The 288,358-nt window shown below is 38.7% G+C and overlaps 2 pseudogenes across 2 annotated transcripts in view; one reads left to right on the forward strand and one right to left on the reverse strand.

Moving 5' to 3' along the window:
• Nucleotides 1-268,828: 268,828 nt before the first annotated feature.
• Nucleotides 268,829-286,861, reverse strand: LOC306863262 (actin-related protein 3B-like; annotated as a pseudogene). The gene is made up of 12 exons: nucleotides 286,818-286,861; nucleotides 283,976-284,031; nucleotides 283,502-283,626; nucleotides 281,423-281,533; nucleotides 280,932-281,027; nucleotides 278,255-278,362; nucleotides 277,954-278,097; nucleotides 277,421-277,594; nucleotides 277,240-277,389; nucleotides 270,008-270,133; nucleotides 269,005-269,088; nucleotides 268,829-268,924 (listed from the first exon to the last, which is right to left on the reverse strand). The product of its transcript is annotated as an actin-related protein 3B-like (transcript).
• Nucleotides 286,862-288,223: 1,362 nt separating this feature from the next.
• Nucleotides 288,224-288,358, forward strand: part of LOC306863263 (DNA repair protein XRCC2-like) — a 717-nt pseudogene continuing 582 nt past the window's right edge. The window contains exon 1 of the transcript in view: nucleotides 288,224-288,358. This exon is cut by the window's right edge and continues 582 nt beyond it. The product of the transcript in view is annotated as a DNA repair protein XRCC2-like (transcript).

Below are 288,358 nucleotides of genomic sequence, written 5' to 3' on the forward strand. Positions count from 1 at the left end.
TTTCATGTCACTACCAAAACAGTATGTTTTAGTCCATTGGCCGAGACTGACTAAATTTTTTTAAAAATTAAAAAAAAAAACCCTTCATTTAAAAACTGCATGTTGTGTTTACTTGTGTTATCTTTGATTAATATTTAAATTTGTTTGATAATCTGAAACATTAAAGTGTGACAAACATGCAATAAAATAAAAAAATCAGGAAGGGGGCCAACACTTTTTTCACACCACTGTACATTGTTTCTGAAATTAAGCACACTTTATTGAGAGTTATTCCATAACATTTAGTTTTTTTATATTTATACCACTGTTCAGAACTGTGCTAGCTGACCATGTGCTGATTAGCATCTTTGTGCTAGGTTCAAAAGTGCTTAAAATTGTCACTGCCGAAACATTTGGTGGAGTTTCGGTTGTGACATCTTTGTTTCTGTTTTGTTTTTTTGGGGAAAAAATATCCCATAGAATTGTCACTACCAAAACAGTCACTAAAACTTGCCATCATTGTTTCGGTAGTGACAAGAGGGAACACATAATCCTCGTATTTGGAGGAAATAAACAACATTTTAGTACAGTTATGCAATTTTTTTTTTGTATATTAGTATTTTTTGTGGTGATTTAGTATGTGAGTTAAAATTCAGTAATGCTTTGGTAGCAACCACATCACAGTCACTACCAAAAATGTGATGTCACTAGCGAAAAATGTTTTGTCAAAAATAAAGTATACTGACTTATCAACTAAGATATTATGATTATGGATGGTTGTGGTTCAATGTATATTTAAACTAATGAATTCTGAACTTTGAAATCAGTATGATCAACTTGTTGCCTTTTACAAAGAAAAATTGGATTCAAAATACAACAAATCTCATAAATGACATTTGAAATATTGTTAAAAATGTAATGGCTATGAAAATGTTTTATAAAATAGCAAAAAAAAAAATACAATCTAGATGCAAGCAAAATCTTAATAGGTCAATATAACTCTTTTAATTAAATTATTATTACTGTGTTTCAGTAGTGACAAATTTGGGGGAAGGGCAAATATTCCAACATTTTCTGAAAATATAATATGAGAATTAACTGCACATTTACTAGAAACGGGTACGTTGCATATTATATAATTTGCATACATACAATTTTTAATTTTTTGGGGGAAAAAGATGTTTCCATCTCTGGCTTTGGACCAATTTTGTAGAATGTCCCATATATACATTACCAATAAATACCAATAGGTTTCACTCATATTACTCTGAGTGGGAAAAACTGAAATAAGTTTTGCCTTCTAAATATAAGAGCCAATCACCCATTTGGTAAAGTCATTACTTCACCGCACCTGTCATTAGCAGGATCCCATAGAAGCTCTGCTTCTGAGATTCAAATTTAGGACTGTACATGTGCATTGGCTAGACCGACCCGCAATATACACTTTAACGCTATTTGAACTTAAGAAACAACATTTATGAGATATCATTGAAATACAAGTTTGGAAAGCAGTGTTCAGAGACTTCAGTATTTCTATGTTCAAGTATATACTGTAGGAGTTGGTCTTCCATGTCTGAAATTACACTTAAAGGTGTCAAAAATGGTTGCCGAGTATTCCTTGAAAGGTACTTTAGCTATATTGTAATTTAAAGTGTTTAGAAAGCTGTGGGACCGTAAGCATGAACAAAAACACACCAGGCAGTCTTGGAAATGTTTAGTGCTCAAAGTACTGAAGTGCTTGCTTTGAACCCCTCCCAACACTGCTTGAGGGTGCAAATTTGTTGGTTAATTTCCATCCACTGCACGTCACAGAATCAATCCGTTCAGTCGTTGTGAGGCTGGTAATCACTTTGCGGCACATCAAGTGTACCATACCTGCTCCACTGAACGATACTGGTGCAATCCACTGCAACACTGGTTTATTTGTGTACAGCTGAAGTGTCAAAGACAAATCAAACGATTTGTTACCTCAAAGCCATTTGGCTGACAAGTGTAGTGATCCAGAGTTTCAGCGCTATGGCAGAATAAAACCTGGTCGAAGGGAACATGTTTTGGGAAACTGAAGTCTGACACAATGAGATCTGTCTGTCGCTGTCAGAACCACTTCAAAACTACACGCAGCGTTTCCTCAGAAGACATGGAGAGGCACTGCTCAAGACATGAGCTTCAGGATACAGCCCGCAGGAGAGAAAAATCACAAGCCAGATGTCTTCAAGACAGCAATGAGAATACATGGAGAGCGAATGGAGACTTCTACTGAAGTCTTCTGCTTCTTCTGAGAAAACGACTCCAGTAATGTCACGGTTTCAGAAGAGATCGGATAAGATTAGACTCAAAGAACAAATAGTGTCCATGATAAAAAAAGTACTTTAAAATAAATTTTGCATTGCATAATGCTACGGTGTTAAAGGTATTTTTTCTTAAAATATTGTTAATTATTAATTCATATATTTTTGGGGAGTTGCACCAGATAAGATAATCTTTCAATAAAAATGTCAAATTATTGAATTGTAAGAATCTTTAGACATTAGCACTCTTTTTTCCCCCTTTTTTCTTGCATTTTGGGCACACCACAAGACTTTGTCTTAGCAGACAAAAGTTAAGATAAAGTTAATATATCCTGTGTGTGTGTGTTATATATATATTAGTAATAAAATACATTATTATTAAAAAAATAGTCTGAATATGAACTCATTATAAAACAATATGGAGCATCCTTCCAAAATCAAATGATCTGAGCTGCTATTTGCATTTAATTTACAGCTCTATATTCGTACTGAATGTCAACAAATGTATGTTTAATTTGAATCAATCTTTATTTGATCAAAGGAATTTAAGCAGAGACATCTTTGATACATTAATGAAAACACTGAAAACTCAATTAAGTCTCCACTAACTCCGGTAATAAGATTTTACTCTGGAAACCTCAGCAGTAGTAAGGAACATTCACTTCCCTCATATCTAGATTTGTCTTAGATGAACATATGATTGGCTAGTCATAAATCCATTACGCTGAGGGGAATGAGCTGAGGTTATGGATCCATCAGAAGGGCTTGTGCGCACGTTCACACTGCGAACTTCCAGCAGGTCCACCTGACATAGGTGCAGAGCAAGCATTTTAGACTGCCAAACACACAATCCAGAGTCACGTAGACACCCACACCTGACATGAAGATGTAAATGATAAATCATTGCAGCATACATTGGCATGCAGTAAAGCATACAACCTATTACACACTACACAGTATGCTATATATTGTCTTTTGTCAATTTTAAAGTAGTATGCAGTGTGCAACAATAAATGTATCAAAAAGTTCCATTCTACATAATCTAATTTTTACCCATTTTTATGGTGTCCTAATATTATTTTAGAAATATTACCATTTGTATTTTCAATCTATATTACTGTATTATATGCAGTGTGTAATTCATAGTATTCTATGAACTGTGTTTTGGTTGGACAGGTGAATGAATGAGAAAAGAATGATTCTTCAAATCATGCCGCTTGTTATGAAGCCCCTAAAGGGGACATGGTGATCGAGAAAATCGACATAGGAGGAAAAATTATTTCGCAATTCTTTTGTTTGCGCTCAAAAAACAAATTGTGAAAAAACTCAAAAACCATTTGCATTCTTTTGCAAAGAATTTTGCAAAGTGGGAGAAAATAAACTGTTTCAATGCTTTGTGTTCACTTGCAAAAGTTTGCATTTGCTCACATAATTCAAAACTGGTTATGGAAATATTATGGGGTTGGAGGAAAAATTATTTCAATGCCTTTGCATTCAAAATGGAAATAATATAATGTTGCGCTCACTTGCAAAGATTTTGCATTCACTCGCACAAAACTGGTGATAGAAATAACATGTGCGAGGTGGGAGGAAAAATTATGTTTCAATGCTTTGTGAATGAATGCAAAATTTTCCAGGAGAACGCAAGTCTTGCAAGGAAATAGAAAAGTTTTGTGAGAAGATGCAAAACCTGAAATAGGCTTTCCTCCCATCATCAATGTCTTCTTAGGGCAGTGCTCTTCAGCTCCAGTCCTGGAGGGCCAGTGTCCTGCAGACATTAGTACCAATCCCAATTGTACCCACCTGTCTGTAATTTCCAAATAGTTCGGAAAAAATAAATAAATAAACTTTGATTATCTTGTTTGGTTATGGCAAGGGCTAAACTCAGCAGGACACTGGCCCTCCAAGACTGGAGTTAAAGGAGAGATGTGATGTTCCTTTACACAGTCTGATCTACAATTTTGTGCCATAAACTTGAAAAAGTCCATAAACACTGAAAATGGGGCCTGAGCAATATTTGGAGACCAAAACATTCTAGAGACTGGCAACGGTTATTTTGACAACCTCCAACAAACCAATCTGAACATCCAAGAGACCACCTGAAAATGCTTTAGCAATCGCACAGAACACCTTAGCAGCTACATTTCGACTCTAGTTGTGGTAAATGCAGGTACTCCAAGCACAGCATGCACACTGCATTGTACTATTCCAAAAATGGATTCTAATATGCCATTCTGAATATTCCCTGTGATTCCGCTCTAAATAATAAAAGTCATTTTTTATGACACATTGTTTGCTCTTCATAAACTTAATAAAACACAACCGAATCAAAAGCATTGGATGCAGCAATGAGGGGTTCTTGTAGCCTCAGTATTCCGTCTCCAAAACGAGACAATTCAAGAGTCCCAAGATGATGAGTTTATTTCATTATTGAACAATGCCTCCCCAATTCCCCACTTCATGAAGGAGGGATGAATTAAAAAATGAGCAGTCTCCCAAAGGCCTGCAATTGTGTTGTCATCTCGCTGAGATTTGCCTCAAGCAAGATAAAATGAGTCCGTATCCATCGCTCCACATCGGTTCAGAGTACTCGTCACAGAGCAGAATCTCAGTGACTGAAACAGAGTGGGCTGAAATTCATGTAAATTGTGTTTGTTTGTTTGTTTGTTTGTTTGTTTATTTCAAAGAGTGTCTGTAGATGTGCTGTTTGTCATTTTTTTTATAGATGCCAACTTGTACACTTAAAAGCATATTTTAATGGCTGTTTCTACACTTTACAGAATGTAACAAATATGGCAGAATACAGCAGATGGTATTTATAATTAGGGAGAATGACACTGTCATTTTTTGAGAGCATTTCACCGGACAAAAAAAAAATAAAAATAAGCCACTGAGTGCAAGATGAATCATCAACATTTTTGGTTAATTTTTCATGAAGGGAAAAAGATGTGAATTTAAATGAAAATTAAATCACTTTTGCACTGATGTACTGTATGTGCTGTTAAGCAATCTGTAGCATAAATTATGCTCATTAATATTAATTAGATTATGCACAAATCTTTTACAGTTTTAATAAATTATTAGTCGGTGACATATTGACATCAGTAGAAGAGTATTTGCTTATTTCAATACAAATGTAACCAACATAAAAATTTTGCAAAAATCATTCAAAGAAAAATTTTAATACCACACTGACTGGTCATTAATGAGTCATTAACTCATTACAGAGTGATTGAAGGGAACAATAATTATTGCTGACCTATCCAAGTAATCAAATGAACATGCAACACATTTTGTTTATAAAGGTTAAATAAAGGTACTCTGTTCTAATTTGTCTGATGTAACTTTAAAAATTTTAATAAACCAAAACTGTAGTTGTCTATCAGATTTATTTGCAGTTTGGGTGGTGATTATACTGTACAAGAATGAATAGTGAGCCGGAGCAGTGGTGAAAAAGCAATTGATCAGTGTGAGAGTCTGTGTGCACTGCTGTTGTCTTCAAAGTGCTCACCATAACATAAACTAACAAATTGCGTGACTGGAACGCAACTCATTATAACACAAAAACTAAATTAAAACTCCTGTTCACCAATTTGAGATGCATTTACTTTTCCCTTTTCCTTACCACAGCCAGTTTCATAAATTGCTGAAGAAAATTAGGACAAAAAATAGTGGGACATAAATGACATCTAATTTTAAATGTGCATATCAGTTAAAAGCCTTTGCCAATTTATTTAGAAGCAGGGATGTCACAAGACTTGTTTCCCATACTTTTTGTAATAAGTAGTTTTCATAAGAGATTATTTTGTGATCACATTGTATTATAAAATTTCCCCTAAATACTAGATCCATATTTGTGGCCATGTTTTGAGTTGTTTTTAACCATCTGACACTTTGGAGAAAAAAAGGAAATAAAAAAAAAGTCTCATCGGCTCAAAATCTATGAAAGCCAGGCTGACCATTTCATTTGTTTTTGTAATTTATTGTTTTACAAGTTGCTATCAACTGTTGCAACAAGAAACAGTCCCACCAGGATTTCACAATTGTTATTTTTGTGACCAAAATGTCTGTTTCTCCGGTGGTAATTGTGTGATAAATTATAAACAGCCACTGTATGTAACCCCAATTCACACAGGCTCAGATGATTAACCACATCAAGAAAAAAGACTGGTGACATTATAATCAATTGCTCTGCAATTATATATCACAATATAGAACAAAGGTATAAAGACAAACAAAGGACAAATACAATAAAACAAAGATACAGATGAAGAAGATTTTCAGTCAGCTCTATCTAGCAATATTCAGGCCTCATAGTACTTGAAACTAGACTTGGCTAGATCAAATACTCTATTTTCTTTTTCTTGGTCTTTTCATGGACTCAAAAGCATTTGGACATGGTCTTTACTCGGACTCTGAGACCGACTGGAGTACTAGGACACTGTGGATACATTTTGTGGCCTGTGCTGACTTTCACACATGCTCTGCTCTGTGCTATCATGTCTCTGGACTGGAGCATACTTTGTGTTTGCTGCAAAGATTTGCATGACACTGACATGAATCCAGGCTTTATTCACGCCAAAGAAAGCATATTTACACTGTCTGAATCATTCAGACGCCTTCAGTTCTCTTTCTTGGCTTGGACTTGACTGTCTTCCCTGATGAAAAAAAAAAAAGAATATGCTGGTTAGGTGTGTTTTGAAGCATAGTAGCTGGTTTAAATTGGTCTTTAGTCGATCATAAGCTGGTTTAAGCTGGTCTTGATCGGGGGTTTCCCAAAAGCACTGTTAGCTAAATATGATCGCAAGTTCCATTAAACGTTATTGGTAACGATGGAACTTCCGACAATATTTGCTTTTGGGAAACGTACCCCTGGTCCTGAGCAGGAGCTAGTTGCTCAGGACCAGCTCAGGACCAGCTAAGGACCAGCTTAAACCAGCTCAAACCAGCTATCATGCTTCAAAACATACCTAATCAGCATATGCTGTCGGACCGAGTCCCAAAACGTACTTGTAGCCAATCAGCAGTAAGGGAGCATGTCTTGCAATGATAGAGAGAAGAGAGCACTCAATTTGAGTACACAGGACGGATATTAGTAGATCGACTATACAGATCTGGCCATTCAAAATGCGTCTATTTTCATGTGGCAGCCTGCATCACGGAGCTCCCTGCAGGCACTTTTTTTTAAACGTTGTTGTGCTTCACACAATATCCACCAGGTGGCGCAATGAACAACATTCTGTAGTTAAACACCACGGATAGAAAATTATCTACTAGCATGGTTCAAATCGTATTTATCTGACCGCCATCAATTTGAGGCAGTAAATGAAGAGGTATCATGCCAATCACAAGTGCTGTATGGAGTACCTCAAGGCTCAGTACTTGGCCCCTTACAGTTCATGCTTTACATGTTACCCATGGGAGACATCATTATGAAACATGGTGTTAGCTTTCACTGTTATGCTGATGATACTCAGCTCTATTTTTCTTTGCGACCTCATGAAACTTACCAATTTGCAAAACTAACGGAATGTATAGTTGATATCAAAAACTGGATGACTAGCAATTTCTTCCTGCTAAATTCTGAAAAAACAGGTGTTAATTATTGGACCAAAAACTTTTGCATGTAATAACCTAGATCACTGTCTAATACTTGACGGCTGCTCTGCAAAGTCTTTGTCATCAGCTAGGAACCTAGGCATACTTTGATAGCAATCTTTCCTTCGAAAAATATGTTTCTAACATTTGTAAAACTGCATTTTTCCATCTTAAAAATATATCTAAATTACGACCTATGTTCTCAATGTCAAATGCAGAAACATTAATTTATGCGTTCATGATCTCGAGGCTAGATTATTGTAATGCTTTATTGGGTGGTTGCTCTGCACGTTTAATAAGCAAACTCCAGCTGGTTCAAAATGCAGCAGCTAGAGTTCTTACTAGAACCAGGAAGTAGACCACATTAACCCGGTTCTGTCAACACTGCACTGGCTCCCTATTAAACATCGTATACATTTTAAGATCTTGCTAATTACCTATAAGGCCCTGAATGGTTTGGCACCTCAGTATTTGAGTAAGCTCCTATCGAATTATAGTCCTTCAAGTCCGCTGCGATCTCAAAACTCTGGCCATTTGATAATACCTAGAATATCAAAATCAACTGCCAGCGGGGGATCGTTTTCCTATTTAGTGCCCAAACTCTGGAACAATCTACCTAACGCTGTTTTCGGGAAGCAGACGCACTGTCAGTTTAAATCTTGATTAAAGACGCATCTCTTTAACCTGGCTTACACATAATACACGATTGCATTTCTATAATTCAAATCCATTAAAGGATTGTTAGACTGCATTAATTAGGTCAGCCGGAACCGGGAACACTTCCCAAAACATACATACTTTTTACATCGTTAGAAGAATGGCATCTACGCTAATATTAGTCTGTTTGACACAATTTGCATTGTTAAAAGCACTATACAAATAATATTGAATTGACTTGAACATAATGTGCCTTTGGTCACTGTAATATTACTTAAAAATAGCAGATGCCAAATGCACAGGACACCAGTATTGTTACGGAGCCGACGAGACACGTGCGGATCCATTTGCAAGCTTTATTCAAAGGCAAGGTCATCAAACAGACATGGGTCAAACAGGTATATAAATGGCAAGACAAAGATTAGTCCTAGGGCAAGCGTGGGTCTTCGGTCGGCGAACAATATCCAACAGGGGCAAGGCAAGAGAGATAATCCAGGTACACAGCAATAATCCAAACGAGGTGCAAAGCAAAGGGTTAATCAAAGGAAAGGGTTAATCCAGGGTTAAGCAAAGGGTTAATCCAGGAAAATCCAGGGTTAAGCAAAGGGTTAATCCAGGAAACACGGGCAGGTATCAAACACGAGAAAACTAACAAGGCAAAACTATAACAACTGAGAGGGCTCTGTAGAGTAGCTATCGCTAGGATATATGCTAAACAATACTCAGCAGAGAGGAAGAGGAAGTCCATGGTTTATGTAGGGTGTGTGATCAGTGCAATCAGCTATGTGATCAGTGCAATCAGCTGTGTGTGTCGTCAGTGCAATGGATGATGGGAATTGTAGTCTGAGGTGGCAGTTAGTGTGGTGCAAGAGTCCATGTGGTGAGCGAGTGACCTCTGGTGGTGAGTTAACGGAAGTTCATAGACCAGATTCATGACAAGTATGTTCAGATCCATACACACAGAAAATTGTAATTTAGGGGATTCACTTCTGTATTTAAATGTGGGTGTTACTCCTCAAATTTATGGCATTACGGAATTGCAAAAAACTAGAGGGACTGAAGAAGACCAAAAACAATGAATATAGCCCTATTCGGATGGTAATTGTGTCTCATGTAGATGTCTGTTAAAATAAATTTACACGGCACCTCAGTGTTAAAACTCATGGATTCTGATGGCGATTTACACAGTGGAGAAGTGAGTTCTGCAATCCTACGAACCCGGGAAGGCACTGCTCACGTGGCCAGTCACATGATTGTCTGCCATGAATAAAATGTCATATGTTTGGAATAATAAAAGTAAATTCATATTTAACAATATGCTATTTATTATTTGTTTATTTAAATCTCCTATTTAAAAATCTGAAAATAGATACGCTATAGTTAAAATGGTTTTCTGTCAAAATCTCTCAAAATGATGGATGTCATTAAAAATGTGGAGATTAGTAGAAATAAGTTAATGCAACCTCTTATTTACATATGGTAAACACAAAACTGCTTTGTTTATGTTGTTATGTATATAATTGTATCCAATAGGCCTACATATTTTAAAATTGTATTGCATACCTGCCATTGTAATGACCCATTTCAAACGTTTACATGTTTTTGTTCTCTTTCTTCTTTTTGTTCTTAACAGCTCGCTGTGGTGGAGCAGTTATGAAATATTGTTCTTGTAAATGCTTTCCAGAATTTCAGTAATAAATATGAATGCAAATTACAGCAAAGTGCAGTTAACGTACAGTGTTTTTTGAATAAATTTCTTGTAAACTCAGAGATGTGGATTCACATGGTAGTTATACTACCATATAACCTTGGTTTTGTCAAAAAACTGAAGGAAATTCGACCAGGCATTTTTACATGAAAAATGTATTGCATCCCCATGACAAACAATTATATCCGAATTGGGTTTATGTCACCTTTTCTCATTTATATTGAGATTTATATTCTCATTATATATTGTTGTATGCAACAAACTTGTGGACAACTGCCCTCATGGAAATCATAATCAGTGGTGAAACATCCTTTGCTAAAGTCTCACATAAAGCTAGCAAAAACAATTGCAGTTTGTAAAGAAAAAACAAAACAACTAATCTGGTCCCATAAAACTTTTCAAAAAATTGTATTTGATAATCAGATTTTCTCTGAAGTGTGAACAAAGCCTTTGATACCTGAAAAATATCAAACACTTTTACTTCTTTGGTATCTTTGTTCTGTTGTTTCTTTGTTCTTTCATTTAGTACAGACTGTTTACTTGAATAATTATTAGAGAACATGAAACAATATTTACTTTGAGAAATACTTGAAAGCGACATGCTATCGTTTTAATATTTAATATTAGTTTTTTTTATTAAGCATATCTTTCTAATATTCACTTTTTAAATAAAGGAGTGTATTTAAATTTTTGCTGTGGCATTGTATTGGTATTAAGAATGAATATGTGAAATTTCACTGGTTTCAGTGTTGATTATTATAACGTTGGTACTGCAACAACCTATTTAGGAGTGCACTTGCATACAGATGCCATTTAAACACCAATATCAGACATTTGTTATACCTGTCTGAAAAAAAGTGACTTTAACTGCTGGTTTCCATTAAGCAAAAAAATGAATGCTCAACTTTTTCTAATTTCATACAGCAGCAGCAACGAGTCTGTGTACAGATTTGTGGTGCTTAATAACTTGCCATTCAGCGAGCGACTGAACTATTTAGATAAGTGATGTGCATGTTTTGAACACCCACAAGCTTTTTGTGCCAAATTGGCCCATTCCTCATAATAAAAGTACGTCTGATGGCGCTTGACTGTGATATTTTATTGTGTGTGTTATTAATAGGACTGCACCAGAGTATAAGGAGCAACCAGAATGAAAATAGATATGAAAAAAAAAATGTTTTGAACAGAGAGACTCACATGACCAAACAGACTGGAGTCATATGTGCTGGTTGTACATTTGTGTGACTGATGTCTACAGCATATGATTGGCATGGCTTAAGTATCAATTTACTGAACGTCCATGTGTGTGTGTGTGTGTGTGTGTGTGAAACAACACACTCATACTAGAGCATAATAATGTTTATCTCTCTTTGGCTTGATATCAAATAGGGTCCTTATTTGCATATAGATGAATGATTGTCCTCTGCCGTTCAATTATCAGAGTATTCCATGAAAAAAACTAAATGTAGGAACATGTTCCTGCATTCTTTCATAAACCTGTCAAAAGAGGTGGTAGGTTTATAAATAATAAATAAATGATTGAGATAAACAAATTTTAATACAAGCCTCAGTTTATGTGGAAGGAGCTAAATGGCTCATGCTGAGGAGTTTACAGGCTAATAAATGATGATGCATGATTTTCACTGATTACTGCACACACCTCACACTGATATAGATTTAATATAATATTAAAAAAATATTTATCGCTTTCATTCGCATATCAAATCCCCATGTACACAGTTCTGCAAGGTTCTTTTACAAGAAACAGTCATACTTTCGTTATTTTCATGAAAGTAAATAACAAAAGTGCATCAAGGAAAAATCACAGCTGTGTAATTTTGATATGAAACCATTTGCCTACCATTGAAACGCACAGTGAAATAAAAGAGGGTTTATTATTTATTACTTCATTTTGATGGTCCCCTTTGGAATAAGTAATTTTGCAACTACAAGTCAACTAATTCTCATTAAGGTATTAGCAGATTGTTAGGTTAGGGTTAGGTTAAGGGTTAGTAGAATAAGTTAATGTACTTGCAAAGTTACTTGGAGTCAGTATAACTGTCTGTTGGGGAGCCATCAAAATAAAGTATTAGCAGGTGTGTATTAAGGACCAATTCTCTAATGACTGGTATTTGCAAACTTGCTTATAGTAAACAAAATGTGAATGTGTAATGTGAACCATCAAAATCAAAAGTGTGAAAAGAGCAGCTTGGTAGCATTCTGCTAAATATCTCCTTTTGTCTTCCATGGCAGAAAAAACCCATGCTATATTGCATGTCTAATACTGTACTTATTTTACAGCATGTCATCTTGCCCTTCAAAGCATTGACGGGTTTAATGGCATACGGTATGTGTTGTGTGCTTATAAAGACTGATGTAACGCCACCCTGCAGACCCTGCTGTCACCAACAGAGGAGTTGTGTATTAACATCTGAAGGCGCTTGCCTCAGGGAAACAATGAACAAGTAAAACAAATGAGAAAATGAGAGGCAACTGAATATCTGAATAATAATCAAGAATAAATGGTTACTTGGTTAATATGAGAATTTATGAGATGACATCATGTAGAGGTGTTGTAAAGGCTAGCTCATACTTAACGATAGTGATTCGGGAAAACAAAAAAATCCATTTGTGTTACAGGCATGAAGAATACCTCAAAGCATGCTGCTTGTTGAGGATAAATATGCTGATACTTTTCTACGTGAAAAGACATTACATTTCCACCCATTAAATTATAAAAGCAGGCAGAAAATGTATAGATTTACACTGAAGTAGAGACTTTTACAAATTGGGAGTGGGCTCTGTTCAGTTGGACTGGTAACCACCTAGTAAACACTAAACAATCTAGCAAACAACATGCTAAAATCCACGCAAAGCACCTTAGCAATGCATTACAATTCCCTGGCATCCACCTACTACATACTGGTATTGCAGCAAAATGTTTTGTACAGGCAAACACTACTCACATTTTCTATGTATGAATGTATATATTTAAAACATATTTCATTGTACAGTACAGCCCATCACAGTTGCACTTTTCTTTGGTAATTTATACTTCTTGTGCTTAATGCAACTATTAATTCTAATAGTTATATCAAGATCAACAAATAAATAGAATCTGTTTCAAGTGTTTTGGATTGTCGAACATTTCTAGCGGCTCACTTTTTTTCCATGGTTGAACTAGTTTTACTTGAAGTCTCAGATTTTAAAAAGGATATGAACTGTACTAAAAATGTTTATTAGAGAAAAGCAAACACAAAGTTCTTGAAATCAGTTGTACTGAATCATGATTATGAAATGGAAAGGTATTAATATTATCATGAATTCTATTTTCGCAATGAGGTTTGTAAAACTTTGATTTATGTTGATTTAAATGGATTTCGTGATTTTTGTTTCACAAACTTCAAGTGCACAAAACTTCATCAATGACATCACTGAAAGCAAGATGTTTTGTACTGTATGTTGGTAGTGCAAGTTTTCAGACTGCAAGCTGTTTAAATTACAGGCTAATGTCTAATGTTGTGGCACTGTAGACTTAGCAGCAGCTAAAACCATGAACTACAATATATGAAGTGTTTATTTGCAAAAACCGATAAACGCCACTTAAAAAAGAATTATGTGAATTATTCTCCACATATAGCGATGAACTTGATAAACCCATGATATCTTCTTTAGGGCGTAAAGGAAAATTAAAGCTGATAAGACATATACTTAAATATATATATATATATATATATATATATATATATATATATATATATATATACAGTTGTGTGAAAAAGTGTTGGCCCCCTTCCTGATTTTTTATTTTATTGCATGTTTGTCACACTTTAATGTTTCAGATCATCAAACACATTTAAATATTAATCAAAGATAACACAAGTAAACACAACATGCAGTTTTTAAATGAAGGTTTTTTTTTATGAAGGGAAAACAAATCCAAACCCACATGGCCCTGTGTGAAAAAGTGTTTGAGATCTATCAGTCTGGAAAAGGTTATAAAGCCATTTCTAAAGCTTTGGGACTCCAGCGAACCACAGTGAGAGTCATTATTTTATTAAGACTTTTGGGAAAATACTCTGTGGACTGACGAGACAAAAGTTGAACTTTTTGGAAGGTGTATGTCCCATTACATCTGGCATAAAAGTAACAGTATTTCAGAAAAAGAACATCATACCAACAGTAAAATATGGTGGTGGTAGTGTGATGGTCTGGGGCTGTTTTGCTGCTTCAGGACCTGGAAGACTTGCTGTGATAAATGGAACCATGAATTCAGCTCTCTACCAAAAAATCCTGAAGGACAATGTCCGGCCATCTGTTCGTGACCTCAAGCTGAAGCGAACTTGGGTTCTGCAGCAGGACAATGATCCAAAACACACCAGCAAATCCACCTCTGAATGGCTGAAGAAAAATAAAATGAAGACTTTGGAGTGGCCTAGTCAAAGTCCTGACCTGAATCCTATTGAGATGCTGTGGCATGACCTTAAAAAGGTGTTTCATGCTCGAAAACCCTCCAATGTGGCTGAATTACAACAATTCTGCCAAGATGAGTGGGCCAAAATTCCTCCACAGCGCTGTAACAGACTCATTGCAAGTTATCGCAAACGCTTGATTGCAGTTGTTGCTGCAAAGGGTGGCCCGACCAGTTATTAGGTTTAGGGGGCAAGCACTTTTTCACACAGGGCCATGTGGGTTTGGATTTTGTTTTCCCTTCATATTAAAAAAACTTAATTCAAAAACTGCATGTTGTGTTTACTTGTGTTATCTTTGATTAATATTTAAATTTGTTTGATGATCTGAAACATTAAAGTGTGACAAACATGCAATAAAATAAAAAATCAGGAAGGGGGCCAACACTTTTTCACACCACTGTATATATATATATATATATATATATATATATATATATATATATATATATATATATATTCTTTCAATTAACTTTAATTTTACAAGTTACCTGTGTTTGTTTGAGTTATAATTACTTAAAACAACCACACTGCAGTTTGATTGATATTACTTGGAAAAATCTTCATATACTGATGATTTTTTGTGATGTGTTCAAAGCCTGTTGCTTTATTTTGGAAACAAATTGTTTTTAATAGTTGAAGTGTTTGGTTTCTAAATGCATCTTGAATTTTGATGTTTTCCTTTTCTCTCAAATACCGTATTCAACACACAAAACACATTTTGGCTGGCACATGATTATTCTCACTGCAGACCTGTATTAATATTCTGGTTGTATTGTATTGCCTATTTTCATCAAAGTTTATAAGGATGAGGGCATGTCACACAACCTAATCATGACCGTACCTGTCTAATTAAACTAATTTACCAACTGACAGATCAATTTCCACCAAAATGCTGTTGAGCTTGATTGGATTTGAAAAGTGTTTTCTCCCCCCTTTTAGAGGCGCATAAGCTTATTTATGTTGCTATCCTAACTATCCTACTGTAAGCACGATTATCTAGTTAGTGGGCATTTATTATTTGCATCTGGCATCAGAACAGATCTGCAACGCATTTTTGGGTCACGACCCACCAAGTCAGAACCACTAATGTGAAGGCTCAGCAACCACATTCCAAACCAAAACTGTAAAACAGGAAAACTCAAAGCTTATCTCCCCTGTAATAAATAGAGATGGACATGAGAGGAACAGCGAGGAGCGGCACTCATGCGGAGCAGCTTTCCCTATGGACCGAGACGCCAAATGTTTTTCTGCACTGATTGGATCCTCCAGGCCTGTCTCTCTCCCCTGAGCTCACAGAACGACAGAGTGAAATGACTGTCTCTCATGGCACACATGGCTGGGGCTGAGATGGGGGTATTTGGAGACATCCTCCTGGATAAAAGCCCACTTCAGTTACAGCCTCATCCATCCGCACGTGGGTAGAGTTCATAAACAGCTGCCATTACGCCCTCCACCCATTAGACACACACTCACAGGGGCCACAGTGGCCCTGACCCCACAGACAGCTCAGTGATGTTTACTTGACTCTGTGCAGGTGCCCATGTAAAATATAACCTGATGTTATTGTATTTCAACACTCCCGTCCACTGGCAGTGATCTGCAGTAGAAAGGTGTTTCATTTTCACATGTGTAACCCTGCTGATCCAACTGATATCTGTTTTTCTGAGTGAGATAATGTAAAAGATCTACAGTTAAGATCTTCTTGCAGCTTACTTGACACAGCATGATTGGAGATAAGATTTCTAACCTCTTTTTTTTTTAATAGTGTATCTCATGGTGAGTAAATTACCTCTTTTTTTTTTAATAGTGTATCTCATGGTGAGTAAATGACCAGCTTAATAATTTAATTAATTTAAGAAAGGTTCTGATACAACTGTTCTGATATCACAATGAAGGGTGAAAAAATCTAATTTAAAAAATCCAATACTTATAAAGAAAACCTTACTAAATAGTTTGGCATGATATTTGATTATTAGTTATTTAATAATACAATATAATATATATATATATATATATATATATATATAATAAAGTAATAAATCAAGAAATGACCCCCCCCCCCCACGTAACTGTTATCAATGTCTATAAATCTCTTAAATCATCAGAGCTATTTGATATTTTTTGTGATATAGGAAGTTTAGTAATACACTGCCAGGAAGGAAATAAATAAATAATTTGTTGCAGTGATTAATATGTTGTATGTTTGGCAACAATTGGTTTAACCCTAACTGATGCAGATGTGTATCTTATTTCTTCTTAGGACAGTAAGTCCCTTCAAAGTGTTTTTGATCTTATTATGACATGGCAATTTTAGTAAAATACTGCATGGTACAAACTTATATAACTTACTGTTTTTTTAAGTATGACACTTATCAGAATCAGAATCAGAATGAGCTTTCTTGGCCAAGTATATTTACACATACGAGGAATTTGTTTTAGTGACAGAAGCTCCACGGTGCAACAGAAAGACAGCAACAGGACAGGACACAGATGAAGAATAATATACAAATATCCAAATAGACAATGTACAAAACCGCAAAAACACAATATATAATATAGACAATTATGTATGTACAGGTCTGATATGCAAATTTGAAATGAGAAACAAAAAAATCAAATAAGTAAGTGTGGTGGATAATTAATGTATAATAGTTGTGTGTTCTGCGTTTATTGTCAAGTGTTCATGAGATGGATTGCCTGAGGGAAGAAACTGTTTCTGTGCCTGGTCGTTCTGGTGCTCAGAGCTCTGTAGCGTCGACCAGATGGTAACAGTTCAAAGAGGGAGTGTGCTGGATGTGAGGGATCCAGAGTGATTTTACCAGCCCTTTTGCTCACTCTGGATAAGTACAGCTCTTGGAGACTGGAGAGGGTTGTACCAATGATTCGCTCAGCAGTCCGGACTACCCTGCGTAGTCTACTGAGGTCAGATTTGGTAGCTGAGCTGAACCAAACAGTTATTGAAGTGCAGAGGATGGATTCAGTGATGGCAGAGTAGAACTGTTACAGCAGCTCCGGTGCCAGGTTGAACTTCCTCAGCTGGCGAAGGAAGTACAACCTCTCTTTTTCACAATAGCGTCAATGTGATTGTCCCACTTCAGGTCCTGAGAAATTGTGGTGCCCAGGAATCTGAATGACTGCACTGCAGTCACAGTGCTGTTCATGATGGTGAGTGGGTGGAGAGCAGGGGGCTTTTCTCCTGATGTCCACGATCATCTCCACAGTTTTGAGCGTGTTAAGCTCCAGGTTTTTAAGTCTGTACCATACAGCCAGCTCCTTAACCTCCTGTCTGTAAACAGACTCGTCACCATCCTGGATGAGGCCGATCAGTGTGGTGTCATCTGCAAACTTTAGGAGCTTGACAGAGGGGTGTTTAGATGTGCAGTCGTTGGTGTAGAGGGTAAAGAGCAGTGGGGAGAGAACGCAGCCCTGAGGAGCTCCAGTGCTGATGGTGTGGGTGTTGGATGTGAATTTACCAAGCTTTACTAACTGCTGCCTGTCTGTCAGGAAGCTGGTGATCCACTGGCAGACGGAGGTGGGGACGGAGAGCTGTGTCAGTTTCTTCTGAAGGGTGTTCAGGATGATGGTGTTAAAAGCGGAGCTGAAGTCCACAAACAGGATCCTCACATAAGTCCCTGGTCTGTCCAGATGCTGCAGGGTGAAGTGCAGTCCCATGTTGACTGCATCATCCACAGACTTGTTTGTTCTGTAGGAAAACTGCAGGGGGTCCAGTAAGGGTCCAGTGATGTCCTTCAGATAATCCAAAACCAGTCTATAAAATTATTTTTAAAGACTGGTCTTATTCAAGGTAGTTTAGGTAAATTTAGGTATTGGGTAGGATTAGGGATGTAGAATAAGGTCATGTAGAATAAGGCATTAATATGTGCTTAATTACTACTAATTTTCTAATTACTACTGATATTCTAGTAATATGCATGCTAATAAGCAACTAGTTAAGAGACCCTAAAATAAAGTGTTACCATTCTTTGCAACATGTGTACTAGTAGAGTTCAAATGTGATACCTTAACATAGACATGATTTTTATAAATATGCAATATCATCATGGTAACAGCCAGCTTTTCATAGCACCATTAGCTGGCAGCAGGAAATGTGGCACATACAGCAGACTCTGAAATAGTTTTCTTTTATTAACACACTATACAATTGTGGTAATTGGTGATGGCTCTGTAGTGCTTGGGCCCATCACTACTGCTGGCAGTTATATTCTGATTTATTTCTAACTCTGGCTGAGTGCATTTTTTCCCTTCTTTTTAACATTTTTATCTTTATGTTCAGTTTTGTTGAGTACAATCCCACGGTAGCAACAGTTTCCTGTTCTTTTAGCTGACAAGAGCAAAGCCTATTGTGTCTTCTTCTGCAGTAGCCCACCCACTTCAAACTTTGTCTTTGCCTTTCTGTCAGCATGAAGCAGTCTGCAAATTCTCCTCTGACCTCCTCACAGTACTGTTTTTCACCATTCAGTCGTCTCTGACTAACTCCAACCTCAAAGTCACTATGGTTTTATTCAGACAGTCAGAAAAAAAAAAATACTTGTTTGTGGTATGGACAGGGGAAAAATACAGATTTTCATCTGTCTTTTTATCCAAAGTTTTTTTTATTTAGTTTTTTTTTTTTATCTTGTATCAAAGTCTTTTATCAAAGTATTTTTTCCATCAATAGGAACAAGACATGTACATAACATATATATATATATATATATACACTCACTGGCCACTTTGTTAGGTACACCTTGCTAGTACCAGGTTGGACCCCCTTTTGCCTTCAGAACTACCTTAATTCTTCGTGGCCTAGATGCAACAAGATGTTGGAAACATTCCTCAGAGGTTTTGGTCCATGTTGACATGATAGCATCAAGCAGTTGCTGCAGATTTGACGGCTGCACATCCATGATCCACATCTCCCGTTCCACCACATCCCAAAAGTGCTCTATTGGATTGATATCTGGTGACTGTGGAGGCCATTTGAGTAAAGTGAACTCATTATCATGTTCACGAAACCAGTCTGAGATGATTTGAGCTTTGTGACATAGTGCATTATCCTGCTGGAAGTAGCCATCAGAAGATGGGTACACTGTAGTCATAAAGGGATGGACATGGTCAGCAACAATACTCAGGTAGGCTGTGGCATTTAAATGATGCTCAATTGGTACTAAGGGGCCCAAAGTGTGCCAAGAAAATATCCCCCACACCATTACACCACCACCAGCCTGAACCGTTGAGACAAGGCAGGATGGATCCATGCTTTCATGTTCTTTACGGCAAATTCTAACCCTACCATCTGAATGTCGCAGCAGAAATCGAGACTCATCAGACCAGGCAACGTTTTTTCCAATCTTCTATTGTCCAATTTTGGTGAGCCTGTGCGAATTGTAGCCTACGTTTCCTGTTCTTAGCTGACAGGAGCGGCACCCGGTGTGGTCTTCTGCTGCTGTAGCCCATCTGCTTCAGGGTTCAACGTGTTATGCGTTCAGAGATGGTATTCTGCATACCTTGGTTGTAACGAGTGGTTATTTGAGTTACTGTTGCCTTTCTAAATCCCAGCAGATCAGCAGTTTTTGAAATACTCAGACCAGCCCGTCTGGCACCAACAACCATTCCACGTTCAAAGTCACTTAAATCCCCTTTCTTCCCCATTCTGATGCTCAGTTTGAACTTCAGCAAGTCATCTTCACCACATCTAGATGCCTAAATGCATTGAGTTGCTGCCATGTGATTGGCAGATTAACAATTTGTGTTACCAAGCAATTGAACAGGTGTACCTAATAAAGTGGCCGGTGAGAGTGTATATATATATATATATATATATATATATATATATATATATATATATATATATATATATATATATATATATATATATATAAACTGAACAAAATTATAAACGCACCACTTTTCTTTTTGCCCCCATTTTTCATGAGCTGAACTCAAAGATCTAAGACTTTTTCTATGTACACAAAATGCCTATTTCTCTCAAATATTGTTCACAAATCTGTCTAAATCTGTGTTAGTGAGCACTTCTCCTTTGCCAAGAAAATCCATCCACCTCACAGGTTTGGCATATCAACATGCTGATTAGACAGCATTATTACTGCACAGGTGTCCCTTAGGCTGGCCACAATAAAAGGCCACTCTAAAATGTGCAGTTTTATCACACAGCACAATGCCACAGATGTCGCAAATTTTGAGGGAGCGTGCAATTGGAATGTTGACTGCAGGAATGTCCACCAGAGCTGTTGCCCGTGAATTGAATGTTAATTTCTCTATCATAAGCCATCTCCAAAGGCGTTTCAGAGAATTTGCCAGTACATCCAACCGGCCTCACAACCGCAGACCACATGTAACCACACCAGCCCAGGACCACCACATCCAGCATCTTCACCTCCAAGATCGTCTGAGACCAGCCACCCGGACAGCTGCTGCAACAATCGGTTTGCATAACCAAATAATTTCTGCACAAACTGTCAGAAACCGTCTCAGGGAAGCTCATCTGCATACTCGTCCTCCTCATTGGGGTCTCGACCTGACTGCAGTTCGTCGTCGTAACCGAATTGAGTGGGCAAATGACGATGGCGCCTGGCACTTTGGAAAGGTGTTCTCTTCACGGATGATTCCCGGTTTTCACTGTACAGGGCATATGGCAGACAGCATGTATGGCGTTGTGTGGGCCTCTTGTTGCAGCATGATAATGCACGGCCCCACGTTGCATGGATCTGTACACAATTCCTGGAAGCTGAAAACATCCCAGTTCTTGCATGGCCAACATATTCACAGGACATGTCACCCATTGAGCATGTTTGGGATGCTCTGGAACGGCGTATATACGACAGCGTGTTTCAGTTCCTGCCAATATCCAGCAACTTCGCACAGCCATTGAAGAGGAGTGGACAACCTGATCAACTCTATGCGAAGGAGATGTGTTGCACTTTGTGAGGAAAATGGTGGTCACACCAGATACTGGCTGGTTTTCGGAGGCCCCCGGACCCCTCCAATACAGTAAAACTGCACATTTTAGAGTGGCCTTTTATTGTGGCCAGCCTAAGGCACAACTGTGCAATAATCATGCTGTCTAATAAGCATCTTGATATGCCACACCTGTGAGGTGGATGGATTATCTCGGTAAAGGAGAAGTGCTCACTAACACAGATTTAGACAGATTTGTGAACAATATTTGAGAGAAATAGGCCTTTTGTGTACGTAGAAAAAGTCTTAGATCTTTGAGTTCAGCTCACGAAAAATGGGGGCAAAAAAAAGTGTTGCGTTTATAATTTTATTTGTGTGTGTATATATATATATATATATATATATATATATATATATATATACACAGTATATATACATACACGGAGTGTATATTTACACTAAGTGCAAATAGCCCGCCTTGTTTGCAAAGGCTATTTACACTAACTCTGCCCTTGTTCAGCACTGGTTTCAGTGGCGTAGATGGTATGGTTTCTGCTTTTTGACGCAATCGACCCGAGTTCGATCCAGCCTTTTGCCAAAAGTTTTTTCTCCCTTTTCAAATCTCATATCGCATCAGAAAGGCATTTATTTTCAGAAATAATTGAGGAAATAATCAAAAAGTTGAAAATAAAGTTTTTCATATTCTCCATACCTCTAGTTTAAGTATGTTCACATCTTTTGCATTATAAAAATATAATGTTTTTGCAATCAACACGTTGAGTGACCATGTATCAAATAAAAAAAGGTGATTAGCTGGTTACGATAACAGGCAGAACGTTTGGAACATTGCTAGAACACAAAGTCTAAACAAATGGATTTGATTTCACATACAAAATTATTCGCAAAATGAATCAAATGTATATGGATCAAACTTAGCCTCAGATTACTTCCTCCCCATTCTGTTTGATTTGAACAACTGAATCTCTTAACCATGCAGGGCTCGCAAAATTTCAAAATCCCTGGTAGCCCTTCGGGCAGGTATTCTTCAGATTGTGGTAGCCCGAAAATTAATTTAACTAGCCCAAATAAAATATAGACCATAAATGTCAATCAAAAACATTTTCAATACACAAATATCAACAAATATCAAGGAAAGAGTTTTATTTTACTATTTACAAGGTATCTGCAGAATTCTTAAAAATCTATTTAAGGCAATTTGAAAAATTATTTCTTATACCATTTAACGTATTTAAAAACCTTAAAAAATCTTCAATGTAGTTGTATCAAATTTAAGGACCTGTGGGAGCAATGTTCCCTCTATTTTTTTTTTTCTTGTTCTATTGGGCGGACATTTTGGGCACCTGAGCAAAAGCATTCTTTATACCACACCTGTACAGCACGCACACAAAAAAGTGTGTAACTTTTAACTGTAATGTGCTATTTATGTTTGATTTGATCCTTGATGTAACTAAATGATGTACATTTTAGGTTACCTGAGAAAACATTTTTACTGTACAATACACTGCAGTTCAAAAGTTTGGATAAATAAAGTTTTTTAAAGAAGTTTCTTATGCTCATCAAGACTGTATCTATTTGATAAAGAAAAATACTGAATATTATTTCACAAAATAATATTGTGAAATATTATTGCAATTTAAAATAAATGTTTTCTATTTTAATATACTTTAAAATTGTATTAATTTCTGTGAAGCAAAGCAGTATTTTCAGAGTCACATGATCCTTTAGAAATCATTCTAATATGCTGATTTTTAATCAATGTCTTAAACAGTTGTACTGCTTTATGTATGTGTATATATATATATATTGTATTTTTTGGAACCTGTGATATTTTTTTAAAAATAAAAAGTTAAAAGTGTTTAGTCAAAATAGAGATTTTGTGTTACAATATAAACTATTCAAAATTTTGGGGTCAGAATTTTTTTTCTTCCTTTTTTAAAGATACTTTAAAAACGTTTAAAGAAAGTTAAATAAACTTTATTCAGCAAGGATGTGTTAAATGGATAAAATTGATGGTAAAGACTTCTATTGCTAGAAAATATTTATATTTTGAATAAATGCTATTCTTTTAAACTTTTTATTAATCAAAGAATCAAAGAAAAAAGTAACACAAGTTCCAAAAAAATATTAAGCAGCACAACAGTTTCAACACTGATAATAAATCAGCATATTAGAATGATTTCTGAAGGATCATGTGACACTGAAGACTGGAGTAATGATGCTGAAAATACAGCTTTGATCGGCGGAAGAAGAGCGCGCTCAGCTTAGAGGGAACACTGCGTGGGAGCCCGTCGGGCAGGGCAGTGATACATTTTGGTAGCCCGACTGGAAAACACAATAGCCCCGGGACGACGGGCTAGCGATTTTGCAAGCCTTGCCATGTCATGCTTTTGTGCTTTGAGTTGCTGCCACATAATTGGTTCAGATATTTTCTTTATGAAGCAGTTGTAGCTAACAAAGTATTTCCTTCTCAAAGAAGAGTCAAGGTGCTTTTTTCTGTGTTTGGTTAAGGCTATAGGGCACTACATGAGAACACTATTTCAGCTCTAGTTAAATGTCTCGTCAGTCAGTAGTACAGAGGAAAGAGCAAGCAGGTCATTGATAAGGCGATCAGGCCATTACAATAGCCAGTGTCTTTGAAAACTAAATGTTACGTGTGCACATTTGTATTCATTTAGACCTCTGAAAAACTAGCAAAATGTCAATGAGAATTTTGCCAACTCAGCCTTATCTGACACGTTCCACACACACACACACACACACACACACAAAATAAAGAAAACTCCTAACAGGTCACTCCAAAACTCCAGCAACCTCAAATATTGTCAGCAAACATGTTTTCTCAAATTTCAAAAGAAGTTCAACTGCTACTGGGGAAAAAAAAAGAAAAAAGAAGATTTAAAATGTCAAGTTCAAACTATACATCTTGAACAAAAAAATGCATTTTAATGACTCTAAAAAAGAAATATCGGGACTATTATTCCTTTTTTCTTGTGTACATGTATCTTAAATACACTTTTAGAATATTTTTAAAACATCATATACAGCAACATGAACTAACCTTGTTTTGTCATTGAGTAAAATTATCTGAAATTTTAAGATATTTATTGAAAATTCACACACTTAGTAAGGCTTTCTTTCAAAGAAATTCATTCTTTTAATTATTTTTTTTTTCTTTCAAGACAGTTGTACCTGATGTGTTGGACCATACTGAAAAGCCTCAAAATGCTTTTTTCAAGCCATTCCATTTATGATTGCATTGTTAAATTAATTATGCCATTGATCCTAGTAATAAACCATGCTTGGTGCTCTTCTCAAAAAAATCTAGGGTTTACAAAACTACTTATTTTTAGTTAAGTTGTCCAGGATGCTACTCAACTAGTAGACAAGTCAATGTTTTCTGCACTGCATTGATGGAGAGTGCAGAGAATGAGATGATGTGAATGAGTCATGAATGATGCAAAAACAGTCATGACATATCTCTTATATTTTCTGTGCTCCTTTGGGGAAGCTTGATCAGTTTCAGGGCACATAAATGTTGGCTTATATGTGGACTCAGAACATCTAAGATTTCTACAGCTCATGCAGCATTGTTCACTTACAACATGCTTTGTGAACAAAAAGTGCCTAGGGTTAATATTATTCTCACAGTGGAGAACTTCCAAATATATATTTGTCCGATACAGGTTACAATGCAAAACAAATATTATGCAGCTTCACACCATGTATAGAACAAGTGCAATCATGTGATCCAGTTAGTTGCCGGTTTAGTCAGCTGTGCAGCCCCTTTTATTGAGAAAATATCAGTTGTTCTGTCATTAGGATGAATAAGACTTGTTTCATAAAAACATGCTGTTAATGCATTATGCAGTATTTGTTGCTGATTACCAAACACTCGATAGGGACAGCATGAAAGATTGCAGAAAATGCAATCGTTTTATTGCCATCTCTGCACTTTTACACACTTGTTCAATCATAACTTCAGAGACCAGAGCTGAAAAAGCAAGATGAGGCAGAAATGCATTTAGAACACATGAGCTCATTAAGACGGAAAAAAGGAGGAGTGAAACAGTGCTGAGAAATATGATTTGATGGCAGCAAATATCAGAGAAATTGCATGAATGTAATCCTATTACTTTATACCAGCGGCTTTCAACCTGGGGGTCGGGACCCAGTAGGGGGCCTCAACACACTTCCAAGCGGCAAAATGGCTTAATTGATTTAAAATACGCAAACACAGCTAAAATCTAGATTCAATCTAGATCAACATTATTCACTCAACAATTGCAATTTACATTTAGAAACTAGGGTTCCAGTGCTCCTGGAAAACTAGGATATACTGTATGCAGGAATTTATATATAATGGCAACAAAAAACAAATTGATAACTTATGGCCACTATATATTTTTTTCCCGAGCATTTATATTTGTGAATACAAAAAGATATTTAAACAACATTATTTGGTAAATGAACACTGGAACAACTGGAAAACACATGTAAATTCATTGGCCATAAAGATTTTATAATAAATTAATATTATTATTACTATTATTATTATTAACAACACAGGACCTGTTATATATAAACGAGGGCAGTAGTAGCAGTAGTAATATCTTTATCTTACTTTTTGGCAGTCGTGGCCTAATGGATAGAGAGTCAGACTTGTAAGGTTGTGGGTTCGAGTCTCAGGTCTGGCAGGAATTGTCGGTGGGGGGAGTGAATAACCAGCGCTTTCTTCACCTTCAATACCACGACTGAGGTGAGACCCTTGAGCAAAGTGTGTGTGTGTGTGTGTGTGTGTGTGCGCGCGTGTGTGTGTGTGTGTGTGTGTGCACATGGACAGGTTCAATGCAGAGCACAAATTCTGAGCATGGGTCACCATGCTTGGCCTCACTTAATTTTCATTATTATTTCATGTAATTATTTAATATATTGCCTAGTTTCTGTACATCCTGGACAATGGGCTGCCTTGGATTAAAAGAGTTGAGAAAACTGCTTTACACAACAACCTGCCAAACCAATCAGTGTTGTGAAGCTTTGTAAACTTTCACTGCTAATAAGCACTAGGAGACATCATCAGCAACAGTTGTGTAAAAGCTAAAAGCTTTTAAATTGCAATCCAAAGCCAGCATTTGATACTTAAGACACTCTACTATACAGTGTCCTCCTCTCTAACAACCCTGTTTCATTTGGATTCATGGGAGGGGCTTGGGCATCCACATTAGCTCTGGATTAGAAATAACCATTAGCAAGAGATCATCCTCGCATCCAATTTGCCTTCGAAAAATAGTGCCACTATATGCAGTAGCCTATGCAGAGCTAATGAGCCGCATCAAACTCTATTAGCCCTAATGGCAATGTGTCATTTTGGTTTGGGACTAAAAGATGACTGGATTTCCTGTTACTGAGCACAGAATAATTGAAAGCTGAACAGAAGTTTGCTAAAAAAAATGTCCATGTAAGATCAACGGTATGCTATAATAGCATCTGTCAGCAAACACCAGCAACAAAGGCGAGATCTAGACAAAGATCACAAGCACACTTGAAGGAAATGCAGACAGCGGGCAAAGACCTAGAGCAAAGAGGCAGCGAGGTGAGTGATCTCGCTCGGGGAACAGCAGGACGGGCCGGGTGATGTGGTAGCATTTGTGCGGGTTAGAGCTGATCTTTAAAAGTGGGGAGAGCAGAAGGTCACGTAGCTCTGACAGCTCAGCCTCAGCAGTCTGATGTTTGATTAAATGGCGAGTTGACCTTTCAGAAGACTCTGGGGTTGGATATGTCTTTACCCACAAGGGCTACAGTCAAGGTCTTTTAACAGTGAACATATCTATCATTCAGAAAGGCTTCATTGCCCCTCAAGTGCTAAATTCAATGCCCCATAGTGATCTAAGAAATACTGAGATGAGAAGTATTTTATACAAAGGCAGATGTTACACATTTTAGAAAAATCAAGTGATCTGAAAATGCAACAGTGTCTTTGATGTTCAGATGCCTATGTGAAGCCCAAAGCCTGCAAGATTTGCAATCCAGGCTCATGGGAAATATATGCCTCTAAATACATTTCTGCAACACCATTATTATGTACCTTACTGCACATTTCGAAGCAGTTTCAAAGTGAAATGTCCAGTCAGTGGCTCTAAAATGCTGGTTCAATATGTGACTCTGGCACGTTTTTATTACGTTCATGTAGGCACGTATTGCTGTGTTTTTATTATGTTGCTTCAGGAACTTATTGCAGTGGTTCATTATTCAAATATCCAAGGAGTGTTTCTAAAACTTAATGCTCTATCGTGTTGGAAATATCCCCTAAACCTACAAATGCAAAACTGGTATAAAAAGGGATTTTTGATACAACCGTGTCATTTGAACTTCCCTATATGCAGGTTTGAACTGTTTTGTGGAACTGTAGTTTCACAGGATTCGTACCCGAGCTCTTCACATCTATAACATGATATTCCTCAAGTAATTGAGTGAAAATTAGGCTATATTAATCAAAACTGTGGACCTGCAAATTATACTTTGTGTGAAAAAAATAAAAGTTGTCAGAGTTTTACTGCCTCTAGTGTTTATTTCAACTGGAAACTACTGCAATTCGTATTTATAGGCTGTATGTTTTTTTTTTTTTATTTTGTTTTTGCAGAAATGTATTTAGAGGCATGTATTTCCATTGAGCCAATGTTTAAGATTTGGCTGACATGGCCAGCTCAAATCTGGCTCAATGTCTACTACAGCTTTCTTCAAAAATAGTTAAATTTGAAGTTAAAATTAATAATCCCTGACTTAGACGGTCCTTTTCTGTCTAAGGTCTCAGATCTTGGCTGGAAGAAGCTGCAATGTGCACAAAACCATATGCTGATAATAAAAGGTCTGGCAACACGAGACTATACAGTACCTAAAAACGGATCAAAACTTATCTAAGGCAAATCTCCAGCAGACATTATTCTATTCAGTGTTGAAATCAGTTTGCTGGGACTACTAGACAACAATAAAGTCACTAGAGGCAACTGCAAAATCACACAAAGTTTTTAAAAGGTCATCTGCCATGTAATCCAAGCAATTGTAGGCAATTTGAGTCTGTATATGTGGGGAAAGTGCACATAGTGTCAGGCTGCTTCTAGACTTGGTTCAAGTGCTTGACTCAATCTCACCTTCACAGGTCTTTTCACATTTTATTTTTTAGTCTGGAACGTTTGCGACGCACCTGCAACTATGCAATTCGTTCAACTCCTAGGTGTTCACCTCAGAAAACAGCATTTACACCAACCAACAAAACTAAACTTGGATGACAATCAAACTCAAGTCTGCAGTGCCCTGAAATATGTAAGCAGGTAGGTAACATATGACTCGAAATAACCTGTAAACAATGAGTTCCATTTCAGCTCAGTAGCTGTACAACAGAAAAATGAATCTCCATCACAAACAAAAAAGCCACAACAGAGGAACATCTGGTGCCTTTCTAAATCCACTCCCAATAGTCAAGTGCCAGCTTTGTGCACTCTCCAAAATTGCCATTTCCCATGAAACTTTGAGTGCCAAAAGTTCTTCTGAGAGATTGTCACTTCAGAGCATCTCAGACAAGACGAGTTGGAACGGAGACGGCATCCATCTCCACTCCCAAAACCTGCTTCCTGTTTGTGGGAAGCTAATTAATAGGTATGTGCCAGAGGCTCTTTGACTGCCAGGGAGCATCTGCCCAAACGGTTGGATTTGGAAAGGCAGAGCGAAACGCCACAGTCTGCCATTAAGCAAGCATCAGTGGCTCCATGTGCACCCAGCACTTTAGGTGAGCGCGGCCGTTGCAGACGCCACGCTACGGCCCAATATGGCCCGTGCTCCACCGTACACACTTCCTGTGCTCAGATCCGCCGCCAAAGCAGACTTCAAACAGAGATGCATTCAACATCAATCAGTCAAAGCATGCATAAACAGTCACTGTCGCTCCTCTATGGCTTTTACAAAGATTTCTTTCAAATAAAACTCTTTGAAAGTGTTTTAAGGTCAATACCTGAGCTCGCTTGGGTGGCAGTTGAGATATTGCTTGCCTGACGAGTCTGACAAACAGAACAGAAGACATTTGGAAGTCATGACTCTCACCTTCAGCCTCCTCTCCTTATTATGTGCATATGATTGGCAAGGCATTAGATATCTCCAGCACTCTGGAGGGGGCTCCGTGCCAATTGAAATGTAGCACACATTCAAGCTTCAATCAGACAGATGAATATGAAACGACTGAATGCTTCGGCAGGGAGGACCCGTCTCACCTCCCGCTACTGATCCATAATGCACCCTCTGCGATCATTTAGTCTCCCCACTGACCATACTTGGTTTCAGTGAGATGTATTAAAAAAAGTTCTCCCAATATTGACAATTCTGTCACTATTTTCTCACCCTCATGACATTCCAAACTCGTTTGCTTTTTTCTCTCTTTTGAACACTCAAGGAAAAATTTTGAAGAATCTTCTTGCAGCTCTTTTACATACAGTATAGCAGTACATAGTTACATTATGCTCACAAAATAAGACAAAAAACATGCCTACATAAAACATAAAAGTGGTCCATACAACACAATCTCATGAGAAAACATAACTATTTTGCTGAATTGCTGGTGAATTTTGATTATGGTGAATATGATTTGCATTGTATGAAAATGTTTTTAGAAAAATAAAAATAAAAATAGGTCATACGAATCATACAAATTCACCACCAATTCACAAATATAGCAGATATTTATGAATTGCAATAAGAGTGTGTTGGTCCATACAAGTCATTCTCTATATTTCAGCTCTTCTGAAGCAATACACTCTGTGTGCGGAACAGGCAACAATTTGAATCTCTTGATTGACTATATTTAATAGTTGTTAAATAATGATTTGAATACACCTCTTCTATGCATGTAAATAAATTCTGAATTCAAATTTTCCCATTTATTTATTTATTTATTTTATTTTTTTGAGGGGCATAAAGTAAAAAAATAACTGGTTACTAAAACTGTCCTGTGATCATAATCATTAAAAGTGCATTTCATGTAGTGCAGAACAAGAGCATACAGGTTTGGAACGACATGAGGGTGAGTAAATAATGACAAAATTTTCACTTTGGTGCAAACTAACCCTTTAAATTAGGATTTTTAAAACCTAGTAATTAGCATGCAAACCATGTTTCTCCTATGTTTATTTGCATCTAGCCTGGGAGAATGACAGAAAAGCAATTGAGCCTGTTTTCCATTTAAGGCTAATTGTCCCAATGTTTCAGCAATATTTTTGGAGCATTTTAAGCCCAGTCCTCAAAGACCATTTTTGGTAGCCGGTCATTTTGTTTCATGGCCAAGTTCTAAGTTCAGTCCCTGACCATGCTCTGAACATGGATGAAAGACACCCCAGGGAACCTTTATGGGACTGGTCTTCAAAGCCAGGACATCAATCTTGTGTATACGACCCTCAGCAAGGGCCTAATTTTCATTCCCATTATCTTTTAAGCCTCTTGAGCGAATTCCTTAAGCAACAACAGACACTAAATGGCAGCGTGGCTGAAATGCAAGGTGCTGCCATGCATTTATAAGTTAATTTAGCTGTAGTGACTGCTCCCATGATAAAGCGTTCTCATAATGGCCAGGGAATATTCTGTTCAGGGTCTAACAGGTGTTATTTAATTTTCTGTCTGACCGGCATTCAAGATCTCATTAAAATTGTATCCTGAAAGTGTGAGGCCTTATAGAGACAAACATTATATGCAAACAATATAGTCTTGTTGTATGGTCTGTTAAAGTTTAATGTTATTACTGAAATCCAGTAATTTTAGTGCTTGCAAGGCAGCATTCTATTGAAATTCCCCCTCATTTAATATTTTTTCTCCACAGTTGTCCTGAATTAATTTGGGTTAAACTGCTTAACATAAACCAAAGAATCCATTCAAATTTTATTTTGTAGATAAGCAGTTGGTATGCTTTTTAAGAATTTAAATTTGATCTCCATAGAGGTACATGGTTCAAATATTCTTCATTCATAATCTAACTGACTGGTCTTCTCTATTTCATTAATTTGCATACTGAATAGTATGTAGGGACAAATAAGCGTGTCTAAGGCTACACTTACACGACAACGATGTAGTCAAAAACGGAAAGGTTTATCACTTGTGTTTTTAAAAAGTTTCACGTATACACAACAATGTTTTCAAAATGATTCGCTTTTACACATATCCGCGAAAACGGCCAAAAATGCTGTATTACGTATGCCAGGCCAGTAGTTAGCGCTGTCACCTCGTTAGTAAACAGTACCTGTAGGTAAGTGACGATTATATGATATATATGATGCGTCTCCGCTGTTGGTTGTAATATTGGTTAAGTAAATCCACACTTTGCTGAAGAAGCGTTAGCAAACTCTTGAGTAGCAACAACAGTACCATGCACTCCACCATTGTTGTGTATATTTGTTCACGCTTGCCTTTAAAGGGGTCATATGATGTTGCTAAAAAGAACATTATTTTGTTTATTTGGTGTAATGCATTGTGTTTATGTGGTTTAATATTAAAAAACACATTATTTTCCACATACAGTACATTATTGTTGCTCCTCTATGCTCCGCCTTTCTGAAACGCGTCAGTTTTTAAAAAGTTAATCGTTCTGAGAAGCAAGGTGTGCTCTGATTGGCCAGCTATCCAGTGCGTTGTGATTGGCCGAATACCTCAAGCGTGTGACAAAAAATGTTACACCCCTCACCGTATGGTGATGGCGTGTCCCAGCGCGACGAGACAAAAACAATAAAACCCATTATAAATGAGGCATTTGTTGCATACAGTGGGGACATATTTACTGATTATAATGGCTTATACTGTCTTTTAATGTGTCATGCTGCATCACGCCGCGTAAACATTACCATGTCTGCATTTGTGATCGGAGAAACAACAAGCGCTACTCTACACAGCTCAAAACTCACGTTTGAATAGTCAGTGGCAATTTTTTTTAAATATGAAAACATACTTACAGGCTGTGAGTCAGAAGCGCCAGACTGTCCTTGCAAAGTTGGAATTGCCCCACTTTATAGAAACAGCCTTTGTGCACAGCTGGAAATGGCATTGTAGGCTACTCTCCCAGGTTCAAGAAATAGTCTTCCATAAAATGCGCTGCACGCACTCTAATATTTGGGTTGAACTGTTCTAGAACAGTGTTGTAAATACAACTTAACCACTGGTTTCTAGTTGTGTCCTTTTTTGGAAGCCCAAACAAAGTACTTTCGCTTTCACAACGAAACACAGCATCTCCAGGACATGGCGCCGGCGTCGTATGACTGAGCGGTTCAACAGATGCAGATCTAGAATTGGACGAAACCCCCCCCCCCCCATCATTCTTTGGAACGATAAAGTACCGGTTGTAAAACCCGGACTCTCTGTAGTGAGGAGGGACCCCCTCAATGGCTTCCTTCCTCAAAAGAGTGTCCACTACTTTCTATTCCATGACCAGAGCCTGCTCAGAGCCCACCAGAGTGGGAAATACCCCTGTTGAATAGAGGTCTTTCACCTCTTTCTACAGTGCGCAGGACTCATTGTGACACAGTTGGTAGAAGCTTCCACACTACCAGATAGTCTATTAAGTGAATCATTCTCTCGAGACTGACCTCTGGTTTGCTTAGAGCGGCCTAACCCCTGCTCTGGAAACCTCCTAGGAGGTAGCGAGCCTCCCAGAACCGCTACGTTTCCGGGCGGATGCTGAGAGATGTGCTTGCTGGAGACCGCTGTGCCCTGAAGCACCAGGGGCGGCAGGGTTAACGAGACGATCTCCTGAGGGCACTGAGGAGAGACAGACACCATATGCTGAGGTGTACATCGCTCTACCCAGAGGGGCTCACCCTCAGAAGTCCTGGGCCATAGGCGTCAGGACCTTTAAGTCGAAGACTATCTAGCGAGAATGATGGTCCGCAGAGTGCAGTTGGGAGTGCTGCTCTGACTCCAGATATTCTGGGGGAGAAAAAGAAGCAATGCTCCCCCAATGAGGAGCTGGAACACGGTTGGGGCTGCTCCCGCCCAGCAGCCCCTAGGCCTGTGTCCAGCACTGAAAAATGTTAGGGCCTTAGGGATGATTCTGCAAAAGAACAGATAGCCCGTAAGCGTCTGTCCCACCTTAGACATCGCCCTATAACCTATTTATTCAGCCCCCAAAATAAGGGCAAAGAGCTGGAATGAAAAATGGTTAAACCCATGCTCTCAACACCCGTCTCCGACCCCCATGCTGATTATATATTATATATATATATAATTATATATAAAAATATATCCACAGTATATATATAACTTCTCAAAGCCAGAGGAATATACATTATTTAATTCCTCAGAATTAAATGCAGCCAAACAACCAGACAAGGGAACATGGTCTGATTAAAATAATTGATGCAATATAAAAGAATGGTGAATAACAGCCTGCAAACGCATTATCCATTTGCACGTGTTTGGGTGAACCTCCTTACTCAATCTCATCCACAAAAATGCTAACAACATCAACCTTCTCAGAGGAAGATAGCTGCAGCACAGAGCTCTCACTCAAAAGGGGAAGAGACCGCAATACGGGCTTCCGAACCCAGAGAGAGAACGTTAGATTTAAATGCGATCCCCGCAAACCCAGTCGCCGTCGTGTCTCAGCAACAGCGGGGCAGGAACCGCAAAGGCTGCAAACATGGACACACTCCTCAAAGTGTGCCCTTGAGAGCTAACTGTGCATGCTCCGCTCCCAAACAAACAACACAACGACCGCGTGTATTCACACCCATAAAGTTTAGCGTGGGCAGAGAAGAACACACAGTCTAAAGTGCTGTCTGTAGCTCGCCATAAGAGGTGATTGTGACTGATAAAAAACAACAGTAAATAAGACTGACGCATTTCACACAGAGCGCTTGCTGAAAACACAGAAGCTAACGTTGCTTGTTTTGGATGTGCTATTAAGCTCTTTGGTCTCTACGTCACCCCACCCGTGATGTTTCACCATTCCATTGGACTGATTACACATGTTTCAGAGCGTGGAAACACAGGCGCGTTCCCAAAGCATTTTGCGACACAGCTCGAGTTTCTGAAGGGGAACTTGAAATCGCATCATATGACCCCTTTAAAATTGACACGTACTGTGCTTGTCTACATACCTAACACGTACTACGCATGCACATGGCGTCACCGTTTTCAAAGATTCTCCTATTGGGTGTTCACACGGAAAAGATAACAGTGACGTTTTCAAAAACTTGCACTTTGAAACCCGTTTTCAAATATATGCGTTTTCAGCCCCCAAAACGCCGTTGTCATGTAAACGATGAGGCAAAACGCATAAAAAGTTTCCAGTTTTTGGCTGAAAACATTGTGTAAACGGCCCCTAAGATGAAGATATTAAAATATTTTAAAACTCTAGTTTAAATCACAGATGATGCTGTTTATTCTTTGATATGTTTCATATGGTTTTGAAAAATATTTATACCATGTTTAAGAAAAAAAAAATAGATGTAATGACCCCAAAAGGAAAAATTTTATAACATGTTTACTTACAAAGATTTACTTATACATTTCAGTACACATTTAAAGCTGCACCAAACCAAAACAATTTGGTTAAAAACAGGGCTCTGAACCGGTTCAAGGAACAAAAACGAAAACCGGAAACAAACTAAATTTTGACTGGAACAGAACCAGAAACAGAAACTAAATCAAATTGTATAGTTCCAAACAGAATTGAAAATTTGAAATGGCCATTAACCGGTTAATAACGTTATTTTATCATTCCATTTAATATTGGAAATTTGCTGTCAACCAATCAGGAATTTAAGTAGTACAGACTATGCAAATGTGATGCTGACGCATACAGCGAGTGAAATGCCCGCCCGCGCTCAGCTGTGAACTCTAGTCGCAATGGCAATAAATTCTGATACCATCTGTTTTAAAGGGGTCCTATTATGCTTTTTCACTTTTTGAATTTTAGTCAGTGTGTATGTTTGGGCATAAAACAATCTACAAAGTTACAAATCTCAAAGTCCACTCCAAAGGTTAATATTTCGTTTTTTTTTTTAAATCCCTTTTCAAGAACTACAATGAACGGCTCGTTTGGACTACAAAGTTTTTTCCTGTATTTGTGATATCACAAATTGTAGACCACCCGCCTACAGAAATTCGAATGGTTGGCGGGTGGGGAGAACGCTTGGTTGAGCACTGCACGTTTCAAAATCGAAACCCAGTGCTGGTGTTTTTAAATCACTCTATTTCTGATGGAAACCAACTGTTTTCAGAAAATTATGGATGTAATTTTAATTTCATCTTGCATATAATAGTCTGATAAAGCAGCGTTTCTGAGCAGAGCTCTGTTTTGTGTACAGCGTTACCGGGGAAACCTCGCCCTCTTCCGCTCCAACAGCGCCTCCCGCTGACAGAAAATTAATTTGCATATATGTGCGGCCACAAATAGTGTAAGTCTGTGGGACTAAATAAATTCATTAATGGTATAAATAAATTCAACTGTATAACAGTTTCAGTGCAATTCATGTTATAATGTTAGAATTAAAGAACAATAAACATAATACATATTACCGTTGCACTTATCTGTACATAGTCAATGCAGTTATTTTTAAGCTTTGTTGACATCCCATCTGAACCGTGATTTAGCAAAAAAACAACAACAACAATAACATTACCACTTTAATATGTCTTGCAATTTCCGTGCGTACAAAGGCTCTGCACGATCCTCTTTTTCAATATTCTCGAGTTCTGAATTCATATGGCAATAACTTGCTGTTCTGGCAAGGGGCAACCTAAACTACCTAAATATTGTTCTTGGGCTGCCTTATGAGTACTGTTATTTCCATTAGGAAATACTAGACACAACTCTGGTGAAACACACTGTAGTTCTTAAAATCAACAATATTCATTCCATTGTATTTCAGAAAGCATTTAAAAGTCCAACAATATGTATAATGAGAAAAGAGCTTTAATTCACTCTGCACAATGGGAATTTATTGGATAATGAAAAAAAAAAAATCAAGGCATACCAGAATGAAGTCAGGTGGTTGGAAAGGGGGGTTGAAAATAGGAAGGGGAACTAGAAGTATATTAGAATCTGATCAAAGATTGCAAAGATTTTTCTTTGAAATAATTTGTACCGGTGAATCACAATACAACCAAGAACATGCATTGAGAAAGTAAATAGGGTCAATTTTGATTTCCTGTTACCTTAACTCTTATACAGTAGCTATCTGAAAACCTGTTAAAAGCTTGAAAATGGTTTTCCTCAATATGACTAACCACAATGCCTTGCTCTGGGGGAGACACAAATGAAGAGTTCCATTAAAAAGAGTTATCCATCACAGATAATCTTTCCTAGAACTTCCCTCACTCATAGAGACAAAATGGTGCGTATGAATAATGGTGTGAATCAGCTGGCTGAAAGGCGTGTGCATGTGTGTGTGTGTGTGTGTGTGTGTGCGAAAGAGAGAGAGGGGGAGTTAGGGAAGAGGGATGGCACAGCAGCTTGCTTTTAACGCCACACTTTCTACTAAAACGGCTGTGCGGAGACCAAAAGATGGAGAGAGAGAGATGACAGGCTGACATGTTGATTTAGGAGAAAGTGTCATCACATTAGTGAGCATCACAATGCGCTTTTCAGAAATTCTGCAATTGTGCAAACCGTCTGCAGTGTGAAAGCATGTTTCAAGAAGTTCTTTGCAGTCGGTTTGACTCAGCAATAGCTGCAAAAAGTTTAAACCAGGTAAATGAACCTGCAGCTTTCCAAAGGACGTTGTTTTCATCAACACAAAGTAAAACAAACTGAAATCAGAATCAGGTCGTAAGAATGAGGATAAATACCATAGATCCCAAGGTGCTATAGCATCTCAACTGCTGCTTAGGAAGACAAACAGCCATATCTCTAATCAAGGTTGTTAGCTTGCAAAGGAATTATTTGAATGCCAGCTGAAGCTTAATGAGGAAAATACCAGTGAAAGATGCCAGTGAATGTGTCTAGCAGAGGTGTACAGAGAATGGTTAGCATGTTATTGTCAATGCGGTAGAGTGTGTTGGAATGCTATTATTTTCTTATTATGCAGTTGCATGCACTACTTGTTTGTGTAGGGTCAATCACAGCATTATATGGACAGATAATGACTGCTAAACTGTATATTTGGCTGTTGTCGTTGGCAAAAACGATTTCCTACACTGCGTTCTTCTATGTGTCTCATATCAGTTTGTGCTCTCTTGATTTGTATATAAAGTAATTTCAATTCAGATCAATATTTAATGTCCATGTATTTATATATTTAAATGAGTAATAAGTAGAATTATATATAGTCTGTCGATAATTACTATTTATTAATAATAAAAAATATTTAATATTACTAATAAATACTAATGAATTACTAATTACTCATATTTCATCATACAGTATTTTTTTTTATATTTTAAATAGTTATAAAAATATACTGTATAAGCTAGAGGCCTGAAGAAAAAAAAATCATACTGTTAAAGAAATAGTTCACCCATAAATGAAAATTTGCTGAACATGTACACAATGAGTTTGTTTCCTTATCTGAACAGATTTGGCATTGCATTACTTGACACCAATGGATCATCTGCGAATGGGTGCCATCAGAATGAGAGTTCAAACAGCTAATAAAAACATCACAATAATCCACAAGTAATTGTAATGACTCTAGACCACCAATTCATGCCTTATGAAGTGAAAACCTGCAGGTTTGCAAAAAAACAAATCCATCATTAAGATGTTAATTTCAAACTTGCTTCTGGCTAAAATCAAAGTCATCTATGCTTTCTCCAAAAATTAGAAGAGTAACATGCACAGATTTACAAGTAAAATCAGTCCAAAACAGGTCTAAACAAATATGGATTTTGATGTGTTAGGGAACAACAGGGGATGGACATTTTCACTGGAGGAAGAGTTATAATGGTTTACGGACTTGCATTTTGGTTGAAAGTGTTGGTTTAATGATGTTACTATTCCTAAAAGATGAATTTGTTTATTACAAAAACACAGCTTTTGCAGCTTCACATGATGTTACAACCCGAATTCCGGAAATGCTGGGACGTTTTTTTAAATTTGAATAAAATGAACACTAAAAGACTTTCAAATCACATGAGCCAATATGTTATTCGCAATAGAACATAGATAACATAAATGTTTAAACTGAGAAATTTTACACTTAATGATACACTTAATAATTTTACACTGATAAATTATCCACTAAATGAGCTCCTTTCAAATTTGTTGCCTGCTACAGGTCTCAAAAAAGTTGGCACGGGGGCAACAAAGGGCTGAAAAAGCAAGATATTTTGAAAAGATTCAGCTGGGAGAACATCTAGCTACTAATTTAGTTAATTGACATCAGGTCTATAACATAAAAGGGATTTCTTAGAGAGGAAGAGTCTCTCAGAAGTAAAGATGGGCAGAGGCTATCCAATCTGTGAACGAGTGTGTAAAAAGATTGTGGAATACTTTAAAAACAACATTCATCAATGTCAAATTGCAAAGGCTTTGCAAATTTCATCCTCTACAGTGCATAACATCATCAAAAGATTCAGAGAAACTGGAGAAAACTCTGTGCGTAAGGGACAAGGCCGAAGACCTTTGTTGGATGCCCGTGGTCTATGGGCAGCTTGCATGTTTTGGAAGGCACTATGAATGCTGAAAGGTATATAAACGTTTTAGAGCAACATATGCTGCTCCCCTCCAGACAACATGTATTTCAGCAGGACAATGCAGAACCACATACTGCAGCTATTACAACAGCATGGCTTCATAGTAGAAGAGTCTGGGTGCTGAATTGGCCTGCCTGCAGTCTAGATCTTTCACCTATAGAGAACATTTGGCGCATCATTAAATGAATACAAAGACGACCACTAACTCTTCAGCAGCTGAAAATCTATATCAGGCAAGAATGGGACCAAATTCCAACACCAAAACTCCATAAACACATAACCTCAAAGCCCAGACATCTTCAAACTGTTTTGAAAAGAAGAGGAGATGCTACACCATGGTAAACATGCCCCCGTCCCAACTATTTTGAGACCTGTAGCAGGCATCAAATTTGAAATGAGCTCATTTTGTGCGTAAAACTGTAAAATTTCTCAGTTTAAACATTCATGTTATCTATGTTCTATTGTGATTTGAAAGTCTTTTAGTGTTCATTTTATTCAAATTTAAAAAACGTCCCAACATTTCTGGAATTCGGGTTGTAATTGATAGACTGCTCGTATGGTTTGTTTTTGATTATTGTGATGTTTTTATCAGTTGTTTAGACTCTCATTCTGATGGCACCCATTCACTGCAGAGGATCTATTGGTGAGCAAGCGATGTAATGCTAAATTTCTCCATTTGTAATGCTAATTTTCTCCAGAAAAAATCTGATGAAGAAACAATCTCATTTACATTTTGGATGGCCTGAGGGTGAGTATATTTTTTGCAAATTTAAATTTTTCAATATTTTTTCCAAGTTCCATAATTAGCTAATTTCTAGGAGAAACACAATAATGTGACACATTACTTTTAAAAATGCCATTAGCAAACAACAACAATGCTTCAGTTTCATTGTGTGAGAGGTTTCTCTCCTGTGTATCATTCAATACCCACTTCTCATTGGCACATTTAGCACTTTACTCTGCTGTCACTCACCATTCCTCCCTCCTGACTAAGATACAGCCTGATCTGGTGGCTCCTGCGGTGGGCCGTGGGCATGGGGCAGACTACGAAGCACAATTACACTCAAAGTGGAGTGGTAGAGGGCAGCTTATGACAGCAAATTCCTAATGAGCATAGCACAGGGAAATCATCATTAATGCTGCTCACAAAGGCAATTTCTTCATCATGCAGCTGGACGCCGCCCCCTCCACTTTCTCTATGTTAAACACAACACTCAAAAACGTGGAACGAAAATTACTTGGTAGGGTTTGGACACTGTAAAGATATATCTCAGACTAGACACACCCTTGTGCGCTTAATTGTATTGAATGTGAACTTGTAATGTACTTCAAATCTTAAAAGTGTATATATATATATTATTATTGTCATTATTATTATTTAGTCATTTAGCAGATGCTTTTATCCAAAGCGACTTACAAGTGAGGACAACAGAAGCAATCAATTGTAGTATTAAAACAACTAAAAACAGATCCAAAACTAAAAGCTAAAACTTTATAAATACTACCTATACACATTTTAAAAATAAAGAATTAAATAAAATACTTAAAACTTAACATATAAATCAAAAACAAAAATAAAGCTAAAAACAATTCAAAATATTAAAGAACAAAGGGTATTAGAGTATAATAATGATTCTAACATAACACTAAGCCAAACACCAAAAAACAACTATATATGTGTATATACAACCACACACACACATTAGGATGATATACATTATAGGATCAGAAATAAAAGGCATTTCAAGTGCACATAAAAGGAGAGTACACTTTAATGCATATGTTTCTTAACCAGTGTTGTGCAAGTTACTTACAAACTGTAATACATTACAGATTACTTGTTCCCTATCGATACTCCACTCGTACTGCGTCTTGTTAAAGACGCTATGGGAAAAAGCCTTTTTTCTCCTGAACTGAAGTCTTATTCAATCACGCAGTGAAACTGCACGCCTATTGGTTCGTGCAGTGTGTATAAAACGAACCAATGGTCGGCAGCGGAGCTGCACGAGCCTATGGCGACGAAGCCCGCCAGATCCCGCCAGAATGGGCGGGGCTATCTAGCTATATAAGCGGCCGATTCGCCATAGTATCCTCAGATTTCTTCTCCTTCAGCGACGACGACTTCGCCTCACTGATCCCGGAAGCCTGCTCACCGTCGAACATGCCTCGCAGCTGAACAAGCGACCTCACCTGCAAGCTGACGCTGCCTTTTCCTCACGCTCCAGCACCGCAGAAGCCCGGTCTCGTTCGCTGCCGCCATCCGGCAATATCTCACGCTAATTGGGGCGTTGTTTCAAATGCCTCGCAGTTATTGCGGCTCGTGCAGGGCTCCCGATGACGGCCACAGCGAGTGAGTTTCCTGCCACAGCGAGTGAGTTTCCTGCTTGGGGAATTCCCACGCGGATGCCGCGCTCGTTGACTCTGACTGTTCTCACTGCGAGAACATCAGTCTCGCCTCTCTGCGCTCGCGGATCGCTTTCTTTTCAGAGAGCGACTCCGCCCCTCGCGCCCTCCCGTTTTCTTCCTCCCAGGGACCTGTGAGGAAAAAACAGCGGGGCAGAGGATCTCAGCGCCCGGTTGAGAGCGAGCTCAAGCCGGCTCAGGTCCCGCGTGCCTTGCCCTCACCACAGAGAGAGGTTTCTCCTGTCCTTTTTTCCCGTCCTGACCAGCGTCCCTCTGCAAGCGCGAGTGATCTGGTGTCGTTCGGGGAAGTGACGAAGAGCTGGCCGATGACTGCATGTCACTGGCAGCTTCGGATGCCGAGGAGCTGTCGGGCTCAGCTATTGACTCCGCCCTCCTGCATTCGTCAGCGCCCAGCGCCGCCAAACCCGGGATGGACGCCGAATTTTTCCGTGTCCTCTCAACAGCGGTCAAGGAGCTGGGTCTGGATTGGTCTCCACCAGAGAGAGGACCCTTCTCGCAGCCGTCTTGAGCCCTCGCCAGCGACTCTCGCCGTTCTTCCCTGAAGTTTACGACGAGCTGACGAAATCATGGCGCGCCCCCTACTCCGCCCGCCTCTGTACTTCCGCTTCATCCGCCCTCACTACAATTGACGGCGCTGAAGAAAAAGGATACGACAAGATGCCTCCATTGGATGAGTCAGTGGCTGCGCACCTCTGCCCACCCACTGCCATCGGCTGGAAGGCAAAAGCCACCACCCGTCCAAGCCATGCAGGACCACTTCAGTGCTCGCTGGACGCTCCTACGCTTCAGCTGGACAGGCGGCTTCGGCGCTTCACTCTATGGCGGTTTTACAGGTCTATCAGGCCAAACTCCTCGCTGCTATGGACGAGTCTGAACCTGATCCTGCGACTCTCAGGGAACTGAGAAGTGCAACAGACCTGGCTCTGCGTGCCACCAAGACCACCGCCCAGGCGATAGGACGGTCCATGGCCAGCCTAGTGGTGCTCAAGCGCCACCTGTGGCTCACGTTAACGGAGATCAAGGACGCAGACAAGGTCTCCTTCCTTGATCCCCCGATTTCCCCCATCGGCCTCTTTGGACCTGCGGTAGAAGGATTCGCTGAGTGCTTCACGGAGGCACAGAAGGCGTCACAAGCCATGCGACATTTCTTGCCCAAGCGTTCGAGCTCTACTGCTGCTGTTAGTTGCCCTAAACCTGCGTCGACTCAGCAGCCTGCGAAGCCTCCACCTCCTGTTTCCGCCCCTCAACCTGCCAAGACTCAGCAGACACGAGGGTGTTCCCGCTCCGCCACACGCCACCCATTTCCGAAGCGCCAGGGCCCCCGACCCAGGATAGTGTTGGACCCTGCACCTCCGGCATCTTCCTGATCTGCAGGGCAGGAAGAGGAGAGGACCGAGTCCCGCCATGGCCGGACCGCCCGCCAAATAGCCTCTATTGAGCCTCTTCCCACCCCGTTCATTGCCGGGTGCAGAGGACATTGTGTCTGTTGCAAACACAGGGCCCGTACAAGCGCCCTTACAATCATCCGCTGTTATAGCTGACAAAATAAAACACAAACATTCTCGAAAAGAGAGCAAATTTCCTCTTCCTACCATCACGAGCGTCCTGCCTCAGTGCGGTCGATCGCTCGAGTTTATCCAGCCCCTTGCCACGCGGGCCGAGGCCTGGCGGGCCATCCCCGGAGTGTCAAAGTGGGTTATAAGGATAATAGAACGAGGTTACTCACTCCAATTCGCTCGAAGACCTCCACGCTTCAGCGGCGTGGTCTCCAATTCTGTAGAGGGCAATAACGTTCACGTTCTGCGCTCCGAAGTGATGACGCTGTTGGGAAAAGGAGCCATAGAAAAGGTTCCTCCAGCTCAGAGCGAATCAGGCTTTTACAGCTGTTACTTCCTTGTTCCCAAAAAGGATGGCAGCCTGCCTGAATCTGAATTCTTGAGATTCGCCTTCGAGGGAGTGGCTTATCAGTACACGGTCCTTCCCTTTGGACTGTCTCTGGCCCCACGCACTTTTACGAAGTGGACGCATTCCCCTCTAAGACAGATGGGAATCCGCATTCTCAACTACCTCGACGACTGGCTCATTCTGGCCCAGTCAGAGGTGCAACTACTTTCGCACAGAACCCTCCTCCTCAGCCACATAGAGCGCCTGGGGCTCAGGGTCAATTTTGCCAAGAGCGCACTGTTTCCCAGCCAACGGGTGTCGTTCCTGGGGACAGTTCTGGACTCAAATGAGAGCTGTGGTAGGCCTCCTTCGAGAGCGGCATCGCTCGCCCCATCAAAGCGTTTCAGAGAATGCTGGGCCTCATGGCCGCAGCATCACCAGTGCTACAGCTGGGCCTGCTCCGCATGCGGCCCCTTCAGCGCTGGTTGAAACCACGGGTTCCACCCCATGCATGGCGACACGTTCGCCTGCATATCAGGGTGAACCAGGCCTGTGTGACAGCCCTGGCCCCCTGGAAGAACCCACGATGGTTGGAAAAGGGCGTGACCATGGGGATGGTCTGCAACAGGAAAGTTGTCATGACAGACGCCTCCAACACGGGTTGGGGAGCGCTGTGCGATGGCAAACCGACCTTTGGCCTTTGGTCGAAGGTGGAGAAAGGTCTCCCCATCAACTGCTTAGAGATGCTAGCAGTATGTCGAGCCTGTCAGTTTTTCCTGCCAGAGCTAATGGGACACCATGTGCTTATCCGCTCAGACAGCATGTCCGTGGTGTCCTATATAAATCACCAGGGAGGTCTCTCCTAGAAGCGCCTCTTCATTCTAGTGGAACGCCTTCTGGAGTGGGCTCAGCTCAACCTGCGCTCGCTGAGACTGAACCAAGGAGCGGATATGTTATCTCGGAGCAACGTCCCCTCGGAAGAGTGGATGCTCCATCCGCAGACGGTTCAGACGATCTGGAAGATCTTTGGCAAGGCCGAAGTAGACCTTTTCGCCTCCAAAGACAACTTTCACTGCCCAGCTTATTATTCGAAGGTCAAGGACCTTCGATCAAGAGCTGCCTCTATGCCCTTAAATGGTCGGTTTTCTCCGAATGGTGCCTAAACCGCGGTGAAGACCCCTCTACCTCTGAGTTAGCGGTGATTCTGTCCTTCCTGCAAGAGCTGCTGGATAAAGGACGTTCTCCCTCTACACTCAAGGTGTTCGTATCGGCTATAGCAGCCTTTCACGCCCCTATAGCGGGCCAATCAGTGGGCAGAGACAATGCAATTGTCCGCTTTCTAAGGGGAGCCAGGAGGCTGAATCCGCCTCGGCCCCCTACCGTCCCTACATGGGACCTACCCACTGTACTGAGGGCCCTGAAGGGCCCTCCTTTTGAGCCGCTACAGTCCACGAACCTTCGATCACTGTCGCTGAAGACTGCTCTGCTATTAGCACTGGCGTCGGTCAAGCAACTAGGAGACCTACAAGCGCTCTCTGTCAGCCCATCCTGCCTGGAATTTGGGCCTAACGACTCCAAGGTCATCCTAAAACCAAGGCACGGGTACGTACCTAAGGTACTTTCAACTCCGTTCAGAGCTCAGGTCATTACACTCTCTGCGCTCCCTCCCTCTAAGGAGGACTGGGAGTTATTTTTGTTATGCCCTGTTAGAGCTTTGAGGATCTACTTTGAGCGTTCCGCCTCCTTCAGGCATACGGAACAGCTCTTTGTTAGCTTCGGTAACCGCGCCAAAGGGCACCCTGTCACGAAGCAGAGTCTCTCTAAGTGGATAGTGGATGCTGTTATGACGGCGTACTCTTCTTTGGGCCTTCAATGCCCCATCGGAGTACGAGCCCATTCGACTAGAGGCATCGCCTCATCATGGGCCTGGTCTAGCGGTGTGTCCATTACAGACATTTGTGCGGCGGCCAGCTGGGCCTCGCCGTCCACATTTGCAAGGTTTTATAAACTGGACGTCCCGGCCTTACAGGCCAGGGTCCTCTCTGCTTAGATGAGCATGACTTATACGTGTGGGAACAACCCTGACAAAGAACTCTTTACTGCAAAGCACTCAAGCTCTTTTGGTGGGTTCCTTACATACTTCGGTCCTATACGTACTGAGTATGCAAGGGTTACATGGAACGATCACCCAGGCCGAGCATGACCTCTATGAGTTTAGCTCGCTTTAGCCCAGAATACACTATTGCTTCCCTATGAGCATTAAATGCTTATAGAGGTATATTTACAGTCGTTCCTCTACCTTAGCACGGCTTGATTGAATTGTGTTCCCATAGCGTCTTTAACAAGACGCAGTACGAGTGGAGTATCGATAGGGAACGTACTCGGTTACTGTCGTAACCTCAGTTCCCTGAGATACGGAACGAGTGCTGCGTACTTTGCCGTGCCAGGTAGCTGCACGACTCAGTCGTCACTTCAGTCGAAGTAACCTGAGGATCCTATGGCGAAACGGCCGCTTATATAGCCAGATAGCCCCGCCCATTTTGGCGGGATCTGGCGGGCTTCGTCGCCATAGGCTCGTGTAGCTCCGCTGCCGACCATTGGTTCGTTTTATACACACTGCACGAACCAATAGGCGAGCAGTTTCACTGCGTGATTGAATAAGACTTCAGTTAAGGAGAAAAAAGGCTTTTTCCCATAGCGTCTTTAACAAGACGCAGTACTCGTTCCGTATCTCAGGGAACAGAGGTTACGACAGTAACCGAGTACGTTACTGTTATTTAAAAGTAATTCCTTACCTTACAATATTACTGTCTCAGAATTGTAATGCGTTACATGACTCCTGTATTACTTTTGAGTTACTTTCACCAAAATATCTACAGAAGTAGAACTTAACATTCTAAAATGACAAAATGTACTAGAGCCCTGCCCTAATGGCAAAGTGTTTATATTTCGTTCCGGCTTTTTATTAAGTTCATTTAGAAAAAAAATTTTGTTCATTAAATAAGTTTTTTTCTTTCTTAAAGTAACGACCAAGCGGCCAGCGATAGACCAGTAGGCTGATCATAGTTTATGTTTGATCAATTTAGCCTTCTCAAATCATCATGACTTGCCGAAAATAAAATCTATAGATATAATAAAACATTTTAAGCATATTACAATGTTTAAACGTTAAACCTAGATAAATGTGCGTTGCATCCAGTATTTTGTGCGGAGAGTGGAAGCTATAGCGCAGGACATGGAGGCACCAGCGCAATCAATTACAATTTTTTTTTCAATGGAAACAACTTACGCCATAATTTTTGCTCATAAAGGTAAGAGTAATAAATACATCATTCGTAACTGTAAAGGGTCTACTTTTATTTGTGTGCACTCACAATATCAACAAAATGTCATGCTTTTATCTTGAACAGGAGCGCTTCACAGAAATGAACCTAAAGTCAGGAATACATGCCTCACAGATATGATAAATATATCTATAGAAAGCTTTAAATTACTACTTAACTAAATAAATAAAAACTAAAACAAAAACTATTTAATACAATCGTTATCCGTGAAGATTCACTTCTCTCTAAAGGCGCATCTAACGAGGAGATGGCAAATCCTTACTATTTTCCCCGGTCACATTCATGGTAATTACTTTTGCTGGGGCTTTTGCTTTATTGTGTGTATTTGAAGCAGAACTCTTCAGCTGTGCTGACGGCTTGCTGCTGCTGCGGGACACTAAACACCGTCGAGACGCTCTTGACAGTCTCGGTAGCACGGACTCATGTGGTTTCCACCAGCGCGGCAATTTTTATTCATCAATAATTGATGGATGTCTAAAATATAAAGATAAGGAGAAGCCTAAAACAGGCCCGAGGACCTATTAAAGTAAAATGTTACTGAGTAAAATATTACTGAAAATTGATTAGTAATGCCTTACACTACTGCGTTACAGCAAAAAGTAATACGTTACTGTAATACATTACTTTTGTAACGCGTTACTCCCAACACTGTTCTTACCACACTTAAGTGCACTTTAAAAGGTACATAAATGTCAAATTAAAAGTTTTACTTTAAAACATACTGATTTAAAATGTACTTTAATGATACCCTTTTGATGTGTTGACTAACACTCCAGCACATGTAAAGCACTGGATTAAAATGTTTAACTATAGTGTATTGCTCGATATTACATTTATAGCTAAGGATAATACATTTTAAAAGTACAAAATTGCATCTTTATCAGTAAAATTGTGTTATTACAAATATATTTCATACAAGTTTCATAAGAAACAACATTAAAGTATATTTTAGTACACTATAGTACACCTTAACCATATTTAAAAGAAAATTATGAAATTACATATAAATATGTCCTTAAGTCCTTAAGTGGGTCAAAAAAGCACTTTAATTCTAAAACACTCTAATAAATTCAACTAATTGGATTTAATATAAATATGCAATTAAGTATCCAAAATCAATTGTCACTGCAGTCAATTCATACTTAGATATTTTCTTTAAAAGTATTATTTCTGTAATAAGTAGGGTACAAAGGCACACCTTAAGAAAAAATGTGCTATTCACACTGCACCTAAAATGTATAATTACAGAAAAAAAAAGTAAAAAAATATATATTTGTATTGAACATTACAACATATTTTGCAACATATTTTGTGTGAAAATAAATCATTCAAGTTGTTTATTTTATTTAAAAATCTTATAAATGTATGAGGTGGCAAGGGGGGTCTTTTACCCCACACAAGGGGTAAAAGGCCCACCAGCATGGGGCAAAAGGCACACGGTATTGATACAAATACTTCAGCTAAAATAATGTTTTTTTAAATAATGTCTAAGTTAATACTTGTTCAAAACAATCACTTTAGCAAAGTTTGAACTATGTTCTGCTTATTTTGAAAAATAAAATAATTATTTTTTTGTTCAATAAATAAATACACTGTTATTAAAATATGTCGATATATTTTAAAATACAGAAACAAAATCATTTTAATAAGTAAAGATTCTGAAAGCATTGAAGGAGATCCAATAATAATTGAATATTTACAGTAGTAACAACAAATGATATTTTAATATGATTAATATCATGTTTTTTAAATATGATGGTTTCATTCTAAACATGGTGATTATCTTTAATATGGACACCCAACATAACATTTGATATTTACCATCTGAATCTAACCATGTCATGTCAACAATTGGAAATGTCAGCCATCTATTAATTGTCATGTTAATTACTGTGCCTTTAGCCCCAACAGCAGGGGCGCTTTTTACACCAAATACCATACATTTACATATTCTTTCATTATTTAAAAACTGTTACTTTAAATATCTTAAAACTGAAAATTGTTAAGAAGACCATTATCTCAAAATATATGCATTCATTTTAGCAATTCTAATTTGCTACTTAAATCTACAACGTTTTAAAAAACATAAAATATTAGATAAAGTAAGCACAGAATCAACTTTGCGCTGCTGCACGAGATCGCGTCAAGCATAAGACAAATATACATTTGCATCTTGAAAAGCGGATGTTTTGGAAAGTGCTACACCATGTTTTTGTGCCATCTACGATGATACGCTTTATAAGCAATGGACTTCCTCTTCTTCTCTGCCGAGTATTGTATAGCGTATATCACTCTCCTAGCGATAGCTACTCTACGGAGCCCATGCAGTTATCAGTCTTGCCTTGCCTTGTGTGTTTTCTAGTGTTTTGATTCTGGACTATTGCTCGTGTACCTGGATTATCTCTCTGCCTTTCCCTGTTGGATATTGTTTTCCGATCGTCGACCCACGCTTGCCCTAGGATTACTCTTTGTCTTGCCTGTGTTGTTCCTGTTTGCCACTGTATGAACCTTGCTTGTTTTGTAACCACACCTTTGAATAAAGCTTGCAAATGGATCTGCACGTCTCACGTCTCACGTCTCGTTCGCCCCGTAACAGAACCTTTTACCCCATTGTACTCTTTTTTTTTTTTTGAAGTATGCTAAAGTGTACTTCTTTCTCACAAAGGCAAGCCTTAACTAATTCCTTTCTCCATCATGATTTTTATTTCTGCATTACTCCATGTTTTATTGTTGTAAAATAAATCAATAAATAAATAGTATAGCTAAATACCTATCACTTGGCAAATTTCAACCATTGCACTAATGAGATTTTCCGTGACAACATTTCTATTTCCCAGTGTACTCTTTGTCTTCTCAAACCTTAATAGTCTGCCAAATTAGCTTCACTGTACAAGCTTATTTTTGGGGGCTGGTAAGCACATCTAATAAAGCAAATAATAGAAAATAATGAAAATTACATAAAATAGCATACTTATGTAATGCTTATTTTTGACTCGTAATCAGCTGGGCAGAATAATAGCTATAATTTTATTTTTGCACTATAATCTCCAACAACAACAACACATTAGGCATCTTTTTTCTTTCTTTTTTTTTTTTTATAAATAAAGCGGTTAATAATGAGAGCCAGAGGAAAAATTACTCTTGCAATTTGGTGCTTCAATATGCATTATATATAATCTAATATATGTGCAGACACGTGTTTATAGTGATTTTAAACATGACTCAATGATCAGAAATAAAGTCAGAGATCACCTTTTCTAATTGGGAGTTTTTATTTCATAATTCTGACTTTTCTTCTTAGAATTGGGAGTTTATATCCTGAGAAAAAAAGTCAGAAAAAATTACCTTTTTTACTTTTTTTATACCATGGCAGAAACAAGCTTGCTTACTATTAAGACCTGTTGCTGTCTATGATTCAGTTACTAATAATAAAGAAAAAGAGACACATTGTTAACTTTTAGTAGCTCAAGGCCTCTTTGTTTTATTGCTCATAATGTTTATTTGTTCTTCGCTATTTGTATTTGTATTTTTGAATTTAAAAAAAAAACATTCTTAAAAACCTTTTTGGTAACACTATAGAATAGGGGACACTTATTCACTATTAACTATGACTTTTCCCTCAATAAATGTAAAACTGTTATAAGAAAATCAATAAACTATCGCACAGATTTAATACACTACGCATCAATATCTCTTCAATATCTCTTTGAACCTTTCTATGTGGACTCTGAGACTCCGTGCTGCTTCAAGCGCATCATTCTGCGCACGGGATGCACATAAGCGCTTTGTGCCGCTCTGTATTTGGAGCCTTTCATATCATAATACTTTTGCACAATGGACGATTATTAATAGCCTTTGTTCGTATTATCTATCATATGTTTCTGCCTCAGTACTGTGCTATACATTTAAAAGAAATGTCTTTTAATTTTACAGTATATTACATATAAATATATTACTTGATTTTCATGAATGTATTTTAAAACAATACAAAGAGCAATGTATATCATTTTACATTATCATTTTAGATTTAGTCCTACACTTATTCACTTTTATTTGTTTTATTTAGATTTTTTTTTTTCCCCAAATAAAATTGTGCACTCATGTTTTTCTAACTTTTGCTATACTGAATTATCCACTAACCTAGTTTATAATAGTATTTTTGTCATATATTATAATTATATATGCATTCATTTGTTGTTTTCCTTTACAATAAAGTTTTCTATTGTATATTTAGTAGATTGTGTGTAACACAAAAAAAACATGATCTGGTGAACACGCGTTGAGGTATAAAAATTCAACACCGATTTTAAAAAAAATGCCCAGATATCGGATCAATATCGGTATCGGCAGATACTCAGAATTTTTGGTATCGGATCGGTATCAGTTCTAAAAAAGTGCTATCGAGCCACCCCTAATTCAAATTAAGTAAAGCCTGCAAAGTATGCAAATAGAAATGCACCTCAATGACGTGTAATAGCAGGCAGCACAATATCTATGAATGCAACCTTCAGCATTCGAAATCTTCATACTTATTTGAACTGAATTTTTTATAAAGCTGTTGGATTTGATCTTATATTTTAGTGATATTTACCTTCATAACATACATCACACTGGTGTAAATTAGCATTGGTACAATAATTATTTTTGTGAAATAAGTTAAATTAGTTCAACAATGTGTTCACGACACAAATTTACTTCTTTAATCTAAGCACATTTTCAAATAATAATAAAAAAATAAGAAAGGTAATTAATTTTTTGTGGGCTATTTTCTCCAGAAAAATTGCCACTAAGATGTCAGCTGAAATCTGAAGTTGTTTCTGAGGTAGAGGAATATATTTGGATGAAAAACATCATGTTTTTTTTTTTTTTAATTCTATTAATGTTTACAATAAGACAAAAATATTAATGAGAGTAAATTAAAAGGAAAATTTAGCACCCAAAAATCTCATTCAATAAGTTTATACTTACAATTACTTACAACGTACAAGTTCTTAACACAAACAGAAATTATACAATTGTTGAGTTTTGGTTCTCAAATTTGACTGGCTAAGAAGTATTCCAGGAGTGCTAATATTTACTATAACAACAACAGTGGGATGCTACACAATTAAATTACATTTAAAAAAAAAAAAAAAAAAAAAAACATGAGTTTTGTTACAGATCATAGTGTGTTAATGGTGTGGAGTGAAAGTGGAGTGGGCAGTGGAACTGTGCGATTTTGCCCGGAGCAAGAAACAGGATTTTTGAAAGTCAAACTGTTAGTGTTTTTACTTGTTCCAGGAACGCTCACAGCAGGGGGTTTTAATCACTATTGAGTATGGAACAGGAAACAGAAAACTTTGGATTTCGCCAAGCCGACCAGGAACACAGTATGAACTCCAAAGTTTGACTCTTTGGCTTCTATTTCAACTATTTTCATTACTTTTAATTCACACTTGATTCATTACTACACTAAAATGAGACAACTCCAACAAATCTCTGTGACATTTAATGTTTATTTATGTTTTTGTTTTTTCATTCTCTCATCAGTAACCAAATGTGCTAAACTTTGGGAAGTAGGTACATAAAGCAATGAAGTGTTCTGAATCAAATAAGAATAATGAAAAATCTAGTTTGGAAAATGTAGCAAGCACTGAAAATGTGACTTTTATGACTGGCTAAAAATGTTAGAAAGGATAAAAATCTCTGACAGTAAATGACTGTGTTCATGCATGAAAGTCTGATAGTCGTGGAAAATAACTTGATATTTACATGCACATGTACCTCTTTAAATTGCATGCAGCATTGCATTGAGAAAAACATTACAGATGATGGATTCCAGCAGGCCTAATGAAACGCTGCAGATGCCAGATCCAGCTTTGAGAAACGACGGCCCACTTAAAGGTCACTATAAATCATGGACCTCTTTCCCCGCTTGTGCACAGAATTCGTCCAGTGGGCCAACCCCAATCAAATAAACCGCTGCACAGAGCCCAGTCGCTCGCAAGCCCGCATTTACCAGCATGATCAAGCCGCTTTATCTGGGATTGTAGACAGACAATCCTGTATGTTCTGCTCATTAGATTTATGTGTGACTTTAACTGACGCAGACATGTCACATATCCAGCTCTGGTCACGCTGGTTAACTTTCAATCAACCCGGAGCAGGTGCCATGAAGGAACTGCAAGATACATATTTTGAGAATACTACATTAAGGTTTACTGGTGAAAAGTTTGGAATAATTAAGATGTCCCTTATGCCCATTGCTGCATTTATTTTATCAACAACACAGTAAAACAGTAGGACAATATTGTGAAATATTATTACAATTTAAAACAACTGTTTTAAATTTGCATGCATTTTTGTTTTATTTATTATTATTTTAAAAGGTAAATTATTCATGTGATGGCAAAACTGAATTTCCATCAGCCATTATTCCAGTCTTTTGTGTCACATGATACTTCAGACTTCATTCTAATTTTCATTCTCAGATTTTAGCTGTAAAAAAATTGTTCTGCTATATGTGATCATAGGATTTTTCATAAAATGGCATTCTATATAATTACATCAATATGCCTCCATTTGCTCCTCTTTGCCACTAAGTAACCGAAGTACCCATAAGTGGCCACTGCAATGCTCAAATTACAGTAATCAAAGCAAAGAGCTACACTAGTACCAAGTTTGTTCTACATGGGAAAAAATTACATAAACACTCTCCACTAGACTCCAAAGACAAACGACCAACGGATATATGGCCACAAAAAAACTTAGAGCACATTTGCCTCTAAAGGAAATATATACTGAACACTCAAACCCTGCTTGAAATCATATTTTTCTGTACTTTACAACAAGAAGGTCTCTAATACTTATCCTTTACTATTCATATTAATCTAAATGACAGATGCTTCGCTGGCACATGCAGTGAGCAATTTACATATCATTTTTGCTAATGTGCAGGAAAATTACATCATGACAAAACTGCTACTATCCTGAGCTGTGATATCAAAGCAGAAAAAAAAACTCATGCCATTAACTTCATAGTCCAGACTAGGCAGTCCTTCTGCCGGGAATAGAATCTAAACCACAGATGTTATTAAAATAGAGCAACTTTACATATATTTTCATTTCTTGCCCAGTTATTCCACAGTTTCTTAGTGGCCTGATGAAGATAACTTTCTATTTCAATATCCAATTCATTGAGCACATTTACATTAACATGAATACGCTTATAACAACCAAAAAAACTGTTTATTGAACTAACCTGTTTTACCAGTTTACATACAAATCAATAACCCGGCAACACGTAAACACATTTACAAGACTTGATTAAAAAATCTGGTTATTTCCCAATGGTGACATCAAAAAATAAGCATCCATGTATAAGAGCATTTCATTTGAGTGCGAGTTGTGATGATAAATAAACCATTAAATCCCAGATTATTCCAAAATGTTAGCGGTAAAACAGTAAACTGGCTCATTTTCCTCTTCTATTTGAAGTTTATGGCTGCATGAGATGAGAACATATTTTTTTATAATTTCTTGGGTTAAGAACAATTGCAATATATTTCCTCCTCCCCTATCGTGAAACTCTTGCTCAAGTTGGCTATATGTATTTTACAGATAGCCTACACATTTAAATAAGCAAACAGAACAGAGGTTAAAGTATTTACATGCTGGGCAAAATTGGGGTAATGGGGAAAATTCTAGCTGTGTCAATCAGTTTTTACTTAAGCTGTTTATGACCTTATGACGTGATAAATGAAAAGTGATTTAACTTGTTTACATGATCACATGCATCTTTTCAAGCATCAGTTTAAGAACATGCTTTTAAACACACTCAATGATCCAAGTTGTGATCAAGCAATCACCTCTTCATCAATCACTGAGAAACAGTTGAGGCATATTGTTTAGTCAGGAAGGATTGTATCTTTAACCATCGCTACTGATCAGACGTCTCTTTAAATCAAGCTGAGGGTTTTTGTCTGAGAACACAGTGCAAGCTTGAGAAATTCAACCATCTCGAACTCACGAGGATAACAAAAGCAGACAGGTTGTCAGATAGGTACATGGCTCAAACTGACATTACTCATGGCTTGCTGGACAACGATCATGTTCCTACATGAAGGGTAGAATTGTGCATCTAATGGTAAAAGCGCATTAGTTTGTGTCTCAGTGGAGGACACTCTTTGGAGTTTTGTGTTTTATAATAATACAAACAGCATTTGCTCCCTCTTAACAGTAAGCTTGCAAATGTGACACCAAAAAAGTACAGAACATCATGGGCTAAAACAAATAGTCTTCAAATCTTGTTTGTTTGTTTAAATGCAATGAAAGTCTCAATTTCAGGCACTTTCAGAGTAGTTTCTGTATATATTCTTTTTTTAAAGAGGGCAAATACTTATATTTCCCTGTCATGAATGCAGTGTAAAGTTATTTTCAGTATTTGGTATCAGATCAGACTGAGTTTCAACTGAATGAAGCCTGATGGACCGTGAGGTTTGTGTCTGGACCTCAGTCTCTGCAGGTCACTGACACAGTGAGCCTGGAGCTGTAATATCCCAATATTCCACAGTGCTTTAAGTGCGATCAAATTTTAATGAATTCTCTCTCATCTGAACCCCGGACACTAAAGGTCACCTTTGCGTTTACTGCAGGCTAAAGTGTGCTTCACTTTGCTTTAAACATGTTTAAATGTATATCCCACAACAACTATGTTCCATCATTTCCGATCTATATAGAGGCTGCAGAATCACTTGCACTTATGAAAACAAACAAACAAACAAAAAAAAAACATAGAAACATACAAAACTCATATAAAATTGAAGACCCTGTAGCTCAGTAGGCAGAGCATCAAGTCAGCAACCCAAATGTGATTGGGTTTGACTCTCAAGATACACACAAACCAAAGACAGTTTGTATATCATTATCATAGGGCCTATATGAAATAGAAACAGCTCTAACAAATATAACCACTATATTCTTGTGTTTTAAATGTGGTGTCATGGAAATACCATACTTTCCTAGACATACATGGTAATAATATACTTGTTATTTATGTATTTACTGTCACTGTATTATAATATATATATATATATATATATTTTTTTTTTTTTCTTAATGATTTGTCTTTTGACAAAGTGTTTTTTTATTGATTTTTTTACATGGTACTATGATAACAGGCCTACCTTGGACATTCAACATGTGCCATTTTTTTATTATTTCATTTTTATATGTATTTATTTATTTATTTTTTACAACGTAATAGCATATTTCATGTACCACGTCCATATCAAGTTTCTTTTCTGTACTATGGTATTTTCTTCCACAATACAATGTTATTTTTGGACATCAGTGACAGTATACGATGCACCTTTGAAGCACCTTTTTACCACATTAATACTATGGTATTCATATTGGCTATATCACACGGTATCATAATCATGGTATACATAATGGTACGTGATGCTTGTAGGATCACAGTACTTTTTTATTGCTATGGAGTGCAAATTAAACGCTGTTCTTGCTTTTGCGAGTGAGAGAGAGAGAAAAAAACGCCAAACAAACAAATCTGTTATTCACAGAAAGTCACTTTCAGTATCATCTCTGAAACGCGCTGATAATAAATATGTTCCGCTTACCATCATATTTCCCTGCATTTTGGCCGTTTCGATTAAATTCTTCTCCTTCATTTTGGTTTCTGCGGTGTGATGGATGTGTATGTCAGCGTCGGTGCCTCGGCTGGTTCCACCCGGTCCGGTTCTTCTTTCTCAGCACCCTGTTGAGCGCTCCGAGACTAAACTGCCTCTACAGTCATTCACCCTCGGCTGTTCTAGACCCCAGCAGCAGACGATAGTTCTCACTCAGTGGCTCAGGACGGTTATTTGGTCGTTTTGGAGCGGGATGAGCGGGTGGCTCCGTGAACTCGACGGGAGTGAGTGAAGCTGCGCACGACAATCCCGATGCTGTGAGAGAAACACGCCTCGCGCCTGTTAGAGATCCATAGCTTAACTTTACTGCTGAGGTCGTTGAAATGTCTTTGTGTGTTACTTCATAGCATTTTATGAATTATGAATCGATGTCTTACAAGAAAATCATATACCAAAGTAATAAATCGTTTTTAAATTAATGCCCACAGGAGACATCTATTTGAGCAAAAACTGGGGAGCTTATTTAATTGCAGTATCCTTGTTGAAAAGACATGCATGCTATTGTTGGTTACCATACTACACTGGCTGAGCATCATTTTTGCTGATAAATAATGGCTGTGCTGGTCCACAGAGGTCTAAGCTTGTCTTTTCAGAAGCTGCAGGGAAGTTTTTTTCTCCCCTGAAAAAAAATGCAGTCTTTCACTATTCAAAAGGTGTCAGTCACATAATTTACATTTTCTTACAATAGCCTAACACAAGGCTGCAATTCAAGTTGCAATTCAATGAAACTTCTGTTATCACTGCAGATATGTTTTTCTACAGCATACAGTTCCCAGGAGCGGTCAAGCTCTAAAAAGAACAAAATAAGCACCATGAATGTAGCTCAAATATCATTTCATGTTTATTCAGGTCAAAACCATTTTTTGAGAAAACAGCTATTATAATTTCGTATAAATTAGTTTCTTATGGAAATGTTTGGTTTTTAGAAAAAATGTAAGCATGAAGGCCCACCCATAAACCTAATCGCCTGTGTGGTGTAAGCAGATCACAATATGTCAATATGTTCTCTAAATCTAAATGTCTAGGGAGCACACAAGTTGTAGTATTAGCAACACTTCAAAGTGAAAACACAACTCCCTACCAATCTTCATTACTTTTTAATACATTTAACAGAAAAATAGCTTAAGGCTTAAATTATTCTGCTACGTATATGGAAATAACTGGTCACACTACAAAAAAAGTGATGTTCTTCCTCAGCATTTTTGTCTTGTTTTCCAGTGCAAATGTCTAAAGATTCTTAAATATATAAGATATATTAAAGATATATTTACTTAAGATAATAGGTCTTGTATTCTGTGAAACTGGTCAAAAATTAAATGAGTTAATGATTAATAAAATAACAAATATCTGCCAATGGCTCAGAATAATCAACTTAATTGAAAACGGAAACCAAGATTTCTTCATTTTCCATCTTGATTCAAGGATGTTTAGATATTTGTATTGGGAATCAAATATACCAAGAAAGATTTATTTACTTATCTCCAATGGACTCCAATTTTTGACTCTCTGCTCTGATAAAAAAAAAAAAAACGTGAATTAAGACGGGCCTACAGAAACCCTGAATGAGGCAATTAGATTTGAAAATTAATTGTGAGGTTATCGTTTATGCCAATGCCCAGTGCCTTTTGCAGCAATACTGAGAATTCAATGTGCATTTGAATTATTATAAATTGAGACAAAATTTATAAAATCAGGCTTGTGCAGGTGTATGTTTCAGGTCAGTGTCCCTTCTGGCCTTCTAACACAATTTTTTTTTTTACAGATCATAGCCTACTTTCTGAGCAAAGAAAATGTTCATGTTCACTCCACAAACAGGCTACAGATGGGTTGGTTACAGTCAATTACTTCAGCAAAATTTATTGCTGCTAATAAGAGAGTTTCTCCAGTCCATTCACCAGACTGCACAGTCAGCCCTGCTGGGTCAGAAACTGGGACACCTACTCAAGGAAAAAAAACAAAAAAAAACAAAGCTGAAATTGTCATGGTGCACACAACGGGGAACATGGAGACGAGGATAAACTCAAATAACAGTCTTTAATAAATCCAAACAAGGCAAGACAAGGCAGGGAGTAACGAGTAGACCAGACGAAAACTAACGGAACAGACAGAAACTAATATACACAGGATAATAACAGATAAGACAAACACAGCTGGACAAGAATTAACTGATAATCACACTTAACAAGAACAAGAAACACACCAAATAAGGACACAAGGGAAACACATCACACACGACACAGGACATAACATAACTCCCCCCTCCCGGAAGGCGCATCCCGTGCTGTAACAGGATGGACGCTCTGGATGCCTCTCAGGACACCCACGGACAGGCTTACAGGACGGGGGTCTCCAGAGCGGAACAGACAGATCGGAGGCCATGGCGAAGCTGGGAGCTCTGGAGGCCATGGCGGTGCAGGGAGCTCAGGAGGCCATGACAGGTGGTCCTTGTGGCCGTGGCCTCGTTCCCCTCAGCCCGACCACTACAGCCAGAACCCTTCTACCCCCCCCAAAAAAAATTCATGGGGCAGCTACGGGGTATCAGGTGCCCTCCGGGGCTAGACAAATAGGAACAGGAAGCCCTTCTTGGGCTAAGCTCGGAAGCTGAGGTCAATTCTGGGCATGACGTGACTTCAGGGGCCCTCACAGGGTCCCTCAGCAACCGCTTCCACTTCTGAGACAGGAAGAGCAGGCGGCTAGGGAATGGCCTCCGCAGGCATAACTAAAGGAGCAGCCTGCCTCAGACGAGTCTCCATAGACATGACAAGTCTAGATTAAAACTGCTCCTGTGGGCACGACAAGACTTAAAATCCATGACTCTGGGGACATGGCACGGCACTCCTGGTCGTGATGTGGACTGGATCCATGGGATCTGGGCTGGAGTCAGCAGCATGCTTGGGAGAGCCGCGAACGGCAGGCTTGGGTGAGCCGAGGATGCCGAACTCCCACGCTTTAATGTCGTGGGCTAGGGCGGACAGACGAGCGGCGACTTCCATGCCGCGGGGGACAAAACAAACAGGAACAAATAAAAACTTTTCAAAAAACGAACAAAACAAAACGGTGAAGGGGCACCGCTTACTGTTAAGGTCTGGTCTTCTGTCACGGTGCACACAACGGGGAAGAACGAGGAACACGGAGACGAGGATAAACTCAAAATAACAGGCAAGGACTGACACACAGAAACACCGGAGAGTAACGAGTAGACCAGACGAAAACTAACTGAACAGACAGGAACTAATATACAGAGGATAATGACAGATAATAAGACAAACACAGCTGGACAAGAATTAACTGATAATCACACTTAACAAGGACAGGAAATAAACCAAATAAGGACACAAGAGGGAAACACATGACACACGACACTGGACTGACAGAAATGTGTAATTTCTGGGTTATTAGCATCACCAGACAGAATTGCAAAATGCCTCCAAATCCATCTGCCATTGGTCAGACAAGCAGGTAGGCTAGTTCTGCCAACATTGGTTGAGTCTGCATTACTGTCTCTGGTTGATCAGGGCACAGAAGCACTGTTATCCAACTATGGTTGCAAGTTCCACCGAACTCTGTTGGTAACATGTTAGTTGTTTTCAGCTAACGTACCCCAGGATGCTCTTACATGCACAGCAACATTTCAGATTTGAGTCACAGTGGCTTACTTATTTAGTTGTCTCTCCATATTAAACTGGTAAGATAGAAAATATTTTGACTTCACAATTCATAAACATCACCTTTAGCAATCTTACTGAATCTTGCTAATGAAGACACCATAAGTGGAGACTGAGTGGAGCTCATTAAACATGTCTAGACTCTGATTACTTTTGAAGTGTTAACATCTTTCCCTAGTTATGGTCCTCAGTCGCGGTCCTGGAGTTCCACCAACACTGCATATTTTGGTAAGCTCCCTTATCTGAGAATTTCAGGGCATGGAGTGATGAGCTGATTAGTTGAGTCAGGTATGTTAGATTAAGGAGACATCTAAAATGTGCAGTGTTGGGGGGATCCTGAAGACCAGGATTGAGAACCACTGGTCTAGAGCAATTTAAACATGGCTGTATAAATATATAAAAGAAAAAAATTATTAACATTCCTTATAGGATGAACAGAAACATACTGTATGGAATTGGCCATTTGTATTTAGTGTACACAAATGACTTGCAGACTGAACATAAGGAGCCATAAAACAAAATATAAGGAAGAAACAGCTTGGAGGACGTACTACCCTGAATAAATAAACTGTTGTTAACAAGGCTATTATGCTAATTTAAGATTTGAGGGACACAATCAATAAATGGCAACACTGTGGAATGACTCCCTCAAGGACATTAATTACGTCTGCATACACAAAATAGAGTTTGCTACATGGTGTGTGTGTGTGTGGGGGGGGGGGGGGGGGGTGGCATGGAGAAGGACAATGGTTTAAGGGTGTCATTTAAAAAAAAAAATCACTAAGCTCATGGGGACAACCAAAAGTTGACTTGTAATATTAAGGTTTCTTATACAACAAAGTACACTGAATCTACACTTGAATCCACCTGAAATTTTTAATCTTTGGGATCATTCGGGGTTTCTGTGGGTCTTAAAAAGGTCTTAAAATGTTGTAATTTGCTCTTTCACAAATTAAAACCTTAAAAAGTTTTAAATCTGTGCAACAATAAGTATCCTTTAATCAATATACAATTACTTGAGATGCAAAGTGAAGATATGAAGTCTTTTCAGAGAAACTGAACAAAATTAAGTGAGTTTATGCATAAAACAAGTGCTTAAAACAAATGTCTGTCAGGGGCAGACTAGTTTTCCCTTCAAACTGCATTGATTTTGAGCCCATTGGCAAATATTTGTCTTTTTAATCATAAACCCAATTCATTTTAATACATTTCTCAAAAGTGCAAAACGTATGTCATCTTGATTTTAGAATTTTTAGACATTTACTTTGAAAAACAAGACAAAAAATATTCACGAAGAACATTACTTTTGTGCAGTGTGATCAAAAGATACACTAAACCTTATTTCCATATTCTATTTAAGCTTTTGTGTGTGTGTGTGTGTGTGTGTGTGTGTGTGTGTGTGTACCTGTTTTTCTATTCAGGTGGGGACTTAAACCTGAATACACACAGACTCATGGGGACTCGTGTGTCACGGTGGGGACCTAATCTGAGGTACCCACGGGTAAACAAGCTAATAAATCACACAGAATGTCGTTTTTTGATCTAAAAATGCAGAACGTTTCCTGTAAGGGGTAGGTTTAGGTGTAGGGGTTGGTGTAGGGCGATAGAAAATACATTCTGTACAGTAGAAAAAGCATTACGCCTATGGAGAGTCCCCACAAGGATAGCAAATCAGACAAGTGTGTGTGTGTGCGTGTGTGTGTGTGTGTGAAATTAATTAAAAAGTAATGGAGATTGGCTGGAAGTTGAATTTTTTAACTTTGAAGTGCTCTTAATACAATTTGTTGCATTCTCCTCACATTTACATTAAATTATATATGGACGCATTGTTTCCCCTTTGATTTTTGTCCTTATTTTTTTTAATCAGTCTTAAAAATTTCTTTAAAAAGTCTTAAAATTACCTTCATCTTGAATCAGCCATGTCATTGTTTAGTATATTTAATTAATTGTGTCCATCAGTAGATCAGTTATATTATTAAAAGCCACATTCAACTGAATATATATGTGACCCTGGACCACAAATACAGTCATAGGTAGCACGGGTATATTCGTAGCAATAGCCAACAATACACTGTATGGGTCAAAATTATCGATTTTTCTTTTATGCGAAAAATCATCAGGATATTAAGTAAAGATCAAGTTCCATTATTTGAAATATTCCCAAACGTGTTAACTATATCATGAAATATCTTGATTCTCAAATATGTGTAAATAAATGCATTGTGCACCTTTATAGATTATGTTAGTTGATCTATAATGGGCGATGGGCAAAGTAGCCTAATAGTGTAATCTATATACATATAAAACCCTGTCTTTTTACTTAAGTACCGGATATGGGTGCTGCTATAAAATATTTTTAATACGACTGACTTTGTATTTAATGTGAATTTAATAAAAGCATTTTTTGGCCTTTAAAACAATATAAAAACAGAAAATTTGCGAAAATTTTGAGTCTTTATCAGTGTACCATTTTTAAAGACATTTATCACTAAAATTAAGGCAAAATACATCATTGTTTTTTTTTTATTGTTCTTTCATTAACAACATATTTAATCAAAACACAAATTACTCGATTCATAGCACTTGCACTTATACGCATGTGTGATGAGCATTAAGATAAAGCTCTCTGACATGTGAGCAGTCAACATTAGGATTCCAGTCATATGAGTGCTTAGATTTATGGCTATCTCTGCACTGATGATTAACCTGCTCATGTGTAACTTCTTGCAGGGTTCTTCAGTAGTACTTTGTAAGTAGAGCTGGGGTAATTTAGAAGAGTCAGTAGCGCTGACCTTCCATGTCGTACCCTGTCAGACGTAGAAATAATTACTTTAGTAAATGAAGACAGGTGAAGAAGAATTGTGTGCATATGTGTAGAACGAAAATGACATCATAGTGCTTAAATATGTGGTCCATGAGTGATTTGTTGATGAGAGTTTTGTCATTGTTACTGGAGCGTATTGTAACTAAACCTGCCAGTCATATTTGCCATAACAAATATGACATTATCTCTTTAAAAATGAAAAGTATTTAGGACTAAACTTGAAGAGTTAAACACTCTGTTTCAAACTTATAACTATTCTATAAAACTATTCAAAGTCCATGCACTATTTATGATTTAATGAGAGAAAGAACGAATAAGTCTTCAGCAATTACCAGTCTTTTAAGACACAGCCTGTTCCTTTGAAAGCAAAGCGCTCAGCATATCTGAATATTAATGGAAGAGTTTCCTGGGAACAGCAGACATATGCCATAAACGCATATTAAATCCATCATTTTAACCTGCTTTGCTGGGGAGATGAATGATGAGGTGAACTTTCAGAGCAGATGTTTTTCTACCTCTGGGTCAGGCTGACAGGAGAGAAGTACTTAAGGAAATGTTCCAGAAAAGTTGCCCACCCCAGAGCGGAGTCAGAACGGATGGCAGGGGAGGTCGTCAGGTGCTGCACGCTTGAGGAAAGATGCACCAAATGCAGAGCTCACACAACAGCATATGTGTCTCAGTGTTAAACTGGATTCAACTGAACCTGGTTCACTTTTAACCAAGGATAATGCCTGGAGAATGATATCTATTCACATTCACTTTCTTCTCAATGGCAGTTTCTTGGCTGACGCATTCCTCCCCAAAAGTTGATTACGTTCAGTGGACAGCGAGTGCATGCATAGTGGTATTCTCCAAAGCGCAATTCGAGCGCAATTCCATAAAAGCACCAATGGGAGGGGAAAATTCTGCGGGTGATTTACTGACAAAGTGCACATTAAAGAACACAGACACAACATCTTATTTCCATAATGACCAGCGCAATCTACCAAGAGTAGCGCAAATTACCGCATGCTTTAAGACATGCTATTTTGGTGCGTTAAATAATGCAGCAAATACCTGTGAATTGACGATCGCAAATGTTAGTAATAGGTAAAGTACAGATACTTAAAATGTGTACTTAAGTACAATACTCAGGAAGCTAAATGTACGACATTGCTATCCACCTCTGAATAAATGCATATATACTGTACACACATACACACATGAATAAATACAGCATAATGCATGATATAGCAACAAAACTGTGTAGTTACTGTAGAAAATGATGACCAGTACGATTCTTCACACCTTGACTGTTAGTGAAGAGTTTGGGACTGTGCATGTAGTTGTGGTGCCAGCAGCTAATCAGTGTTGTAATAACATCATTTGTGTGGCCATTATTTAAGAGCTGATAGAAGAAAAAAAATAAAATACAAAAATATGGGTTTGGACTGAATGAGGGAGAAGAGGGACAAGTATTTCTTATCTTATTTTTCATTAATTCATCCATTCATTCACTCACTCACTCACTCACTATTTTACTTTCAGAAGAAAGACAAAAATGTTATCAGAATTTATTATTGACATGGAACCAATGCTATTTTCAGTATGAGATTTTTTAGCATAAATCCAACATTAGCTTAACCCTTTATTACTGTTATACAAAAAAAAAGATCTGTATCTATGGGTTGGATAGGGCTCCTAGCCATGACACCAGCCATCTGAAAGATGAAAATACAATAAGATCCACTATAATTAAGAAAGTTCAAGCCGATGTGATATTGGCTGCCTTCATATTATCCATTAACATGACACTCTCTCATTACCAATCCAGACAGCTGGTCTAGGATAACACCTCACATCCCCATCTGAAAGATGTAGTGCAAAAGAGAATATGCTTTATGGGCTACTACTGGGAAGATATACAGCTCATAACTGATCCTCAAGGTGGTTTCTGGGGCGACTGAAAAGAGCATCAATCAATTCGTGTAATCTCATGGACAGTGCTTCGCGAATGCAAATTACCATCACCTTTACGCATGCTTATCCAAGCACCACACTTATTTCAAAGGTCTCGTAAATAATTAAGCATCCAGCTATATATGTCAGGGGTGAAGCGGACTCTTTAAAAAGGCTGTCTAAACCAAATCTCTCTAAACAGTGAGAAGTTGAGGAAAAGTCCACATCTCGAGTGAAAAAATCTGCAAACAAATACTGCTAGAGCTCAGAATTAATTTCTCGTTTCTAAGCTGTTTTTGCAATGACTTTAATGGAACTGGTGTAAAGGTGATGTTTGGTGGATCACAAAAATCCTTTCAAAATAAGGGGTTTATAATACCTGGAAATCCATTAGCATTCTCTTTCATCTCAAAAGCAGCTGCTTCGCTGGTGTGTGATTCCCAGAAGTATAAGGTTTGAATATATATATTGTTACTACAGTTGTTACTACTGTAATTTTTTTTTTTCATTCACATGAGCCACGCATGCCGTAATACATTTAGATAAAATACTTTTTCTATTGTTTTATTATTTTAAAACCTTTAGTAAAACAATTTTCTTAAAATGTGTTCTTGTGCTATATCATTCTTTAAAACAAATTATGCATTTTTTTAATATAAGTATTGTTTGGGGCAACTTAATATTTTGAACTCATAATAGAAGCACAAATGGAAGACATTCATAGCGAAATAAGTTAGACGATTTCACTGACATTGACTGATCAATGAAAAGAATTACATATACTGAAGGCCATCTTTATGCTGCAAACTCCCTCAAGATCTGTGGTGACATAGATAAAATGCCTCTTCACTTTTGATAGAGTGTCAATTGCTCTGGTGCGAACACCTGTCTCATTATTCTCCAGATGACAAAGCTTCCTTTGTGTTTTATGAAATTGTTCACTAGTTGTGCGTCAACTAAATCAAGGCATTGACGTCTAACACTGTAAGGTCTTTCACCTGCTCTAGTAAGACATTTAAAATCGCCAGACTCTTTTCTACATACGCTGTTATTAAATTTATTTTATAATATAAAAAATTGTGGCTTGTTTGGCATGTTTGCTCTGCTTGTGTGCTTTTTTATGTTTGATTAGAGCTTTCCACTTGATATATATATTTCCATTAACCTCAGCCAAACTAGTTCAAAATATAACTTTTTGGCACAAGAGCACTGACTTTAAATGATGTGGTGTAGTGCAATGATATTTGATTGCTAAAAAGGATTATTAGACACTGTACACTGACCAAAGTATTTGAAATGTAACATGGTTAGCGGTTTTTCTACAAATTGTTTAAAAAAAACTGTAGAACATTGTAAAATCAAATGAAAATTACAAAAAACATAATTAAAGAGCAAGACCACATCTACTGTAAACCTCAATAAACTAGTCAGGTTTAGTCATAAGCATTAAAGTACTGTAAATGGCACCATTATGCCAAGATCAAAAGAGCTGCCTGAGGCACTCACAAGGGAGACTGTTGAAGCGTATGAGTCTTGAAAGTTATTGAAAGCCATTTCCAAGATATGTACAATTCATCTTTTCACTGTACGTAAATTAATCTATAAATAAAGAACGTTTTAGACCAACGGCAAACTATCCAGGCTGGGCTGCTCCACCAAATTTGCCTCAAGAGAAGATCAAAAGATGTTTCCGGATATCTCAAGAAACACATTTATTTTTCATTTCATTTATACAGTGATTTATTAAAGCACACCACTGTTAGGAGTATGAATTCTAGTGTTGTCTTGTTCTGTTACTTTGACCTGTTCCTGTTTTTCCTTATTTGGTTTGGTTCCTGTTCTCATTATTAGTTAATCACATTCATTGTGTTCACCTGCCTGTGTGTGTGTGTGTGTGTGTGTGTGTGTGTGTGTGTGTGTGTGGATTATATTAAATGGATTATTCTCTTCAAATTTCTTTGTGTGTGCACAGAAACCATTACAACCACAATCTATTAATATGAATTTATTCAGTTATTTTCAAACTTGCTGTAACAGGGTTAACATACATGTAGCACTGATGTAAGTAATAAACAACTATTGGTGCTGTACTTTGCAACCACATATTTAGAATCACCATAACAGTTCAAGAATTAACCAGGGACATTCCACATTTCCTGACCACTAATTTGAAATATTCTGTTATAAAATAGCTCCATAAGAATGACCCATTTGTGCTTCTGTAACCACACTACCATTCATAATGTAGTTGTGATAGTGAGTGATTTAAAAAACGTCTGATTGGGATGATTTTACACCTCTAAAAGCATTTTTACATTCCAGCGCATGGCATTCCCTGTCACATCCAAACGACTGCTCATTTGCACTCTTGTACGACATGAGTGAGGTTTAAGTGTGGTTCATACTCAACAAATCATTCCCTTTAACGGCCATGGCCATGTGAGTTGTCTCGGCCCGCACAGCGGGTTATTTGCCAGCCATTTTCAAATAGTCAATAAAATACTCAGCTGCAGTTATATGAAGATGGCTATGCTATAGGCAACACCGTGCATTTCAATGAAAGGATTCCTATTCCAAACACTCTGAGCTGAGGAAAAACTTGGGGAATGATATTTGAGGTGAGACCAGGGGATTGTGTGAATGTACTGTCCAAATATTTAAGCAGAATTTGTCAAATGCATCTAGTATTCCTACTGTGCGTAGGTCAGAGCGATTGTTACTGCAGAATAATGCAATCAGTGTGCTTGTTTAGGCTACCTTAAGTACTGTGTGATTGCATTTAAATGGTTGACACTTTCATTTTGAACACTTCCTGGAACAGTTGGGTGTGTGGTGAAAAGCTGTATTAGCAGATGGGAGGTTTTTAATGCCTTACCTGTTGTTTATCAGTTATATATATATATATATATATATATATATATATATATATATATATATATATATTCAACGGGGCTATAAAGGCACCCCGGGGTAAAAGGCGCCTTTGATATTATTTTCATCTAAACCACTAGATGGCAAAAAAAAACGTGGAGTAGCACTTTCCAAAACATTCACTTTTCAAGATGCACATGTATATTTGTCTGATTCTGTGCTTACTTGATCTAATATTTGATGTTTTTTTAAATGTTGTAGATTTAAGTGGCAAATTAGAATCGCTAAAATGAATGCATATATTTTGAGACAAAAGTCTTCTTAACAATTTTTAGTTTTGTTTAAGATAATTAAAGCAACAGTTTTTAAATTACGAAAGAATATGTAAGTATTGTATTTGGGGTAAAAAGTGCCCCTGCTGTTGGGGTTAAAGGCACAGTAATTAACATGATAATTAATAGATGACTGACTTTTCCATTTGTTGACAGATTCAGATGGCATATCATATATATGTTAGGTGTCCATATTACAGATAATCACCATGTTTAGAATGAAACCATCATATTTAAAAACATGATATTAATCATATCATATAATAAAATATAATTTGTTGTTACTACTGTAAATATATATTCAATTATTATTGGATCTCCTTCAATGTTTTCAGAATCTTTACTTATTAAAATAATTTAGTTTATGTATTTTAAAATATATATTTTTATATTAGCATATTTTAATGACAGTATATTAATTGAACATTTTTTTTTTTACTTTTATTTTTCAAAATAAGCAGAAAATAGTACAAACTTTGCTAAAAATGATTGTTTTGAACAAGTATTAAGTAGTCAAGAAATTTGCAAATATGATTAAAAGATGAATATGAGACAAAACTACAGAATGTCACATTTTATCATTAGCCGTTTCAACACATACATGTTTTACCAAATAAAAAGAACAGCACTTTTCATGCCACTCATTGATGTGAGTGTAAGTATTGGGACAGTTGAACATAAGGCAGATATAAAAGATTAAAAGCTATTATTTAGTTGCAGATCCCTTGCACACAATCACAGCAGTGAGTCTGTGACCCATAAACATCACCAGACTCTTGGTCTCATCCTTTGAAATACTTTTCCCAGCCTTTAATGCAGCCAATTCCAATTGTTGCTTGTTTTGGGGAGTTTCTGCCTTTACTCTCCTCTCCAGCTGGTGAAATTCATGTTCAATCAGATTTAAATCTGGAGATTGACTTGGGCAATCTAACACTTTCCATTTCTTTGCTCTTATAAACTCCTTGACTGTACTGGCAGGGTGTTTTGGGTCATTGTCCTGATGCAATATGAAGCACTTCCCAATGAATCTGGTGGTATTTTCTTGAATATTGGTAGGCAAGATGGTTTTGTACCCTTCCAAATTCATTCTGCTACTGTCATCATACATTAAGCCATCAGTAAAGTTGAGAGGGCCTGTTCCAGAGACAGCCATGCATGCCCGTGCCATGACACCACCTCCACCATGCTTTACAGATGAGGCTGTATGCTTGGGATCATTGCAGTTCCCTTTTTTTCTCCACATTTTTGCTTTCCCATCACTTAGATAAAGGTTCAACTTCATCTCATCGGTCCATAAACACAGTTCTGAAACTCTTCTGGCTCACCTTTGTGCTTTTTTGCAAACTTTAATCTTGCCCTTCTATTTTTGGTGCTGGTCAGAGGTTTGCATCTTTCTGTGTAGCATCTGTAATTCTGTGTCAAAGTCTCCTGAGGACAGTAGATTGTCAGAGCATCACCCAGCTTTCTGGAAGTTGTTGGTGATTTTACAGACACGTCTTTTAGGATTAATTTTCACAGCTTTTATGATTGATCTGTCATCAACTACTGTTGTTTTCTCAGCCGATCAGGTCGTTGTTGGTTGCTGGTGTCGCTGGTGGTTTCCAAACTCTTGATTTCTCCATGCCCTTTGTTTTTGCTAGATCTCTAACTGACTTCCTCTTTTCTTTTAGCATCCAAATTGCTTGCTTTTCTCTCAAAGTCAGCTCCCTCGTCTTCATCCTGGTTTGTGTGTGTCTTCATCGAATGCAAGATTCAGAATGCAGAAGTACTGGATATAACTGATTCGACACATTCCCTGCTTTTAATATCTGAAGAATTAATGCAACAGGACACAGCTGATCACTTAGAAAGACCTGTGAGGCAACTGTTCCAATACTTATGCTCACATCAGATAGAGGGATGAAACTCTAAAAGTGCTGAACTTCTTAGCTGATAAAACATCTATGTGTTGAATCACCCAATAATAAAATGTGACATTCTGTAGTTTTGTCTCATATTCATCTTTTAATCATATTTGTAAATGTCTTGACTCCACAGACAACAGAGCAATTTTGTCTTTACTGTTCCAATACTTTTGGAGGGCACTGTATATATATATTATTATTATTATTTTTTTTTTTGGAACCAGTAGACAGGACAAACATTGGATATTGTAAGGATACATTACATAATTATTGCCAATTTGACAAAGTATGTAGTGCCTCATATAAACATCTGATGATTGCTTTAGGTTTTGGTAAATGCATGTATTTTGAAGAAAATAATTAATAATTTTAGCCTGTAAGCTGAAAAGTGTGTCCACCCCTCTGGATGTGACTTGAACCACAGCAGTGAGTTCCTTTCCTCGAGCTGGAGTCGACTTGAGAGTGTTTGAAATCACTGGCAGATAGACTGTCATGACCTCAGCGTTTAGTGAAGACAGCCGTTTACTCAGAGGGCAGAGAGATCTGTGTAACTCATAACACTCCTTCTGTCAATCACCTTCTCACTGAAAACACTATGAAATCAAATTAAAATGGCAAAAATGTACAAGTTTAGATGCATAGATGAACAAACAGATGAATTGATGGATGTATTAACCAATGGACAGACAGCCTGATTGTGTCCAGATTTCTGAAATGTAAACTGGGGATATTTCCATTTTAGTGGGGGAGTGTGTTTGTGTGTGTGTGTGTGTGGGGGGGGGGGGGGGGGGGGTAACTGAGAATGAATGGGGGAAAGTCACGTTAGAGGAGACAATGCATCCATCGTGTTATGATTGGATATGACTTGTTTTGTTCGGCTGTGATTGGTTCATGCGATAAATCTCACCTTTTGTGTGCAGGGGGCGGGGCATGGCCATTATGGAGATAATGAAAATATCTGAAGACTGTTATGAAAATGAATGTTAAAAATAAAAATATGACATGAAAACATGTCTATGAAAACATGAACACGATTAGATATTAGATTATGATTATGATGCAGCAATGTTATTAAAAGAAGCATCTAGAAAAGAATAGCTGCCTGAGGTGAAGCTGACTTTATGCCAATAAACTGAAACCTGTTCTATATGACACTTCCTATGATATTAATCAGATAACTTAGATACATAACATAAAGTTAACATTACAACTTGTATCTGCACAAAAGGATGCATATGCCAGTGAACTTTAAGTTACGTGCTACAGCGAAATAGATAGTGCTCTCGCCGTGATGCGCTTTCAACAGCGCGCTGAAACATGGGCAAGGACAGAATTCACTACAGATTTCACATTCTATAAAGTTCTCATTATAATGCGTATGCCATTAATGTTTATGGCAGATTTGTGCTATATTTTCATCTACATTATCACGTGATTCCTAAAATCGCCTGCGTGTTTTCGAAGCCATACAAAGTACAAAAACCATTTTAATTGAAGTACGCCTACTGTTGAACAAATATGATGAAAAAAAACACTGCTGCATTATTATAGGATCAGTATTTTTGAAAAAGAAACATCTAAAAGCAATATGACCGTCTCAGATAACGCATTATAATGAGCATGAAGTTAAATACTTGTAATATACAGCGCATTCAGCTGCATGTGAATAAATGTTAATATCCCAACACATCCTATATTAGATTAATCAGATATAAAACTAACCCAGACATCACTACATTCACTCCAAGCGTCTCTCTCTTCTCTTGAATCGCTTGCTGCTGCAAGCTAAACAATCAGAGCTCAGGGTGCCACCCAAAGTGCTGCTATAACCAATCAGATTTTTTTTTTTCCACGATCATCGTTTTCATGATCGATCATCGCTGTCACGGCCGAGTACTCGAGTAGTCGATTGCTATTGCACATCTCTATTATTGAGTTATTATTTTGGAATACATGTAAATGATTATTATCAACCCTCATTCCGTCTAACTCTGGCTCTGACTCTGTCTAAAACGACCTTTTTTATGGGGCGAGTCCTTTAAGGATTGTCTGGAATCGGCCACTGTCTTGCCCTGGAGGCAGTACTTATGCAAGTTTTTGCCCGGGTGATGTAATCTTGCACCTCAGATCCAAACGAGCCATTTTTGGAGCTTGATTAAATAAATGCTTTGTTTATAATGAGGAGGTTGTTTTAAGCTATGCAACTTGCAGGATGTTTTAATGGTACAAAGACCTCTTATATGCCAAAAAATCTAAGCAAATTTGATTTCTCATGTCATGACCCCTTTAATGTTTTTTTTTTTGTTTTCTCTGATAGTGTAAATAATGTTTATTTTAAACAAGAAAATGTTACTGGAACATGAATTTACATTTGAAAAAAAAAAAAAATCTTTGAGGACTTTACCTCGTCATTTCAGAACACCACCGCACACCACTGATGCAATCACTTTTATTTTAATTTAACACTTTTAGTTAGTATGTGATAAGAGTGTCTCTTTTGATAATTGATGATAATAGCGCTTTGTTCTTCATGGCGAAAATAGTGGCACATGACTAAGTAATTCTGTTTTTCACCAGTGTATTTGCAGGCTGTTTTGAATGTGCTGTAAGACAGGGACATATCCACGGACAGCTCCAGAAGGACACCAAAATCCAGAACTTTTCTGGAAAGCAGGGATGTCTGGTTACCCTAAATAGATGGATTGATAGACAGACAAACAAACAGATAAATATAAGTTATTGGAAGTGTTCTCTATTTGTACTCATTGAGGAGTGATTTTGCTCATTTGGCCGGAGAACCTGTTTTGTGCTTTATTACAGTAGGTCCAGAGCTGAGCCACAGCAGCTGATCAAATAATTTACAGAAGTGCTGTTGCAGCACAATCTGCAGGCAGCAATGCACACACGCAATAAATCACATGGTCAGTCTAGTGGTTTTACGACAATATCGTCCCAGCGGCAGTCCACCGCAGCAGCGATGCTTCTCATCTTCTCTTTCCCTTGAATAAGTATCACCTCCATCACCCTCTCCCCCCAGCAGCGATCCGCATTAGCTTACAAAAGTGTCACTAATCACTATTAATATGAGGCAGAGGTGGAGTAATGTCGGGCAGGAATTCATTAGGCAGAGTTTATGCAGCCGATCCGCTGGGTTTGAGGCCTCAATCAGTCGTGTTTGTCAGCCTGTGGTGATGGCGGTGAGCTGGTGTGTGACACAGCCATATCTAGTAATTAAAAGCTGCATTCCTCTGTCTGAGTCAAAGCCAGAGACAATGAACCCAACCTGGGCATGACCTGACCCAATACCCTTCTAATTAACCATCACAGCCGTCAGTTAACCATGAGACAAAGGGATTGCTCACCCCAAAAATCCCCTATCATTTACTTACACTCATGTTGCTTTATGAATTATTTCGGATTTGGAGCATTATGAATTATTTTCTCCTGTGGAACAAAAAAGAAGGTATTTTCAAAAATATCTATTTTTCCCATCAGTGTGGTCAGTTGCTATGAACCCCATCGACTTTCATTGTATGGACAAAAACAACTGAAACATTTTTGATCTTGGTGAACTATCCCTTCAAATGCATTACTTGTGCTTGCTAAACATTTCATTTCAAAACCATGGGAACTACTAGGGACTTGGTCTTCCCTTTGCTGAATTTGAAATTGGATTTTTAATTACACTCTCATTTATATTACGTCAATCAAGTTATTCAGAATGCTGATTGAGACTATTAATACTGCAATTATATAATTGAACATGAACATCTGATTCTGATGCATACGATATGATGCTGAGAAATAGTTCATTCAAGCAAACAGTTTGCATTCATTTGAACTGTTAAAACTTGACAGATATTTAAAAGTTAAAAAATTCAAACAAGCATGTTAATTTACTATATGAGAGTATCACAGAAGAAGATTTTCTAAAATAAATTAATAAATAAAAGGAAATAATAAATGCTGCATATGCATGAAATGCAAATGTTGTCTAATTGAAAATTATTAAGCAGTAACTATGAACTGGCTGCATTTATTTAATCAAAATACAGTGAAAACCATAATATAGTGAAACCATATTAAAATTTACACATTTCTAATATATATATATTTTAAAATAACTTTTTGCTGTGATGGCAACACTGAATTTACAGCAGCCTTTATGCGCCTTCAGAAATCATTCTAATAAGCAGAAATTTTCCATTGCATTATACTAAATATTTTAGAAGCATCACAAAGGCATGTCTCCAAGTGATTGAATGTCCCATCCCTCATTACTTATTATTAAAAAAAATTTAATTATAAAAAAAAAAAAACTCTGACTTACATGGAAAAGATAGCTTTTATCGCTTGTCGCTCCATCAGGTTGTGTCTGGTTAGGACACAGTGTTAGTTGACATGCAGAAAGTTGCTTCACTAATTAAGTGTCTGAGCTTGTGAATTATAAATGGTCTTCTCTGTCTCTTGCTGTGTCTCTACTCAAGGTCTAATTCCCTTAGTTATCCGTGGCTGTGCCTCAGTGCTTTCCAGCCTCTGGTGAACTCATTCTTACAGGCCATGATTACTTTGCTGGCCTTGAAGGAGAGAAGACATGGGTTGCTATCACTTCCCCACTCCTTCTTTTGACTGCAAATGGACTAATTGAAGTAATTCAAGCTGTCCAGCGGTGCGTCTCCCATCCAATGATGTAACTCGCTGATTAAATATCATGGTCCGATGCATCACTGGATAAACTAACCAACTGGTCATAACTATTTCCCAAAAAACATTGTCATACTTCCTTAATTTGAACCTTGTTGGTTCAGCATTATAGGACTATCACAGTTAATGTCAGAACATTAGTTAATTTGCACAAACAAAAGAAAGGCATTAATTTTATTATTATTATTATTTTTTTTTTTTAAACGCAGTATGTAATTATCGTAGACTGCAGGTCAGTAGGCTCCTCAACAACGTAATTTCTCCAAGATACTGCTGCTGTATTATGTCTATTTGTTAATGAGGGATTTTTAGAATTGTGGAGTAAATATTATTTTTATTTTAAAGTAAACATCTAAAATTATTCCAATGTTCAACTAAATTGACAAAATACAAATTTAAATAGAACTGATTTAGTATTTTATATTAATGCCACTTTAAAGGGACTAATAATGGTTTTTCACTATTATTTAGAACAGGATCTGCATTTTTATGGGTTTAAATAAAATATTTTTGTTATAAGAGAAAATAAAAACAACTCTGCATCAAAACAACTGTAAGTAAATAAATACATGTTTAATTTTGCAACATTTTCAAAAACAAGTCAAAAATTGATTTTAGTAATGTAATTTAAGCCACAAAATCTGATATACAGATTCAGAAATTATAATATAGATACAGAAATATAATATATAAATGCAGACATTATCAAATACAATGTCTGTCAAAAAAAATAACATGCACGTGGTAGTGTTGGTATCATATCAAGAATTTAAAAAAAGTTTTAAATACATTAAAATATAAAGACCAATATAGAATGTACTGCATTTTAGCTTGCTTATTGAGCCCAAGAGTATAATCTATCATAGTCATAAGGCCACGTCATAGTAAAACTATACTTCTAACCACAGGTCAAGAGCTGTAATTCCAACCTTGCAATTTTTTTGGGAAACAATCCAAAGTTGGCTAACATTCTTCTAGGAATTGCACCCCAGAACAGGATGTCAGTGACAGAAACTAGTAATATGGGTAAGTACTCACAAATGAACACAGGGTTTTTGTTTAAAGGTTTAGAAGAAAGATGAATTTTCAGACATTTAGCTTTTACTAACACATATGCTGCTAATATTTTATTAAGGCAGCTTTACTGCGCATTGCATTAGGCTGATGATGTGGTTTCCCCTCTCCAGCCATTGATTAAAATACTTAGTTAATCAGTATGAAAACGCTTCAAAAACAATAATTAGGCACATTGCAAACAATAAATTAAGTACCCCGCCCCACCGCAGACTGCTCTCTCAAATCAATGCTTATTTCAATAAGTTGTGCTATGGAACCTCCAGTGATAACTATAGATTGGAGCAGACTGAGTAATGAATTAACATTCGATAGCTGGCACGTTTCAATGAGCTCACTGCTGCACTGTTGGCTAATCTTGCCACTGTAATTATGGGATACACTTCACTGCAAAACACAGCGTGACTACCATCACCTCTGAGCCTGGGTCAAGTCCCTGTAGGTTAGTAGATTAGTTGTGTATAATCAAAAAGATTCAAAATAAATAAGATTAGGATAGATTAAAATAGATTTTCCTACCTTTTTAATGGCAAAATTAGCCTTAAAAAAAAATACTTCTTTTACTGATCGCAAAACATTTCCAATTACTATGCATTTGAATAATAATAATGCATATGTATCAGTAAAGAGTAATCTTTTTTATTGTTCATCATATCCCCAAAAGAGTGAACCAACATTAAACCTTTATTATTTCATTTTAATTATGTATAGAGGACAGGATAAACATTTTCTCTCTCCACCATGCGTTCATTAATGGTTTTTGCTAAGCATTACTAACTCATACCGTTGGTGATATGAACAAATATCTATATTTATCATGCTACAGGCATGAATGATTGCTCAAATCATACAGCTTGTTGTGCACATGTGTTCTTTTCAAAGAAACTATATATTAAGATCCTAAAAATTAAATTCTCAGCAATATAATAAGTGCAGAAATCCCATATGCTTACCTTAAAGTAAGAACCTGAGTCATATCTAGAGAGTAGAATATCATAGAAACTTAAAGTTGGGTTTTCAACCTAGCAACCACTCAAAACACCATAGCAACTGCATAGCAAAACACTAACAACCACTCAGAATATGTTAGCAACTGTGTAGCAGTGCACCACTTACATTTTCTTTAGAAAATGCAAAAGTCTAGATATATTTTTGTTGGAGTGAAAACCAGGTAAAAGCCATCTCTGATAACGTAATAACATATTTCTTGAAAACTGAAGAAATGCAAATCAACGTTTCTCACAAACAGCATGTAAAACCTTTGTGAATAAAAGAAAACACAATCTGTTCAGGGAGTCGTCTCTCCTATAGCAGGTTTCTTGTGGAAACCAAAGAAAATAGGTGTTATTTAGATCAGGAGCTGTCCAGCACTTCAGCACCAGGACTCAGCAGCACCATGGACAGCATCGTACAAAAACCTACATGACTGTCATAGCATTAAAGAAAGTACTAAATGTTTACAAAAGGAAATGCAAATGGTATCTAATATGTCCAACTGTCACAATGCCAAGGCACTGAAATGTGGCTGTTCTGTGTTCTGGGTGGTAACTTGGTGGTTATACTTTCTAGCCCAAGTAGAAAGAGTCCACCCCCTAAGTCAATGTATCAATGTACCTCTATGGGATTTTTGTCTGTTTTCTTGTGTAAAATCATAATGACAAGTATCAGATCACCTCTTAACAAGCCTCATGAGATAAGGTGTTATTCATGTCTAATTACTAGAAACAACAAACATGCTGAAGTTTCCAATGACTGAATGCAACCAGAAACTATGACATAGCCTCATGGTGAATATACAACTCTTGTGAACTTGCCTCCAGGTAAAACTAAGAATGAAACTGACTGTGTGTCTTTCCAGGGAGAGTAAAGCAGAAACCGCTCAGGTTTACAAACACAATCATTTAGCAGATGCTGGGAAAGTCATGGGAGACTCGGATTTCCTTCAAGCAGGTGTTCTTTAGGGCTTGTTTTAAAAGTTTTGGAAAAGTTTGAAGAGCACTTGGGGCCACTTCATCCTCATCACAGCAGGTGATGTTTGTTCTTGGTCTTATTTTCAGAGAAAACTGACTAGACATAACTAGTGAGCACAGTGCCACAGAAAAGAAACTATTTCCTCTATCCACTCCTGTTATGTTGATTTGCTGAGATGCTTTTATATTCCGCAGATAGTATAAACACATTCTTCTCCAGCCCTACTAAAATTGAAGCTTAGGTGTAGCAATATAGCTCAATATATGCACACTCATGTGCAATGTTTACTTCAGTGAACGGCAGTAAATCTGCCTGCACATAATCAAATAAGCATATACAGCTCTTTATCTGTGTTTTTATGTACATCATGCTCAATAGATGGCATACATTCACAACCATGTTCTTATTAAACTGCCATATCGGATAAGCAAAATCAGCATATGTTGAAAAACCATGTCCCAAATGTTCAGTACCAAACCTTCTCTTATATGAATGTATTACAATAGGGACCTCTAGTGGTTAACTGCTTCTACAGCTTGCCAGCAGTGAAAATGAACCAAATGTTAAAATATATTGTTTCCAAAAGCGTAGAAAGTAAATTTAATAGTAAAACTTATCTGCAAACACACATTTAACTTCTCAAAACTAAAAAAGAATCCAAACTACAATGAGGAAGACTGTGATATTCTGGCATGATAAAGTATCTTTCTTCCTACCGAAGAAGAATTTGCAAGAGGTTTTACAGACTTTGCATGATTCACATGAAAGTATCAGGTTTCACACTTTTCGACCATTTTTAAGAAATATACTTTTATTGTGTTTACAAATATCAATTTTTCACAGATGAAATATTTTAGAACATAAATGTAAACTAGAAAAAAATGACACTTTTTTCCCCATCCTATTTCAATTATTTTTTCAGGCTTGAAAAATCACTATATTCCTTGATATTTCCAGGTTTTTATGAATCTCTGCAGTACTGAAAGTATTGATGGGGGTACAGCATGAAAAATTAACTCAATAAATTGATCCAGACCTTAATGCAAACAACTGTGTCTCTTTCACACATACTGTAGAAAAACACCAATAATTCCTTATTTTTGCTATACTAAAACAGGCAAACCTCATGGGTGAGCCAGTGGTCCTGTCTCAAACGGCACCCACATGCCTCCATGTCCATGACATTTCGTCCGACTTTGATTGACTGAGTATTGTAAATAGTGCATTAAAATATGTGCAATTTTGGCAAAATTCACTTTCGTTTCCAGCTGTAATGAATACTATTTAATCACTTATTTTCACACAGCTCCTTGCACAATACCATGTTATGACCTTAAAACGCTTTAGCCATAGATCATGCATTTTGACATCTGCATCCCATAACCATCTCCATATGTATGTTTTTCCGAAACTTGCTCGGCAAATCACCTGGTACAGCATTTCACAAATCCAGCGTAGAAGTATAGCTCAATCAGTGAGTTAAGTGAAACGAAAGTCATAATAAAAGAGCTCAAAGACTTGCAAAAGCAAGCTAAAACAACATGAGTGCTTCTGTGAATGCATTGTATCTCAAGTTTGCTTTTGTTAACACTATTGGTTAGGTTTGCAATAAAGCATTAACCTTTTAGCGCTGATCAACGTACATTCCATTTTTGAACTGTACATACAACAACCAAAGTAATACAGCCTAATGTTGGCACATTCATATTAATCTGTTTTTGAGGATATTGAATGCCCTTTTAGTGCCATTAATCTCCCTAAAAATGCTGTTTTAGTAGACTGTTAAATATGATTTACACTGGAAAAAATTGTAACATCTAAATTAACAGGATTTATTCAAGGAAAAACTATTTAATATTGCTGAATCAACCTAAATACATTACAACATACCACCAAATCCATAACTTTGAATGGGTTAAATCAGGTAGAAACATCTCTTTAAAGTAACAATCGCTGGTTACCACTTTTTGAAGTGCACAAGAAATATGAATAGCATTATTTATGATATATTTCATATAGGCTCCTATACCCAGAGGATAAATATATCCTACTGTTTTCTGCAGACAAACAATGGCCTGCATGTGTCAAATACTCTCTGCTCCAGTATAGTGTCATGACAGGTTTCATACAGAACAATTTGTCAAACTCTTCTTGAGACTCTTCTTTAGGTGAGTGGACACAAAACCCACACAAAGTGACACTCTACACTTCTGTCCACAAGATACACTGAATCCTCAAAGGCTTCATAGATAATACAGGTTTCCCTTCACACCTCTGCGTTCCTGCCATTGTCACAGCTTGTCATAAAGATAATAATACCGTGATGCGTGTCCTGCCTTCGGGACTAAACTGATGGTGTTGTCCTTACATATACCTCATTACACTGTGAGGAACAGTGGCCAAGGCTGCCCTCAACAACTAAACGCAATGACTACGGCAGTGACAGACACAAACAGTACTGTAGACCCCAGGATTCAGGTAGAAGAAGTCTAGAATTTGATTTGAGGCTTACAAAGACTTTGAGATTTGACCAACTGTAAAGCCTACAAAACAACTACATTCAGTCTCTCACTCACCAACAATCTTAATACCTACGGCACATCTTCAAAACTCATCATACGGTCGGTTGAACAGCAGTGTCTGTCAGCAGTGGATCTTTTTAATTGCTTTCACACAAATGCATTCAGCAAGCATATCTATCAAAACGCATGGCATTTGTTTCTCATTCAAACTCAGTCATTAGCAAAAACCCATGCATCTACAGCTTACTTTTCAAAACTATCATTTATGTTCAAAATGAATTAGACAATGAGCTTTATTTGTACAGATGTATTTCTTCGAGAATATTCAATACCAAAAAATAAAACCTACATTCCTGTGGGGGAAAATTTGTAATTGAACTGAATGTGAACTTGTAGTGTACTTCAAATCATAAAAGTATATTTTCAAAAAATTATACTTGCATATGGTAACAAAATAACAAGTTGTACTTAAAGAGAATACACTTTCTTGACACACTTAAGTACTTTTAAAAAGTCCATTTTGTAATAATCTCAAATTAAGCTTGACTTTAAATTACATTATTTTATAATAAAGTATTATTATTTTTCATTTTGTACAATATTTTTTTTATTAATATTTCATTCGTGCATTACAGAAATCACATTAAAGTGTATTTTAGCTCACCAGAAATGCTTGTCAGTACATTTGAAAGTACACTTTAATCATATTCCTAAGATAATCAGCGTAATTATGAAATTATGAGTCCATGCATTTTGCCAGTATGCAGAAAGCAAACAATGACCATAAATGATGTGCATGGCTGGACGGTAGGAAGCAGTAGGAAGCCACTGTTCTCTAGGAAGAAAAGGTTGACAAAGACTATGTGACTCGAGTCAGAAGACAACTGTACTAATGTTTTGTAAATGTCCAAAATAGCAATTTTTGCTTTAAATGAAACATTTTGCAAGCACCCTCTACACGTCAGAAGTATAATGGATTGTGGCTGCTTTGCTGCCTCTGGACCAGGACATCAGTGATGGAACACAAATACTCTTTGATAACTTTTGTGTTATTTGTTTGATTTATTTTTTTATCTAGTAATAAGACTCAAACTGCTGCTGCTGTATTTTATACAGTATACTGTCAACCACCTTAAAAACAGATGTAGCTGCGCTTGGATTGTGCGTTTGGATCTGCACATAATCTCATCTCAGTCGTCCCGTTACAACTACACTTATAACTGTCGTGGCCGAAACAATTTAACATGACTTCATATTTTTAACATTTGACTTCAGAGCCAAGGCATCATGATTACCTGCAAACTGTTGCTCCCAACTGTCATTATCATAACACTGGCTGAGAAAATGTCACAAACACACACACTAAAAAATATGATCCAAATGAAACATGACAGATTTTCCATCAGTATCAGACAGCACACACTTCACTTACTCTCCTTCAATCAGTGACCTTTCAGAGCATATGCCAAGCAAGAGTAGGATGTATCCAAATTAATAATCAATCCTGGTGATTCTGCAGCATTTAAATAAATTAAATGATATCAGCTTATTTATAAAAAATCTGTTTGGGGAAGCAGCTCTAGTAATAAACGTGTGTTGGTTGAGGGTGTTTAGCAGTTTTGTGATGAGCATTATGGTACTAGAACAGAAAGGGTTGACAGCACAGGAAAGATCAAGATCAATAAACACATACCTTACTCTGCACTGCAGTGCTCATAACAGAAATTCAGCTTTAACTAGAACTGTGATCGTCTGGGTGGTGCATCAATCGATAAAAAAGAATGAAAGATGAGAATTGTTCCACATTTATAGCCATGTCTAACAAAACTGGGATCCAATAAAAGTTTGCTTCAATCACTCAGCATCCAGTTGCATCATCAAACCAAATTTATAATCAAATATTTCTGGGAATGCTAAGGAAACAGACTGAATTGACAAAGCACCGTGGCACTATTGGGAACTCCAACAGGGAATTTAAAGAGCCTGAGGGCAAACAGTGTGCATACTGTGTATTCCATTAATACAACTCCATATTCATCTATTTGCTATCAAACTTCTGGAGGGAAAAACTCTGTGGGCACAGTTACAACATTGAGTAATGTACTGTACTGCTTTATACAGCTGTTAATAATTACTATACTGCACTGCTTCTTAACTCTATTAGAAGACTTTCCATACATTTTGATTCTATTTATCGTAGATTACAATGTGGAATGGTAGTACTGAAATAAATTACATGCTGTACTATATTTCATGAGTTCGCCTGCCCATACAGTCCTGATTGCTAATGGTAAATTAACTTTGCTTGCTGACTTCAATGGAGGGTCGAACCTGAGGCTCAGCTTGAGCTCTGAACCCCCCCAATGCGGTTTCTGAATAACAGAAATAGAGGAGGAGATGCTGGAAAGTGCAATGAGTGCTGCTTATGCTCATAATGATGCTCATAATGATATGGCCTATTTTATTGTGTTTTGTCCTTTTTGGAACTTGTCGTGGCGACTATGAACTGTTCTAAAAAAAATTATGTGTACACCAATTTTTGTTCAACTAGCGTGAGAGGGGAAATATATATATATATATATATATATAAAGTAAAGTAAAGTAAAGTAAAGCCGTGATGTATTGTCAAGTATGGTGACCCATACTCGAAATTGGTGCTCTGCGTTTAACCCATCCAAGTACACACACACAGCAGTGAGTAGTGAACAAATACACACACACACACACACACACACACACCGTGAACACACACCCGGAGCAGTGGGCAGCCATGCTGCAGCGCCCGGGGAGCAATTGGGGGTTCGGTGCCTTGCTCAAGGGCACCTCAGTCGTGGTATTGAGGGTGGAGAGAGCGCTGTACATTCACTCCCCCCACCTACAATCCCTGCCGGCCGGGGACTCGAACCCGCAAACTTTCGATTACGAGTCCGGCTCTCTAACCATTAGGCCACGACTTCCCCTATATTATATATATATATTTCAGCTAAAGAACCTAAATGTATGGGCTCATTTACTCTTGCTGCGTTTTCTCAAATCAGAGATCTGTTTATGTTAAAACTGTTCCATTTACACCTGGCCACATACATGTCTCAGAATTTTTTTTATTTTTTATAAATCCAATCTTCAATTCCTGTGCTATATGCAAATTTGGAGATCATGTGACTGAAAGCAACATATATGCTGCATTTAATTTCTCCTGAGCTGATTTCAAAATTAAAGGCTGCAACAGTTGAGAGAGCGTCATCAGCACTTGTGAAAGAATTGGTGAAAAGCGTTCACCACATTTAATGAAAATTACTGTATTGAACATGTGAAGATGCCACAGATCGAAGTGTTACGTTTGTGTTGTTTTGTGCATGATTGCTGAAGACAGATGCCCATCTCCAGCGGACCATACATGTTGAGATGTTTGTTTCAGTAGTGCTGTGGTATAGCTATAACACACTCACACATTTACTTTTTACCATTTTAGAAATAGTAAAATTTACAGATGCATTTACACTTGTCTGGAATACATCTCAGCCCACTTCCTGAAGTGGTTTGTGTCGTCGGATTGCTATCCATCTCGAATGAGTTTTGGAGAGCATTTAAACCTGGTCTTTTCATGATCTGATAGCTATCCGATCAAAGAAAACGCATGACGCGACCAAGTGTACTGCTAATAGTTTGTCTTTTGAGTTTGGTGAACTTTGACTTGCTAACCCACATAGCTAAAAGATGTTTTACAAATAGAGGAACTGAAAACCATATATTAAGTGAAAAATTGAGAGTATATGGTATAGTTTAAATTAAACACATTTTTTATGTATTTATAATGTTTTATTATAATTATTATTTGTTTATTTTTATTATTGACCATATTTTGAATGGTCAAAGTCTATCAGCTTTTTATCAAAGAATTAGTCAACCCACTGTCTCCAAAACCTCACCCTCCACAGACAGGTCGGGTAACCGAATGTCAATCAGAAAATCTATATGAACAAAATGACAGTCAAGTGAGACTTCCAGCCTTGTAAGTTCAAATCCAACAAGACATCTTGCCAGTTACCAGCATACAGCATGTTTCCATAGTGAAATGTCACTTGCGATCTTGCAGTTCAGTTTGTTTTGTTAATATTTTTAATATTTTTGTTAATATAGTTAAATCCACGACTTACTTTTCCAGGTTTTGAGCATCTTCTGTAAGTGTTTGTGGCTCCTGCGGTCTGATTCATTCTGATCACTGGAACTGTAGAGGAAACAAGTCATCAGCAAACATCCCAGCTCACACCACTGCGTCTACACCGTGACGCGACGCGTCAAAACTAGAACGTTGCTGTTCACACGGGTTTTTTCAAACATCTAGTGGCGTCAAGTTCAAATAGTTTGAAAACGCTTCTCGAGAAGCATGCATTATGCTCAGCTCCGTCCGACGGCTTTTGAACGCTAAACGCGTCCGGTAATATAATATGTGTACAGAAGCGTTCTACGCGTCGTGTACAGTGCAGACGGTATGCAAAACAACAGCGCATTAAAATAATATCAACTTTACCTGTTCAGCCTTCTTTGAATGTCTTTGGAAGCTTTGAGGAGTTAAATTCAAACACTCGTCCTTAATATTCCCCCTGAGAAACACACTCTTGAGAAAGTGCCCCAAGTTTGTTTCCACAAGGCGCAAACAAGATGATTGAAATTGTTGAGCGGGTCGTGATGTCCTTTTTTATTATTAAGTCCGAAAAAAATAAGGAGTTATTAGATGTCAAAGTAAAATCAGAGCACTCTGGTCATAAATGCAGATGAGGAGAGATGGAGCAGGAGGTATTGCTGCACAAGGCATGTAGAGAGTGCTGGAGTTACTAGCTCTCCTCCTGCTCTTCAGAGAGGAAACGGCCAATTATTACTGCATAAACCACGCATAAATACATGTAAGCAATATGCACATGTAAATGGTATCCATATAGTTTCAAAATCCTAAAGCAATGCAATTGATATGATTCATATGATTTTACAATAATTTAATAAAATAAAGGCTCTGATAGAAAATGACACAATATCTGTTTATCCTACAGATAAATAGTTCCTACAGAATTTCCCTATAGATTTATTCTGCTTTATGAGAAAATGGAATCTGCTTTAAATTTGTTTAGAATGATCTGTTTTTCCCAGTAGGTGAGATAGGCAATATGAAAACAAAACGTGATGTTATTGGGGGGTTAGATGGATTTTTTTAAACAACTAAGATAGACACTACAACAGTGGTCGGCAATAGTTGGCCAAAAGTGGCCTGCCAGCAATAATATCTGGCCCGAGCCCACAGCCAGATTATTTTGATAGCGGCTGGTTCTGAAATAGGCCGTTTCTCAATACCAAGTTCGCAGAGTCTGGACTTCCGTCCTTTCGAGTTTGGACTTGCCAAGTTCGACTCAGAAGAACGAACTCTCGAGGACGGGAGGACGAACTGAATTCTGGGTTATGGCCCATATCAAGTCCGCACAAGTCACCTCTCGATGCATCCTCGGTAAAAGGGGCGGATCAAGAACACATCCGGGGATTTGAACTGGACTTGGCTAGATGTGAACTTTGAATTGGAACAGTACTTGGGCAGCGACTGATGACGTTTCACAAGTCCACAAGAACACAAGTACAGACAAGTACGCATATTGAGAAACGGCCATAGATCTGTCATGACAGCAACAGTTAGCCTACTCGCAACCAGAGCGCGAGTGGAGCGGTGGGATTTTGAATGGAGAGAGGAGCTGATTTTTTAAAAGTCGGAGTGGAGTGGTTTTCACTCGCTCTAAGAGCGCTCCACCACCGCTCCATCACGAGTGCAATTCATGCCAATGACCCGGACGTAATATAACTGCATATTTAGCAAGAATTCACAAGTTTAGGGAATTTAGCTAGCTTGATAGAGAAGGATCACTCAAATCAGAAAGAATGTTAATGACGGCAATGGACATGAGCGGGAAGTTCTAATAGTTCTCAAGGAATTTGTTTGTTTCTTCTAGATACTGAATATTTTAGTACCATAGTGCATAGTGGTCTCTTAGACAAACTAAGTTCTACGTCACTATTTGTCATATTAATGATCATATTAACTAGCAAATGCAAGCTGTTTGAATGTGGATCTACACATAAAATGAATGAATGAACAAATAAATATATAACATTAATTTTAAGCTCAGAATGTGTTTGATAAAAGCACAGGCCAATTTTAATTAAGCTGATACATTTTTTTTTTAAGTTAAGTAAACTCAAAAAAGCCCTGAAGCTGGTTGCCTTGAAATTGTTCAGCTTGTGATTTAAATTTTTTAATTATATATATTTTAAACTTGTTCCACCTCGACTCTTCAGCTGGCATTACATATCCAAGGGGTTACGAATGAACCTTTTAGCCCCTGCTGGTTCATGCTGTCAGCTGGTTCTAACCAATATTTGTGCAACAACAGCAATTCAGAAATATTCCAACTCTATTCCAAGTCTGTCTACATTAAATATTTTCCAAACAACATAAACCACCCTCTACAAAACATCAAACTGCTTGCCACAGTCTCATATTTAACACATTTGTCACAATCAAATTCATTTCTGATTTTTAAATCGTCTTGCCGTTTTTTTTTTTTTTTTTTTTTTCAGTAATGGTTATAGATTTACACCATGTCATGATTTCCATTACACCATTGCCATTTTTCCCTCTGCAGATGATTTAATAATAATTAAATTTCATAAATTATTTCATTAGAAACCATTCAAGGAATAGGTTAAATTTGGCTGAAAATGTACTCACTCTAATGTTACATTATGGAAAATGGGTTGTGAATGCCATTTTGTGTTGACCCATGCAGTTCATTTATGAAGTTCATACCCAAGTTCCGTGATCTGAAAAACATAAAGATGCTTATTTGCCATAAGAGTATATTACAGTATTATACAGTAAGATAACACATTGAGTTTTTGTGATTCAGAATGAATTGGCCATTGCTCTGCTCTAACTGCCACAGCAACAACAACAACAAAAAAGACTGGAGCAGAAATAAAATTGAAAAAAAAAAATAATAATAATAAAAAATAGACAATTAACAGAATATTACAGCCTTTGGAAACAATGAGAAAGTTATTTGACAATATCTGAACCATCTAGCCAAGCAACTTCAAAAGTTCAAAAGGAATACCATAAGACTAGCTTTGAAAAATGTATCCTTTGTATTTTGGCATTGCGATTCTCAGGGCTTAGCGCAGAATTCCATCATCTCCAGTTCAGTGTGACTTCTAAAGCCATATCGATCCCAGTACTTATGATGTTTGTGTGTGTGGAGTTTAGTGTACCATCAGCAGGTGCAGAGGAACAGATTAATCAAACTGCAGGGTAAATCTATCCCCTAATCACAGAGCAGGAAGTGTTTGGCTCTCACGCTGTTCTGCTACATTTAAGTGCCAAACATGGTGAGCCTGTCCATCTTAGATAACTGATGGTGATATTGTGACAGGCATGATGTGCCAAGCCATGAAAAATGGCAAAACTACAAAACTGCTATCAATCTTTGTTTGCTAAGAATACCTGGGTGAGCCAAATCTGACGTTTTCTATACACCTGACAAGATTGAGATATTAAGAATCTTGATTTTTATATAGGATTGTTGTCAATAAGATTTGATGGATGAAAATGATTTTAAGGCAGTTTCGAAGGATATGTAATGCAATTGTTTTGTCTTGTATTTTAGTTTTAAAATATGACATTCAGAAAACACTTGAATAATTGTTTATGTCTCATATTGTTGGTTGGATACGTTTTCCATTATTTCAGGGTTTCCACAAAATTCCAGGTTTTTCATTAAATGATTTTTCATTTATATTTACATTTTAGACTTTTTTTTTTTTCCCTCAAAGTGAATTGAGAATAACGAATGAAAAAAGCAAAAACAATCTATCCAAGGCACTCAACAACACATGTATTGTTTAACTGTATTTGACACAGTACAATGTTCTGAACAAAATGTGTTTCTTTCTTTCAGCCTCATTATTATTTAAATACAAGAATTTAGAACCAGTTTCTTAGAACATGCACATAAGTCTCATGGGCTTATTATCTCACGTAAGAGATACTTCAATGCTTTGCTGCTTCTTTTAATTGAACAATTAATTTCAATTAAACATCATTTGTGTTTCTATTACTCAACTTCACGCATTTACTCCCAACAACACTCAGTGCTAAATATTACAAGCAGAATGAAACGGAGAAGAGTGGCTTATGGAAGATTTACGAGGAAAGCAAAACAAATCCCACTCAATGGGCTTTTTGGCATTCATGTGTAGAATTAAGCGGTGAATATAAATTGTGAGAGTTTTCACAAAAGTGCTGAATCAGTAACCCTGAGAGTGTGTTGATTTGCCAACCTTTAGTTAAGCAGGTCCTCTGAGATTTTTGTCTATGCGCTATACTTTCCTATATTGAGAATGTAAATGTGTGTCTGTGTTGCATCATTGCGCTGACAAGATAATATAGTTGTGCATTATAATAGTCATTGTGTATAATCTAATTTATTCGGTCTCCTGGTCCTTTCTGCTGCTCTGTGATTTCCAAAATTCAGTATGCAGTGTGTGCTGCAATAGTTTATACACAACAAAATCATTTGATGTTATACTATTGAATACTCTTATAGCAGTGTACACAATCTCCCTCATCCGTCAATCTGTCTTACTGTAACTTCATGTCAGTTAGCATGAATGCACTGAATGCATATTTATTTCTGTCTTTGACCATCTATTTTACACATTTTAATAGGTGTTCAACATGAGAGGTTACCTTACAGTCAACATGAAATCAAAACCAACTTGGTATTTAATTATTGTGAACAATTTGGTGAAAGTTACTCATAAGGGGAACAAAGTTTTGTTTGTATGTTTTTTTCAAAAAATAGCAATTTGCTTTACCCCTAAAATTACTTTCTCTTTTGTCTGACATCCCCAAACTCCTCTTCTCACCATCCAGTCATGAATTTATCATTTCACTCAGTAATCTAATTTTATGGTAAAATATTTGTGAACAGTTTTACTTGGACTTTAAACTTCCTTCATCAAAAGGTTTTTAGATATTTACCTGATGAACCATTTTTCAAAAACATTGCAAAACGTTTTTTGCCTTTCCATTTTTAACTTCACAGTTGAAGGACTGAAGTCATGTGGATACTTGTGGATCATTGTGCTGTTTGAGCTCTCATTCTGACGGCACCCATTCACCACAGAGGATCCATTTTTGGGCAAGTGATGCAATGCTAAATTTCTCCTAATCTGTTTCCGATGAAGAAACAAACTCATCTACATGTTGGATGGCCTAAGTGTGTGTAATTTTTCAGCATTTTTTTCTGTTTTCATTTTTGGCTGAGCTACTACTTATGTCAGGTATTGAGTTAGGGGTGAGGCAAAGACAAAGATGCATGATGCAATGGGCTCTCCATTAAAAATAAAAATAAAAACAAACAAAACCCCAAAACCAAACTATATAGAAGTGCAGGGAACCAAACACATCACTCCACACTTACAAAGTATCACACGGACAAGAGAGAATACAACCTGAGCCCACTCAAAGCTGCACGCTCTCAACAAAGACAAGACGATAGGAGTGTCACCAAACTAAGAATAAACCAGACCGAAGTGACAGAACCCTGACACCATCACTGCACAAACCATGCACTATGTTTGCATTCACAAGGCAATGGCACTTATCAGCCATCATTAAATAAAAATAAAAACTCTAGGTGATTTCGAAATAAAGATCAGTGTCTTTATTTATTGTAGTAAATATTTCAGTCACCGTACTACCATTCAATGCCAAAGTAACTACAATTTTGTTTAAATTGATTCTGACTGAAATCAGATGTGTTAGATCTATCCTATCACAGACAGCTTTGGATCAACTATGCTCAGAATTAACTCTAAAACCTGATATCATATCTAACAAAACTCATATTTAAAAAAAATCTAAAGCAGTTGTTCTCAGTTCCAGTCTTTGTATAGTTACTGCACTTTGCCTTTGGCAACAAACATTTGAGTACTATTTCAATATCTCATTCTTCCATATGAATAAGTACACCACACAATTAAACTTTAATGATTTCCAGTGTTTATCCGGTTGCCCTACATATTTCGTAAATATTCCTCATAGTGTTGAACACACTCCTCGCCCTAAGTAATAAACTTTGCTGTGCAACTCATTTGCATTTGTATGACAGACATGAATGATACGCAAATAGTGCAGTTTGTTTAGGAGAGTTGTGCTGTTACTTTTCTAAACGATCAGACTAATGATTTTTGCCTGAGGAAAGATACAATTACTGAAAAAATGCCATAGACTTATTAAAGGGAAGAATTGATCCATATAGAGATTGAAATTTCATAGAGTGTTGAGAGCTGGCAAATAAATAATTCCTTTAGCAACTGCATAGCAATTATATAGCAATGCTCTGGTAGCCACCCAGAGGTGCGTTTCCCAAAAGCAATCTTAGCCAACTATGGTCGCAAGTTCCACCATTACCAGCATAGTTCAACGATTCGGTGTTTCCCTAAACCATAGTTCAAACTAACATTCACAATCAGCGTCACAAACTTTACAGCCCTCGCCCTGTGGTTAGAAGCATAGTTTCTTGTTAATTTACAATTTATATGGGCTTAAATAAATATGCTCTTGGGCACAACAAGCAAGCTAACATGCAGTAGTATCTGTATCTTCCATTTTATCTAAATATAAAATGCATTTTAATTATGTATTATTGTAATCGCCGTTTTTGAAAAGTGTGCATGTGCATAAATGCCTAAGGGAACCCCGGAGTATGACATAAGAGGGAACTCGCGATGAATCAAACATCCAATAAAGCAAAATAACAGGGAACAAAAAATAGTAAATTAGTCAGTAGGTGCTATGTTCAATACAGCAGCATCTTAGAGATCTCTAATTAGTTAAATAGAAGAAGTTATTCCTCCACCACATGCGTGTGACGTCATTAACAATGGTCCTATGTTGCTGAACCAATGAGGTTCAAACGACGGAGGTGCGACTGTGTTCGGAAAACAGTCATGACTAGCTAGTTAGTTTCCAAAACAATGCATCATACTATGGTGGTTAATCAGCGAGTTACGACATTGTTAGGGAAACGCACCCCAGAATAGCTACTTGATCTCATGACAAAAACGTACCTGTGGGAACTTTTTCGCAAGATGTGAAATACGTACCAAGATCTCATGACGAAAATGTATCTGTGGGAACTTTTTCTCAAGATACGAAATAATAAGTACATATCACTGCAGTTTCCAACAGAAATGAACACTAGAGGTGGTAAAACAGAAAGCAATTGTAATGTTTGCGTACACAGTTATGATTACAGCTCCATATGTTTCGCTTTCTGGATGTAACAAGCTTGCTCTGTACCTCATCCAGCACGGAATTGGACTTAGGATGTGAAGTCCTTGGGTACAAATCCAAAGTCTCTTTAAGACAAGTCCTGTCACTCGGCGGCCATCTTTGAAACGCCTCTCGAGCATGCAAGTGCAGCATCTATCTCTTTGAATGGGAAAACATCAAATCTCCAAAACTGTTCACTAAGCTTACGATTAAATTTCACATTTTTAATCACCAAAGAAATCTGTCAACAACTGTATCATAAATGTTGTTTCTTTTGCTCAAATAGCATTATAAAAAGCTTATTTTTCAGGCAAGATCAGCCAGTGTGAATGCGCAGTCCTCAGCGCATGTCTCAGAGCGCTGACTGTTTCTATAGCAACCGGGACTTCTAATGGCAGCTGCAGTGGCGCGCTGACTTTACCAATTAGCGATTGGCTCTTTCATTCAGAAGGCAGGGCTTCCTGCGTTTAATCGGCCATATTGAACGTTGCATTTTTCCCCATTCAAAACTATACGAGTGGCACGTCTTGGGGATTCTATAGTCTTTGATGAATCCCGTGAAAAACACGACTCACGATGAAAAAAGCTGAGAGATCGAAAAACAAGCCAAAACGAAATGCTTGCGATTACGTTTTTACGTCACATTCGCTTTTGTTCATAATATTGGGTAGATTTAGGTGCAGTGCAGATGGTACGTTATTTTAAAACGTCATGGAGCATTAGAGTTATAGTGCCACTCAATGGACATTTCAAGGCAGAACTGCAGTGACATACAAAACCAATGTCACATAAAATGTACCATACATACGTTCTTAAGTTCCAGGGAAACAATCACTCTTTTAGCACCCCTCAGTCCACATTTCACATTGAATATGTCACAAAAAAGTTCCAACGGTTACATTTTCATCATGTGATTAGGTTGCACAATAACCTGACACTGCTGCATTTCAATTTTGCAATCTAGTTGTTTTAACCATTACTTTTATCTGCTTCAATTTAATTTACTTTATTGCATTTCCATTGTTTACTATGCACAGCAAACATGACCTCCTTCTTTGAATTAAAGTCAAGTTAAAAAATACAGTGTGCCATGTTTGTACGAAGCTTTGATAGTTGGTGGTGACAGTTTCTGCCTCAGGGCATCCCAGCATCATGATACATTGAGACTGCTTGATCATAGTCCAGACCAGCGTGTTTTGAGCAGACATGTCAATTATGTGTCAACCATCATGTGTTTCATAGTGGAACATTTGTATAAGTAAAGCAGTCACGCTCTTTGTGCACACGAGAGATGCTCGCTTTCAAACAGATGGGCGGTGATCTCCTCAACCTGCATCTTTTAAGAAGGAGATTACTCATAGATTCAAGAACAGATGTTGGAGAAATCCTTGAGCAAGCTGTTGTGTGGGCACATCTTAAACCACAGCAACCTTTAAAATGCCAATTAATCTTCAGCCATTTGTAAGGCTGAGGCCTGGGAAACCTCTAGTCCCACAACACATGTCAAAGTTACATGTGGGTGTTTGTGTGGAAAATACACACAAAGCAAGAGTGAGATAAGAAATGGAGATATTTTATTGGTTTCAGTGTTACTCAGACCTGACAGTTTGATGGGTAAACACAAGAATATTCAACAATCAATCATTGAAAATACTTATAAATTTTTTAGTATTATTAAAATACAATTAATTATTAATATGATTAATTAATTAATTAAGTATAATTTTTTATTAATTAAATAAACTTTTAGCATAATGCATGCTGCATAGAAGCATAGAACTAAAGTATTATTACTTATTTTTAGCTTTTATTATTATTATTACTTTTTATTATAACACTTCACATTAAGTCAATACAATAGGGATATAAATCCTTGTAAATTAAAGCAACCAACCGCTTTTTACCAAAACATATACCATATAAATTAACTTTTACAATTCTCAACATGACATCTAAAAAGTAATGTTATTCAAATTAATTCAATAGCTCTATTAATTCTATTCATATTAAAGTTACATAAAACATGACGCTAGACTCCATTAACAACCCTTAAGCAATGAAAGAGTCCTCTCTGAGTAATAATTTTCCTCTGAGTGGCCTCCCCATTTCGAGATCTCTCACTTTTGATTGCACACTAGTGTCATTGTTAAGATCTCTTCTGAAACTCTAAAACTACAAGAGATACATGTGGGATTATTTGGGTTTTTTTCTTTAGAGAAATATCTGAAAATCAGGAAATGTCTCAGTTTGCCTTCCATTTAACCTCATTGCTGAAAACTTTAAAGGAGAGAGCTTCTTTGGGGTAAATGATATTTAAAAAATGATCAGTTCTCAGAAAGTATCAGTTACATGACTTATGTTTTAACATAACAGAAAACACCCAATAATTCAAACAGGGCAAAGCAAGGTGAGCAACTGTGCTATTTCCATGCTTGTGATAGTAAATCTAAGAGTCCAGGATATTATAGTTGCAAATATCTGTGTGAATTATTACTATCTATAAAGCATATGGCTGCAGTTTGATAAATCAATATTTCTCTCAGTTTATTCAGAATACGTTGAGAGAAGTTACATGTAGAAACATGTTTTCCTCATGAGAAACCGCCATGCACATGTTCTCTTGCTTTCTGTGCAAACGTTAAATTCTTCTTAACTTATGAATTAATAACTATTGCTGTGGGGCGGGGGAAGTCTTGCAATTTTATGGAAATTGTTCTGATAATATAAACCAAAGGATCTCATATCTCCCCTGTCATGTCCTCACAGCTGGGTGAAATATTATTCAAATGTGAATCAGGCATAAATTACGAATATTGGTTGGGGGAGGGCAGTGGGGAAATAGTTTTTCTCTTCTTTTTTTGTGCAGTGGAAAAAGATTTAATGTGCAATTGCTGGAGCCGCCCGACATCGAACGACAGCATGTGCAAATGAGTCGGTCTCATTGTGATCATGTCAGTGGCTGCATCACAGCTCAGTCACATCCAATGAAAGTACAGCCTCACACAAGAACCCACAATTCCATATGTAGCTCATTTTAATAACAAAAAATAAATGCAATGTTAATAGCATTTCAAACAACACCTGTGATTGCTACAAAATGACATTTGACCAATATATAAAGTATATATAAAAATATATAAATAAATAAAAAAAAGTATTATAATTAGAGTTGCAAAGGAGTGGAAAATTTTCAATAATTCTCAGAAGATTCCCCAAAAAATCCTGGAAAGTTTCCCAAATTTCTGGAATGTTTCCGGAATTTACTGGAAATTTTCCACCTTTTTGCAACCCTAATTATAAGAAGTGCTGTCAAAATTAGTGTGTTAAAGTGCCCCTATTATTAAATTACCTTTCATGCAGTGTGTAACACTGCTCTAAGTGAATGAAAATATCCTGCAAAGTTTTAAATCTGAAAGTGCACCGTGTATAAACTTTTCAAAATAAAGAGTAGTGTAAAGGAACGGGTCTGACACAGATGGTAAGTGGAGTAACAAGGTGTTTATTTACAGCGTGCAATTGTGAATAGCAAACGTGAGGAGTCTTCGGATGTGGTGAGTGTCTCTTCGTGAGGTTTCAGGTGAGCGGAATGTCAATAGTAATCAGTCTTTCTGATCTTACAGATCCTGGGGGTTCGCCGCGGCTGAGCGGCTGAGAGATGCGGGGATCCGATCGAGCCAACGGAACAGACGAGGAAGAGGACTGGGATGGAGAAGACAGAAGGTAAGTAGGGACAGGTAAGTAATCGCAGGTAGAAATACTCAGCTTCGTAAGGTAGCAGAGATGGTCCATGTGGTAATCCGGAGATCGGACAACTGGTGACTTTGGTTATATGTGGTTGGTGATAATGAGGTGCAGGTGCCGGTGATTAAAATTCAGGTGAGGTGGATCGGGGTAACTGGCTCTGGGAGGAGCCTGGTCCTTCTGTTACAGTACCCCCCCCTCCACGGCCCACTCCTGGGGGCCGACCTCGGCGTCGTGGTGGTCTGCCTCGGCCTCGAGGTGCAGGACGATCCGGATGGGAGGCGTGGAAATCATCCAGAAGGCTGGGATCGAGAACATCATCTCTGGGGATCCAGGAGCGCTCCTCAGGCCCGTACCCCTCCCAGTCCACGAGGTATTCTAGTCTCCCACCACGACGCCGGGAGTTTAGGATGTCTCGGACCTTGTAGATGGCTCCATCTTCAATGATGAGTGGGAGAGGGGGTTCCTCGGTTGGACCAGGCTCTGGGGAAACAGAAGGGTAATATGGTTTGAGTAATGATACGTGAAAAGTGGGGTGAATCTTGTATTGTGCAGGGAGCTGAAGCTTGAAAGTGACCGGGTTGACCTGTTCCAGAATGGTAAAGGGGCCAACGAACCTGGGACTCAGCTTACGGCTGGGCAGGCGTAGCCGAATGTCTCGTGTGGAGAGCCATACCTTCTGTCCAGGCAGATAGGTGGGTGTTGCTGAACGACGAGCATCGGCGGCGATCTTCTGCCTGCGTACTGCCCGTTGCAGATGGTGATGTGCTGAGTCCCAGACTCCCTCGCTTTCTCGGAACCAGTGGTCGACCGCAGGCACATCGGAAGGTTCTCCGGACCAGGGAAATAATGGAGGCTGGAAACCGAGTACGCACTGGAAGGGAGAGAGTCCAGTAGAAGATTGACGGAGTGAGTTCTGGGCGTACTCGGCCCAGCCTAGGAACTGGTTCCAAGAATTCTGGCGGCGATGGCAGAAGGTTCTCAGGAAGCGCCCAATTTCCTGGATTTTGCGTTCAGTCTGCCCATTAGATTGAGGGTGATAACCGGAAGTCAAACTGATGGTCACACCTAGGAGAGCGAAGAAGGCCTTCCAAACACGGGAGATGAATTGTGGACCTCTGTCCGAGACTATATCTTCAGGGAGGCCGTAGTAACGGAATACATGATTAAATAATAGTTCTGCTGTTTGCATGGCAGTGGGGAGTCCAGGTAGAGGAACGAGACGGGTGAATTTAGAAAATCTGTCGATGATGACGAGAATGCAGGTATTATGGTCGGAGGGTGGAAGATCCGTGATGAAGTCCACTCCTAGGTGTGACCACGGGCGGTTGGGAATGGGTAATGGCACCAGCTTGCCGGAAGGGAGATGACGGGAACTCTTGGATATGGCGCAGTCTGGGCAGCCCTGAACGAACCTTCTCACATCCCTGGCCATGTTCGGCCACCAGAAGCGATCGCTTAGCAGCGAGAGAGTAGCGTTGGCCCCTGGGTGACCAGTACCAAGTGAAGTGTGAGAGGAGTGGATGAGGGAAGTGCGTTGTGTCCTGGGAACATACTGACGATCAGGTGGGCAGCCCGGCGGATTGGCAGGAGGAGTATCGGAGGCCACTGGCGGAGAGGACCAAGCAATGGGACTTACGATAATGTTGGAGGGCAAGATACCTTCGGGCTCCTCGAGAGAATCCTCCTTGGTGTGAAGACGAGATAAAGCGTCCGCCTTGGCGTTACGGGAACCTGGACGATAGGAGATTTGGAAATTGAAACGGGTGAAAAACAATGCCCATCTTGCTTGGCGTGGATTTAATCTTTTGGCGTCTCGTAGATATTCGAGGTTCTTGTGATCGGTAAGCACGAGAAATGGTTGAGCTGCCCCCTCCAACCAGTGTCTCCACTCCTCCAGGGCAAGCTTGATGGCCAGAAGCTCCCTGTTGCCGATGTCGTAGTTCTTCTCCGCCGGGCTGAGCTTCTTGGAGAAGAAGGCACATGGATGGAGCTTGGGAGGCTTCCTTGAGACGGTTGAAGGCATTGGTGGCATTCACATCCCAGGCAAGGGACTTCTTACCTCCTCGTAGGAGGTCAGTGAGGGGGCTTGTGATAGAACTATAGTTGGCAACGAATCTTCTGTAAAAGTTTGAGAAACCTAGGAAGCGCTGCAATTCCTTGATCGTGGTGGGTCGAGGCCAGGATGTAATTGCTTCCACCTTCCCCTTGTCCATGCGGATGCCACCGTGACTAATGATGTATCCAAGGAAGTGGACGGATGGTTGGTGGAATAGACATTTTTCTGCCTTGAGGTAGAGCTGGTGTTTCCGTAACTGTAGAAGGACCTCCGCAACGTGGTGGCGATGTTCGGCCAGGCTCCGGGAGTAGATCAAAATGTCATCAATGTAGACTATTACAGAGCGATGAAGAAACTCCCGGAGCACCTCATGCATGAAGCTTTGGAAGACAGAGGGGGCGTTGACAAGCCCATAGGGCATGACCCGGTACTCATAGTGCCCTGTAGGGGTTACAAAGGCGGTCTTCCACTCGTCCCCCTCTCTGATGCGGATGAGGTTGTACGCGCTGCGGAGGTCCAGTTTGGTGAATATGGTGGCACCGCGAAGCTGTTCCAACGCTGCAGGGACAAGAGGAAGTGGATAGCGATATTTAACCGTGATGAGGTTTAATTTACGATAGTCTATACATGGACGGAGTCCTCCGTCCTTCTTGGCCACGAAGAAGAAACTTGAAGCAGCAGGGGAGATGGAAGGGACGATGTAACCCTGTTTGAGTGCCTCCTCAATATACTCCTCCATCGCCTTCTGCTCGGGAAGAGAGAGGGGATAAATCTTTCCCCGTGGTACTGGTTCACCCGGAACGAGGTCGATCGCGCAGTCCCATGGCCGATGAGGTGGTAACCGCGATGCCCTCTTGGGGCAGAACACGTCCCTGAAAGCCTCGTAGTCCGGTGGAACCTCCACTGATTGTTTCTCCACAGGGCTCTCCACGGACGTGGCCTGCACAGACAAATTAACCACTGGACGTGGAGATGGTTTAGGCATATGTGGGAAACAGTGCGGGAAACAGTTAGTACCCCACTTCAGCACTTCTCCAGAGGCCCAGGACAAAACTGGATTGTGCTGAACCAGCCAGGGTCGACCCAAAACAATGTCTACTGTAGATTCTTCTAAAATTAGTAAATGAATACTTTCTTGATGGAGCTGCCCCATTCTCAGCACTAGGGGACCGACACAATATTTGACTAACCGACGAGTGAGTGGAGTACCTGTTATGGCTTGGATCTGGTAAGTGGTTTCGGTGGTAATGGGTGTGAGGTGGAGTTGCCGGCTGAGTTTCCCTGAGATGAAGTTCCCCGCTGATCCGGAGTCCAAGAGGACTGTGACTGGCATCAGGTGGTTTACAAGAACAATATTAGCACAAGTGGTTAAGGGGTTCATTTTAGGGATGTGAGGGTGCATACCACTCACCCAAAGCCTGGACGGACGAAGGGTGCAGGATTGAATTCGGTGGTCAGAACTCCCACAATACAGGCATAAACCATTGTTAATTCGCCTCTGTCGTTCTGTTGGTGATAGATGGAAGGTGTCAGTTTGCATCGGTTCGGAGATGGGTCTAACCTCTGGCTGGTGGCTTGGAGGAGTGTCAATGGCGGTAACGGTTGTGGTTTCTAATGTACAGGCCCGCATCCGGTTGGAGCAACGAATGGCAAGTTGAATGAACTTCTCTAGCCCAAAGGTGTCATCGTAGGCTGCCAGCTGAATTTTCAGGCGGGTATTCAAGCCTTGCCGGAAAGCAGTTATCAATGATGGTTCGTTCCATCCACTCGCGGCCGCGAGGGTGCGAAACTTCAGGGCATATTGATGAATGGTCTGATTCCCCTGACGAAGTTTATATAACTGTTCCCCCACTGAAGAATCACCTGGAGAGCTGCTAAATACCTCCTTAAAGTGAGCGAGAAATTGGGCAAACGAATGCGTGGCAGGTCCAGCTTGATTTAAAATTGTCTCCGCCCATCTTAATGCGGGTCCTGTGAGTGACGTGATCACAAAGGCGATCTTCGCCTGATCGGTCAGGAACATCTGAGGATGTAAATCAATAGTTAGGGTACATTGGAGAAGAAAGCCATTGCACTCCTCTGGATCACCTGAGTAGGGCGCTGGTCGGGCCATGGGACTGGCGTACATTATCGCCGAAGAAATGGTTGAGGCGGAAGTGACGGGTGTGGTAACAGAGGCCGGTGGTGTTGGTGAAGCCGGACGGGCTAATACCCGTTTCAAGGTGTCGACCAGTTCCTGGAATGGGTCGTTTACACTCATGGTGTAGCCGTCTTGGTCCGATCTTCTGTAAAGGAACGGGTCTGACACAGATGGTAAGTGGAGTAACAAGGTGTTTATTTACAGCGTGCAATTGTGAATAGCAAACGTGAGGAGTCTTCGGATGTGGTGAGTGTCTCTTCGTGAGGTTTCAGGTGAGCGGAATGTCAATAGTAATCAGTCTTTCTGATCTTACAGATCCTGGGGGTTCGCCGCGGCTGAGCGGCTGAGAGATGCGGGGATCCGATCGAGCCAACGGAACAGACGAGGAAGAGGACTGGGATGGAGAAGACAGAAGGTAAGTAGGGACAGGTAAGTAATCGCAGGTAGAAATACTCAGCTTCGTAAGGTAGCAGAGATGGTCCATGTGGTAATCCGGAGATCGGACAACTGGTGACTTTGGTGACTGTGGTTATATGTGGTTGGTGATAATGAGGTGCAGGTGCCGGTGATTAAAATTCAGGTGAGGTGGATCGGGGTAACTGGCTCTGGGAGGAGCCTGGTCCTTCTGTTACAAGTAGACTCTGAATCATTGAAACTAGTCATTTTTAAAACAAATCCCAAGCCGTTTCATGTTGACATCAACATGAAACCTTAGCACATTGGCCACCCACTTGTTGGTCTTTTCACTTTGGTCTGAATGAAAATGCAAATTCATTCTTTGCCACTAGGTGCCACTTTTGGAGAGTTAAAAATAGTGGTTTCTTTGGTAATACTGTACACAAAGCAGCACACTCACAAACGCTGCTTTATCAGGCATTACAGGGATGATGGAATAAAAATCAGAGCAATCGGACCAATCACGCAGATTAGCTTCACGCAAAGGAGGGGTTTGGAAAAAATAATCGTTGAGCGAATAGTTTGGGAGTTGTTGAGTATGTAAGGTAAAATTAAATGCATATTATAAGACAATGAAAGTGTTTTTTGACCTTTCATGCTTGTCAACCTGTTGTTGGGGAAAATGTGAACCTTTCATTACCGATAATAGGGGCACTTTAATGCCGGTGATTAATTTTTCCAGTTTAACGGCATCAAAAATATTTAACGCAGTTAACACATGGGCAGAGCTAGGGTTGCTAGGGTTGGCCACCCCACTCACAACTGTTTCTTCTGTCTCTTTTTTCTTGACAAGAATTGTGTTAATTTAGACGCAGAATGTCTTTACGATCACAAGACGTTTCATACGTGCACTCCACAAGCACAGAAAATGGTACAGGTGATGAGGCAGCTTCAGTTGAACATCAGTCAACTGTGATCAGATGAGATGTTGTCAGGCCATATGTGACCCTGGTCCACAAAAAAGGGTCAATTATTCCAAACTTGAGATTTATACATCATCATCTGAAAGCTGAATAAATAAGCTTTCCATTGATGTATGGTTTGTTAGGATAGAACAATATTTGGCTGAGATTTGCTGAGATTATATGAGAATCTGGAATCTGAGGGTGCAGAAAAAAGAATGAATAAAATCGCCTTAAAAGTTGTCCAAATTAAGTTCTTAGCAATGCATATTACTAATTAAAAATTAAGTTTTGATATATTTACAGTAGAAAATTTACAAAATATCTTCATGGAACATGATCTTTATTTAATGTCCTAATGATTTTTGGCATAAAAGAAAAATCAATCATTTTGACCCATACAATGTATTTTAGGCTATTGCTACAAATATACCCCAGCGACTTAAGACTGGTTTTGTAGTCCAGGGACACATATGTCAGTAAAAACAAATATTCCTGTCCTGGCAGCCTTTATACTGTGCTCAAGCATGCGTGTCATATCCGCGTCACATTCAGCAGCAGCAGCTCTTAAAGTAATAGCAGCCAAATAACCTAATAACCCAGCTGCTGCGATGTCTGTTAATCAAAGAACAAAAGAAAAAAAGAGGAAATCAATAAATGTGTACCTTTAAAGATTAATCAAAATTTATTTAGAATTTAATGTTTGATAACTTTTTCCAATTTCTGTATATTTCCTCCTTGCATGAAGGGCACAGTAAATATGACATTTATTATAATGGGTTTGTGTGAAGATTGTTTTAAGGTCATTTAAATGAGGTTTTATTTATTTATTTATTTATTTTTAAGTCTAATAAATGATCAAACTGATCTCAATTATACTGTAATGGTGAATGCCTATAATCAGTGGTCAAACATTTGGAAAAAAAAGGTGAATTTTCTAGAGACATCACTAGTAATGTATCAGTGATACTCACCTTCAGTCATTAAACAAATATTAAAAATATGCCGTTTTTATATTCTTTCTACATTAATTTGAAGATTGAATGTGAAATTATTGCAATATAACGCATATTTAAAAACTTTAATGTTAGGTGGGATTAATTGCAATTTATTGTGATTCATTTCAGAATTTTTTTTTTTGTTGTTTTTTTAACCGATTGACAGCTAATTATAAGTAATACTGTACAGCCAGCTGATCACAAATATTTATTATTATTATTATTGTTGTTGTTGTGGTTGTTGTTGTTGTTGTTGCTGTTGTTGTCAAGAAAGAGACTTTGGAGTGATGCATAAGATGCAAAATAGTAATAGAGGAAAGTATTCCAGATAATTTTGTAATATAACCTGTATAACAAGAGGACAAGCGAGTGAAATTTGCATTTCCTCCAATACCTTAATAAAGACAAATATTTGTCCGTGGTGCTATGGAGCACATCTGAGCTGAAAGCCACATTCAGTGAGCTCTGGAGAGGAGTGCCACCCACTCTCTCTTTTAATCAATCAGTCTCTTTTAAAGGCTTTGATGCATTGTAGAAAGCCTGCCCTACACTTGACTCAGTGCAGTGTCTGTTCAGTCCTACTGCTACATCAGAACAGCTCTCTCCTCAAACAAGAAAGAGATCTGCAAGACCATTTTGCTCTTTAAGTTCTTGTGGGTTTAGCCACTTTTTCAACAAATACTTCATCTATCTATCTATCTATATCACATTCCTGTTCTTATCCATCGATGCATGAATTTCAGGTATAAAAAAAAAAAAAAGTTTAATCATAATAATAATTTCATCATGAATAATAAAACATACAGTATATTCTGATTCATCAGACTACGAAACTACACAGGTTTGTGAACAAGGTTTCTTGTTGACTTTAACACGCAAACTGCGATGTCGTAATTTAATGCAATGCTTCTCTATTTACAGATCTGAAATATTCCATTCATTTCACTGCTGTGCTAGCTTACACTGAAGGTATTTTCTTTTAAAGGTATATTCCAGGTTAAATACATCTTCACCTCAATTAAAAAGGCACACATGCTGTCAAATTACTGCAGAATTACATCTCTTCTTTCTGAAATACAGTACATCACCTCTTTTAGCCTGTACAAACATATGTACAGTAATGCACTTAAAGTGAAAGTCTAAGGGCATTTTTTTTATCAACATAAATGTTTAAAATAGGAAACTGTCATTTTGCTGTGAAAGTACAACCATGCCACTTGATTATTACTTGTTGTATTTGAGTCGAAATCTTTTAATCCTGTTATCTTTTAATAGAAGACAATTAGAATTCAATACAGAATCTTTAAAAGTAAAATACAGTTTTGCATGATTATGTAACTTTCATTGTGAATTATAATCTCATTAAATGCATTAATGCACATGGGCAAAAACATCAAATCATCCCCATAACCAAAACACAACACTCTGGTGGGCAGTGCATCTTCAAGAATAGACCTCTATTTGCATTTGTTCCTTCCGTAAAACACTCTGATCCCTCCCCACTGACTGCTCGTGACATACAAACACAAACGGAGCATTAATCAGAATTCTCTGCAGAGAGTACGATTGTGGTTGCCTCCATCTTTACTGAGGAACAGGGAAAAGCAGAGTTCATGGGTTGGGTTTTCTCAGCACCCACCACTGTTCGTTTTCACTCTGGACTACCTGATGCGAGTAGACCTGGCCTTACTCTGAAGACCTGAAGAAAAAACAATTTTTTCTGTGAAATGAGGAAAGGTTATGGCAAGACACTTCAGGTGAATAGGATACAAATAAACATTAATAAATAAGGACTCAAATTATAATGGATTTCACCATACTACCCCAGTTGAGCTTTTGGCACTGCATCAATATTTTGAAAATATACATAAATTTGCCTCTGAAAGGCATATTTCACAAAAATTAAAATTAAAATAAATAGAACCTGGTATGAGACCATGCTACAGAAAGGAAATTACAGTGCTATGTAACAAATGTAATTAGTGTGAAATTTATGTTTCTTAAATAACATTTTGTGTTGCAAACTGATTGTTCAGGGGTGCATTTCCCTAAAGCATCATTAGCTAACTATGGTCGTAAGTTCCATTGAACTCTATTGGTAACGAGTCGATGGAACTTGCGACCATAGTTGCTCTTGTGAAACGCACCCCAAGTTTTGGATATGCTAAAGCATGAGGGACATTTAAGAACTATAATTATTACATCTTTGGATTTTGTGGCGGGAGGAGCAAACGACAGACACAGTGGGTGTGGCGTCAAGCCTCGGAGAGGTTTTTGTTAAACAATAAAAAGGGAAAATAAAGTGTCCAAGGGGAAAAGTGTCCAAATAAACAGGGAACCTGGTGTCCTCGCTGTGCCGCGGGGCTAGTGAAGGAGGGTAGTGTTCGTCAGGGAAGGGGCGGAGTCCGGTGGCCTCACGCGCTCCCCTCTCGGGGCCGGGAGCGAGTGGCGGCGGCGTCTCCTTCCATCTCCTTGGTTGCGCTTCTGGGGGACTCGACGGCCCGGCATCCTGGCCCGTCAGCCGCCTAACGGGTGCGGCAGTCCTGCTCGACGCACCCTTCCTGGTCCCACGAGGACACCAGCGTGCATGCACGGGGAAGAGACCGGTCTCCCGAGGAGAGGCGCGCTCGGCGTTTAAACGGCGGCGGTGATGAGGCTCTATTCACGTCAGGTGCGCCTCATCACACGCCGCCAGCCCTGCGTGTTCAGCGCCCCTCCTCTCTCACACACCCACTCCCGTCGGGAGCCTGGTGAAGGGCGGCGAATACGGGACGGGGTGGTGATGATGGACAGGGGGGAGGCAGCCGAATTGTCACAATTTTTATCAGAAAATAGAGATTTTAAACTTTATAAGATAAGTATTGTTATTGAAATTTACAGATGCAAATGAAGTGCAACAAAAGTAATACTTAAATATATAGGATGTTTTCTTTCCTCGAGTCTAAACAACACTTTATTTAAAGAAAAAAAAGGCTAATAGCCCAGAAACTCAAAATTGACCAGTGCGTGTTTTTGCCTGGTGTCATGCATAAGGAGCACACTTTAGATTTGCATACAAAAGGTTTTTGCATACAGTGTTTAATCATTGCATATCCTGTTTCATCTGGAAATATGTCCCATTGTAAACAGACTGTTCAGGTTTGGATATGCTATGGGACATTTAAGACATAGAATCACAACTGATAACTAAAGTTCAGCATATATCTTTCAGACAAAGCATTACATGATTTCAGAAATCATACGCTGTTTTGGTGCTTGTTCTCCTGAACCTGTTTCTATTTCCTATCCACTTTATAGGTGAACTACCACTTAAAGTGTTTATACAAGCAGAATTAAAGATCACAGCATTTTAGCCTGACAAGAAAAAGTAATGAACCAGCAGCATTCAGTTAATAAAAATAACTAGGTGTAGTTTCTTTTGTATGGGGTTTAAATTAATCTCTTTTTTTCAGTTTCTCTGGAACGCTTTACAGTCCAGAGACAGAGTGGAAGTAAACCAAGGGAAACACAAGCAATTTATAAAAAAAGATAGATTTCATTTACAACATTAACGGATTGGATGGAGAAGCCAACAGCTCTCCAGCTTGCACACAAACCCTTAAACGGCTACTGATGTCTGACAATGGAAAGTCATTTGAAATGCATAGAAATCGGTGCTGTGGTGGAGGGTATCTGCGGTAGTTGATATCATTTTAGATTAGTACACTGTCAGGGTGAAATTCACATGACCGTTGGACTCCCCAACATTTCTTTCCCAGGGGCCAGATGGATATAGTGATCCCAATCACATACCAATATTCAACAGTTAATATTTCATTACTTCCAACCTGCGTCATAATCAGTTTTTTTCACACTCTATTACTCAGTGATGTGACTCAAAGACAAAAGATTCATTCAGATCCACAATGTTCTCTCCAGCAAGGCTGAGGTGTTTCCATTCTGATTCAGCATTAACTTTCAGGGAGGATATTAAAGTTACATCAGTGAAAATGACATGTCTGTGCTTCAGGAGCGCAAGGAAATGAACTTTAATGCAGGAGACCTTGGAACTGTTAATATAACATCCTCCACATACAATAACTTAAAATGAAGACTCCTTCTGAAAACACACTTTCTTTTTGCTTTATTAACTTTAAAGGTGGGGTATGTATTTTTTCATATGGGGTATGAGTCGGGCCCAGTACCAAAACAAACTTGTAGCCAATCAGCAGTAAGGGGCGTGTTTACTCATGATCCGGACTCTGCAGGAGAGAGTGCTCAGTGCACATGACGGACATTAGCCGAGCCGAGCAATGACAGAAAGATAGAGATGGCGGATAAAAAACAAAAGAGGAAAACTATAGTATATAGTTCTATAGTATTTTGTGTTCTGTACTGTAAAAGGCATTATACTACGGGGCTGCTGAATGCTTGAATCTGATTGGCTGACGAACGTTCTAAGGTGTGCAATTATTTTCAGGGAAATGCACGGCGAACGTAGTTCCAGGCAGTTCTCGACCGCATTTCACTTCCGTATCACTTCGCCAAATTATTTCAGTTATTTCAAAAGGTCTTACAACAGCAATACAACCAAAACCAACAAGACACTGGCTGAATGCATAAATATAGTAAGCAATGGGATAAAAACGACAGATCATTTCCATGTTTTGCCACAAAATTAAGTTTTATTATGTACGTAAAGCACATACTCTATTTCTCCCGCTATCTCCCCCTTACAGAAACACAGTTTACACACATGAAAACATACGCGCTAATGTTGTTAGCGCTGCTCTAAAGACTTTGTCAGTAAATAGTTTAGCAACTTAAAAGTACATGACATTTCTCACAAGCGAAGTGAGGTAACAACGGCACTGTTCGTGAGGAAAATGAACTTAAAGTAGGGACATTGCTGCCGAACACTGATGAAAGACAGACTCAGAGAAGTAGGCTAATTCACACACACGTTATCTATCTCTTGTCTCTATGTCTCTCTCTCTCTCATAACTTAGTTATTAGCTGCATTTGTCTGCTATAATGGCTCAAGCCTCAGTTGCTAGGTCTAAAATTACATTTTGGAATTAGCAACGGCGGCGATGGATGAGATGCGGAAGAAATAATCCTACTCACAATATCGATTTAAGTACAAAAAACGGACGAATCCCTTGAAATATATCATCTGATCGATGTGTTGAGGTGTGGCACCTCCGCACCTTCCTACCTCCACTCTCTCCTGAACATCTACATCCCCTCCAGAAGCCTATGGTCGGTAAATGAGCAATGGCTTGTGGTCCCATTGCAGAGAGGCACAAAATCACTCTCCAGGACGTTCTCTTTCACCACACACTGTTGGTGGAATGACCTACCCAACTCCATCTGGACAGCCAAATCCTTCACAATCTCCAAGTAACAACTGAAAACTCATCTTTTCCATGAGCATATCATCCTCTTAAAAATAAACAAATAAAAATAAAAATCTATGCCTTCTCTTCTACTTCTCTTATTATTTTGAACGATGACTGAAACCTTGTATAACGGGCACTTCTCGTGTTTATTGCCATCTTATGGTAAATCGCTTGTTAATAAAAGTGTCTGCCAAATGAATAAATGTAATGTAAATGTCAGTTTGTTTCATCAACTGAACAGATTTAGAGGAATCTAGCATCCTCTGCAGTGAACAGGTGCCATACCAAACAGCTGATAAAAACATCATAATAATCCACATGTTCCACTCAACTCCAGTCCATAAATTAACATCTCAAGTGAAAAGCTGTGTGTAAGACATTTAGAAGTTACCATTTTTAGGTTACCACTTTTAACTTTTAACAGTTTGTAATTTAATGAAATTTTATTTTGTTTTTATTTTAGTTTTAGTATAGTACTGCCAAAGTTAAATTTGTCAGTTTTCATTAATGATAATAACAACATAATAATAATCTGATGATCTGAACATGATAATAACCACATAGAACAGTCTTGCAAGGCCAACACAACCTTCAAACTGTTTTAATCATGCCCTGATATGTTTTTCTTCTTCATCAAAAGCATAAAGTACAAAATAAGTATTCTGATGATTCACCAGACCTTTAAGAAAGCATTATAATAACCCTCTGGCATTTCCTTCCCATAATTTTACTTGCATTGCAATATTGCGATGCGTCACTGTGGTGAATTTGTTGGTTCATTATTATTATATATCTTTTGAAAAGTACCCAAACTAAGTCCTTCTTTCATAGTCACCGAATGTCCTAAAAATAAATCAGAGAGAGTCCTGCACACGTCATAAACGCTGAAAGTGGCACTCTGTGACAGAAAAGCTTATTTGAAAACTTCTTTCTCTGTGATGAGGCATAGCATTACAGCCCACTTGCATAAATTACATTAAAAATAGCTGAGATATTCTAAAAGAGTTTTCCAAAACCACAAGCCCAACTGTCATGCCAATATTATTATCTTATCAGACCACCCTTTGAAATGTCCCTTGTGATAACATGCATAATTTGCATAAACAAAAAAACACACCACATCGTTTCTATATAGAGTAATTCCTAGAACTTTAAAAATAATTGCATGGCTTTTTTGAGCTTAATTCCTTTACATAATATTGATTTTTTTATTACTTTCTAATTATTAAAACCAGACAAGTATTAAGTTCTTGCGTATGTACCTTGTGTTTCGTACAATCTATGGTGACATGGCAAAATAAATAATTCTCTGTTTTGAGCTGTAAGCTTCTAGTAAGATTAATAAAATGGATAAATAGACTTTGTGTCACAAAGAAAACATGTCTTTCTGCTGAGTTGTCATTAAGTGCAGCACACAAACACAAAAAAACACAAACTGTGTAGTCTGATTCACAAACAAAAGTATGACCTTTTAGTGATTTAAAAATATGTACTACAACTAGATAAATTTTATTCACAAACAAAGGACTCTTATGAGATGGTTCTATTAAAAGGAATCAAACCCCAGCCCGTATCAGTTCACAAACAATTTACTTTTTTGACATGGATATCTTACTGAATCGCTCAAAAAGATTTGCAAGATATTGGTTTAAATCTAATGAATCCTTCACTGAATGAACTCCATCAGAGTGTCAGGTGTGGGTGAAGGGATGAGAGCGAGGACTCACTTGCAGGAGGAAATAGGGCTTTATTAATACAAAAATGAAATAAACAAACAAAAACAACCCCGTAGGGGAAAACAGACTGGCAGGGCAGGACTTCACACAAGGTAACATCGATGACGAACCGGCCCAGGACTGCAAACACAAGGACATTATAAAGGGAGCAAATGAGGAGGGTAATGAGTAAACACAGGTGGGGCAAATTAACCAATAATCAGGAAACAAGGTTGGTGGGGTCAAGACAATTGACATGAGAGCACATGGCACAAAGAAACAAACAAGACAAGCCATGTGCTCACACAAAACAAAAACACAAGCACATGGCCAGCAAAACAAAAATCACTAGCCATGTGCAAAACAGGACACGAACACGCAGCTAATGAGGAGACTCATAAGCTGCATGTTCACAAAACATGACAAACATGAAAGCACGCATCCAGTGAAAAAACACATGCTGCGTGCCACACAGAACAAGACAAAACAAGAGAAAAAGGCATGCGGCCGAAACCGAACTGCGTGCCGAACAAAACACACAGAGGACAGAGGAGCGCACGGGCTGAGTGAACTCGAAATCGCACGCTCCCACAGCGAGAACAAACCTGGAGCGTGAGTGTCCGAACCCCGACACAAAACCAGAACTGAGTCTGAACAAGACAGGAGTGCCGGGATCCGAACACCACGCCCCAACATGAAATGGAGCATGCAGATGAGAGAAGACACCACCCACCAGAAAACAAGACAAGAAGGGAGTGTCAGGGCTCCGTCACAAAACCATGAATAAACTAGACCGAAGTGACAGAACCCTGACACAGAGTGGCCAATTTATTATTATGATTTATTGCTACAGATTTGTCAGCTGGACATCCATGATGTGAATCTCCCATTCCACCACATCTCAAAGGTGCTGTATTGTTTTGAGATCATGTGACTGTGGAGGCCATTTGAGCATAGTGAACTCACTTTCATGTTGAAGAAACCAATTTGCGATGATTTACAGTAAGCTTTGTGGGTTATGCTGTTAGAAGTAGCCATAATAAGATGGGTATACGGTGATGGAAAAGGAATGAACATGGTCAGCAATAATACTTAGGTTGGTGATAGCATTTAAATGGGTGGTTGATTGCAATTTCACTTTTTTAACATTAGTTAGTGTGTAATATTGCTGTTTGAGCATAAACAATATCTGCAAAGTTAACAATATCTGCAAAGTTACGACGCTGAAAGTTTTTTAAAATTATGGCAGTTTAATGCCTACAAAAACTGCTCGTAGGGACACCTGATAACAAACCCTGATATACCCTGCCCCTGGGAACATGTAACAAAGGGTGCGAGGACATATCGTGCTGCTTTAGAGAAGAGGAAGAGTTGTTGCATGCCGTCAAAACTAGGGGTGCACAAAAAAAAACTATTCATAAATGAATCGCGATTCTGTCTTCTAACGATTATAATGGATTCACAAGTTTCAAAATCAATGTTCTAAAGCAGCGGTTCTTAATCCTCTTGCTCACGTCGCCCTGCTCTGCACATGTTCTGCTTTACATTTCTCTCTCTCTCTCTTTCGGATAAAGATCATCAGCTCGTCAGCTCCAATAAACTGTGTTCCAGCACTTTATGTGTATAGACAGACAGATATTTTCCACATAGCTGATAAGCATTAAACATGGACGTGCATGCGGTTGCGGTGCTGCATTAAGGTTTAATCAGGATAAAACCATGTATTAAAAGGTAAAATAAACAGTAGCATTTACAAATAACAGTGTATCTAAAAGTATGAGACAATAAAACAAAAAACACCATTAAGAGCCGTGTGCTTGCACAGGTTCTGCATGAGTCTCTTCACTAATATCCTCTGCATCTCATTCTGGCTCAAATTGATAAGCAATATTGACAACGCCATTGTTTACAATACGAACGGAGCACATGCACTGAGGTGAGGGGCGTGACATTTAGACGCACACTGTCACACGGCAGTTTAGCGAATTACAACACACTGGGCCAGTGTGTCACCAATCTGAGCCCATCGCGTATTTTCAGATATACAGTGCCTACAATATGTTACATATGTACAGAATATACAGATAAGGCAGTAGTACTATGGACATAATTTACAAATTTTTAAATACTATCAGTATGATATACAGATGGGTGATATGAACATACTATACAGATGGATTGTGCAGTAAATTTATGTACACTATGAGCAAAAACTATGAATATAATTACAAATGGATATGAATAAGCTATACATTAAGATATATAAACACTAGTGCAATCAACACTGAAAGTGCATAAAAGAAAAATTTCCAGTACATAGTACTCAGTGTGTAGATTGTTTTATTTATTTATTTTTAAATCGATTTAATGATGGGGAGGGGTGAAGAGTTTGTAGTGGTGTGTGAGGGGGCTATCATTGGGCAGAGTTTAGTAGGGAAACAGCTGTAGGGAAAAAGCTGTTCCTGAGTCTGCTTGTCCTTGTTCGGAGGCTCCTGAAGCGCCTCCCAGAGGGCAGTAAGTTAAACGGTCTATGGTCAGGGTGAGAGGAGTCCTTAAGAATGCCGCAAGCTCGACGTAAACAGTGTTTTCTCTGGACGTCCTCAATGGCAGGAAGTGGTATCCCTGTGATGCGTTGGGCGGTTTTCACCACCCTCTGCAGTGCCTTGCGATCAGCAACTGAGCAGTTCCCCAGACTGTGATACAGTTGGTCAGGATGCTTTCAATTGCACACCGGTAGAAGTTAACCAGGATGGCTGGAGACAGGTGGTTCTTCTTCAGTGTCCTAAGGAAGAAGAGGCGTTGGTGAGCCTTCTTGACTAGGCTGGATGTGTTGGTGGTAGACAATGCATAAAAGCTGAGAAGATGTGGCGGAAGACAAAACTCGAAATTCACTATAGCATCTATAAAGACTAAAGCCTTCATGCTTTCAATGTGGAACTAGCCACAGCTAGACAGACCTTCTTCTCAAACCTTATAAACAGTAACTTAAACAACACTCGCACTCGTTTTGCTTCTGTTGAGAGACTCACAAACCCCCCAAGTCAGATTCCCAGTGAAATGCTCTCCGACAGCAAATGAAATGAGTTTGCTTCCTTTTTTCTGAGAAGATCAATAATATCAGAGATTGGCAGATCTTCTAGTTATGCAGAGGTCACACAGATTCAGTGGTGGGCCGTCAGGGGCAGCAGGACCTTCTCTGCTGGCCCTATAAAAAAAAATTGTGTGAAAAATGTTTTTGATTATTTAGGCATCATTTTCATTTCTGTAATGTCCACAAAATTGCCTATGATTAGTTTAGTTGAGGTTGAACTGTAAGATCCTAGAGAAAAAATAGTACAGATAGTGCTACCCTTTTGTTGAAAGATGTCACATTGATTTGTTACGAGCATACGTGACAGAATCATCAGCCAATTAAATTTTGACGTTCAATGACAGCCCAGTGTGCCCAGCGTTAGACCGCCCCTTTTGTCAGGGATTTCGAAGGGACGAAAGTGAAACACAACGGGAAAAAAAAGACAGCCGCAGTCATCGGTGCCTACAACAGATCTTGTTGTCGATCTACTAAAAACGACTTTTTCAAGGCGCTCTTTTGCAGACAAAAGAGAATAACTGAGAAAGGGCGACTAACACTCAAATTGAATTCGCTAACAAAGGCCAGTAAAGTTTTTATGCGCCATTTCACAGATTGCAACTATGAGTGCTATGAGTGGCTAACAGCTAGTACCAAGCACAAGTTATTTTGTTGACGTGTTTATTTTTTAATTCGAGTAAAGGGACGTGGAATGACATACCCATGGACTTTATTTACAAGTGACAGGTGAGTGCTTTATTGTTTGATGAGTATTGTATCATGCACATTGTTATGGAGGTGTGCATGGTGCACTGATAATAGTTTTGTTTTGGTGTGTGGATGTCCAGCGTTTGTACAGTCTTGCTGCTTTGGTTGCGTCGTCATTTTAGAGTGACGTGAATGTGCATAGTGACCCGTGTATTGGCAGATTACTTTTACTAATCCATGTAGGGAAATTTACTCTGCATTTAACCCACCCTAATCTAGCCTATTGTTGAAATTGTTGATCAGCGTCATTGTTGTTGAGAGCCTGTGAGCGGCATAATATGTGCATTATATGCATATAGCTGCGTTAGCTGTAACAGATATGTGTAAGATGTGTGCATGTAGTTTAGTCTTAGACTACGCAGATTCGACCGCAATTTAAAAAAGAAGTCTTTTTTTGAAGCAATTGATAGCAAAATTTTGGAAGAAATAGTACAGCACCTTAAATCGTCAACCTGCTATCTTGACACACTTCCCACATCTTTTTTTAAAAAGTGTGTTTAACTGTTTAGAAGCAGATCTCTTAGAAGTGGTGAACGCCTCACTTCTCTCTGGGACTTTTCCAAACTCCCTGAAAACTGCAGTTGTTAAGCCCCTTCTGAAAAAGCGCAATCTTGATAACACCATGTTGAGCAACTATAGACCAATATCAAATCATCCTTTCATATGTAAGATTATTGAAAAGGTAGTTTTTAATCAGCTGAACAACTACTTAAAATACTTCTTGTCATTTTACATTATTGACACACTATTTTCCTATTTTGATATTGTGCAGTTGCTTTGATACAATTTGTATTGTTAAAAGCGCTATATAAATAAAGGTGACTTGACTTGGATTAAACTCAAATGGATCCCTGGACAATTTTCAATCTGGTTTCCGAGCGAATCACAGCACAGAGACAGCACTCATTAAGATAATAAATGATATTCGCTTTAATTCTGATTCTGGCAAAATATCAGTGCTGGTACTACTAGATCTTAGTGCTGCGTTTGACACTGTCGATCATAAAATACTTCTAGAAAGACTGGAAAACTGGGTCGGGCTTTCTGGGATGGTACTCAAATGGTTCAGGTCATACTTAGAAGGGAGAGCAAATTATGTGAGTATAGGAGAGCATAAGTCATTCAGGGACTGAATGGCTCTTGGATAAAAACTATTTGAAAATCTGTCCGAGCGAGTTTTAATTGACCTGTATCGCCTTCCCGAAGGTAGGAGGGAAAACAGATGATGACCGGGGTAAGAGGAGTCCTTAACAATGTTTTTTTGCTCTGGATAGATACAGATTGTTTGCAATGTCCTGTAATAAGGGGAGAGGGCAGCCAGTGATATTCTGCGCATTCTTTATGACCCTCTGTAGAGATTTTTTGTCAGCTCCTGAAAAGCCCCCATACCACACCCCATACCAAAATCAAGTAAAAAATCTCGGGGTGATTCTGGAGCGAGACCTTAGTTTTAGTAGTCATGTCAAAGCTGTAACTAAATCAGCACTATCATCTCAAAAACATTGCAAGAATTAGATGTTTTGTTTCCAGTCAAGACTTGGAGAAACTTGTTCATGCCTTTATCACCAGTAGGGTGGATTATTGTAATGGTCTCCTCACCGGCCTTCAAAAGAAGACCATTAAACTGCTACAGCTCAACCAGAATGCTGCTGCCAGGATTCTCACTAGAACCAGAAAATCTGAGCATTTCACACAAGTCCTCAGGTCCTTACACTGGCTTCCGCTTACATTTAGGATTGATTTTAAAGTACTTTTGCTCGTTTATAAGTCACTCAATGGCCTAGGACCTAAATACATTGCAGCTATGCTCACTGAATAAAAACCTAACAGACCACTCAGATCATTAGTCAGTTAGAAATACCAAGGGTTCACACAAAACAAGGGGAGTCTGCTTTTAGCTATTATGCAGCCCTCAGTTGGAATCAGCTTCCAGAAGAGATCAGATATGCTAAAACATTAGCCACATTTAAATCCAGACTCAAAACTCATCGGTTTAGCTGTGCATCTTTTGAATGAGCACTGTGCTACGTCGGAACTAATTGCACTGTATTTTATGTATAATCTTTTTCTACTTCTACCTGTTTTAAATTCATTTTAAATACATTTTTATATAATTTCCTTGTTTTTATTGTTGTGATTATTATTATTATTTAAATGACTATTTTACTTCCTTTTAAGTAAAGCACTTTGAATTACCACTGTGTATGAAATGTGCTATATAAATAAACTTGCCTTACCTTGCCTTGCCTTACACCACCAAGAGCAGACTTCTGTTGTCCAATATTGGTGAACACGTTATTGTAGTCTCAGTTTCCTTTTCTTAGTGCCTGATGTGGTCTGCTGCTGCTGTATCCCATCTGCTTCAAGATTCAACATGATGTTCTTTCAAAGATTTTCTTCTGCATACCAGCAGCCATATCACCCTGCAGCCCATGACTGGTTGCCCACTGAAGCTAAGCAGGGTTGAGCCTGGTCAGCCAACTTGGTCAGCCAGCAGGGGGCCAGCAGGGGGTGCTCACCGTGCAGTCTGTGTGGATCCTAACGCCCCAGTGTAGTGACGGAGACACTATACTGTAAATAGCACCATCCTTCAGATGTGTAAGTACAGGCTGTTACATAACTTAGTTACACGGTAAGTACATTTTATTTATTGTAAGTACAATAGCTTCTACTAAGTACTTAACTAGGTAATTACTCTGTATTATGGACACCTTAAAATAAAGTGTTACCGGAATTGACTTTTGATACTTACAGTAAGTACTTCTGTACTTTTACTTAAGTAAAAATCTGTCTTTACAACTTTCACTTGTAATGGAGTAATATTTGACCAGCAGTATCTGTACTTTCACTCAAGTAATGGAGTTGTGTACTTTGTCCGCCTCTGCATGTCACAGGTATATTTTTCATCTGTAAATGTTAGAAAGTCATACAAACATATCTATTTTGCTGTCAGGAGTGGGCGAGGCTTACGCAAGTTAGCGCAATCGAATAGGAGCGCAATAATTCAGAGTAAAATATACATTTTGCTAAAATATTTGTTATTGGACATTACATGTGTCTTTTGTAGAATTTTAAACCTACATATAAGTGTATTTGTATGATAGCAGTGATTGTAAAGGGACTATTGTAATAGGGAAATCGAATGTAAGCTAGTACAGTACTAATTACTAAGCTCAAATGATTTGTATCGAGATGCGTATCGTAGCGGTCATGAGATGCACATCCCTATTGTGTATGAAAATCCCCTCACTTACTTTTCATGTAGGGAGCAGCCACCTTGAATCCTCAACTTAGGGTTGAGTGAGAGGAACTCGGACTTGCGTGAGCATTCCATTTGGAAAAACCTGACATGGAGCTCTGAATTCCCTAATACTTATGTAAATCTTTTAATATTTTTTTAAGCAAAATCAGGTTTACAATATTCAATAATGTATTGTTTTCATTTGTATTGGTGTACAAACATGATGAAGATGATGGAGAAATACTGCTAAAAACTGGCAGAAAGAGTGAGAAAGTAAATCTATGTGCACCGAGAAACTAATTTCACCCTCTGTCACACGTTTAATCAAAAAGAGCATATTGTATGTCATGCATCTCATTTCTGTGATGGAACTTTGACATTTTGTTCCTCTAAAAATGCAAGTCAACAAATAATTCCCTGCAAGTGAAAGAGAACTGGAGTGAATACATCAAGAGGATCTACAGCAGACAATGAAGATCCCCTAGGCCAGTCTTTCCTCTATTTCGCTCTGCTTTCATCCTCTTCCTCCCCTTCCTCTTATCAAGCCGTTTTAAAGGTTCAGCGGTTTTTCAAGTTCAAGTTCAAGTTGAGCTTTATTGTCATTCCGCTACATGTGACATGCAGTGGAACGAAATGTCGTGTCTCGCAGGACCACGGTGCTACATAAATACAGACATACAACAATGAAGTAAAAAAAAACACTATAAACCTATACACTACTAACAGATTTAACTATAAGTATACTATATATAAGTATTTACCCTATACAAACTAAAAGAATAAAGGATAAAAAATACAACTATACGAATGCTTCACATAAATATTACCCTATACAAACTAAAAAATAGAAGATAAAAAGTACAAACTATACGAATGCTTCACAAATACTGTACATGTGCAAAGAGAGACATTTGAGTCAGCAGCTGGTTGGGGAACAGTGCAGGATGATTTGTAGTGCATGAGCATGTAAACATACATATATTGCTGAGTCTTTTGTGAGATTGTGCACACGCAGGAGTGTGTGTAAGTGTAAGTGTCCATAGTGCACATAGTGTAAAGTGTAAGTGCACATAGTGTAAAGTGTGAGTGTCCATAGTGTAAAGTGTCCATAGTGCACATAGAGGAGAGTGTCCATAGTGTAAAGAAAAATAAGAATAAAATAAATAAAAAAATAATTAAAGTTCCATACAGTTTTTCTTTGGTGTGGTAGGTTTGGGGTGGGGGTGGTCCATGTTCAGGAGGTAGGGGTTTGCATGGGGTTTCAGAGGGGGGAGGGGTGGTTTGAGTTCAGGGCTCTCACAGCCTGGGGGAAAAAGCTGTTGAGCAGTCTGGCGGAGCGGGCTCTAATGCTCCGGTACCGTCTTCCTGATGGTAGGAGCTGGAAGAGACTGTGGGAGGGATGGGTGGAGTCCTTCACGATGCTGTTGGTTTTGCTGGAGCATCGTGTAAGGAAGATGTCCAGGATGGAGGGGAGAGGGGCACCGATGATCTTTGCAGCTGTGTTCACTGTCCGCTGGAGGGTCTTGCGGTCAGCAGCACTGCAGTTCCCGTACCAGACAGTGATGCAGCTGGTCAGCACACTCTCAATGGTGCCTCTGTAGAATGTGGTGAGGATGGGTGGAGGGAGACTTGCTCTTTTCAGCCGGCGGAGAAAGTGTAGGCGCTGTTGTGCCTTTTTGGAGAGTGACATGGTGTTGGTGGTCCAGGTGAGATCCTCTGTGATGTGCACCCCCAGGAATTTAGTGCTGCTGACTCTCTCCACAGTCGAGCTGTCGATGGTCAGTGGGGGGTGGTCAACGGAGTTTCTCCTGAAGTCCATCACAACCTCCTTTGTCTTCTCCACATTGAGGGACAGATTGTTTGTGCCACACCATTCAGCCAGCTGTGCCACTTCCTCTCTGTAGTGCGTTTCATCGTTGTTGCTGATGAGACCTACCACTGTTGTGTCATCAGCAAACTTGATGATGTGGTTGGAGCTGAACTTGGCAGTGCAGTCGTAGGTCAGCAGTGTGAAGAGCAGCGGGCTGAGCACACAGCCTTGTGGGGCACCTGTGCTCAGTGTTGTAGTGCTCGAGGTGTTGTTGCCGACACGGACTGACTGAGGTCTTCCAGTTAGAAAGTCCAGGATCCAGTTACAAAGGGAATTGTTAAGGCCCAGCAGGTTTAGCTTATTTATGAGCTGTTGTGGGATTATTGTGTTGAATGCCGAGCTGAAGTCAATGAACAGCATTCTAACATAGGAGTCTTTATTTTCTAGGTGGGTAAGAGCCAGGTGGAGGGTGGAGGAAATTGCATCGTCCGTAGAGCGGTTTGGACGGTATGCAAACTGGAGCGGGTCGAGTGTGTTGGGGAGGCTGGTTTTGATGTTATGCATGACTAGCCTCTCAAAGCACTTCATCATGATTGGAGTCAGTGCTATGGGACGGTAGTCATTGAGACAGGACACAGGTGATTTCTTTGGTACCGGTATGATTGTTGTGGATTTGAAACACGTGGGGACGACTGCCTGACTCAGCGAGGTGTTGAAGATATCTGTTAGGACATCTGTCAGCTGTGCAGCACAGTCTCTAAGAACACGGCCAGGTATGTTGTCAGGACCCGCAGCCTTGCGTGGATTAATCCTTGATAGGGTCTTCCTTACGTCGGCTGGAGACAGACAGAGCGCCCGGTCGTTGGGAGGTGTGGGCAGTTTTTGTGCAGGTGTGTCATTCTGCATTTCAAACCGTGAATAAAAGTGGTTGAGTGCATCGGGGAGGGATGTGTCCTCATCAAAGGCCTGTGGCGGGGGCTTGTAGTCAGTGATGGTCTGAATGGCTTGCCACAGGCTCCGTGTGTCTCTGCTGTCTGTGAAGTGGTTGTTGATTTTTTGGGCATATGACTGTTTTGCTTTTTTGATGCCACAGGACAGATTGGCTCTTGCTGTTTTGAGGGCTGCTTTATCTCCTGATCTGAATGCTTCATCTCTGGTTTTTAGCAGCCCACGAACCTCTGCTGTCATCCATGGCTTCTGGTTTGCACGTGTGGTGATGGTCTTGGTGACTGTCACATCATCAGTGCACTTTTTGATGTAAGCAGTCACAGTTTCAGTGTACTCATTCAGGTCTGTGTGGTTGTTGTAGGTGGCTGCCTCTTTAAACATATTCCAGTCTGTGTCCTGGAAGCAGTCCTGCAGTGCTGAGGTGGCATTGTCTGGCCATACTGTGATCTGCTTTTCAACCGGTTTGGTGAGTTTGAGAAGTGGTCTATATGCTGGGATTAGCATAACAGTGATGTGGTCTGAGTACCCGAGGTGGGGGCGGGGTTCAGCCTTGTAAGAGTTCTTAACTGTTGTGTAAACAAAGTCCAGTTTGTTGTTTCCCCTTGTTGCAAAGTTCACATGTTGGTAGAACTTTGGCAAAACTGTTTTTAAGTTTACGTGGTTGAAGTCACCGGCTATGATGAAAAAGCCGTCGGGGTTTTTTGTTTGTTGTTCACTGATGGCGCTATACAGTTCACGAAGCGCGTCCTTAGCGTTTGCACACGGGAGGATGTAAACCGCAACGATAACAATGGCCATGAACTCCCGCGGCAGATAGAACGGTCGACACTTCACAACCATAAACTCCACCAGCGATGAACAGTGTTTTGATAATACCGCAGCATTGTTACACCAGTCTTTGTTGATATAAACACACAAGCCACCTCCGCGTGTCTTACCAGACAGTGGTGAATCTCTGTCCGCTCGGAAGTTGGATAGCCCGTGCAGTTGAATGGCGGAGTCCGGGATGTTGTCGTTTAGCCATGTTTCGGTGAAAACAAACACGCAACAGTCCCTTGCCTCATGCTGTGTAGATCGACTGAGTTGAATTAAGTCCAGTTTGTTTTCCAGAGAGCGGACGTTTGAGAGCATGAGTGTTGGAAGAGCCGGTCTTGAGGGGTTAGCTCTTAGCCTAGCTCGTATACCTCCGCGCTTACCGCGCTTCCGTCCTCTCTCACACCGCTTGCGACGCTGCCTTGTGCGGGTAGCGTCAGTAGGCGAGGCCGCGGTCTCGTGGTCCGGCTCCAGCAGTAAACAAAGGCCTCGTAGCTTCTCAGTAGCCGCCGGCGAGAGTTGGTGTACGTAAGCGTTGCTGATATCCAAAACACTTTGGCGATCATAGGTGAATTCTGGGGTGATTTCCTTAAGAGTTAGCGGTAAACTGACACTATTTGGAGACGAACAGACGACATTAAACGACATAAAAGCACCGTCTTTGGGACCCGGAGCAGCCGCAGCGATCGATCGCGCCGCCATCTTCCTTCCTTTTTTGGATGTGATATTGATGAGAAATCACATCAGAGTGTCATCAATACTGTAACGCTGATTGATGACCGTGGGAATGCAAGGGAGGAGGGGTTAAATTATACAACAACCAGAGGATGATGGATGACCATAGTCTTCATCACTGCAGTTTCTCCACTGCTTAAGCAGAAACACATGTTGATGACAGAGGAAATGAGAGCTCCTCTGCTTAAGCCACAAACAATCTCACATTGTGTATGCACTGCTAATCATTTATGCACTCAAATTACACAAACACTATCCGTCAAACTTTTGGATACACCTAAATCATTCTTTATTATTACTGTTTTACAGTAATAGTAAATAAAACGGTATTAATTGAATAAATGTCAAAACTGTTATATATAAGCATTGCATATTCTGTACAGATGTACGGAACAGCTGATATGTGATGTGTAAAGTTAATCACTAACCCTAATCCTAACCGTAACTTTCACTGTTTGTTTTGGTAACACTTTGTTTTGATACCATGTATAAATAAGCAATAGAAATTAATATTTTTCATCTTTTTGGATTCAGATGTATTTATTTGGGTTTACTATTCACAATATAATTATTTTGTTTTTGTTAGGGTACTTCCATGTATTTTCAATTTGAATGCTGAATGAGGTGTGGTTGGCATATGATGCAAGGTGCATTACTGTCACTAACTAGTAAGGAGTGTGGATCAGGATTTATTAATTTACTTCCTTGTTGAATTTTGAACTAAACTAAATTCTCTAACTCTGAAAAAAATAAATTAATTACGTTTCAAAGTCGTTGTTAACTCATAATTAATTTAATTTCTCTAAAATTTAGAAAGATTTTACTTCATCACATGTTCTACTGCATGTGCCATGTTTCCTTTTTACACATGAGCTCAGCTTTCCATAGTATTTCACATTTGTATTACTTTACTGCAGAGTAATCAAGAAAACCACAATGTCTCTTTTTTATAGCGCTGATTAAGTCTGACTCTTTCTATTAAACTGGATCGTCCTAAACAATCCTTTCTCTCATTTGCAGCTTCAAACTGTTCTCACTCCCAAGGCATGAAAAAATTGGTCAAGTGTCTTTAACATCACTATTAGAACGCTAAAGGTACCCCTAGGCGTTGACATATTGATGGATTAAGAACTCAATACACAGACATGAAAGGCATGGGAATTTTATCTTCATTAAATTATATTGAGCGCTCTTCAACTCCTTTCCCCAAACCAAGGATGTTAATATAAAACAATTTAAAACAAAGGCTATAACAGGTGGATACAAGTACAGACACATTTAAATGTAAAAATACAGACATTTCAAGCCTTCCGATGGAAGAAGCAGCTTGTAGTTTAACTGTTTAAAATTTAGAAATTATACATTTCAAAATGCTCAGTTCTAAATCTGCCAATGAACTGTGCCATCAAATGCATCTATTAATTACCCTACATGTCATTCTGTTGGGCTTGTTTGCCACTTTTGACACAGTGAATCAGCAGATAATTCTGTCAGCCTTTTCCATAGGCATCATAGGATTTGCATCCTGTGGTTTGTATCACATGTAAATATTTCAGGGTATCTTGGAAGAGAGCAATGTCAAAATTACATCCGAAAAATGAGGGGGGTACCTCAGGGTTCGGTACCTGGTACCCTCTTATTCTTAATGTACACGACATCACTGAGACCAGGAACATGGATTTTTCTATCACTGCTATGGCAACAAGATGTGGCTTTGCATTTAGTTCCAACCCGCCTGTTTGTTTAGTAGACATCTCCAATTCTTCCTAGCCAAGAAAGAGCTTGCTTTTCAGCTCTGGCTGAAAGCAAGCAGTTAGAAACATGGAACTTTCTTACTAAATTATATATGCATATGGGTACTGTAATATGTGCACATGTATGAGCAAGAGCATATCGTCTCAGGTAACGTATGTAACCATGGTTCCCTGAAGGGAACGAGACGCTGCGTCAAAACGCATATGGGAATGCCTTCAGCATGACCGGGCTCTGAATATGATGTGTAATCAGTCAAACAAGGGCGAGGCGTCACGGGCGGGGTGACGTCACGACCAGGAAGCATATAAGCACGTGCGGCGGAGCCATGAAGCAAGCGCTGGCAGGGATGCCGGAAGTGTGGCAACGCGACGCAGCGTCTCGTTCCCTTCAGGGAACCATGGTTACATACGTAACCTGAGACGTTCCCTTCCAGGAACTTCGAGCTGCGTCGAAACGCATATGGGAACGAGATACCAACGCCGCCAGACTGACAAGTCCCTGCCTGGTGTCAGGACGAAAGGACAGACGAGCCGGGAGTGGCTCGGATGTCGAGGTCATAGAACCTAACGAAAGTCAGGGGCGTGGACCACCCAGCTGCGTTGCAGATGTCCTGCATGGAACACCTGCCCAGAAGGCCTTGGAGGCCGCCACACCTCGGGTTGAGTGCGCTCTGACTCCCACCTGCGGGGGACCTCAGAGGCCTCGTATGCCAAAGCCATGGCACCCACAATCCACCTACTAAGAGAGGGCTTCGTAGCAGGAAGACCCCTCCTAGGTGAACCATAGCACACGGGCAGCTGGTCCGACTTTCTCCACAGGGAGGACCTGTGGATGTATGCGTCTAGTGCTCACACTGGACACATACGGTTGTGCTTCTCCTGGTCTGGCTCCCCGAAGGGAGGAGGACATAAGGCCTGCAGTACGACCGGCTGTGGAACGACCGATGGGACCTTCGGAACATACCCCACGCGGGGGTAGAGGAATACTTTTGCCGAACCGGGTGCAAAGTGAATAGAGCCCGTAGTCAGGGCCTGAAGGTCACCCAACCTCCTCAGAGAGGTGATAGCCAATAAGAAAACGGTCTTGATAGTGAGGAGTCTCTCAGTTATCTCCTGAATGGGCTCGAAAGGTGCAATGCACAGAGCCTCCAGAACCACAGCCAGGTCCCACGTAGGGACGCGAGATCGTACCGGAGGCCTCAGCCTCAGCGCACCGCGGAGGAAACATGTAACTAGGGTCTACCCACTGACTGGCCACCAATAAGGGCGTGGTATGACGAAATAGCTGCCACGTAGACCTTAACAGTGGAACGGGTTACCCCTGCGGAGAAACGGGCCTGCAGGAAGTCCAGTACTTCACCAACGGGGCAGTTGACTGGGTCGAGCATGGCGGTCCCCGCACCAAGAAGTGAAGAGCCTCCACTTCAAGGCGTACAGTTTCCTCGTTGAGGGAGCTCTGGATTGGAGGATGGTCTCGACAACCTTGGTTGACAGACCGGAAGCTATGAGTTGTGCCCCCTCAGGGGCCACACCCACAGCTTCCATAACTCCGGGTGAGGGTGCACCTCGGTGCCCCCGGCCTGTGAGAGGAGGTCCCTCCTGACGGGCACTTCCCACGGAGTGCCGTCGAGGAGGGATATCAGGTCCGAGAACCATACTCGCCCCGGCCAGAACGGCGCTACCAACGGTAGACTGACCTCGTCCCAGCGCACTCTCGCCAGAACTCCCGGGAGCAGAGCGATCGGGGGGAAGGTGTACAGACGGAGCCTCGGCCACGTCTGTACCATAGCGTCCAGTCCCGGAGGAGCTGGAGGAACCAGAGGGGACATTGCGCTGACTCTCGAGTGGCGAAGAGGTCCACCTGTGCCTGGCCAAAACCTTCCACATCTGCTTCACCCCTCGGGTCAGGCGCGGGAGAAGATAGGGACATGCCCGTCTGACTCTCGCCAGCCAGATCAGCCTTTTTCTTTTTCCTTTTTTCTCTGCAAGCCTTTTTTTCTCTCTTTTTTACGGCAGAAGCGGGACCGGCTTATTTTTCTCTTTGTGCTTGTGCAAACACTGCAGCTTACAAAGCTCATAGTTATATCATATTGGGGAGACAGAGGCGGCGAAACCTCGTGAACGCTCGTCACATCAACCTCCTCAGAGGAAGAGAGACAAAGCATTGAGCCCTCGTCTCGGGGGAAGAGACTGCTTCCACACCGAGAGACGGGGCGCCAGATCTGGCGGATACAGGAGAAGATAGGGACATGCCCATCTCACACTCGCCAGCCAGATCAGCCTGCGAGCCCCACGAGTGCAGCCGCCGCTCTGCCTCGGCAGCAGCGGGACCGGCACCGCGTGGGGAGCTCGCGAAGGCTCCCTTCTCAAAGAGAGCCCTCCGGGTGCAGAGACCGATTCTGCGTGCTCCGCACCCAGGCAGACCACGCCCAAATCGTGTGTGTCCTCGCTCGTGATATAGCGAGGGCAAGGATGCACACACGACTTAAAACGTGGTCTGAAAGCTTCACCCCTGAGCTTGCCCTTGGCTTTGGCATGATACTGAATGCTTTCCACTTAAAACTAGGACAAACAACAGTAAATAAGACTGACACACACAGAGCGCTTCGCTGAATGACAAAAAGCTGAAGCCGGCTCCGCCGCACGTGCTTATATGCTTCCTGGTCGTGACGTCACCCCGCCCGTGACGCCTCGCCCTTGTTTGACTGATTACACATCATATTCAGAGCCCGGTCACGCTAAAGGCATTCCCATATGCGTTTCGACGCAGCTCGAAGTTCCTGGAAGGGAACTTATATATACAGTAAGGTCCATATGTATTTGGACACAGGCCATATATATACCGTATATATTGCTGCAGTAGTCAGAATGATACAAAAAGGCAAGACTTTTTGAATCATCATATATATATATATATATATATATATATATATATATATATATATATATATATATATATATATATTATTATTATTATTATTATTATTATTATTATTATTATTTAGTCATTTAGCAGATGCATTTATCCAAAGAGACTTACAAATGAGGACAACAGAAGCAATCAATTGTAGTATTAAAACAACTAAAAACAGATCCAAAACTAAAAGCTAAAACTTTATAAATACTACCTATACACATTTTAAAAATAAGGAAATTAAATAAAAATGACAAATGCATACAACAAAATTTCAAAACTTAACATTTAAATGAAAAAATAAATAAATAATTAAGGAATTCAAAAAATTAAAGAACAAAAGGTATAAGAGTATAATAATGATTCTAACATAACACTAAGCGAAACACCAAAAAAACAAAACAACTACATATATGTATATGTACAACCACACACATATACATACATACAGAAATATATATACATACACATTTATAAATTATTTATATATATATATATATATATATATATATAATTTCCATTTAGTTTGTTGGAGTATTAAAATAACTCAAATTAAATAAAACTATTAATAAATGACCTATACAGACATAATAAATTCAGACATTAATTAACTAAAATGAAAATAGATAACAAATACAAATCACGACCGTATAGTTTATCAGTAATCCTAAGAAATAACACTGCCAAACAAACATGCTAAAAACAACAACTTAATTACACATAGTAAGAAATAGTTGAAACAGAAGTGAAACAAGTAGTAGAAAAGAGGAGAAATAAAAAGTGATATATATAAATTACCACAGTAGTCAGAATGATGCAAAAAGTCTTGCCTTGTGACAGAATCATTTCATTGATAGTTTCCAAAACAGATTATCCACAAGCACTTGGAGGTGTTTTAAATCCACATGTAGCCACACGGACACACAAGCTACAGTACACTGTAGAAAAAAAATCCACATTCTGATTGTTTTACTGTCTTTCAACTAGATTCTCATGCTATGCCTCATTTAATTGTGACTTATTCATTTTAACTGTGTGAAGTGTGCAAATCCTAAGCTTTCAAACCTCTGCAGTTGCCCACAGATCCTTTTCCCTGCCAGCAGCGGTTTGCGGTTACTGGCAATTTGTAATACAGTAAATACAACCCAGGCTATCAATACTCATCTGTGCACAATGCAATTCCCACACTTCTGCACTCCATATATCATTACATTATTGATGCATTCAGCTGCAGCAACGTTGACTTCACATAAAACATCAGGTATGACAGTATAGGTGCTCAATATATATAAAATATTGATATAAAAACAATAATGAGTTCATCCTTATAAAAAATGTTAGACAAAAAGACCATGCAGTTCTATACACCGCTGCTGTAGCTGTAATCAGAATGATGAAAAGCATTTTTGCATAAAGGATTTTGTGCTGGAAACAATGCTGGGTAGGCTTATATATGAGAGCACAAGGGACATGTTTGCAAGGGATCATTTACATTTTTGACACGGCCATCGCTAAAAATAATCACGCAGGTGGGTGGCTAAGCTTGCTGCAAAAGACATTACAAAGAGACAAGCAGAGCTTTGATGGACGCGAGAGCCCCCAATTTCATTTGGGACACATGAAAGTTCTTTGAGAAATGCTTACAAGAGATTTACAAGACATTCGTATAATTCTGATACTCTGTCGTTCACAACATTCTCGTGAATTTACCAAACTCTTATGTTTACATTATCATCCTTGCCCACTAAACAACAGTTCTGTTTCAAAACCTATTTAGGCAGCATAGGTACATTCCTGATGCAATTTTTCCCAAAAGATAAACTGTATACTGCCTTCCAAGATGTTTTCTTTTTGCCAAAGCAGAAATCAGCATCTCATATATCCTTTCTGATAAGGCCAATTATGCAGCAAGTTTGTTAACATTACTGAAATAAATGTGTCATTTTTATATCTAAAAAAAGGCCTGGTATAATTTCAATGTTTAAGTTGCCAACCTAATTAGTTGCAGTTTAGCAAACATAAAAATGCAAAAATCATATAAACGTATGTGTCACGAATCCAGTCCGTAGCCTTCCGTCTGCTCACCACCAGATGTCGTCTTCTCTTTACATTGACTCTCACACCACACAGACATTTACGTCACTTACGACTACAGTTCCCATGATCCATTGCACTGATTGCACACACACAGCTGAAGGCACTGATTTCACATACACAGCTGAATCCATTCAGACACGCTTTATAAGCCTTGGACTTCCTCTTTTGGGTCGCCGAGTATTGTTCTAGCATTTAGCACTCTCCTAGTGTTAGCTGCCTTACCTAGCCAGTCTGTGTTTCTGTTTAGTCTCAAGTATTGTTCTGCGTTTATCACTCACCTAGTGATAGCTGCTTTACCGAGTCTAGTTTCCAGTTCTAGTTAGTCTTGTCATTCCGTATTGCCTTGCTTCCTGATTCCTGCCTGTGCATCTTGGATTAACCCTGGTCTCGCCGTTCGAACTCTATTTGTACCTCATTTGGATTATTGCTCATGTTATTGGAACTACCCCTTTTCTCTAGTCATGGGCAGAGTGAGGCTTCGTGAAACACTGAAGCAGTTGAAGCAAATGTGTCGAGGCTTCGAAACGTTTCGAAACCTGTCTCTACAGTGACACCTAGTGGGCATTTTCAAGTATTGCTCTGAAACAGCGTCGACAAAGAAACAATTGAGCGAATTGACGAATTGTAATGTATGTTGTGTCAGTAATGCCACCAGGTGATATGGGGGAGTGGTTAGTGTGCTTGATTGCAGTAATGTCTCCGTGGGTTCGAATCCTGGGTGAAGCAGTCACTTTTACAAAACTATAATAAACAATTAAAATGTGTGTTTTTATTGTTCTCTTCTTGTAAAGTTTTGAAACATCGGTCTGACATCTGAATGAACACTTTGTGAATAAGTGTTACTTTGGTAATGACAAATAGACAATAAAATACATCAAGCCACAATGTCTTCCTTTTTTTAAATATAGAGATTTTTATTTAAAACTATGAATTGTTCTGCTGTTGATGAACTTAGACTACTTATTTTTTTACATAGAATTTCTCCAGCCTTTGAAAAAATCCTCTCACAAGGGACACTCTGCACCCCCCAAAAGGGCAGGATGAGAGCTCCTCAAATGGCGCATCATGGATGATGTATTATTACAGTAGGCTAGCTGCCTATCACAATACATAAATCTCACTTTATTTTGTGTTTCCAAATGGAAATGCTCCCACACCACAGAGGGCCAACATCTCTTGTGTGGAGCTTCCATTATTATGTAATTTCAATATGAAATAATCTATCTAGAGCTGCTAAAATGTAAAAACTGTAACTTGAATGCAATGTAAGTCGCTTTGGATAAAAGCGTCTGCTAAATGCGTAAATGTAAATGTAAATCTATCAACTAGCCTATGATATCCTATCTGTAACATGTGTTTGTCACTATCTAACTTATATGAATGTATATGTATGCCTATATGAATGTATCAGTATATCTATCCTAATTATCTGTCAATGTCTATAGCCTATATATCAATATCTTAATAATAACTTTTAATGTAGCCTAAATATAATTAACCAAATTACACTATACATATCACTATATCGCAAAATCTCTCTCCTCTCACAAAAACCCACGAAGTGAAGATGCGTTAACTCTACTTTTATACTTTGTGGGAGTTAGGTTGAGACAGATGTGCAATTGTGTGATTTGTTCCCGACCCTGTCAATCAAACGCCAAATCGGCAGGTATGAAACGTCTCAAAACACTTGTGACACGCGCCGGAGCTTCAAATCACCATAGTCACGTGATATGGGTGTTTCGAATCACGCTTCGGAGCAGTGTTTCGAAACATCTGCGCTTCGGGATCTCGGCACCGTGTCGAAACGTCAGCCATCCCTACTTTTCTCAAGCCCTCTGGATATTGTTTGCCAATCACAGACTCACGGTTGCCCTAGGATTACTCTTTGGCTTGTCTGTGTTATACCTGTTTGCCGATGTTTTGACCCTGCCTATATTTTTCACGTCTCGTTCGCCCCGTTACAGAATACTCGGCCACACAAGGATCCAGCAGCTTTTCTGATGAATATTGGTCAGGTATGAACATTGCAAGACTGTTATTAGCCCTCGAGCAGGATACGCGATCGCTTGAGGGCTATATTCAAGAGTATTTGTCCATTGCCTATTACTCTGATTTACCGAACTGTTTACTGATAGAGGTTTTTTTGCGAAGGCATTAATCAACCGCTGATGTCTAAGCTTAGGCGCGAGGGTCCGCGTTCATCACTCTTTCAGTTTATGGACTATGCTTTGTTGTGTGTTGGCTCTCCATTCACTGTGGGTGTCGCGGAGGAGGAACGCGACACCACGTCTGTGAATGAAATGGCAGACACACCAGAGCACACTCATAAAATGGCAGCAACAACAACACACCGTCATGTCTCAGCTGATCGTCGTGAGTCCAGTCAAGTCACACTTGATCTTCGTGAGTCAAATCAAGTCACAGTTGATCTTCCAGAGTCCAGTCACGTCACAGCTGATCTTCCAGAGTCCAGTCACGTCACAGCTGATCTTCCAGAGTCCAGTCACGTCACAGCTGATCTTCCAGAGTCCAGTCACGTCACAGCTGATCTTCCAGAATCCAGTCACGTCACAGCTGATCTTCCAGTGTCAAGTCACAGCTGATCTTCCAGTGTCAAGTCACGTCTCAGCTGTTCGTCCGGAGTCATGTCACGTCACAGCTGATCGTCCGGAGTCCTGTCACGTCCTGTCTATTGCACCCAGATCTTCAAGTTCAGTTCTTCATTATCCCAGTCTAGTATCCAGTGTGAGGGATGCACCACTGGTGTCTGCACGCACAGCTGGTATCCCCAAACCCACTCACTTTAACCCTCCTGTTCCTGAACTAATTCCCCTGTCTGAAGCGCTTCCCATGATGGGGATCGCTTTATGTTGCGTTTGGGCTGCGTACACCACTACAGAACTTAACTCTCATCCTGTCCCGTCACAGCTATGGAGGTCGTCTGTGAATCCTCGTCCTGTCCTGTCATGGCTAAAGAGGCCGTCTGTGAATTCTTTGTCTGTCCTGTCGCAGCCAGAAGGGCTGTCCCTGAACTCGTCTTGTCCTGTCGTGGCTACAGAGGCCACTTATGAACTTTTGTCCTGTTCTGAACCAGCCGATGAGGCCATTTCTGAACTCTCGTCCTGTGCTGAATCAGCCATGGTGGCTGATTTTGAACTGTCCATCCATTTAGTCTCATCTAATGTATCTGGTTTTGAACTGTCTGTCCTGCCTGTTTCCATCAAGGAATCTAAACTTGAGTTGTCTGTCTTAATGCTGTTGTTTAGTCTGAATCTGTAGAATATCAGAGACTGAATCAGACAAATATAAGATACATTAGAACACTGAAACCTGAGAAGCTGAGATTCCAGAAAGAGGGGCCTCAAAGCTGTAACAGGACAATTTCGTAAATCAGATTCCTAGCTGCAAGCCTAACCAGCAAGCCTCTTTCGCAAAACAGCTTGCAACATTGAGACAAAAGAACACTTATTGATAATTCCAATTCAGGAAAAGGACTATCAAATATGGGTCAAGTAATCAAGACTGATGGTCAAAGAGATGGCCGTCACATGTAATTGCCGACTCTCTTGGGTGGGTCCCCACACAGACTGAAAGTCCTTTGTTCATAGAGACAATCTGTTCACATGTACTAAAAATCATCTTAAAAGGACCTATGAGTTATTTCTCTGCATAGAAATAACCTATATTATGTTTGTAACCTACACATTAGATTATCATGTTTTAATCAAACATTATGTATGTTTTTTTTAATCACTATTGAATAGCTGAAGGATTCAGATGCGTGTCTGGTATGTATGAGTGTGAAAAATTCATTCTTTAAATGTTTCTTCCAATCAATTCTTTGTCAAATGCATCATAGTCTTGTTATAGAAATCATGTCCAAAAGTATACTTTACCTATAAAATTTGGACCACGTGACTGATAACATGCTGATTTATGATGGAAGGAACACCCCTAGCTAAGATAATAGCCTATCTAATTGGTCAAGACACCAGAGGGGATGTGTCCAGAAGCCAAGTTTAAAAACTCAGGACACCATCAAACTCTCCCTTCTTCTTAAAAATGCTCTCTTGGTCACCCTTCTCCTTTTCTTCTCATTTGCCACCGCATTTTGACGCTGCTCTTTGAGCGTGCTCTGGCCCACGTGCCAGCTGCTACCATAATGAGAAGAAAACTAACCTAGTCTTGTTACATCCTTTTATTCATTTACTTTAGTTTCTTTTCTTTCCATGGAGTTTCGTGTTCTAATATAAGTTTGCTGCAAAGTCCAGCTCTGACTGCACTCGCTTCAAACTTCAACCAGACCAACTCCGCATCCTCAGCCAACGCCCAAGACCTCACTTCACGACTACTGAACTGTCAACCAATCAGACACTTCGGGGAACCCCCTTTCTGCGACGACTACAACAAAAGGGATTCCCTTAGCAAAGCAAGTAACTCCTCCAGGTTCTAACTGAATCAGGTGCAGTTAATATAAATGTTAGCCTCATTGAGAAACTCAAAGCGAGGGTTAAATAAGTGATTGTTCAGGTCCATTCAATTGAACATATTGCTGTAAACTTGGGATTTCACATTTTCATTCTCTTAAACTCATCCTTTCCTTACTTTCTCTCTTTCTGCAACGTGTGAATGCTTGTGTTCATGTGTTAGATTAGTTTATGTCTTAGGTTTATATAAATAAAATTCTTATTTATATTGAAAAGATAAGTATCTTGTGTTTTGTGCCCACAAGTTAATGTCTTAATCTGCCGATCTTGTTACTGTGCTATTAAATAGTGTTTTCACTATATTTTGGATTTTAATATCCAGTACAGAGTTTGTTATACGGCTCGTTCAGTGAATTGCCGTAACAGTGATTCTGTTCAAATCCCTATAAAATCATAAATGATTCCCTTTGAGCTAAATGAAACTATTTCTTTAAATTACATATTAATATTACGTTTTTATTACGTTACATATCTGTCGGTCCTGATTTAAGAATTTTGTCTGATGTTGAACCATGTGTTTGTCCCATTTCAAATCTATGAATATGTTTTTTGCCCCACTAGTCCTGAATGATTGAATGTAATTTAAATGCATCATTTTTAACCAAGAAATTAACATTTAGTTGGATGAATGGATGGATGGATAATTAATAAATTATAATCATCAATAAAAATGGGCAGGATTTATGGCAGATTTGACAGCAGTACAGTAAATACTGTGCACTAAAAACAAATCCATAAAAACAGGGCAAACTGTATACTGTATTAATAAGAAGGAATTTTCCATATTGATTCGTTACAATTATTTGTTTCTGCATTTTCAATTTTGAGTTCATGGAATTATCTGTAAAACTATTGGATAATATCCTGGCAGAAAATGACCAGCACATGTTCAGTTTCATTCCTTTTCTTTCGTTCTCTTTCTTTCTTTTTAATTGTAGGTCATTTTAACAACAAATTACTGGAAACAGAACCACAATTATTGACATTTTTATGTTTTTAAGTCCATTCGTATAAGGGTAGCCAGGGCCCATACAATCCTAGTGACCGTGGTTGGATGGGTGATGCCAATGATAGGGACAGAATAGATGTCCAACTTATTTCAGTGTTCACTCACTGATTTCTGGCCTCACCACTGATGTAAAGCATTCCAAACCCCAGTCACTTATAAGTTTCCATTTGGGTTAGAAACATACTTATGTAGACATCAACACAGATCAGTAGGCTTCAGAACAATGCTATAAAGTCTAGTTTTTACTCCTGGCCTCTTTTTTCCCTGAGTTATTCTTTGATGTTTCCTGACACTGATTCCTAAGCAGTTTATCAACAGCAGGGTCCAATAACGTGCAATCTTAATGTATTCTTATCTCTCCCCTAATAAAGTCGTTTTCTTTACTCGTCTCCTGAGCCTTTCTACCCAAATACAGATGCTAATGTATGTCTGTTAAAAAGAAGTCTGGATGATATCAAATTGAATTTATTCATGTCCTTAATGCTTTTCCCCGGGGCTTGGATTTGGGCATCCTGCAGAGTATGTAAATACCACAATAAATTACACACAGAGGATAAACAAACACGTTTGATGGTTAGTGTTTGCAGGGCACACAGTGCCTTTAAAAGCATCCCTGCCTCTCTGTGGGTGTCTAATGTACACACAGGGAGGTCTCAGATATGGGTACTGACAAAAGACACAGGTGTCTTGGGTTTTTTGGGCTAGACGGTTACCTGTGAAATAGGCAGAAAAGACGCTTCCAAGTACAAATAATACAAATAAATGCCTCCATCAACATGACTGTCATTTATTCTCTCTCCCACATGCAGTGAAGGATGCAGTCGTGTTGATTTATTGAGGTCACAAATATAGGAAAAATGTCTGTATCTGTGAAAAGTAGAGCACAGCCACAACAAAACAAATGCAGTCTCAGAATATGCAAATTAATATTGTGCCTTACATTTTTCTTTTGTCAAGCATCATTATTACTATTTTTTTAAACAACCCCCTAACCCTAATTATTAAATTATGTAACTCATTCCATGTTTGTGCTACAGACATGAATGATGAGTTACAGTGTGTCTTTTCCATTTGCTTAGGTAAAATCAATTATGGTTATGAAGGCCAGACCTAGCAAAAAATGGTGGTATGTGAGCCCTGCAGCATTTTGAAAGGAAAAGATGATATAAAATCATGGGATAGCTTTAAAGGGGTCATGAACTGAGATTCCCTTGATATATTGACATGTAAGAGGTCATTGTAATAAATAAACATCCTGTAAGTTTCAGAACTCAAAACTTTTGCATTATATTAAAACAGCTTATATTGAGGCCAGTCTGCCAAAATGACAGGTTGTGGAATGTGCCACATGTGATGTAAACACCGCCTCCACAGAAGATGATCAACGCCTGCTTCTGCATCGCTGCCTGTTTAGCCCCACCCACCGATTCGCACATGTAGTGTAAATAACGAGAGAGCCGAACACAGGACAACACAGAAACCAAACAATTAAGATGGCTCCAAAGACGACAAGACGCTGTGCAGAGCCAGGTTGTGGAAAAACAGTATTTGCATTGCTTTCCTTCTGATCCCAACACAAGAAAGAGTGGATGAACTTTATTTTTAATGAAGTTCCAGACCACGTCAGTAAGAACTTGGTAATCATCAAAATCAAAACAAAAAAACTTTTGAAATGTCTTACTTTACATGTCATGAATCTAAAATATATATGAAAGTTTCACTTTTTGAAATAAGTTACAAAAAAAAAGCAGTTTTTCACGATATTCAAATTGTTTGAGATGTACCTGTGTGTGATATATATAAAAACTAAAATTATCATTTTTTTAAATATTTTTAAACATTAAAAAAAAGTAAAAAGTATGGCAGATAGCCCTGTCCTGCTTTTTAGTCCAAATACAAGACAGTAGAAAAGGAGGTCTGGGCAAAACTGGTGATATGGCCTACCCTGACATAGCCGTATCTGCCCATGGATGAGCTCTAGGGCTGCGTTCCACTCCCCATTTACACACACACTCTGCAAACTTCCCCTCGGGGGAATACCCGCTGCCATTTTGAAGTGTGTTCCACTTCACAAAGTGGACGAGGGACGTTTATATGGACTGACCCTCGACACCTTGATTTTGACAGAGGGAGCGAGTCTGTGTCATATGCACACTTCAGGCCGCTCCATAGACCACAATGCAACATGATTGTGACGTCATCGCAGATTGCGTTTAATTTATCCCCACCCAAAACAACTCTATAATATATAAATATTTTTTTTTACATTTATAACAGCCCAAGCATACCTATATACATATAGAATGCTGCACTAAACAAATTTGTAAGGGAAAAATGTAAACATTAAACCAACTCCATAGCGGATTCTAATTGATCAAGTGCTAAGGACGTTACAGTTCAGCCCATTCCAAGGTTTCCACCAGTAGTGGGCACTCATGAAACATAATCAATGATGTTCATCCGAGTAAATGAGACGTGAAGTTTGTGAGTGAAGGGCATAAAAAAAATGAACTGGAACGCAGCCTAGCTGTTGCTGACGAGAGCAGAGCCAGGGGGTGAGAAATCAAGGTGGAGTCAGGCAACTGGATAATAAGGCGAAGCCAGAGGGATGGAGGGACAAGATGATGCTACAGGATGCATAATCCAAGGACCAAAGCTGAACTGGGGTTTGGGAAGACCGAGGTGGCACCAGGGAACGATCACCAGCCACTGGCGGGATTGCACTGGCGGGATTGAGGAGCCCAGCAGAGCCACAGGACTGGAGAACGAGGTACAGCCAGGGGACAATGGACTAAGGAAGCAGTGGTAGGACAAGGGAACCTGGAGAAGGAAGGTCCAGAGAACAGTTTGGAGAGTGAATTGACCATTCGCAAAGAGCTTGATTGACAGGCAATCTGACCAATAATAACACCATATCCGCCATTTTGCCCGAGAAACAAATCTGACAGGAGAGTACATTAACTTTGGTTAACTTTGCAAAATATTGTGTATTGACGTCTTTCCGCAGTTGAAATAAAATACGTTCTGATGTTCATTTATGTATATTTAATATGAAAAAATTGTCGGTTCACATGCCGCTTGAACTAAGGCAATACAGTGATCTGTCATGACACATTAAAGAGCCACAAAATGTTTTTTTATTGTTTGAAATGTATTTTTGACTGCGTGAGAACATGATGTGTAGCGTGAGAGAGGCATTGCTTGCCGGACATAGCAACAGTAACTAAGGAGTGCAGGTTTTTGTGAAGGGTGAATTATGTTCAGTGGAAGAGTTGGAGAGAATAGAGTTGTGTTCTATTAAGTCCATTAACTCCCCCTCCTAGACGGACGTTAATGGACTTTATTTTTCTCTGCGTGTAAACAAACATATTTAACTGCTTATCAAACAGGAAAAAAAAACTAGATAAATAGATAGATAGATATGAACCTGGTACATTTAAAAGATTTACCTGGAGTGCTTTCTCAACCTTTCTACTCTTCTCGTCATAAAAACGGAGCCCCACATGAAGAAATAGCCGTTTACATCACATCTTTTGCACGCTCAGGTTCATTATTTCAAATGTAGATGCTCGGCAAGCACACACACTGCACACTTCTGCACCGCATTGTGGCTCTGACAAGGTTTTATTTCGTCCTCAATGCCATAGGTGCAGATTTATGTTTGGAGACTGTCCACACTGCATAACGCGCACTTGTAATATCTAAGACAGAGGGAGAGCATCCAGTTTTGTTCACATGAAATTAGACGCACCGGCGGCGCTCTCTCTCACTCATAAAGTGAGGGAAATCCACCTGCGATCCGAGCGGAGAGGTTAGGCTACTCATGAACTGAATATGCGCTCTGCAATAATAACGTGATCGGTGCCTATGGGCCATGCTGATAGCTGTTCTGGGACAGTTTTTTAGTTTTTATCTCCATAAACATATATTTAGCAGTAAAGCTAATACAGTGGCTGGAAATCAGTTTACCCTTCGGTTACTCGTGCTTCCCCATCTTCATGGAGAACGTGGTTCATGGAACTTGCTCAGAGCCAGAGCACTTTTGGAAAGAAGCTGGAATGGCGCGGCCACGATTTCCACACATTTTTAGACGCTGTGAATAGGGAAATCTATTTAGAGCACCTTATTGTATTAATTAAAATATCGATATTTGGCACCAGATATCGATTCCCGTATCGCGTGGAGAAGTATCGCGATATATCGCCATAACGATTTATTGTCCCACCCCAACTCAACATGCTTCACAGGATTCCAAGAGACACAGGTAAATATAATTGGTAACTATGGAAACTGAAAGAGCACAACTAATGCAACTGATGACATGAGGGCAAAACACAGAAAAAGAACTTAAAGGGATAGTTCACCCAAAAACTTTGGAACTACTTGAGGGTGAGTAAATGATGACAGAATTTTACATTTTGGGTGAACTATCCCTTTAAGCCCAAGACACATTGCACAATTTTAGCAATCCTATAAGATCATTGCATGTCACAATGTGCGACATGGATATAATATACAATGATGAAACCTATTGACACATCCGATACAACGCACATTACTATAGAACAATAAAACGTCATCAGCATGCACTAGTGGTAAAAAAAGAAGCATGATAAATCGCAATTTAGCAGTTGTAGTTTTTAATGTGTGCTGAAAAAAGTGGAAGCAGCGGCACAAGAGCTTGAGGTAAGAAGTTTTGTGTTTTAGCGCCATGTTGTGTTGATTTCATTTCACATTTTTATTGGTTGGTCAGTAAACGTGGATCATAACAGCAAACACACTGTGCAATGATCATGCTGTATCGTAGGCTATCTTTGGTCACAAGACTGTGACAACATCTTTGAAACTCTCTCACTTTACGACACAGGACCACCAATTAGGAGCCACAACCAGAGAAATGTCCACGATTGTTTCACAGTGCCAATCTTTCGTCTGGGACAGCCAAAAATCGTGCAGTGTGTTTCGGGCTTTAGATACACAAACTAGCAGTGATGGGCAGTAGCGTCACTACAAGTAACAAGTTCTCAGTAGCATGGTGGCAGCGTCGATCGAGTAGCGCGGTAGCATCAACAAAAGCTAACGTTACATTTTCCAAAGCATTTCTGAAACTCAAGCTCAAATTAGAAATATGACAGCTACGGATCACTGATCCTGGATCAGTAAAAGTGACGCCACCGCCACTAAACCTCGTAACGCCATTGGCTCCTCAAACTGTCAGTCAAACCTCATTACTCCGCCCGGCTCTCTAGTGAATGAAGGACGGCATGCAGTTTGGAGCATCTCAGCTTGTTTGCTGTCTAAAGGTAAATAAAGAACTGTTGACTGAATATGTGCAGCGTTTTCTTTACTCAAGAAACACTATATTTATAAAGGCTAAAGTTTTTTTGTATTTAAGGAGCAGAGAAGAAGAGTGTCTTATCAATTTGTTGTCGAGTCACAGCCAAATAGCTTGTGTGAAGCGCTGAATCTTTTATAATATATTTTGGCCAAAAAACTGAGCGCCCACATAGCGACAGAAAACTGTATAACCTGCACGTTCATGAAAACGTAAATGTGATGCACGTACTGCCTCTGATGTGGCAGTATAATGATGTGGAAAAATATGCTGGTCAAAAACTTTGAATTTGATTTGATTTTAATATAATGGGGTCATTCTTCAATTGCAGTGGCAAGTTGTGTCCCTCTACTTTACAACAGTTGAAATAAACTTTAAATACCAATAAATTATAGAACTTTTGAGTGTTTGTATTCTGTAGGGTAAACACAATTTGTGCACTATTAATAGTTACATCATTGTTTTAAAATACATATTTAATTGAGTTTGAGAGATTGAATTTGTAACAAAATATGTTCCTGCCATACCTTAGAGAGGTATCATGGAATGTAATTGCCGCAATATAAAATTTTTAACACAAATAATGTGGTTATAATGTGAATTATTTAACGTACAATTTTACACAATTTTAAATTGTTTTAAAAAATACATATTTTGTTATATTTAAGAAAAAACTTGTGTCCCCCAAATTCATGTCTGTGGTGTTACCACAATGGATTTTGCCCCTTTAAGAAAAGGGGGAAATCTATTTGGACTACTTCCTGTGTATAAAGGTCACTGCAGGTGCTGTTGATCTGAGGGGTGCATGGGGAGTGCATTCTTTCTTATTAATTTTCTTAAAGTTAGCTACATTTCTGACAATTTCATGTGCCACACTTTATTAGTGTCTGTGGTGTTATGCTGATAACTTGCAGATCTGACATATTTTAATCAAAATTTTGATAAATGCATACTTATTAATATTTCCAAAATGTCCCCTGATCTTGAAATCATCATGATGGCAGCCTCCATTTTAGAAAAGTCTGGATTTATGCTGATTTGTCTGTGGTGTTACTGCCTTTTCTGGTTACTTCAAAATGACATTGTCACGGTGCACACACTACGAGGACACAGGAACACGCAGACGAGGAAGTAACTTCAAAATAACAGTCTTTAATGATGACATCAAGGCAGGGCAAGACAAGGCAAGGCTGACACAGACAGGAACACCGGGGAGTAACGAGTAGACCAGACCAAATCAAACTGAATAGACAGGACTATAAATACACAGGATAAATCACACAAACACAGCTGGACAAGAATTAACTAATAACCACATAAAACAAGGACAGGAAACAAACCAAATATGGACACAAGAAGCGGGAGCACATGACACACGACAGAGGACTGGCATAACCCCCAACCCCCCCCTCCCGAAAGGCTCGTCCCGAGACTTAACAGTTCCAACAGGGAGGGGGGGTGGGCACTCTGGAGGCCCCTCAGGACAGACATGGACAGGAACACAGGACAGGGACCTCCAGAGCGGAACAGACAGTTGGAGGCCATGGCGGAGCTGGGAGCTCTGGAAGCCATGACGGTGCAGGGAGCTCTGGAGGCCATGGCAGGTGGTCTTCGTGGCCGTGGCCTTGTCCCTCGGTATGCTGCAGAAGTAAATGCTGCAGAAGTATTGTTCATTCTTAGTTCATGTTAAGTACACTTATTAACTATTGAACCTTATTGTTAAGTGTTAGCCTTTGTATAAATTTATCTGTATATAATAAAGCCACAATATCAACTACCACTAGGAGGTTTCCGGCCTACAGCAAACATTTATTTTGCTTATGTCACAATATAAGGTAAATCTGGCCCTGTAGATGATACTGATTTTTGTTGACAAATTGGTTAGGAATAGTTGTTGAATAAACAGTTAACCTGAACTATTATGCCTGTCTATCTGGGTAACACTTTATAATAACGTCCAGTTATAAGTAATTTATAAGTGATTAGTTAATGATTAACTAATCGTTTACAAAACATTCATAAGCGATTAATAAGTGATATGCTAATAATTTGTGTATGTTTTGTTAATTCATTTAAAAGTCATTTACAAGTAATTAGCTAATGATAAACTAATCATTTACAAAACATGACTATGCATTCATAGATGATTAATAATTGATATGTTAATATTTTTATCTATGTTTTGTAGAATAAGTTTTAAATCATTTACAAGTGATTAGATGATGATGAACTAATCATTTACAAAACATAACTATACATTCACAAATGATTAAGTAATATGCTAACGATTTATAAATCTGTCATAAGTTATCTTTATAAATAGCATCATGAAATAATTAAACACATCCTTAATGGTTAATAGTTACTAGTTAATATATTATTAATCACTTATAAATCATTGAAATGTCAACATTGTACTATTATCTCAATAAACATTATAAATAATTTACAAAGCTTTCTGCATGCCCTAATCTAAAGTGTAAACTAATCATCAGTTGTAAATGTTTTACAAACTTTATGGTTTCCAGTCATGTGTGCGTAAATATATATATATATATATATATATATATATATATATATATATATTCACAAACAACCTGTAACCTGGAAGGTTTGTAAAACATTTACAACTGATGATTAGTTTACACTTTAGATTAGGGCATGCAGAAAGCTTTGTAAATGATTTATTTAAAAGTCGTGACGTATTGTCAAGTATGGTGACCCATACTCGAAATTGGTGCTCTGCGTTTAACCCATCCAAGTGCACACACACAGCAGTGAGTAGTGAACAAATGCACACACACACACACACACACACACACACACACACACACCGTGAACACACACCCGGAGCAGTGGGGGTTCGGTGCCTTACTCAAGGGCACCTCAGTCGTGGTATTGAGGGTGGAGAGAGCGCTGGACATTCACTCCCCCCACCTACAATCCCTGCCGGCCGGGGACTCGAACCCGCAACCTTTGGATTACGAGTCCGACTCTCTAACCATTAGGCCACGACTTCCGTCATTTATAATGTTTATTGAGATAATAGTACAATGTTGACATTTCAATGATTTATAAGTGATTAATAATATATTAACTAGTAACTATTAACCATTAAGGATGTGTTTAATTATTTCATGATGCTATTTATAAAGATAACTTATGACAGATTTATAAATCGTTAGCATATTACTTAATCATTTGTGAATGTATAGTCATGTTTTGTAAATGATTAGTTCATCATCATCTAATCACTTGTAAATGACTTTTAAATAAATTAACAAAACATACAAAAATTGTTAGCATATCACTTATTAATCGCTTATGAATGTTTTGTAAATGATTAGTTAATCATTAACTAATCACTTATAAATGACTTATTACTGGACGTTATTATAAAGTGTTACCAACATTTTTTTTTTTAAATAGCTTAGATGTAGTAAACTACTTTTGCCATGTTACTGTAGCTTAGCTCACTAAATTTTCCAAGTAGCTTGCCCAACACTGCAAACTAGACATGACAAGCTAGAACCTGGCTGCTCTGTTTCAACTAATAGTGCATTTTTTAACCAAAAAGGTCACAGTACATCAGCATGAACTGAGTTTACTTTATGATATTTTATTTAGGTATTTCTGTCACATTTATTGATTAATTCACATTTATTAATAAAAGTCCTTTTATGGAGTTATAGAGTTGGCTAATAGTTAGGGTTTTTTCTCCAGTCAGGTGCTGTCTATGATACGGAAATACTGAATGCAGAGTTTTCATCTCAGTAGCATCAGATTTTTTGGGCCTGGGGGCCAAAATAATGGTGGGAATCTTGTATCTACATATTTGCACTTGTAAAGCAGCCGTCATACATTTCCAGAGCACAGCAATGTTTAATCTACCTCCCACCTCCTCTGGAGGACTCAGAAAGAATTGCCATTTATTTCATCATTCCTGGCGAAACCATGACAAAGTTACTCGCTTTTGCTTATCCTGATGTCATGCTTCTCTCCTGAGCATCGCCGATCACCCTTTTTTCTTGTTTAAAAACCTTGGAATCTGTTACTGTTGTATATCACATATACAAATTCAAATTTTATAATGTTTTTACTAACCAGATGGTGTCCATATAGTCAAGTCAATATTATTTGTACAGCACTTTTAACAATGCAAATTGTGTCAAAGCAGCTTTGCATCGGCTTGATATAAAGCTGGGTGGCTTTATATCAGCTTTACAGTATTTAGACTGGGAAATAGTTTGTCGAAATAGTGTCATTCTCCTCTGGCCAGACAAAATCAGCAGTTTAAATCTAGGCTAAAGCAGAATCAGATTGTGAAAAGGACTCATCTGGTTCCTGTGTTCTTGTTCCGATGGACGTCTTGGAGACAGGGTCTTCACTGGGGATCAGTCTCTCCTCTGAAAGAAAGAAACAGACTAATATTAGCGTAGATGCCATTCTTCTAATGATGTAACAAGTACATTGGGTGTTTTGGGAAGTGTTCCCGGTTCCGGTTGACCTAATTAATGCAGCCTAACAATCTTTTAACAGATATGAATTATAGAAATGCGATAGGGTATTATGTGTAAGACAGGATAAAGAGATGGGTCTTTAATCTTGATTTAAACTGACAGAGTGTGTCTGCTTCCCGAACAGTGTTAGATAGATTGTTCCGGAGTTTGGGCGCTAATGTGGTCATACTTCCTGGTTCTAGTAAGAACTCTAGCTGCTGCATTTTGAACCAGCTGGAGTTTGTTTATAAAACGTGCAGAGCAACCACCCAATAAAGCATTACAATAATCTAGCCTCGAGGTCATGAATGCATTAATTAATGTTTCAGCATTTGACATTGAAAGCATAGGTCATAATTTAGATATATTTTTAAGATGGAAAAATGCAGTTTTACAAATGCTATGCACATGTTTTCGAAGGAAAGATTGCTATCGCCTAGGTTCCTAACTGATGACGAATAATTTACAGAGCAGCCGTCAAGTATTAGACAGTGATCTAGGTTATTACATGCAAAAGTTTTAGGTCCAATAATTAACACCTCTGTTTTTTCAGAATTTATCAGTAAGAAATTGCTAGTCATCTAGTTTTTGATATCAACTAGACATTCTGTTAGTTTTGCAAATTGATAAGTTTCATCAAGTCACGAAGAAATATAGAGCTGGGTATCATCAGCATAACAGTGCAAGCTAACACCATGTTTCCTAATGATATCTCCCAAGGGTAACATGTAAAGTGTGAAAAGTAAGGGGCCAAGTACTGAGCCTTGAGGTACTCCATACTGCACTTGTGATTGGTATGATACCTCTTCATTTACTGCCACAAATTTATGGCGGTCAAATAAGTACGATTTGAACCATGCCAGTGCACTTCCTCTAATGCTGGGTAATGTATGCACCTGCTGATGTTATATGTTTTGTTAATTTAGCTACTGTATTAAATAAATACTTGGGGTTGTGTTTGTTTTCTTCTAAAAGAGACGTAAAGTAAGCAGATCTAGCAGTTTTTAATGATTTTTCTGTAGGATAGGGTGCTTTCCCGACAAGCAATACGAAATACCTCTAATTTTGTATTTCCATTTTTCCATTTTCCGGGCTGCTCTCTTTAGGGCCCGAGTGTGCTCATTATACCACGGTGTTGGACTCTTTTCCTTAATCTTCCTTAAGCGTAAAGGAGCAACCGTATCTAAAGTGCTAGAAAAGTGAGAGTCAATAGTTTCTGTTACATCATCAAGTTGTTCTGAGCTATTGGATATGCTGAGGAATTGAGATAAGACAAGCAGACTATGTATAAAGTAGTCTTTTGTGGTAGAAGTGATGGTTCTACCATATTTGTAACAAGGAGTTGGCTTTACAGCTTTAGCTAAATGGAATATACACACAAAACTAGATAATGATCTGAGATATCATCGCTCTGCTGCAATATTTCATCGCCACTGACATCAATTTCATATGACAGTAGTAAATCTAGAGTATGATTTCGACAATGAGTAGGTCCTGAAACGTGTTGTTTAACACCAATGGAGTTTAGAATGTCTATAAATGCTGATCCCAACGAATCTCTTTTATTATCAACATGGATATTAAAATCACCAGCAATTAGGACTTTATCTGCAGCCAGCACTACCTCAGATAGAAAAGTAGCAAATTATTTAGTAAAGTCTGTATGGTGGCCTGTATACAGTAGCCAGTACAAACATCACAGGGGATTTATCATTAACACTTGTTTCTTTGGATAACGTTATATGAAGCACCATTATTTCGAACAAATTATACTTGAAACCCGACCACTGAGAAATACTGAAAATATTGCTATAAATTGTAGCAACACCTCCCCCTTTACCTTTTGGACGCGGCTCATGTTTGTAACTGTAATCTTGGGGGGGGTAGACTCGTTTGTAATGTAGTCATCTGGTTTTAGCCAGGCTTCAGTCAAACAAAGCACATCTAGTTTATGGTCAGTGATCATATCATTTACAAAAAGTGCTTTTGTAGAAAGGGATCTAATATTCAATAAGCCAAGCTGTATCATTTGTTTATCTGTATTATATCTGTTTTTTATTTGTTGAAAATCAATTCAATTGTTACTCTTACTTTGGTTTGGATGTTTTCTGTATTTTCTAGTTTGGGGAACAGACACAGTCTCTATAGTGTGATGTCTAGGTGAAAGAGTCTCTATGTGCTGAGAAATAACTGACTTCTGTGACATGAGGCGCCTAGCAGACGGTCGGTTTAGCCAGTCTGTCTGCTTCCTGACCTGGGCCCCAGTTAGTCAAGTGCGAACTTTAAGACTATGTGCCATATTTATAGAGAGAAGAGCGGCACCACCCCAAGAGGGATGAAGACCATCTCTTTTCAACAGGTCAGGTCTGTCTGCCCCACAAATTCTTCCAATTGTCTATGAAACCTATGTTATTCTGTGGGCACCACTTAGACATGCAGCCATTGAGTGACGACAGTCTGCTATGAATCTCATCTCAAGCAGGGAGCGGACCAGAGCATATTACAGTGTCTGACATCGTACTTGCAAGTTCACACACCTCTTTAACATTATATTTAGTGATCTCCGACTGGCAAAGTCGAACATCATTAGCGCCGACGTGAATAACAATCTTACTGAATTTACGTTTAACATTAGCCAGCACTTTTAAATTTGCCAAGATGTCAGGCGTTCTGGCTCCCTGTAAACATTGGACTATGGTGGCTGGTGTCTCTATTTTCACGTTCCGCACAATAGAATCACCAATAACTAGAGCACTTTCATCAGGTTTCTCAGTGGGTGTATCACTGAGTGGGGAGAACCTGTTTGATCGAAACGGAAGAGTGGTGTTTTGACCCTCGACTAGGTCACATCACAGTCACCCAGTTGCCCTACTGCACGGGCTCTACAGGAACCGAACAATGCACAGGACTCCCTGAGCTAGTCGCATCCAAAGCAGTATCTACAGCCCTCACATTCTTACTGTCCTCAACTAAAGTTTGGATGCGTGTCTCTAATTCTGATATCTTCTATGTCATCCTAAATTTTTCCCTGCATATATCATATGTGAATCCCTCGTCCCTGACAGAGAGAGATAAACTGTACATGTGGCAAACAGTGCAAACAACAATAGCAGGAGAAGAAGCCATTACTCACCGTGATTGAACAATGATTCGCTTAACACTGTTGTTTGATGAACTCGTGAAAAACGGAGCGAGAAAAAAGAACAAATATAGCTGCAAGCAGCAATTACCGGGGTTCAGGCACTTAAGGTGGTCTTGGCCAACCTGGATGTATGGCTGAGAGTTAAACACATCCAAAATGGAGAATAGGCTCACAGACACACAACACACACACTGAAATTAAATGATTAAACTAGTATATTAATAATCTATTAGCATATTTACACACACATACATAGACATACTGTACATGCACACACATTTAGTTGCAGATATAGATATTTGAAATAAGTGATAGGTGACAAAACTTATTGCAAGTCTTCTGGTTTTAAGAGTTTATTTGTCATTTTCAGGTTTCTCTGTGATCATAATATGGCAGAATTGTAAAATCTGACATATCTGTATGAACAAAATGGTAAACTTTAATTAAAAGTGATTTTAAATATTATAACAGTGATTTTATAATATCTCCATAAGAAAACTTATAAACAGTACTGTTTAATAAGGCTATTAGTGGTCATCCGCTGCCATCTAGTGGTTATAAATGGGAATTTCTCATAGAACACTGTGTTTTAACCTTTATAACTATTATAGTGTTACTTTTTGTCCAATCTCTCTTAAATTTTGCATGCTTGTTTAGAATGAAATTATGCATCATTTTACACAGTTTTCAGAGAAGTTGAGGGCTTTCTTTTAGGATTTTAGGCCTTTGGGTGCACTATGTAAAGAACATTTTATAAAATGACCAGTTTCTAGCTGTCCAAATGCAAATGTTCAACATTTTTTTTGATAATTATTGACCTAGAGAGTCTAGAGAATAGTACTGCACTGATTTTACTGATTTTGAGTTAAAAACCTAAGGTGTATGTTTTTTAAATAATCTCAAATATTTAATGAACAGTTGGATTAACAGCAGTGATCCTAGAGGCAACGTTGTTCAGAATGAAGAGATATATCATATGATATGAAGATACTAGTGTACATGTCAAAATATGAGGCTTTTTTTAGCAAATTGAGGCCATTTACCATATAAATCTTGTGTTTTTGAGGCCTTTTTAACTGTTATAGCGCCACCTATGCTCCGATCTCCATGAAACTTTGTATGCTTGTTAAGAGTTGTCTGACACATGTTTTCATCAAGTGTCGTAAAGTTTTGAGTTTTCGTTCAGGTTTTATAGGCTTTTGGGTATATTTGGCCACACCCCTTTACTAAATGTCCTCATTATAGCTAACCAAAGGACAAAGTTTACTCTTTTTTTTTGATAATTATTGATCTAGAGAGTACAGAGAATTGTACTGCAGTAGTTAGATCGAGATTAAGCGAAAAATCTAGGACTAGTTCACAAAAGTAGGTTTTTCACATATATTTTTGAATATTTAATGAACAATTTGATTGACAGCAATGGTTCTTGAGGCAAAATTGCTCATTATGAGTAGTTCCATCCAAATGATATGCATATTGTGTGGATGGGTGAAACACCACGTGATTGCTGAGCCATAAAACTCGTTAGCGCCAACTAGTGGCCGATTTCTTTCAAAATTCTTACAGACCTTTAGGGCCTTTAGTCGAACATGCCCACTGAGTTTTTTTTCCATCGACCTCCATTAACTTTGTCAAATAGGTGCTTAAACTTCATTGGCCGATGGAGGCCATGTTTTTTGAGATACGCAAATGTCCTCACAGACACTTGTGCCACTTTGGACCAAGACACTGCATACCAATTTTCATGCCAATTGGATCAACAGTTGCCTAGTTATAGCTATTTTTATGTTTTTTCTGTCTTATAGCGCCACCAACTGGTAGAGCTGCACAATTTTTTTATCTGACCAAAGATCAATCTCATACACATATGTACCAAGTTGGGTGAATATATCTCAATCCGTTCAAGAGTTATGCTTCAATTAACATTTGGCTAACGTTAGCATAGACGCTATGTGGCGTACTGTTTCGCGCGAAAATCTAAATTTCGAAAATCAACATTTTTTTCTCCGGTTCATATCTCATTCAACAACGGTCACGCAGGAGAACAACATCTCCAAGTCACTAGCAACATAAATACACTGTGTCGAATAGCTGAGCTGCCACAAATATATCCGCACATGTACGATCGCTCGCAGAGAGACTTTAAAGATTCAGAGAAAGCATTTAATTCCTAGAAAGAAATTGCAACGAAGCTTGGTGTCAACGACCCCAAGTTTTCCAAAGCCATGAAAATAATGAAATGAAAGAGTAAAGATATAAGGTAGCAAGTACCAAATACATGCGTTTCAAATAAATGTTACACCATACTGCTGCTACTGCTGTTGTTCTTTAAATAAGCGCATTTAAAAGGTATACAATAAATGAAATGCCAAAAGAACATACAATAATAAACCTTTGTTTTTACCAAATTATGACAACACATAAAATATTTAACGTGTAATAATTTATCCAGTTTAATAAAAGACCTAGATACACCATCATTGCATCGTTGTTGTGTTACAGCCCGCCTCCAGCAGCACGGGGGTGTTGGATGTTCGAAAACAGTATACAGTCGCTCAGCCTTTTCGAAGTTCTTTTTGCCCCCAAACAAAGAACGAAAATGAACTTCGGGACCTTTAGGGTGAGCACAGGTCCAACAACAGTACGTTAGGCCCTTATGCCACACTCATGTGCCTTTCTACAGTCCTGTCCAGCTCTCTTTCTTTTCACCCGGTATCTCCTTTATGCTCCATACCAGACTGTCCTGGGAGACACACCAAACCACTTTGCAAGTGCTTCCTGGAGGAGCTGGACTACATGTGCAACCGGATTTGGTTGCAGGTACTGCCACATGCTATTCTAGCAGTGAGAAGGGTCCTACCAAAATGCAAACATAGAGACAAACCAGTCAAGAAGGATAAGGAGAGAGCAATTGTCTGTGGCCATCACTGCTGATGCCTCTCCAGTGTTGTCACTTTCATTTGCACCAAAGCAGGTGAAACTAATTCACAATCACTTAAATGTTTCCTAAACAGACAGATTGATATCCCTGAAGTTGAATTGATTTATAAGTGTATATTTCAAACTTGTTTAATTGGACAAACTTTCAAAAATACTGATACTTAACAAAATTTCAGGCCGGGAAATCTCACACTCATCCATTAGTATAACTGCACTGGGGTGTTTTACTGTTTACATCATTTTTCTTGTCTGTGTTCATGGTGTTCGAGACCAGCTTTTGAGTGGTGAGGAGCAGAGGTTTATGCTTTTGCCTGGAGCGAGAAGTGGATCTTTTGATTGTCTGAGTATCTGGGTTTTCTCTTGCTCCAGGATCACTCGCAGCAGGGCTTCTCTTGGGGCAAGAAGTGGAAAAGAACAAATGTCTGTAATACCTGGAGAAAGCTATTTGTCAGCATTTCCATTCAACTTGATGGCACTTTATCAGTTGGCACAGGACCCTAGTAGTGCACACATTGAAATCTTGGCTGTTCAGTTTTGAACAGAGTTGAAAATGCACAATGAATCTAATGGCACATAAAAATTGAATTAGCAATTTAAAAAAAATTCCCAAGAAAACATGTTTTACATTTGCTACAAACATCAGAAATCTGTCTTCAAAAAAGTGTATATTTTATTGGTGTTTTATAGCTTAATCAAAATTGTTTCATAATTGATGAACTTTGCAACACTGACACAAATTAATATTGAATTGAATTATTGAAATATACTGAATCAACACTGAACCATATTGATCTGAATAATGGCAATGTCTGCAGAGCTGCATTGTCTGCTGTAGAGCTGCTTTCAGCTGAAATAGAAGTCTTTTCATAATTGATGAATTTTGCAACACTTGTATTTTCCTCTTTATTTCTGTGAAGCTGCTTTGAAACTCTCTGTATTGCATAAAACACGGTACAAATAAATGTGAAATGGCTAATAAAGTTGTGTAAAATGTCTTGATGATATATCATAATAGGTTATACCATTGAGCAATTTATTTATTTTTTTATTCATGATTTTTTTTTAAAGCATTTATTAAGGAAGGACACTCCATTTCTAGATTATCTCTATGCCTGTTCAGATGTTTTTAGAAGAGTTTTTGTATATTCAGTGATCTGGTGTGAGAGGCATCAGTCAGTACAGGGATTGACTGAGCTTCAATCACACTTCTTAAGAGCAAACTAAATATGCCACCAAGAGAACACATTGATCTTTCTGCTGATTAAACTTGACTTATAGACACTTCAGTAACATATAGCTCAATCAGTATAAATATCCCTTGAAAAAACATCACAAATGAGATTTCTCATAGGTTATTTCACCTCTATAGCACCAAGATTAAGTGGTGATCAAATGGACAAATAACCTGCTTTTCAGATTTTTCTCTTTTTTTCTTTGCCATGAATAATTCCTTGTGTTTCTTTGTCTTCTTAGGTTTGCCTGTTTTTTTTTTTCTATTCGGGTCTTCTTCTGTACTTATGTACTGTACTTACTTCTGTGTGACTTTGAATTATCTTTCATTTAATAAAAATTTCTGGGAAAAAAATGTTATCATTATGTTCATGAGCTATGAAAGAGTAACCACTGAGCAATAAAATTATCCTTTGAGTTTTGTCAATGATCTTATAGTGTCTGTTTTTTAAGTTCTAATGAAACATATAAAGGATGTGTATTCCTCCATAAAATTAAAAAGATTTGCTTCTTGGCTGTGAGACCGGATGAGTAAAATCCACTTTGTGGCCAAATCTTGCACTAGCTACATATGCATGCACCCAAAAAAATCTGTTAGTAATTGGATAAATAGCTCAAAGGAGCACACCTTGATCCGACTGAGATTAATCTAAATTACATTTTAATCGGATTGAAAGGTATGGTGCAGTCCTGAAATAAGATGACCAATAGGAAAAAAAAGTCTCAAAAACTTCTCAACCAGATTCTAAAATACCTCAAACAAATCGTGATACGTATACCACAGCCCTTTTATAATAAAATCTCCGTTTACATGTTTTACTTCTTACAAACATGCATATGTTTATTAACATTTTCCAAACTGGTCAGAGGTTTTAAACAAAAAAACATATTTAAATGCGAATTGGATTGCAAAGTTTAGACTTCATATAAACAGAACTTTCTGAATCTGAAGTCAAATTGGATTCATTCAGATTAACAAAAATGTGTGCATATAAACATGCCTACTGCGAATTCAAATTCTTCAAAATATATTCCAAATATATAATGGTTGCTAATTTAATTTGGGTATAATCACATATTTGATAGACTACAAGAGTAATAGTAATCTATTACTATTATGATCTAGTGCAGCACAGCTGGATAATTGTTAGAAACTTTCAGATGAGTTGTTGCCTAGATACCATACCCAGTCAGTGTGAACAGCCGAGTCTGGCCTCCCTAAGGAGTGTGCTTCACTAATTGCCCCTCACTATATCAAGGTCAGCATTGACATTTTTCAGTAAGTTAATTTAATCAGGAAGAAAGCATAAAGAAGTGGCAGCTCTTTATGCCTGCATGAAGTTTTAACAGATTTTACAAAAAATAAATCAAATGAAAATGAAAGAAAAAAAAAGTTTGGAGTCTCTAAGCCCTTGACCTGATTAATCACTTCAATTCAAAGCTGAATTTCAGCTCATCCAGGGTTTAAACTTGTTTAAGCTCACTTTATTAGAGACCACATCAAACACCTCAACAAACTCCATCCGGCTCTGGTGTTAGCACACTTCCATCAGATCAGTGAATCTTTGATGTTGAATTTAAACCAGCCTCTACCTTGAAGTGTTTGATGCCTGAGAAATCAAATCATGTGAGATACAGTTCCAAGTATATTTACCCACATTTATGCATAAATTGGGCATTTTGATCTGATCTTCAACTAACTCACAACAACAGACAAACACAAGCAAATCAGAGAAATATGACACGTTCATGTCTTTATTGAATACAGCATGTAAACATTCGCAGTACAGGACGGAAAAAGTTTGTGAAACATTTGTCAGTAATACTCTCAGTTAGATATTCCCTGTAACTATGGATAAAACTTATACAATCGTCAAACAAGACATTTTGCGTCTTTCATCTTTACACTAGCCTTTCAGTTGCACAGTATTCTTGGGATTTGGTGTGAATGTATCAATTGTCAAATACCAACAGCAACCACAGCATGTCAATCCATCATAATGCTAATACATTATCATGATGTTAATACATCAAACATATTTGAGGCTTGTAGATTTTAGATTTACCCATAGTCTGTATGTAAAGTTCAAAATGCTAAGACCAAAGTGTAAAGCTATTATGTTATTATTCTAATTATATTTTTATTTGAAATAATGTACAACAGTGAATTATGAGAATTATAAGAGCAGGAATATGTAATAAGAAAGTAAATTCTGATTTTATGTTGAATTTAATACCATTTATGTTTTTATCAAGCTAACTAAAATTCCAATAAAAGGTATAAAATCTCTTTTGACAAATGTCAAGGGAGAAGAAAAACTGCAATAAAGGAGAAAAAGTAGGGGCATATTAAAGGTTGAATGCAAACACGGTATTGAGCTGGCATCACATAAAAGGTTATTTGTTCGATTGTGGTTCGCCTTTTGTTGACATTTCATTCTGAATCCAGAGCGTAATAGGTTTTACGTGGGTGTTGTGATGTCTGTCTGTTTTTTTTTTAACTGTAAGCAAAAGATGTCATGGATAGACTCAGATAAAGACGTAGACAACTGCACTTAAATGTCACGATATCAATTTTAAAAATGTCAAAATAATTTGAAAAAAATAATCTTAAATCCCTGTAGCATTCAACAGAAAATGCATTTGCCCATCTAGTATTTAAGCACTGTTTCTCATGTACAGCAAAAAATATATATAAATAAATAAAAGTGAGTTTACACTCTCAAAAATAAAGGTACTTCAAAAGGTTCTTCACAGCAATGCCATAGAAGAACCGTTTTTGGTTTCACAAAGAAACATTCAGTCAAAAGTTCTCTGTAGGTTAAAGGAACCATCTTTTTCTTACCTTTTTTATAATCTGAAGAACCTTCTTTCGTCACAAAGAGCCTTTTGTGAATCAGAAAGGTTCTTCAGATGTTAAAGGTTCTTTATGGAACCATTAAGACAAAAAGGTTCTTCTATGGCATCATGAAGCACCTTTATTTTTAAGAGTGTAAGTGAGTTTATTTCACTTAAAGACCTACGTTCATCTTCGGAACACAAGTTAAGATATTTTTGATGAATGCCGAGAACTCTCCGACCCTCTCATAGACAGCGGGGATCTTAACACGATCAAGGTTCAGAAATGTAATAAGGACATTGTTAAAATAATTAATGTGGCATCTAGTTTAGTTTAGTTTATTTTGCACAAGGGTAAATAGATCAAATAAAAACAATAAACAAACAAACAACAAATTTGTAATACAATCCATATACTGTGCAGGGAGAGGCGGAAAACCCAAACGGCTTATTTAGAGCCTCCACCTAAACAATGAAACATAAACTCATGAAACTACATGAAAAGCTAGATTGCAATAACAAATATACAGATACAAATTAATTACAACATATGTCGAAAAAAAAGAGAAAAAACAGAAATAATATAGTCAAAATAAACGATCTATGTACATAAAATACAAGATAAATTTTATATATAAATATTAAAGAGGAACATTATTTTTTGCTAGATAAGATAAATCATTCCATAGCTTAACAACCCTAAATCTTATCAAGTATTGACCTCTACAAGTGAGAACTTTAGGAAAATTAAAATTTGAAAGTTGACGAGTTAAATAACAATGAACCTGTGAATTTACTTTAAAATACATTTTAAATTGCTCTGGATTGTAACCCTCACTTGAATACATCTTATACATAAAAACACATATTTAAACAATATTAATATCATAAATGGTAAGAACCTGAAGTTTATGAAATAAAGAAGCAGATGAAGTATATTTGTTTGATCGGGTTGCATTCCTAACAAAATGCTTCTGAAGAACAAAAATTCTTCGAAGAGTAGTAGGAAAAGTACTCGCCCAAACAATATTACAATATGAAAGATACGGATAAATTAAACTATAATAAAGCATAAGAAGACACTCTGTAGTAACAAGATGCCTATCCCTCCTTATTATACCAGTAGGATTATGTATTTTTCTGCTCACGTAATCAGCTTGTTCTTTCCAACTCAAAGTCTCATCAACAAATAATCCCAAGAATTTGGTAGTTGACACTTGAGGCACCTCAATAGACTCCATAATAACTTTTGATAAATCCTTTGGATATATTTTTTTACCACTAAAAATGGTAAAACTTGATTTTATTATATTTAACGATAATTTGTTTAAATTAAACCAATTTGCATAAGCACGTAGACCATCATTTGCATTCTTAATCAATGAATTAAAATTTGAGTGAGAGAGAACTAAGGTTGTATCATCAGCAAACATTACTGGAGTAAGAATATTTGAAATATTCGACAGGTCATTTACATAAATAAGAAATAGTAATGGTCCAAGTATGGACCCCTGAGGAACCCCACAGATTAGATTTGTTTTGCTAGAATAGCAACCCTTATAACAAACAAACTGTCTTCTATTAAAAATTATAATTCATCAACCATTTATATGTAAAATCATGAAAACCATATTTATGCAATTTATCCAATAAAATGTCATGATTAACTGTATCAAAAGCTTTTGACAAGTCTAAAAAAATACTACAAGCAAATTCTTGACTTTGCAGTGCAAGGGTAACCTTGTCAATCAGGTGAAGCAAAGCCATATAAGTAGGGTGTTTTTTTTTTTTTCTGAATCCATATTGATGCTCACAAAGAATAGAATTTGAGTCTAAGTGAGAAAGAATCCGTTTATATACTATTTTTTCTAACATTTTTGAGAAACATGGCAAAATAGATATAGGTCTATAGATGTTAAAACATTGTGGATCATCTGCTTTAAACAGAGGAATAATTTTAGCTATTTTTAAATCCTCTGGTACAATGCATGTTTTAAAAGAAAGAGAAAAAATGTGAATATTGAACATTTCACCTGTTTGACAAGAAATACAGAAATATTATCATGACCAGCTGAAGAGAATTTTAATTCATCAATAATTTCACTTATTTCCTGAATTTCAGGTGGCTTAAAAATAGAGATAATAGGAAAGTTTCCTGACATATAATCCAGGGGTACACCATTACCAATAGTGATATTATTAGCTAATTTATGACCAACATTAACAAAAAAATCAGTTTGTAATAATTTCAGTGGACAACCCCCCCTCTGTGTCTCTTTACAGGGCGCCAGAACCGAACCCTGATTTATTCAAGATTTTCAGCTCTGAAACTCTTGCAGATCCCTTGACACTCTCACCCGCCTTCCAGCACTGCTCTTCTATCTGTGGGTGATAAAAGACTTAATCCAAAATCCCCAATGGTTATGCTTGCTATTAGGATGTTAACAGTTGAAGGCATATCTTCAACTGTTAACATCTTCAAACTTTCTGCTTTTATTTAATCAAGACCTCAGAGAAGAGTACACTGGCTCTACTTTACAGGTCATAAATGTCTCAGTGATGTTTGATTCTTTGGCACAGTTTTGTTCCCATGACTATTCCCAGAGAAGGGCAGCAGAAGAAACACAGACACCTTCTCATGGGATTGTGTACTGTAACCACAGGAAAGTGTGTCGTTTTACAATGCGATTTAAAGTTAATCCAATAGGATTAGAGGATTATACACAAAGTTTGAAAAGTATTAGAAAATTCACACCTGAGTTCGAAAGCTTTTTCACAACTGGGGTGGTACCATACCTTCAAGCATTGAGGCAAAACTTGATTAAGCTGTTTAAGCTATTGAAATCTGGTACCATGTGATCATAAGAAATATTTACAAGATATTTAATGAATACCAGACTTGTAGTATATATGTTTAAATAAATAACATTTAAATTGATATGAATAAATTTGATGATTTCTACAAATTTTATGATTTCTACTAAATCTGATCCACAAATGCCAAAATACTCATGTTTCATATATTTTCATGCTCCACATGAAGATCATTTGGTTTATATGCTAAGTGAAATTGCGATAGGGAAAGTTCCCGGTTGTTTGAAAGTTTCCAAGACAAACTACAATCCAGTGTCATGCCAAATCCCAAATTAACCATTTGTAATGATCTATTATTCTGTATTTGGTTATGTTGTGAGTATTTGCAGTGCGTTTCTGTATTTGATTGTGTTGTGAGTATTAGCATCGCATTTCTGCATTGGTTTGTGTTGAGTGTATTTGCAGAGTGTTTCTTTATTTTGTCATGATGTTAGTATTTGCAGTAGAGATGCGCGGATGGGCTATTATTTCATCCGCAACCACATCACAAAACTCATCATCCGTCCGCCATCCATCCGCACCAACGTTTTTGACCAATTTTTAAAACCGCGCCCGCACGCCATCTGCTGATTGGGCTCTTTATTTGAATGGCTTATTCTTATTTTAAATTTTTATTATTAAATGAATGTTTCTTTATTGATTATTAGAGAATAGAGAATGACTTTAATGTAGACATGTAGTTAATCCAAACGTGCAAGCCAAATCCAGCATTAATTGACGACGCTTTGAAGTGACGCTAAAGGATACGAAGATGTGTCTTTTCACTTGATTCGATTCCTCGGTCCTAGCGTCTTTTCCTTGCATCCTTCCCTCGCATCCTGGAGGGGTGGAGCTAAGACACGAGGAAAGGAAGCAAGGAAAGGAAACGAGGATGCACAAATAAGAAATGAGAAGCACCCTATAAAGCTCTCAGAATATCAGCAGTGAACTCCGTCTCCGATCAGCGCACAGGGACAAAAATAAATAAATAGCCTAAATTAAACGCACTGTACTGTACACTTTTTTTTTTTTTATTGTAGCCTAATAGAAAACGCATTTCGGCACATCATTTCAACATGCTGCTATTTAGCCTACTACTAAATGCCCATTTCACTTTATTTTTTAGCAAATAGATAGAAAGTTTGAATAAAATAAGTCATTTACATTATAGCCTAATAATGTTCACATTTGTAGTTGTCCATAGCAACCCCAAAAACTTACCTGCTTGGCTTGCACATCTAATTAATGGGCACAGTTTTTCGACTATTTTTTTATTTATTTATTTTTTATTTTTTGCTGTGGATGTTATTGAGCTTGTAGAAATCGGAAACTACACCAATTCTGCGACACAGATGAACCTTTATTGATATCTCTATCAGACAATGCCTATTTTATATGCCAAAAGAAACAACAGGCAGTAAAAAAATATTAAAATAAATATCTTAATGTAGGCATAGGCTATAGTCGCATGTTTTGACAAACAGTTGAAAAAAATAAAAAACGTCATATCGTAGCTAAGCCTTATAGGCTCAGTCACCCCCACAAACTTAAATTAGAAAAATAAATATGCCATCCCTCTTTGAGCGAACATAAAGTCTGACCAGGCTAAATTGCCTGTATGACAAGTCTATGCCCCAATAACCCATGGACTCAAACTTGAAGCATAATGAAATACTACGCCATCACAGTTGCGACAAAGAAATTCTGGCAAAATATATGAAGGTAAAATGACGTCAATAATATTTGCATGTGCAGGGTAATATTTGTGAATGTGTACGTGACATTGCAAGCGTAAAATAAATTTGCATGCTAAAAAAGCAAGCGCGGAAAAAATGTAGGTCAGAAGAATACAGATCATATTTATTTCAAATTAATATGAAGTTGCAGTTTTTCAACACATGTTTTACACTTACAAAACATAGTACAATGATGCAAGTCCTGTTTTCTTGAGCTTATAACTTGATTTACACCTTTACAAAACTTATTTGCGCATGCAAATTTATTTTACGCTTGCAATGTCACGTACACATTCACAAATATTACCCTGCACATGCAAATATTATTGACGTCATTTTACCTTCATAAAAATAGCCTTAAGCCTCGGAACGTAAAAGCGAGGCCAAATAACTAACAGACAACATGTCTAGAATAGAATAGGCTAAACCAATATGAACGTAAAATTATCAGCTGACCGAACTCAAAAGTTTATATTAAACATGGGCTATGTGTAGCCTAGATAACATAGGCTATTTGGTTTAATATGCCTGACCTTAGGTCTAGTTTGCATTTTTCTTGGCACTATGCAGGAATAAAATAGCATCTATAGTGTCAGGATTCAGACGAGAGCGCCTTTTTTGAGTTTGTCACGTACCTCCTTCGCCGGCGTTGCCGTCTCTGATAATAACAAGCAGTCGATCTGCATATGCTCGACTAGCCATATTACTGCCTGATGAAAATTTGACTATTTCAAAGTGTGCTCGATTTTTTTGGATGTAGGTATAGTCAGATAATATTTAACAATGTATACATATATTTTTTAAATTTGATTGGTACAACCGCCCGCCACCCGCCCGAATTTAATTACAATATTATTTTTCGTAAGGTCATCAGCCCGATCCGCGGTTTATCCGCGGAGTCCGCGGCTGTAACCGCCAACCGCGCATCTCTAATTTGCAGCATGTGAGTTGCCAAACTGATAAAGATGCTTTCTTAATTTGCAGGTGTTTTGTTTGTTTTCTTTTTTTTTTCTTTTTTTTTTTTCATGTGTTTTTTCATTTGAGCTTTCTTGGCCACCATACTTATGAAGTAAAAAGCTTCACTTAAAAATTGAAAAGTTTATAATAAACAAATCCATCATTGAGATGTTTTTGACTTAAAACTGTTGTTTCTGTGTAAAATATGATTCCTCTATCCATAATATTGTGTTTTTCTATTAATTTGTAGTGTTTGTTTTGTGTGTTTTTGGTGAATTTTGTGAGATATTGCATTGGCAGAAATGTGAGATATTGCATTGGCAGAAATGGATGTGTTCCTTTCAGCAGTATTATACACCTGCTTTCTTTCACTTCCTTTTACCTTCTTCTTTCAGTGTTTGTCGCACACTGATTTTCTGTGGAATAATTGATTTGCCTCCCCTATTAGTTGGCTTGCCATCTTCAAGGTGAGTTATTCTGTCACTCTCCGTCCCTCAAAAATTCCTTCATGAGTGTCTAATGGCTCCCCAGAGACATTTAATGGGAGTTTGGATGAGCTGCAATTTCCACATTCATTCATCCTCCACTTACTTATGGAACCTGAAGTGACTTTATTTTCACAGAACGAGAATTTGCCAGTCCTTTTTGCATTTCTGATTCGGCCTAGTGAAGGAAGGGTAAAGGATCAGTTGTGCTGGATTTGAATATCAGTCAGTTGTATGGAAATGATCTGCTCATTGTCCATCTGCTGTACTTTAGTAAATCTGTAGTTTCTGCCATCAACTTAAATTATTGCTAACTTTCTAAATTGAGGCAGTAAATGAAATGTCAAACAGAGTGTTCATTAAGAGACCTCAAGAATACATCAAAATCTTATGAGATAAACAGCTGTGGTAATTCAATAACAGTGTCCCAATAATAAAAACAAAACTCTAAAGACAAAATTCACATTTGGTCACATTCACTAACCACATGCACATATTTGAACCTGTGGTTTGACTCTGAACCTAAGCTGGAGTTTTCAGAAGGAATACTGACAGTAATGCATTCAAATTTAATTGCTAATTGTTGAGGCACTGCTCTACAAACATGTAAGGACCTTTAATCAACCTTTACTTACACTGGCAGTCATAACAAAGATAGTCGCATGTGTCTGAAATGGTTTTATTTGTAAAATAAAGTAAATTACTTTCACATATTTAAATGTGTCCTCACAAAGTAAGTTATTTCAACATTTCCATTTGAACAGGGCACCTACTGTACTGTTTACAGTCCCTTAACCTAATATTTAATTTTTTCATTTCTGATTTACTTCCTTCAAAAGGCTTATCAATCACACAGAATGATTTTTTTTTTTTAAAAAGTAAAAATGCACAAGTTTCCTGTAAGGGGTAGGTTTACGTGTAGATTTGGTGCAGGGCGATAGAAAATAAGGTTTGTACAGTGTAAAAACAATATAAGTCTATGGAGAGAAACAATAGAAGTCCCCACAATTCACAAAAACAAATCTGTGTATGTGTGTGTGTGTGTGTGTGTGTGTGTGTGTGTGTGCGTGTGCGTGTGTGCCTGTGTTTCTTGTGATTTACAGATAGATTCAAAATCAGCCAATGGAGATGACAGATTCTAAAGCAATATCAGATTGCCTGCAAAGAAATCAACACTTAGACATTCTTATGTCAAGACTAACATCATTATTCATCTTTAATGGTTTCCTCAGACACTCTCAATAGTATCCTGGAAGGGACACTGTTCCCAGATGCCTTTGCACAGAGATGCATTAGGGGGCTGAGATAATTACCAGACATTCATCAGGATAAACTTCCATGAGTCTCCACTCAGTGGGCACAGATCCATCAAGCTTTGAATTAATGGAATATGAGATGTGTTTGCGACAGGTGAATAAATAAATGAATGCTCAGTGAAACAAAGCAAATACAGCAGAGCTGATGGTGACTTGATATTGTGTGTCAGACCAAATTAGGATTTCCAGTAACTGGTGCACTGTTCCTCATCTTTGTAATAATTTTAGAACTATTATTTTAATTTTAGCTTTTGGAAATCGAGTCTTATGGATTCGATATTGATATGATTAATTGATATTAATCAAAACGTCCAACTTATACCTTATTAACGATCGTCCCGCGAATCGTTAAAAATATCCTCACAATCCTGTTACTTCCGTGGCCACGATAATACAGAATTGATTAGGTAATTTTGAGCATAGGTAACGCGATCTTTGGCAAATAGTTTCAGACTTGAAAATCACATAGCAACAGACAAAAGATTTATTTCTAATTCAAGGTTTATTTGCTACTCTACAATACTACTAAGCTAAATAACACAAAACAGAATACGTACACACACAAACACACACATTGCAGGAAATGAACTTGAAGAAAGCTTAAAACTAGCACTCTTTTGCCAGTTGCTGGACCTTTCCCTGAGGAAGTTTCAAGCAGAGAACTTGTCTATCTTTACTCTTAAAATTACTTCAACCAGTTTCCAGCAGAATTATGGAGAATTGTTTGATTACTTGCTTTAAGTTGAGTTGGACAGCTGATCGGGTGTTTCAGCACGGTCTCCGAGGCTGATTGGCTGCTGATGTGTCATCATCTGACGCGTTTCAAGGAATGCCCTTCGGTGGTTGGTTGGCTTCTTTGTGACGTGATGACACTTGAAGTTCTTCCTTGAGTTCCTTCCACGTTGCTTCAGACTTTCAAGGGTTTCTTCAGAAGTTTGACTAAGTATTGGTAGTTGTTCAATGCTCGGCCATATGTTAACGGCTGGGAGTGCTCTTGGCGCGACTCAATGAGACGAAGCCAAAGTTTTTAGTTAGTTAGTTTTATTTAAAGTTTGACATGACAGGATATTGTGGCACAAAACCCTGAAATGTGTCAAAACATACACATACTCAAAAACAATCATTACTTAACATGAAACAAAAACAAGATAGCTGATATAAAAGCATAATAAATACAATAATAAAAAATAATAAAAGAATAAGTACTAATATATACATACATACATACACATATATATGAATAACACAGATTCACAGAAAAGGCATCCTAATCAGGGACCCGTAAGTTATCCATACAACAATTTTAAAGCACGGGGAATAAAGGAGAGTTCATGACGTTTGGTTTTACTCCTGGGTACAACAAATTTCTTGTGCCGCCGAAGACAATAAGTAGGCGTTGGAGCCATAGGCAGGAAACATTGCAGTGGTGATGCACTGTCCTTGAGTATTTTAGTAAGAGTACGTATGGTGGCTTCCTCCCGCCTCTCACTCAATGTTTGGAGAGTTGAAGTTGGAATGCCTATTATCCGACAGAATCACTTTTGGATCCTCTCCAACTCCTCAGAGAGACCTTTAGGTAAACCACCCCATACTGGACTAGCATACTCGAGAACTGGCCGTATAAAAGTCAAGTATACTTGCACTAAGACATCACAAAGAAGACCCGCTTTTTTCGCATTGCAAAGATAGTATATTCTGGGGCGCACCTTTGAAAGCATGTACTTAATGTGGGCATCCCATGACAATTGAACTCCAAGCAATTTAAAGGTGTAAACTCTACTAATTGCATGTCCTGAGATAACAGGAGGTGATCATTACTGCGTTAAATTATCAGGAGATATCAGGGAGGGTCTGTGCTGGAGCCTTTCCAGATGCCACATGCTTTGTACTGTTGATTATGCGACTTACATTTATGGTAAACCAGTCAGGAACAACATTGAAGGTTCTGTTCTAAATATATTCCAGATTTTCTCCACAAATCTATCCTTGTTTTAGGGGTCTCGTGAGACGTTAAAGAGAGCAGAGCAGGATGTTGAGCACGGTGCTGGTCATTTAAATTGATTAATTTAATTTAATTTTACGACCACAGATAATGAAAGGGGGGGGGGGGGTCCTCAGGAATGTGCTGTCCTTTTAATAGGTGTGTGTGTGTGTTCTTGTTTTGACAAGGTTCTACATCTTCCATCATACAATGGTGTGAAATTACTATTAAAGTTTATGGACAACATAAGTATTAAGACTCAGAACAATATTGAAATACATAGAAGAGCTAAGCTTGGTCACAGCCTTCTGCCTGCACAGGTGTTTTCTTTGTTCATGACTCTTGCATGGTTAAATCAAGCACCAACTCATTTGGTAAGTCTCTTGGTTTTGTAACTCCATTTCTGAGCACTCCTGCACCTAATAGCTCATCTAAGGAGATTCACTTGCAGCTCATGGCTACATTTTCCATTACACTTTACACTGTATTGAAAATCACATATTAATTTGCATATTAAAGAGCATATACCAGGAATACTCTGTCTGCATAAAAGGCTAATTTGACTGGGCCAGTCAGCATTTTTGTGAGAATTCACTTAGCTGGTTCTGTCTACACTCCAAATGCTTATGAGGGAGTAATATATATATATTTTTTGTGCAATGCTGTATGGCTTGTGTACAGGGCAAATTTAAGTACCATTTATTCTGAAAAGGTCAAAAGTGACAGATTTACAATAAAATACCATAGAGTTTGGGCAAAACACCTTTATTATCAACCTGGAAAGCATTTTCTCCATCTTTCTGAAAAGTTGAAAAGCTGCATATTGTGTTTTTTGGAAAAGTACTGAATTCGCTATAGTATCCATCTTTTTCCTATGCTCCATTATGCTTTGCACAAATAATGAGAATAATTTCTGTTAAACTGTAAACAATCAGCCACTGCCAATAAGCTTGCTTAAAGGTTCAGCCTTTTACTGTAATGCAATAATAATCATTTGCAAAAATGTGGTACAATGAGGTGACATTATTCTCCTCAACCATCAAACTGTCAGGGTTGTGGTGAAGGGATGAGGCGAGGACTCAGTGGTTCAGGAGAATGGGCTTTTTATTAGTAAAAAATAAACAAAACAAAACAAACTAAACTAAAACTACCCCATAGGGGAAAAACAGGACAGCTGGAAACCAGGCTTGGCAGGAACAGACAACATTTGACAACAAATTGGCACAAGACTGCAAACACAAGGAGATTATAAAGGGAGCAAATGAGGAGGGTAACGAGGTTAACACAGATGGGGAAAATTAACCAATAATCAGGAAACAAGATGGGTGGGGTCAAGACAATTGACAATAGGTGCGTTCGACTTGAAGCACGGCTACAGACGGTGGTAAACGAGAGTAGCCGCTTGCAGTCAGGGGCGGAGTTGAAAACGGAGTCGTCAAGTCGGACACTTCGGGGCTCTCGTAGTTTGCTGCATCTACCTCAGTCATGGCAGATCACGTGGCGTTTGCTTGCTTTATTGCAGACGAACTGGAAGCTATAGAAATGCCGTTATTGTTGTATGAAATTGAGCACAATGAGCAACGAAAGTGAGTAAAGGTTCAATGTAATAAGTATTGTTTTTATATATCCAAAGGGACATGGGACCATACCCAACACCAGTGTGACTCGTTATTTCTAATACTTACCAATCAATGCAATTACACTTAACAATTTTCATTAGAAGTGATTCTTTTTTTATTACTATGTTGGTTTATGTTTTAATAAACCTTTAAGATGTATGTAATATTTTGAAAGGGTGTCATCACGACAGAAACAAGTTTTAAGTAAATAAACAGAACATATTGAAAATTTGACTTGTGCAGTATGATTCATTATGTGTGTTTTTGCTACTGCAACTTAATAAAAATAATCTATGAAGATAATAATTGTATGTACTAAATGTGGTTTTCATTACAGATAAAAGAATTAGGATGTTACATATTTGTTTACTTATTTTACTATTTCTCCAGTTAGGCAAGCACATTTTAGTAAGACAAAACACCATGAACATTCATACGTGAACACCATGAACAGGCCTACGGATAAGCCCAATTTATTTGCCTTTATATTATGATTTATACAAGCTTATGAAAGTGATCTGAATGTTGTATTAAGTTGACATCCAGCCAGAGTTGTTGGCAGTAATCACATGCAAGTGAAGATGGATGAACCCAGCAACAAGACAATTAGTATCAATCAGAATCCATGATGACCACATTATATTAAAAGTCTGTAAGATTGACATTTGATTTATTCCATAAAAAAATTATTATCTAAATAGGTTATGCAGCTTAATACTGTAAAGGGTCTGTATGAAAAAGGTCCAAAATAAACCTATGCACAAAACCTATATAAATGAATTAACAAAAAAGTGATTGCAGTAAAAATAATTGTAATCTTTTAATAAACATGATTTACGAGATGAAGATGACATGAAAAGTTAATTTATTTTTATTTTTTTGAAAGTCCGTATATGGGCATTAGTGGGACTGAAGTTGTCAGAATAAACCCGAAATACACGTCGTTGTTGTCATGTGATGTATTTGGCCAATCGTGAAACAGCTGTGTCGTCATCAGCGCTCCCGCAGTCGCTCTGGAGAAATTGCGCTGGCTGAGTCAGTCGGCTGCTCTAGAAACGCTATCGCGGTACTTTGATGCCACACGTGACAGTGACGTGTGGTCGGCGCCGGTTCAAGTCGGACTAAATTTCTAACCGGCATGCACTGCTTCAAGTCAGCCGCCGATCGGTCTGCTAAGTGCTGCATGAAGTCGAACGCACCTATTGAGAGCACATGGCACACAGAAAACTAAGACAAAAGCCATGTGCTCACACAAAACGAAAACACAAGCACATGGCCAGCAAAACACATCACCAGCCATGTGCAAAACAGGACACGAACACGCAGCTAATGATAATACTCATAAGTTGCGTGTTAACACAAGACATGAAAACATGAAAGCATGCAGCCAATGAAAAACACAAGCTGCGTGCCACACAGCACAAGACATAACATTAATGCACACAGCCGATAAAAACACGAACTGCGTGCAACAACACACAACACATGTGGACAGAAGTGCGCACGACCAAGCGAACTCGAGACCGCACACTCACACAACAAGACTAACACTGAATTTACACTAAACCGAAACTCAAGACATGAGTGCCGGTATCTGAACACCACGCTCCAAAACGAAACAAGGCACGCAGACGAGAGAGCATAAAAACAGGACATGACGGGAGTGTCAGGGCTCTGTCACAAAACCATGAATAACACTAGACCGAAGTGACAGAACCCTGACACAAACATCAAAAAGAAACTTAAAAGTATTAAAGTAGTAACACATTACTATCGGGAGAACAAAAGCTATGACGAGTCTTACAGAAGTAATATTACATATGTTTTAATATTACTGTAGCAGTCTATGTAGGTCCTATTATATATCTATATTATGTAACATGTATGTTGCAGTAATCAAAAGTGTTTCATCATTAACTGAAACTTTCACAATGATTTCCTCATTTTGAAAGATGCATGTTATATTTCCCAGCTCCAGTAAACACTGCTTATAGTGATTAGAAGTGATAAAAGGGGAGAAAACCACACTTTAAAGCATTGGTCTCAAACTCAATTCCTGGAGGGCCACAGCTCTGCACAGTTTAGCTCAAACCCTAATCAAACACACCTGATCCAGCTATTCAAGGTCTTCGGGATTACTAGAAACTTCCAAGCAGGTGTGATTTGGAGCTGGTTGGTGCTAAACTCTGCAGAGCTGTGGCCACTGCTTTAAAGCATGTGAAAAACCAAGAAAAGAGATGTGAGTGAGGATTTGTGGAGAATAGTGGAAGCGCAGACCACAGCTGCACTGTTTTTGTTGTCTTTTTTTTCATATCAAGTACCTCAAGTGGCATCCAAAAAAAAGAAAGAAAGAAAATAACCAGAGGGAACAGATCATTTAGCAGACTGAAACAAGCATTTTTTTTTTACTGATAATCTTGTGATACCAATGTCACATTGAACTACCAAGCTTTACATTATTTTCCTGATGTATAAAATAGAGCATGACAGAAAATGTACAGCTCATTTAGTCAGACTGAGAGTTGAGGATTATTATTTATAGTGCAACCTTATTATTTGAAATGATTTTTTTTTTCTTGAGTGGAAGTTCCCTAATCTGGAATTGCTACCCATCAATTAAAACACTGTTCTGTTTAAAACTTGTTCGGAAAAATATGTATATATATATATATATATAAGGACATTTAAGCAGTAAATTGCTACATGTTGTCACATTTTGACCACTTTGCATTTTGGTAAGTGGCATCTTTTGGTAAGTGGCATGCTGCTTATTGATCTCAAACTGCTGTAACAAAATTATGTGTATTTGTATCTTTCCAAAAACATTTTTAAAGGTTAAGGTTATATTTCGCCCACAGCAAAACTGGAGCTTGGAGCAAAAAGTGTAAACATAATTAGTAACCTACTTTCCTTTAAAGGTTTACTTTACTTCAAATGTATGTCACCAATCGATATCCTCTCTGTTTTATGCCAGATAAATAGTTATCTGTATTTTACTGCTATGAAGAATGAATTATCTAGCATAAAACATTGAGGATCTCAATGTCATTCTGTAACATCCAGACCTGAGTTTCCAGAGTTCCAGAGGGGTTCCTGTCACATGTTTACTCCTTCCTATATAAGAGGTGTGTTCGACTTGAAGCGGTGCTGCCCAGAATGATCAGTGTCTATTGATGATCTAATGATCTATTCAAAAGCATAGGATCTGTCTGCTCTCTTATTGCTCTCACGGTACTTTGATGTCATACACCGATCTTTCTGCTCAGTGCCTCTTCAAGTCGAACACACCAAAGTATTACTGTCACATGTATGTTCCCGCTTAGTTCCTGTTTGTCCTTATTTGGTTTAGTTCCTGTTCTAATTATTAGTTAAAGGGGTCATCGGATGGCCATTTTACACAAGTTGATATGATTCTTTAGCGTCTTAATAAAAAGTCTATAACATACTTCGGTTAAAATTTCTCAATGGTAGTGTAAAAAACACCTTCTTTACCCAGTCAAAATTAGCTCTGTTTTCAGCACGCTGATCTAGTCCATGTTGCTTTAAATGCTAGTGAGCTCTGCTGACTCCGCTCCTCTCTTCCGTGGGGTGACGAGCAGACCATAGATATGTGTAGATTCCCTATTCGACCACTCCAGATACATTGACGCGTCAGCCATCTCGCATTCACCATAATAATCAATGAATATTCAAAGGTATACAAGCGTATAACTTGCTGTTGTAAACACACAGTCAATGCACTCAAAGATTCACAGACCGTTCCAAAAATGGCAGATGGCTTACGTATCGTGGCCCATAGAAACTGTCCATAATGAGGCGTCTAGGTATATACAGGTACATCTCCAAAAATTTGAATATCACGATAAAGGTCAATATTTTGCTTCAAAATATTTTTTACACAGAGTGAAATATTTCAAGCCTTTATTTCTTGAAATTTTGGTGATTATGGATTACAGATAATGAAAACCCAAAATTCAGTGTCTCAGAAAATTATAATATTACATAAGATCAATAAAAAAAGGATATTTTAAACAGAAATGTCAGGCTTCTGAAAAGTATGTTCATTTCTATGCACTCAATACTTTGGGCCTCCTTTTACATGAATTACTGCATCAATGCGGCGTGGCATGGAGGCAATCAACCTGTGGCACTGCTCAGGTGTAATGGAAGCCCAGGTTGCTTTGATAGCGGCCTTCAGGTCATCTGCATTGTTGGGCCTGGTGTCTCTCATCTTCCTCTTGACAATACCCCATAGATTCTCTATGGGGTTCAGGTCAGGCGAGTTTGCTGGCCAATCAAGCACAGTAACACCATGATCATTGAACCAGCTTTTGGTACCTTTGGCAGTGTGGGCAGGTGCCAAGTCCTGCTGGAAAATGAAATCAGCATCTCCATAAAGCTTGTCAACAGAAGGAAGCATGAAGTGCTTTGAAATTTTCTGATAGATGGTTGCGTTGACTGTGGACTTCAGAAAACACAGTGGACCAACACCAGCAGATGGCATGGCAGCCCAAATCATCACTTACTGGGGAAACTTCAAGCAACATGGATTATGTGCCTCTCCACTCTTCCTCCAGACTCTGGGACCTTGATTTCCAAATGAAATGCAAAATCTACTTTCATCTGAAAAGAGGACTTTGGACCACTGAGCAACAGTCCAGTTATTTTTCTCCACAGCCCAGGTAAGACGCTTCTGACGTTGTCTCTTGTTCAGAAGTGGCTTAGTAGCCCTTTTGCTGAAGACGTCTGAGCGTGGTGACTCTTGATGCACTTGACTCCAGCTTCAGTCCACTCCTTGTGAAGCTCTCCCAAGTGTTTGAATCAGCTTTGCTTGACAGTATTCTCAAGCTTGCGTCATCCCTGTTGCTTGTGCACCTTTTCCTACCCAAATTCTTCCTTCCAGTCAACTTTGCATTTAATATGCTTTGATACAGCACTCTGTAAACAGCCACACCTTTCAGTAATGACCCTCTGTGACTTACCCTCTTTGAGGAGGGCGTCAATGTTCGTCTTCTGGATCATTGCCAATTCAGCAGTCTTCCCCATTATTGTGGTTTCAAAGAACAAGAGATACCTGGAATTTATACTGTAGGGATGGTCATTAATTGAAACTCAAATGTAAATATTCTAATATTTTGAGATACTGATTTTTGACTTTCATGAGCTGTAAGCTCTAATCATCAAAATTTTAAAAAAAAAGTTTTGAAATGTTTTACTTTACATGTAAAGTAAAACATTTCAAAACTTTTTTTTTAATTATTTTAAAAAATAATATATATATATTTTTTTAAATATATGAAAGTTTCACTTTTTGAAATAAGTTACAAGAAAAAAATTACTTTTTCACGATATTCCAATTTTTTGAGATGCACCTGTATTTCTATGGAGCATACTAAACTTCAGCCGCAAAATTGCCTAACTAGCACATTATTAGGAAAGTCAAAGATTCATAAAAACCCTTATACTCACTTCTTCTGTAGATAAAAAGCTGGATCACCAATGATTCGTGGGAATATGTAGATCGGGGATCGGCACATTCCCTTCAAAATGAAAGTAACGTTAATCCTCTGCCTCTTCAGCGGCTCAGATGTCGGGAGTAAATGATGACTGCTATATTCATTATTATATCCAACAACTAAACACTTCAATCGCTTAATCCGGGACAAGTGAATTTTGCATCTGATGACCCCTTTAATCACCGTCAGAGTTAATTATCTTGTTTGCTCCTTTGTTACCTGGTATTTATAAGACTTCAATTTCGTAGTGTTCTTTGTCTTGGATTGATGGTATTTTGAATGGATTACATGAGTTGATGTTTATTGAAACCCCTTTACGTTTATTTCCTCATTGTGTGTCTATTACTACAAACACGACCCGTGACAGAATCCAAGACCGTTACTGATCGACATGAAGATGGCAGGCTGTGTTCCCTACGGCAGAGTGGTCGGACATTGGAGAGATATGTGGAGGATTTCCTCTCGCTTTCCAACGAGGTGAGCTGGCACAACTCTTCACTGGGTGCGTGCTTCCAGCTGGGGCTGGACAGGGATACAATTCGCTGCGATCTCCCCACGTGTGATTTTCCCCTGATCGAGCTGATTAATCTTGTCCTTTATTTAAAGGTTCTGACTTCGAAGTGCAAGAAGTCAAGAAAATTTCTAAATTTCCTCGTGTAGTGCCCTCTGGAACATGTCGTATCTTGCCAGCTCACTTCACGCCAGGAACCTCCACATACCTCACCAACAGCTCTGACCACCTGTCCAAGCCGAGGCATCCCCAGGTTCTCCTAAGCTCCACCATCGTCCTCAGTCAAGAAACGCCGGCCCCTCCTGACTCAAACTCGGCGTCCGCAGCTCATTTGCCCCTAGGAATACTGGTGGAGTATGATGGGATGTCTTGAAGTCCAGCCCCAGTATCGGCTCCAGCCACAGAGCTCGACCCAGTGTCGGCTCCAGTCCCCGAATTCAGAAATATACACTTTGTGGAGCTAATTAAGTGGATCGTTTAATTGAAGTTTTGTAGCACTGGGACTGAAGTTGTGGTTTCTTTTTCGAAACCAATTATTTGAATTTCTAAATAGGGAAAGTCAGCTATTTGGTGGTTGGTCTTAAGATTGACTTAAATCAATCAATGATAGTATAAGCTGTTTTGGGCTCAAACAAGTGATAGTTGACATTTGTAGTCAAATTAATGAAAAGGGGCACTAAAAACTCTAGACTCTAGTGCACCACCTGAGGCCAGGGGAGTGAGGTTTATTGTATCTGCACAGCTATCTCTACCAGTTGGTCTCCATTACACTCACCCTCCCAAACCTCACTGTCCGGGTCACAGCACCCCTGTAACAAAGACACTAAAGACTGCAGTCTCTTTATATTATTAGTCTTTAATTTAGTTGTTTTAAATTAGTTGGACTTGCTTGCTTCAGACTAGTGGGAGCTAGGGATCTGATTTGCGACGTCCTGTTGCCTTGGGGCCTCTTTGGAATTTCAGCTCCTCATGTTTCGATGTTCTGATCGAATCTTAAATTTTTCTGATTCGGTCTCTGATATCCTACACTGGGGTCTCCGACACTTCTTCTGGAGAACAACCTACAAACTTCAATTCAGTTCCAACTCCAGAATCTAGCTGGTTCAGATGTGTTTGACTGGGGTTTGAGCTGAAATCTGCAGGTTGGTATCTCTCCAGGGAGTAAAATATTGTGTATTGTGTAAAATATGTGTCATAATTCTTAAGACATTCTTAAGGCAAGAAAAGTTACAACTAACTCTAAAGGTCTCAAATTAGTTTTTTGTTTTTTTGTTTTTTTAATCATAAGAGAAAATAGTCTGGAAAATGGTTTGGTAGCTGCTCAATTATAAACGGATTATATGTGAAATAATGTCTTGAAAATATATTGCAATCCAGAACAGGAAAAAAATATGAACAAATATCCTGTTTACATGATAAAATCTAACCATTAATTTTATGCTAGTCAATATGCAATGATCAATCGATTGATTGACTGAGCTGGAGGGCATTCCCATTCATCTTAATGGCAGTTATTCAACAGGTGGTTGGAACCCTAAAATCCATGGAACCTGAATGTTGCAGTTCTGAGTACATTTCTTGAGCCAGTCACCTGAGCGCCAAAATACTTAGTCACATGATATTTACAGCACAGATAATTTGGTTTAAAAACTGCAACTCCTTGTTACAAATATGGTAGAACATCACTTCTACCACAAAAGACTGCTTTATAAATAATCTTCCTGACTTATTTCAGTTCCTCATCATATCCAATAGCTCAGAACAACTTGATGATGTAACAGAAACTATGGACTCTCTCTTTTCTAGCACTTTAGATATGGTTGCTCATTTACACTTAAGGAAGATTTAGGAAAAGAGTCCAACACCGTGCTATAATGAGCACACTCGAGCCCTAAAGAGAGCAGCCTGGAAAATGGAGCGCAGCTGGAGATCAACAAAATTAGAGGTATTTTGTATTGCTTGGCGGGAAAATACTCTCTCCTACAGGAAAGCCTTAAAACTGCCAAATCTGCTTACTTTACGTCTCTTTTAGAAGAAAACAAGCACAACCCCAACAATTTATTCAATACTGTGACTAAATGAACAAAAAATATAACATCAGCAGGTGCAGACATTACCCCGCAGCACAGTAGTAATGACCTTATGAACTACTTTACTTACAAGATCAAAACTATTAGAGATAAAAATGTAACCATGCAGCTGTCAGCCACAGTATCGCATCAGATAGTACGCTATAGATCCCCTGAGGAACAATTCTACTCATTCTCTTCTATTGGAAATTAAGAATTGCATAAACTTGTTAAATCATCTAAACCAACAACCTGTATGATAGACCCTGTTCCATCTAAGCTCCTAAAAGAGGTGATTCCAGAAGTAATAGATCCTCTTCTGAATATTATTAACTCATCATTGTCATTAGGATATGTCCCAAAAACCTTCAAACTGGCTGTTATTAGGCCTCTCATTAAAAAAAACACAACTTGACCCCAAATAATTAATTAATTACAGACCAATCTCGAATATACCTTTTCTGTCAAAGATATTAGAAAAGGTAGTATCATCACAACGATGTTCCTTCTTAGAGAAAATTATATACATGAGGATTTCTAGTCAGGGTTTAGACCATATCATAGTACTGAGACTGCTCTCATTAGAGTAACAAACGACCTGCTTTTATCATCTGATCGTGGTTTTATCTCTCTATTAGTGCTACTGGATCTTAGCGCCGCGTTTGACACTATCGACCACAACATTCTTTTAAATAGTCTAGAAAATTATGTTGTTGTTAGTGTAAGTACACTAGTATGGTTCAAATTGTACTTATCTGACCGCCATCAATTCGTGGCAGTAAATGAAGAGGTATCATACCAGTCACAAGTGCAGTATGGAGTACCTCAAGGCTCAGTACTTGGCCCCTTACTTTTCATGCTCTACATGTTACCCTTGGGAGATATCATTAGGAAACATGATGTTAGCTTTAACTGTTATGCTGATTATACTCAGCTCTATATTTCTTCGTGACCCAATGAAACTTACCAATTTGCAAAACAAATTGTTAATAACCTAGATCACGGTTTAATACTTGATGGCTGCTCTGTAAATTCTTCGTCAATCTTTCCTTTGAAAAATATGTTTCTAGCATTTGTAAAACTGCATTTTTCCATCTAGAACCAGGAAGTATGACCACATTAGCACGGTTCTGTCAACACTGCACTGGCTCCCTATTAAATACATTTTAAGGTCTTGCTAATTACCTATAAAGCCCTGAATGGATTGGTACCTCAGTATTTGAATGAGCTCTTATCACACTATAGTCCTTCATGTTCGCTGCGATCTCAAAACTCTGGCCATTTGATAATACCTAGAATATCAAAATCAACTGCGGGCGGGAGATCGTTTTCCTATTTATCAGAATCAGAATCAGAATGAGCTTTATTGGCCAATTATGTTTACACATGCAAGGAATTTGTTGTAGTGACAGAAGCTCCACAGTGCAACAGAAAGACAGCAACAGGACAGGACACAGGTAATAAAAACAAAATAACAAGAAATAGCCAATAACCAATGTACAAAGCAGCAAAAAAAAAAAAAACACAATATATAATATAAACAACTATGTATGTACAGGTCAAGTATGTGCAAATTAGAAATTAGAAAAATAAAAATAAAATAAGTGAGTGTGGTGAATGGATAATGTATTAGTTGTGTGTTCCACATTTATTATTGAGTGTTCATGAGATGTATTGACCGAGGGAAGAAACTGTTCCTGTGTCTGGTTGTTCTGGTGCACAGAGCTCTGTAGCGTCGACCAGACGGTAACAGTTCAAAGAGGTTGTGTGCTGGATGTGAGGGGTCCAGAGTGATTTTGCCAGCCCTTTTGCTCACTCTGGATGAGTACAGTTCTTGGAGAGTGGGGAGGGTTGTACCAATGATTCGCTCAGCAGTCCGGTCTACCCTCCGTAATCTTCTGAGGTCAGATTTGGTAGCTGAGCTGAACCAGACAATTATTGAGGTGCAGAGGATGGATTCAATGATGGCAGAGTAGAACTGTTTCAGTAAGTCCTGTGGCAGGTTGAACTTCCTCAGCTGGCGAAGAAAGTATAACCTCTGCTGGGCCTTCCTGACAATGGTGTCAATGTGAATGTCCCACTTCAGGTCCTGAGAGATGGTGGTGCCCAGGAATCTGAATGACTCCACTGCAGTCACAGTGCTGTTCATGATGGTGAGTGGGGGGAGTGCAGGGGGTTTTCTCCTGAAGTCCACAATCATCTCCACCGTTTTGAGCGTGTTAAGCTCCAGGTTGTTGAGACTGCACCAGACAGCCAGCTCCTTAACCTCCTGTCTGTAAGCAGACTCGTCTCCGTCCTGGATGAGGCCGATCAGTGTGGTGTCGTCTGCAAACTTCAGGAGCTTGACAAAGGGGTCTTTAGATGTGCAGTCGTTGGTGTAGAGGGAGAAGAGCAGTGGGGAGAGAACGCAGCCCTGAGGAGCTCCAGTGCTGATGGTTCGAGTGCTGGATGTGAATTTACCAAGCTTTACTAACTGCTGTCTGTCTGCCAGGAAGCTGTTGATCCACTGGCAGACGGAGGTGGGGACGGAGAGCTGGGTTAGTTTATTCTGAAGGGTTTCTGTGATAATGGTGTTAAAAGCGGAGCTGAAGTCCACAAACATCAATCCTCACATAAGTCCCTGGTCTGTCCAGATGCTGCAGGATGAAGTGCAGTCCCATGTTGACTGCATCATCCACAGACCTGTTTGCTCTGTAGGCAAACTGCAGGGGGTCCAGTATGGGTCCGGTGATGTCCTTCAGATAAGCCAAAACCAGTCTTTCAAATGATTTCATGGCTAGAGACGTTAGGACCACAGGTCTGTAGCCATTAAGTCCAGTAATTTTGGGTTTCTTTGGGACAGGGATGATGGTGGAGCGTTTGAAGCATGAGGGGACTTCACACAGCTCCAGTGAACTGTTGAAGATCTGTGTGAAGATGGGGGCCAGCTGATCAGCACAGATTTTTAGGCAGGCTGGTGACACACCGTCTGGACCTGGTGCTTTCCTTCTTTTGTTCTTCCTGAAGACCTGGCACACATCATCTGCGCTGATTTGAATTGTAGGTGTGGGGGAGAGAGGGGTTGCTGGAGGTGTGAATGGTTGTGTGAGGAGGTGTTCTGGGCGGGTGTGGGGTGATCGTTCAAAACGACAAAAGAACTTGTTTAAGTCGTCTGCCAGGTGTTGATTCTCCAGAGTGCTGGGGGATGGTGTCTTGTAGCTGGTGATGTCCTTCATTCCTATCCACACTGAAGCAGGATCACTGGAAGATAATTTGTTCCTGAGCTTGTCAGAATACTTACTCTTTGCCACTCTGATCTCCTTTTCCAGTGTGTATTTGGCTTCTTTGTACAAGACTTTATCCCCCTTTCTATAAGCATCTTCTTTGGCCTGACGTAGCTGTCTGAGTTTTGCAGTGAACCATGGTTTGTCATTGTTGTAGAATAGATGAGTCCTGGTAGGAATGCACATATCCTCACAGAAACTGATATATGATGTTACAGTCTCTGTGAGCTCATCCAGATCATTTGCAGCAGCTTCAAAAACAGTCCAATCAGTGAGGTCGAAACAGGCTTGTAGATCCCGCTCTGTTTCGTTAGTCCATCTTTTAACAGATCTTAATACAGGCTTTGCAGACTTAAGTTTCTGCCTGTAGGACAGAATAAGATGAACCAAACAGTGATCAGAGAGTCCTAAAGCTGCTCGTGGAACCGAGTGATATGCGTCCTTTATTGTTGTGTAACAGTGATCCAATATATTATTGTCTCTGGTGGGACATGGGATGTGTTGTCTATATTTTGGCAGTTCGCGGGAGAGATTTGCTTTATTAAAGTCCCCGAGAATGATTAAAACAGAGTCCGGTTGTTGTTGTTCACTCTCTGTGATCAGATCAGCGAGTTTCTGTAAAGCTGTGCTCACGTGCGCTTGCGGTGGAATGTAGACACTCACGAGAATGAACGAGCAGAACTTAGAATAGAACGGCTTGCAGTTAATGAAGAGCGTTTCTAGATCTGAACAGCACATCTTCTTTAACACAGTTACATCTGTACACCACCTCTCATTGATGTAAAAGCACGTCCCGCCGCCTCGCAATTTCCCCATTGATTCCATGTCCCGTTCTGCTCTGATCAGCTGATAATTAGGCAGATGAATCGCGCTGTCCGGTATGTCACCATTCAGCCAGGTTTCCGTGAAACACAAAGCAGCAGAGTTAGAAAAATCCTTGTTTGTCTGGGAGAGCAGAAGGAGTTCGTCCGTTTTGTTGGGTAGAGAGCGGAGATTCGCCAGATGGATGCTAGGCAACGCCGTTCGAAATCCACGCTGACAAAGCTTCACGAGCGCTCCGGGTCTCTTCGCCCGTCTGCGCGTCCTCCTGAAGCGTTTGACCAGAGCTACGGCTCCGCCAACTACAATGTCCAGCAAAACGTCCGAAAAATCAAAAACCGGTAGAAGATTTTGTGGTGTGTTCTGCCGAATGTTCAGCAGATCATCCCTGGAAAAAACTGATCTTATTTGAAAAACAAAAAACAGGAAAAACAAACAAAAACAATACAAACACTGAAGAGCTATGCACAATAGCTGCCATCAGCGGCGCCATGTTGGATTGTTAGCACCCAAACTCTGCAACAATCTACCTAACACTGTTTGGGAAGCAGACAAACTCTGTCAGTTTAAATCTAGATTAAAGACCCATCTCTTTAACCTAGCTTACACATAATACATTATCGCATTTCTTAGTGCTGTGCGATTAATTGAAATCGAATCGCGATTTGAGACATTGCGATTTGCTAATCGCAAAGCCTGCGATGTGGACGCGATATTACTCTGTTCCAGAGCATTTGCATGACTGCCAGCCTTGAGTGGCGGTCTTACTAACCAATAGAGCGAGCGCACCTCCGTTCTCCCCGATAAGCACTGCTGTAGCCAACTGCGTAAACGCCTACCATTTAAAAAGGGCAGATCGAAAGTTAGGTAAATTAAAACTAAAGAAAAACGTATGTAAGTAAGTAAGTAAGTAATCTTTATTTATATAGCACCTTTCACAGACAAATGCCACAAAGTGCTTCACAACACAGATTAAAATCAGAAATTCCGTACAGTATAAATAAGGTCAAAACAACACAAAAATCATAACAGCCCAAAATAGCTAATTAAAAGCTTGAACAAATAAATAAGTCTTAAAATAGCTTTTAAAAGTATCCACAGAGTCAATAGAACGCAAAGAGGGCGGAAGATCGTTCCAAAGCCTAGGAGCAACAGCCTGGAAGGATCAGTCACCTCTAGTCCGGAAACAAGTGCGTGGAACCTTCAGCAGAGTTTGATCCACAGACCTCAGAGCCCGGGCAGGGGTATAGGGCTGGATCAGATCGCTGAAGTAAGAAGGAGCCTGACCATGCAAGGCTCTGAACGCTAGAACCAAAGTTTTAAATTTGATCCTATACAACACTGGCAGCCAATGAAGTTGTTTTAAAATAGGAGATATGTGCGTCCTCGTGTTATTGCGGGTCAAAATTCTCGCTGCACAGTTTTGCACTAATTGCAGTCGAGAGAGCTCCTTCTTGTTTAAACATAAAAACAAACTATTACAATAGTCTAAGCGTGAAGACACAAACGCATGAATGATAAGCTCCAAATCATAACGTGTGATCATATTCCTAAGTTTAGAGATTTTCCTTAGTTGAAAGAAGCAGTTCCTTGTTAGCTGCTTACAGTGCTGGACTAATGACATATCTTTGTCAAAGATAACTCCCAAGTTTCGAAGACTTGGCTTCGCAGGCTGGCCTAAATTACCTAGGTATTGTTTAATCTCAGGAATTGCATCATCAGGTGCGATAACCAGTGTCTCCGTTTTGTCTGCATTTAACTGCAGAGAGTTTTCGCTTAGCCATTGTTTTATCTCCACTAGACAATGGAGCAGAGAGCTTTGAAATTACAGACAATGAACATAAAAGGTAATTTGCAAGAGCATATCCAGAGCTCCCTTATCGGTTCTGCTTTCGGTTCTGCAATAAAAGATGCATTTTTAGATATTTTTATTTGTAGGCTACATGAACGTTATCTTACACATTTTATCTCCCCAACAGATTAATTTGAAATAAGTTTATAATGCATGTTCGCTAATTCAGAAGACCGCACACACAGCCCTTGACTCTGAATGCTTCTCAGAGTCTCTCTGGTCTGCCCCACGCTGCGTGTCTCCTACGACTCACGGACTAGCCGTTTACATGCAGCCCGTCTCGTAATGCTCTTTTATACTGATGGTCTCGCGCCCGGTTCTGCTAGTCTAGCTCTGCTAGTCTCTCATGAGTGCATCTCGCAATATGGACGAGGCCTGACGCACGAACGCAACCTGTGTCAACTCACACCTGGCTCCGCGTTTAAAACTAATGTAAATAACTACTTGCCAATTTCACTTGGATGAAATTAAACATTAAGCACATTTCCCACTTGTTCTTAAAATCCCGAATACTTAAAAATCAATGAATCAGCCTGTGTAACATGTAATACTTTAATAATTGACTAAAGAAATACAGATCTTTATTTATAAAAAATAAATGTGAATTTCCTGTGAATTTCAGTAATACTGTAATAGTAGTAATACCATTATAATCTTCCCTGCAGAAAAATAAAAAAACACAAAAAAAACAGCAGAACCCCTCCCAAAACACAATAGAAAATGTAATGGATTTAAGGGTTATAATGGGAATTGTATTGGTTTTAATGTAAACTGTAATGGTGTCTACTGGTATTTGATGCATTCTTTTGGTGGGATGTAATCAAAGTCTCTTTATATAGTCTTTGGTGTAATCTAGCAGATGACAACCAATAGAACAACAGTAATTCCTATTGGAATAATGCCCAAAACAAAAAAGAATTTTGTATTGGTTTTTATGGAAATTATAAGAATTTCTGTGACGGTTTCTATTGTTTGTTTGTTTTGTTTTTTTCAGTAGGGTAACGATAATCATACTGTCCTGTACATTATTGACAATATTGAGCTGAAAGCTTGACTTTGCAAATTTAAAATCGCAAATCAAATCGCAATATGTCAAAAAAAAATTGCAATTAGATATTATCCCCAAATCGCATAGCCCTAGCATTTCTATAATTCAAATCCATTAAAGGATTGTTAGGCTGCATTTATTAGGTCAACCGGAACTGGGAACACTTCCCAAAACACCCAATGAACTTGTTACATCATTAGAAGAATGGCATTTACGCTAATATTAGTCTGTTTCTTTCTTATTCCGAGGTCATCGTAGCCACCCAGATCAAGACAGGATCCAGATCAGATGGTCACTACAGCCACCCGGATCCAGTCCGTATCCAGATCAGATGGTGGATCAGCACCCAGATATGACCTCTACAGCCCTGAATGTCAGCAGGGAACTGGACACATAGATGAGCCCCAGAGACTGATCCCAAAGTGAAGACTCCTAGACTGCCATCGGGAAAAGCCCACAGGAACCAGATGAGTCCTTTGCACAATCTGACTCTGCTTTAGCCTAGATTAAAACTGCTCATTTTCTCTGGCCAGAGGAGAATGACACTATTTCGACAAACTATTTCCCCGTCTAAATACTGTAAAGCTGATGTAATCCCACCCAGCTTTATATCAAGCTGGGGGTGGTGATGGCGCAGTGGATAAGACACATGCCTTTGGTGTGAGAGACCCGGGTTCGAATCCACTGTGAGACACCAATGTGTCCCTGAGCAAGACACTTAACCCCTAGTTGCTCCAGAGGCGTGCGACCTCTGACATATATAGCAATTGTAAGTCGCTTTGGATAAAAGCGTCAGCTAAATGAATAAATGTAAATGTAAGCTGATGTAAAGCTGCTTTGACACAATTTGCATTGTTAAAAGCGCTATACAAATAATAGTGACTTGACTTTATGTTTGGATCCTAGCACTCCTGTCAGTTTGGTTTTGGTTTGGTGTCAGGGTTCGGGCATTCATGCTCCATGTTTCGCCTTTTTTGTGAGTGCATGTATTGACTGTTCATTCCCTCACCCTCCGCTCTTGTCTCATGTAATTGTTTGTTTGTGGTGTTGCTTTTGGTGTAGCAGACGGCTTGTGAGTGTTGGCCGTGTGCTGACATGTCGTCTTGTTATGTGAGTAAACAGCTCATGAGTGTTATTGGCCACGTGTTCTTGTGTCATATTTTGTGTAAACACACAAAATGAGCTGAACAAGACGGCTTTTGTGTTTGTTCTATGTGCCATGTATTCTCCTGTCTATTGTCTATCACTGCCCCTCTAGTTACCTGGTTCATTTTTCTTAACCTGTTCTTTCTCGTTATCCTTCTTGTTTCCTTCCCTATTTATTCTCCTTGTGTTTTCAGTCCTGTGCCAGTTTGTCATTGTTAATACCCTCATGTTTGGTTTATTGTCCTGTCCTACCTTGCGTTTTTTGTGCCTTGTAGTTTTTGTTTGTTTTTGTTTCTTTTTTTTTTACTTTAAAGCTGCAGTCCGTAAGTTTTGCCTCTTTGTCACCATCTCTGTTTGAAAACCTGGAATTGCAGTTACTTGCGGAATTATTTTTATTGCGTGGGGTTGTACGCGGCTCCAATGCAGACTAATGTTTTGAGGAGTATGTGTGGCTGTCAGTCACCGCACCGATGTGAATCCTGTACTTAAATCACAGATTCTAGCCTACATCTTGGAATATATGACCTAAATAAGAATTTTCACCATATATTGTCATCTGAACAAGTAAGTAGCAAGTCTGACACGCTTGTTCTGTCCAGCTGAGGAAAAAAGCATTACAATAAATCGCGCTACCAATGGTGATTAAATCTAATGATTGTTTAGCTCATATCACATCAAACCGTGCAAATTATTATTATTGTTATACATTATTCTCAAATTATTAATGTTAACAACATCAGCATTGCATGACTGTGAGTATAGTGTGTATTAACGTGTAGATTTCAATTTCTGTACAGTCTAATCTCCAATTGTCGCACCATTCGAATTTCATATTAAGAAATTATTTTTACCCAAAAAGCAAACTATGCTCCCTTTGAACTCGTTTTCTTTATAATACAAATCTTGAGAAAAGACTATAAATGATCCGTCACCTGCAGGATCCTCACATACGGTAGCCTAGTAGCCGGGACAACTTTTTTAAGTTTACAGATGTGACATAATGACGCAGTGCCATGTTTGAATTTCCCGCAAAAACCTACCCGTGCCACTCAAATTAGAAAACATTATTATAAGCTAACCGTTGTGAATCAGGCTAAAGTAAGACGACAGTTTTGAACACTGACTTGTTATGTACTAAAATATTGATTTTGGATATTTTTTAACCAAAAAAGTTATGGACTGCAGCTTTAATAAAAAAAAAACAAATTAAATTAATTAAAATAAAAACTCATTGTTTGCAGTAAAATAAAATATAATAAAATACATAAAATATAAAGACCTTCCAGAGCCAGGTTGACGCTGGTCCACCCAATCAAAGCTGCTTGACAATACCAATGGTCTGAAAATAAAATGAAACTACTAAATAATCAAGAGGTCCACCCTATTTCATCAAGTTCTTCCCAATTGGAGATTTCTGGTTTTGCCAATGGCTCCCAGAATTCGTAGGTAAATTAAACAACATATTCTAATTTAAGAATACCGGCTGTTATTGTAATTTATTACAGAGCAAATAGGATCCATGGTAGCAGCTCCCAGTAGTGTTGTCAAAAATATCGATATTTCGATAAATATCGATACTGAAATATCTGAACGGTACCAATATTAATTTCCCGAAGTATCGATACACCGATACTAGCCGAGCTGTCACTTTCACTTCTCTCCAAAGGCGCGTGGACAAGCACCACACGTGACCGCACTCGTCTCCTTTGCTCTGGTTAAATAGCAAAAGTGAAGTGAATAGAAAGATGACTGCTCTGGTTGTTAAAGAACACAGCAGGAGCGCTATCTGTAGGGATCTATGATCTCCGCGATGCAGAGAACGCGCACAGAATCCAGTCATAAACACGGAATTTACAGTTTAACGCGGAATGTCACGGAATTTGTCAAAGTTTGGATGAATTAATCAAAAGTAGGTCATTACACTTAAATCGATATGGACTAGTATCTGTAAATATTAAGCTGCAAAAGTCGATTTAAATATGAATCCTGCATGTTCTGCGCGTCTCTGTGTGAATGTGCTGCACATGCGGTTGTGTTTACTAATGTGGCGCTCGTGGTGATTTCAGCGTCTGCCTCTCAATGAGGACATAAATACATCAACAATATCTCCAGAACTGATCTGAAAGGCACTTTACGAGCATTTTACCATTTAATTTGAGTAAAACTAGCATCATATCATACACAGACAGAACTTTAGAAGTATTCACGGCAACCCGTCAAAATAAAAGTTCGGTTTAACGTAGCCTATTAAAGACCGTGTGCCAGAAATGGGCTATATTACTATTATTTAGTAGAATGTACATAATACTACTACTTTCTACTACTGTTAATTTTTTTAATTTTTTTAATTTAAAAGAAATAATCACAAAATATTTTTATTTTAATAGTAAATCCCCTTCATTTGCCAAAAATGTAAATGTTTAATTTTCATTAATTCAAATATAAATTAATTAAAATTGTTTTATGCCTTCATCTGATATCCAGTAAAATTTAAATACACAACACAGAATTTCTGAGGGGGAAAACATTTCATAAGGCTACTGTAAGAATAAATAAAAATTGTTTGTATGCATTCAAATAATAGACATGCTAAAACACATAATTTGGTAACAAGAAAACATAAGGTGAGAAAAAAATAAAACATTTCATTCGGCCCTAAACGTGTCATTTTTGTTACACTTTTAATAAATTAAATGTTAAATTGTATAATTTTCATGATTTTAATGAATTAGACATGTTTTTAGATTAATAGCATTTAATTTGACCATTAAAAAAAAGAGTCCAGAAAAATTAAAACGGAAAAAAACGGAATCCAGAAAAATTTAAATGGAAAAAATTGAATGTAGAAAAAAATAAAATGGAATTTGGGGAAAAATAAAACGGATTTCATAGGGCCCTATATCTGGAAATATTTTGGTTATGAAGCAAATGAGAATATCAACAAATAGAACTTTGGATTTTAATTAGTACATGTATTAGTAAACATTAGTTTCAATTAACATTTAACTAAGATTAATAAAAGATTAATAAATAAATCAACAAATGCAGTACCTCAAGACATTTTTTTTGTTCATGTAAAATATACCGCATGTTCTCGACTTGTTACATTTATCTTTAAATTAAAAAAATTACCCCCTTAATATTGTGGCAGTTTTTTTCTCCGTGGTATCGAAAATGGTATCGAGTATCGATATTTTTCAAGGTATCGTATCGAAGTTAGAAATTCCAGTATCGTGACAACACTAGCTCGCAGTAGCTACCATTCTGAATACTGCTGCACCGCAAGGCTGTGTGTGCTTTAGTTCTTTGTTGAACATCCTGCTGATCCACAGATTTGCTTCTAGACACAACAGTAATCATTTCATCAGGTATGTGATGATTCCACAGTGGTGGGTCTCGTCTAATAATGATCAATCAGCATACAGAAATTAAGTTGCAGTTTGCAGCCTGGTGTACAGCCAATAACTTGTCTCTTAAAAGATTTTTCTTTTTAGATATTTGATGGTCACTGGCATGTGAATTGCACTGCAGCATGTGGTGAAAACCACCCAGTTCCTCACAAGGACTTCTCTGACCTCATGCAAAATGTCTACAAGCTGATTAATCAACTGATGGAATCCTGATTAATCTTTATTTAATGTTTTCATTAATCCACGTAATATTTTAGGAGTTGCAAATGGCTCAGGCAAAGTGATTTAATGAACCCAAATTGTGAGAATTATATTGAGAGAATAAGCACTAAATCATCCAAAGTAACAGGGGAGAAAAAATTAAAAACCAGCAGCCACAAGCAGATTATAAGGCCAGAAACATATTTTAAGTGAATATGCAAACACAGAATGCTTGTCCAGTGCATCCAGCTAATACAATAATATTGTAATTGAAAAAAAATGTTATATTTACATAGCGCCTTTCAAATACCCAAGGACACTTTACATAAAGTAAATAGAAACAAGAACACAGAAAAAAAACTAAAAAAACAAGTGTACACAAATAGGATACAACACGAACAATCAAGCAGCAAGACATAGATGCAATAATATGCAATATACAGATAAGTTACAAAACAAACATAAGCAGAAAATTAAGGCAAGCAATCAATTAAGAAAACATATTGTAAATAAGTGAGTTTTGAGGGCAGTTTTAAAGGGGACCTATTATGCTCCTTTTTACAAGATAAGTCTCTGATATCCCCAGAGTGTGTATGTGAAGTTTTAGCCCAAAATACTCCACAGATCATTTTTATAGCTTGTTAAAATTGCCACTTTTAGGGTATGAGGCAAAACGCGCTGTATTTTGAGTATGTTGCTTTAATGCAAATGAGCTGGTGCTCCCGGAGAAGAGGATGGAGCTTCAAGTGCTCAAGCTCTGGCAATAGCAGTGCTAGTCTTTGCTAATAAATTTGCTAATAGTACAAGCATGTTGTACTCTGAAAATGTACTCTGTTTAAGTCAGTCATCTGATTGTACTGTGCATAATACATTTGCGTATATGAATTACACAGACAGGGAGCACAGCGCGATAAAAGTAACAACATAGGTGGTTTCATGGTGCAAGTCCCACTCGTGATTATGAGCTCAACAAACTGAAGCGATCGACTCACATTGCTTTCATATGCAACTTTTAACTACCACATTCCTGTTCACGATCATTCATGGGCAGCAGCAGTGAAAACAGGCAGAGACGATGGTAGCTTTAGCATCATTAGCCTTACAGAGTGCCAATAAGCGCTTTCAGAAAGGCAATTTGGAAAACAAACGTGTGATACTTACTTTGTCTGGAGCTGACGTTCGTGCACAAAGCGTTTTATATTGATCCCTACACTATTGGGGACTTTACCTATTTTTTCCGGGACATTTCCTTAGACAATGAAACTTAATCACAGTGTCCTCAGCGGCTCAGATGGAGGGAGTCTACGGAGACTCCTATGTTCGTTAGTGCATCCCAAAACACAACACTTGAAATGCCTCTTTGGCGCTGACATTGTATATCTCCAGCAGCTAGCAAGTAATCAGTAATGGCGGAGTCGGACTGCTGCTTCTCACTCAGGGCTGTGTCTATAGGGGCGGGACTTTTTCCCCTTGGTGACGTGAACAGAGCAAGAATCTGAAACACTGACTGACTGTTTATGATTTTTGTAGATAAAAAAAAAACAAGTGGGTAGATTTTTACCATTATGGGCTGGTTGTTTTCACACACTGCGGCCACACAACTGTGTTCAAGCATCTTATAAAAGTCATTTTTGCATAATAGGCCCCCTTTAAAGGTCTGGAGAGAGGAGATAACACAGAGTCCTTGTGGTAGTTTATTCAAGAACTTGGCAGCAGAAATGCAGAAAGCCCTACCACCCACACTAGGTAGCTGGAATTTGGGTAGGCTACTGCAAGCAAATGATCAGAGCTAGATCTCAAAGTACAGGCAGGGACATAGGGGAGAAATAATTCAGAAAGGTAGGAAAGTGCTAAACCATGATGGGCCTTGAAAACTAAAACAAGAATCTTAAACTGAATACAATAGGTGACAGGGAGCCAATGTAGTTGCTGTAAAACCGGAGTGATGTGGGCTGATTTTTTGGTAAATTTAAGAACAAGATCAGCTGAATTTTGGATTTGCTGCAAGCGATTCAGGACTTTATTGGGCAGGCCATAAAACAAGGAGTTACAATAATCCAAATGCAACATAATAAACGCAAGGACAACAGTTTCAGCATCTTTGAAATTTAAAGAAGGTTGTAGACGGACAATATTACGAAGGTGAAAAAAACAGGATTTGACATACTGATTGATATGGGATTCAAAACGTAGACTGGAATCTCTGTCAATGTTAATGGAGTAGTCAGGTTGGGAGGAGACAAGGGATTTAGGGCCAACTAACAGAAATTCTGGTTTTTCAGTATTAAACTTTAGGAAGTTTTGGGCCTTTCATACTTTGAAATCTTTTAAGCAAGATGTAAATGAAGAAGGGGTCAAAACAGAATTGGGCTGTACGGTAAAATACATTTGCGTATCATCTGTGTTACGTGGCAGGCAACGGGGAGATCGTGAAAATAGGTTTTAATCATACTAAAGTTTTCCACAACATAACGTTAAGACTCGACAACACAAGACATCAAACTGAATGCTTATAAAGCAAACGGAAACAAAGGAGTGAACGAGATGATGACAAGACACAGGTGAACGGACTTAGCCTCAATAAACTAATAAGGAACTAATGAGGAAAACCAGAACAAAACCAAATAAGGGAAAACAGGAACAGATAGATAAACCAGAAAAAGACGAAACTGAAGTCCAAACTCCTATCATTACATTGGAGGCCAATGCAGGACCGGGACATGGGAGGCCTCCAGGGCGGATCAGGGGAGTCCGGCGGCCATGGAGGGAGGGGGAGTCGGGAGGCCTAGGCGGGACTGGAGACTCGGGAGGCCATGGCGTGACTGGAGACTCGGGAGGCCATGGCGGGACTGGAGACTCGGGAGGCCATGGTGGATCAGGGAGCTTGGATGGCCATGGCAGATCCGTGGGCTTGGACGGCCTATCAGGGGGTTCCGTGGCCTTGGCCCTTGGCCTGGCCACACAGGCCATGACTATATGGCCCCCCCAAAAATTTTCTTGGGGAACTCCCCCTCTGGGAGCCATTGAGGGGGAGCGGGCTCTGTGGGGCACTCTGGAGGAGCAGGCACTTGAGGGCGCTCGGGAGGAGCGGGCACTTGAGGGCGCTCGGACGGCGCGAACACTTGGGGGCGCTCGGACAGCGCGGACACTTCCGGGCGCTCAGATAGTGCAAATTCTTGGGGACGCTCTGGCAGCGTGAATTCAAATGAGCGCTCGGACAGTGCAGATTCTCGGGGGTGCTATGGAAGCGCGGATTCTCAGGGGCGCTCTGGCAGCGCGAATTCTCGGGGACGCTCTGGCAGCGTGGATTCGAAGGAGCGCTCGGACAGCGCGGATTCTCGGGAACGCTCTGGGGGCGTGGAGTCAAAGGAGCGCTCTGGAAGCGCGGTTTCTCGGGGGCGCTCTGGAAGCGTGGATTCTTGGGTGCGCTCTGGAAACGCAGATTCTCGGGGGCGCTCTGGAAGCGCAGATTCTCGGGGGCGCTCTGGCAGCTTGAATTCGAAGGAGCGCTCGGACAGCGTGGATTCTCGGGGGTGCTCTGAAAGCGCGGATACTCGGGGACGCTCTGGAGGCGTGGATTTAAAGGAGCGCATGGACAACGCGGAGCTGGACGGAACCAGCGGAGACGTAGGAGAGCTGGACGGGACCAGCAGAGACGCAGGAGGGCATTTGCGAGGAGCAGGCTCTGGAGAGATGACCGGAACAGAAAACTCGGGGGGTATCAGTCAATGCTCCTGAATGATCACTGGTGGGCCTGACTTAGCCGTGGGCGGTACTGGATTGAGGACAACTATGGTGCTGCAGATGGTATGGGGAAGGTTGGGGCTGGGCAGGCGGTTCAGACTGTTGGTGCGGTATGTGGAGGTCTTTGGCGGAAGGTGAGCTGGCGCAACGTTACGTGCTTCAGCGGAGACTGGTCGGCGAGACTGGAAATCTGGGCATATAGATTAAGAATAGGAGTGGACCAAGGACAGATCCTTGAGGTACTCAATGAGAAAAAATGACAGAATGAGATTTGGATTTATCGATGCTAATGAACTGTTGCGAGTCATAGGCAAGGAGGAGGTCATTCACTACTATTAAAAGGGCAGTTTCTGTACTATGGAGAGGGTGAAATCCGGACTGAAATGATTCATGCAGATTATTTTTTCAAGGCCAGGTCTTTTAAGTACAGGGGTGATCATAGCTATTTTCAGTTCCAGCGGTACATAAACAATTGACAGAGCACAATTTATCATGTGGGTGATAGGTATAATGAGAGAAGGGAGGAAGTTTTTGAGACTCTATACACCATAATGTCAAAGCAATTTTAACATATTTTTTTAACATTTTTTTAACATATTTGCAAATTTATTAAAAATAAAAAAGTTAAATGATTCCATTGCATAAGTAATCATACCTTTATCTGGGACAGTTGAAATTTAGCTCTGGAGCATTCATATTGCTTGTAGATGTTACTGCACTTCGAGTGAAGTTAACCTGTGGCAATTTCAATTGAATGGCTATGATTTGGAAAGGCACACAAGGTCTAACAGCTGAAAATGCATATCAGAGCAAAAACCAAACCCTGAGGTCAAACAAACTGCCTGTATAGCTCAGAGACAGGATTGCATCAAGCCACACATCTGAGGAAGAGCTCAGAAAAAAAATTATGCTGCATTGAAGTTTCACAGAAGCATGTAGTCTCTGTTACCATAATGGAAGATGTTTGGAATAACCAGGACTCTTTCTAGAGCTGGCCTCCTGGCCAAACTGTTGCTGCCTTATGTTAAACTGCTTTAAATTACTTTTTTCCCACATCAATTTGCACTCTATACACCATAATGGCAAAGCAAAAAACTGTTTTTTTACATCTTTGCAAATTTATTAAAAATAAACAACTTAAATGATTCCATTGCATAAGTAATCCTACCCTTCAATGCAATAAAATATTTCTGGAGAAACCTGAAAATGTGCATCTGCCCCCATCCAAACTGACAACGTGAAGAGATGAGAAGAATGGCAGATAATTGCCCAATTCTGATGTGCAAAGCTTGTCATATCATACCCAAAAATACTTGAGGCTGTAAAGGTGCTTCAACTAAGTACTGAGTTAAGGGTATGAAAACTTATGCAATTTACTCGTTTCAGTTTTTTTTTTTTTTTTTTTATTAATTTATGTGAAAGTTGTGACACTTCTGTTTTTGCTTTGTCATTATGGTGTATGGTGTGTAGATTAATGTGGAAAAAAAGTAATTCAAAGCAGTTTAACATAAGGCTGCAACATAACAAAACGTGAAAAAAAGGGGGGTATGAAGACTTTTTATGCGCACTGTAAATCGGTAGTATAACAAACAGTTTTTCTACAGATAAAAACACTGGAAGCGAATCACACAGGAAGCCTTACATCAAAGTTACAAATGGCCATGCTCGTTCTTATTTTAAAAACAAGGTGGTTACTAGGGTCAGAAATTAAGCAGGACTCATTGCAAACATGCTGCAAAAGTGACCAAATTGCCCCCAGATGTTTAAAGTATTAAAGCAACCTTGCTTGAAAATCCATCTTAAAGGGGTCATATGATGCTTTTTTAAAGATCATTATTTTGTGTATTTGATGTAACAGAATATGTAGACATGTTTTATTGTTCAAAAAACACATTATTTTTCAAATACTGTACATTAATGTAGGTCCTCTATGCCCCGCCTCTCTCAAAGGCTTCGTTTTCTACAAAGTCTGTCATTCCGACAAGTGCAGTGCTCTGATTGGCCAACTGGCACAGTGCATTGGGATTGGCCGAACACCACAAGCCGCGTCGGAAATGTAACACCCCTTTACATAACCGCGAGCTTCAGCTTTCAAAATTATAGTAAAGACAGTAAATAATGTCCGTAGTTTTACCATCAGTTCAAGCCCGAGAGGGGAACAGAGTCGCGTGGCAGACACAGTGATGAAGCTCGTATGTGTTTGCACACAAGCCACGATTATGTGACCGTTTCTCCCTATCTCACACATGTGCGAGCACACACACACACACACACAAAGGACAATGGCTAGCCTGTGACTCTCTCTCTCTCTCTCTCTCTCTCTCACACACGCACACACACACACATTTACACACACACACGACGCGCAAAATTCCGCATTTAAACAGTCAATTGCAAATACTTAAATTAATAACAAAACACACAGTCACTAATTCAGAAGCACCAGATTGTCATAGCAAAGTCAGAATTACCTCCTCTCCTAGGTTCATGAAACAGTAGTCCATAAAATGTGTGGCTGTTCTGTTGTAAGTAATCTTAATGATTCCTAAACGCATCTACTTTCGGAAGGCCAAATAAAGTGCTTTTGCTTTCACCTAGAAACACACAGCGTCTCACTGACATGGCTTCATCAACACTACTGTGGTTACTGAAACCACGTCTTCTTTCTTTGCTTGAACATTTGGGCCGCATTATGCAAATATTTCCACATCTTGACCTAGACATGTGGGGGCATGTTTGAATGAGCCGTTTTAGGGTGGCGTGGCAGAGTCTTTACTTTGATAAAGAATATATCTTTGATTTTGAGACTTTAGTCTTTGCAACTTCAGGGATCTTAGCTATGCACAATCAGCTTGTAACACTCCAAAGAGAAAGGAAAACTTGAAATCGCATCATATGACCCCTTTAAGCTTTCAGATGTTTTGGATCATGGTAGATGGTTTATACCTGGTCCAAACCAGTCATTAGCTGATGTTATACCATCTTGAAAGAGCAACAAACTGGCTACCAGCTGATCACACTAGCTTACAGTAAATTGGTTAAGCTGGTTTTGAAACATAATGGATGGTCGAACAGCCAAAGACAAGCTAGAAACCAGCTATGTTCCAAAACACAGCTGTCAGCTGAAGCTTTATTTTCTAGCAGGGAAAATATGCCTGTACTGATTAATCGTGTTGTATGTGGTGTCTGTATCAACTCTTCTATTTGATATTTGACTTTATAACACCTATAATTGTTTTAAAGAACTTAATGATCAATTATATTTGAGACTTTTATTTTACAAAGTTATATAGTAAAGTGAGCAAATATTGCTCTTTAAAAACACTTCACTAAAGTGTGCTAACTTCATATATGAATACAAACAATAACTACAATATACTGTATATTTTTTAAATCATGTTCATTTTACATCCATGAAGACTAAACTATTTCTTTAATTCTGCAGTAAAAGCTTTGATGCTGTCATGCTCATAGAGTGTGGGCCTCTCAAATCAGCTTGAGTCACTGAGAGCCCAAAGGAATGCAACCGGCCTGAAATTGAACATTCCTGGCTAATATGACAGACTTACACATTAAAACAAATGTGACAGTTTTGCATTTAATAGAATCTCATTTAATTTGCATTACAAAACAAATCCTGAATAATTCATTTACATTTTAATTTAAGCGTCCGTCCTTTGAGAAAACGCAAGATAGATAGTGACAAATGAAACATTCATTTGGAATTAAAAAGATCTATGGATCATCTCCTGTGAGAGGATTTGTAATTAAACCATTTTTTGAGCTTGCTAGACAAACATCACAGCTCAGTACATGAATGTTCCTATCTCATGAAATTAGCATAGACAGTAGACATGGCTGTCACACCAAGAACAATGCTCACCACCCGTCTCTCACCTCAAATGAACCATGTGGCGACTGATCTAAATCGTAATATGTGGAGACGTGCCAACCTGAAAAAGAAAGACAAATGACCAAACTAACAAACAAATGAGATGGACCACTGCATAGGGAAGATGTCAGCCAAACTGATTCCAGCGAACTGCAAACACTTCCCAAGGGTTAACAGATGGTTGTCAGTGCTTACAATGCCAAGCAGAGCGCCACTGAATGCTTTGTTGTGTGGGATGGGGAAGGCAAAATTGGATTTGAGAGTTCTGAGAGAATGTGGTGATAATTATGAGGAATCAAGAGCCAAACTTAGAGTTTCTTGTTCAAATTTGGTGAAAAGGAAGAACACATTAAGTATTGCTCTGTAAAACAGAATCATTAGTATGGTTTGCTAAAGCAAGCATCACTCACTGCCCTTACGAAAAAGAAGTTTATTCAAGTGTGCTATTGCTATACTTCTTTTAAGCTAAAAATTAGGAAAATAATAGACTTTTAAATATACTTCTCAGAAATGGGCTTTATGTACTTCTCAGAAATATACTTAAAATGATATTTAAGTATACTTTACTTATACTTACAAAAAGTCTAAATTAGTGCTGTCAAATGATTAATCGCGATTAATCGCATCCAAAATAAAAGTTTTTGCTTACATAATACATGTATGTGTACTGTGTTTATTTATTATGTATATGTATTTAATATATAAACATAACATATTTTTCTTAAATATATGCATGTATGTGTTTGTATTTATATATACATAATAAATATCCACAGTACATACTCATATATTACGTAAACAGAAACGTTTATTTTGGATGCGATTAATTGTGATTAATCGTTTGACAGCACTAGTCTAATTATATTTGAGCTATTCTTGTGCTCCTAGAATCCGTGTTTTCATTGTTACACGGTAGGGGGGCGCTAGTACACATCTTCTGTACAGAATTTCCAAAAAAAAAAAACAAGTGAAGAAGAAACTGAAACAACAGATGCTTCCACATGTAATCTATCACGATCATCAGATATAAAACAGCATCAAACCTGTGTAACGTCATGGAATAAAATGTTGACCAATGAAGAGGTAATTATGGCTGTTAAGCTTTGGGGTGTTTATCGATTCCATCTGCGTTTTGATTATTATGAATCCAATTCATAGTTTTTTTTCAGCTTTTTGTTCAAAATGTTGTTTATTTCTTTCTTTTTTTTATTTATGAAACTTATCCACATTCAAGTGTTTAAAAAAGAATGCATGAAGCTAAAATAAAATGTTTTTGTTTACAAGCAGATACCCTGTTCTTTCTTTTGATGATTTGTATGTTCAGATATTTATTTACAAAATATATACAAATTAATACCTAAAGGGATATAGTAGTATACTTTAAGTATGATTTAAAGTTACTTAAAGACAACTTACGAGTATACTTGCAGTATAAAACTACTAAACTAGTAGTTTACTGAGACTATCCTTCAAAGTGTACTAAAAATTATACTACACATATTTAATTAGTAAACTACCAGTATACCTATACGTTCACTTTTAGTATAGTTGCAGTACAAGCTAACAACATTGATGTAAACTAGTTGTGTATTCAAAGTTTACTACTGTTATACATAAAGTATACTTAAAAGTGTACTTTTATATACTAGAAAGTGGGCCAATTTAGTCCCAAGGTGTATTGAAATAGTACGATTACAAGTATTCTACTAGTACACTGATATTTGTATACTTACTACATAAAGTATACTTAAAAATATACTTGAGCTTTACTTAAGTATACTAAATAGAATAAACTCGGTATACTTGGTAAAGTATACTACTTTTTGGTAAGGGTGTTCCTATTGCTCAGGGATTTGAACAAACCCCTAACACTAAGGGGGATTTACTAAGAATCAATTATTTTTTGCATTGTTATGCAATGTGGCAGCAACCAGTAACACTAGTAACCTATCATAGTGGCAGTGGAATTTACACAGGCAGGAATTGTTTCCTTCAGAAAAAGTAAAAAAAATAAAATAATAATAATGTAGTTCTCTACGGCTGAGGAAGCTGAGGTTAATTAGAGAAGCATGCACCCTGTGCCCTGCAGAACTGAAGCTGAGCTCCAGTGTATGCACTCTTTCTTGCTTGATTCAGAAGATTAACACAACCCAGGATAACGAGACATCTAAATTTTCATTTATTTAATTTATTTTTTTTATTATTTTATTTTATTTATTTATTTAATTTTTTTATGACCATAACTTATGGCAAAATTGTATCCATTGAGACTTCCATGCATTATCCCATGGGGATATACAACTCGACACATTATGACCACTTTGCATGATGAATAAATCAGTTTAAGACTTTATTAAATATGATTACAGAAATTGCACATGACCAAACATCATGACATGTGAGAACCACTGAAGGTTTGTGTCACCAAATTAATAGTTTCTGTATAGTGTGGCCACCTGGTTTTTGCTCTGTTGCAGGATAGCAGTTGTTATTTTATGGGACACTTGGGAGAGAGATTAATGCACTACTATTAGACTTTGTAAGTATTGTTTCACTTAAGTTGGAAAGCCTATTTGCTGTGGCGTTGAATGATAACATGCTTTAAATCACTGGTAAGTTTTGTTAACTGTGACCGGTTCTGTTACTGGCACAAGATTTGCCTAGGTTTGAGTAATACAATTTAATTTACCCCAAAGGACATATGCCTATATGAATATATACCTAACTTTGGTGAACAATTTCTTTAAAGAGTTACTTAAGTTCTTTAAAAAGATAAGCTAAGACTAAAAAAGAACCCCCCTTAAAAAATAGGTGCACACCATCTCTGAGGAACACAACGGCAAACTGCATTGAAAGCACTGGAAGAATAATAATAGTTTCAGTCATCTTTTTGTCTGTTGATTCCAAGAGAACCTGATAAATAATTCAGATCGAATCATGTTCCATTTATGCCGTTGCCACCACTGGAATTAATATTAGGGGCCACAGGAGTGCGATTTCCCAGAGTTATGCACATGAATGTTAAATACAATACCTTTTTGGAAATTATGTATCTTTGAATCCTCTATGTGCAGAGCACAAATGCACCACATGGGATTATGGGTGAATGCAGCAGGCAGGTCTCACAATTCAGATGTTTGCAGATGGCTAAAGTTGTGAGCCAAGTGACTTTTGCAATGAACTTTGGAAAAGTAAAATCACACGTTAATTTGTTTCCTCAAGCAAACTTTGCTTTAGACGATATTGCCAATAGCCATGATCACAATCCATTTGTGCAGGACAGTTTGTGTAGAGAGAATTCTTCAGGCTATATCTGAGGTGAATGGTGTTATGGGGAATTCATAGAGGGATAAATTAACTGGAGGTCACTGAATTACTGTGTTGTTGATTTCTGGTAGCATTACTAAATTGCAGTATTCACCTGCATCAGATGGTAAATCACTGTCTGGACTCACATTTGAAGTTGCTGCATCGCACTGCTGCTTATTGGCATAAAGTTTTTTATTTGCATAAACTATTTCAAATTTTCATTCACTGTACTAGAAATGCACTCTTCTTATAAAATCAATGAAGTTTTGTCACTGCAAATTTATGTCATTGTACGTCATTTTATGTGCTAATAAAGTATTCACCTTTGATTTCAAACCTAAAATCATCAGACATTACACAATGCGTTCATAAACAGCGGTCCATGTGGTTGATACAAGTTTGGATTTGGCAAGTGGCAAATGGCATTGTCTTTTTAGTTAGGCTGTGTCTAGATGATGTGTTTATGTACTGGGGAAGTTAGTTTCTCCACTGCAAAGTAACCACAGGAGTCATCACATTAACTATGAGCTTAATCCACTAACCTTTCCCAAACACAAATTGACATAATACTTTTTGCCATTTTGAACAGTAAATATATTTAATCAAGTTCTTACTGACGCGGTCTGGCACTTCATTAAAAATAAAGTTAATCAAATAAAGTTTATTGTTTGGTTTGTGCGTAGACCAGCGTTTGCTGCTCTTTTTTACCTACTACATTTGCGAATCGTTGGGCGGGGCCAAACAGGCAGTGACGTAGAAGCAAGCATTGATCTTCTTCTGCGGAGGCGGTGTTTAGCCACACTATTATGTCATAAAGTGGCACATTACAAAACCTGTCATTTGGCAGATTGGCTTCAATATAAGCTGTTTTTAGACTAACAACAAAGTTTTGAGTTCTGAAACTTAGAGAATGTTTTAATAGCACAATGACCTTTTATATATCAAACGGTCAAGGGAATTTAGATTTCTCAGTTCATGACCCCTTTAAGACAAATATCACAGAACATTAAGACAATTGTTTTGTATTACAAGTTTTCAGAAAAGTTATCACTGCAAAAAAAGGCTTATCTTAGTATTGTTATCTTGTTTCTACTAAAAATATCTAAAAATGATTAAATTAAGACGCAGTTACTAGGTAAGCAAAATGACGTAAGACAAACTTAGTGCACTACAAATTCATTTGTAAAATATTATACTTTTTACAAATGCATTTGGGGAAGGATGTAATATATATATTAACCTTTAAGAAAGTACACTGGCTAGGTTCTTAATTCCATCTACAACATGTTTGAAAGTTTTTAAAAGTGATTTTCACACATACACACCCATATAAACTAACTGGACAAAACCTTTGAAACAGGACGCCACTTCATAACCCCAATGACATGTCCATGCTCACTCTGCCCAACAACAACTAGTGTCGATAAGGGATGAATGAAGCAACTCATCTTATGATCCTGTAGCTGTATGAAGGCCATATAATGTGTGTCTGTGGGGATTGTTTCCATTGTACATTGTCATATCATTTAAGTAAACAAGGCCGCTGTATGAGTTCTCACCTAAGACTGTGGCACAAGAGACAATATCACATTCTGTGTATTGATATTTGTTTGTTCCTTCACCCGTTAAAAGTGTCTTAAGAATTTTAATAACGTGATTTTAACATCGGCTTAAATATAGTCTACAGTATGTTCAGTGAAGGGGCTTGATAAATTAGTCTCTCCTCACCTTATACTTTCATGAGGTCTGAAATTCACCAACAATCGGTTTTGCTGTACTTTTTCTATACCTGAACTCAGAGTACGCACTATTGGGAATCCGTGTTGCGGATTTGGCACATTTTTTCAAACGTTTACAGTCTAGAAACTCATTGCAGCTAAATCTCACCATGTATTTCAAATCTGAGAATGATGAAATTATTTTAAGATGATGCTGTGTCATTTTTTAAAAATGAGACTTTCTTTTTGGGCAAATCAAAGAAAATGTGAGGTATGAATTGAAACATCCAGTATGTTTCTGTTAACAGGTGCTGTAAGGGCAGAGTTTCCAAACACAACTTTTGCCTACAGCACAGATGTTACAATGGAGGATTTGCAAATAAAACTATTTAATTTGTTAAATATTGAAGTAATACTTCAGTAATTTATTTTAGCTGAATCCTTTGTTTACCTTTTATGATTAAATGTGCAATACAATACACTGCATTTGAGTTCTACTTGAGTATAAAAAAATAGTATAGATAAAAATATTTTTTTTGAGTTACAAATAATAATAATAATTCATAATGATGCAGTACTTTGGATAGTTATGAACTTTACCTTTTCAATAATTTAACCACACTTCAAATAGGGCTTTTCACAATTTTGCATTGTTGCAAAGCAGCTTTACATATCTATGTGACCCTTGACAAAAAAAAAGTCATAAGTAGCATCGGGTATATTTGTAGCAATAACCAAAAATACATTGTATGGGTCAAGATTATCAATTTTGCTTTTATGCCAAAAATCATTAGGATATTAAGTAAAGATCGTGTTCCATGAAGATATTTTGTAAATTTCCTACCGTAAATTTATATAACCTTATTTTTGATTAGTAATATGCATTGCTAAGGACTTAATTTGGACAACTTTAAAGGCGATTTTCTTAATATTTTATTTTTTTTGCACCCTCAGATTCCAGATTTTCAATAGTACATCCTAACAAACCATACATCAATGGAAAGCTTATTTATTCAACTTTAAAAAAAAAAGACCCTTATAACTGGTTGTGTGGTCCATGGTCACATTTAGAAAGTAGTTACAAAGATATGTAAACAACATATAGTCATGGATTTGAAATGGTGAAAGAAATTCACAAACTTGATCAGAAGGTGTATTACTTTAGTATATTCACAATACACTCCGATGCACCTGTACCAACACACTTTTTTCCATTAATGGTTCTTTTATGTCCCGTACGGACAACGACAACGTTGCACTTGGAAATGTGGACAGAGACAATGGGCAGATGTTACAGATGATTTTATTCCTTCCGCATGCGCTGAAACAAGCAGTACGTTCACATTCTTCCACCAACGAACGAAACTGTCTGTGTTTTAGTACATGTACAAGAAAACTAGTGTTATGCCAGTTTATCCCCTATTCCTGCAGCGTTAATGACAGATCATGTCAGTGAAAACAGAAGCAAAACATTCCACAGATGATATTTAATGTTGTGTCCGCCGACTTTAACAGCTTCAAGTTTAATGCTCTTTCGTGTTATATACAGGCCGTTTCACGTTTATTTCCACGCACCGCTTACTGCGCCTTAAGACATTTTGGTGATTCGCAGTCTGTCTATATAATTTGTGCTGTCATTGATGGGGGAAAAAAACTGTTTACTTAAAGTAGTATTTGTAACAGTATAGAAAGACTACAAAGTAACCACAGTTTATCTCAGCGCATGTCTGCTTTGGTGGCGATCTGGTAAAGCAAGGGCAAGAGTGTGGTAAGTTTATGCTGAATGAATTCTGCATTTCAAAAATTAAATAAAAGAGTGGATATTTAAAGTGTACTTGGAATAGTTCCACTTTAGCACAAACAAGCATATTTAATTCAACTTTAGTTGAACTTCAGCACTGCTTTTGCACAACTAAAATGCATTTAGTACAAAATGAGTTGTTCCAATTTAGCAGACTTTAAATATACCAATTTATAGTGTGCCACAAACATATATATATATACTTAAGTATACAATTTTTTCACTAGGGTTCAATTAAACATATCAAGTATCATCAAAAATAAATGTAAGTGTGGTTCTGTTCAATGTGCTATTGAAATGTAACAGAACAGAAATGTAAACACACTTTCAGAAATGTCAGAAAATCAGACCTTCCTTTTTGTTGTTGCTGTGTATGAAGCAGTATATCATTTGATAAGTCCTTACCACAAAACATCTCAAAATGTATTTCTTTTTCCTCCCTGCTAAATTCCCACCAGTTGTTTGATAGTCTTTGAGCAGTTGTACAAGAGATTTAATGGTGTTTAAGCAGGATACAGTCTATTGCTTTGACTGATTGGTGTAGTGCTGTGAACCAAGGAGTAACATTGTGACCTAACAGCACTATTTGTTCAGTGATTTACTGGAGAATGTAAAGGGAATGAATTGAGTCTAAATGGCAATTATGTTCCAGCAGCAGTGGGCTTCAAACTTATGGCTTCATGTGCTGGTGTAGAAATCACAGTGACATACACTATATGCCTGCTCAGGGATTTCTCTAGCGCTTGACATTGGAAAACTGGCAAACCTAATGCATCCCAAGGGACATATTACAGATGTCAAGTTCTGTTTTTTGCTAAGATAGAGCTTTCATAGAACACAGATTTTTACAAAGCTCTATAGGAGACTTACAATAACATTTATCAGAAGAAATAAAATGAAGTAGTTCTTAAAACCTATTATATTCTGTGAGAGACTGGGACTAGTTGTTATAGGACATGCTTATTGCAGATAATGCAGTATTTTCATTTGTTAATTTTTGGCCTATCAATAAAGAGCACACATAGAATATTTGATCTTCTGGATAAAGTTATAAAATACAGAATGCCGTGATGCTGCTGTACCTAATAACCATGTAGCAAACAAAAGGAACCACAAAAAGACTAATTTCATTCACTAAAGGCTATATATTAATTTACATACATACAGTTCATACAGTGTGTACCATATATTGGTATGTAAGTGTTAAGCAAACAGAAACATTAAAACAAATTAAGAAGTAAACTTTCAGCTAATAATTAATTTTTACAGCCCTGCTTCCCAACCAAAACCCAAGAATATTAATAACATATAACAAATGAATGTAGATTTTACACTTGCATTCGATTGTACTCATTTTACTCTATAACTACAAGGACCTAGGCGGAAGAGGGAATCTCATCAATGCTGGTTATCTTCAGTTCTTGATGTGAAAATGAATGTTTGTGCAATTTCTACACTCTTAAAAATAAAGGTGCTTAAAAGGTTCTTCACAGCGATGCCATAGAAGAACCATTTTTGTTTCCACAAAGAACCATTCAGTCAAAGGTTCATTAAAGAACCATCTCTTTCTTACCTTTTTATAATCTGAAGAACCTTCTTTTGACACAAAGAACCTTTTGTGAAACAGAAAGGTTCTTCGGATGTTAAAGGTTCTTTATGGAACCATTTAGACAAAAAAAGGTTCTTCAATGCCATTGTGAAGCACCTTTATTTTTAAGACTGTATGTAAGATCTGCTGTAGTCTGTTCTCTATTTCATATTGTTTGAACATCAGGTGCAGCCTTACTGAATGTCAAACAGAAAAACACTGAAGATTATTTCATTACACCACCAATGCAACACAAAATTAAAGGTTTCGTTTACTTCTTGTCAGTGATAGATATGTTTTGATCATTTTCACATTATGATTTGGTTCTTTAAAGCATACATGAATTTGCCAAACAAATGAAATTTACACTTTCATAAAGCCCACAGCCATAATAAGAGACTGAAGCAATTCTGCACACAACACAGGGAGTCACTGAACAAATGATTATTTCAGGTAAACAAAGATTGTATGCATTTTGAGCTGTGAAGCAAAGCTAATGACTAACAATGCTGATTTATGAGAGAGCAATATATCCATGAAAAAAAAAAACAGGACTGAATGAATAAGGTGTGCAGCACTCACTTCACTGCAGATGAAACATTCAAAATATGAAAGAATTCTCTTTCATTTCGCACATGGACCACACACAGGAAAACCTCTTCAGCTGCTCTAATGTAGACTGTGAATTGATTTCCCTGCTCTTTCATGCACTTTGTAGTTGTTTGTTTGAGAAGGTGGTATTCCATCAAAGGAGAGAGTGATTTCCTTTCGTCATCTTCAAATTCAGCAGGTGCAGTGCAACCTTCTTCAGGAACTAGATGTTAATACATGGATGTTGTCTTCGGATCTGTATTCTCTGATGTTGTGTCAGCTCTGCAGTTATACCTTGTACTGCTGATATAATGTTCTACAATATGACAAAATTTGATGCTAGAAAACCACAAAAAGTTGTATTTCACAGACCACAGCTATGCAGTGTTATGTGTATTTTGATAAATCAAAATATTCTTACCACTTATCCTTAGTGTCAATGGAAAAAAATATCGTATTTCATTTTCACTGCGGTGGCTGGGGTGTGACCACTAAAAGTTGTCCTTTTTCATCTTTATTTGCAACTCTAAAGTTTACAATCATAGACCCACAGCAGCCCTGTACATAATTAAAAAATGCATTAAAACTCTATGAGCCTCAGTGGACTGAAGCTCTGATAATATTTCCATGGATAAGATATGGAAGACAAAAATATTTTATCACAATCGATAAAATATTGAGATCACTGTTGATGAAAAAGAAAAGTGGAGAGTATTTCATCACCTTGATGAAAAAACCTTGGTGAAAAAAAAAAAAAAAAAAAACAGCCTAAAGTGTTTTGCTGGTTTTAGTTTTAGGCCAGCAAGCTGTATTCAACTGGTCAAGCTAACCTGGTGCAATGGGAAGGGGTTTTGGGAACTTGTTGTGCTGTGAGACCAACTAAGACTAACAAACCACCCTAAGAATACTGTTTTAACAATGGATTATATATGAATCAAGGTTTCAGTGTTTGACTCCATGTGTATGTAGCCATGCCATTATTGTGGCCTGATAATAAATATTTGACAGAAAAGTGGACTGAATTTTTCAAATGTTCTGCTTATAGTCAGTCTTGGACATTGATCCTTTCTTCTCAAAGACATACAGTCATTAGAAGGATTAGTCCACTTGGAAAGAGAAGGTTTCCAGTTAAAATTAGTCCAAGTAACATGCAGAGGGATTTTCTTTTGAATGATCTGTAAATGAAAGCTGAACTAGACTGAGGTGCTGTGACCCCAGCAGGCTCCAGGCAAGGCATACTGACCTTTCCAATCAAACCTGAAACTCCCTGTGGCGCAGCAGAGAGAGGGTTCACCGTACACCTGGGACCCAATTTAAGCTTGCAGGTCAGTGACTTCATGGTTGAGGGAATGTGAGGATTCATTACGTGAGCTGAAAGACTCACGCCCAGCTGTTCTGCAGAGTGTTATTGCTTTCGCCAAACTGAGAGATGAGAAAACCATGAACTCCTGTGGCCTTAACAAAGTAACTGTAAAAGCAGTGGCCTGTGACTTTTTTCAGACAAACTATTGGATCACCTGTGAATAAATTAAAGTAATCAGCATATGACTTAAGAAGACTTGGAATATAGCTCACAAGTGGTATGGACTACTTTATGGTGCTTTGTGTCCTCTTTAGAGCTTTTAAGATGATTACTAAAAGTTCTCCTTATGTATTCCACACAAAAAGCATACAAGTTCAGAACACCATGAGAAACACCATGATCAAACTATTCCTTTAACGCACTTTGTTTTCCACCTGTATCAATCCATTTGCAATGTACTTGTAATGAAGCAATATAAACGTTCAAAAGTGAACATTTTCACTGGGGCATCAGTTCGATACAACAATGGCTCGCTTATATAGACTGACTGTGGGCATTTGCACTTCAATTACAGGATTATTGAAGAATCAGCAATTTTTTAGGCGCTGTAATTTGGTGCAACGAACCAACCCCAGCCACGTCTGTCGATTTAAGTGACCACCCTAAGGGGTTACTAAAATATGTATAGACAAATTTTAAATTACATACCAGTAGAATGCTGTTGAATTATAGATAACCCCTGTGGATTTTCACACTGTACAGCAACCCACTTTCTGTACAGTGCACCTTGCCAAGTTATCAAGTCAGTACAACGGGATGAGAATATATGATTAAATGTTCTGCTGCATTATTTCTCCATATATTTAGCCATCGAGTCAATAGAAAAGCAATGCAGATGGTGTTGTTATATTGTTGTAGATATGAAAATATAAATGTTTAGCACAATGAAAGTCAGTGGAACCCAGTTTTTGGGCCCCACTTTAATTACATGGACAAAAAAATTAAAACATAAAAAAATAATAGTTATAATAATAATAATAATAATAGTTTTAATAATAGTTTTTTCTATTTTTTTCAACTGCTTACACACTAAATCTTTACTTGTCACACAATTTCTGAAACCTGACACTCATACGCCAGAACCACATGCAAAATCTGCAAAACCATACGCTAATTCTCAGCCTTTGACTCAGTTTTCAATCTCATAAAACACTTTTTGCAAAACACAACACACAATTCCCTATCTACACACAAAAATCTAACAGGAATTAATATTATGGCAAAGGTGTTTGCAAATGTTTGCTTTTGAGATGTGTTTGTAATATTTTTAATGCAGTGCTTCATTTTGCAAGAGATGCAAGGAATTTTGTATTTTGTGTGTGGAATTCTTGGATTTGAGTGTAAAGTTTAAAAAAAACTGTAATAGAGTTCTGAACTCATCATCACTCAGTACAAGTCTTTGGTTTTTAAATGAGTTTCAAACTTACATAATCATTGCATAAAGTAATTTATTTGTGTTCGAGAAATATGCTGGGTGTGCTGCAGTAGAGAAGAGATGGATGGGTAATGTACTTTGGTTCTTTTGCAATTTCAAATTATGTTTGTTTATATTCATAATAATGACACTGTTCAGTTGACATCTCTATAGCTCTCATAATGGGATAGATTTGAAGGACTATCAGCGGCAAAGACAGATAAGTGTGTGAAATGAGCTGTAGATGTTTGGCTTTTGGTATGTCTTCAGTGCTATAAGTGCTGCTTTTGAATCAATGCTCGATTTGTGAGTGAACAACAAATAATCCATCAGTATACTGGGTAATGAAATACCTAATATATATATAAAATATGCCTGTTGTCTAGTAATGCACACTAACACACACATACTCACACAAGGAAGAATAAAATAATATATTCTATATACAGGAAGCCAATGCTGACATTTCAAAGCTTGAGGATAGCTCTATGAAGCCAGACACACAGGAGAGATGCACATGAAGGTGAGGAAATGTGGTGTAGAATTCCAAATCAAGCCATAGGACAAAAATTACAAACTCCAATTCACAAGTACAGAGGAGATGATATTCTGGAACAAAAGTGTTGCCTATGGCTGATCTGAAACTCCCTCCAAAATAGCATGTTCAAAATCCATGCAGGGTTTTAAAATAGCCAAAATGAAAGATTAACCTTGCTTCCCTTTAAAAAAGTTATGGTAACGTACGGTAAAGATGTTAAGGAAGGCAGGCCACTCTTAAAAGCCCACAAACTAGATTATATGAAGCAGAAAGCCATCTCTTGCAGATCCTCCTCATATTCCTGCAGTCTACAGAAGCTTCAGGCCAAGTATTGGGTTACGGTGACACTGTAGCTCTGCTTTTAGCTGTAATAGAGGTTTTAAATCCAATTGAGTGTATATTTAGGAAAGCTGAACACTAACGATGATTGTGTAAGGGGAAATTGGGTTCACTGTAAACTTTTTTTAGCTCACACAAGACTAGAATGACTATAGGACTGCTGGCATAATGTTTAATACACTTACAGGGTAAAACTTTCTATTTCGTCACATTTGAAATAGACATGTATTGAGCCTGTGAAAGTAGTTTTTATCATTTGTATTCACAGTCAACATGAAACCATTCAAAACCCATTTCACTTTCATTGTAATATTTTGGAGTAAACAACAACAACAACAACAACAACAAAACTTAAGATAGGATGTCTTTTGAATTAACTAGAGCATGAAACCCAGTGTTGCCCCACCCAATTGACCAGACTTCACACTGGGTTACTTTTTGTGGATTGTGTAGGACAAAACGTCACAGTCTTGCAGAGTGTAGTTCCAATGTTGTTTTCAAATAAGCCTGAAGGACCTGATTAGCTGGATCAGGCACGTTTAATTAGGGTTGAAGCTAAACTCAGCAGAGCTGTGGCCCTCCAGGAACTGTTTTGCACCCCTTGTGTAGGACTACTTCCCTCCTGAAACACCAGCACCCACTTTTGGGGAGGTTTTTCAACTAAGATATAGAGCAGGAGCCCTGTAGAGTTTAGATGCAACCCTATATAGATATATTTGACTCCGCGCCATTTTTTAATGAATGACTTTTGGGACTTCACCTTGTCCGTCCAACAAAGATCTTTACTGTTAGCTGCTCTCACAGCAGAAAAAAAATAGCTTGTCAACCATTGGAATCCTCCTCACACAATGGACAGACGAACCTGGACGGTGTATTTGTTGGACATTATCTCGATGGAACTCTCTACTTCTCGTATACATGGATCTAACATGAAAACTGTAAATTCATGGCATTCAGCTTTTAATGTTGTGTCTTCTTTTCTAAAATCTTTGTAAAAATTATTTTATTGTTATTTGTTTATCTATTAATATTAATTCATATCTTTATTATTTATTTTATTCATTTATTTTATTTTTTATTTAATATTTTATATATTATTTATTTTTTGAGTCTACCAAGGGCTGGGATGTGTTTTAAATTTGTACAGCTGCTTTTTATGTACTAACATTCCACAAAATAAAACATAATAAACAGTTGTTAACAAAAAAAAAAAGATGTATTTACTTTATATGCATTAGAAACTTCATTAACACATTAAAGGGGTCATCAAATACAAAATTCACACATCCACCCTATAATGATGAAAATCCACCAAGTGTATTTTTTTTTTTTAAATACCTATTTTAAAATCCCCTTTCTCAAATCAGGCTGTTTTGAGATTCCTGTCAGAATGACGTAGTTCTGTACAGGCTGCTCTCACGATAGTTGATTGACAAGGCCGTCTTACCATAGACCCGCCCTGAGTCATCCGTCCTCCATTGTGCCGACTCCGGTGCAGACCAGGGGAAGACAAGATATCTCCGATTAAGCGATTGAGGTGTTTTGTTGTTGGATGTAATAATGAATATAGCAGTCGTCATTAACTCCCGACATATGAGCCGCTGAAGACACAGAGTATTAACGTTACTTTCGTTTTGAGGGGAATGCACCGATCCTGATCTGCCTAAATATGTTTATGTTCGAGTGAATCATTCATGATCCAGCTTCATCTACAGAAGAAGTGAGTATAAGGGGTTTTATGAATCTTTGCAAATCATCTTTCCTAATAACATGCTGGTTAGCTATTTTTGCGGCTAAAGTAAACAGTACTGCTCATCACCCCACGAAAGAGAGGGGCGGGATCAGCAGAGCTCATTAGCATTTAAAGCAACATGGACTAGAATGGCTTGCTAAAAACAGAGCTGATTTTGACATGGTAAAAAATGTTTTTTACACTACCATTGAGAAATTTTAGCCAAAGTATGCTATAGACTTTTCATTAAGACCCTAAAGAATCATATTGACTTGTGGAAAGTGGGCATCCCCTTTAACAACTACCTTACTACACTGTAAAAAAGCGATTAGTTTACTTTACTAAAAAACAATTGAGGAAACCGTTGCCTTGAAATTATTAAGTAAAGGAAATTCATACATAAAAGAAAAAAGTTAAGTGAACTTGACAATTCTGAGTTACATTAACAAATAAACAAAAGAAAATGTGTTGTGGTCACTTTTTATTTTAAGTTGGACTAACTTAAATTAATTAAATTGTGATTACTTAAAAGTGTGAATCTAATTAACTTAAAACTAACAAGTTAATCTGAGTTCTGTCTACTTCATTAAATTGAGAAAACCCATTGCCTTGAGAAAATGCAGTAACCACAACGTATTGTATTTGTGCAATTACAATTCACTTTAGACTGATGTGATGTAATCTTATTTTACTGATTTCTTTCACATTGAAGGCTACTAATACAATTCTCAAAAATACAAAATTGTTCAAAACAGACAGCACACAAACATTTCTATGAAGAATTGTCAAAAGCAAGTCAACTCACCCTTATTTATATATAGCACTTCATACAATACAGATTGTGTCAAATCAGCTTTACATTGTTAAACAGGAAAATAGTGTCAATAATGCAAAAAAAATCAGTTATGCAGTAAAGCAGCTCTGTAAAGAGGAAAAAAGTTAACCGTCAATATTTCAGTTAAAGTCAGTTCATCTTTGATTCAGTGATGTCATCATCATCCAGCTATGTTCAATTCTCTTCAAAATAGTGTCTCTGCAAACAAGTCGTTAATATTCCCAAAAATTAAGTGTCCCCAAATAAGCAAACCAAGGGTGACAGAAATGGAGAAAAAAACCTTGTTAGAAAGCAAGCTCAGTCATGGGGCCAGTTCTCCTCCGGCCAGACGAACCAACATAGTGTTTGTCATCGTGGTCTTTGCTGAGGTTTTGTGCCAACAGCCGTATAGTTGATGAGGCCTTCACTGGGGATCTGTCTTTGGGATACATCTAGTTGACATGGTCTCTGCTGACATTCAGGGCTGTAGAGTTGTCTCCACCACCTGATCTGGATACGGACTGCATCCGGGTGACTGCAGTGACCATCTGATCTGGACACAGACTGAGTCCGGGTGGCTACGGTGACCTCGGAATAAGAATGAAACAGAATAATATTAGCATAGATGCCATACATCTTATGATTTAACAATTACATCAGGTGTTATTGACATTGTTATTGAACACCTTCAGAATGAGACGTGGTCTTTTTGGGAATAATTTAAGACACTTCAAACATTACAATGACACTACCTTTTCCTTACATAGTGCAAGACTGTCAAAGTAAATAACTTACGACAATTCGACCACACAAAAGAAGTATGCGTAATCCATTAAGTAGTCCCGCGCTGACACTTCTGCTTAAGCGTGTTCTTAGCCTGAAATAATATGAGAGCCATTAACACAAAATGGTTAACTAGGAATAACCGCAGTCTCATTTAGACATCATTTATACTACTTGACAAAATGAACACTCTTAGGGGCCATTCACACAACGCCTTTTTCCATTCCAATACGCTACTTTTCCATTGTTTTTCTATGTAAACACACGCTTAACAGATGTGCATGACCGTTCCTCGCGCATGGCCACCGCATTTTTTAAGACGTCGTGTCAAGTAAAAAGAATTTCAACTTTTACACGCAGCGACGCTCATCAATGTCAGTTCCAAAGAAATGGACCAATCAGAAGAACTCGGAGGCGGGGCAAGCGTTGTGAGCTTCTGTTTACAGTAGCAAGTTGGCATAACAACTGTTTTATTTCACGGCAACATGGCGGAGGAGGCCTCTATACTGTACTTTTTTTAAAACCATTCCTGAGCGCTGTCCCTCGCGTTTTTAGACGCAAAGACGCGTTTAGGCTGCATTCAAGTCAAACTCATGCGAATCAAGTCACAGACTTGTTTGTATAAAAATCAATAAAACAAAGAAACTTTACTTATCATACAGTGGATAACAATTAACAAATAACAAACAATTTAGTTTAGTTGGGTCCATAAAGAACACGACCAGTCAAACATTTTTGAACAGTAAGGTCTGTTTTTTTTTTTTAAGTCTCTTCTGCTCACAAAATATTTCAAAATATTTTTATTTAAAAATATATTTACTATATAAATTATTATTACTACGTTTGTTGTACGTAGGATCAAATAAATGCAGGCTTGGTGAGCAGAAGAGACTTAAAAAAAAAACATTAAAAATCTTACTGTTCAAATACTTTTGACTACTAGTGTATGTTCACCTGTTGTAGCTGAATTGGGGGAAAAATTCTAATTTATTTTTATTTCAACTGCAATTAACCTATTAAAATGATGGTACATTCCTTGTTCACGCAATAGTCAAGTGTTCACGTACCTGCATAATATCTGCATGCACAATGAAAAGTAAACACATAAGATACATGTATGGAAATATGGATTACACGTCATACTGACGAGAGAGGACGCTGGCGTTTTTTGTTTGCCACTTCTCCGTTCGCTGCTACTGCAAGCTTTTGCGATCGGCATGAAGCTCAAGTATTCCTTCTCGCAGCTGCTGACTCTCAACAACAGCACCATTTCAACGTGCATTGGAATGGTGCAGGGTGATACAGCCATATCACCCTGCAGCCCAAGACAGGTTGCCCACTGAAGCTAAGCAGGGTTGAGCCTGGTCAGTACCTGGATGGGAGACCTCCTGGGAAAACTAGGTTGCTGTTGGAAGAGGTGTTAGTGAGGCCAGCAGGGGGTGCTCACCCTGTGGTCTGTGTGGGTCCTAACACCCCAGTATAGTGACGGGGACACTATACTGTAAAAAGCACCGTCTTTCGGATGAGACGTTAAACCGAGGTCCTGACTCTCTGTGGTCACTAAAAATCCCATGGCACTTCTCGTAAAGAGTAGGGGTGTAACCCCGGTGTCCTGGCCAAATTCCCTCCACTGGCCCTTATCAATCATGGCCTCCTAGTAATCCCCATCCACTTGATTGGCTCTATCACACTCTCCTCTCCACCTGTAGCTGGTGTGTGGTGAGCGCACTGGCGCCGTTGTACTGTGGCTGCCGTCGCATCATCCAAGTGGATGCTGCACACTGGTGGTGGTTGAGGAGAGACCCCCACATGATTGTAAAACACTTTGGGTGTACATCAATACACAATAAATGTGCTATATAAATGCATCATTCATTCATCATCATTCATTGCAGCTGTTAAAGAACTTGGACTTCTGCGACGGCCGCATTATATCCACAGACGTTCCCATTGAAAGTTTGTTTACCACCGGCGTGGCTGCTCTGCTTCAGCCATTCCATCCATCTGGACCACTGTCGCTCGGCTGCCCCGTCATCAGAGCAGTGTCGTTCTTGATGTTAGTAACACGGGAAACATCGCGAGATCTTTGCATGCAAAGCTGGATTGTATGGGAAACATCGCGAGATCTCTGCACATCAAGCAGGACAGAAAATCTGGAGTGAATTCCAGTGTACTACGGCCTCTACAGAGATTTACTACCCCTTTAACGCTTAAAATAGAACCTGTTTAATACACAATCCCTCACAAATATATCATCCTTTATACAAGACCATATCATGGTGTTATGGATTGTGGTTGTAGACAAGAACAAACGATCAGGAGAACCAAGTAGCATCAACTCACATAAATCCATTTATTAACGTTAAACTCAGACAAAGGCAAAGGGAGAACTGAAGACTTATGAAGGAACGTAAACAAAGGAGCAAACAAGATGATTATTACAAAACAGGTGAATGGAATAAACGATGATTAACTAATGACAGGAAATCGACCAAATAAGGACAAACAGGAACTGAGGAAGAACACACACGTAACAGTTACTCCCCCCTCCCAGAAGGCGCGTCCCGCACCGTGACAGTTCCACCGGGCAGGGGGTATGGGCGCCCTGGAGGCTGGTGCAGGGCAGGGACACTGGGGAAGCCTCCAGGATGGGTCTGGGGACTCCGGCGGCCATGGCGGGACTGGAGACTTGGGAGGCCATGGCGGATCAGGGAGCTTGGACGGCCATGGTGAGTCTGGGGGCTCCGGTGGCCATATAATTTTGAGCAAGAGGTTGAGAACATTATTAGAAAGATGCAACCATCCACCTGTGCCCTGGATCCCTTTCTCATATCCTTGGTAAAATCTAATCTTTGTGTTATAAGTCCTTTGATCACTAAGGTCATCAATCAATCCCTCCAGGCTGGTCATGTTCCAGCTACATTGAAAACTGCTGTCATCAAACCACTTCTCAAAAAGTCTACTTTAGCCCCAGAAGTCTTTGACAAATACAGGCCCATCTCCAACCTTCCATTCCTCTCTAAAGTGATTGAAAAAGTAGTAGCTGCGCAGCTTCTGGTCCATTTAAAGCAAAATAAACTGTTTGAGAAATTCCAGTCTGGTTTTCGCTCTGGCCACAGCACGGAAACAGCCTTGGTCAGGGTTACAAATGACCTACTGATGACTGCAGATGCTGGCTCCCCATCTCTCCTTATCCTCCTGGATCTGAGGTCAGCATTTGATACTGTGGACCAAAACATTCTCCTTCATCATTTGCACTCCACCATTGGTCTCTCTGACTCTGCGTATAATTGGTTCTCATCTTACCTCTCTGGGAGAACTGAGCATGTCGCAGTGGGTGAGGTTAAATCATTGACTCACAACGTCACCTGTGGTGTCCCTCAAGGCTCAGTGCTCGGCCCCATTCTGTTTATCCTTTACATGCTCCCTCTCGGTCATGTCATCAGCTGGCATGGAATTTATTTTCATTGCTACGCTGATGACATTCAACTCTACATCAGGACCAACTCAACTTCATCTTCTGTCATGCCATCTTCCATTTTGACCACCTGCCTGGAGGAGATAAAGATGTGGATGAAGCAAAATTTCTTGCAGCTAAACAGCTCCAAGACTGAAGCTATCCTAATCGGCACTCCAAACCAGGTCCGAACAACTGTCATTAACAGCATTACTTTCTCTGGCCAGGATATTTTACTTTCAACATCAGTCACCAACCTGGGTGTTAAAATGGACTCACATCTGACCTTTGAGGATCACATCAAACAAGACCTCTTTTTTCCACCTGAGGAGCATCGCCAAACTTCGCCCTATGCTCACTTTTGGAGATGCAGAAAAGCTTGTCCACGCCTTTGTCTCCTCCAGGTTGGACTATTGTAATATGCTCCTCATCGGGATCCCTGGCCAAAGCCTCCAGAACCTGCAGTACATTCAGAACAGTGCTGCTAGGATCCTGATGAGAGTGCGCAAATATGATCATATCACTCCTATCCTTAAATCGCTCCATTGGCTCCCTGTACAGGATTGAGTATAAGGTTTCCCTCCTCACCCACCAGTGTATCCATGGTGACGCCCCCCCCCCCCCCCCCTACCTCTAGGAACTTATCTCTCCACAATGCTCCACACGTACCCTCTACTCTGTTTCAGCACATCTCCTGAAACCCCCCAGGACCCCCCCAGGCTCCGTACTATGGGAGATCGGGCCTTCTGCTCAGCCACTCCCAGTTTGTGGAATGCTTTTCTATGTTTGTATATTGTAGCACTTTGGGATTTTGTTGTAATATTAAGTGTGTTACAAATAAAATGTATTATTATTATTATTATAAGGGCCTTCACATGCAGCAGAGTCTGGTGTGGTAGGTGGAACTGCAACTGACTTCATGAACTGCCCTGAAACCTGCCCTTGAAAAACGATTATCATAAATATAAATATAGCTTCACAATGCTCAATTTGGCTTCTGTCAGACTGATATTTAGTATTTACTTAATCGTTTCAGTGTCTTTTTAAATTCTTTTTAAATTGTAAACGCTTCTCACAGGCTCGCATGAGCGTCCGGGATCCATGACAAAGCCTTGCTACAAGAACAAACACTTCACACCAGTTTAAAATATTAAATATATTATTGTAAAGTTACACGTTTCAGTGACCAATTTAAACAACTAAAAGGGATAAACATAAATTTACCTCAGACTGTATCTTGAACCACTTCACACGCAAATACACCAACAGAAATAGCCTATGTAAAATAACAAAGAGGGAAATTTGAAAACTTATTAACATAGAACAATATAAATTTAGTGGGAAATTTTACATTAACCTGCTGATTAAGTTAGAAAATTATGAAAATTCATATTAAAAAAGAGGTAAATATTAGCATTTTATTTTTAAGTTTACTATATAACATTTGTATTTGTATTTAATACTCACTTTTTATTTTAAAATATTTTAAATTATTTATAGTAGTATTATCACACTTTATTATGTTGTTTATTATTTTATTTGAAAAACTAAGTAAATAAAGTGCAATAATATTATATATTTTATTTATTTATTTATTTAATAGTTATATTTATTTATTATATGAAGAGTTCATTTGCAAAAACAGATAACGCAAAAATCGTGTTTTTTTTCATTGTGCATTCCAATTAATCTCAATCAAACTGCAGTTGGGTTATTTTGATTAGGTTAAAACATAACAAAAAAATACAGCTAACTAAAACAATAAAAACACTATACCATAATAAAAAAATCATTTGTAATTCGTACCAAACCGTCACAGTACAGACATCTCGGTTCGGTGCATGAGGCCTTACGACGAATACAGGCAATTCACCCCCAGTCCAGAAGGAGGCGCCCGCAGTAATGCAATGCTGTTTGATAACCGCCAGCAGAACAACAGCGAATGCCATGTAGCTCCATACATATCCTTTCTAGCCTTAACCATGAGTTGAGCACTTGAAAACAAAGCCCACTAGACAGTAACCATGTGCTGATTCTGAACGCATCTCTCACATAAACTGACAAAGGTATACTTTAAAGGCTTGCACACTCAACGGTTTGCGAAATGGGGCTTTGTGCTTGTGTATCCTACCTCTCTCATTCTGCAAAAATCCAAATATTCCATAATATTTCCATATTTGGGATATAAAGTATCTGAATGCTAAACTAGTATTTATTATGTAAATTATAGGCATTGTACTTCAGTCGCGTTCCAACGGTGACACAGAGGCTGGTGCGCTGATGTTTGGCTCACTGTATTTTATTTTGATAAAGTACCAACTGCCAACATAAAGTACCAACATAAAATATCCAAGATTTTATTTAGAGCTATATGCTCTTAGACATAGCTTTATTCAAATGTGTTTGAGAGTGTATTACGATTTCTACTACTTATTAGTGATGTCATTGTGCGATTAGGTAATCAAACAAAAGACAGGTTCACTGAAATAAACTGTCCGAAAGAGCCAGTTCAGAGAAAGAAGAAAAAACACAGACTTCTCAAAAACATGTCAATGTAACTTGTAGAATTTAAGAGTGTCAAGGGTGACATCTGTCACCCCAAAATTAAATTTCCTGCTGTCAATTTGATGCTGATATACATCTCATTTTATCTCTTGTTAAAATTAGCATTTATTTTGATATTTGGCAGAGTAGCGTATTTTTCAAATCAAGAACGAAGGGAGAATATTGATTTGTTGGCTACACGATGAAGGGCAGAAGAATAAAGATAAAAAGAACATACAGAAGAGTGTAATGGAAATATTTTATGTAATGGCCTCAGAAGGAGTCAAAATATGTTCAACATAGAATGTTCAGAAAAGTGCAGACTAAGGATGCTCAGACCGTGTCTCTATGATTAAATAATCTATACTTACCCAAAAGGTGCTTAAAACAGTAGAACTAACAGTCATATGACAAACCAATGACCAGATCAGTATAACCAATTACAGTGAAGAATACTTGAGTGACTTAGATTGTTTTACTCAACTACAAGGTAAAAATTTTCAAGTATACTTCTATTCAAAGTCTGTCTCTTGGTTGTTGTGACCAGTGGGCTGACTGGGCTCCCGGCCATGAATAAACTTTCATTCCTGCAAAAAGCAACTTGGGAGTGGTGTCTGGTATATGCTGCGCCCCTACCCTCAAAAGACCACTGCAAAGACAGTGATAGTATTGGAAGACTATAGAGCCGTCCTTGGGCTGAGGCTGTAATACTCGGAGTTAGTATTAAAGATCCTGTGTCGGACCAGCATACAGCTGAGAAGGGCGGTGAGAGTGTATAGATGCTAAAGACCTGTGTGCTCACGTGTGATTAAGATAGTGATAGTAGCTTCTTGACGGGACTCCGTCACCATACTTTAGGGAAGTATTGTATTGAATTGTAAGTATTCTGAGAATTCAGGGAAGCAGCTCGAGATACTGTAGTTAGTAGATTAACAACTGATAGTTGTTTAAATTGTTTGTGGTAAAGTCAGATTAGCATTGGGAATTTCCACAACAAGAGAATAAATATTTCCACAACTCCATCAGCTCTTTTCACGATTGGGAAAAAAAGCATATTTGAAATTTTAGCGCACACACACAAAACACTACAATTAGACATAGCAGGAGGGCAGGCCGCAGGGCAGTACCTGTTGTTGCATCATCCTGGAGAATATTGAGGAGATTCATATTCTCTTGAGTTGTTTTGAGGAGAATACCTGAAAAGTGGTTAAAATACTGTATATAAATGAGATGACATCACACGGCTGCTTTTTTATGCAGTATTCTTGACAGTATTGAAGACGTGTCATGATTTGCGGAGCCTTTTCAACTGTTTTGATTTGTCCTGGTCAGAGTCCAGATTTTAATCCTATAAAGAATATTGGTCTTACATTGAATACCAACTAACTGGGTAACATTTTTTCAACTATTCATGAACTGTTTGAAGCCATCAGTATAGTGGAACAACACTGGCTCGTATTTCTGTAAAAAACATCTGGAACTTTATAGACACAGCTTAAACATTTAAAGAAAACAAAGGGAAAGGATATCCCAAACTAACTTTATCTACAGTCTGCTACAGTCTGAACAGTGATTTGTGGTTAAAATGGTGAAATATGCACCATTTAAAGCTAAATATTTAGCCAGTTTTGGCTTTGATCCCCCTTTTTTCTGGGAGAGTATAAATTCAATAAACAAAAACAAAAAGGGAAGGGGGGGAACATTAAGTTTTAATACAATATGAGGGAGAGGTTTTTTTTTGTTATGTTTTTTTGTATAAGGTACTTACGCATTATATTGTATTATATAAAAAAATAAAGATGCTTCATATAATAAAGTTTGTTTTAGCAATATTAATCATCCATTGCTTTATATGCCCAACAGAATCATGCATGCACATATAAGTATTTAGCGGGTGCATGCATTCATGCTCTGAAGCCATAGTTTCATTCTTGTTCACATTAGTGCAAAACGTGGAGTCACATGCCTGTCTGTGTATCTAGGGGTATATAACAAATGTTACTATTCCATGTGTGAGCAGGTTTCTGAAGTGCTGGTTTGAAGTTTCAGCACTCAGTAGAATCCCCCTGCAGTGCAGTGAGATCTTAACAGCACACATGGGCTCTTCTGAGCAGAATAACTCTCTGGATCAATCCTTATGAGAGACTGAAACTACAGAAGTAAACAGAATCTGTTCACTAGAGACACTATAGAAAGCTGGAGATAATTTGTGCATCAGCTGTCTTACGAAAAGAGATGTGCATTCATGGAATTTATGTTTTCATTATCCATTTTACATTCCATGTAGTTATTGTATAAACAAACCTGCAGTCTTTTTTTTCCAGTTATGGAGTCATTCAGTTTCTCCTTTATCTGATATTTGGCTTGGATGATAATATAATATGTATTTTCAAGGCTGATATTGTCTCATGCTTGCACAGAGAGGTTAGTGATTCTGCAAGACATGCAGCCCTTTTCCAGATCTTGTGGTTTCTGTGTGTTTAGAACTTGCATGATTTTGTCATGAAATTGATCTAACAGATCTTTTTTAAATGTTGAACATTTGGTTTTTGCACCTGAACAAAAATAAATAAACAAACACATAAATAAATCATACTTATGTGCCCAAAGGAATAGTTCAGACAATAAATTGTCATCATTTCTTCCATGTGGCATTATCTCCATGTGGTTTTCGAAAAATCGCATTATTTTTCACATGATTTACATTATTACAATACCTTTCTCCCCAGCCTGAAACAAACGACTTGATTAGTTCCGGGTTTGATGTAGGCCCGCCTTCCGAAAAACTAAATGTGTTGTGATTGGTTAGCTGTCCCAGTGCGTTGTGATTGGTAAACAGCTTAAACTGCATTTCAGTATTGCCCCGCCCCTTGCCAGAACAGCAAGTTTGTCAATATTGCCATATCAGTTCAAACCCCGAGAATATTGAACAAGAGGATCGTGCAGAACCTTTGCATGCACGGATGCATGTTGTTGTTGTTGTTTTTTTTGGCTAAATCCCGTTTTAGATGGGCTGTCAACAACAGCTTAAAAATAACTGCATTGACTATGTACAGATAAGTGCAATGGTAATATGTATTATGTTTATTGTTCTTTAATTCTAACATTATAACATGAATTACACTGAAACTCTTATACAGTTGAATTTATTTATACCATAGTCCCACAGACTTACACTATTTGTGGCCGCATATATATGCAAATTAATTCTCTGCCAGCAGGAGGCGCTGTTGGAGCGGAAGAGGGCGAGGTTTCCCCGGTAACGCTGTACATAAAACAGAGCTCTGCTCACAAATGCTGCTTTATCATCAGACATTGTATGCAAGATTAAATGAAAATGACATCCAAAATTTTCTGAAAAGAGTTGGTTTCCATTAGAAATACAGTGATATTTATATACACCCGCACTGACGTGAGGATCGACTCGATCCGAGCAGGGGACATACGCGCCTGCATCGTGGTCGAATCACACACCATGCCCAGATAAGTGGTTCTCTGTACTGGAGAAAGCACACTTTTCTTGGCATTTAGAGTTAACCTCAGCTCTTTCATATGGGCGAGAATGACATCTCGATGGTGAATCGCCAGTTTCTCCAGTTGAGCTAGAATCAACCAATCGTCGATGTAGTTCAGTATGCGGATGCCCTGGAGTTGAACAGGAGCCAGAACAGCATCCACACACTTGGTGAAAGTGCGGGGTGAGAGTGCAAGGCCAAAGGGAAGAACCCGATATTGGTATGCTTTGCCCCCCGAAAGCAAACCTCAGGAACTTCCTGTGAGTGGGAAGGATGGAGACATGAAAGTATGCGTCTTTTAGATCGATCGTGACAAGCCAGTCCTCAAACCTGATCTGAGACACGACCATCTCGATGGCCTCTTTCCTGAAGAGTGTGTCTACTTCCTGTTCCATGACCAGAGCCTGCTCGGGACCCACCAGTGTGGGAATCACCCCGTTGAATGGCGGCGGCGGGGGGCGCCGAACTAAATGCGATAGCCTACAGTACGCAAGACCCATTGAGACACATTTGGCAGTAGTTTCCACACTGCCAAATAGTCTACTAAGGGAACCAGTCTCTCGAGACTGCTTGGAGCTGCTACCTCGGTGCCCTGAAGCGGAGGACCGGCAGGGGATGGCTAGTGATCTTGCGAGGGAGGAACCACTGGAACGCCACCGCTTGTTTCTGGGCCTCCTGGTATCTGTCGACGACAGAATTGACGGCGTCGCAGAACAGGCCAGAAGGCGCAAGCCAGACAGGGTCAGCCAGAGATGCCACCCTAGCCACCAGCGCTGCCATAGACCTGCCGATGGCACAGGCAGTCTCTTTGGTAACGCGGAGAGACAAATCAGCAGTTCAGCGGAGCTCTGGGATGTCATCAGCCCTGAGCTCCTCTCCCTCATCCAGCTCTTTAAGCAGGTCAGCTTGATATGCCTGTAACTCCGCCATGGTGTGCAGACACACACCAGCCTGACCTGTAGCCACGTACCCCTTTCCCACCAGTGCTGATGTTGTAAGCAGCGGCTTGAAGGGCAAGCTCGGAGCCTTCAGAGACGATGCCGCGCCAGGGGACAGATAGCTCACGAGTGTCTGTTCCACCCGGGGCATCGCTCTGTAACCGCGCTCACTCAACCCTGCCACATTACCGTAGTAATCATAAGCGGGGATGAAGAGGTGGGCTGAGAACAGTGAGATAGTGACTCGCTCCCAAGTAGACCACACACAGGCTGTGTGTATCCCCAGCAGTGATGTAACGTTTGCAGGGAGGAACACAACCTATAATGTGATCTGCTCTTGCCCAAGTGCTTAGTTTTCTCAGCACTCTTAGCCATTGTGGAGCTTATAGATATTTATGCTTGGACAAACAACACTAAATAAGACTCACAACACAAATGTGACAGACACACAGATAGAGTAGCGGTTGCTGAATGACAAAAAGCTGAGCTGGTTCCACCGCACGTGCTTTTAAGCTTCCTGGTCAATTTCGTCACCCACCCATGACGTCTTGCCCATCCATTGGACAGATTACACACATGTTCAGAGCGAGGTCACGCTGAAGGCGTTCCCATAGCGTTTTCCGATGCAACTCGAGTTCCTGAAGGGGAGACATGGTTACATACGTAACCTGGGACGATTTCTCATTGGGAGGAGTTTTATTATGGATTATGGCGCAGTGTTTTGGCCAGAGCAGTGTTTTGGTCAGTTTAAATGTAAAATGTCTTGATGGATTTGGTTCTTACAAACATACAATTTTCACAAGACATTTATTGAGTCATGTAGATTATGATGTTCTTATCAGCTGTTTGAACTCTCATTCTGACGGCACCCATTCACTCGAGAGGATCCATTTGTGAACAAGTGATGTAATGCTAAATTTCTCTATTTTTTTAAGATTATTTTATTTAGTTATTTATTTGCAAGAATATTTTCCAATTAAGGAAAAAAATTATCTACCTTTCAGATGAGGGTAAGTACATTTGCAGCAAATCTTCATTTTTGGGTGAACTATTCCTTTAAGCTTTTTGAAGTTTACATAACTTTTGGAAAACACTTTAAAATGTCTGTACAGAGAGCATTTTGAAACGAAAAAGCTGTTTTCAAATATTTATGGATTGATGTGGACAGCCTTAATTTTGCTATTTTTGTCTTATGTTGTGTGTGTTTTACATTGGCAGAACACTTTGAACTGATTACAAAGCTGTTACAGATGTCACTCTCTGACCTTGAAAAGGATTTTAAATGTTTCGTTTCCTTTGGTCATGAAAGAGAAATGACATGCAGCAAATGGAGCCTGTAAAAGAATAAGTGATATGATTTATTTATTTATTTATTTTCTGCTGCTTTCACCAATGAGGGTTTAAATTTGCGACAAATTTAGATTTCTCTGATTTCACTTAACTGTCTACACTGGAAGTGCTTGTTGTGGTGTGTGATCAGTTTCTATTTTTGATGCTTTGCAAAGCTACTCTGTCCACTTTATTTTTCCTGTCTGTCCGGAATAAAAATGTTTTTTCCTATGAAATGTATTCATTGTATATTAAGTTCAGACTATTATTGCTTGTGATACTTTTGACCTCCTTCATACTACTGTAAATCATTTTTAATTTCAAACATATAGACATCTGTAGCAATACTATGCGATTATTTCACTCTTCAAAGCCTATTTTATGCCAATGAATTTCCATTAAAAAAAAATGTAGACCTTACTGTAACTTCTTAAGATTATTATTATTAATAATAATAATAATACTACTGAAATCTAGCCTCTCGGCTGATTAGTGAACATTATATTAGTAAACGTTCCTATTAGTGAACATTCGGCGCTGGCTTGTAGCTTTGGCGCTGTCAGGGTGGACAAACTCGAGGTTTTGATGTGTTTTGACACATCAGTGGTCACTTCCAGTCTACAGGGTGTGAAGAATACAAAAACGGAGCACAGATATACTGGCAGACCTGGTGTTGAGAGCACAGTTTGGATCCATAAATTATGGAAACAATCTTCGACATTCAATGGCACAGCGAGGGCAGCTCACGCAGGAGTCTTCAAAGTCATTCACAAAAGCTGGAGATGGCTGTAATGCTCAGGTAAACATGACCTGCTGTGAATGGTTAAAAGAGAGAGAGAAAGGATGATTGATATCTAGGCTGAGAGATGTTGAAAGTGGCATGAAGGTGATGTGTCCCAGCAAACCTCTGTCTGTGGGGACTTACTGATGAGACATATCGCTGCTGTTTACTGTGAGACTCACCAGGGGACTGAATCCCCAGGCTGAGTCACCGCTGTGCCCATGTCCTCATTTACACTCACAAGTAGACGGCTACCTTTGAAATTACTCTGACAATTTAAAGGGCTAGTTCAACTAGAAATGAAAAATCTGTCCTCATTTAGACATACTCTAGTCTGTCGAAGTACCCTAATATTGGTCAATACAACTTGTGGCTGAATATAATGTAATTTGTCACTTATAAAACAATAAACAGACAACACATTTATATTACGGTACAACGTCCTCACTGATTGCACAAACAAATAACGTGACAATGTGTAGTCCAATTCACAAATTTATGATTCGAAATAGCTTTTTCTATACCAAATTTTATTCTCACAACTACCTCAAAGCATAAACTACCAACTCACATTTCACAAAATTTGGTTTGATATTGTTTGAAATGAAATTTCAGTAGGTTTTAGAGAATTTGTTTAATTGCAATTCAATCTGTAGTTCCAACAATAAATAACGTCAAAAAATTTTAATAAAACATTTGTGGGGCAAAGTGAATTGTGATCAGCCATTTTACAAAATTTAACAGTTGTTTCTTATAGTAAAATAATGCATTCAGAATTTTTTATTTTACACTAAAACACTGTACTGTAGAGTTTGCATGGATGGCCTTTCATGTCAACAACAAAAGATTTATAAATGCATATTTACCTGTAAGCAGATCTTACAAATAATCAGTACAAGCGCTAAAATATTGACAGTACTCCTATGCCAAATTTCAGTTGCAAGCTAAAGAGTTACAAAGATTACAGGAGAGATATATTGTTGTGTATTGTTATGATTATGGGATCAAACGTAATGTCCGCACACTGAATTGACTGCTCCATAAAGAATTCCTTTATTGCAATATTTCGACCATCAGGTCTTCGTCAGGCACAGATAACAAACTGAGGTACAACACATAACTCCTTATAAGTAACAGGTGATCATGCCAATTAAACCCGTTTAATCACTGTGTGGGTGTAAACCTACTCCCACACGACAAGAGAAAAGAGAGAGAGAGAGAATAGAAAAAAAATTATAATAATTATAAAAATGAGATGCGATAGGACTGCGCTCAACTCCCGTTCTAATATTACTCCGATGTTCACTAATACGGGTGCATAATGCTCTCTAAGTTTTTCCAACATAAGCAAGACCACACGGACAACAAATAAGATAGATCACATGTGTAGAAGAACAAGTAATTGTACCACGAATCAATATATTACGAGCAGTATGTGGGTGGCTAAAAGATTTACATTTATGTGTAAAAGTGCACTGGGCACAATTGCCACATCTATAATTACCGGGGGGAAGATTAAGAGTTACAGGTTTCACTAAACTAGAAGAGAACTCTGATCTCACAAGCATGTCACACAGGTTACTTTGACGTTTAAAAACTTTGATTGGATGACCAATAATTTCCTCCTATTAAATTCAGATAAGACAGAGATATTACTTATTGGACCAAAAAACAGTACACACAATATCTTGGATTACAATTTGCAACTAGACGGATGCACTGTCACGTCCTCTAAAGTCAAAAATCTGGGTGTTATATTAGACAGCAACTTGTCCTTTGAAAATCATATTTCCCATGTTACAAAAACAGCATTCTTCCATCTTAGAAACACTGCCAAGCTTCGAAACATAACTCTGGACTTTTGGTAGTACCTAGGATAGCAAAGTCCACTAAAGGAGGTAGAGCATTTTCACATTTGGCTCCCAAACTCTGGAATAGCCTTCCTGATAACGTTCGGAGTTCAGACACACTCTATCTGTTTAAATCTAGATTAAAGACACATCTCTTTAGCCAAGCAATAACATAATGCATCTTATAATCTTGTACTGCTATCTGTATCTGATCAAATGTACATTATTATTATTCTTTAGCTTGGGTTGAACAAATCATTTTTGCTTAGATGGAACAGCAGCTACGCTAATTTTGTCTCTTATTGACATCTCGTGGTAACTAGGAATGACAGAAACTTCAGTCTGGATCCAACCCTTAAATGATCTGAGATGAACGAACACCTGAGAAAAGATAATGCCAACCCCTCAGAGGACCTCAAAGGATACCAATGCTCAGACAGCATACAGAAATACCAAATTTTGTCATAAGTTAAATATATTAAGGTTCTGCAATATATAAATATATTGTGTAAACTTAAATTCCTGTAGAGCTGCTTTGCAACGATTTGTATCGTAAAAAGCGCTATACAAATAAACTTGAAATGAATTGAACTGAATTAAAAACCAAACGAGGGCCATCTTTAAATATATGAGACAACTTGGATTCGCTAGAAATGATATGCCAATGCTTGTATAAAACCTTACGGAATTCTACACCCAATGCTGAATATTTGAACAAACAAAATGGACCATTGCCTGATTGGGTTTCATTAGCCATACCACGTTGGCACTGTGTCTGAGATGTATTAGCGACTTTCCTCTTAGCTTCTTCTATCCATTCCCTACGATAACCACGATGTAAGAATCTTGAAGTCAAGTCATCAGACCATCGAGAGTAAGACTCTTCCGTGCTACACGCTTAAATTGGCTAGTAGTGAAGCTTTTAATAAGAGGTTTTGGATGAAAACTATCAGCTCTTAAAATCGTATTACGATCTGTTGGCTTACGAAACAACTCAGTTTGAAGATTACCCTCAGAAATGTATACCTTTACGTCAAGAAAACTGATGCTCTCTGTGTTACACTCCAAAGTGAACTTCAAGTGCTCAGTTCTAGAATTGAGATAATTAACAAACCGTAACAGTTCAGCGGGTGTAGAATTCATCATCATAAAGATATCATCAATATACCATTTGTAAAATATTATCTCAAGTAGAAAAGAATTCAAATAATTTAAAATGAACTCATTTTCAAATACACCCATATATAAGCAGGCATAATTTGGTGCCATTTTACTGCCCATTGCTGTTCCCTTCACTTGTACATAATACTCATTTTGAAAACGGAAGTAATTATTATCTTGCCTTATGATTATGGGATCATTTCTTCGTGAGCTGGTCAGAGCAGATTAGCTGGAGGTTGTAAGTTTTTCCTACCATAAATGAACAGAGAAAGTTAAGGCTCTGGGATGTAAGTTTGTATATTCCATTGTGATGGAACACCAAAGACAGGAGGGAACACAGACCTGAAGCATTGCTTTTCCTGCTTGTCAAAACATCCTGTCAAAATTGTCAAGTAATATAGACTCATGCCTCACAATTTGAGAACCCCTTAACCCTAATGATGTCATTTATAAAATTCAGTGGTCCCAATTAAACATGACTTTAAATGTCATATTTTGGATTTTCTCAATATATCAAATATTAGCATAGCATTAGCAGCAATTTCAAGCTAAATGTTGGGTAAAAGCTCAACTGATAAAAGTGGCTGAATGTATTTGTCTTAACACTTCAAAGTTGTGAATGATAAGGCCATATGTTAAGCCAATTAACGCAACATTAAATGAGGCTTGACAGGAAAAACAACAAATAGGACGTGTGATAATGAAGGGTCTATGAGATAATTACTTCCCCTCAATTAGTCACGATCATGACCTAATTTTCGATCACAAGCACAGAAGTGCTGCGAGAACATTTCGCAACTCAATTTAACACTTGCATGCACCACAGGGGACAACCCTGCGAGATAAAATAAACTGTCAGAATTTCTGAATATATAAAGAGAAAAAGAGGTGTGAACCCATATTGGTCTAATTCATGTGTTAATCAGATAAGACACTGATGGGTTATCATGATAGTTGAATATCAAAGAAATATACTGTATGTCATGAGTTTGGCTGGTTTGCAATTTTTTATGTCAAACCTCTTTTAACATTTATTTTTATCAAAATACCAGCACTGGAACACATGAACACATCAACCAGTTTGCTCTATGTTTGGAATAACATGTACACTGAGCACAGTATGTATTTTTATTTTTTGTTCCAAAAGAAGTCTGTACTAGAAATGCCAGAGACAAGTAAAGAAATATCAAGAGATATCAGCTCTGTTGAAATACAACTTGGGGATTCAACCCGAATTTGAAAAGAGTATACTGTAGGCTGTCCCCCCGTTCCTAAATCACAACCACATAACATAGGCTATAACAACCCTTATGATATGCACATGCTGTTACGGTGCACACAGCAGGGAGGATCAAGGACATGCAGACGAGGACGTAAACTCAAACAAAATACTTTAATGTCGACATCAGGACAGGACAGGACAGGGCAGGACAGGACAAAGGCAAGGCAGACACAAACAGGAACACCGGGGAGTAACGAGTAGACCAGACGACATCTCACAACACAGACAGGACTTAAATACACAGGACAATAAACTCAAACACACCTGGAACAGAATAAACTACTAATCACATTTAACAAGGACAGGAACCAAACCAAATATGGGCACGGAAACACAGGGAGCAGGTGAAAACACAAGACACAAACAACAGAGGTCTGACACATGCACCAACACATACTCAATGCTCTATAGTAGAATTTGTTAAATGGAATGGCAATGCTGTTTTCTGCTATTCACCAAATCATTTGCACAGCCGTCCTTTTATTTTCTTTCTTTTTTTATCCAAAGCAATACCAGCCACACTGAAAATGCCTAATGCCCATGTTTAGCACCAAAGCTCATGCAATTGCATGAAAAAAAAGATCGGCAAAACAAATTCTTTAGTGTTTTTAAATAGTTTTGCATACAGATCACAACGTTGTGAAAACAATCCCCATTCACATGGATCTCCGAAAACTACTTAAAGCCGGGCTCATACTATACAGGAGTTTTAGGCCCATATATTTCAGATTTTACCCTCCCCAGAATCTGAGAAAAAATCTTGTCGAGCACCTTGTTCGGTTCCGATACTCAGTGCAGATTATCCGGTAATGTGAGGTGTTTACAGATCGAATCTTGCACCTCCTGATCTGCTCACACACAAAAAGGGGCCAACCCGATCATATTAAACATGTTTAACATTTAGGATTTTAAATCAGGATGATGGCGGCTATGATTACGTCAATACTTTCACAATAGCCAATGCGCGACTACAAAATAGCTACTGCATGGGTCCGTTAGATAGTGGAGATGGAGGAACTGCTTGTGGAAGTTTTGCAATAACATGACTGATAATGTATCGAAAATGTACCACAACTGTAAAGGTCCTTGCACACTGAGTCTGTCATTGTGTATACGTTTTTTCATCCTTTCCTATCAAAATGCTTGCTATGGATGCGAAAACGCAGAAAATCAAACCTGATCTGATTTTTTTTTATGACGGATGAAAGTTTCGGAGGTAGTGTGTAAAAGTGATTGACACATTGTGAGGTTGTATTTATTTTTTAACATGCGAAAAGTTAAGACAAAAATTTTAGACTCGGTGTGCAATGACCTTAAGGACAAATAGAAGCAATATAGTGAAATCGCCTCAATTTTAAACATACCGGGGGAGTGCAGAAAGCTGCTAGCACGCTAACATATGTAAACATAAGTTGCTGAAACGTCAATGAAGATCTGCTGCGTGAGATCACGTGTCACTCCCTCTGACACACACTAGAAGATTTTAAGGCCGAATTTAAACCCGATTTACACCCCCAAATGATCGGGGGTGTGGCCCGATTTAAGGATTGTCGCAAATATTTTTTTTGTCCAAAAAATCCTCTATTTTGTGGTGTAATTACAACTGCTCCTAGTCGAGACGGAGCATCCCCGAACTCAAATCGTATATATTAAACGTGTTTGATAATGAGCAATTTTTTATTAACCTCTTTGCTAAAATTCCAAACAGTGACACTCATTACATACTGATAGGGGGTGACTTTAATCTGGTGCAAGACACAAGTCTTGATAGGTCATCATCTAAGCAAATCAGTTTATCGAGCTCTGCCAAAGTAGTGCTTAACTGCTCATCTCATTTAGGTATTTCAGACCCCTGGAGGTTTAAAAACCCAGACAGTAAAGTATTTTCCTTTTTTTCTCCTCCACATCAAAGTTTTTCTCGAATTGATTTCTTTTTGATTGATAATAAATTGTTGCATCTGGTTACTGCTAGTAGTTATCACCCAATAGTTATTTCAGATCATGCTCCTACATCACTTGATATTAATTTCTCATTTACTACTAACTCTCCATCTCTATGGAAATTTAGCTCTCATTTATTAGCAGATCAGGAGTTTAAAAATTTAGTTGCCACTCAAATTAGTAATTACATTGAATTTAACGATACCTCTGAAGTTAACAGTGAATTTTTATGGGAAGCGCTTAAAGCTTTTATTCGAGGCCAGATTATTTCTTTCACTTCCCACCTGCGCAAGGCTGATCGGGTTAAGAGGCAGGAAATTTTAGATAAACTCTTTAAACTTGATGAAACATACGCTGTCTCTCCCTCCCCGACCTTTTACAAAAAACGACTTATGTTACAATCAGAATACGACTGTCTCATGACACATGATGTAGAGAGACAACTATGACAAACCAAGCAACGTTTTTTCGAACATGGCGATAAGGCGGCTACACTCTTGGCCCATCAGGCTCGTGCAGCCTGTGTCTCTAGGCTAATTCCAAGAATTACTTCCCCTAGTGGTAATCAACAAAGTGTTCTTAGATTTCTATATTAACCTTTTTACATCGGAGTACTCTCCAGATTCAGCAAATATCCCCAACCCCTCAGACTCATTAAATTACCCTAGAATTGATGAAGACACGGCTAAAGAACTAGGCAGCCCCATTTCCCCCCAAGAGATCCAAGAAGCTATTAGGTCAATGCAGAATGGGAAATCCCCAGGCCCTGATGGGTTTACAATTTAATTTTACAAGGCGTATTCTAATTTACTAATCCCAATTTTGGTGATGATGTATAATGATTCTTTCCAAAAAGGACAATTGCCGGCGACGTTGTATTCAGCATCCATATCCTTGCTTTTGAAAAAGGACAGGGACCCCACATCCTGTGGTAACTATCGAACGATTTCTCTGCTAAACGTAGATTGTAAGATTCTAGCCAAAGTTCTCTCTCTTCGCCTCCAAGATGTCATGCCATCCATAATTTCTTTAGATCAAATTGGCTTCACATCGGGGAGGCATTCTTTTTTTAATACTAGAAGATTGCTCAACATTATTTTTTCTCCTTCATCAACTACCCCTGAAGTTATAGTTTCATTGGATGCAGAGAAAGCGTTTGATAGGGTGGAGTGGGAATACCTGTTCTTTGCTTTACGTAAATTCGGATTTGACTCTAAATTAATTTCTTGGATTAGACTTCTTTATGCTTTCCCATCTGCCTCAGTGCAAACCAATGGTGTTCGTTCGCCACCCTTTTTGCTCCAACAGGGGACGCGCCAAGGGTGTCCACTTTCGCCCTTGTTATTTAATATAGCTATTGAACCTTTGGCCATCTGGCTTCGTAGCCGTGAAGTGAAGGGACATTCAGCCAAGTATGGTGACCCATACTCGGAATTCGTCCTCTGCATTTAACCCATCCAACGTGCACACACACAGCAGTGAACACACACACACCGTGAACACACACCCGGAGCAGTGGGCAGCCATTTTATGCTGCAGCGCCCGGAGAGCAGTTGGGGGTTCGGTGTCTTGCTCAAGGGCACCTCAGTCATGGTATTGAGGGTGGAGAGAGCGCTGGACATTCACTTCCCCCACCTACAATTCCTGCCGGCCGGAGACTCGATCCCACAACCTTTGGATTACGAGTCCGACTCTCTAACCATTAGGCCACGACATGATGCATTTAAAGGCATTGTCCGCCATGATCAGGTCCATAAACGTTCTCTTTATGCGGACGATTTGTTATTGTATATCTCCGACCCTTTAATTTATCTTCCTCCAATACTGGATATTAGACCAGTTTGGCCGCCTCTCAGGGTACAAGTTAAATTTTCAAAAAAGCAAATTATTTTTTATAAATCAGTTGGCTAAATCTCTCCCTCTTTCTTCATTTCCATTTAAGTTAGCCTTGGATGGGTTTAAATACCTGGGCATATTTATAACCAATTCGTTTAAAGACTTGTTTTTTAAGAATTTTATACCACTTTTGGACAAATGTAAAGTAGATTTTGCTCGATGGAGCTCCCTCTCCTTATCCTTAATAGGTTGCGTGAATCTTATTAAAATGATTATCCTGCCAAAGTTCTTGTATCTTTTTCAACATGTCCCATTCTGTATCAATAAATCCTTTTTTACTAAAAAAAAGTAGTAAAACTACTTTGGAGTAACAAGCCAGCTCATATTAGAAAAACAGTTCTCCAGCGTTTCAAATCTGAAGGGGGTTTAGCACTTCCAAACTTTCGATATTACTTCTGGGCATGTAATATTACTAAATTACTTTATTGGGTTGACCTTAGGTGTTGTGCCTCTAGCCTGCTCTGGTTACACATAGAGATATCTTCTTCTCATTCCTTGCTTTCTAATATTTGTTCGCAGCTTCCTCTTGAAGTAAACAAAATTTCGAGCAATCCAGTAGTTATCAACACTATTAAGATTTGGCTTCAATTCAGGAAACAATTTGGTTTGCACAGAGCCTCGATTTATATGAGGCACTTTATTCAAAAGTTATTTCCCCATTTTCCCAGTCGGCCCCCTGAATCAGAACTTGATTCAATTCTCACCCTTGACCCTGGTCAAGGACGGCTGATATCCGTTATTTATTGTAAAATAATGTCCTTAACCTCATCTCCAGTTGATTCTCTTAAACAAATTTGGGAGCAGGATTTGGGCATTGATATACCCGAAGACCAGTGGAAGAACATTCTTGGTTTAATTCATTCTTCGTCTATTTGTGCTAGACATGCTCTAATACAATGTAAAGTGCTTCACAGAGCTCACTTCACTAATGCTAAACTGGCTAAAATATTTCCTAACAGAAGTGATGCATGCAACAGATGCAAACAATCTCCAGCTGATCATATTCATATGTTCTGGTCTTGCCCGAGGCTAATGGACTACTGGTCAGACATTTTTAGAACACTTTCTCAGGCCCTTAACACCACCATTGCCCCTAATCCATTGACTGTTCTGTTCGGCCTTCTTCCAGATTTAGTTGCATCATCCACAGTGCACTGCGTCATTGCCTTTACCACTTTATTAGCTAGGCGTGCCATCCTTCTTAAATGGAAACATGCCTCTCCCCCATCACATGAGGATTGGATGCGAGAGGTATTGCAATGTATCCACCTTGAAAAAATCAGACACTCTTCCAAAGGATCATTGAGATCCTTTTACAAAATATGGAGCCCTATACTGGGTACTATCGAGAACACAACTGTAACATCAGCGGCCTTCTCCTTAGAATCTTAGTAGGGGACCATTTGACTAGACCTTAATTTATTTTTTAATTTTTTTAATTTATTTAATTTGTGGCCGCTGGCAGGGGTTGTGGGTGGTGGTTTTGTTGTTGTGTATTTGTTTTATGTCTTAATTTTCCTCTTATCGGACATGTTTCATTTTGTAATTGAGGGAATACATTGTATATGTCTGCAAAATTCAATAAAAAAATAGAAATAAACATGTTTGATATTTAGGACTCTTGATCGGGCTGCCTCTGACGTGATACCCACGATAGCCAATGAGAGCGAGCAAGTGTCACCTACCAGGGGCACGTTCAGACTCACACCGGTGCACAACGTTTTGCTACGGTTTCCGGGTTGAACGACATGTTTCCTGGAAATGGTGTGCAATGGAGTTGCATTGCACACCAGACCAGAGAGGTGATCTGTTTAGCATCTTTTTGATAGTGGAGAAAAACCATTGGCAATTTAGCACCCATATAAATGTAAACGGTGAGGCCAGGTCAGTAATTTAACGGAGTGTCTATTTACACTAAGTGCAAATAGCCCATCTTGTTGGCAAAGAAGTCTTGTTCAACATTAAGAAAAGAAGCTAGATCAACATCAGTTTCAGTGGCGTAGATGGTAAGACGTATGCTTTTTGACGCGAGCGACCCGAGTTCGAGCCCACCTTTTGCCAAACATTTTTTTCTCCCTTTTTAAATCTCATATCGCATCAGAAAGGTATTTATTTTCAATAAAATGAAGGAAATAATCAAAAAGTTGAAAATAAAGTATCGGGTAGGTGTAGGGAGGGCTTTATTGTCCCAATAAGGTGGCATCCATTTAATAAATTTGAATTAAAATTATAATTTACAGTATGTTATTATTGCGTACTGTTTTATAATGTACTACAATACTGAGGTGCAGATAATTGCCACTATTTGCAATAAGTAGTATAAATAGCACAAAATCTTGCTATTTTAACATAGTGTAAATAGAATCTATAGCTATTTGCACTTAGTGTAAATAGCATATCGTTAAAAAATACTGCTATTTACACTGAGTGTAAATAGCATCTATTGCTATTTGCACTTAGTGTAAATAGAATCCATCGCTATTTGCACTTGGTGTAAATAGCATCTGTCACTAAAAAAATATGCTATTTGCACTTGGTGTAAATTGCATCTAATTGCTATTTACACTGAGTGTAAATAGCATCTATTGCTATTTGCACTTAGTGTAAATAGAACCCATCGCTATTTGCACTTGGTGTAAATAGCATCTGTCACTAAAAAAATATGCTATTTGCACTTGGTGTAAATAGCATCTAATTGCTATTTACACTGAGTGTAAATAGCATCTATTGCTATTTTCACTTAGTGTAAATAGCATCTATCGCTATTTACACTTAGTGCAAATAGCCGCTGCCAAAAAAATATGCTATTTGCACTTGGTGTAAATAGCATCTAATTGCTATTTACACCGAGTGTAAATAGCATCTATTGCTATTTGCACTTAGTGTAAATAGCGTCTATCGCTATTTACACTTAGTGTAAATAGCCGCTGCCGTAATTTATATGCAAATGTTAAAAGGCTAAAAGGGTCTCTTAAAACCAACTGTAGTCAACCATCAATGAACCTACGCAGACGCTACAGAGTTTTAGTTTAACATAGCAACCTCTAGTGTGTGCGTTCAGAGGATAAGGCTAAAAATCGGTTGAAATTGTCTTCATGTTTGTGGTCTCCCATAGCTTTAAAATCGGTTAAGATTTGAAAATCGTCTAGTGTGTTGCCAGCCTTAATAATATCTTGTAGTGTGTGGTGTGCCCCAATTTTCAGATCTTGTTGTGTGTGCATGTTTAAGATTTGAGGGGGGGTCTGCAAAGATTCTCCTTATGTGTGTGCTGCAACCAGATTTCATAATCGGTTGGGATTTTAAAATTCCTGTAGTGTGAGCCGGCTTAAAATTATCTTTTATGCATGCCAGGCCAGTAGTTGGTCGATGTTACTTTGTAAAAAAACTTGCACATGCCTAGACTGAACATGAAAATGACATCACTGTTTTCACAGAAAGTGTAGTTTTCTAAAACCTACACTTTCAAACCTGTTTTTAAAAGTTAGCGTTTTGCTTCAGGCCCCCAAAACGCTGATGTTGTTTAAATGAACAGCCAAAACACAAAGTTGGGCATATACTGTGATTTTCATCTGATTTTGAGCCGATTTCTGAACTGTATATTTTTTGGGGGGGCTTTACATTGCATACAGTTTAATCATACAGTGAGAGTTGATATGAACAAAAACATTGCTTATCCATTTTATTTATTTATGTATTTAATTTGTTGGCAGTTGAGTCAAATAACTAGAGAAGACAATCATTTTCCAATTAAAAATTGGATAAAAAATGCAAAATTATGTATTTATTTCTTAGACTGCTAACCAAATTAAACGCGCAATGAGATAACACAATGTGACAAAAAGTGACAACAGTACACATTTTGGCTGGCTCCCTTATCTGTAATTTCATTTCAGGTCTTGGAGTCTCTGCTAAAAGTCTCATGGATTGAATTGTGTTTGATTAGGAAGAGTTTCAAAATGTTTAGTGTTGGTGTGCCTCCAGGAACAGGGTTGGGAAAAAAACTGTTTTAAAGAATTTAATATGCCGACTTTTTTTATTTATTTATGTTTTACCTACAGTTCACAATGTATCTCCTGCATTCTCCATTCTTAATGCATATAATATGAAATGCAGCAGTAACTGAACCATTTATATTTAATATATTTAATCTATTGAATATATAAGAACGGCATTGTATTATTACCATAAAGTCATATTCTAATGTGCTAAATTAATTGATTATTTGTTTGTTATTGGAAAGAATCTGTCTCTTTGTGTTCTGAAGCACGTTACACATATTACTGTTTAATGTTAAGTGTTGCATAATGTGTACTGTGTAAACTGGCCAGTACGCTGCATGCCAAACACATCATGTCTTTGCAATCACTAAGGAAAAATAGCATCATCTGCAGCATGCCGATGGACCTAGTTTTGACAATGATGTATTTTTGAAGCTCCAGATGCAGGCTGGGAAAAAGTGTCATGCCTTATGCCCCCCCTCCCCTCCCCTCTGTTGTTGTGTTGTGTTGTATTTGTTGGTCACTCTCAAAGGTCTGATGCCCTGTTAATGAGCCCCTTTGGGTTCAGTGTCAGATGCTTCTGTACTGACCTTATCCTCAGGCAGTCAGACAATACTACGATGTGGGTGTTTGTTCAATTAGGGAACTTCTCTGTCCTCTAGTATGATTTTGAAGAAAAAGAAAAAAGGCTTTAAATGATTATAGTTTGAAAGGGGACATCATAATAGCTTTAAACTTTGTCTCTCATTACATTTAATCATAACATGTTGAAATTTACCATAATTTATATTTTGGCCTTTCCGTATGTGATATTGTAGAATATTATCTAATTGGATTTGTTAGTTGTCAAACTAGTGCCAAACTTGTCAGGCAATTAATTTTATTTCGATGTTTTTGTGTCACTGTCTTTTTCAACTTTTCTGCAAAAAGTCAGATATGTCATCACCATCACACAACATATGATAAAGTGTCATTTTTCAAGATTTCAATGAATCTAGAGTGCCCATGTATGTGTGCTTTATGAGAACATTTGGGCAGTGGAAGCCAAACTAGGCTTTTGAGCAAAACTACTTCATTAAATATTATATATTCTTTTAATATGGAAATTCGACCCTTCAAAGGCATAGCACAGCACTACAACTATAACAAGCTTTATGGTAATGTTCTGAAGTATAGCTTGTTACAAGGTATCATGTAATTTATAGAATTTTAATGTATGATTGCATCACATGCGGTCAAATATGTGAATATTTTGATGGAGCAGCTGAAGGTCATATGAGTTTAACTTTGTTCAGGTAATGGTCATAGAGCTGAAGAGTAATGTAATGTCAAGCACCAATTCATGTTTAAGTGGATAATATGTGTGCAGTCATTAAAATGGTCATGCTTTCATTTGTAATGAAAGACTTTGAATAAGAGGTTGCGATCATACAACCCTTTTAAGATCAAAGATGTCAACTAAAGTCAAGGTTCAAATGAAACCTGTTTAAAAGAGGCTCTTATTGTCCACTGATGTTAAAAATATTTGATGTTTGTGACATTTGTGCCAAAGATGAGTGTCGCTAAATGCCAATCTGATCCCATTTAACTTGTGAAAGTTTTCAGCAACCAGGAGTTATCAAGCTCCAAAAGAACCTTATACATTCACATTTATTTGTATGCATTTAGTAGACATTTTTATCCAAAGTGACATACAATAGATGAACATAAGCAATTCTTCATAGAGCCAACAATATTCAGAATGCCAGGTATAGAAAGATAGACTAGGAAACAAAAACGTCTCAGGTTACGTATGTAACCATGGTTCCCTGAAGGGAAATAGACGCTGCGTCCAGCGACGCTTTGGGAACGCCATCAGCGTGACCATGCTCTGAATATCAGGTGTAATCAGTCCGAAGGAGGGCGAGGCATCACGGACGGGGTGACGTCACGACCAGGAAGTATATAAGCACGTGCGGCGGAGCCGGCGTCAGCTCCAAGTCATGAAGCAAGCGCGGGCAGGGATGCCGGAAGTGTGGCTAAAGGACGCAGCGTCTCGTTCCCTTCAGGGAACCATGGTTACATACGTAACCTGAGACGTTCCCTTCCAGGAACTTCGAGCTGCGTCCAGCGGCGCTTTGGGAATGAGATACCAACGCCGCCAGACTGACAAGTCCCTACCTGGTGTCAGGACAATAGGATGGATGAGCCTGGAGTGGCTCGGATGTCGAGGTTATAGAACATGGCAAAAGTCAGGGGCGTGGACCACCCAGCAGCGTTGCAGATGTCCTGAACCGGGACACCTGCCCAGAAGGCCTTGGAGGCTGCCACACCTCGAGTCGAGTGCGGTCTGACTCCGGGGATGCTCAGAGGCCTCGTATGCCAGAGAGGCATCCACTATCCACCTGCTAAGAGTGGGCTTCGTAGCAGGAAGACCCCTCTTAGGGGGACCATAGCACACAAGCAGTTGGTCCGATTTCCTCCACAGGGATGACCTGTGGATGCACGTGCCCAGTGCTCGCACTGGACACGTACAGTTGTGCTTCTCCTGGTCCTCCTCCCTGAAGGGAGGAGGACAGAAGGCCTGGAGTACGACTGGCTGTGGTACGACCGATGGGACCTTAGGTACATACTATAGTAGAGAAATACTTTCGCCATGCCGGGCGCAAAGTCAATAGAGGCTGTAGAGAGGGCCTGAAGGTCACTCACCCTCCTCAGAGAGGTGATAGCCAGCAATAAAGCGGTCTTAATGGTGAGGAGTCTATCAGTTATCTCCTCAATAGGCTCGAAAGGTGCCTTGCACAGAGCCTCCAGAACCATAGCCAGGTCCCACGTAGGGACACGGGAGCGTACCGGCGGCCTCAACCTCAGCGCACCGCGGAGGAAACGTGTAACTAGGGGGTGTCTACCCACTGTCTGGCCACTACTAGGGGAGTGGTATGACGAAATAGCTGTCACATAGACCTTAATAGTGGAATGGGTTAACCCTGCGGAGAAACGGGCCTGCAGTAACTCCAGAACTGCGCGAATCGGGCAGTTGACTGGGTCGAGCTGGCGGTCCCCACACCAAGAAGTGAAGAGCCTCCACTTCAAGGCGTACAGTTTCCTCGTGGAGGGAGCTCTGGATTGGAGGATGGTCTCGACAACCTTGGTTGACAGAAAGGAAGCTAAGAGCTGTGCCCCCTCAGGGGCCACACCCACAGCTTCCATAACTCCGGGCGAGGGTGCATGATAGTGCCCCTGGCCTGTGAGAGGAGATCCCTCCTGACGGGCACTACACACGGAGTGCCGTCGAGGAGAGAAATCAGGTCCGAGAACCATACTCGGCCCGGCCAGAACGGTGCTACTAACAGTAGACTGACCTCGTCCCGGCGCACTCTCGCCAGAACTCCCGGGAGCAGAGCGATCGGGGGAAAGGCGTACGGACGAAGCCTCGGCCAAGTCTGTACCATAGCGTCCAGTCCCAGAGGAGCTAGAGAGAACCAGAGGGGACACTGCTTTGACTCTCGAGTCGCAAAGAGGTCCACCTGTGCCTGGCCAAAAATTCTCCAAATCTGCTTCACCACCTCGGGGTGAAGCATCCATTCCCCGGGCCTCGGCCCCTGTCTCGACAGGACGTCTGCTCCCACATTGAGATGTCCAGGAATGTGCATAGCTCTCAGTGATAGGAGCTTGCCCTGGGACCACACAAGGATCTGGTGTGCCAGCTTGTACAAGGGGCGCGACCGCAGACCTCCTTGGTGGTTGATGTAAGAGACCACTGCCGTGCTGTCGGTGCGGACCAGCACGTGGTGATCTCTCAGGTCCGGGAGGAAGTGCTTGAGTGCACGGAACACAGCTAGGATCTCTAGCCAGTTGATATGCCACGTCAGGTGGCGACCACTCCACAGACCGCGGGCAGGGTGGCCACTCATGACCGCACCCCAACCGGTGAGGGAGGCGTCCGTCGCAAGCGAAACGCGGCGACAAGGAGCTCCCAGCACCGAGCCCTGAGACAAGAACCAAGGGTTCCTCCACATGTCTAAGGCACGAATACAGCGGCGTGACACTTTGACAGTGTGGAGTGGGTTTCCCCTCAAGGAGACCTCCCTGGTCTTGAGCCACCACTGTAGGGGTCTCATGTACAGCAGGCCGAACGGAATCACATTGGACGCAGCTGCCATAAGCCCAAGCAGCCTCTGCCACTGCTTGACAGTGAGTGACTGGCCCTCTCGCACTCTCCTGACTGCCGTGAGGATTGACTCGATCCGAGCAGGGGACAACCGAGCCTGCATCATGGTCGAATCCCACACCACGCCTAGATAAGTGGTTCTCTGAGCTGGAGAAAGTGCACTTTTCCTGGCGTTTAGTCTTATCCCCAAGTCTTTCATGTGGGCGAGAACGACATCTCGATGCCGAATCGCCAACCACTCTGATCGAGCGAGGATCAACCAATTGTCGATATAATTGAGTATGCGGATGCCCTGCAGTCACAACGGGACCAGTGCCGCATCCACACACTTGGTGAAAGTGCGGGGTGAGAGTGCTAGGCCGAAGGGAAGAACCCGATACTGGTACGCTTTGCCCCCGGAAATGAACCTCAGGAACTTCCTGTGAGAAGGAAGGATGGAGACATGGAAATAGGCGTCTTTGAGGTCTATCGTGACAAACCAGTCCTCGGACCTGATTTGAGATGCGACCTGCTTGACAGTGAGCATTTTGAACTTCAGTTTTCTGACTGAGTTGTTCAGCAGACGCAAGTCCAGTATGGGCCTCAGCCCCCCATCCTTCTTTGGAACAATGAAGTACCGGCTGTAGAAGCCGGTGTGAACTTCGTGAGGAGGAACCAACTCGATGGCTTCCTTCCTCAGCAAAGTAACGACTTCCTGTTCCAGCACCAGAGCCTGCTCGGGGTGGACCGCAGTCACAACAACCCCGTTGAACGGAATGCGATATCCATTCGCTATGGTATGCAGGACCCAACGAGACACATTCGGCAGCCGCTGCCAGGCTGCCAAATGATCTACTAAGGGAATCAGTCTCTCGAGACTGACCTCTGGTGTAAGAGACGCGGCCAGACCGCTGTCTCCATGCGAAGCACCGGAAGGAGACGCGTGATCTGGCGGCTGAGGTGAGTTTCTCGGCTCCGCTGTGCTTACAGGCGGAAAGACCTGAGATAAACACTCGCTGGGACCAGCTGCGCCCTGGGACAACGGCAGGGTTGGCAGACAAGTCCCCGGAGGGCACCAGGGGGAGACGGTCACCGTGTACCGCGGTGTAAGCCGCTCCACCCCAGTAGAGGTCGCCCTCCACGTCCTGGGGCTCGCCCGTCAGGATCTTTTGCGCTTCCCTGCGCGAGGAGCTGGTATGCGGAGGACGCTGCACCCACCCAGCAGCCCCCTGCCGCATACCCTCTGCCCACTTAAAAAAGATGTTGTACGCAGAGGCTTAGTGGGCAGCGCAGGAGCCTTCAAAGACAATGCCGTCGAGGGAGACAGATAGCTCGCAAGCGTCTGCTCGACCGGCGGCATCACCCTGTACCCGCGCTCATTCAATTCCCTAACGCTGCCATAATACTCAGCGGATGGAATGAATTGTCGGGACGAAAAAGGTTTCACCCATGATCTCGACACCTCGGTGCGGAGATCGAGGAAAACGGAAGGCTCCTGTGTAGAGGTGGCGGCCGCGAGCGCCAAAAACGCTAATCCAAACGGCTAGTCTGCAGCTCAGATGCTCTCTGGGGGACCAGCTGATGTCAAGCTTGGCCACTGCCCGAGTAACCACCTCTAAAAGCTCCTCATATTGGCGAAAGAGGCGGCGAAACCTCGTGAACGCTCGTCACATCAACCTCCTCAAAGGAAGAAAGATGCAGCGTCAAGCCCTCGTCTCGGGGGGAAGAGACCGCTTCCAAACGAGAGATGGGGCGCCAGATCTGGCGGATACGGGAGGAGATAAGGACATGCCCGTCTCACTCTCACCAGCCAGATCAGCCTGCGAGCCCCACGAGTGCAGCCGCCGCTCTGCCTTGGCAGAAGCGGGCCGAAACTGCGCGGAGAGCTCGTGAAGGCTCCCTCCTCGAAGAGAGCCCTCCGGGTGCGGAGTGTAAGCAGCGACAGCCACTCGCAATGAGGGCAATCTCCCTTGAGAGCCGATGCCGCATACTCCGCACCCAGGCAAACCACGCACAGATTGTGTGTGTGTCCCCACTCGTAATATAGCAAGGGCAGGGACGAACACACAACCTGAAACGAGATCTGGAATCGCCCTTGCATTTGGGTATCTTTTTATATTTGAAAGACAGACAACACCAAATAAGACTGACACACACAGATCGCTTTGCTGAATGACAAAAAGCTGACGCCAGCTCCGCCGCACGTGCTTATATACTTCCTGGTCGTGACGCCTCGCCCTCCTTCGGACTGATTACACCTGATATTCAGAGCATGGTCATGCTGATGGCGTTCCCAAAGCGTCGCTGGACGCAGCTCGAAGTTCCTTGAAGGGAATCTAGAGCAGAGGTGAAATGCAAATAAGAGGAAGATTTTATTTTCCTTTTGTGTGTATAAAGCCTAGATAAGTTATTCCTTTAACTATTAATGTAGCATAGCTTTCAGTAAACTTCTTCCAGTGACCAAAAACAAACAATAAAGTATCATCAAAGTAGTCCACAGGTCTAATGTGATATAATTTTGTGTGGGGAATAGACATTTTTAGAACATGATTTTTTCCAAAGCCATCAAATGTGAGCTTTCACTGTTGTTTTATTTTACTCTCTATAGAAGTTAAAACATCAGTGAAAATATATCATAAATAATAAAATGTATATTAGGCATGCACTAAAATATTCAATAATATAAGTCATGTATAAACACCTCAGGAACGCTCACCTGGGACAAAACAAGGCTTTCCTCTGCTGCCCACAGTTGCTTTTACCAGGTTAAAGCAACTTGCAAACTTGCACATTAAACATTTTTGTTAGGCTAATGTGGCTTAATACGTTAGGATGCACTAAGTGACCTCCAGTGTTCCTGGAGGTCCAAATTCAGCATACATCTTAAACTGAGAAGAATATATCGATTTAAGTATGTTCCCAAATAAAATATTTAAAGAAAATGCTTTACATTCAAATCCTCATGTTGCATTGATTTTCTGGGCTAATCTGCTTGCCTGTATATAATATATGCATTATCAATAAGGTGCATAAACTGAATTTGACCTTTTTATATAACTGTCTTAATACATCAGGCCAAGTTAAGAATTTTCCACATGGATTGTTTTAGAACGTCCTGCTGTTTTTAGTAATTGAAATATTTTAGCAGGTGCTATATATTGATCGCAAGAGACCAAAGCTTGAAGTTGGTTTACATATATTTGTTGAGGGGGGCTCTCTCTCTCTCTGTGTCTTTTGAGAGGTGATCTACATATTTGTGGCTTAAATCTGATAGAATATTGATTGGTCTGTCCTCCTCTTTGTATGGGTGTTTTGCCCTCTGGGGCTCTGTATCTGTCACATGATTCAAAACCCTGAATTTGTCATTTTGTTGTGAACTATTTCTTGTCATGTTTATTTATTTGTCATTTGGTGACCACTGAGATATCTTTTGCTTAACAATTTTTATTTTTATGTGCTAGGTAAGATCTCAAACCAAAATTGGACCAATCACGTCACACTTTATTTTAAGGTCTGATTTCTCACTATCAACTAACTATTTACTGTGCCTTTTGCTGCAATATACTCCTAACTACTGCTTATTAATAGTTGGTAAGGTAGTTCCGTTTATATAGGATTAAGGAATGTAGAATATGGCCAAGCCAAATATGTGCTTTATAAGTACTAATATAAACAGCATGCTAGTAATATGCATGCTAACCAGTTAATGGTGAGAATTGGTGCCTAAAATAATGTGTTACCAATTTATGTAGTATGTATTATATAATGTAAAATTAATACTCTTAATCCATGATGTATAATGCATTAAGGGTATTATTCTAATTTTAGCGCATTTACACACACACACACACACACACACACACAAAGAGGGCAACTAAAAGTACATGTCTGGATATAAAAGTGCAACTGAAAAAATTTATTTTATATAGTTGATGATATGACATCATTTTATATCCATAAATTTTCTTGTCGTTGACCCCTTTTGTGTGTGTGTGTGTGTGTGTGTGTGTGTGTGCGTGTGTGCGTGTAAATGCATTTAAATTCTTTATATTTTTAATAACAACCTCCTAATCTTTAACAGAAGTGAAAAGTTAGTCAATCAAATCTCTTTATTGTCATACACTGCACACACAAATGTACCAGCAGTGAAATTCTTAGGTGCAAGTCTCTGTAATGTGGCGGTACAGAAAAGATGTATAGACTTACAATATACAGTGGGGGAGAAATTATTTGATCCCCTGCTGATTTTGTACGTTTGCCCACTGACAAAGAAATGATCAGTCTATAATTTTAATGGTAGGTTTATTTGAACATTTCAAAAAAAGTTATAAATTGATTTGCATTTTAATGAGCCCTTTAAAAGAGTGCTCCTAATCTCAGCTCATTACCTGTATAAATGACACCTGTCCACAGAAGCCATCAATCAATCAATCAGATTACAATAAATCTTGCTGATTGATAGGGGATCAAATACTTATTTCACTCATTAAAATGCAAACCAATTTTTATTTAATAAACTGTAATAGTAGAGTCACATTAAAAAAAATCTAATTTCCCTTTAAAATAAGAGTTTGGTACAGTAATGTTCAGAACTTAACAATGTGTTACTCAGATCAAAAAAACTAAGCATTTTGTGCCCTTTTCCTACTGTGCACCTGTGAGAGAGATGGTAGTGCACTATGTGTCCAAAATTAGATTTATTGCCCCTCATAAAAATTCCACTACCACCCATAACTGGACACCTGTTTGGACAGCTGTTTGTACACCCCCACCACCCTGTCTAAGTGGCCATCTGTTTTATCCACCCAGTGATCGCAAGGAATTTATGACTGAATGTGTTTTGTGTGGGGCCATTGTTATGTGGTTTAATTGATAAAGGGAAGTTTTTATTAAAGTTTTTTCACACACATATCAAGAAAAAACATCAAACATACACGTAAAATGAGCAACAACTGTTTTTCCCTACAAGTCAAGACGAGTTAGTGTTAAAACAATTTAAAACTAGTTAGAGTTTGTTACAAGTTAGAAAATAAAACAAAACGGCAGTTTTTTCTATCATTACAATATAAAACTAGTTAGTTTGACAAAGTTAAATAAAAAGAAGCAGAGGTGTGCATGTTCGGTCATCTATAACAAAAAACATCAGGCACGTCCGTTAAAACAATGAGATATTTGTCAAAATCTTATAGTCTAACATTACAAGTTAAATAAAATACCTTACCTCGGTGTAAAATAAATAAATATCAGACACTTGTAAAAATCTTATGACATTACAATTTAAAAGCTAGCGTTTGTCACAATTTAGAAAAGAAAAAGAACCACGCATCTTACAAAGTGTCCGTCAGATAACCTCGCCCTGTGGTGTCAAAACTCAGAATGAGGTTACGAGCGCTGCGGTCAGACCACACCTACATCACCGCCCCTAACACGGGTGTAGTGATAGCCCCTGTTGTAAAGCCATGTTTAAAAAGGAGTGTTGAGGATAACTTATCTTCACCTAGACACAAAATACAAATGGCAGTTTTACGAATAGGAAAAACTGAAAAATTATTCTACAACATGGCTGAGACATCACCTAAAACACCCAAGAAGACCGTTGAGGGCACTATGGGTGATCTCACTCTGGCACCTAGGAAGATGAACCACTGACCATGTTTGTCCAAATTCCTCCATGAACCGTTGGATAATGTTAAGTGCGAGTATCATTTATCTGGTAATCGCGTTTGCAGTTACAATAACATAAAAGTAAAATTGTTTTACCCTGAACGGTGTGTGTCCAGCTGGAGAGACGTTCACGAAGCTCCGCCTACATTCTATAATCATTAAATACAGCCCTGTCAGGGCAGCCTGAGGAAATAGGCTTCAACCGCTAACGCTGGCAACATGACCCAAGAAAATGTTTCAACACCTCACAGTTTTGTGTGTGATGACGACGCATCGGCAGCAGGCTCCTGCGTACTATTTTCTTGGATGTTTTGAAGAACTGAGGGTTAAAGTGTGTAAATCTGATCTAAAACTCATGCTGGCCCGTACCTTGAAATTGTTTGGTTTATCGCCACACCTCCAAAGGATCCAGGGCGTTGTCGATGCCGTTCTGTGCGAGCTCAGACATGAGATGTACATAGTGGGGGGATTGGCTGAACTCAGGACGAAGCTTGTGGATGAAACCTGCAAACAGGCTGTTTATGATGCCGTTGACAGTTGGAAGAAAAGCGCACCTGTGGATTCTGACTAACCAGGGGATATGGGAAATCTCTGCAACAAAACCTGTCTGGCAAAACTCTTATTTAAACAACAAGTTAAGAGAGAAATAATATGTTTATTGCATAAGATTATCGATGATGAGAGCAATTGTTATGAGGATAATAAACGTTTAATGAAATTAAAAAGTCAAATGGCTGTTGTACGTGGGATGTCGAATGAGTGGAATGTTATGACAAATCAGTGTATCGCGAAGGGGTGCGATCCCCGTATGACTATTAAAACCATTCTTGAAATCATGCCGGAATCTGAAGAAAGTCTTAAAATAGGTAACATTTTATGTCTTTGTATTTATGTAACTGATGTGTGTGTGATGCTGTTGTCAAGAAACGAATCGATGGATGTGTGTAAAATTACTGACTCATTAGCTGAATATATGATGGAGAAAAATATTGTAATGTGTGTGAAATTCCTTCAATATCTAGATGATGTAACCAATCATATTTAATGTCTGACTATCACTTCCACAACCACTGTGAATAAAAACCCCTTGACACTAACAGCCCGGTCATTATTTTCTGGAAAAAAAACACAGGACTAAGGAGTAATTAATAACAAAAAGTGTACTACAATCCTACAAATCCCAGGTCTTTGGGGGGTAAAGAGTGATTACAACATGGAGTGTTACAGGAATACTGTTTGGCTCTGAAGGATAAAGACGTGACAGATTGGTTAGCTGCTCAGGACGCGTATACATTACACAGAACCGCACCCATCAAATACAAACGTTACAAAAAATAAAATTTCAAGCAGATCTGGTTGACATGATACCAGACCATAATATAAAATTTTTATTGACTTGTATAGACATTTTCAGTAGGTACGCATGGGCACGCCTGCTGAAAAATAAGACTGGAAAGGAGGTTACGAAAGCATTCGAATCTATACTCAAAGAAAGCCGTGTGCCGCAAAAATTACAGACTGATAAAGGCACCAAATATTTTAACAAACATTTTCAGCAACTGATGAAAAAGTATAACATCCATCATTTTCCTACAGCGAGTGACATCATAGTATCTGTAATTGAACGCTTTAATCATACTCTTCGGGATAGAACCGATTTTTAACAGCCATCAATTCAAAGCGTTATTACAATATCTTACAAGATGTTATAGACGGGTATAATGCGAGTTATCACAAAAGCATTCAAATGCAACCCCTTGACGTTCATAAAGAAAACGAAGCAGATGTGTTTAATAATCTGCACGGAAGGATACGTAAAGACGCAGCTGTCTTTAGGTATAAAATCGGCGATGTGGTTAGGGTGTCTAAAGTCAGACATGTATTTTCTAAGGGGTATGAACAGAATTACACAGAAGAGTTTTTCACTATAGTGGCCTGTATACCCCGGACCCCACCGGTATACAGATTACAAGACTATGACGGTGATATTATCGACGGATGTTTTTGTGAAAATTAATTACAAAAAATTATCGTTAAAATATTAAAGATCGACAAAAAAGAGAGGAAAACAGATGTTCTGTCTCCTGAAATGGTGGAAGTGGCCAACTAAATTTTCGTCATGGTTGCCAGAACGGAACATCTTGGACATACAGAATCCCTTAAAGTAACAACGAGTCTGTCATAAACATCATTCATGAAAATATACATCATGGGCGAAAGTGGATTTTACGTTAAGCTTCCATGCAACACGTCGATGCACGTATATCCTGACAACCGTATTTATAATTACAAAACAAGACTTGCCAGAAGTATGAACCTCAAAGGCCAATGGGAGGTCGACTTGATCAAATTTTATTATCCTATTTCCTGGTATACGTTTAATGAGGAAGATGCAGCGTTTATTATTAACACGGACCCCAGCATACAGGGGTATGATGAGAAACATCACGAAGAGGTTGAGGGCGTGATCATCTATATTAAAGAATAAAATCTTCAAAACGTATCTAAAGTATGTAATGCATTAAAAAAAACAGGATATTACAAGGATGTACTGTTTCTGGTAAGAGAAATAAATGCAAATCTGCCTCCTAGAGTGACCCTTGGTTACGATCACGTCAGGATATTTCTAAAAGCGCCGAAAAACACATCTTTGATATTTTAAGGGAAGTTGGCTATTATTTTAAGGCTTAAAACTGGGGGTGTCTCAAGGTTCTGTAAATCAGCCTTGCAAAAATCATTCTGATGTCTGATGCCCCGCATTAGGCCGAAATAAGAGGGGCCTTTTATAGCATGTATCACAGACATGATCGAATATCAATCAGTCGGCGATTCGTATGTACCACTACTGGGAACTGTACATATAGAGGGCGCGTCTAACAACATTGTCAGTGTTAGATTCACCACTGTGAATAAATCTAATATTACAGACATTTGCATCTAAGTCAAAGACGATCAGAACAAACACGTCCGTTTCACTTATGGTAAAATTGTGGCTAAACTCCACTTCAGACCTGTGTAACATCTGCTTATGATCCTTGATGGTCATTGGGACTTCATGTCTTAAGAGACCCTTTTAGCCTTTTTGACATTTGCATATAATTCACAGCCTGGCCCCACATGCGACCTTTATATGGGTGCTAAATTGCCAATGGTTGCCCCCCCCCCACTGTCAAAAAGACGTTAGACAGGATACTATCTGTTCTTTCCATCGAACTTCAAACACATTCCAGAGAACTAAATGACCCGCAATACCAGACACCAATGGCCTGGCTGACCAGTGGACTACCTCCATGAGTACAACACACATAACACACACATAGAGACATTGGGTCTCATTCACTAATAATTGCGTACGTTTTTCATATTTATACGCACATTTGAACTTCTCATGAAAACTTTTCGCCTAATTCACAACACGTGCGTACACACATGATCTTGTTCTTAAACTCATTCTTCTGTTAGTGAATTTGGAGTCTTCTAAATGAGCGCCCGTGTGCACGAGGTTAGTAATTAGCATAATACACGCCCAAACCAGCTCCATATAAGGGCTTTCCGCAAAGCGGCACTCATCCAGAGAAAGACAATTATGGCACCGAAACAAAAGACAAAGAAAAATAACTTTAACAATAATGAACGTGAGGTTTTGCTGTCAGAGGTGGAAGCCAGCAACAATGTGCTATTTAAAAGCGACTGAACAGCCATTCAACACTCTCAGCAAATATATATTTGCGCTCTCTAAAGACACGCTCTCTCCTTAGAGCACGCGCCGCAATGTCTTCAAGCAGTACCAAGTGTGCCATGCCTCCAAACACAAGGTGAGCCACAATAATCACCGTTTATATAAGGATAGGTCAGGTGATTTGTTGTTTGGACCTCTAATTATATATATATCTGTTTATATAATTGGACCTCTAATTATACTTTATCAATTTTAATGTTGTTACTTTTCACCCACCCTGTAAATAACATATCTAATTATATGTAGGGTTCTTTATACATGCTTATAAAGCCCCGGGCGTACATGATTATTGTGTATGTGTGGTATAAGTTGTTCTTGAATTTTTTCGTACATTTAGAATAAATTTTAGTACGAAAGTTTTTGATGAATCATGATTTATTCGTGAAAACGTCCACATGCGTATGCATGTTTAGTGAATGAGACCCATTGACTTTGTTTAGACCATAATTAATCAGTTACAAATGTATCTGGTATATGCATGTGTTGTTTGTATGTTTCCTTATTATATTAGCCTAGTTACCACACATTATTTGTATTAGTAAGCTGTAAACACTAATTGTCAAGTGTATGAATGGATCTCCGGTTTAATATATGTTAGATGTCTCTTTCTTCATATCAAAATAATCTAAATCAAAAATGCTCTTTATTTCTCAAACAATGATGTATACTATGTGAACGTGAAATACATCATAAGATTGTTACTGTGCTGTGGGAAGAATTACACCGATTGAGCAGAACAGTCATAAAACATGCAGATGAGATGAGAAACACTTTCCCGCTGAAATTATGTGCCTTGTTATTGGTCAAACTAACCAAAATGGGTGTTACAGGGAAACCAGATAAAACTTCTCCCACACCCAAAAGGCTAGCTCTTCTCTTTACCTTCATTTCCCTGGAGACACACATCATCGTGGAAACCTTGCGACTCCCGGACCAATCAACCCATGGCTCGGATGTCGAAGCTTTCACTCCTAAAGGAATTCATCAAGAATCTACGCATTATACATGCAGCAGGACACTTTACTCAGCATCAACAAACCAGTGCAAGTAACCGCTTGTTAACTATTTAGATCAGTATCGGATTAATGATAACTGGGAGTCAAAATCTTGATCAAGTAATTGTTGCAACAACCTCATAAGTCCCATATATCTGGCGAAGAAAACCCAGATCGGCATCGTATATAAATAGTTTTATATTAAGTTTATCTGATCTTGGGTAAAGAATCCCCACTTTCAGTCCTGAACAGCATAAGTCCCATATATCTGGCGAAGAAAACCCAGATCGGCAGCACATATAAATAGTTTTATATTAAGGTTATCTGATCTTGGGTAAAGAATCCCCACTTTCAGTCCTGAACAGCATAAGTCCCATATATCTGGCGAAGAAAACCCAGATCGGCAGTACATATGAATAGTTTTATATTAAGGTAATCTGATCTTGGGTGAAAAATCCCCACTTTCAGTGTTGAACAGCATAAGCCCCATATCTGACTAGTACCTCTCAGATCGGCAGCGCATAGAGTTTTAGATTAAATCTATTTAATAGTGGGCAAAAAAATCCCCACATTCGGGGTTTTGTTTTAAACTGCGTAAGTCTCTCCTGAACAGAATTTTAGCCTGTCTTGGGTGATCGGCTGTCTGCTGATGTGCTGTTTGGGTGACATGACCATCTGGCGTTAGGATGGATGTCTCTGTGGTGAGAGACCGTTTGCCAAGATCTGGGCATTTCTCTTTGTGAGAGGGCTTTCTGGTGGGTTGTTGGTTTCTTATGCCACTCGTAGTTAAAAGGAGTCTGATATTCTGATATATCCTGTTTGCCCTGCTGCGGAGGCCACTCTCAGGATCGGTTTCTTTTATGTCCTCAGGATCTCTGTTGCTGGCCTGTGTGCTCTCCAGAGTCAGTTCTGGGTACTGTGCAGAGATTTTAACAGTCTCTATGGAGGCAGCGCTGTGTTCTCTGTAGGCCATATGGGCTGGGTTCCGCAGATGTCAGGTGATCATTTTGCAGGGAAAGGCCATGGCACTTGGGTGGTGACCCACAATGTGATGTGGATTTCGGGAGGAGGGAAGGTTCTGGAGTTGAAGCCTTCCTCCCTTGTGGCCTGTTCTGTCATCTGCCGTAGACTCAGAGCTGGCTGTAACAGGCTTCTTGTAGTTTTTGTTATCCGCTTTGACAGTTCCAGACTGCTCATGCAGCATGTTGTGTGCCTTAAAGCTGGAGGTGTTCCTGATCGGATAGTCTGTTTCATGTGGTTACATTGGGCAGAGTTCACGCACAACAGTTCAAGTTTTGCAGGCAGGCAAGTGTGGTGGCCTTCTGCAGTATTTAGGCTGACAGTCGTATTGTCTCTGGCCAGCTTGTTGGGGTCTATGGGGCCACATGGTGTGTGCGTCTGCAGTTATCAGACATTATGGCATTCACAGGCGTTGTTTTAGTTCGCCTGGGTCAGTACTTAAGAGAGCTTCAGCCTGCTGGAGCCTCTCTAGCTTTTATTCCAGCTGCTCTTTGTGCTCAGTGTCTGTGTGGGTTTTGTAGAGGCATATACTGAAACTTTCGACTTCCTCTTGTAGCTCCTCTTGCTGGTCCAGCTGGTCTGGCAGTTTTGCACATGCTCCCGGTCCTCCGGGCCTCCTTGTGATTGAAGCATCTTTCGCTCAGCATTAAATGGATGATACGGATGTAGGCAAGAGCACTGATGATCCTGGCTAGCTCTCTGTGGCAGTAGCCTTGGTTTGATCATGGTCTGTCTGCCAGTTCAGGTTGTCATCCTGCTGTTTCGCTCAGGTGCTGTAGATCAGGAGTGGTCCCGGACCGGAGGACATCTGTTGCAGCGCTCAGCCAAGCCTTTGACTGATCAGGTGGGTGGCAGGGCTGGATGATCTGGACACAGGTGGAACACAGGTGGAGAGGGAAATGTATAACAAAAACCAATGCAAGTCCGTACAGATTTAGAGAGCTAAAATATTTGGGGCTATGTGTTGCGTGGTTAACTTGTGTGATCAGTTAGTGACGCAAACTAAACAATTAAATATCGTGGCTGATAAGGCAGGAGAGGATAATTGGTGTGAGTGAGCACCTGAAAACTATGAGTAACACTGTTGATGGGTGATAACCTAGGGGGTCATTTAATGACTTAGGCTATTCGGTTTATCAATGTTATTACCAAGTATTTTCTGATGGTTCAAACAGGTTAGGTCTCCAGGCCCACAAAAACAACCAAAACAAACAGAACCTGTAATTAATAAAACAAATCAAAGTTCAAACCTAGAAAGGGATAGTTGGAAATCAAGGGCTTACTACCACCTCTAGGGGCTGTGACAAGGACTGTAGAGTGGGGCTCTCCGGGGTTGGACTGCCTAGGGAGGTGATGAGAGAGATAGCTGGACAGACCAAGCACGCTAAAGCAGAGAGGCTCTCTAGTCCTCTTCAAGTTTCATATTGAGTGAATGGCTATATCTTAGGTGTTGTTAGGCTTGGTGGTGAGCTGAGGTCACCCAGGGGAACCACAATGGTTGGGCCATCTCCCTTGACTCTCCCGAGCACGCAAATGCAGGGGCTCCTGATTACTCGCACCCATGGCACCCGGTGGCAACCACTCAAACAGCAAATGACTTTTGGCACAATGTTGCGTCACTCAAGTGAGGGAGGGCCAACAACTAGCTGGCACAGTCAAAATTGGGTTTCGCCTGTGGGCCCCACGTTACACGGACCCCCTTTTGGGCCTCAAGCTATGGATGAGTTCGCTCCTCTCAAGAGGATGGACCACCGTGTAACTTCACAGGGTAATTAACAAAAATTGCCCTGATGTGTGAGTCAGTATGGTTGATACAACACTTGAGGTACCCCATTGCTTATGTTGTGCTGCGTGTTGCCTCCCGGAGTACAGGGTCAGAGGTATCCGAGGCGGCCCCCCCAGTACATGTCGGGTAGGTCAGGCAGAGGAGTCCAGTCACCGAGAGTTTCCATGAATGATTCGTCAGCTCACTGCCCATGCCCCAGGGGGCATGCTACCTAACAGGGAACATTGAGAGGGGACACCAGAAAGATTAAGTGTCTAGGACACATGAAGCAGCTTGATGCCGGTGGCGGTGGGCCACTAATAGATTTGAGGGCTCATTGTGTACCGCGGTGGCTAGCATTGCCTATGCTTATGCCTATGCCTATAGGGGAAGGAGAGGAAAAGGGTAACTAAGTAGAATTGAAAATTAGAAACCAAGTTAAAAATGTCCTAATTGCTTAGGAAAGTAAATGGAAAATTGTTTTTAAATAGATTTGAAATCTAAGTAAATTAAATTTTTCTCAATAGGTGTAGCTAGACTTAACTACAGACTGGAGTAGATTAAATAAAATAAGCCGTTGCTAGGCGTTGCTAAGAAACCGATGCACGCTTAACAGCCGGTGTGCACAGAGCACGTGAGCCGGGAATCTCGCACTCAGCCTATCGTTCACACTTCATTCATAACTTACACAGCATGTTCACTTCACAGACAATGGCAAAGCATTACACCATTAAATCGACCATCAATTGCATCACATCAATGGATTAATATGAATGCAATGATATGCGACAATAAACAGACGATGTACCAAAAACTGTAGTGAGATTTTTTTTTTCTCTTCTCATCACACAGCTAAACTGAAGCTGCTATCCTGAAGAGATTTTATCCAAATTTGCAGGTCCCTATCTGGTCAAAAGAAAGCTAAATTAGACCAACTGTCTTGTTGCTACTCCTGTCCGAAAATGTAAGAGTGTGTCATGTAAACTGTGTGTGTCATGTAAACAGGCTGAAGGCCTATGTAGACAGGAATCACTCTGAAAAGGCTCATGATAACCCTATCCCCCCACCAGTTTCTCCCACAGTTACTGTGGGTGTAGTATCAACCTACACCTTAGAGGAGGATGACTTATTGAGTAAAGATGTCCCAGTTTCCTCTACTCGGTTGAAGAATTCTGCTATAATGCAGGATCTTCAGAGATTTCTTTCTCAGTTGACCAATGAACAGTCTAAAACTTTAACTGGCTTACTGCATACCTTTCCGACTTTATTTAGCGATGTGCCAGGTAGAACTACAGTATGTGAGCATGACATTGATGTTGGAGATGCTGCCCCTATAAAGCAACATCCATACAGAGTGAATCCAAGAAAAAGTGAAATCATGCAATATGAGGTAGAGTATATGCTACGTCATGGGCTGGCTGAACCCAGTCAAAGTCCCTGGAGCGCCCCTTGCCTACTTGTCCCAAAACCCGATAACACCTTTCGATTTTGCACAGATTATCGAAAAGTCAACCATGTAACAAAGCCTGACTCTTTCCCACTTCCCAGAATGAAAGACTGTGTAGATAGAGTTGGTCTAGCCAAGTATGTCACAAAATTGGATCTTCTAAAGGGCTATTGGCAGGTGCCTCTCAGCCAACACGCACCCGCTACGTTTCAGCGAATGATGCATCAGATACTGTCATACGGCCAACTGTGAAGTGTATCTAGATGACATTGTGGTATATTCAGATAACTGGACAGATCATGTGAGGACCCTTGAAAAGGTTTTTAAATGCCTGACTGCTGCATCGTTGACCTTAAATCTTGCTAAATGCGAGTTTGCAAAAGAAGTTGTCACATACTTGGGCAAGCAAGTTGGTCAAGGAGAGGTGAAACCTGTTGAAGCCAAAATTTCAGCCATCATTGAATTACCTGTGCCCTGTAACAAGAGGGAATTGAGACGTTTCCTGTGAATGAGTAGATACTACAGAAGTTTCTGTCCCAATTGTTCTGCTCTAGTCTCTCCCCTTACAGACCTGCTTAGCACAAGTAGAAGGTTTGAGTGGACCAGTGATTGTGACCTTGCCTTCAACCTTCAAAAGACCTGCTTTCCCGGATGTCAGATTCTAATCAACGGTTGTTGTGGTGGGCTCTCGCTGTCCAGGAGTATAACCTGGATATCCGACACCAGAAGGCCACTGATAATGTAATGGCAGATACTCTCTCAACAGTATAGAAGTATTGTTCTCTCGTTGTCCCTTGCGTACTCTTTTCTAGTGTAAATGGTATGTGTGAAAAGTGGTGGAGTGAAAGTGGTGATTACAAACCTCGGTTTGTATTCTTGGTGGTGGGGGTGTTACATCCCTAGGATGTATGCATTTAAAAATTCATTGTTGAAGTGTGTTTTCCCGCCCCTTTGGGTGTGGTTATGTTTCCCCTGTGTGCTCTCTCTCTCTCTCACACACACTCTCTGCTTGCTTGGCAGTTGCCCACAGGTGGTGATCATCAGAGTGTGCTGCTACAAAAGAGCAGAGTGTACACTGCTGGCAGCTCCTCTGCTCCAGACTTGTGTTGGGTGTTGTTTAAATCTTTGTCTGTTGAGTGTGGTGCAAAATTTGAACATTTATCCTTTAAACAGCTTTTGATTGATATAAGTATATTCCTGTTGTTTAGCAGTGTTGGGCTGATACTAGACAGGTAGTGTGTTTACATTTACTTAGGTTCTGTGTTAAGGTATTAAAAGGGATTGTAAATGTATTTGTTTATTTGCTTTATGTTTAATTGGGAAGCTGTAGGGAGAGGGTGCCATTTTATTTTATGCTCCTGTTTATCTCTGTTTTTGGTTAGTGAGGGAGTTGAGGAAAGCTTTTGTTGTTGATTTCTTTTACCTGGATGGGTTATTTAGTACTCCTCCTGTTAGTTATCTGCTGTTTTGTTTGTTATTTTGGCCAGGCCCTCTCCTGAAGACATTTATTGCTTCCTAATATTGAACCAGGAGCTGGAAGTAGGACCAAGACAGGATCACCTGGACAAAAATCTATTTTTATAGAGTTTTTGTCAAACTGACGCTTCATCTTAGTCTGGACAGTAGACAGATGAAGTTTTGCAAGACTTTGAGCCCTATGCAGCTTCTCATGGATAGATGAAACGTAGTCATCGACAGGCACAGGTTTGGAACATTGATTCAGAACTTTTTCACTTAATAGCTTTATTGGGCAACGAACTGTATGACCAAACACTAGCTCAGCTAGACTAAAGCCGAGGGACTCCTGCACAAACTCTCTTATGGCAAACATCATGAAAGGTAGACCCTCAACCCAGTCTCCTCCAGTCTCTTCACAGTATCGGCGCAGCATGGTTTTAAGGGTCTGGTGGAAGCTCTCGAGGGCTCCTTGACTCTCAGGGTGATAGGCAGTGGACGTTTGGTGGCTTATATCAAGCTTTTCTAGAGCCTGTTTAAAAACCTTAGAGGTAAAGTTTGACCCTTGGTCACTCTGTATCACTTTCAGAAGTCCAAAAGTAGTGCAGAATTTGAGCAGCTCCTTTACCACGACTTTAGCTATCAGTGTGCATAATGGGACAGCCTCTGGAAACCGAGTCGCAGTGCACATAATGGTCAAAATATATTGGTGCCCAGATTTCGCTTTGGGCAAGGGCCCAACGCAGTGAACTATAAGGCGTTCAAAAGGATCACTTATAACATGAATAGGGCAGAGGGGTGCAGGTGGAATCTTCTGATTGGTCTTTCCTGCCAACTGGCACGTATGACATGACTTGCAAAACCTAGAAACCGCTGACTTAAGACCAGGCCAAAAAAAGTACTTCACAATGCGGTTGTAAGTTTTAGTTATACCAACATGCCCAGATAACACATGCTCATGGGCAAGTTTTAAGACCTACTGTCGGTAGCCAGAAGACAAAACAATCTGCTGCACTTCCTGCCACCCCTAACTCTTCTTGTTGGGGCTTCCACTTACGCATTAACAACCCCTTTTCCCAGAAGTAAGCTACCCCCATATCAGGCGCATGGGTAGCACCTATTACACACTGGGCCAGGGAAGGGTCTGCTTTTTGTGGGGCAGCTAGATGTTCTCTACTTGCATTCAAAGGGGCCTCAGGGTTTAATGTTTTGTTGTGGAAGATTGGCGTCAGGAAGTGAAGTTACAGACAGGACATACTCCACAAAGTCAGGATCATTAATCAGAAATGAGTTTGAGATACCCACTACATCTTCTAATTTTTCTTTAGGTACATGATGTGAAGGGGAACGTTCACACAGCACATTTCGATTCCGCGAATTAACACATCATTACAAGTAAAAGACTTCGTAGAAAAAGGCAATCCGTCAGCAGATACATAACCATAACAATCTTGTCTCACAAGATTGTTATGGTTGTGAAATCGGAATCGGGACACAGAGAGAGTACACCTTTAAACAAGAAAGGGTGATAGCTCTCCTCACTAGGAGAACTTACATTATGTGGAGTCCCCACAAGTGCTACATTCTTGAGTTTGGAGGTCGCATTTTTCTGTTTCCAGGCCTTACAATCTACAATCAATTGATTCGGATCAAGACAAAAAAAAACACACTCGTTTACTACCATCCGTACGCTTACGAGTCATTTGGGGCCACGTTTCATTTTTAGCAGGACGTGTAACGCGTGCCACCACTGAACCTTCCACATTTGCAAGCGGAGATCTGACAGATGTGTTCAATGAGTAAACACTTCTGTGCGTCAACACAAACTCCTCGGCCAACACTGCAGCGTTTGACAACAAAGTGACTTTTTGTTCATTTAAGTGCACAGTGATATTCGACGGAATATAATTTTTGAATTCCTCTAGCAAGATTAGTTCCTGCAAATCCTCCAGGGTTGAAACTTTGCTAGACAAACACCATTTTTCGAAAATAACTCTTTTTTCTCTTACAAACTCAACATAAGTTTGTTTGATTGTTTTCGAATGACTACAGAACTTCTGTCTGTAGGCCTCGGGGACCAGTTCATATGCTCGCAGTACTGCAGCCTTAACTGTATCATAGTCAAGAGAGCTTTCAATTGACAGAGACGAGCAAACTTCCTGAGCTCTCCCAGTGAGGCTACACTGTAGTAACAACGCCCACATATCTTTTGGCCAACCCAATTTACTAGTGATGCGCTCAAATGTGACAAAGTAAGAGTCAACTTCTGTCTCCCTGAATGGAGGCACAAGTCTTATATACTTACTGATGTCAAAAGATTCATTGGAGGGTGTGCGCAAAAAATCCTCTGTTCCTGTACTACTGGCAGGAGTTACAGATGACAAGACTGACGTAGGCCTAGTACGTGGGAGCAGAACTGGTTTCTTAGCTAAATGCTTTGCTTCCAGATGCATTTTACATAACTGGATATCCCTGTCAGCTTGCCTCTCCACTACCTGAAGCTTTATCATTTCTACCTCACACTCCTGCTTTTTAATCAAAAGATCCAATTCTTTTAATTTTAGAACAATTGATGGATCTTGAGCCACAGCAAGATCATAGTTGAGATTCACATCTTCAGCCTGCACTACTGCTTCAGACTGAACCTCAACACTATCCTCAGAGTCCCTAGGCAAAATACCTGCCTCTACTAATTTCCAAAACAATTCCAATTTGAGTACTTTAGTAACACCTCTCTTTACCGCAACATCAAAACAATCTACAATTAATAACAAATCCTTTTTCTTACACCTATTAAAGGCTTCAATAGTAGGATAAAGAGTAAAGGCGGTAAAGTCAAACTCCATTATTTGTACGCCTACTACACTATCCTCCCTACCTACAGTCGAAAACAGTCAAAATCTTTGAGAAAAGAGAGTACTTACCAACTAATTGACGGACAGACGAGCCCCCACTTGTTACGTTCCCGTTCCCCAGTCTAGGGTTGGGAGTGGGAGTAACAGGTTTAACTAAAACTATTAAGGAAGAAATGAATAAAACGAGGAGGAATCACCCCAGTCCTCTGCCCCAGAAATGCAACAACTACTTTGTTTTGACAAATGTAAACAATTTATTTAGAAAAGCAAGAATCATGGAAGCAATAAATGTCTTCAGGAGAGGGCCTGGCCAAAATAACAAACAAAAGAGCAGATAACTAACAGGAGGAGTACTAAATAACCTATCCAGGTAAAAGAAAAGAAATCAACATCAAAAGCTTTCCTCAACTCCCTCACTAACCAAAAACAGGGATAAACAGGAGCACAAAATAAAATGGCACCCTCTCCCTACAGCTTCCCACTTAATCATAAAGCAAATAAACAAAGAAAATTACAATACATTTGAATACCTTAACACAGAACCTAAGTAAAGGTAAACACACTACCTGTCTAGTATCAGCCCAACACTGCTAAACAACAGGAATATACTTATATCAATCAAAAGCTATTTAAAGGATAAATGTTCAAATTTTGCACCACACTCAACAGACAAAGATTTAAACAACACCCAACACAAGTCTGGAGCAGAGGAGAAGTGAACCCCTCCCAGCAGTGTTCACTCTGCTCTTTTGTAGCAGCACACTCCGCACACTCTGATGATCACCACCTTTGGGCAATTTGCAACTGCCAAGAAAGCAGTGAGAGCAGAGAGAGTGAGAGAGAGAGCGAGAGAGAGAGCGAGAGCACACAGGGGAAACATAACCACACCTAAAGGGGCGGGAAAACACACTTCAACAATGAATTTTTAAATGCATACATCCTAGGGATGTAACACAGTGGAGAATGACACTATTTCCCCGTCTAAATACTGTAAAGCTGATGTAAAGCCACCCAGCTTTATATCAAGATGATGTAAAGCTGCTTTGACACAATTTGCATTGTTAAAAGCGCTATACAAATAATAGTGACTTGACTTGACTTGAATAAAAAAAGAGGGTCTAACGACGCCCCTGGAATAGGTCAGATGACGCAGTATTGCTGGGGGCTGGACCAATGGTACCATGACATTGAGCATTAACTTTCTCTGTTAACTCAGGCTTTGATCTTGAATTCATGATTAACTATAGAGTGTGTGCTGCGTGTACATGAAAATTTGTTAGCAGACAGCCAATCAATGCCAGCTTCACAATCTTTAATGAACCCAAAATAGCAGGGAGCACACACATAGAACATAGGAGAGACTTTTAACACTGGACAAGAAAACATGGGGCAGACAACACTTTAAATACAGAACTAAACAAAGGGTAATTAAACAAGAAACACCTGCATCACTTGAACAATCAAACATAGGGAAACTGGGTCACAGGGAGCACGTGGGGAGAAAAACACACAGACAGTCCATAATCCTGACATATCGCCCCTCTCCCGGAAGGCACGTCCTCGCACCATAGATACAACAGAGGGAGGGACGGGTGGGAACTTGGGAGGAGGCTCGTGAGGAGGATGGGCACCCGGGAGGGGACCGACAGACAGAGTTCCAGGTGGAGACGATGGAGGGAGGAGCCAGGGAGGAGACAAGAGGGGCTTGGAGCAGAAGGAGTCAAGCTGGACCCAGGCCACAGCCATATCGGCGCCGGGCTCGCAGGGCTGCACTCTGGAACAAAAGCCTTCCCTGGGCTGAAACTTGGAACAGAAGCTCTCTCTGGGCTTGACGTAGGGAAAGGAGCCCTCTCTTGGTGCATTTTTTTTAAAGCCCCTAAAAGGAACTTAAATTACTCTGATGAATTACTCTTATCTGTACAATTAAAACTTACAATCAAATCTGTAAAGCATCTACTTTTATTTGTATACACTCAAAATAACAACACAACTTTGTAATTTTATAAAATAAAGAAATCAAACGTGGTGTGCTCTCTGTCTTCTCCGTCTCCGCGAACTGCTTTTAGAAACATGTCACTAAAATGAAGTGTAACTCAGCAAATACTCAACACACAGACATGGGAGTTATCTCTATAGAAAGCTTGAAGTGTCTCCTTTTAAATGAAAAAGGGAAATGAAAATATTCTGTGATGAAGTAATCCGTATGAAACCAACACGATGTTCAGTCTTTCGGTCTAACTCATTATCTCTAATGAGATCCCACCCCCTCGCGTTCATATGTAAATAACCACGTGAGACACGCGCGCATGCAGAAGCCAAACATAAACAAAGAGTGAAGAGGTTGTTCATCGCGGCTACTGTTCGTTTCTGGAAGAAGACGCCTGAGAACAATATTTCATCCAGAACAGAAGATCAATCTGATGAGTAAGTAATGTTTGATTTTTGCATTAGTTCAAACCTGTTAACCCGCACCAGGATGCCGGCGCACTGAACGTTCTTTGTTTTGGCACGTGTCATTGTTTACGAATAGAATAAATGAAATGGGACAAAGTTCATCTTGACAAACTATATATAATTTTGAAGGTCTAAGCCTCAAGCTTTGATGATAGATCGCTGTTTTTCGATTGAAAACTTATAAGGAATGTATTTGCTAAATTTGTGTAAGCAGTACACATCAAAACATGCAGAATAAAAATGCAGTATATACCAGATTTGTCTTAACAACGAGTCACAAACGCGTCCACTGCTGAAATCCTGGTTTAGTTAAAAACGCAAGGGTCCACAGAACGATATCCAATAGAGCACTTTTAGTCCAACGAAACAATAACGTTGTAATATGGATGGTAATTCCTTTGTTATTGTGACATAAACTTGAACACATTACTAGTTGGGTTTTTCGCAAATGACAACATGATGAATGCTCCGCATATAAGAATGTTTAGACCGTGTTTATTATTAATACTATTCACAAATAGATTTTAATAATGTACTAAACAATAATTAGTATGTCAGATATAAAATGTCTTTTTTTACAATAGTACAAAGCATGCTTGAGTCTATGGCTACAAAACCTATATATATACAGATGCTCCTGATATTAACATGCTCACAAATGTTTTTTTGTTTGTATTTTATTGAATCAGATACCTGCACCACAGATGAACCCTGCTGACTTTCAGTCTCTTCCAACTGTTTTCCTCTGAGAGCGCTGCACCAACATCAGATGTTCAACTACACTGATATTCTATGGTAAAACAAGATCCTTGACTACTGATTATGTTTTTTTCTTCATGAATCCTTGGAAAGAAGCAGAAACACTTAAATAACACGTAAATATCAGGTATGACTTACTTGTTTCACTTGTTGAACAGAATCTGTTTCAGGAATGACTCAAAGTCTTTTCACATCTCTGTGGTTACCACTATGACCTTCATTATGTATGATTTGATTATACTGTGTTGTAAATAAAATACAAATAATTAAAAAAAAAACTTTTTTTCAATCTCCTCACATTCTCTCTTACCTGCCTCAAAGTCACAGTCACACTGATGGGCCATTATGGGGCGATTAGGGGAGGCCCTTTGTCTCTCAGGTGAAAATCACCTATTTTCACCTAATATTCAAGGCCACTCCCTCGCATATTGGCTTTCGATCACAGTCTTTAAAAATGTAAATCAATATATTGTTTTCTGTGAGCAATTAAACAAGCTGATTTTCACACACAATTTTGAAGCAAAAACTCTAGGCTACACGATCCGGTTTTCAAAATTTTTGTAAACAAATGTTCTGTATGTGTTTTATGGTCTTATTTCAGTGACTTCAAAATTTTAGTTTTTCACTAACGTTGCTTTCTCAAAAGCACAATCATGTACATAAATGCTGCTAACATATTATTGTAGCCAAGTTTTTGTTGTTTACAGTGTTATTAGACTTTATCCATTTACATTTTTATAAGTAACTGAAAAAAGCACAAATATCAGGGAATGTTGAAACTTCTCCAGGCCCCCAAAAACCCTCAGACCCCAGGGGGTTAACGTGGAAGCAGGAGCCCTCTCTGGGCTGGATGTGGGAACAGGAGCCCTCTCTGGGCTTAACATGGAAGCAGGAGCCCTCTCTGGGCTGGACTCAGGAACAGAAGCTCTCTCTGGTCAGAACTTGGGAACAGGTGCACTCCTTGGGCTGCACTCGGGGGCAGGAGCCTACTCTGGGTTGAACACTGGAACAAAGTCTCATTCTGAACTGGACTGGGAAACAGGAGCCCTCTCTGGGTTTGGCTCGGGATCTGTGGCACTCCCTGGGCCAGATGTGGGAATAGCAGCCCTCTCTGGGCTTGACGTGGGGACAGGACTGACAGAGGGCTCCGAGCTTAGGCTCCTCACAGCAGGGTGATGGTTCTGGGTCTGGCTGTGCTCTGGAGACGCTCTCCAGAAACCGGATGATCCCTTCCCTCCAGCTCAGTCCAGTGGTGTCTGGGAGGTTGACGGGGCATTGGTTTGCCCTGATCCAGAACAGTGAGTTCAGCGCAACATCGTCGAATACCCCTAAAACTGCTGATTTTGTACGTTTGCCTACTGACAAATAAATGATCAGTTTATAATTTTAATGGTAGGGGTATTTGAACAGTGAGAGGCAGAATAACAAAAAAAAATCCAGAAAACAAATGCATTAAAAAAATTATAAATTGATTTGATTTTTAATGAGTGAAATAAGTATTTGATCCCCTATCAATCAGCAAGATTTCTGGCTCCCAGGTGTCTTTTATATAGGTAATGAGCTGAGATTAGTAGCACTATCTTAAAGGGAGCGCTAGATTGTTACCTGTATAAAAGACACCTGTCCACAGAAGCAATCAATCAGATTCAAAACTCTCCACCATGGCCAAGACCAAAGAGCTGTCCAAGGATGTCAGGGACAAGATTGTAGACCTACACAAGGCTGGAATGGGCTACAAAGACCATCGCCAAGCAGCTTAGTGAGAAGGTGACAGTTTGTGCGATTTTTCGCTAATGGAAGAAACAAAAAATAAATGTCAATCTCCCAGGGGCTCCATGCAAGATCTCACCTCGTGGAGTATCAAAGATCATGAGAACGGTGAGGAATCAGCCCAGAACTATGCGGGAGGATCTTGTCAATGATCTCAAGGCAGCTGAGACCATAGTCACCAAGAAAACAATTGGTAACACACTACGTCGTGAAGGACTGAAATCCTGCAGCGCCCACAAGGTTCCCCTGCTCAAGAAATGACATGTACAGGCCTGTCTGAAGTTTTCCAATCATTCAGGGGAGAACTGGGTGAAAGTGTTGTGGTCAGATGAGACCAAAATCAAGCTCTTTGGCATCAACTCAACTCGCCATGTTTGGAGGAGGAGGAATGCTGGCTATGACCCCAAGAACACCATCCCCACTGTCAGACATGGAGGTGGAAACATTATGCTTTGGGGGTGTTTTTCTGCTGAGGGGACAGGACAACTGCAACCAGCCAGAGCATTGAAAATGGGTCATGGATGGGAATTCCAGCATGACAATGATCCAAAACACACAGCCAGGCAACAAAGGAGTGGCTCAAGAAGAAGCACATTAAGGTCCTGGAGTGGCCTAGCCAGTCTCCAGACCTTAATCCCATAGAAAATCTATGGAGAGTTCCATAGAAAATCTGGGAGCTGCCAAACGTCAGCCTCGAAACCTTAATGACTTGGAAAGGATCTGCAAAGAAGAGTGGGACAAAATCCCTCCTGAGATGTATGCAAACCTGGTGGCCAACTACAAGAAACGCCTGACCTCTGTGATTCCCAACAAGGGTTTTGCCATCAAGTACTAAGTCATGTTTTGCGAAGGGGTCAAATACTTATTTAACTCATTAAAATGCAAATCAATTTATAACTTTTGAAATTAGTTTTTCTGGATTTTTTTGATATTCTGTCTCTCACTGTTCAAATAAATTTACCATTAAATTATAGACTGATCATTTCTTTGTCAGTGGGCAAACGTACAAAATCAGCAGGGGATCAAATAATATTTTTCCCCACTGTAGTAAGTCCTTTATTAAATATATGGTTGTTTATGAATGTGAATTAAGTGCTTGCAAAAGAGGAGTGTTCTGTTCACAAGTTGTGATGGTCTCAGGTCGGGTGGAGATTTGTTACTTGTTCTGCCAAAGAGGAGCAAAGAGAGTGAAGGTGTAGAACATATAACATTGTTTCTCATTATGAAGGATCCACCAGGTGCCACTCATTTACTGTAAGTGGTGGGAAGGAACATTCACTTGTATAAGTGTATCGATGTCCAGTGGCAGTCCTGAAGGTCAATGTCAATGCCTTGAATACAGGAAGCCAGTGGACTGAGACCAAGAGAGGTGCGATGTGGGCCTTGTTTGCTTGATAAAGATCTTTTGATTATGTAGACAGATTATTTGCGGACATCGTTTTTGCCTTTTGCAAGAAAGTAGGAAGTAGAGTGCAATTACTGTCCGATACATGCATAAACATACCGATAAAATATCCATCTCCTTTTTGCTCCATTAAGTTTTTATGATTTACCAAACCCTTCCCACATACACATGTACCTCTAACCACACCAGTACAAAGCTGTTAGATATACAAAGGAAGACGGCTGAGATATGTGCGATGTGTCAGTGCCAAGGCTGACTTTTTATGATAAATGTCTGATACAAGTGTTGGAGGTTCTCTTTGGATTAAGTAGGTATCTAAATAACACCAGAGAAAGCATAACGGACAGATTTATGTTGTCTATTCCCAAGAGTGACCGTATCCCTCTGGTAATGGCTGCTGAATCAAGGCACATAAATCCATGTGGTGTGACACAGCCCTGGACAGGTGATGGCCAGTGTGTGGCCCATGCATTTCATTGACTTACACTTTAATAGCACAACTCAGGAATCTTAGCGGCTGGAGAAGACAACCCATGGTCATGGAGTTAGAGGGTGTGTTTGCCGTTTTGCTTTTTTTAACCATTGGCAATTAAATAATCCAGGCTTTCTCAAGCTTTCTCATCCCGACATTATGAAAGTGAATTGCCTTTTTAAGCTAATGATTCTTAGATCTATTCTTGGCCTTATTTTTTTCAGAAACAAATTGTATTTGTTGCTTTTGCCTATACAAAACTTCCAATGTTGTGGTTGTCGATTGAATTATGTTCTGGAAACTGCAATTTAAGAACTAGGCATCATCCTGTTACTAAAATGTCCCTTGTTTCGTATATACAGTCTTCGAATCATTTATCTGTAAGACAGGTTAAAAGCTATCTTGGGTCTCCTTTCCAGGAAATGGTAATCTATATACAGTACAGCGGTTGAGGTAAAAATCCCTGGTGTATTATTAACGTGTGCAACAGCATTAGCATTTCCATTCAGTAACCAATTGAAGCAGGAATAGTTTGAAAAAAATGTGTTCTGCTATTTGTAACTTTTTAGGCAATTAAGGGATTAATTATTTTCTCTGCATTGCATCCCAATGTTGGGAAAATGAATTACTTTAGTTAAATTACATTTCCTTAATACACTCTTGACTATGTTTCAGAAACAAATGGGGTTTATTGCCGTTTATGCATCCAAAACATCCAATTTTGTGGTTATGCATTGAATTGTTGGAAAATTGCAATATGAGAGCTAGTTACTGGTTACAAAATATTTAATCCTTATACAGCCTTCAAAACATTGCTCCATAATTGAAAGCTATATTTACCTGCTTTTCCATCAAATGTTCATCTACATAGCCTAACACATTGTTTCAGCATGCATTAGTATTTCAATTCAGTAACATGTGCCTTAAACAAGTGCATGGAGGGGACTGCTCTGCAAAATTCTACTTGATCAATGCAACATCAAGTAATCAAATCATTCTGAACCAAATTTATGTGCAATTCCAATAAGGCTTCATAAGACAGCCATAAACATAATCTTATGGCCTTCACCTAATCAGACGGAAGAACATTTCATTTAGAAAGCCTTAAAGTAAAGGTCATTATTAATGTCAGAGAACTGATGTCTTGTTTGGGCATGTGTCTGTCTCTCAGGAGAGGATTACCAGAAAACATCACTAGGTCTAAAGGGCTAAGCAGCAAATACTTAAATTAAATTTCAGCATTGAAAAATGTAGCGCAGCAATTGGATTTTCATTACATTGCCATAACACTGGCCTCACACTCAGGCCTAACTTCTTTAATTTAATTGAAAGGATATTTATGCCTAAACATGCATGAAAACGTCTTGCCTTCGAGGAGAGAGAGAGAAATACAGATAAAAGAGCAATCAATTGTAATGCATAATGAATAGTAAGTACATAACTTATGAATACAAATGCTAAATAATTTTGCTTTTTGCCATAAACACTGTGATTTGCATATCCTCTCTGTCTGATGTCAGTTAGCCCAATGAGAGTGTCTGAGTTTGGCGTCCGTCACAGTCTGTCAATACAAATGTTTCAGTTGGCAGCGCCCAAGTGGCACGGTCGATGCTCCCGCTGCCCTCTGACAATCCTGGCATCCTTCGTCTCAGCTCCCCAGGGCCCAGCTGTGCCAGTCGGCCCCTTTTCTGTTGTGTTACCCAAAATGCCATGCCAATATTTCTCTGGCTGTGCGTCCCTGAGATAATCAGCATGTTTCCTCTGAAAATTTCATTAATGGCTTTAGCACAGCTCTTTTTTGGTTCCTGAATACATTTGATTGTGTAACTTGGTACAAAAAATGTAATTATTCTTCCCCATAAACAAACACTAATAATGTACTAATGGACAACAGCAATTTTGTTCGGATTAAAAGCTTTTACATGTCCTCTTACAAGCTGCATTCCTGTTTCAGGTTTAAATGATGACTAAATGAATAACCTTCTGGCTTCAAAGTCACCACTATAAATCAAAAACCAAAGATCTATTGAAACAAAACCAGTAAATGGACTGCTAAATTCATTTGTCCTTTACCCACCACACCGTATGTCTTTTCTTATGTATGTTTTTGTTTCTTTTTAAATTTTACATTAAAACCCACCGACTGAATCCTAGCATTTTGAGAATTTTACTTTTCTTTAATTAAGATCTATTGCCATAACTAATTTTATATGGAAAGCTTAGGATGTATTATGCTTTAGTCAAAGACAAAAATAAATAAATAAAATACTGGGGGGAAAGAACATTGAAAGCGTTCTTCTGACCAAACCCAAAGTGGGACATTTTCATTTCATTTTTTTTTTTCTTAATCAAGGCTTAGATAAAAAGTTCACTTGTTGCATTTTAATTAATAAATTAAAATATAAATAATAAAATAATAACATAATTTAATTCATTTCATTATTAGATTATATTATTAATCAAGAGTGTGTATCAAGAGTAATAAAGTAATAATATACACTATTTAATTCATTTAATTATTAATATACAGCTTTGAATATGAATAATACCTCGAATTGTGTGGCTTTTTAAGAAGAGTTGTCCTGTTACTTTTTTTTCTTCAAATTTGTACTTGTTTTTATTATTTATAATTTTTTGTACCTGAAGAAAAAAAGATCTGATAGACACACTAAAAGAGGAATTTGAGACAAGCTCTCAGTGTCTCAGTTTCAGATTATATGTTCAGTCAGATCAAATCAACCTCTTAAATCAGATCAGATCATTACACGGTAAGTATTAAAATACCACTGACGAGCTGTGTGAAATTTATCTGTATCTGTTCAACAGTTCTTTTACAAAACAGACTAAAGTATACTGTTTCATGATGTTCGTGTGAAGTATTTATGCACAAAATAGAATATTTAACCTGTAAAGCATGATGATAATTGTGTGTGCATATAATCTAATGTCTTTGTAAACTTCCCTATAAGATGTGATGAATGTCTTTAATACTTTAAAATAAGTTTTAAAGTAATAGTTAAAATATGCTGACTATTTACTCACACTCAGGCCATCCAAGATGTAGGTGAGTTTGTTTGTGATGTTTTTATCAGTTGTTTGAACTCTCATACTGACGGCACCCATTCACTGCAAATGATCCATTGGAAAGTAATGCTAAGTTTCTCCAAATCTGTCCTGATGAAAATAAAAGTTCCACGGTAATGTGTACTTATAGCTCATGGGAGAGTTATGTTACTTCAGGCCTGTAAAATTATTATAATAATTTTTTTTTTTTAGGAAGATAAGCAGCCATCATAAAATGTTCTGACATAAATGTCCAAATAAATTCTCATGCTCTTTGTGGAAAAGTCTGGTTAAAGCAATAGCTAATGAGGTACTAACACATTAACACACTAAGGCTTCTATAAAGAGAGGACAGACAAATTCTCACTAAGGTTATTGATCTACCCATAGAGCAATCTAGGCTGCACTCTACCTTATTAGAAACTAGTATGTGTTTTCAAAAGGATGAAAAATATTATAGAAATAAGCATGAAAGATAAACATTTGAGGGCAATTCCACCTTAAAGACTTCTTTCTGAAGGTACGCTCACTGTGAAGATCACAATCAATAGTCTCCATTGATAAATATTTCAAAAGTTCAGTCTTTCTGACTGTGGTCAGTGGTCATGATACTTTTAAACAAATGCAGACACACCTTCAGTAAGGTTAGTTCACCAGCTCTTAGTACAAGCTGTCACCCAGAGCCTTGTGTCTGACCAAAGGGAGGTGGATCGAGCAAGCAAGGTATAAGAAGTCAGATGAGCAAAAACAGAACATATGCCTTGAGGTGTTAATGAAAGCTCATTGGAAGGGTTGGCTTTTAGAAAACCTTCAAAAAAAGGCCAAAGGAAGCACAGACAGGCAACTACTGAACTATGGGAAATCTTGCTTAAAATGCATATTATACTTGCCAATGGAAATTAGTATCATAAAAAGAATTACTTTTCAGTAATATCATTATTAAAGCAACAAAGGGTTTTTGAAAGTGCTTTACACATAGTAAGTTTTATTTAGAATTAATTCTGAATGATTGTTTTATTCTAAATGCTTCTTTATATTGAGTTTAGGGATCTTTATTCACAGCTTTATATATTTATTATTAATATTTTGTTTAATCTGTCAAAAAATCTTTCAAAGACAACTCATTATTGATTTTCTAGAGTTCAATTTGAATTTGGGAGAACAATTTTCTTTACTTTTTTTTTTTTTGAACTGCTTACATTTTCAAAACTTTGCCTCTTTTTTCAAATCTTTATACACAAATCCAAGAATTGCACACACACAATTCAAAATGCTTCACATCTCTTGCAAAATGAAGCACCGCATTCAAAATATCACAAACACACCTCAAAAGCAAACTTTTGCAAACACCTTTGTCGTAATGTTAATTCCTGTTAGATTTTTGTGTGTTACATAGAGAATTGTGTGTTGTGCTTTGCACAAAGTGTTTTATGAAATTGAAATCTGAGTCAAAGTCCGAGAATTAGCGTATGGTTTTGCAGATTTAGTGTGTGGTTCTGGTGTTTGAGTGTCAGGTTTCAGAAACTGTGTGACAAGTAAAGATTTTGTGTGTAAGCAAACTGTATTAGATCACCTTGCCAACCTGTTTACCAGAGCAACCAAATAAGATGCAAAGGGAGGATGGAAGAAAAGACTGAAGGAGACTGAAATAGGGAGAAAAGATTGACAAAGACAATTTATAGAGAGAGGAGCTTTAATTCACAGTAGCCTTAAACAGCAGATTTCTTCTTGGCAAACATGGTTGCTAAGATATCACAATAGTGCTTCTTACTGCTATGTGTTGAAATAACATACATACAGTAAATAGTGTGCATATGAAGCATAAAATAAAGTACATTTTCTTTCAGACAAAAATAATTTAATTTATATTTCCTCTTATATCAGCTATATCCCTAATCTTCAGTAAGAATACGGTAAATACTTTTCAAATTCATAGTTAACTGACTGCCCCCAAATCCATTCTTACTTTAATACAAATATCAACTAATTCTGAAATAATCCATCATAGAAAAGTCTGTTTACATTCTACTTTTCATTCAGTGAAGGCTGATACAAAACAAGCTCAGGCACCTACATGCATACAGAGCACAGAAAGAACCTTTACAGCAAGAGTGTCCAATCCTGCTCCTGAAGGGCCAACTAGCCCCAATACACCTGCCTGGAAGTTTCCAGGCTTTACAACTGCACAATTTGAGGGGATAGCCATTAGTAGCGGTGTACAAAACCATAGTCGTTCAAATGATTATCTTTCATGCAACACAAAAGGAGAAGTTTTTCAATATAGCTTATGACCATGGCTATAAAGCTCAAAAAGGACAAAAAGCACCACAATAGTATCAAAACAATTATCCGTATGACCATATCCCAAGTCTTTTGAGCCCATTTGTTCAAAAAGTTTCCAGGATCTCCAGGATCAGGTAATCTTGCTTACTTTTGTGACAGTTTTTCAAAGAAACATTGGATTGTAGGCTACTAGTTATGTGAGGAACAACAGGTAGGCTACTGAACTGTCAGGTCGGATTACTTTTGTGAATCATAAAATGATTTTAAAATCCCCTTCCAATTGATTTCCACTTTTCCGATGTGATATGTGATGAGAAAAGGAAGAAGAGTGAGATCGGCCAAAAGAGGATTTGAACCCTAGTCAATCGTATCATCCATGAGCAATACTCTTCGAGCTACGACACTGCAGACGTTTACTACCATTGTCCAACAAAAAAAAAAATTAACAAGACCCAAGTGTGTTCCTTCTCAGCATGTTTAGACTTTTTCTCCCGAAATTTAATGAGTTTTTTTCTCAAAACACAATGACTTTTTTTTTCTCGTAATTTAATGAGTTTATTCTCAACATTTAATTTTGACTGTTTTTCTGCTAAATTTAATGAGTTTATTCTCAACATTTTATTTTGACATTTTTCTCGAAATGTAACAAATTTAATCTTGCATTATGACTTTAATCTCAAAATGGTTTTATTTATTTTTTTATTATTGCTTGATTCTAATCCTCTTCCGTGCTTATACTACACCGAAAGGCTTTTATGAAATGTTGTACTTTGAATCCACCCTACTTATCCTAATAATTTTTTTTTCAAACAATTTCTCAATCTTACCAAAAAGTTCTAAACAACACATACTGAATGTATGAACCAGATCAAATTATGTGATCTAATCTGATTATATGATTATAATCAGTTATGCAATGATTTTATATATATATATATATATATATATATATATATATATATATATATATATATATATATATATATATATATTTTTTTTTTTTTTTTTTTTTTTTTTTTTTATCAGCTGTGCCATGAAGTCATATGATTTCTTTGATTGAAGAAAACAAAAATGTTATGTTACTTTTTTATTTTTTGAGATTAACCGCCATCAGTCACTGCATCCTTTCATTGCATGGAGAAAAAAAAGCAGTTTGGACATTCTGCTAAATTTCTCCTTTTTGGGTCTGAAATAACATGAAGACAGAAGTTTCACTTTAGGCTGACCTATTCCTTTAAATTATGAACAGAACTCAAAAATGGCAATGTGTTGCAAAGTAAACAGTCCCCACTTTATAGCTTCGCCTGAGCAGCCTGCAGTCGATGCGCAATTCTTGAATTCCTCTTTTATGCTGCATTTGAAATATTGAACATTCAGCGCTTGCTATCAATGCACAAGCCTCAAGTCTCCAGATCCAATCCACATAATACCCTTGTGCCTGGCTTTGACATTTTCACTGATAAACAAAAAGCTTTGTTCTTTCTATTCTAAGCTTGTCAAAGCCTGCCTTATTCCTTTTCAAAGAGGAGTGGAAATCAAAGCGTAGTACGGGGAAGTGATAAATCGATTGAATTGATATCTAGGCTTACAGTGGGGTGCAAGACCAGCACTAGGACATGATGCCAAAGACCGGGTTGTGGCGACAGATTCTGGGTCCAAATTCCTCATAGACCTTCTTAGAGTGGCAGACTTGGAAGAACTCAGGCTTTAAGAAAACAAAATGTACAAATATATTCAAAATGTTCTTTAAAGAGACTGTGGCATAATGAAATATATGAGCATTACCGTAGAAGCCAACATCGATCCACCAAACCACACGGCAAATCGCTGCATGTGATGAGATATCACCTGCACCTCCATGGGCTTGGGCTGAAAGGAGAATCAGATGTACAGAAAAAGCAGAACGAAAAAAGACAATAAACCTAGCGAGGTGTGTAGCTGCCTATTGCTATTGACACAGGCAGCATCCTGACTGTTACGAAACCTACTGTGGGACTTTTTTGCATGTATTGACGTTTTATCTTTTATTCTTACATTATTTTATTTATTGAATAAAATGCACAAGACAAGAGTTGGTACATTCCAATTATTGATGCGGAAAAATGTATGCGCATATAAGGTTCGCTTCACTATTCCGTGTGAGAGCTGGTGTACAGCGGTCCTTTGTGGAAATGCTGCAGCCTTTTATGGAGGGAAGTTGGAATTGTGCAGTTTTATAGACTGTGTTTTCATTATTAAGCTCTGTTTAGGGTTTCTGTGGGTTTAAAATGTTTTTAAAAGCATCAATTCACCCTTCCACAAATTAAGGCCTTAAAAAGTCATGGCTCTTGTTTTCCCTTTGAATTAAGTAGATTTTTCTGAGCCCAAAAATCTTAAATTTACCTACCTGCAGAAATCCTGTTTTAATTACGCTCTTGACACTGACTTTATTTGCACATTTTGCACATTTGTTTTTAATAAACAACTATTGTGTCCTTGTTCGATCAGGGAGGGATTTTCCTTTCGACCACTCGGGTGCAATTACAATGGTCTATTTTTACAGTTTCAGAACTGAAAGAAAACTAAACAAATATTTCTCTCACCTCATCTTATCTTTCCAATGAGTTTGCGACAGTGTAAGCTGTTAAGATACATGCAGTGCTGCCATAGATTTTGGGCAGAATATTTAAGAACCTCTTGAAACAGCCGTTGCTAGGTCTCAGAAAAGAGCAAGAATCCAAAACGCATTGTAACAAATGATAAATGTGAGCGTGAGGTGAGAAATTCAGAGACAGTAATGAGATCAGACCTTTATTCTCCCGCCGCTGAGCTCCTCGCTCATTTTGAGTCTGGCGTCCACCACACGCTTCAGGTCCCGCTGCAGCCTGCGGCCAAAGTCTCGAAACATAGTGGAGCCACCAGACAGGACTATGTTCTAATTCACACACAAACACACACAATTCTGAAATATATGCCGTTCTATTATGTTCACCCCCTAAAAAAACAACATAGTGCACTAATATATCATTCATGGAAAATGTAATGCAAAGGCATCTATAAGCATAGACAAATTTGCTTCTGTTTGAATGGACTCATTTTCATGACAAGGACAAAGCATTACCGCTCCACTTTCCATGTGCTGTATATAAGGAGTAAAACTTAATTTAACCAAAGAAATGAATCAAACTCCACAGCATTACAGATATAAAATCACTGAAATTAAAAGAAACATCTTTGGGTAAAATGCAATAATGTGGAAACAAGTAATACATTTAGATTGTGTCCTCTTATTAAATAAATCCTCCAGTCCACAGAATGTTTCAATAAAAAATAAAAGCAAAATATTGAATTTTTTCCTTTATACTTCTGTAATAAGCTACAGTTACGTTTTTATTTTCTGCAGACACTTACAAGGCCAGTAGAGTTGCATGCTGGGAATAAATGACCAAGGGCTGACTGAGGTCAGCTTGTAACAGGGTATCTGCAGGAGATGTGTGTTTCATTACAGGTTTCAGGGTTCAATTTTTATTTAACGAACTAGAGAAGATATCCTGCTATTTGGATTAGGAAATGCTGGTTTCATCTAGGAAATAAAAGGCTGGCTTCTTCCATCTTTTCTGATGATGAGTTTAAAGGGTGAATGGACCGTGGCAGTGGACCCTTTCACTCAGGTGAACAGCTTTTAATCTGCACTGCATGGTAAGAGATGTGCATACTAACATGCACCTTTTTCATTTACCCTCTGTTCTTTGGTGATATCAAGATGCACATAATTCATTTAATCTATAATTCATTTTGTTCTACCTGAAGACTTAACCCTCCAGATGAGGATAATCAAGTAATGTCAAATTTACACTGCAAGGGTGGCACAGAAGTGCTTCTGAAGTGGCAGTTAGGTTTCTTTAATATTTAATGCTGTTCAAAGTTGGAATAAATACACTGACATTGCAATTACAATTGCATAATTGTATTCTAGCAGCTGAGGTGGGTCAGAGAAGGCATCATTTGGTGTAGCTTTTATGCAGCATTATGTCTTTACATTGAATTTTGAGCAGGCATAAAACAACCTTCACTCAGCTGTGCCTTAATATATTTTGTTTAAATTTTGTAAGGTCCTCTGCGTTACCACCTCTGCTTAAAGTTGTGTAAAACAATCTTACTAGGGCCACTGCAAGATGTGAGTGTCTTTTTCCCCTCAAGTATCATGAAAGCTTTCTGACATTATGCAGCTTTTACAGTTCACAGATTTCAATAGTAAATATCTGCGCAATCAATCCATGTGCACAGTTCTACGTCATGTACTAACCTATTTCCTATGCTTATGAAAGACAACCTAGCAATTACAGTATGTGTGTCGTTGCCCCCACACATTCTACATGCAAACCCTGGGTCTTTCTCCTGCAAGCACCTTTCCACTTTTCACCATTCAATCAATTGTAACATCTGCTTATGATCCTTGATGGTCGTTGGGACTTTATGTCTTAAGAGACCCCTTTTAGCCTTTTGACATTTACATATAATTCACAGACCTGGCCCCACATTCTACCTTTATATGGATGCTAAATTGCCAATGGTGCCCCCCCCCCCCCCCCCCCCCACTGTCAAAAAGATGGTAAACAGATCGACTATCTGTTCTCTCCATCAGATTCAAACACATTCCAAAGAGAACTAAATGACCCTCGGTACCAGGCCTGGTTGACCAGTGGACTACCCCCACGATTACAAGACACATAACACACACACAGAGACATTTTCTTTATTTAGACCATAATTAATCAATTACAAATGTATCTGGTATAGGCTGTGTTGTTTGTATGTTTCCTTATTATATTAGCCTAGTTACCACTCGTTATTCGCATTAGTAAGATCTAAACACTCATATTCAGGTGTATGAATGTATCTCTGGTTTAATATCTTTTAGATGTCTCTTTCTTGATATCAAAATGATCTGCTCTTTATTCCTCAAACAGTGGTGTACACTATGTGATCATCATACTGTTTTTACTGTACTGTGGGCAAAATTGCACCGATTCTCCAGACCAGTCATAAAACATGCAAATGAGGTGTCAAGTGGGACAAAGAAACACTTTCCCGCTGAAACTATGTGCCTTGTTATTGGTCAAACTAACCAAAATGGGTGTTACAGGGAAACCAGATAAAACTTCTCCCACACCCAAAAGACGACGTCTTCTCTTTACTTTCGGTGCCCTGGAGACACACATATCACCTTGGGAATCTCACGACTCCCCTTTCGGGGGAGTCCGAGCTTCTGGCAGTTTTAAGTCCAGTAACTTTGTCAATTCACTTTGGACCAATCAACCCATGAATGGAATGACGAAGCTAAAGGAATTCATCAAGAATCTATGCATTATACATGCACCAGGACACTTTACTCAGCACCAACAAAACCAATGCAAGTAACCGCTTGTTAACTATTTAGATGCGCTTCTAGGCTTCAACCCTTTTTAATTAAGGTGATGCGATTCTCTGATGGTTCTTAACAGGTTGTGGTGTATAAATGTATGCATTAGCTGATATATAAATCTCTCTCTCCATGCCTTCCTTGCGTTGGCATCTATGTTTAATGTATGTATGTTTGTGTATAGTTCTATGTTGCATGTTCCCCTGTAGTGTAGTTTAATAATCATCCATATGTATTCACACTTGGTTGTCTGTATCTGCTGCTCACAGAACGAGGTCACTTTAACGTTCCAGTTTTGTTACATGCTCTGCGAGCAATGTATCAGTAAGGAAATTATTTTTCGTGGCCAGAGAAATCATTTTCCTTGGAGTCAATAGATAATTAAAACTGTCCGTACTGCGGACGAACAAATCTTTTTATTGTACTATTAATGCTACAGTTTATTCCTGAGGATGAATATAATTGATAACAACCCGTTATGATTAATTATGTTCATCTCACTTTGAGTTAATTTGCTACACAATTCTTGATGATAAATGGTTTGAGAACAAAGTTTCATGTTTTATTCTATAGCTGTCCAAACCAATACACACAACTGAAAACCTCCCCTTTGTACATGCTGGGAGAAATATAGGTATATTAAGGTTTGAAAGCAGTTGTTATTGTGTGTGTGCCCATAATGAGTATTGTAGTTCTCTATTGTAGAAATTGCCCTTCTGCCCACTCTGAAACTTTTGTTTAAAAAAAAACTTTTTTTGCTGACAAATGAAAATAAATCCAATAATCCTGTAGTAGAAAAAAAAGAACAGAACTGGCTCACAGGTTGGACTGCCATACATTTTTCAGTTTTCAAGACAAATGGTGAGCAAGTTTTCGTGGTGTAGCCTAAATGTCACTGCATGTAAAATATGTCATACACGTTCGCAGCAAAAATAAAATAAAATAAAATAAAAATAGAAAGCACTTCCTTTGTAAAATATGTTTGTATGGCCAGCACAACACCTTCATTCTAGTCAGCTGGCAGTAATGCAAAAATAACTTGACAATTACAAGTAAGTAACAACACAAAACTGTAAAGAAGTTACTTTTTAAATTAAGTAACACAATATTGTAATGCATTTAGCTTTAGATGTAGCATTCCTAAGACAGATACCTCAATACCACGACTGAGGTGCCTTTGAGCAAGGCACCGAACCCCCAACTGCTCCCCGGGCGCCGCAGCATAAATGGCTGCCCACTGCTCCGGGTGTGTGTTCACTGCTGTGTGTGTGCATGTTGGATGGGTTAAAGGCAGAGCACGAATTCCAAGTATGGGTCACCATACTTGACAGTATGTCACTTCACTAATGTCAGTTCTAGATACAATCCTAGATGAACCAATCACTGTTCAGAGGCCTTTGTTGATTAGTTTGCATATGCTGCCATACGCTGTTTACACCACAAGAAATCTTAGCAGAAAAAGAAAATAAAGCTAAAAGAGCATCAAAGCACTTTCCATTTAATATCCAATTCCTTCAGTATAATGCAGAGTGAAGTTTGTTTTGAAGGCAAATGAATAGGAATCATTTCAGTGCACTGTGATATAGATGCGCACTAATTATCAGTGTGCATAATTGAATTTGTCAAGACGCTATTTATTCAGTCAGGCTGCGAGTTGAGAGATATAGAAATGGACACTGAGGTTATTTCAGAGTTGTTCATCCCATTTGCAAGGGATCAGTTAAAGCTCTCTCTACAGTGTAGAGTATTTGTGAACTCAGTGGATAAACACTGACCCCTGCTGGACAAATAAAAGAGCTGATCCAAAGCAAAAGCAATATTCAGTCATTGAAATATCCACAATTCTGTTTCCTCTTATTTTGTGCCTCAGGATATATGGATGTGTGCTGGGCTCCCGTTAATATTTTGTTTAAAGGTTAAAACAATAGACAGTAGGGGAGGAAAAAATGTAAATGAAAAGACATCTCACCTTATAATTAATACCAATCACTTTTCAGTCACTCTAGGTTTACTCTAATACACACATGTGCATTAGCTGGACCAACCTGAAAAAAACTTTTTACTGTGATTTTAGCAAAAAGAAACCTTGTAGTCCGATTTTATTAGTGAAATTGATGTTTTGGAAACAAAATTTTGACAAACAGTTTAGAGTTTTATTCTTTCATTATTCAAGCAGACAAAAGCTGTATTTGGATGACAAGAAAAAAAAGTACAAAAACAAGAAAAAGTAAACTTGCTCCAATAAGGACTTTGGAAAGAGAGGAAAACACCAAGAGTTTGAGTTTGAATTTGATCAAATTGGATATCATAAATATGTCTACCATGTTTGTTGCTGGCCTATATTAATGCCCCTTATTGTACAAATGTAATTTCTCATTCACTGGTCAGCTTTACAGTGAGGTCTGAACACTGTAATGTACAGGGTCAGTGCTAACTTACTGAAAAGCCAGAAGTTCTGCTGATCTGTAGCTATATTTGATAGAGCAATGTAATTTCTCTTAATGTAATGCAACATTACTTGGATACGAGCAGTGTTGGGAGTAAGGCGTTACAAAAGTAATGTATTACAGAAACTGATTACTTTTTGATGTAACAGTAGTGTAAGGCATTACTACTCAATTTTCAGTAATATTTTACTCTGTACATGTTCAGTAACGCTTGCATTACAACACACTTTTAGCCCAAAATTTATTTCTTTTTAAAATTTAATTTAAAGTCGGATCTGACTTTTTTACGTCCCTAGGGCCGGGCTTCGGGCCAATATTCACGTCATAGTTCAGACGCGGGCCGGTCCTCGGGCCTATTTTAGGCTTCTCCTTATCTGTATATTTTAGACATCCGTCAATTATTGATGAAAAGAATTGCCATGCTGGTGGAAACAACACGAGTCCGTGCTGCCGCAACTGTAAAGAGCATCAGCACAGCTGAAGAGTTCTGCGTTCAAACGAGGAGCGTCTCGCTACAGCCCACAAGATCCAGGGGGCATGGTTGGATCCAGATCCAACTCCTCCCACCTTACATATACCTAAACCTACCCATCTCCACCCCCTGATCCCTAAACCCACCCATCTCCACCCCTAAACCTACCAATCTCCACCCCTTAGATGTGGATCCAACCATGCCCCATGGATCTTGTGGACTGTAGCGAGCCCTACTTGGTTCAAACACACGCAATAAAGCTTGCAGTAAAGCCCCAGCAAAAGTAATTAGGCTACCATGAATGTGTCCGCGGGGGAAATAGTAAGGATTCACCATCTCCTCATTAGACGCGCCTTTAGAGAGAAGTGCATCTTCACGGATAACGATTATATTAAATCGTTTTTGTTTTCATTTTTATTTCGTTAAGTAGTAATTTAAAGCTTTCTATAGATATATTTATTATGTCGGTGAGGCATGTATTCGCTGTCTTTCGGTTCATCTTTGTGAAGCTCTCCTGTTCAAGATAAAAACGCAACGTTTTGTTGATATTGTGAGTGCACGGGTTCGGATCGGTAATTCTGATAAGCTGTCGGACACAGGCTGGGCTAGGCTAGGGCCTCAGCGTCTCGGGCCAGGGCCGGGGCCTAAATTTGAGGCCCGTGAAGGACTCTAGTACATTCTGTCATTTTAGAATGTTAAGTTCTACTTCTGTAGTTATTTTGGTGAAAGTAACTCAAAAGTAATACAGGAGTCATGTAACGCATCATAATTCTGAGACAGTAATATTGTAAGGTAAGGAATTACTTTTAAATAACAGTAACAAGTAATCTATAATGTATTACAGTTTGGAAGTAACTTGCACAACACTGGATACGAGTATAAGTGCTCGCTGGAGTTTAACACTCCATTCCACTTAAATTGAATAATCCTGAATAATCAAATAAATGTGAAAGGGTAAATTTACAATCCCCTCCTCTTGTATTATATAATGTAATAGGAAATTATAGTTGTCTAAATCCATTGTATCTATTTTGGTATTAAATAGTAATGGTATTGGTATTATTATTGGTTCATGACGTCACGTAATACGCAATGACGTTGAAAAGGTCACGGTTGACTTAGGCGGAAGTACCGACCTTTTCCACGTAATTGCGTATTACGTGACGTCATGAACGCGCATCACAGAACAGAGCAAGGCGAGCATTTGTGCTTATAAAACTTAAAACTTTTTTATTTATTTTTGAAATGACCGATCGTTTCGCTAGATAAGACCCTTATTCATCGTCTGGTATCGTTTAAAGCCCTTTGAAGCTGCACTGAAACTGTCATTTGGACCTTGAACCATTTGGGTCCCAATGAAGTCCATTTTATGGAGAAATGTTTTCATCAAAAACCTTAATTTCTTTTCGACTGAAGAAAGAAAGACATAGACATCTTGGATGACATGGGGGTGAGTAAATTATCAGCAAAAGGTTTTTTAAAAGTGAACTAATCCTTTAACACTCAAGATATTATATAGGATTCAAAATTCAGTTGTGTTCATTTGTGAAGATTATCATGATCAACAAAATGTGTAAGAATCAAACTTTTGTTGGTCATAGAGCTTATTGGGTTTTAGTTGAGGGAACCAGGGTTCCCTTGGCCTACAAAAATACGTCAAGACTGCAGCACTCTGCTGCATGATGAAATTGGTATTGTACCTTGTAAAGTGGTCTTCTGACATCGATAGGGCAGTTCTGAATGACTTCATCCACTACATCTGAGATTGGCTGCATGAAGTCTGGGTTGGCAAAATACAGAGTGAAAAGACCTTTTACTACAGAGTTTCCAAAGGTCATTCTGTATACATGCTGAATAATTCAGAGAGTGTGGTCTTTTTACCTCGGGGTGAAAAAATATCTCTGGTCCCAGAAAACGCTCATATCCAACATCTATTTGAAATTCATTTTTGCTGATTGCATTGATTCCTTTGTACTTTTTGATCCATTTGCTAGGGTCCATGTCATATTTGGTGAATTCCTTCACTATGTCTGGACAGATGTAGCAATACCTTTCCTTAAAAAAAACAGAGTAATGCAGATGAGTACAAAAGTTTTATTAGACATAAATATGGATATTATATGGTTATTTTCTATTATAAAATGAATACAGATAGGATAATCAGAACCTATACTGACTGTACAGTCACTACATAGTCAACACATATTAAACATTGACATCAAATACTGATTTGAGTTAAAATGATTTCACCTTGTGTGTAGATTTTCAGGGAAAAAAAGTAGACAACTGTGAAATGAATCAAGTTTGCTTTAGATCTCTACAAAAAAAATAAAAAATTGATCACTCGGTGTCACAGCTGACCTATCAGAATGAGGCATTACAGAGAGAGAAATATCATCCCTGCTGATACTTACTTTAACAGCTTTTGCAGTCTCCAGTGACTGTTCTGGAGGAATGCCGATCTCTCTCTCTCTTAGCAGCTGTTGAATGAAGTAGGTGATGTCTCTGCCTGCTATAGGGATGTGCTTTATACAGCTGCCAATCGCATAACCTTCTGCCTAAGAGATAAAAAAGAAACAGAAATCAGCCATCTAAATTATTGAGGAAAGCTTTAACAAACATATACTTGCAGATCACACTTAATCTAATGCAATGAAATTTGTGTGTGTTTGGCATGTGTCTACTTTTTGAGGGTACTTTATGAAAATAGTTTACCACTGGTATAGCATGAGTAACCCCATCACCACTATCAATCACGATTCCTGTTAGTGTTCGTTCTCCAACCTGTGTTGAAGTCCACGATGCAGCCAATGCCAAAACAGCCTAAAAAATAGCCACAAAGATAAAATTGCTGTTTCTGACATATTCCTTGCTGAAAACAGGAAAGTGCCTAGTGTGAATGATCCCTACATTTACCTTGGGTAGATAAAGCAATGCAATTCAAAAAACATAATATATACTGTATATATACAGCGCTGTTTGAAAGTTTGTGAGCCCTTTCTATATTTCTGCATAAATATGACCCAAAACATCATCCGATTTTCATATAAGTCCTGAAAGTAGACAAAGGGAACCTAATCAAACAAGCGAGAGAAAAATATTTTCAAAAGTATGGATTAGCAGTTAATTTAAAGGTGAAATTAGAGTCCATCTGTGCAGAGGTGTTTCAGTGCAATGACTGTCAAATGTCAGTACGTGACATGTTTTATTCAAAGAACAGGGATCCATCAAAGTCTGATCATGTTTGTGGAAGTGAATCATGTCACGAACAAAGGAGATTACTGAGGACCTCGGAAAAAGAGTTGATGTTGCTCATCAGGCTAGAAAAGGTTACAAAACCGTCTCTAAAGAGTTTGGACTCCACAAATCCACAGTCAGACAGATTGTGTACAAATGGAGGAAATTCAAGACCACTGTTACCTTCCCGACAAGTGGTCGACCAAAAAAGATCACTCAAAAGCAGAACGTGTAATAGTCTGCGAGGTTGTTCCCAGGGTAACTTCTAAGCAACTAAAGGCCTTTCTCACTTTGGCTAATGTTAATGTTCATGAGCCCACCATCAGCAGAACACTGAGCAACCATGGTGTGCATGGCAGAGTTGCAAGAAGAAAGCCACTGTTCTCCAAAAAGAAAATTGCTTGCTAAAGATCATGTGGACAAGCCTGATGGAGGACTATTGGAGAAAGGTTTAATGGTTGGATGAAACCAAAATAGAACTTATTGGTTTAAACGAGAAGCTATTATGTTCGGAGAAAAGAACACCCTGCATTCCAGTTTAAGAATCTTATCCCATCTGTGAAACATGGTGGTGGTAGTATCATGGCTTGGGCCTGTTTTGCTGCATCTTGGCCAGGACAGCCTGCCATCATTGATGGAACAATGAATTCTGAATTATACCAGCAAATTCTAAAGGAAAACTTCAGGACATCTGGACAACAGAAACTTTACCTTCAGTTACTGCAGCAAAAGGGGGACACACCAGATACTGAAAGCAAATATTCACATACTTTTGCAATGCACATATGTAACACTGGATCATTTTTCTGAATAAATAAATGACAAAGAAAATATTTTTCTCTCACTTGTTTGATTCGGTTCTCTTTGTCTACTTTCAGGAATTGTATGAAAATCTGATGATGTTTTGGGTCATATTTATGCAGAAATCTACAAAATTCTAAAGTCTTCACAAACTTTCATGCAGCACTGTGTGTGTGTGTGTGTATATATATATATATATAAATAATATTAAAAAAATATATTAAATCTGATGCATTATAAACTCCTCGTGTCAAAAAAGTCTATATAATTTATAACCCACATATTATAAAGTTCAGAATAAGCACAAACTAAAAATGTTTCCTTCATATTTTTTAATGCAATGACTACTTTTGACTATTTTATAACTGAGGTGCAAATAACTATAACTAAACAGTGACATTAACATTATTTGTACTTATTGTAAATAATACTTATCACTACTTGTACTTGGTGTAAATAGCCTTGGTTTTTTTAAGCCTGCTATCAATGGTAAAGTGTGTTTCTCACACTTATTTATTGTGTTGCAACTGACTAATAATTGAAATACTAAAACTAACAACCAAAGACACAATTTCACAGACTTTTTTTTTAATGTAAAGCTCAAATAGATTGTCACAGTTGCCTTGGGAGGCGTGAGGAGACGTAGGGTAAACTCAAAACAGAATTTCTTTAATAACTCAAAAGGTAGGGCATACAGACAGGCAGGAACAGACACAGAATGACATATATGAGCAAACACAGGACACTGGAAACACTGGGCTAATAAACACATGAGGGACTAAACGAGGGAACTAAGGAGACACACCTGGAATCTAATAAAGAACTAATCAAACACAGCTGGGACTAATAGAACTGAATGGGGACAGGAGCAGGAAACACCAAATAAGGGCACAAGAGGGAGGGAAACACAAGACATGGGGAACCAGGACTGACATAGATGAAGAAACAGCAAATTCTCCAGTTTTCAATTTCAGGTACACTTTGAGTCTTAAATTTCATAGGTCTTCATGTATTTTTTTATTTTAATCTTTGACAAGCTACAATAAAGTTATTCTATATTTTATCTGACTTTTTGTGAATTGCATGGAAACCAGTGGGAGATCAATTTGACCCCAAAACAATCGATGTAACCAAAAATTGTACAGCTTTTTTAAAAAGCATCTATTTGTCAAAAATGAATGTAATTCATGATCCTAAATTAGAAAAGTCAAGTATATTATGGGGAAGTCGTGGCCTAACGGTTAGAGAGTCGGGCTCATAATCCAGTTTCGGGCTGTCAGTCACAGTTTTCTATGTTTCTTTGTTTATGTCCTCCTTTGTAACGGAGTTGACATATTTAAACACAAAGGTTTACCTGAACGGCAATATATAGTCATGGGACGTTGAACGTTTCAAACATGATCTCAGCTAAGTATTCCTGGTTCTCTGGGGTATTGAGAGGAGGTTCTGTCTGAAGAGAAAATATAGCATTGCAACATCTGGATAAACAGACATAAAAGGTCTGTTGAATAAATGAAAATGTGGCCTTTTGTAACGTAAAATATCAGGCGCATATAAAGGGTGTTTTGTCGTCATCAAATGGAGCAGCGAGACAAAGGCACACAAGCAGAAGACACACTGGAAACATCCTGTTTGTGACATAAAAGCACTGTTGCACTCTGGTACAGACAAAGCAGCATAATCTATCATTATGCAAACAATAAATATTTCAATGGCAGCTTCAATTATGTATGGGCTTCCTCTGTTTCTCAGTGGGAAGAATATGTTTCACAAATCACTTTAAATTACTGTGCCAAACACTCCATAATGTCATCTTTAAGATCTTAGAATCTACAGTCGACATACCATCAAGAAGTTGTGGTCCTCTGGTTCAGCTCTGAGATATTTAAATATGACCTGCTCCATGAACTTCTCCATGAGGTCCCAATCCTCAACAATCCCATGTCTGATGGGCCACTAATTTGAACAGAGAAAAAGACCATTACATGAATTCCTCATTACTCTAGTTATAGTTAACATTGTCTGTTGTCCCTCGACCAACACAAACTTTTCATTCGGAATCTCAGAAAGAAAAACCACAAAATAAGAACAAGACAAAGACAAGGAAAAATACACTCATCAAACAGTTATGAAACACAATAATACAGAACCGTTATGAAATATGATGTCATAAGGTGGCATGTACATGTACATTTCAAATAAACGCATTTAAGGGTTATTTTTCCAATGTTCTTTTGGCCTTTGTTCTCCAAAAACAAACTGTCTTTATGGCTTCATTTTTTTTAAACAGGTTCTCTTGCAGAATCTTCATGTCGTTTATATCATCTATTCTTCTTTCTGATGTAAAAAATATGGTCTGTCCCTGATGATGAAAGGCAACTCAACAGTATGATGCTACCACCCCTTGAGAAAAAGAAGTGTGCTTAATTGTACTGAATGTGCACTTGAAGTGTATCTCAAGTATAATGTAACAATAGGGTACATGCAGATAATATATGTGACCCTGGACCACGAAACCAGACTTAAGTGTCATTTTTTTCGATATTGAGATTTATACATTATCTGAAAGCTGAATAAATAAGCTTTCCATTGATGTATGGTTTGTTAGGATCGAACAATATTTAGCCGAGATACAACTATTTGAAAATCTGGAATGTGAGGGTGCAAAAAAAATCGAAAATATTGAGAACATCGCCTTTAAATTTGTCCAAATGAAGTTCTTAGCGATGCATATTACTAATAAAAAATGAAGTTTTGATATTTATGGTAAGATATTTACAAAATATCTTCATGGAACATGATCTTTACTTAATATCTAATGATTTTGGGCGTAAAAGAAAAATTGATAATTTTGACCCATACAATGTATTTTTGGCTGTTGCTACAAATATACCCCAGCGACTTGAGACTGGTTTTGTGGTCCAGGGTCACATATTAATGAAGTAAACTTAAAAAAAGTAAATTTTCATGACTGTTGGGATATTAAGTACACTTTTAAAATTATAAATTTGACTTTAAATCATTATATTTTCATAATATTTTGTGGTGCTTTAAATAAGAATACTTATTTTGACTAACATACCAAAGCACATGTAAAGTTCTTGATGATCATTTTAGCTGTAGTGTGTTATTCAATATTAATTTGGATTTGTCTCATACTTTATGAAGTTTGCTTCACTGATTCTGCTATTTTTCTGTTTATTACTGTGAAACTGTTTTAAACAATCTGTATTTTTTTCATAAGGAACTGCCAAACTTTTAAAAAGCTCTATCACTTAATCTCTTATCACACTGACTGCAGCTGAGCGATGGTTTCTTTTGTGCCTATCCTCATACAGCTCATGTCAAGCCCTTGATATGGTTGGCTGGTGCCCCTTTGCTCAGTGATTGAACCCTGTAACTCTTTCAGTGATCCTTCACCTCTCAAGTCTTATTGTTCAAGCTGGGTTTTAAAAGACAGCCTTTTCTAGGCAGTGTCCGAGTAGCTTTAGACTTCCTGATAATTGAACCATTGCTGCCCCCTGACATTTCCAAACACTCTCGTACATTTCATGAAATCGTTGGATGAGAGCAGCTTTTTTTTTCTCTTCTACTTACGCACAGTATTTCTAGTTTAAACAGGACGTTTGGCATAACATATTAAAGTAACCATCCCCACTTTAAATAGTCTGTTTGCTACAGTACTTGCTAGGAAGTTTTCCTTTTTATACTAAAAAAAAAAGTCTGTTTTAGAAGTACACTAGCATTTAGATGGCTTCTTGGGTCTTCAAGTACTGTATGAACAATAGGTCAGCATTAGTACTTTTTGTGATTGCATACAACAAATATGCTTATAAACATCCTAAGGTAGACTGTACAATGTCTACAGGCCTAAAACAACAGACTGATACAATAACCATTGTACTTGCTTAAAGAAATTATCACCTTGGTTGCATAGTTGGGCTTATCAATGGCTTCATCTCCAATGAAGAAATCGAGGTCATCCACCCCTTTCACGAGACGTCTCTGTGCCTGATCTCCAACACTGGCTGTCTCTCTGATTGCAATACCTACAATAACAATGCTACAATGAGTTGGTTATTGTAGAAATTGCAAAGCACATTCATATAAAATATACTCAACACACATTTGAATATTTAACAGTATCAATTGACAAAAACAATACAATCGATAAGTGTTATGAAAGGATGTGTGTTGTTAACAGGCTCAGAGCCTACAGTATATTGAGGTTACAGCAGTGGTGAATAACATCTTTAAATAGTCGTTCCCTAAGGCAGAGTTTAATTAAATTCGTGATCCAAATACTATATTCTGGATCTGAGTGCTGGACATGCAGTTTTAGTCTTCACTGATCGGCCCTGCTGCGCATTTAACAACTAAAACTGGCGGGCAGCTCACAGGATGGCATGATGAACTGGGGCTCCGTGTTTCCTGCATAACCAATCTTGGTGTACCTGAAGACGAAGAACAGTATATCATCATCATGAACGAGATGAATGAATCAGAATGACTGTGGTTCAGTCTATTTGTTTATAATTTTTCAATCAGTATTTCCAGTGAGTACATGGTCTTTCCATTTATCAAGCAACAGCTGTGGTAGTTTATTATATATCTATAATGCACCTGATTAATGTCTCAACATGGCAGCCAAGTAAATCAAGACCAACATAGTTTAGATGAAAGCATAAATCATACCAAAAACCATAAAAGGAATATTGCTTCCTATACACTCTTATTTTTTCATATGCAGATACTAGATGCTTACATAATCAAGACACTGTTACTTCTGCATTAGTTTTTACTAGTGCTACATGACTGAATTAATCAGACAGCTCAGAACAGATACAAAAATATGCATGTAGGGCATATATATATATTAGGGATGTGCAACAACACTCGAGTACTCGGCCGTGACAGCGATGATCGTGGAAAAAAAAATTCTGATTGGTTATAGCAGCACTTTGGGTGGCACCCTGAGCTCTGTTTATTCAGCTTGCAACAGCATGCTGTTCAAAGTATAGACGTGAGAAGAGAGACAAGCTAGGTTTTGAAGCCACATAGTGATGTCTAATATTGTCACGTTGCACTCGAGCAAGGAGCGAGGAGACACGGAGATTTCCAAAAGCCAGGTTTATTTAATCCAAAACAGGGAACATGGAGCTTGGGGTATCGACGAACACATATGACGTTTAATACCGGACACAGGGGCTGGGAAACACAGGGCTATTAAACACTGGGAAATCAGCACAGGAGAACAGAAACAGGTGTGGGGCAATTACATGCAGGGCTGGGGACAAATTAACTAATGATTACAGGAACGAGGAAAGTCAAAATGAGACACGAGAGGAGGGGAAAACAAGAGACAGGACTGACAAATATAGGATGCGTTGGGATATTAACATTTATTTACATGCTGAATGCGCTGCATATTACTAGTGTTTAGTTTCATGCTCAAATGCAATGCCTGATGTTGACTGAATTAGTTATCTGAGACGGTCATATTGCTTTTAGATGTTTCTTTTAAAAAATACTGATCCTATAATAATGCAGCAGTGATATTTTTCCTCATATTTGTTCAACAGTAGGCGTGAAGTCATGGCCTAATGGTTAGAGAGTCGGACTCGTAATCGAAAGGTTGCGGGTTCGAGTCCCCGGCCGGCAGGGATTGTAGTGAATGTACAGCGCTCTCTCCACCCTCAATACCATGACTGAGGTGCCCTTGAGCAAGGCACCGAACCCCCAATTGCTCCCCGGGCGCCGCAGCATGGCTGCCCACTGCTCCGGGTGTGTGTTCACGGTGTGTGTGTGTGCATTTGTTCACTACTCACTGCTGTGTGTGTGCACTTGGATGGGTTAAACGCAGAGCACCAATTTCGAGTATGGGTCACCATACTTGACAATACGTCACGACTTTACTTTACTTTACTTCAATTAAAATGGTTTTCGTACTTTGTATGGCTTCGAAAACACGCAGGCCATTTTAGGAATCACTTGATAATGTAGATGAAAATATAGCACAAATCTGCCATAAACATTAATGGCATACGCATTATAATGAGAACTTTATAGAATGTGAAATCTGTAGTGAATTCTGTCCTTGCCCGTGTTTCAAGCGCACTGTTGAAAGCGCATCACGGCGGGAGCGCTATCTATTTCGCTGTAGCACGTAACTTAAAGTTCACTGGCATATGCATCCTTTTGTGCAGATACAAGTTGTAATGTTACGTTTATGTTATGTATCTAAGTTATCTGATTAATATCATAGGAAGTGTCATATAGAACAGGTTTCAGTTTATTGGCATAAAGTCAGCTTCACCTCAGGCAGCTATTCTTATTTAGATGCTTCTTTTAATAACATTGCTGCATCATGATCATAATCTAACATCTAATCGTGTTCATGTTTTCATGTCTTATTATTTTTAACATTCATTTTCATAACAGTCTTCAGATATTTTCATTATCTCCATTATGGCCATGCCCCACCCCCGAGTACTCGATTAATCGTTTTTGAAACCTATCGATGATCGAAATAAGAAATTGCCAAAAATGCCCATCCCTAATATATATATTAGTGCTGTCAAACGATTAATCACATCCAAAATAAAAGCTTTTGTTTACATAATATATGTATGTGTGCTGTGTATGTATTATGTATATATAAATACACACACATGCATGTATATATTTCAGAAAAATATTGATTTATAATATAAATTATATGAATGTAAATATAGACATGTAGATACATGTAAATATTTTCAAAATATATACTGTGTGTACATAAATATCCACAGAACACATACATATATTATGCGAACAAAAACTTTTATTTTGTATGCGATTAATCGTTTGACAGCACTAAACACACACACACACACACACACACATGTATGTATGCATACACCCCACATCCCAATTAATATATCCCTCATCCATATTTGTGAATTCATGCACATGACCCTAATCAAAACATATTAGAAACATTTTTAATAAAGTTTAGGAATAGTAGCCTATAGTAATTCAGTATATATCTCCTACCTCAAATACATGCTTCCATTGCAATCATATAATGGCATATCTGGTGTCACAAAGATAATAATTAAACGCAAAATAATGATAACGAGCCAAGCATTTCAAGTTATAGTGTGCAACAGCACATTTTTCATACAGATTTGTTATCAACTTGATATCTGTCCAGCAGAAATCAAACTGGAGGATTATAAAGGTGTAAAAAGCTCACCCTGTCCCGCAGTCTGTCACGCACGGAGGGGGCCGCACTGCCATCACCAGCTCTGGACACAAACACACCCGTGTCACAACATTACCGACGTCATCTACACAGAAAGCACGTGCCGTTTACAGGGTTATCAGGTTTACCTTTATTGCGGTATGAATTATCCCTTGATTATGGCGTTATTTTTAACATGCTGGATCCACTCGCGCTGGCACGTCATGGTCCACAGGGCTGACAGCCAAATTATGAATCCTACTATGATGAAGGCGATTTTATTAATATTCATAAGCCAGTCTTCGCCACATGAAGTGTTGTAGTTAATAATCATGAGCCAAGCCTTCGCCAGCGTCAACATGGCGTGATTAATATCCATGACTTAAACAATTAGGCTCCGTAATTTCATGAGTTGACAAAGTGCCTACACTCACTGTTTACTTTCTTAACCTCAGCTTTAAGTGGCAGACGTACCTAGATCTGTTGGTTTGTGTTCATTTGATCCAAGATTATATGGCGAATCGATTTAGAAATAACGTTAGCTCACACTAACTCGGATTTGTTTAGAGTAATTAAATATATATAGCCTATAAAGGAAATATGTTATCAATGAACGTTGGAAAATTTGCGGATTGTTGATGATGATTATTTAGATATTGGCAGTATTTATTTATTTAGTCACGTTTTTATTGTGTGTATTTTTGATTTGACAATATTGGATGTTAAATAAACACACAAATGCATATATATTCATACATACATGCATAAACAAGCAAGTTGAAATCGAATTATACCGAAGTCCCTTAGGGTAAACTCTAGATGGCAGTCGGTCCTAATTTTACATTAGAATGAGTTTGTAATCCCTCCGTGGTGTATAAGTGATGCTATAAATTATCTCATTGCCTTATTATTCTCACAGAAAAGTTTTTATTATTCTTATTTCATGATATTATGTACAATTATGTTTTTTTTGTAAACAATGTTGTCTCACTTTCAAAACGTTTCAAATTATTGCCCACTGTGTTCTTTAGACCAGTGTCAGAAATTATTTTTTTTATAAAAAGGGCATATCAATACATTTACTTAAATTCCATTTCAGTTTTTAGTTTAGTTTTTAGACTTAGGAGGATATAACTGGAAATGTTCAAATACTAGCTCAATTTCCAGGTTTTTCCCAACAAAAATATGTCATCCATGCAGCACTCTATTAAAGTCTAAAGGTCATTGCACACTGAGTCTGATTTTTTTTTTCGGATTCACCATCCTTTCCTATCTAAATGCTTGCAACGGATGTGAAAATGCAGAAAATCGAATCTGATCCGATTTTTTTATGACGGACGAAAGTTTCGGAGGCAGTGTTCAAAGACCTTAAGTCTTAATTCAGTTCTGCATCCATACAGGTGACGTCGTAGAGTTTCATGGCTTGGAGGGCACAGGAAAGACAGAAACCTTGTGGAGGTCTGGAGGTGGCAGTGGTCTTCGTTGACACGGACTACCACTTTGACTTGGTGAGCGTTCTGGAGGGACGTTTGGCTGAAGACTCTAAGGAGGGT

Source organism: Barbus barbus, assembly GCF_936440315.1.
Source record: "Barbus barbus genome assembly, chromosome: 44".
NCBI classification, from domain to species: Eukaryota; Metazoa; Chordata; class Actinopteri; order Cypriniformes; family Cyprinidae; genus Barbus; species Barbus barbus.